General features: G+C 39.3%; 1 protein-coding gene across 7 annotated transcripts; it reads left to right on the forward strand.

Annotated features, from left to right (window-relative positions):
• The first annotated feature begins 16,508 nt into the window (after positions 1 to 16,508).
• ANKRD28 (ankyrin repeat domain 28) lies at positions 16,509 to 238,401 on the forward strand. Of its 7 annotated transcripts, none has more exons than XM_010600472.3 (29): positions 47,561 to 53,510; positions 88,914 to 88,986; positions 107,503 to 107,586; positions 144,087 to 144,165; positions 168,995 to 169,065; positions 175,905 to 176,105; positions 179,461 to 179,548; positions 184,915 to 185,057; positions 191,308 to 191,520; positions 196,784 to 196,862; positions 197,799 to 197,913; positions 199,912 to 199,994; positions 201,586 to 201,649; positions 202,772 to 202,840; positions 205,314 to 205,454; positions 211,554 to 211,665; positions 212,626 to 212,652; positions 213,383 to 213,457; positions 216,932 to 217,133; positions 219,852 to 219,939; positions 220,179 to 220,296; positions 220,619 to 220,838; positions 227,541 to 227,628; positions 227,721 to 227,804; positions 228,379 to 228,524; positions 229,157 to 229,239; positions 229,844 to 229,926; positions 230,869 to 230,960; positions 237,527 to 238,401. In XM_010600472.3, the coding sequence occupies exons 1-29, from the start codon at positions 53,500 to 53,502 to the stop codon at positions 237,808 to 237,810; spliced, it is 3,216 nt and encodes a 1,071-aa protein (XP_010598774.2). In that variant the 5' UTR covers positions 47,561 to 53,499; the 3' UTR covers positions 237,811 to 238,401. The 7 variants fall into 7 exon arrangements, with proteins under 7 accessions (XP_010598773.1, XP_010598774.2, XP_023395788.1 ...); XM_023540020.2 differs by lacking the exon at positions 47,561 to 53,510 and adding an exon at positions 89,437 to 89,536 and having other exon boundaries at positions 84,564 to 88,986; XM_010600471.3 differs by lacking the exons at positions 47,561 to 53,510; positions 88,914 to 88,986 and adding an exon at positions 16,509 to 16,640.
• Positions 238,402 to 270,227: the final 31,826 nt, after the last annotated feature.

A 270,227-nucleotide genomic window follows, 5' to 3' on the forward strand; every position in this document is an offset into this window, starting at 1 on the left:
TTTTTTTAGTTTTGGTTATAATTATCAAACTAAGTCCAAAATCTCCAAAAGTTGCATAAATGTTTACCAAAAAACAATTCTTAAGTATACAACAGATACAGAATAGCTAAAGCTAGAAAGATAGCAGTATAACAAAGTCTGAAGGTCTTAGCCACTTCCATGTTCCAGTTCCATGACCTGGAACTCTTGCAGTTGTCCACTCTTGCAGTTGTCTACTTCATGTTCAAACCCCAAGTGAATATCACTTTGAGTTCTTCTGTGGCTTCTAATGCAAACAGGTGCTATAGGTTTTTTCAGTTGAGATAAATGGATCAACTCCTTAACTCCTTGTAATTTGGCCACACAAGGATTAATTAGGAGGACTAGATATGGACCTTTCCAACAAGGCTCAGGTGAATACTTTAATTGGTGCCTCTTCCAATAAACATAGTTGCCAGGTGCAAAAGGAGGCATTGTGAGACATTCGGTACCTCTTCCATCAAGTGTTTCTTTGAGGAGCACACTCCTTGGCAAAATAAATTAAGACCTGGCAATATTTTAATAAATTGGCTTGGATCAAATTTGAATCAGCAGCCCCCAATATATAAGAAAAATTCATTGGCTGGCCTGAAATTATCTTATAAGGGGTCAATTCATGAGGGCCAGGTCAGCCTCCTTGAAGATGAAAGTTTTGCCAGTTAGGTCTTTATGATACCATTGTTCCATTCCACAAATCCAGAGGACTGAGGGTGGTAAGGACAATGGAGCTGGTGAAAAATAGGAAATATTCTACAAATACAGTGATCACTTGTCCAGTAAAGTGGATACCTCAATCACTGCAAAGGCTGGTTGGAGCCCCCCAAGTGGGAAACATATTTTCCAGCAATTTCTTAGCCACAAAAGTTGCTATAGCTTGGTGATGGGGAAAATTTTCTACCCAATGTGAATATCTGCAAATCATGACTAAAACATATTTATAACCACTGGAAGAAATTAGTTGAATAAAATCCACCTGCCATTCGAGGTTAGGGCCTATTAGCAGGGGGTATCTCCCAGGAGATACCCTGAGGATGGGGGTAACTCCCTGGTGAGGGTTGGTAGATTTTACTTGGGTTATACTAAGAACAAACAGAGCACTGCCTCATTACTTGATCTGAAGCCTTCCAAAAGTGTCCCAAAAAATATTTATGTAAAATTCCCATTGTCTTGTCCCTGCCCAAATGATCCTTCACATGAAAGGTCATGAACAAAGGGATGTGTAAGTCCTTGAAGTTTACTGGTTTTGACTCTTGCCCTTTCCAAAGTGAAGCAATCTTAATAATTTTACAACCCTTCTTTCATGGATTGACTTGTGTCCCCCAAAAATATGTGTATCAACTTGGCCACGCCATGTTACCCAGTATTGTGTCACTGTCCACCATTTTGTCATCTGATGTGATTTTCCTGTGTGTTGTAAATCCTATCGCTATGATGTTAATGAGATAGGATTAGTAGCAATAATGTTAATGAGGTAGGACTCAATATACTAGATTGTATCTTAAACCATTCTCTTTTGAGATATAAGAGAAAAGTGAGCAGAGAGACATAGGGACCTCATACCACCCAGAAGCTGCACCAGGAGCAGGACACGTCCTTTGGACCTGAGGTTTCTGCACTGAGAGGCTCCTAGATCAAGGGGACATTGATGACAAAGGCCTTCCTCCAGAGCCGACAGAGAGAGAAAGCCATTGCCTGGAGCTGGCACCCTGAATTCAGTCTTCTAGCTTCCTAGACTGTGAGAGAATAACTCTCTTTGTTAAAACCATCTACTTGTGGTATTTCTGTTACAGCAGCCCTTGATAACCAAGACAGAATTTGGTACCAGGAGTGGGGTGCTGCTCTAACGGTTACCTAAAATGTGGAAGTAGTTTTGAAACTGAATGAATAGAGGCTGGAAGAGTTTTAAAGTGCCTAATAGTAGAACCCTAGATTGCCTCGAAGAGAGTGTTGGTGGAATTACAGACATCGAAGACAATTCGGGTGAGGACTCAGAAGGAAGTGAGGAGAGCTATTACACTGGAGATAGAGCAGACGGTGAGAAGCAGCTGCAGAGAACTGGCAGCACCAGAACCAGGAGAACAGCACAAGACAGCACTGGAGCCAACCCATGGAGTGAGAGTTCTGACTGACTTTCCACAGGAGGCTTCCTGGTGGAGTGGGATGCCCTCAGGCACTTATCAGTGGAGCTACACTTGCCGACCCGTGAAGCGAGAGAGCTGAGTGCCTTCTGGCCTAAGTTTACTGGTGGAGCGGGGTATCTCCAGGCACCTATTGGTGGAGCTAAAGGGCTTTGGAACGCTTGCCCCAGCAGGGCAGATGTCGGTGGTGAGGCCCGAAGCGCCGAGAGACTAAGAAATCAGGAAGCAGACGCTGAAGAGGCAAGGAACAGAGGAAGCTAAGCTGCTTCATTCTCAAAGGGTATGGCCACGACCTCTGGGGTCTCAAACGGGGGAGCCATGATCTCTGGAGTTTCTACAGATGGAGTTGCCACACAGATGGACTAGAAGAATGGTGAACCTAAAGCTGAAGGAGCAGAGTTGTCATTCCAGGGCTGAGTGGCCTCTACTCAGAATTGGGATGGTGTAGCCAATACCTAGAGTCTGGAAGGCAAGGCCATTGTTTGGATGGTCTCAGAGAAAAAGGATTATTTTCAAGCCTTGAGGGCTAATGCAATGTGTTCTACTGATGTTCTTTCCTTCCAATTTCTCCCATCTGTAATGGAAATGTCTAGCTTGCTCATGTTCCACCACTGTGCTTTGGAAGCAGATAACTTGTATTTCACAGATGAAGAGGAATTTTTGGATTTGGGGCTTGAAGTTGAATTAAGACTTTTCCTATGATATAATGGGGTGAATGTGTTTTACATGCAGCAAGGACATGAATTTGGGGGGGCTAAAGGCTGGGATGTCATGGATTTAATTTATCCCCCCAAAATATGTGTATCAATTTGGCTAGGCCATGATTCCCAGTATTGTGTGAATTCCCACCATTTTGTCATCTGATGTGATTTTCCTATGTGTTGTAAATACTATCTCTATGATGTTAATGAGATGGGATTAGTAGCAGTTACGTTAATAAGGCAAGACTCAATCTACAAGATTAGGTTGTGTTTTAAGCCAATATCTTTTGAGATATAAAAGAGATGAGTGAGCAGAGAGATATAGGGACATCATATCACCAAGAAAGCAGTGTTGGGAATAGAGCACATCATTTGGACTCTAGGTTCCTGCACTGAGAAGCTCCTAGACCAAGGCACGATGATGACGAGGATCTTCCTCCAGAGCCAACAGAGATAAAAAGGCATTGCCCGGAGCTCACACCCAGAAATCAGACTTCTAGCCTCCTAGGCTGTGAGAGAATAAACTTCTCTTTGTTAAAGCCATCTACTTGTTGTGTTTCTGTTATAGCAGCACTAGATAACTAAGACACCTCCCCTTACATTGTTCCCTCTCATCATCAGGAGCGTTAGCCTGATGGGTAGTCAAGACATGCCAAACAGCAGTTTTTTGTCTACACGCTTCAGTTAGTAAGTTGGTGGGTGTATCTGGAGGACAGTTGCTGCAAAGGTGACATTTGTTATGAACAGAGGAGTTGTTGGGACAGTGTCGGTAAGAAGGGCTGTAAATGTGCGAGCCATAAGGACTCAGAATCATAAAGGTTCTTGTCCTGTAAGACACTGTGGAGCTAAAAGATGCTATGTGGTTGGCAGTGGACTCGAAATGTCCCCCAAAAAGGATTCCAAGAAATCAATGAAGCTTTCACAAGCATATCGATCATCTCGATTAAACAGGTTCAGAGCAACTGGACAGGAAGGCAAGGAGGCAAAACCGGTCTGTCCACAGGACCAGTCCACAAGCATATGTAACACTCACTACATGCCCAGTCCTGAACCTCTTCCTCAGAGGCCAACTGCTGATATTTACTAGGATACCAAGAAATCAGGAAAACTGGAAATATCAAGAATGTTTGGGTTAAGTTTTGCCAGGCCCAACTTTACTTGATTTATCTTTCTTGAGATATCAGACTTCAAAAAACTGCAAGAAGACCCTTATTTTATTTCCCTTATTCCCTCATTTACGTTCTGATGGCAACTGAGGCTGTCATAAGCAGGAGGTAATTGGGAGGCAGCCTGTCTGGTAGCTGCGTCAGCTAAAATATTCCCTTTAATTTCTTTGGTCTGGGGAATATTTTTAGGTTGTGTGCCTTCCTTTTTGCAATAATAGTAAATGCCAGGAACTCCTGATTGGGAAACTCTGGGTCTATTCCCAAACCAGGGTTTGAATCCTTTATTACAACCTGGAGATTGTACTTGTTGTAAATATAATGCCATTAATTTATTCTGCCAAGTTTTAAGCTTTTGGTCCAATTTCTTAGCTCTTCATTCTAAGGTTTGGGCTAATTTATAAAAAGAAAATAAGCCAAGGTCAATTCTGAAGTGTCAGTATTTCCCAGTTTAATTGATGATGTTTAACTGAATTGGCCAGTTTGGTGTGGAGTCCTCCAAAAAAATAGAATTAAAAGAGATCTGGCTCTAGCATCTTCTAAACTTAACACTAATGATCCATAAAAAGTTTAGCTAAATAATCCCTATAGTTATAAATTTTTTCACCTTTATCCTGCTTACAAGCTTGAGTCTTAGCCCAATTTATATCGTGGGCAAAAACCTCTGGGAAACATTTGCTAGATTTGCAACAATAGCTTTAGTCTAAGTTAGTAATTCCAGACCTGGGACATTAGATTGTATAGCTAAATATTTCTCAGGTTCTTTCTATTTAGCTTCTTCTATCCATCTTTGATGGAGCCCTGGTGGCGCAGTGGCTAAGAGATTGGCTGGTAGCCAAAAGGTTGGTAGTTTGAATCTATGAGCCACCCCTTGGAAACCCTATGGGGCAGTTCTACTCTGTGTTTTAGTTGGCTATGAATCGGAATTGACTCGATGGCAATGGGTTTGGTTTTTTTTGGATCCACTTTTGAGCATCCCCAGGTTCTAGTAGCATGTTTAATAGATTATATAAATCTGCTGGTCCAGGTTCTGAAGTTTCTGACAAAATCTTAAACTGACAAAACTTTTGATGATCTTCGCAAGGCTGAAGAAATTCTTTAAAAATGGCATGAGGTTTTGCTTTAGTCCAGAGGGCAAAAGAAACCTCAGGAGGTCTTTCCCCTGCCTTTGGATATTTTATTTTTAAAGGCATCTTAATTACTGCTTTAGTCTCTCCTGTAGCTACTAGTTTGGTTTCTTTTGAAGATACCCAGAGGTAAGAAGGAAGTTCACACCTAGTATTGTCAGGACAAGAAGGTATAGATGGGTACAGAGAAGCAGCCTCCAGAGGAAAAGACGGAGGAGGAGAAAATGCTGTAGTGGCAGTAGAGTTTTGGCATTACAATTCTTTAATTTGTTTTCCTTGCCTGAACACTGTATCTTGCAGTAGGCAAAACTACAATCATTTTGTCTCTTGGAAGCTTCCAAAAACCAATTAAAATAGGGTTCCCACTGGTTCTGATTGGCCCAAGAGCCTTTAGCCTCTAACTTGCTGCACAGAAAAGTTAATTTAGTGAGTTCAAAACTCCCCTAACTTGGCCAGGGATTTTCTGGCTTTTCTCTATAAGCACATTCAACCACCCAAAATATTGAACTGAGCTAGGGTCATAGTTTTTGGCCATGTAAGCAGTGGGAGTCCCAGAAGGAGGTCTGTTATGGTCTTTGGAGGTGGTATTCCACATCTTACTAAAAACTTGTATGTTCCAGCAACCAAAGGGTGTGCTAAGCCTGATTCACCTTTAGAGAAACAAAAGGAAAAGGTTTGCACAGGGAGTTACACTTTTCTTCCACTAGATGGTGGACTTGTTATGCTCAAGAATTCTACAAAATGTCTAGGCCACGAAAAGAAAGAAGTGACCAAAAGCTCAAAAGGTACACTGAGAACTTCAGCACCTTCAGGGTTTGAAAAAAATCTCAACAGTATTTTGCTGTGGTTGAGGTGTGCTGTCTTGTTGTATTTAAGAGGTTGGCCTGTGCCTTTATTTTTTTAATTTATTTTTCAGCTTGTAAGACCTGAAAGCACCCTAGTAGACAGTCATTCAAACCAGGAATTGGACTGTAAATGAGAACAAATGGGCAACACCTGCCCAAAACCAAAGAAGAGAAGGCAGGAAGGGACAGAAAAACAGGATAAATGGACACAGGAAACCGAAGGTGGAGAAGGGGACAGTGTTGACACATTTTGTGGGTTGCGCCAATGTCACAAAACAATTTGTGTATAAATAGTTGAATGAGAAACTAATTTGCTCTGTAAACTTTCACCTAAGGTGCACATGCACAGGAACACACACACAAACCAAAACTCACGAATTAGAAATAGGCAAACAGAAAACAAAAGAAAGTTGAGGGTGAATACACTTAACAGGGTACAGCCAGTGAGCGGCAACTTTGTAACATCCAAACTGTAGTTGAAAACACAAACCTCCAACAAAATTGTTCAGTAGCAAATGAGACAGTGAAAGCAGAGAAATGGCTTTGATAAATCCCAAAGAGTCATGCCAAAATACTTGGGGCTCACTTTTGGGAGCGCTCACCTCTGGACAGGTCCCAAGGGGTCTGAGAAAGCAGGAGGGCACAAGGGGCCCTTGTCAGTGCCTGACTCTGGTTTTTCAGCTCCTCCTGCTCCACTGGGGAAGACATCACCCAGTCCTGCCAAGACTCTGCCAAATGTTGTAGTGAAAAGACTCTCCAACTCTGTTACAGTTAAATAAAAGACTTTTATTGAAGCCAATATGTCATTCAAATGGAGATTGTGAAAGCCTCAGAGTTTGAAGCTCAAGGATCCAAGGGAGGGGGTGCAAATCACACATAGTTATAGTGCAGTAGGAGGAGATACAAAACCTAACATTCTGATTGGTTTACAGTGACTGAGGTCCGTCAATGGTGAGACAAAGCAGAGCATGATTTTTAACATTACTGGTTACATTCATACAGCTGGAATACATTGGCTAAAGGACAAAATTGCAAGTTATGTGTTCGCAGGGGGAGTGTCAGGACCATCACAAAACCATGACATGATGTTGGCATAACAGATACTGTCAGGTATAGGTTGTTAAACATTACCTCGCTCACCAAAAAAAGACCAAACCCATTGCTATCAAGTTGATACTGACTCATAACGACCCTACAGGACAGAGTAGAACTGCCCGCGTAGGGTTTCCAAGGGGCGCCTGGTGGACTTGAACTGCCGACCTTTTCGTTAGCAGCGGTAGCTCTTAACCACTACGCCACCGGGGTTTCCAAGAGATCTAACACAAACCTTTTCGATAAGGTTTGGTTACAGACCTCAGGACAGGTAGTATCCACACTCTTAGCCTGACCACAAAGAAAAGAATTTCTTAATGACAGGGCTGGTTCCTAAGCAACAGGGTTTGAACCTAAGTGAAAAGTTATACTGAGCCTTAGCATTAGTTCAGCCATTTTACTTTAGGTCAGGTGCCTCTTTTGATCTTATGTCCCACATCATGCTTTAGGTTGTTAAGTGAATACGAGTTGAAGACTATATGTTTTCTTGATGTTTTCTATAATTAGTATATACCACCCGTTTATCCTATCAATCCTTCTTACCTTAAATTCTTATGCCTGATATTAATGCTATTTACATAGCAATCTTTTGGTTAGTATTTTCTTGGTATATAGTTTTTTTTTAAACCCTTACCCCAGAAGTTTTTGGCAATATAACTATATATCTTGCAAACAGCACATAGGTGGATTTTCGTTTTAATCTATCCCTGGATTTTTTTTTCTTTAATACACAAGTCTAATTAATTTATAGGTATTGTGATTAATACACTTGGACTTCTTTCTACAATCTTATTTGGATTTTCCTATTTCCCATGCTTTTAATTTGCTTCTATTTTTCTTCTTTCTTACCTGCTAATCAATTAAGTTTTCCCTCATTTTTTTTCTTCTGTATAAAAAAAAAAGAAAAAAAATTTTTTTTTATAGGTTTGGAAATAATACATTCTATTTTTCTTATTTTGCTGAATACTCTTAAGTATTTAGCACGCATATCAGTAATGAAAAGTACCTGAGTGGCACGAACAGTTTGCACTTGACTACTAACCTAAGTCACCCAGTGGCCCTGTGGAAGAAAGGCCCGGTGGTATCCTTACATAAAAATTACAGCCCAGAAAACCCTGCAGAGCAGTTCTAGACTGTAACACTTGCGGTTGCCGTGAGACACGGGCTGACTCAATGGCAACTAACAATAATATCAGTAATGAACTCCTGTCATATTCAGGACTGCCATAATCATTTAAACAGCCTTTCTGTATTTGGGTTATTGATCCCACCTCTCTAGTATAGAAGGCAGAACTCAAATTTTCTGCCTTCCTTGCAGCTAGGCTGCAGACCTGTAACTTAGTCTCTGCTAACTAGAAGCACCGGTGGGAGTAAGCGATGTAAGCTATGCAACTATGCCTTCAGCTTCCATTTTCCTGGTAGAGGCAGAGGAATTCAGCTCATGGTGGCAGCAGTGGTTGCAAGATTAAGTTCCTGATGCAGAATTGACACTGATGCTGACAACAGAAGCCAACGAAGAAAAGTGAAGCTCCTGGATTTTGGTGTTCCGTGGGAGCAGTAGCAGTTTCTTTATCATGCTCATTCTGTTGCATGGTTTAGGGCACTTCTAGGACCTTAGCCCAAACCTTTTTTTTTTTTACCCTAACCCTCCTAATAACTCTGAGAGCTGCTGCATAGAATTTTAAGAAATTCCTCCACGGATTCCATTAATTGCAACAAAGAACCTTAACTATAATAACTTGTTAAAATCAAAAGTTAAGGAATATTTTGCTCCTTCTTCTGAATAAAAGGAGTCAAGAATGTTTTAATTCAGAACTCCTTCCTGCTATCATCTACCATATTTTTAATGACTAAAAAAAAAATTTTTTTTTAATACATTAATTTCACCTTGTTTTTACATTCTAAAATACTGACACTTAAAAAACAATAATACTTATTTGGATTAACCAGGATATTTGCTAATTTATTGGTTCACCCTTTCTTCTCCCATCTCACTCATTCCTTTAGGGTTCAGTTTTTTTTCTGGTTTAAGTATATCCTTTAATATTTCTTTCAGTGAGGGACTGTGAGTCCCAAATGTGAAAATGTATTTTGTCCTTCCTTTTGAAAGATAGCTTAGCTAGGTATGGAATTTAGTTTCTCAGTTCTGGTTTCTCAACACTTTGAAGATACCTTCCATCTTCTGTCACCTATTTTTGCTGATAAGTCTGATGACATGTCCCTGTCTTTCCTTTTAGGGTAAGTTGAAGTTTTTCAGTGGTAATTTTTAACATTTTCTTATTGTGTTTGGTATCCTGTAGTTTCACTGTTATGTGTAGGTCTCAGTTTTTACAATTTATTCTGCCTGAGATTTACTGTCTACCTTTGATCTGATGACTCATGTTTTTCTTCAAGTCTGAAAAACTCTCAGCCATGATCTCTATGAATAGTGCCTCTTCTTCACTTTCTATTTTCTTTCCAATGAAACTCTTTTAGATGTATGTTGGATCTTCTAATTTTATCTTTTAAGCCTCTAAACTTACTTTCAATTTATCTCCTTGTATTTCTTTGCTGCTTTGGCAGTCTATTATATACATTTTCAGAGTGTTTCAGACTCTATAAAGCTCATTTTTATAAGACAGGTAGAGGATCAGTGAACAAAAGGAAGACCCTCAGCAATATGGATTGGCACAGTGGCTGCAACGATGGGCTTAAACTTAGCAACAATTGTGAAGATGGTACACGGCTGGGCAGTGTTTCATTCAGTTGTACATAGGGTTGCTATGAGTAGGAACTGACTCGACCACACCTAACAACAACAATGGGGATTATCTGGCTGAAAGACATCAGTAGTTGCCTATTTCCTACTTTATTAGCTACTCTTCTTGGCTTCCAAGGCCCTCATGAATCCAGGCCTGCCATTTATTAGCTGGGTAACTCTGGGCACACTTCTGAGGCTATTGAAAACTGAAATGAGATAAAGGATATACAGTGCAGAACAAGTACCTGACATGTAGTAGTATCCAAAAACCCACTGCCATCAAGTAGATTCTGACTTACAGTGACGCTATAGGACAGAGTACAACTGCCCCATAGGGTTTCTTAGCTTGTAATCTTTACGGAAGCAGACTGCCACATCTTTCTCCCCTGGGGCGGTTGGTGAGTTTGAACTGCTGAACTTTAGGTTAGTAGCCAAACCCTTAACCACTGTACCACCGGGGCTCCTTATGTAGTAGTATCCAAAACAAACCAAACCCATGGCCACTGAGTTAATCCCGACTCACAGTGACCTACACGACAGAGCAGAACTGCCCTGTAGAGCTTCCAAGGAGTGCCTGGTGGATTTGAACTGGCAGCCTTTTGGTTAGCAGCTGAAGCCACCACTATGCCACGAGGGTTTCCATGTAGTAGTAAATAAGATTTGTTGTGGCTATCCAGCTCACAGCAATTCTGTATGAAATCTGTCCTCCCACCATTTTAGACACGACTTCTGCATAGAAACTGTCATCAATTCCAAGACCTTGCTTCTTTGGCTGTAGTGATTGGCTAAGGCGTGGTCACATGACTGCAACCCAACCAGTTAATCATTCCTTTCTTCTGTGCAGTGGGTGGTGGATTAGAACCCCTGACCTTTCAGTTAGCAGCCCAGTGCTTAACCACTGTGCCATCAGGACTCCTCTCCAAATCTGAGGCCAGGAATATTGGCTTTTTTCCTTTAGCATTGCAGAGTACTTAAAATGTGTTAGTAGAGGTCTTGGTTGTAGTAAAGGAGAATGAAAGTGACCTGCAGAAAAGAGGAGGGAGGTAAGGGTGGCAGACGGAGGGATTACTGACAACATTCAAGTTTCTAGTTTCACTAGCTTTGATGATAAGGGACATTACTTTCAGTATTATAAATTTCTTTTTTGTTTTTATAGTGCTTTAGGTGAAAGTTTACAGCTCAAATTAATTTCTCATACAAAAATTTATACACATATTGCTATGGGACCCTAGTTGCAACCCCTAAAATGTGGCAGCACACTCCCCCTTTCCACCCCGCATTTCCAGTGTCCATTCGACCAGCTCCTATCCCCTTCTTTCTTCTCATCCTGCCTCTGTACAAGAGCTATCCATTTAGTCTTGTGTATCTACTTGCACTAAGAAGCATTCTTCATGAGCATTATTTTGTTTTATAGTCCATCAATTCTTTGTCTGAAAAGTTGGCCTAGAGAATGGTTTTACTTCTAGGTTAACAGAAGGCCCGGGGGCCATGTCTTTGGGGGTTCCTCTAGTCTCAGCCAGACCATTAAGTCTGGTCTTTTTACGTGAATTTGAGTTCTGCACCACATTTTTCTCTTGCTCTGTCAGGGACTCTCTGTTATATTCCCTCTCAGGGTTGTCGTTGGTGTTCTTCTGGTCTCAGGCCAATGGAGTCTCTGGTTTATGTGGCCCTTTTGTCTCTTGGGTTAATATTTTTCTTGTTTCTTTGGTGTTCTTCATTCTCCTTTGCTCCAGGTGGGTTGGGACCAACTGATGCCTCTGAGATGGCCTCTTGCAAGCTTTTAAGGCCCCAGATGCCACTCCCCAAAGTGGGATGCAGAATATTTTCTTAATAAACTTTGTTATGCCAATTGACCTAGATGTCCCCTGAAACCATGGTGCCCAGACCACTGTCCCTGCTACTCTGTTCCTCGAAGTATTTGGTTGTGTTCAGGAAACTTATTAGCTTTTGGTTTAGTCCCGTTGTGCCGACTTCCCTTGTATTGTATATTGTCCTTTCCTTCACCTAAGATAATTCTTTTCTACTATCTAGGTAGTGAATTCCCCTCTTCCTCCCTCCCCACCCTTGTAATCATCAAAGAATGTTTTCTTCTGTTTGACGTTTTTCTTGAGTTCTTATAATAGTGGTCTCACACAATATTTTTCCTTTTCTGACAAATTTCACTCAGCATGATGCCTTCCAGATTCATCCACGTCATGAGATATTTTTCACACTCATCATTGTTCTTTATCGTTGCACTGAATTCCACTGTGCGTATATACCATAATTTGTTTATCCATTCATCTGTTTATGAGCACCTAGGTTGTTTCCATCTTTTTGCTATCATGAACCATGCTGCAATGAACACGGGTGTGCATATATCTGTTCATGTAAAGGCTCTTATTTTTCTAGGATATATTCCAAGAAGTGGGATTGCTGGATCGTATGGTACTTCTATTTCTAGCTTTTTAAGGAAGAACCAAATCGAATTCCAAAGCGGCCATACCATGTCACATTCCCAACAGTAGTGTATAAGTGGCCCTATTTCTCCACATCTCCAACATTTATTATCTTGAGCTTTTTGGATTAATGTTAGCCTTGTTGGGTTGAGATGGTATCTCATTGCAGTTTTGGTTTACATTTCTCTAATGGCTAGTGATCATGAGCATTTCCTCATGTATCTGTTAGCTGCCTGAATGCCCTCTTTGGCGAAGTGCCTGTTCATATCCTTTGCTCATTTTTAAACTGGATTATTTGTCTTTTTGTTGTTGAGGTTTTGCAGTATCTTGTATATTTTATAGATTAGACCCTGATGAGATATATAGTAGCTGAAAATTTTTTCCTAGTCTGTAGGCTGTCTTTTTACTCTTTTGGTGGAGTCTTTTCATGAGCATCAGTTTTTGGTTTTTAGGAGTGCTCCCAGTTATCTAGTTTCTCTTCTGGTGTTTGTGCACTGTTAGTTATGGTTTGCATTCTGTTTATGACATGTATTAGGGCTCCTAGCATTGTCTCTATTTTTTCTTCCATGATCTTCATCATTTCAGATTTTATATTTAGGTCTTTGACCCATTTTAACTTAGTTTTTGTACATGGTGTGAGGTATGGGTCTTGTTTCATTTTTTTTGCAGATGGATATGCAGTTACGCCAGCACCATATATTAAAGAGAGTGTGTCTTCCCCCTGTAATGGACTTCGGACCTTTGTCAAATATCAGATCCTCATAGGCAGATAGATTTACATCTGGGTTCTCAATTCTGTTCCATTGATCAATTTGTCTGTCATTGTATCAGCACCAGGCTGTTTTGACTACCATGGCGATATAATAGGTTCTAAAATCAGGTATTGTGAGGCCTCCCACTTTGTTCTTCTTTTTCAGTAATGCTTTACTTATCCGGGGCCTGTTCCCTTTCCATAGGAAGTTGGTGAATCACAATCTCTTTAAAAAATGTTGTTGGAATTTGGATTGGGATTGCATTGTATCTATAGATCGCTTTGGGTAGGATTGACATTTTTATAACGGTGAGTCTTCCTATCCATGAGCAAGTTATGTTTTTCTGCTTATGTAAGTCTGTTTTGGTTTCTTGCAGTAGTGTATTGCAGTTTGCTTTGTACAAGGTCTTGTATGTCTCCAGTTAGATTTATTTCTAAATACTTTACCTTCTTGGGGACTATTGTAAATGGTATTGATTTGATGATTTCTTCTTTGAAGTTCTCTTTGTTGGTGTAGAGGAATCCAACCGATTCAGTACTGTACATTTAAACACTTCTTTAATATCTGAATATTTTATAATAAGCAGGGATAATCTTATAAAAATTTTTAAAAATATCAGAATTTGAACATGAATTTTATTTTACTGCTCAATTTCTCACATTTTTTATTCCTATGTTTCAAAAAAAAAAAAATGGTTATTACTCTCTTGCCAGCTATGGAAATGTAGTTGCTATAATAATAACATTAAATTTGAATAGCCCTTCAGAGTTCCCACAGCCTTTCATGTGATCTTAATTGTGTGAGATGAGCAGACCAGGTAAGGGTAGGTTTAGATTTCACAAACGGTAAAATTGAGATGCAGAGAGGTTAAATGATATTCAGAGTCAGGAAGGGTGATAACCCAGATAGGTCTTAAACATTCTCTAGCAGGGAAGTTTCGCGTTTACTATTGGTAAAGTTGTCAGATTTGGCGCATTACAAAACATTCATTAATTATTGATAATAAGGAAAATTCAGAAGAGCCCTGAAAAGTTTTATTAGATCTATTACAAAACCTACAAAAATGCATACTTGGTCCATAATTTAAATTCACGTCCTCAAAAGCACTTTCGCTCTCCCAAAAGTTAATTTTCACCATGTTCCTAATCACGTTTCCACTGTGCTTTTAAATTCTAGAACTTTAATCTAGAGAAGGGATGATTGGAGGGAATTTTTTGACTTCTAGCTAGGCATCCACAGTAGTTAACAACAGGTTTATGTATGCATGAAGCTGAATTCTTGCACCCCTTACTAAGGTAGAACGTTGTATTGGACATAGCACATGGGTAATTATTTACAAAGGTGACCTGTAATTACAAAGTGCATTAGTAGTATTATCACAACACCTTTGTTTTGCAGAACTCAAATGTTTTCATAACATTAATTCATTCACTTTCACTGAACAGATAAGGAGAGGTTGGGGGACAAATAGCATCCCTATTTTATCTGCTGGAGTTGATGAAGTAAAGGGAAAGGAGTGAAGTACTGAAGATAATACAAAGCAAGAGCAGTTGGACTTTCTTTTTAATTTTGTCATGACTGTGCATCTCACTGTTATGAGAATCCATTTTAAGTAGAAAATGTAATTTATGATGATGAATATAATTTTAGGTAGAAATTGTTTCTGTAGCATCAAGGTATGATATGTCAAAGAACACTACTAGCAGGCTTGTACTATTAATCTGTATCGTTTTTGATCTTGCAGATTCTGATATTTTCATTTTTTATGGGCCTAAAGATAAGATAAGATAAGATAAGATAAGCTTTTTGTTATAAGCGAAGCATTAAAATAAGCTGACAGTTTTGGCATAGGTCTCCTTTCCTGCATCCAGACTGCCATTAGGCTCAAATCGATCTTCTAAGTATAAAGTGTATCTGAAGAGATACAACCGATGTGGGGAAAACAGGACTTTTTAAAACCAAGTCTGAGGTCACACTTTTGTGTTCTAACCATCTGTACCTTTTATTAACCAGGGGCTGGTGCCGCCAAGGAGGTCACACACAGGCGCACAACAGTCTTCTCCCACACAATCCTGGAATGGTAACAGTGCGTGGCTGCCTAAGAAAGAGAAGCCATTTCAGAGCTCTGGGGTGGCCTGGGGAGGGGGGGAGTGTGTGTGGGCGGGGGCAGGGTGAGGGAGTCATTCCTCTTCTCCATCCAAGGAGGATACTTATTAGAAATCTTGCACATCTTTTTTATATTTAATTGATTTCTCTCGCGTGGGAGGCAGAATACTTGCATAAGAAGAAAGGAGGAATAAAGAAAAAAAGGAAGCCTGGCAGGGGTGCTTTCGAGATGGTGACCATAGCCTTGCTTAGGACTGGGGACTGCGGGTAAAAAAAAAAAAAAGCTCAGGTGTTCACAACCTGTTTGGCTGTAAAGATGCCTCCCTTCCTTCCGGAGAGCCAGCATCCCCCCTCTTCCCCAGGATTGCAGCCACCAGGCATTACCTCACACCCTTCCAGTGACTCCACCATCCTCTCCAAATCCTGGGCCTTTGTGGTGGGGGGGAGGAGAGGGGAGCCAGAGGGGTCTCCATTCTACCTCGTCACACAAATAGCGGCCAGTTCGCCTCCCCCACCTCTCTCTGGCCCTGCTCACCGCCCCAGTGAGGGCAGCAGCCCCCAAAACCACCTCTCACCCCACTCCCTGGGCTCCTTCGACCCTCCCCCACCCAAGCCCAGGGGCGCATCCTCACTCTTCCTCCAAATGCGAGTCCAGCTCACCCCCCAACCCAGGCCGCTATGGGGAAGGCAGCAGCCCCCAAGTTCCCACCCCTCACGCCTGCCCATTCCCGCCCCTCACCCAGCTCCTTCATCCCCCAAGGCTGGAGGCGCATCTACACTCTACGTCCACGTGTGAATCGCGGGCCGTTACCCCCACCCCCTGTCCCCTTCAGCCCCGGGCTCCGCCCACCGCACTAGGCCGCGCGCCCAGGAGCCCGTACACCTGGCCGTCCCACCCCCAGCTCCGCCACGTTCCCGACTCCCCCGCCCACGGCAGCCGCAGCTCGGCGCCCACCCCTCGCGGCTTCCTCCTCCCCGCCCTCTCCCCTCCGGCAGGCGGGCGGGGCCACCAGCAAGCGCAATGGCGTAGCCAATGGGCGCTCAGCTTACTCTGGCCTCTCCCCCGGGCGGCGGCCAATCGCGGCGGGCGGTGGTGGCAATATTGTGGAGTGGAGTTTGGAGCCGCTGCTGCCGCGGGCTGGAGCGGCGCTGCCGCGGGGCCTGCCAGGGTATTTCGGGAAGGGGGCGTGAGGGGGAGGAGGCGGCAGGGGCTGTGGCGGCCGCTCGGGCAGCGTGTGGAGGCGGCCGAGAAAAAGAGAAAGAAAGGAAGGAAGAGGGCGTGGAGTCCTTAGAAGGAGGAGGCGGGACCGGCCGGGCTCCTCACCTCTCGGTGGCGGCGGGCGGCCCGGGAGGCGGTGCCGCCCCCTGCCCGCGGACTCCTCAGCTCAGCCGGCCGCCGACCCGCCGGCCCCGGGCAGCTGCTGAGGCCACCGGGGTGGGAGCGGCGGGCCGGGGCGTCGGCGGAGGCTCGAGTTGGCGCGGAGGCGACCGCCATGGCGTTCCTCAAACTCCGCGACCAGGTAGGTGAGGGGCGACGGAGGGGCAGCGCTCCGACTGAGGAGGACGGGGGGTAGGGCGGGCCGGCGACGTGGGCCGCCTGGACGCCTGCCCGGCGGGGTGAGTGCGCGGGAGGCAGGGATCCCGCCTCGGGGACAGGCGCGGGCCGGGGGCTGCGGACGGTAGGGGACCCGCCTGTCAGCGCTGCCCGGGCCCGATAGAGCCCACGTGCCTCCGGGGGTCCTGCCGCCGCCTCTGGTGGCAGTCTCGAGGAAGGGGCGGGTCCCACGCTCGCCGCCTTCCAGTCGGGCGCACTATCGGGTGCGCCTCCTGTCGCCTGCCAGGTGAGGTTCAGGCCTAACAGGTGGCTTCCCGCAGGCGGGCGGGAGCGGCGCGGGCGGCCATGACCCAGGGTCACGACCTTGCTTGTTTGCCTCGCCAGATAGTTCCAGGCACATTCTTTCCTGGTTCAGAGTAGTTGATTCCGCTTAGGGACTAGTTATTCAACGTGCAGGTTGCCAGGTTTGTTTTCTTGTGACATCTTGTGCACCTTCTTGGTTCCTTTCCTTGACTTGGGAAGAGCTGGTCCAAGATTACCTGAAGTGCTCTAAAAACTCGTGACTTTCTTGTCCTGAAAAAATATTTTGTGTCTAGGAGCGAAATCTCTGTTGTATCAGAACGATATGTTCGCCTAAATACGTAGGTAACGAGGCTTTCAAGAGATGCAGGCGCTTGCAAAGATTTGTGTCTTTCCTTGAGGAAAAAGGAAATGTGAAATTTACTGAGTCGTAGGAAACTTATTAGTGCTGAGAACTTATTTTTGCCCTCCTCCCTCCCTTTTATGAACAAAAGATAATTGAACAGATTTGAAGGAATAGTTACTCGCATGCATTGGGAAATTATTCCATACATCAGTACCTGTTTTGCAGAACAATGGGGGAAAACTTGAGATGTGCCTTTTAATATTGTTCCTTAGTGAATGCAGTGCCTTGCGTTCTGAATCTAAATCGTGTTATGAATTCTCATTTCTTATGTGAATTTTATTTTATGTTTAGGCTGGTGGCTGAAGTTGGGTATCATTTGGTAGCAGAAGGGGTCTACTTGGTCTTGACATCATCAGGACATGATACTTTGAAAAACTTCAGTCAAGTTTACGCCATTTATTTCAAATTGTAGGACTGCGCTGTCCAATATAACCACTAGCGGGGCGGGTCGTGGGGGGGACAGAAAAAAACCTGTTACCCTGGAGTCCGTTCCGACTCATAGTGACCCTATAGGACAAAGTAGAACTGCCCCATGGGGTTTCCAAGGAGCGGGTAGTGGGTTCGTACTGCTGACCTTTTGGTTAGCATCTGTAGCTCTTACCGCTGTGTCACCAGGCACTAGTCACCTGTGGCGATTAACGTTTAAATAAATTTGAAAAGTCACTTCCTCAGTCTTGCTAACCACATTTCAAGTGATGGGTAACCACATGTGAATATTAGCTATTCTTAAAAAAAAAAAAATTTTTTTTTATTGGACAGCACAGATGATAGAACATTTCTATCATCAGAGTTTTATTGCACAGCATTTTTACAGAATAGCAAGCAAAGTACAGTTGAAATAAATTAGTTTGTCTTTGGAAACCGATTCCTGTACAGTTATCTCACATTATACTCCAGGGTTGTGAAACTCAATATCTAGATTTTCGTCAGATTTTTATCATTCTAATAACTTTGTGTTCCCATAAGTAATGGTTGAGGTAACGATTGTTTGCTTTCTTTAGTTTCTAATTCTGTACTTTTAGGAAAGTTATTTTTACAATTTAAATCATTGTGCATGTTAGGGATATGGTGAACTTTTAGGAGAGCACGCTATTTTATTCACTGTCAGGTTTAAACAGAAATAGGATTGGGTTTTCAGTTGGTCGTAAAATCCAGTTGCACCTTTTTGTATTTGTGTACAGTATTTAGAAATCGGAATTAAGTGGTTGTGACGCTACTCCAGTTTTATGTAATATCTAGTAATACCAAGTGATAATGTTAACCTAGTAAAATGTCACCTGTAAACTTGAGGGACCCTGGATAAGTTAATAAAATGGCCTGGCTGAGAGGGGGGTAAAAGAGCATTGAGGTTTACGTGTTAATCACTAAGCAGTTGGTTCATCTGGTCTCTCTTTTGGAAGACATTGAGAAGCGAGTTTAATATTGCCAGTTTAAACAGAATAGCTGTTTTAGAAGTCATCTTGTATGTCGATACTTACTTTACAGTTAGAAGTGATGGTAAAAGTGAAATGGAATGTAAATACTATTTGAACTTCCTCATGTCCAGAAAAAGCAGCTCAGCTAAGATGAATTACTTTATTTGGAGGAAAGCAGGAAGAGATCTGAATAAGTACAGGTGAGTTTTAAAGCTGGAAGTTACTTGACATACATTTAGCTCAAGGAATAACAGTGAAAGCATAAAAGAAACTGGCTTCAATTACATTCGAGGCTGGAAGTAGTAGACCCTGCTTTTCTAGGTCTGTTTCCATATTCACCTTGTATTTTGTTTTCTTCTAGCTTTGCAAAATACAGCCTAATATGTACAAGCTGTAAATGGTTAGGGCTCCTTTTTTGATTATGCGTTTAAGCATCAGGAGAGTTAGAGCTGGTAAATATAAAATCAGTGAGCAAATAAAGCAATTTGTTCAAATACCCAATCAGTGGGTTAATCAGAATGAACTTTCCTTCATCTTATGTCAGTACCTAATTACGTGAGTAAGAAGTTATTATCGGTGAAAATAATTTGAGACTTTTTAACCTAAAATAAATTTCTTATTCTTCGTAGAGTAGAAGCATGAATTTTTCCCCAGATTATTTCACTTTAGTTTACACAGCATGAGTCTGTAACACTTGTAGGGTTTTATTCAACAGGTGTTGCTGTGCTGATTTTTCTCTTTGAAGTTAATAGAAGTGTAATAATACATGATTGCGTTTTATTTTATTAGTAGTGATTCATAGTACATTCATTATAATAAAGATAGAAGATCTTCATTTAGCTCAGGGATCACAAATTCACATGCCTATAGGGACTACAATAGGGAGTGATGTCTGGAGATCACAGCATATAGGAGCAGGTATGTTACTTGCTGCCATTGTTAACTGTGCAGGTATGCCTAGTGTCTTTAGAACTCCTTTTTTTTTTTTTTTTAAGGAATTCAGCACTCTGGATTCTTAATACAAAATCTCTTTATAAGAATTTAATGCAATGGTTTTAAAAAGGGGCTTGTAGGGGACTAGTTTGTAATCTGTAGTTTTAATCAGCTTGAGAAAACAAAGTAGTTAAGTTAGAGTCCTGTTAAGTTTTCTTCAAGGTAAAATGACCAAATTGGTCATAAGCTTAAAAAAATTGAGATATAATTTAGGTCACATATATTGAAAGCTGAGATGTAGTCATTCCTCCTACCAAGTGGTGATGGTCATTAGTTGCCTTGAGTCAGTTTTGAGTCTTAACTCGTGGTGATCCCATGCTCCATAGGGTTTTCAAGGCTCTGACCTTTCAGAAAGCAGATTGCCAGGCCTGTCTTCCTAGGCTCTTTTGGGTGGGTTTGGACCACCAACTTTTGGCTAGTAGTTGAGGGCTTAAACATCTACACCACCCAGGGACTCTGAGATATAATTTATATAATATAAAATTCACCCTTTTAAAATGTACAGTTCAGTGATTTTAAGTATATTCACAGAGTTGTGCAATTATTACCATTGTCTAATTTCAGATCATTTTCATTAATCTAAAAAGAAACCCCATATCCCATTAGTGATCACACCCTACTCCCTCCTCCCTTCAGCCTCTGGCAATCACTGATACTGTCTCTATGGATTTACTTATTCTGATTATTTCATTTAGACAAAGGTCTACAATATGCGGTTCTTCCTGTCTGACTTCTTTTGTTTAACGTACTATTTTTAAGGTTCATGTGTGTCATAGCATCAGTTGGTTGGTCGTAAACTTTTACATTATGTTTCCATTGTCATCCAGTTGACTCTAACTCATAGTGACCCTATGGGACAGAGTAGAACTGCCCCATGGGGTTTCCAAGGAGTGGCTGGTGGATTCGAACCACAGACCTTTTGGTTAACAGCCTCTAGGACTCCATATCATGTTTAAAAAATAGGGGTTCCTAAAAAAGTTCCTGTATTTGTATGCTATTTCACTGCTTCCTATAGTGTTTGTTGATGTTGTCATAAGGTGCTGTCAGGTCAGTTCTGACTCGGCAACCCTGTGTACAACAGAATGAAACACAGCCTGGGCCTGTGCCATCCTCATGATTGTTGTTATGCTTTAGAGAATTATTGCAGCCACTGTGTCAGTTCATCTCATTGAGGGTTGTCTTCTTTTTTGCTGGTCCTCCACTTTACCATGGCAGACATGTTTCATCTGAGCTTCCAGACTAAGATTAGGAAGAAGGACCTGGCTGTCTACTTCTGAAAAGAATTAGCCAGTGAAAACCTTTTGAATATCAGTGGAACATTGATATAATGCCAGAAGGTGAGCCCCCCAGGTTGGAAGGCATTGAAAAGACGACTGGGGAAGAACTGCCTCCTCAAAGTAGAGTCCACCTTAATGATGTGGATGGCATCAAGCGTTTGAAACCTTTATTTCCTGATGTGGCATGATGTCTTACATACTCTGGACATGTTATCAGGAGGGACCAGTCCCTGGAGAAGGACATCGTGTTTGGTAAAGAGAGGGTCAGTGAAAAAGAGGGAGACCGTCAATGAGATGGATTGACACAGGGGCTGCAGCAATGGGCTCAAGCATAAAAATGGTTGTGAGGATGGCGCAGGACCAGGCAGTGTTTCGTTCTGTAGTACGTAGAGTCGCTGTGAGTCAGAGCTGACTTGACAGCACCTCACAACAACAACCACTTTACCAAGCATGATGTCCTTTTCTAGGGACTGATCCCTCCTGATAACTTTTCCAAAATCTGTGAGACGGAGTCTCATCATTCTCCCTTCTAAGGCACATTCTGGCTGTACTTCTTCCAAGATGGGTTTTTTCGTTCTTTTGGCAGTCCATGGTATAGTCAATATTCTTTGCCAACACCACAACTCAAAGACATATATATGCATATACACATACATAAAATATATATTGCATATATAATTTGGGATGTTATTATGTTTCCTGCATCTGTTTTATAACTGGAACTAAACATTGTTTGCAGTAGTACTAAAGGTGAGGGGCTCCCTTCAGGGTTAGTGGTCATTAGGTGAGGATTCTTGATATGATGAAGGATTTTATGAGCAAGTGTCTTAGTTATGTAGTGCTACTATGACAGATACCATAAGTGGATAGCTTTAACAAGCAGAAATTTATTCTGTCACAGTTTATGAGGCTAGAAGTCCAAATCCAGGGCTCTATCTCTAAGGGAGGGTTTTCTCTTTTTGTCAGCTCTGGGGAAAGATCCTTGTCATCAGTCTCTCCCTGGTCTAGGACCTTCTCAGCGCAGGGACCCTGGATCCAAAGGGTACACCCATTCCTGTCTCTTCTTTTGGTGATAATGAGGTCTGTCTCCTCTCTGCTCCCATCTCTCTTTTATATCTCAAAAGAGGCAACCCAATCCTGTAGATTGTGTCCTGCCTCATTAATATCATAGCAGTTAGGATTTACAACACATAGCAGAATCACATCAGATCACAGAATGGTGGGCAGTCACACAGTACCGGGAATCATGGCTTACCCAAGTTGACACACATTTTTTGAGGACACATTTTAATCCATAATAGTAGGGTTGGCACATCTCACTGAGTAGAGATAATAACTTAACTACTATTTTAGTTAGTAAGTTCACACTTGATCCAGTACCCACTAAGTGGGTAGAACATTGTACTTTGAACTTTGTTTATGGAGGCATGGGGGAAGACGATTCTTGAGAAATCTTGTAATTTGGGGTACAGAATGCACGAAGTGCCTGAAGAACACTGAGGCCTAGATATTGAGGTACTTTATGTCAAGAGTACCGCTTTTGTGCTGGAGACTGTGGGACGCCCAAGAGTACATTAGCTACTGTCTCTTCCCTTAAGGATCTTATTGGCTATGAGAGTAGAAAAGATACACATTAATACAGAGTGTCTGAGATACTTTACATGAAAAGCTTTGTGGAAGTTGAGGACAAACATAGAAAGCATATTATTTGAAAATGTAATGAACAAGTGTATTTTATGTTTCCTAACTTTTTGGATAGTTTGTATGATGCAAGGAAACCCTGGTGGTATAGTGGTTAAAGGCTGTGGCTCCCAACCAAAAGGTTGGTAGTTTGAATCTACCAGGCAGTCCCTGGAAACCCTATTGGGCAGTTATACTCTGTCCTACAGGGGCATTATGAGTTGGAATCGACTCAACGGCAGTGAAAGTTTTGGTATAATACAAGGTAGAACATGGTGAACTTTATAAGAGATGTAGATAAGTTGTTTCAGAATTCAGAAAGGAGCAGATGATGTGATTGTGGACAGAGGGATGATGTCACGGCAGGGGAGGTATTTTAGGTTTACCTGGAAGTGTTTGTAAAAAGCGGACAGTTGTGCATGGAAGCAACAAGAGGGAACCGTGAGGTCAGTCCAGAAAATGGATGGTGTGCCTATGTTGGGATAGTAAAGAGAGAGCCCTGATTGGTGCGTGTAGTTGAAAAAGAATGGCAGATAAATTACCTAGGTTAAATGTGACTACATTATGAAGTACTTTGAATATCAGGCTAAGAAGTTTGGACTTGATTGGGAGGCATTGGGAAGTCATTATAGCTGGGCTTGGTTAACCTAGAGTCTGAAGGACTTCAGGAGAGATGTGCATGTATGTACTTTCTCAAGAGGGCCCTTAAGTTTTATTAGATTCTCAGAAGGGCCTGTGACCCCTAAAATTTAAATTACCACTATATTACAGGTTTTAGAAGAGTAGATTGCAAAGGACAGATAAACACCCACGGCCAGTTGGGTGGCTATTGCTGTAATTCAGATTGTATGTAATATGTTTGAGTATAAACTGAGGACATTAAGTACTAAGCAAAAGTTTGTAAGTACAACTGAGAGTGACTGTCGTATGTTTTGGAAACCCTGGTGGCGTAGTAGTTAAGTGCTATGGCTGCTAACCAAAGGGTTGGCAGTTCGAATTCGCCAGGCGGTCCTTGGAAACTCCATGGGGCAGTTCTCTGTCCTACAGGGTCGCTATGAGTCAGAATCGACTCGACAGCACTGGGTTCAGTTTGGTTTTTTTTTCATCATGTATTTTTGTTGTTATTTAGTCCCAGTAGGATGAATTAAACTTTATGAAAGTGAAGTCAAACATTGATTATGGCAGTAAAAAAGAATCAGAGAATCCAGGTGTTTAGATTTGGGTTGTGTTAGGTTTTTCAGTGTTTTATCCTGTTGTCTGGTTTTTACTCTAGTCTAACATAAAATTGATATTTAGCGAATGTACTCTGGGGTGAAGTGACCCTGGAAAAATGCTGTGTGTCTGGACAGAGTAGTTTAGGATTAAGCCTTTTTGTTTTGGATAATGTTCCCGGTAGACGGCCACATGAAATCCAATCACTCACACAGGAATACTTCTGATTCAAAACAAAATTTAATGAAATCTCCGGTCACTTAGATCAGTAATGTTTTCAACAGTTACTAGTATGTTGTGTGCAAATATAAAGTTAAAATGATTACAATTATCAAATACATTAGTTTTTATTTCCACCATTCCCCATTCTTATTTATATGATAACTGTCCTCCTTATTTGAAGCTCATTAAAAAAAAGAAAAACTTACTAGCATTCTTCTCTGTATTTGCTGATTGGCACAGAAAACAGTCTGGGTGCAGTTATTACTTCACAGCTTTAGGGAAAAGGCCACTTAATTTATTAGTTTATTATCAGCTTCAAGGTCAATCTTTTGTACTTGTAAGGATTTAAGGCCACAGATAACATTAAAACATGCAGCACAGGATAATTAAAATACTTAAAAAATGAAATCAGGTAGAGAAATATTTGTTCTAAAAGCTTAGAATGAGAATTATTACAGTTGAGCACTACGTTTAACTTTTATTTCTTGTTACCTAAGGTATAAAAAAAAAGAGAGATTGACTTTATATCTTAGAGTAGGGAGCACAAATTACTTTGAAGAGGTAGCCTTTTCTTTTGCATCAATTTCTGGATTCAAAAGCTGGATCACTATCTCTTTTTTAGATAGCTTTTTATTGAGATATATTCACCTACCATACAGTTTACCAATTTAAATTATACAGTTTGGTTCACAGAATGGAACAAGTATCATTATGATCAATTTTAAACCATTTTTATCATACCAAAAAGAAACCCCCCACCTCTAAGCTGTCACTCCCTAAATCCGTATCCTCTCCAGCTGTAGATGACCACTGAACTGTTTTTGTCTCTGTAGATTAGCCTTTTCTGGATATTTTATATAAATGGAATTAAATAATGTATGTCGTTTGTGATTATCTTCTTGTCTTTGGAGATGTATTTATTAAGATCCATTTTTCATTTTTCAATTGGGCTATTCATCTTTTTATTATTGAGTTGTAGGAGTTCTTTATATATTCTAGATAGAAGTCCATCATCAGATACAACATTTATCAGATTTTTCTACCAGTCTGTAACCTGTATTTTCACTTTTGTGATGGTGTCCTTTGAAGCATAAAAGTATTTAATTTTGATTAAGCCCAATTTATTTTTTCTTTGGTTACTTGTTCTTTTGTTGTCATATCTAAGAAATATTTGCCTAATTCAAAGTCATGAAGAGTGTCCCCCACCCCCCCAAAAAAAACCAGTGAATACTGGTTCCGAAAAAGACACGTCCAAGTCCTTACCCGAGGATCCTGTAAATGTGATCTTACCTGGACAGAGGGTCTTTGCAGATGCAGTAAAGGTAATGATCTCAAGATGAGGTCACCCTGATTAGCGTGGGCTTCAAATCCAGTGGAATGTCCTTGTAAGAGATAGAAAAGGAGAAGACTGAGAGACCTAGAAACAGATGGGAGAAGGCAATGTGAAGGTGGAGGCAGAGATTGAAATCACATACCCTCAAGCCAAGGAACGACTGGAGCCTGAGATGCTGAAAGAGGCAAGAAAGAAGTCTCCCCTAAAACCTTTGGAGGGAGGGCAGCTGTGCGGACACCTTGATTTTAGACTTCTGGCCTCAGCTGTGAGAAGATAAATTTTTGTTGTAAGCTACCAAGTTGTCATTTGTTATGGCAGTCCTAGGAAACTAGTACAAAGAGTTGTATAGTTACAGCTCTTACATTTTGGTCTGTGATCCATTTTGAGTAAGTTTTGCATATGCTATGAGGTAGGAGTTTAACTTCATTTTTTTGTGTGTCTAGACTATTCTTTTCCCACTAAATTGTCTTGGTATGCTTGTCAAAAATCAACTGACTGTAAATGTGAGGATTTATTTCTGGCCTCTCAATTCTGTTCCACTGGGCTATATCAGTACCATACTGTCTTAATTACTTGTAGCTTTGTAGTAGGTTTGAAATTGAAAAGTGTGAGTCCCCCAACTTTATTCTTCTTTTTCAAGATTATTTTGACTTTTCTGGGTTACTTGCATTTCCACATAAATTTTAAGATCAACTTGTTAATTTCTGCCAAAAAGGCTGTTGGACTTTGATGGGCGTTCTATTGAATCTGTAGATCAGTTTGAAAAATACTGCCATCTTAGCAATATTGTCTTTCAGCCCATGAACATGGGATATCTTTCCATTTATTTAGTTTTTTTTTTTAATTTCTCTCAATAATATAGTTTCCAGAGTACAAGTTTCTTAATTTCCAGATTGTTTATTGCAAGTGTATAGAAATACAGTTGTCTTTTGTATATTGCTCTTGTACCCTGCAACTTTGTTGAACTTGTTTATTAGTACTAATAGTTTTGCGTGGATTCCTGAGCATTTTCTATGTATGAGATCATGTCATCTGTGAATAGAGAGAGTTTTACTTCTCTGCAGTCTAGCCTGTTATTTCTTCCTCTTGATGAATTGACCTGAGCAGAGTGTCCAGGACAATGTCAAATAGAAGTGGTGAGAGTGGACATCCTTATCTTGTTCCTGATCTTCTGGGGAAAGCATTCAGTCTTTTATTTTAAGTATGATGCTAGCTGTGAGTTTTTCATAGATGGCCTTTATCAGTTTCAGGAAGTTCCCTTCTATCTCTGGTTTGTTGACTGGTAGCTTCTTATACATGGATAAGAAGTTCCCACCTTGGGTCCATGATGTAGCCATGTAAGTATAACTAGAAGGAAAACCCGCCTGGCTTTAGCCAAGGTCGTATATTGTCAGAGCTTGTCCATTCTCAAGACTTCTAAATATTGCGTTTTTATTAGTGATTCTCAAATTTGTGATTCAGGTTTTGAATTTTGACCTAAGTTCTAATCTCTCTGACATTTGCTTAATTTGATAATCCCAATTAGCTACCAGTCTGTCATTCCAAATTCAGCACAACTTTATTTATGCATTCATTTGATTGATTCATTTAATATACATTGAGTGCTGTTCCAGACTCCAAAGGATACAAGAATATGTTTGGAGAAATGTCTGGGGTAAGAATGGCTGTAACACAGAGGACCTGGCATGTCAACAGAGGACCCTCTTGGAGATGTGCAGGGGCCGTATCACGAAGATCCTGTGAGCTAAGTTCTAAGGAGTTAGAACTTTATTCTGAAAGTAGTAGTGAGCCACTGAAAGATCTGAAGCAGGAAATCAGTGTCAGATGTGAATTTTGAACAAATTGTGAGGAAGGAGAGCTAGTGTAAAATATATAGATTGATGCTGAAAATGAAGCTGGAGGTTGGGGAACTGGTAGAAAGTTCTATCGTTTGAAAAAAGAAGAAAGTCTGAAATGAGACACTGGCAGTGGAGCTCTGGTGGTGCAGTGGCTAAGAGCTACAGTGGGCCATGGCTACTAACCAAAAGGTTGGCAGCTCAGATCCACCAGCGGCTCCTTGGAAACCCTGTGGGGCAGTTCTACTGTGTCCTACAGGGTTGCTATGAGTCGGAACTGACTTCGATGACAATGTTGGGGTTTTTTTGTTGTTGTTGTTTTTAGTGAGGCTAGATCTGTAGATTTTTAGGAAGTAAAAAATGGATAGCAATTGGTAACTGGATTTTAGAGGCTGAAGGAGCAGGATGGTTCCTCCGTGATTCCTGTGGTTTTGACTAGGGGGCCTAGGTGGTTAGGGAACAAACAGAGGGAACTGGTTTGGCAGGAAGATGAATTCATATTGGGATATGTTGAGGTACTAGAGGGACATCTAAATTGGAGAAGTGTTATAGTTGTTGTTAGTTGCCATCAAGTTGTTTCCAACACACGGTGACTCCATGTGTACAAAGTAGAACTGCTCCATTGGGTTTTCGAAGCTGATCTTTCATAAGCGAATCGTCAGGCCTGTCATCCAAGGCACATCTGGGTGAGTTCAAACCGTCAACCTTTTGACTACTAGTCGAGTGTTTTAACCTTCTGCACCACCGAGGAGCTCCTAGGCAGTTCAATATGAGGCTGGACTCAGAAAAAAGTGTTTTCGGTGATAATTGAAGTGAATGAAGTCACTCAAGGAATGAGCAGAACTCATGGTCAATGAGAGTATAATGGAGACTATAGGATGAGTAGAGGAAAGGAAGCCTGAAATTAAGCTACAAGAGGTAGGAAGAATGTTACGAGAGGCTGCTATTACAGGCCAAAGTAGGAAAGAAATTTGCTCAATTTTTCATTATCTTTTAGTTTTCCTTTTATCCAGCACATTGTTTTAAACTTTAACATGAATTTTTTTTTTTTTTTTTCCCCTTTGCCTCATGCTCTTTACTACCTAAGCCAGTGTTTCCTAACTTGGACATACATCAGAGTCACTTGGTGAGATTAAATGCAGGTTCTTGGGGTCCTGGTAGACCTACTGAATGAGAATCACCTGGGATGACACCCTAGAATCTGTATTTTTTTTTAAACCTTCTGTGTTAAAGCCTGGCTTGCTCTTTACCGAGCATGTTTCTTTTTATCCCTAACTTATATTTACTAGTCCCTTTGGTGCTGGGGATGGCCATATGATTGAGATCTTATCATAGGAAATTAAGCAGAAGTGTTGAGTGTCACCTTATCCCTGACAAATATGAACCTCCTTTGATCGATCCTCTCTCTTCCCCATCTTCTGTCTGGGAGTTGTATGACAGAGCAGCACTGGAAATGAGGGGTCAAATAGAGCTGAGCTTCTGTCAGCCTGGGTTGTCTCCACCATCCTCAAACTGATCATTAACACTGATTTTGGTCTTTATGTATGCATGGATTAAAAATAAACTACTGTGTTATGCCACAGTTTTGGAACTTACCTAATATAATATCCACTGTTACATTAGCCAGTATGGTTTCTTAGATTACTATTTAAGGATCAGAGTTTGGGGAACCATGACCCTCGGTCTCTGCCATTTGTGTTTTTAAACTTCTTTATATGACAGGGTAGTCTTCAGTTTCAGACAACATATTGCATTAGGCAAATCTGCTGCAAAGACCTCTTTAAAATATTAAAAAGCAAAGATGTCACTTTGGGGACTAAGGTGCGCCTGACCCAAGCCGTGGTATTTTCAGTTGCCTTGTATACATGTGAAAACTGGGCAGTGAATAAGTAAGACTGGAGAAGAATTGATGCCTTTGAATGATGGTTTTGACGAAGAGTATTTAATATACTATGAACTGTCAGAAGAGCGGACAAATCTGTCTTGGATGAAGTAACAGTCAGAATGTGCCTTAGAAGCAAGGATGGCGAGATCGTGTACTTTTGGCATGTTATCAGAAAGGACAAGTCCCTAGAGAAAGACATCATGCTTGGTAAAATAGAGGGTCAGCGAAAAAAGGGAAGACTGTCAACGAGATGGACTGACACAGTGGCTGCAACAGTGGGCTTAAACATAGCAAGGATTGTGAGGATGGCACGGTTACTGGGCGATATTTCGTTCTGTTGTACATAGGGTCATTGTGAGTTGGAACTAATTTGATGGCACCTGACAGTAGTCTTCAGTTGTTGATTTACAGGACCTGTAGGTAAATATTGTGGGTTTTTTTCTGTAATAATTTTAATGGAAATGGTTTCATTAACATCCTGATAATTTTATTAAATGACAGACATTTGCATGCATACTGCCTGCTGGTCCTTGAAGTTGGGGATACATCTACATATAAAACAAAGGGTCTGCCTTCTGGTATGGGATAAGATGGAATTAGACAGGGGCAATTATCTTACCTGTACTTTGGAGCACCAAGGGAGAAGTGGCTAATTGAACCCAAGGGGGAGTGGGTGGAATCCTTCCTGATGTTTGTTTTAATGCAATTTTACTTAGTCCTTTTTGTAATATTGTTCTCTTTTATCCTTGTTGGACAGGAGTCATATATATGACTCCTTTAAAATATCCCTTTAAACCAAAAAAAAAAAAAAAAAACCCAAACCTGTTGCCATCGAATCTGTTCCAACTCATAGCCACCCTATAGGACAGAGTTTTTAAGGAGCACCTGGTGGATTCAAATTGCTGACCTTTCAATTAGCAGCCATAGCACTTAACCACTACGCCACCAGCATTTCCAAAAATACCCCTTTAGAAGATCAGAAACGACAAGTACGTTTTTGGTAGATGTGTGTTACATGGGGTGTGTTCAACATGTGCCTTTTCTCAATCTTTATCACTAAGAAAGAATGAAATTATTTCAGAGAACCGTAAATTTTAGTCTTCATGCAGATTATATTGTTAAGCTTTTCCTGCAGTTAACAAAGAAAAAAATTTAAAGAAAACCTTATTGATGATATTTACTCTTTCCCTCTTCCTTTGCAGGGAAATTTGGGTTGGGAATGGTGAAGGCCAGAAAGAACCTACTTTCTTCATAAGCATGGTATGCTAAATCAGTGTAAGTTCCATAGGGTAAAATCACATAATTAATCAAACAGGACTTTGAAAGATATGTCTATCTGTCTTTCCAAGCCCATGGCTGCCGAATTGATTCTGACATGATGGCTCCATGTGTGTAGAGTAGAACTGCACCCTGTAGGATTTTCTTGGATGTAGTCTTTATGGAAGCAGATCACCAGGTTTTTCTTCTGTAGTACCACTGGGTGGGTTCGAACCTCCAACCTTTAGGTTAGTAGCTATGTGTGTGTGTCTGTGTGTGTATATGCATGTGTATGTGTAGATGGGTGCATATGTAGATGAATAAACAAGAGTCTTATATATTGCATGGTTCTCTAAATGCTTAGGGATTTCCCCCAGTTTTGAAAGCTTACATGCTAGGCAGTGTGTGGTTGTGGTGTCAGACAGGGTTGTTACCTGCATGAGGAAAGTGTTCCCAGGAGAACTATAAAAAGCTGAGCAAGTGACAGCCACAACATGGAGAAGTAGGCATGGCATATTCCTGGAGTTTCTTGGACTTGGAGCTTTACAGCAGCTAGCTTTTAAGGGATATGTAAGCTACTGCTGCATCAGTAGGGTTGAAACCAGATGACTAGATCAGAGTAGCAAGTATAGTATTAGTTAGGCAAGACAGATAAGTAGCCTAATCAAAAGTATAAGCAAGTAGTTAGAAACTAGCGTGTCTGTGAGAGCCTGCAGGATTCAAATAGGGAAGATGCCTGGGATCAAGAGACTTCAGTAAATGAGGCCAGGGAGCTATATAACCTTACAGACATTCTCATGTGATCTTGTAGCAGGGACAGTGAGAGAGAACCTGGTTAGAGTATTTCCTAATAGAGAAGCTAGTCAAGGGGGGAAATGAAATATGGGCTGTATGTCCTATAGAAATGTTTCTGGGTGATTGTGTGTATATGTTCAGTAATGGTTAATCTACTCACTTCACAATGGGTGACCGTGCTATTTTATTTAAAATATGAAGTCCTTTTTTAATTTTTTAGTAGAATAAGTTATCTTTTATCACAAAAGCTGGATTTCTGTATAGCACCTTCACTTAAATTTAGATGATGTGACTGCTTGACTCTTACAGGTGATTAATACACAGATTATTTTGCATGTCCTCATGAATTACTGGAGTCCTGGGGCATAGTGGTTGACCACCCGGCTGCTAACCAAAAAGTCAGCAGTTGAACCCACCAGCCACTCCTTGGAAACCCTGTGGGGCAGTTGGGTTGTTACGAGTCAGAATTGACTGAACAGCAACTAGTTGCAGGTTTGGTAAATTACTGGCTTTAGAATCATTTTTTTTTTTTTTTTAATGTATTGGCTGTTGAACTGTTGCTTTTTAAATGTTAGTGATTAACTCGTTTGTATTTTCTCCTTACTGACAATATTTCACCTTCTAGGGCTTCCAGATTCTGTTGATGTCAAATGAACTCCTTACCTGCTCACCTTGTGCCTCTCTTTGCTCCTTGGAGCCACAGTTTTGAACTTGAAATTTGTTTTCTCTGACCACAGCTGATTTCATTGTTGGTTTTTCCAGTGAACTTGAGCTTTGCTGTATTAAGCCTACTTTGCTTAGTCGCTAGGTTCAATTTGGCCACAGTCTGACCTCTTGAGAAGCGTTGACCTTTTGATTTGCACAGTCCTGGTCAGAGTAGTGTTTTTCAAAGTGTATGTACTGCTAAAGGGGCAAGGTGGGCAAACCTCACCTTTGTCATTTCCTTGTCACCACTTACATGGCACCTTGTCTCTTAACCCTAACCACCCAGAGTTAAACTAGACCTCATCCCTGGCCACCTAGGGCCAGGTCATTGGGTACCAGCTGTAGGCTCAGGAGTCTGCACAACTCCCAGCACTTCAGACCAGCTGGTCTCCCCCCCCCCACCCCCCACCCCCGTTCCTCTGGGACTAGGTCACAAGCTAAAAGGACTCTAACCTTCTTCTTCGACTACCTGTGCAGCCTTTCTCTGTCACCCAGCCACCTAAACGTGGGTCTTCACAAATCTCTGTCCTGCTGGCCCCTGCTAGCTTATTGCCCCCTATGGGTTTGCTAATTCTCTATAACTGCTTATAAAAGTCACAGAAACTTTTTAATTTGTTGTTGTTGTGTGCTGTTGAGTTGATTCCAACTCATAGCAACCCTTTTGACAGAGTATAACTGCCCTGTAGGGTTTCCTAGGCCATAATCTTTACCGGAGCAGATCGCCAGGTCTTTTCTCCTGCGGAACCACTGGGTGGGCTCAAACCACTGGTTGGCAGCAGAGAGCTTAACCATTGTGCCACTAGGGCTCCTTTACTTGTACCTACATTTACCCATTTCTTATAATAAGAAAGAATACAAGCAAAGAAAGACTTCAGACAAGGTCTGGGAGAGGGCCCTGTGGCGCAGCGCAGAGACAGTCTCTGTCTTTCATCTTTATCCTCCCATCTTGTCAGCTGGGGATTATGTGCCTGATGATTTTATACATGGTGTTAGTTAATGAGGACTGAGGAGGGATGGCAGGAGCTGAGACTAGGGGAGGAAGAGTATATAGGGGCAATTCTAAACTAAGGGGCTTGAAATTTATTCTTACAGCTATGGGGTGGCAGCCATTGGAAAAGTTTATTTAGAGTTTTGTCGTTCAATTTGAGCTTTTAGGAACCGACTTTGGAAAGACTGGGCTCTGAATGCTTAGAGATGGCAGTGACAAGTCACAGGTTCAAAGAGGAAGGTGAATCTGCCTTTTTCTCTGGAATTGGTCCTTCATTCTTTTGGGTAGTTAAAAGCTGTTTGTATCCAAGAAGCTACTTCCTTGCAAGCATGAAATATTTACAAATTTGTGACAGAGTGATGTATAGTATGTGGAGAGGGAATCATGAGAGCTCTGTGTGAGGTTTGTGCAGCAACAGTTTGAGAAAACCAGTATTAAAGGAGTCCCCGGCTGGTGCAAATGGTTAACGTGCTCAGCTCCTAACGGGAAGATTGGAGGTTGGAGTCCACCTAGAGGTGCTTCGGAAGAAAGGCCTGACAGTCTTCTTACAAAAAAACAGCCATCGATAACCCTGTGGAGCACAGCTCTGCTCTGACATACGTGGGGTTGCCATGAGTTGGAATTGACTGGACAGCAACTGGTGTTTTGGTTTGTTACAGGCTGAACAGATTGCGTATTGTTTGTGTATAGGGAGTGGGGTGTGTACTGAAAGTTTAAACATCCTCTGGCATCTTATTTATTTTTGACTGTTCAAGGAAGGCTGGGCTGGTAATAGGAGTGCCTTTTAGTAGTTGACATAACAGGGAAGTGTTTGGCCTTTTACTTCCTTGGAACCCACAGCTTTTTTTTTTTTTTAAACCGTAGGTAGGCTATGTAAGAGGCTTTGTACTTGCTTCATAGGAGAAATTTAAGAGCAGTAAATTGACTTCAAATTTTTGCTACCAGCTCTTCACAGAAGTACAAAATGCAGAATCCCTGCCTGATTCCTTTTGTAAGCAATCCTTGTGATTGTCAGCTTACCTACAGATGCTTTTTTCTTTTGAGTAATTTCTGGGGAATGCCTTGCTTTGGATCACCTTCAGTTATTGCCCAAAGTTGCCTTCAGGAGTGCAGGAGCTCTTTTCCCCCCTTATTCATAAAACCATTAAATTCTATTCGTTTTAAGAATTTAACATTGTTTTCATTGAACTGGAAACCCTGGTGGTGTAGTGGTTAAGTGCTACGGCTGTTAACCAAGACGTCGGCAGTTTGAATCTGCCAGGCGCTCCTTGGAAACTCTATGGGGCAGTTCTACCCTGTCCTATAGGGTCACTATGAGTCGGAATCGACTCGATGGCAGTGGTTTTTTGGGTGGGTTTCTTTGAACTGATGGAAGTTAAAATTGGAACTGTGAGGGAATTTACCTGTTTAGTCTTGAGCTTAAAATTTCTGAGAATATGAGGCATGGTTTTGCCTAGCACCAAACATATAGCAAGTAATTTTGAATTTATGGATATGATTATGTCATAGCCTTTCTAAATACAAAAATATAAAAGAACTTTCACTTAAACATTGACTATTTTGATAATATCTTTACTGATATTGGTGAGAATGTAGTGAAATTGGTCCCTTTATACTGTTTTCTTTTTTCCATTCACCTTTTTTTCTTTAAATTGTGTTTTAGGTGAAAGTTTACAGAGTAAATTAGTTTCTCATTAAACAATACACAAATTGTTTTGTAGCATTGGTTGTCAACCCTTCGATGTGTCAGCTTTCTCCCCTTCACGCTGGGTTCCCCCTTTCCATTCATTCAGTTGCCTGTCCCTTCCTGCTTTCTCGTCTTTCCTTTTGGGCTGGTGTATTCATTTAGTCTCATAACCTAGTACCCCCCCCCAAAAAAAAAATAAGCATGATTAAATTATGAAGCCAGTTTCTCAAGTGTGTTATTGTTTGCCATGTAGACTTGTCCAATCTTTGGCTGAAGGGTGAGCCTCTGGAGTGACTTTAGTACTGAGTTAAAAGGGTATCCAGGGGCCATACTCTTGTGGTTTCTCCAGGTTCTGTCACACCAGCAAGTCTAGTCTTTTTTTGTGGCTGTGAATTTGAATTTTGTTCTCTGTTTTTCCTCCTGCTCTGTCCAGGACCCTGTATTGTGATCCCTCTTAGAGCAGTTGGTGGTGGAAGCCGCGCACCATCTAGTTCTTCTGGGCTCAACCTGGCAGAGATTGTGGTAGTTGTGGTTCGTTAGTTCTTTGGGCTAAACTTTCCCTTGCATTTTCTTTTTTATAGACTGAAGTGATCCTGTTTATTTGTCTACATGTTTAGCGTGTTTCCGTGTACTGGAATGTGAGCTCTAAGAGGACAGGGACTGTGTCTTTTTTTTTTTTTTTTTAATAATTTTTATTGTGCTTTAAATGAAGGTTTACAAATCAAGCCAGTCTCTCACACAAAAACCCATATATACCTTGCTACACACTCCAATTACTCTCCCCCTAATGAGACAGCCCGCTCTCTCCCTCCACTCTCTCTTTTCATGTCCTTTTCGGCAGCTTCTAACCCCCTCCACCTTCTCATCTCACCTCTAGGCAGGAGATGCCAACATAGTCTCAAGTGTCCACCTGATCCAAGAAGCTTACTCCTCACCAGCATCCCTCTCCAACCCACTGTCCAGTCCAATCCATGTCTGAAGAGTTGGCTTCGGGAATGGTTCCTGTCCTGGGGCAACAGAAGGTCTGGGGGCCATGACCACTGGGGTCCTTCCAGTCTCAGTCAGACCATTAAGTCTGGTCTTACGAGAATTTGGGGTCTGCATCCCACTGCTCTCCTGCTCAGGGACCATGTCTTTTAAATATTGCTGTATCCCTGTCATGGATTGAATTATGCCTCCCCCCCACCCCCCGCCCCAAATGTGTGTATTAACTTGGTTAGGCCATGATTCCCAGTGTTATGTGGTTGTCCTTCATTTTGTGATTGTAGTTTTATGTTAAAGAGGCTTAAGGTAGGATTGTAATAGCCTTACCAGGTTACATCCCTTAGCCAATGTAAAGGGAGGTCCCCTTGGGTTGTGGTTTGCACCACCTTTTATCTCTCAGGAGAGGAAAAGGGAAGCAAGCAGAGAATGGGGGACCTCATACCACCAAGAAAGCAGTGCCAGGAGCAGAGCATGTCCTTTGGACCTGAGGTTCCTGTGCTAAGATGGTCCCAGACCAGGGGAAGACTGATAACAAGGACCTTCCTCCAGAGCTGACAGAGAAAGGCGTTGCCTGGGACTGGCACCCTGAATTTGGACTTGTAGCTTACTAGATTGTGAGAGAATAAATTTCTTTTTGTTAAACCCAAGCACTTGTGATATTTCTGTTACAGCAGCACTAGATGACTAAGACAATGCCTATCACCTATTAACAGTGCTTTGCATCTAGTAGACACTCAAGTAATTGCTGAATGCATTCTGATTTGGTGTGGCTTAGATGGTATCCTGACATATATTGAAAAAGCACGTCACGTTATTTTGATGTGCGCTCCCATGGTTGAGAAACCTTGGTCTATCTTCCCTCTCTAATGTGCATGAGATATACAAGATATCGCTCTTAAAATTGGTAATCTCAGTTCCCTAGTAGGAAAAGTTTAATTCAGTAATGTTATTCAAGTGTTGTTTGTAGGTAGGACTTAGAATGGACAATTGCATTCCATCATCAAATAAATTTAGGAGAAGTGGGAAGATAGAGTTAAAATTGAGTCTATTCCATTTTTTTTCTTTTTGTAAAAACAAACCAAAAAAACAGGCAAGGTTAGGCTTCCTAGCTGATTTTCCTTCAAAACAGTACTTCTCAATCTTGGTTAGGGCAGGATTTTGCTTCTGGGGGACATTTTGACATCTGGAGACATTTTGGAGCCCTGGTGGTTCAGTGGTTAAGAGATCAGCTGCTAACCAAGAGATCAGCAGTTCAAATCCAGCCACTCTGCGGGAGAAAGATGTGGTAGTATGTTTCTGTAAAAATTACAGCCTTGAAAACCCAATGAGGCAGTTTTACTCTATCTTATAGGGTCGCTGTGAGTTGAAATGGACTGCACTGGCAATGTTTTTTTTAGTTTTAATGTAAATATGCACATATTTGTATTTTAAAGATGTTTGTATATGTAAATCAGTAGTTTTCAAAGTGTAGTCCTTGAACCCTTAGGAGTAAAAACTTTTCATATAAATACTAAAATATTACGTGGCCTTTTCTCTTTGATATTTGAACTAATGATACAAAGGCAATGGACAGCTGATATCTTAGCAGGAACTGAAGGCAGTGGCACCAAATTGTCTAGTATTGTGTATTCTTCTCTGTCATGAATGCTTCATGTCATACAGTTAAAAAAGAAAGCTCATTTTTCCTTCAGATTATTTTTCAGTACAAATTAAATTTTACTCTACTTGGCTCTAGAGTATCTGTGTGATAAAATGGGCATGTGCTGCAGAGGAAAAGAACTTGTGTGATTGAGTTGCTAGCTCAGCTATCCCCCTCCCCATTTTCATGTAATATTTTCTTTAATTGAAAGAACAACTGAAAAACCATGGTTATTCAGACTTGGGTATTTGGCAAACATTTCTTCAAAAATGAACGAAATGAAATTGTTACTAGTGATAAAATTGTAGCTTTCAGGCAAAAATTAGAATTTGGGGAAATCTGTATTGGCCACCTTGAGCTTGGTGGCATTCTAGTAAGGACGTTTCTGGTAGTAATGATAGTAATATGGATATTAAATAATGAAATGTGTCAACATTTGGAAGAACTGAGTAACTCAGTAAACCAACATTTTCCAAAGGGTATTATGAGATGACACATAGGTAAAGATCCCATTCAAAGAGCAAGTTAGACAAATGGATTGTGTGTGTGTGTGTGTGTGTGTGTGTGGTAAAAGATATATAACAAACCATCTGGCATTTCAGCCATTTGTATGTGTACAATTCAGTGACATTTATTACATTCACCATGCTGTGCAATTGTCATCGAGATGACACATAGGTAAAGATCCCATTCAAAGAGCAAGTTAGACAAATGGATTGTGTATGTGTGTGTGTGGTAAAAGATATATAACAAACCATTTGGCATTTCAACCATTTGTATGTGTACAATTCAGTGACATTTATTACATTCACCATGCTGTGCAATTGTCATCCCTATCCATTTCCAAATTTTTTTGTCCTCACCCTTAACAGAAACTTCATACTTCTTAAGGAATAAGTTTCCATTTTCCATTCCCACCGGCCCTTGATAAGCTCTAATAAACATTGGTCTCTATGCATTTGCCTGTTCTAGATATTTTATATAAGTGGGTCATACAATATTGTCCCTTAGTGTCTGACTTATTTCACTCAGCATAATGTTGTCAAGGTTCATGCATGTTTTAACATGTATCAGAACTTCATATTTCTTCATGGCTGAATTACTGCATTGTATGGATTTCCCACATTTTATCCATTCATCTGTTGATGGACACTTGGGTTATTTCCACTTTTTGGCTATTGTCAATAATCCTCCCCCCACGTGTCATTTTGTCATACTCTTGGGGCTTGCCTGTTGCTGTGATGCTGGAAGCTGTGCCACAGGTATTCAGATACCAGCAGGGTCACCCATGGTAGACAGGTTTTAGCGGAGCCTCCAGACTAAGACAGACCAGGAAGAAGAACCTAGCGGTCTATTTCTGAAAAGAATTAGCCAGTGCAAACCTTATGGATAGCAGTGGAACATTGTCAGAGACTGTCCCAGAAGATGAGCTGCCTCCTCAAAGTAGAGTCAACTTAATGACATGGATTGAGTCAAGGTTTTGGAACCTTTATTTCCTGATGTGGCATGACTCAAAATGAGAAGAAACAACTGTGAACGTCCATTAATAATCGGAACCTGAAATGTACGAAGTATGAATCTAGGGAAAGTTGGAAATCATAAAAAACGAAATAGAACACGTAAACATCAATATCCTAGGCGTTAGTGTGCTGAAAAGGACTGGTATTGGCCATTTTGAATCAGACAGTCATATAGTCTGCTATGCCAGCAGTAATAACCTGAAGAGGAGTAGTGTTGCATTCATCATCAGAAAGAACATTTCAGGATCCATCCTGAAGTACAGTGCTCTCAGTGATAGGATAATATCCATACGCCTGCAAGGAAGACCAGTTAATATGACCTATTTTTCAAATTTATGCACCGACCACTAAGGTCAAAGATGAAGAAATTGAAGATTTTTACCAACTTCTGCAGTTTCACATTGATTGAATATGGAACCAAGATGCATCAGTAATCACTGGTGATTGGAATGCAGAAGTTGGAAACAAAGAAGGAGCGGTAGTTGGAAAATATGGCCTCAGTGATAGAAACGATGTTGGAGATCGCAGGATAGAATTGTGCAAGACCAATGACTTTTTCATTGCAAATACCTTTTTGAATAACATAAGCGGCAGTTATGCACATGGAGCTTACCAGATGGGGTACATAGGAATCAAATTGACTACATCTTTCTAAAGAGACGCTACAGAAGCTCAGAATCATCAGTCAGAACAAGGCCAGGGGCAGACTGCAGAACAGACCATCAGCTTTTCATATGTAAGTTCAGGTTGAAGCTGAAGTAAATTAGAAGTCCTCAAGAGCCAAAGTACAACCTTGAGTATATCCCACCTGAATTTAGAGACCATCTCAAGAATAGATTTGACACATTGAACGCTAATGACCAAACGAGTTGTGGAATGACATCAAACATGAAGAAAGCAAGAGCTCATTACAAAGACAGGAAAGAAAGAAAAGACCAAAATGGATGTCAAAAGAGACTTCTGAAACTTGCTCTTGAACGTCAGGTATCTAAAGTAAACGGAAGAAATGAAGTAAAAGAGCTGAACAGAACATTTCAAAGGGTGACTTCAGAAGACAAAGTAAAGTATTACAATGACATGTGTAAAGACCTGGAGTTAGAAAACCAAAAGGGAAGAACACACTGGACATTTCTCAAGCTGAAAGAACTGAAGAAAAAATTCAAGCCTGGAGATGCAATATTGAAGGATTCTACAAGGAAAATATTAAACGACACAGGAAGCATCAAAAGAAGATAGAAGGAATATACAGAGTCACTTTACCAAAAAGAACTGGTCAACATTCAGCCATTTCAGGAGGTAGCTTATGATCAGGAATTGATGGTGCTGAGGGAAGAGGTCCAAGCTGCACTGAAGGCATTGGCAGAAAAGCAAGGCTCCAGGAATTGGTGGACTACGAACTGAGATGTTTCAACAAACAGATGCAGTGCTGCAAGTGCTCACTTATTTATGTCAAGAAATTTGGAAGACAGCTTCTTGGCCAACCAGCTGAAAGAGATCCATATTTGTGCTCATTCCAAAGAAAGGTGATCCAGTTGAATGCAGAAATTACCCAACAGTATCATTAATATCACACGCAAGTAAAATTTTTCTGAAGATCGTTTAGAATCAGCTGCAGCAGTACATCAACAGGGAACTGCCAGAAATTCAAGCCAGATTCAGAAGAGGAGGTGTAAAGAGGGGTATCATTGCTGATGTCATATGAATCTTGGTTGAAAGCAGAGATAACCAGAAATATGTTTACTTCTGTTTTACATTGACAGTGCAGAGGCGTTTGACTGTGCCGATCATAACAAATAATGGATAAGATTGCCCAGGATGGGAATTCCAGAGCACTTAATTATGCTCATGAGGGATCTGTACATAGATCAAGAGGCAGTAGTTTTAACTGAACAAGGGTATACTGCATTGTTTTAAAGTCAGGGGAGGTGCCTATCAGGGTTGTATGCTTTCACCATATTTATTCAAATCTGTATGCTGAGCAAATAATCTGAGAAGATGGACTCTATGAAGAAGAATGAGGCAACAGGATTGGAGGAAGACTCGTTAAGAACCTGCAATATGCAGATGACACAACCTTGCTTGCTGAAAGTGAAGAAGACTTGAAGTACTTACTGATGAAGATCAAAGACTACAGCCTTCAGTATGGATTACATCTCAACATAAAGAAAACAAAAATCCTCACAACTGGGCCAGTAAGCAGCATCATCATAAACAGAGAAACGATTGAAGTTTTCAAGGATTTCATTTTACTTGGATCCACAATCAACAGCCATGGAAGCAGTAGTCAAGAAATCAAAAGACGCATTGCATTGGGTAAATCTGCTGCAAAAGACCTTTTTAAAGTGTTAAAAAGCAAAGATGTCACCTTGAAGACTAAGGTGTGCCTGAGTCAAGCCAGTGTTTTTTAATCACTTCTGCACGCAAAAGCTGAAGAATGAATAAGAAAGACTGAAGAAGAATGACTGTCTTTGAATTACTGGTTTTTGCGAAGAATATCGAGCATACCATGGACTGCCCGAGGAACGAACAAGTCTAGTCTGTCTTCGAAGAAGCACAACCAGAGTTCTCTTTGGAAGCAAGGATGGTGAGACCTCATCTCACATACTTTGGATTTGTTATCAGGAAGGAGCAGTCCTTGGAGAAGGACGTCACGCTTGGTAAGGTGGAGGGTAAGCGAAAAAGAGGAAGACCCTCGACGAGAAGGATTGACACAGTGGCTGCAGCAGTGGGCTCAAGCATAGCAACAATCGTTAGAATGGCACAGGACCACACAGTTTTTCGTTTTGTTGTGCATAGAGTCACTGTTAGTTGGAACCAACTCGACAGCATCTAACAACAACAGTAATAATGCTCTAGTGAACATTGGTGAGCAGGAAACTGAGACCCTTTTTCTTAGGCTGGGTTCTTTAGAGAAGCAAATCCAGTAAAGTGGATAAATACATGTAAAGAGAGATTTGTGTCAAGGAAATGGTTAATGTGGTCAGAAAGGCTGGAATGCCCTAAGCCTGTGGATCAGGCTGGAGGCTTCTCCTGAGTCACACAGCCGTAGGGCTGGGGAACCCAGAAGTGGTGGGCAAGATGCCAGGTAAGCTGCTGGCTCAAGTCCCAATAATTGGAGGTCAGACAAACAGGAGCCAGCTGCAGAGTCCAGAACAAGCAAAAGTCCATGAGCCTTGCCAGAAAGTCTGCCTATACTGGTTGCAGGCCACACCCCCAAGGAAACTCCCTTTCAACTGATTGGCTACTCACAGCAGATCCTATCATTGAGATGATTACATCATATCAGATCTCATCATGGAGGTGATTACATCATTATATGACTGCCAAACCACAGAGAATAATGGCCCAATCAATTTGACACACAACCATAATGATCACACCCTGCTTTCAAGTCTTTTGGGTTTTTATACCTAATAGTGCAATGGCTGAGTCATACGGTAATTCTGTGTTTAACTTTATGAAGAACCACCAAACTTTTCCACAGCAACTATACCATTTTACATTCCCACCAACAATTGATTAGGGTTCCAATTTTTCCATACCCTTGCCAACAGTTGTTATCTTCCATTTTTCTGGTAATAGTTATCCTAATGAGAGTGAAGTGGTATTGTGGTTTTGATTTGCCTTTCCCTAATGATTAATGACGTGTCAAGCATCTTTTTTTTCCCTTAAGTTGAAATATTTATTTATTTATTGTACTTTAGGTGAAGATTTACAGAGCAGACTACTTTCTCATTAAACAATTAATACACATACCATTCTGTCACATTGGTTGTCAACCCCATGACATGTCAGCACTCTCCCCTTCTCAATCTTGGGTTCCCCATTACCAGCTTTCCTGTCTCCGCCTGCCTTCTTGTCCTTGCCCCTGGGGTGGTGTGCCCCATTCCTCTCCTTTTGTTTTATGGGCCTGTTTAATCTTTAGCTGATGGGTGAACCTCAAGAGTGACTTCATTACTGACCTAAAAGTGTGTCCAGGGGCCATACTCTTGAGATTTCTCCAGTCTCTGTTAGACCAATAAGTCTGGTCTTTTTTTGTGAGTTAAAATTTTTTTCTACATTTTTCTCCAACTCTCTTTGGGACCCTCTATTTTTTTTTTTTTTTTTTTAATTTTTATCGAGCTTCAAGTGAACGTTTACAAATCAAGTCAGTCTGTCACATATAAGTTTATATACACCTTACTCCGTACTCCCATTTTCTTTCCCCCAATGAGTCAGCCCTTCCAGTCTCTCCTTTCGTGACAATTTTGCCAGCTTCTAACCCTCTCTACCCTCCCATCCCCCCTCCAGACAGGAGATGCCAACACAGTCTCAAGTGTCCACCTGATACAAATAGCTCACTCTTCATCAGCATCTCTCTCCTACCCACTGTCCAGTCCCTTCCATGTCTGATGAGTTGTCTTCGGGAATGGTTCCTGTCCTGGGCCAACAGAAGGTTTGGGGACCATGACCGCCGGGATTCCTATAGTCTCAGTCAGACCATTAAGTCTGGTCTTTTTGTGGGAATTTGGGGTCTGCATCCCACTGCTGTCCTGCTCCCTCAGGGGTTCTCTGTTGTGCTCCCTGTCAGGGCAGTCATCGGTTGTGGCCGGGCACCAACTAGTTCTTCTGGTCTCAGGATGATGTAAGTCTCTGGTTCATGTGGCCCTTTCTGTCTCTTGGGCTCATAGTTGTCGTGTGACCTTGGTGTTCTTCATTCTCCTTTGATCCAGGTGGGTTGAGACCAATTGATGCATCTTAGATGGCCGCTTGTTAGCATTTAAGACCCCAGACGCCACATTTCAAAGTGGGATGCAGAATGTTTTCATAATAGAATTATTTTGCCAATTGACTTAGAAGTCTCCTTAAACCATGGTCCCCAAACCCCCTGCCCTTGCTCCGCTGACCTTTGAAGCATTCATTTTATCCCGGAAACTGCTTTGCTTTTGGTCCAGTCCAGTTGAGCTGACCTTGCCTGTATTGAGTATTGTTCTTCCCTTCACCTAAAGTAGTTCTTATCTACTAACTAATCAGTAAAAAAACCTCTCCCACGCTCCTTCCCTCCCCTTCTCGTAACCACAAAAGTATATGTTCTTCTCAGTTTATACTGTTTCTCAAGATCTTATAATAGTGGTCTTATACAATATTTGTCCTTTTGCCTCTGACTAATTTCACTCAGCATAATGCCTTCCAGGTTCCTCCATGTTATGAAATGTTTCACAGATTTGTCACCGTTCTTTATTGATGCTTAGTATACCATTGTGTGAATATACCACAATTTATTTAACCATTCATCCGTTGATGGACACCTTGATTGCTTCCAGCTTTTTGCTGTTGTAAACAGAGCTGCAATAAACATGGGTGTGCATATATTAGTTTGTGTGAAGGCTTTTATTTCTCTAGGGTATATTCCGAGGAGTGGGATTTCTGGGTTGTATGGTAGTTCTATTTCTAACTGTTTAAGATAACGCCAGATAGATTTCCAAAGTGGTTTTACGTTTTACATTCCCACCAGCAGTGTATAAGAGTTCCAGTCTCTCCGCAGCCTCTCCAACATTTATTGTTTTGTGGTTTTTGGATTAATGCCAGCCTTGTTGGAGTGAGGTGGAATCTCATCGTAGTTTTAATTTGCGTTTCTCTAATGGCTAATGATCGAGAGCATTTTCTCATGTATCTGTTAGCTGCCTGAATATCTTTTTTAGTGAAGTGCGTGTTCATATCCTTTGCCCACTTCTTGATTGGGTTGTTTGTCTTTTTGTGGTTTTGACAGAATCATATAGATTTTAGAGATCAGGTGCTGGTCGGAGATGTCATAGCTGAAAATTCTTTCCCAGTCTGTAGGTGGTCTTTTTACTCTTTTGGTGAAGTCTTTAGATGAGCATAGGTGTTTGATTTTTAGGAGCTCCCAGTTGTCTGGTTTCTCTTCGTCATTTTTGGTAATGTTTTGTATTCTGTTTATGCCTTGTATTAGGGCTCCTAAGGTTGTCCCTATTTTTTCTTCCATGATCTTTATCGTTTTAGTCTTTATGTTTAGGTCTTTGATCCACTTGGAGTTAGTTTTTGTGCATAGTGTGAGGTATGGGGGACCCTCTATTTTGATCCCTGTCAGAGCAGTTGATGATGGTAGCAGGGCACCATCTAGTTGTGCTGGCCTCAGTCTGATGGAGGCTGTAGTGGTTGTGTTCCATTCGTCCTTTGAGCTAATCTTTCTCTTGTATCCTCGGTTTTCTTTATTCTCCCTTGTTTTGAGCATCTTTTTATGTGCTTGTTGACTGTATGTTCTTTAGAGAAATGTCTGTTCAAATCCTTTGCCCATTTTAAAATTTGTTTTTTGTTGTTGAGTTGTAGGGTGTTTTTTTAAAAAAATATTCTGAATACTAAACCCTTATCAGATATATGGTTCCTAAATATTTTCTTCCATTCTGTAGGTTGTTTCTTAACTTCCTTGATAAAATTCTTTGGAAGTTTTTAAATTTGGAGAACTGGATTTATCTGTTTTATCTTTTGTTACTACTGCTTTTGGTGTTGTATCTCAGAATCTGTTGTTGGAAACTGGGTTCCGAAGCATGTTTTTTTCTTAGCGTTTTAGTTCTGACATGTAGATCATTGACCCATTCTGAGTTTATTTTCATAGGTGGTGTTAGGTATGGGTCTAACATCATTCTTTTGCATGTGGAGATGTACTTTTCTCAGCACCGTTTATTGAAGACTGTTTTTTCACCAATTGAATGGACGTGGCACCTTGTAAAAAATCAGTTGGCCATAGAAAATGAGTTTATTTCTGGACCCCCAATTCTGTGTAATTAGTTTACATCTTTGTCGTTATACCAGTACCAAACTATTTTGATTACAGTAGCTTTGTACTAGTTTTTGAAATAGAGAAGTTTGAGTCTTCCTACTTTGTTTTTATTTTTCATTGTTGCTTTGTTCGGAGCCCCTTGCAATTTCATATGAATTTGAAGATTGACTTTTCCATTTCTGCCAAGAAAACTGTTGGAGTTTGGGTAAGGATTGTATTGTGTTGAATCTGTTGGTTTGAGTAGTATTGACATTTTAATAGTATTAAGAACGTGGAATGTGTTTTCATTTATTTAGGTGTTTGATTTCTTTTAGCAGTGTTTCATGGTGTTAAGGTCTAAGACTTTGTCCTCTCTGGTTAAATTAATTCCTAGGTATTTTATTCTTTTAGATGTTTTTGTCTATGAAATAGTTTTCATTTTTTTGCTTGCCTTATTAAAGTAGTTAATTTTTTGTTGCTGAGAGTATATGCAGCAAAATGTACACCAATTCAGCACTTTCTGTGTGTACAATTTAGTGACATTGATTGCATTCTTTGAATTGTGTTACCATTCTCACCCTCCTTTTCTGAGATAATCCTCCCCCATAAGCATAAACCCTAAGACTCTTACATAATCTTTTGAATCGTGTTGTCAGTTTGATTCCACATAAATAAGCCTTAAAAGAACATAATGCTCAAGGCATTCTTTACTAGTTAAGCTAAACTATTGTTTGGTTTTAAGAAGACTTCAGGGGATATTTTTGGTTTTAGGTTTAAAAGTTAGGGCAGTAATTTCAGAAGCTTATCCATCCCCCATGGCTCCAAGACGTCTGGAGTCTCTGAGAAGTTGAAATCCTGTTCTGCATTTTCCCCCTTTTGATCAGAGTTCTTCTGTAGAATCTTGGATCAAAATGTTCAGTAATGGTAGTCAGGCAGCATCCGGTTCTCTTGGTCACCTGGCAAATGAGAGAGTTGTTCATGGACGCAATTATCCACACATTCCATTTCCACCTCCTGTGCCTGACTCTCCTTCTTCTTCTCTTTCTCCTGGCAAATAATTACCAGTTGTTGTGCCTTGGATGGCAGATGGCAAGCTTTGAAGACTCCAGGCACTGCACAACAAACAAGGAGGTAGAACAGAAGTGCTAAACCCGGTATTAGGCCAGTTAACATGGATGTCCCATGAGACCATGACCCTAAACTTCCAAACCAAGGAACCAAATCCCGTGAGGTATTTGGTTGTACATAAGCAGCCTCAGAAGCTACTCTCTTTTAGTTGTTGTTTTTGTAAATATATCTGTTAGACAACTTTTGCTGATACAGCTTTTAACAGGTATGCAACTTAATGACAGCAGTTTCATAAATCGGCTGTGTAACCTTGCCTTTAATGAATGTAATTTTTCTATCACTGTAACCCAAACTTCAGTTCTCCATAAGCCGTAACCCTCTTTTTTCCCCTGCTTCCTGCCCCAGTAGCCACTAGGAAACTTTGATCTCTATACATTTGCCTTTTCTTATCTTTTTCTATAAGTGAGGTCATACAATATATGTCTTTTTATGACTGACTTATTTCACTTAGCATAATGTCCTTAAGCTCCATCCATATTGAAGCATGTATCAAGACTTCATTTTTCTTACTGACTGAGTGGTATTCCATTGTACGTATGTTCCACATTTTGCTTATACGTCTATTGATGGGCATTTAGGTTGTTTTGGCTGTTGTAAATAGTGCTAAAATAAACATTGGTGTACAAGCCTCTGTTTTCAAGTCTTTTTGGTATATGCCTAGGAGTGGAATTGCTGGGTTATATGGTAGTGTTTTTTAGTATTTTGAGGAACTGCTACACTGGTTTGCACAGTGGCCGTACCATTTTGCATTCCACCAGCAGTTGGTAATGGTTTCAATTTCTCCGCGTCCTCACTCCGCCCACATTTGTTACTTTTTTTTTTTTTTAAGGCAGCCTAAACAAACAAACAAAAACTCATTGCCATCCATTAGATTCTGACTCATTGTAACCCTATAGGACAGAGTAGAACTACCTCATAGGGTTTCCAAGGAGCAGCTGGTGGATTCCAACCACTGACCTTTTGGTTAGCAGCTAAGCTCTAACCATTATGCAACCAGCCTGGCCAAAGTGAAATGTTCTCTCATTGTGGTTTTGATTTGTATCTCTTGTTGGCTAATGATGTTAAGCACCTTTCCATGTGTTTATTGGCCATTTGAATGTCTTTTTTGGTGAAATGTCTATTCAAGTCCTTTGCCCATTTTTTGATTGGGTTATTTGTCTTTTTGTTGTTAAGTTGTTGAGACTTCATATGTAATTTGGTTTTTAGATTCTTGTCGGATATATAGCTTCTGAAGAGATTCTCCCAGTTGGCAGCTTGCATTTTCACTTTTTCGGTAAAGTGTTTTGATGAACAGAAGTTTTTAATTTTTATGAGGTCCCATTTATCTATTTTATCTTTTGCTGTTTGTGCTTTTGCTATTATATTAGGTAATACATCATTAAAAACTAGGCCCGACAGTATTGCCTCTACATTTTCTTCTAAGAATGTTATGGTTTTAGTTTTCATGTTTAGGTTCTCAATCCATTTTGAATTTGATTTGTATATGGTGTGAGGCATGGATCCTGTTTCATTTTTCTGCATGTTAAAATTCAATTTTCCTAACACCATTTATTGAAGAGACTTCTTTCCCCTTTAAAGAGAACTTAGTTAGCACCCTTGTCAAAAATCAGTTGATCATAGATGTGTGGGTTTATTTCTGGACTCTCAATTCTATTTCATTGATTTCTGTGTCTACTGTTACACTAGTACCAGACTGTTTTAATTGCTGTAGCTGCATAATACGTTTTCTGTTGGTCAGGTTTTGATATCCTATCAAAGAAGAATATCCACAATTATCTGAAAAGGCTGTGAGTAAAAGATTTTCTGCATGTTCTTGAATGAAAACAGTTTATTGCAACACATTAAATGAAGAAATGGCTATGAGACAACTTTTTCTTTTAATTCAGGCATTAAAGAGCTTTTTAAGAATGTGAAACTGCTACCTTTTTCACTAAATTTTTTTAAAATTATTTTCATAGAAAATTTATTTACGTTAATAGGTAGATGATATATTATTATGAAATGCATTTTAAAAATTCTTAGTTTTAATTTGGAATACAGTAAACATTAATAGATACAACCCACACGAGCAAACTTCTTTGAGCACCTCAGTAATCTATACATGTGGAAGGGTCCTCTCTTAACAACCATTTTTAAATCAGATAGTCTCCTAAGAGTTGTCCCTCAGATGATGTTGAACGTCAGTTTGTGTCTCTTGTTAGGCTAGTCTGCCATAGGTTAGGTGATTGAATTGGCTTTGAAGAAAAGTTTTGGCGTTTCATTGAAGACTTGAACATATTTTTCATGTATAAAATATATGACAGAATTTAAACTGATGGTTACATTTTGACTTCATATGGCTAAGGAAAGCATTATCTGCAGATCAAATGAGTGGATAATTACATCTGGAAGAATAAAGAAAAGAATTGTGGAAAATGATGAATAAAAATAAATACTGAACTGTGAACTACAAATAATTGTGGAACAAGCATTGTCTTAAACTGTTGACATTGAGTCAGTTCTGACTCATAGCAACCCTAAGCATTGTCTTACGAGTGTCTTAATTAGACAAACAGATTAGGTTTAGTAAACACCTTAAATGAAAAGATTGCAATATATAAGGGGGGGTATGATAAATAGACAAACAGATTAGGTTTAGTAAACACCTTAAATGAAAGAGATTGCAATATATAAGGGGGGTATGACAGGAGTATTTTAATTGCTGATAATGCTATAGATTTACCCAACCATAAAGAAATAGAAATAATTGTTTCTGTGAACTATGTGTTTGAGTAAATTGTTGGTAGGTACTATGAAAGTTAATTGTGGGGAACATTTATGAGAACCTTTTTGAAGGTAATTTAGAGGAGAAGAGACTTCACAGATTTTTTTTCTTTATCTGTATAAAATTAGTCAGGATTACCTTGCTTAAGGAGTCCTCATGGTGCAGTGGTTAAGGACTCAGTGGCTAACTAAAAGCAATGAACAATCTGAAAAGGAAATTAAGAAAATAATTCCATTTTCAACAACATCTCACATAATACAATACCAAGGAATTAATTTAACATTGAAAACTATATAAAAATATTGTTGAAAGAAATTAAAGATCTAAATAAAGGAAAAGACACTTCTTGGATTTGAAGACTTAATATTGTTAAGATCGAAATACAACCCAAAGTGACCTACAGATTCAACGTAATTCCTATCAAAATGACAATAATCTTATTGCAAAAGCTGAAAAGCCAATCCTCAAATTCATATGGAATCGCAAGGAGCCCCTAATAGCCAAAGCAATCTTGAAAAAGAACAACAAAGTAGGACTCACACTTCCTATTTGAAAATGTACTATAAAGTTATAGTAAACAAAATAGTCTGGTACTGATATACAGATAGAGATATAGACCAATAGGCTAGAATTGGGAGTCCAGAAATAAACCTGTGCATCTGTGGCCAATTGATGTTGAACTAGGGTGCCAAGTCCATTCAGTAGAGAAAGAATAGTCTCTTCAACAAATGAGGCTGGGACCGTTGGATCTCTCTATGCACAAGATTGAAGTTTGACTCATATCTCATACCATATATAAAGATTAAATCAAATGGACTAAGTGTAAAAAACTAAAGCCATGAAACTCTTAGAATAGGGGTAATGCTTCAGGACCTAGTTTTTGACAGTGGATTCTTACATATGACACCAAAAGCATGAACACTAAAAGATAAAATAGATAAATTGGACTTCATCAAAATTAAAAGCTTCTGTGCATCAGAGAAATTTATCAAGGAAGTGAAGAAACAACCTACAGAATGGGAGAAAATATTTGGGAAGCATGTAATATCCAGAATATATATTAAGGCACAGCGGTTAAGAGCTAAGGCTGCTAACCAAAAGGCCGGCCGTTCGAATCCACCACTTACTCTTTGGAAACCCTGTGGGGCAGTTTTACTTTGTCCTATAGAATCGCTATCAGTCATAATCAACTTGATGGCAGCGGGTTTGGGTTTTATCTGTGGTGACTCAGTGGTAAAATTCTCAACCTCGATGTGGGAGACCCCTGTCTGTCAGTGGAGATTTGCTGAATATGATGCCGAATAGGTTTCCGTGGAGCTTCCAGACTAAGATGAACTAAGAAGAAAGGCCGGTGGCAATCTTCTTCTGAAAAATCAGCTAATGAAAACCCCATGGATCACAGCGGTCCATTCTGCAGCCGATCATGTGAGTGGTGTAGGACTAGGCAGTATTTTATTCCGTTGTGCATGGAGTCTCCATGAATCAGAGGCGGACTCAACAACAGCTGACAGCAAGAACAACAGCAACAACTCAACAACAAAAAGACGAACAACTCAGTTAAAAAATGGGCAAAGGACTTGACTAGACATTTCATCAAAGAACTATCCAAATGGGCAATAAGCATATGAAAAGATGCTCAAAGGCCATTAGTCATGGTTGTTAGTGGCCATTGAGTCAAGTTGCTAGCATTCCACCCTGACTTACGGAGACCTCATCCGCAGCAGAATGAAATGCTGCCTGGTCTTGTGCCGTCCCGTCCCCATGATGAGTTGCAGATCGGCAGGCTTTTCTTCCTAGTCCGTCTTAGTCGGGAAGCTCCACTGAAACGTATTCAGCATCATAGCAACACACAAGCCTCCGCTGACAGACAGGCAGTAGCTGCACATGAGGTGCATTGGCCTGGAATCAAACCTGCGTCTCCTGCATGGAGGGCAAGAATTCTACCCCAGAACCGCCACTACCCCCTTATAATGTTTCATGGCATCTTCAGATTTCGTGTGCTTGAAATTAAATTTATCATCTTCCTTTCCACGAAAATTCTGTTACTGTCTGTGTTTCCCTTGTTGGTGAACGGTGCTATCATCTGCTCAGTTCCAGAAGTCATAAATTCAAAAGTCGTTCTTAACTCCTCCTTCCATCACCCTCTCATAGTCACTTGATTACTAAGTTCTGTTGATTCTGTCTTAATATCCTAGAAATCGTTCCTCTGCTTTCATCCCTTCTGCTATGGTTCAGGTTCTTATTTGAGCCATTGACTACTGCATCAGCCTCTTAATGCCTTTCTGGACTTTAGGCTGACTCTTTGATCTTGTTAGTATATTCAAATCTTAATATTTGTGAGATACAAATTTGAATAGTCACACCCATGGTTAAAATTTTTCAATTGGCCATCACCTTCATGATAATAGTGGCATTAAATATAGCTAAGTGCATTACTTATTGTGGTGCAGTAAATTACCTAATATGGTCCTTCTAGCCATAGTCTTTGTAAGTCCCACCAAATGACTGGATGGGACTATGCGAATGAGGTGCTTGTGGCCCACCAAAGGGATTGTCTAGCTTGCTAATTCTTGTGGGGGCAGGACCACGCAGATAGGTATATGCAACCCTAATGAGGGGTTTGGTCAGTTTTTCCATCCCGCTAGGCTTAAAATGACCCATCCCAGAGGTAGGAAGAGAGGATTTCACCACCACCAGGAAAGACGAGTCAGGAGTGGAGCGCATCCTTTGGACCCGGGATCCTTGTGCTGAGAACCTCCCAGATCCAGTAGACAGACAGAGAGCTGTGACACCAGAGATGGTGAGAGACGGCCAGAAACAGCCGCAGAGAAATGGTGGCAGCAGAGGCAGCAGAACGAGGAGAACGGCAGGCAACGGCGAGGTGGGCTTCTGAAGCCACGGAGCGAGAGAGCTAAGTACCTTTGGACAGGAGGCCTACTGGTGGAGTGGGGTGCCTCCGGGCACTTATTGGCAGAGCTAAAAGAGCTTTGTAACACTTACCTGAGCAGGGCAGAGGCCAAGGGGCCAGAGAAAGGTGTTCCTGCGAACACACTGAGAAGAGGCTGTCCTGATCCAAGAACTGTATCCTGAGCATTCCTGAACCTCAATTGTAACCTGTTACTTCGCTAATAAACTCCATAATTGTGAGTATCGTCTGTGAGTTCTTTGTGGCCATTGCAACAAGTTATTAAACCCAGCAGAGAAGTAGAGAGTGCCGTGGGAGGGATGGTTGGTGTCATAATTGGTAAAAAGGTTGAAAGGTGGAGGCGTGTCTGACTCCTGCCTATGTAAGAGCCAGACTTGGGCTGTTGATTTTGATTCTCCTTCCCGTATGTGAAGTTAGAGGAGGTCAGATGCCCCGCCATGCCATTTTTACACTTGTGTTGTCTGATTTTATTCTTTGAACAGTGCTTTGCTATTTTCCCAGTTGCACGGATGAGGAAATTGAGAGCTAGATTTAAACCTAGGACTGTCTGTTTTTAAAGTTTATGCTTTTAGGCACTTTGTTATGCTGCTTATGTAGGACATTCAAGACCCCTTGTGTTGTGGCTCTTACCCACTTCTCTAGTGTCCACTTGATGTTTTTTTACTGTAACTTCCTTGAGGGCAGAGATCATAATCCCATGCCAAGCAATTGCTTAGTACATAGTAGGCACTTGGTAAATGTTTGTTGAGTGTTAAACAGTGATGAATAGAAGGGGACAATGAGACTAGCCCAGTGTAGAAAGACATGAAAAACACATCTGAAGAAAAGGATTCCTCTGGCTGGCCGTATTCATAAAAGGTCAGCCTTTGGGATAAAGCAAAATAGTGAGAGGTAACAGAATGAGGGAAATGAAATCCTGAAAGGCTAATTAAAAGAGAGCAACTTTTTATCTTTGACTTGAATGAATTGTGTCCTAGGGTTGTAGAACCTGAAAATGAAGCCTCTAAATACCTTTTTATGTTTTTAGGACTTGTGGAATTAAAGAGAGAGGTGCCTGAAAACTAGAGACAGAAGTATATTTTTCAGAAAGGGGAAGAAGGAAGACTAGAGCTTGATATGGCCCTCAGGTGAGATTCTAGAATAAATTACTTAAAGGAGAAATTGTTTCCAGGAGAGGTGAAGCACTAGTCATTGGGATACAGCCTGAATTCATTAAGAAATAAACGAAACAGCGGAGCCTTCTTTTTGCACATGGAGCCTGTTGTTTTCCGTCCAGTGGATGAGATATAAGGTGTACTCATCAAGAGCACAGGTGGCACAGATCATGGGAGGGAGCGGGTGTTAGCTAGGATGGGCTAGATTCTGCTGTAGTAATAACCTCAAATTTTGGTGCTTAAAAACAAAAGAGATTGATTTATTTTTGAAATAGTATTGTTTTTGGTGATTCCCTTCAAGAGTTTTCACATGTATTACTTAATGACATTGGTTACATTGTTTTTTTTTTCCTATTATTGCATAGGGTTTATTTGTTTTTACAAAAGTAGAGTAACTGTAACAACAGCACTAACCTACCATGGCTGATGTGGTCCAGGCCTCCATCCATATTTCCTGGGACCGCAGTATCATTTTTTAAATTTTATACCGTTGTTGTTGAGAATATGTACAGCGAAATATATACCAGTTCACCACAGTTCGGTAACATTGATTGATTACATTCTTTGAGTTGTGTAACTATTCTCCCCCTCCTTTTCTGAGTTGTTCCTCCCCCATTAACGTAAACTCACTGCCCCCCTAAGGTTCCTGTCTAATCTTTTGAGTTGCTGTTGTTACCTTGGTCCCGTATAGATAGTCCTTCAAAGAGCATAATGCTCAAGGCAGACATTTTTTACTATTTTTTCTTATCGTTTAGTTTCAGGAAGACTTCAGGAGATTTTTTGGTTTAAGGTTTAAAGATTATCTCAGAGCATTAGTTTCAGGGATTTGTTCAGCCTCAATGGCTCCAGAAAGTCTGGATTCCATGAGAATTTAAATTCTTTTCTGCATTTTCCTCCTTTTGATTAGGATCCTTCTATAGATTCCTTGCTCAAAATATTCAGTCATAGTCACTGGGCACCATGCGTTTCTCATGGTCTCATGGCAACCAAAAAAAACCCTTTGCCGTCAAGTCTATTTTGACTAATAACAACCCTGCAGGACAGTGTACAACTGCCTCATAGGGTTTCCAAGGAGCGGCTGGTGGATTTGAACTGCCAGCCTATTTGCTTAGCAGCTGAGCTCTTAACCACTGCCCCACAGTTATTCATGGAGGTAATTAGCAACACATTCCATATCTCCTCCTGTTCCTTACTTTTCTTCTCTGTTGCTCCAGGCAAATAGAGACCAATTGTTGTGTCTCAAATGGCCACTTGGAAGCTTTTAAGACCCCAGGCACTATGCAGGGAACCAGGAGGTAGAACAGAAGCATGAAAAATGTTATTAGGCCAGTTAACTGCGATGTTGTATGAAACCGTGACCCTAAACCTCCACACCACATAACCAAATCCCACGAGATTTTTGGTTGTACATAAGCAGCCTCAGCAGCTACTCTTTTTTTGGTGGTTATTGTTATAAATATTTCTGTCACACAACTTTTGCCAGTTCAGTTGTTTACAGGTATATAACTTAATGGCAGCAGTCACAGTAGCCGGCTGTGCAACCCTACCCTTAGTTCGATTTTTCCATCCCACAGAGACTCTTTGTTTTTCCTATCCTACATGCCTGTTCTCAGGTTGGCAGGACAACTTCATGTCTTAACTCCGGAACCCAGGCTGGAGGTTTTACCCTCAGGAACATTGCCTGTGTTTTTGGCAGGGGAAAGGGAAGTTGCAGAAGCTCTCAAAGGCTTCAGTCATGTCACTTGAACTCACATTTACTTGATCAAAAGAAAGTCACGTGGCTATATTCAACCTAAGTGTTGGGTGGGTAATAAAACCAAAACCAAACTAGTTGCCGTTGAGCCGTCTCCTAGTCATGGCAATCCCATGTATTGCAGAGTAGAACTGTGTTCCATAGGGCTTCACGGCTTTGACCTTTTGAAAGCAGATTACCAGGCCTTTCTTCTGAGGCTCCTGTGGGTGGATTTGAACCACGTGCCTTTATACTAGTAGTCGAGCACTTAACCATTTATATCAGCCAGGGACTTCATTGGGTGGGTAGGGAAGTGTAACCCTACTGTGTGTTTGAAAGGAATATTGGTGAAGAGCAGTATTGACTACCTAAGATAGTGAAGATTTTGGATGAGAAATTAAGGAACTAAGAGGATTGGTTTTTAATAGGCTGACATGTTCAGCTGAACCTAGTAAGAGAAATCAGTAGGGAGAAATTTCAGATCCTGTTCTTCCACTCAAAACCTAATTCCCATAGCATATTGTTGATGGGAGGTGGTGGGAGTACATATTTTTGGGTTATCAGCAATGTGTGTCATTAAAGAAGTGTGGTAGTGTGGAGGTTGGTGCAAGAAACATGACCAAAAAAACCCATTGCCATCGAGTTGATTCTGACTCATAGCAACCCAAGAGGACAGAGTAGAGCTGCCCTGTAGGATTTCCAAGGCTGTAATCTTTACGGAAGCAGACTGCCACATCATTCTGGGTAGCAGCTGATAGGTTCTAACCACCGACCTTTCGGTTAGCAGCCAAGTGCATAACCATACTGCCACCAGGACTTCTGACCACGTGACACCTGTATTACACTTATTTCTGGCCACAGGTGCATGTTTAGAGGGGCAGTGCACTTGGAATCATGTTATATGAAAGACTTCAGGTGATAGGAATGTAACTGGGAAAATCAGCTTGGGGAAGGGGTAGGATCATGGCTGCCTCAAGTATTTGAAGGTCTGTTGTGTGGATGCAGAAATGGACTTTTATCATATTTCAAACTAGAAGCTAGTAGATGAAAACGGGAAGTAATTTCATCTCATTGTAAGGAAGAACATACTCTAGTTCAGAGGAAACATAGCATAGAGTACTTTTTCCTGGAGAAAATCAAGGATCAGGTCATATGATTCCCCTGAAAGTCTATGGTTCTGAATCCTGGGCGGATTATCCAGTAGGCAAGATAAACCCAGTGCTTACTTTGCTTACCAGATCTTCTGTAGTGGGCAATTTCACATTTTTTAATTGCATCAAAGACTCTGCTTTTAGATATGGCTGGCATCTCTCTCTCTTCCAACCCCACAGCACCTTCCTACAGAATCAAAGCCTATTTTCAAATTTCCAGTCCCTGACAGTGGCAAATGACGCAGTAAGCTGGTAGAGTGGTAGGTTCAAACTGCTGACCTTTTGGTTAGCAGCCGAGCTCTTAACCACTGTGCCACCAGGGCTCTGTGGTTTTTTGGTTTTTTTTTTTTTAATAATTTTTATTGTGCTTTAAGTGAAAGTTTACAAATCAAGTCAGTCTCTCACATATAAACTTACATACACCTTACTATATACTCCCATTTACTCTCCCGCTAATGAGTCAGCCCTCTCCTTCCTTCCAGCCTCTCCTTTTGTGACCATTTTGCCAGTTTCTATCCCCCTCTACCCTCCCATCTCCCCTCTAGACAGGAGATGCCAACACAGTCTAAAGTGTCCACCTGATACAAGTAGCTCACTCCTCATCAGCATCTCTCTCCAACCCATTGTCCAGTCCAATCCATGTCTGATGAGTTCCTGTCCTGGGCCAACAGAAGGTTTGGGCACCATGACCGCCAGGATTCTTCTAGCCTCAGTCAGACCATTAAGTCTGGTGTTTTTATGAGAATTTGGGGTCTGCATCCCACTGTTCTCCTGCTCCCTCAGGGGTTCTCTTTTTGTGCTCCCTGTCAGGGCAGTCATTGGTTGTGGCTCTCTGGTTTTAATGGGACCTCCCAAATCTCTACATTACTTTGTTAACCACCACTACCACTCCCCCCCCGCCACCCCCTCTGTCACCCAGACCAGACCAAGGCAATCAGAATTTTCTGGGAATTTTCAAACTGACACCAGGGAAGAGAATCGTCCCTCTCTGGTGATAGTTGTAGTAAGGTGTACTACTTGAGATCTAGCTGTTCATGTTCATGTTTGCCGTTCTGTAAAGGAAGCTAACCTGCAGTGAGAGAGAATGATGCCTGCTGTCTGACACATTAGTGTCCTGGGTGTTTTCAGTCCTTGGTTCCAGTTGTTCGTGATGTTTGGCTGCATCCCTACCCTTAAACATTGATTTGGTTATTAAAAAAAAAAAAAAAATTTTTTTTTTTTTTTTGCTATGTGAGTCATACCTAATAGCCTTTCCAATAAATTTCCCTTTTTATAGAAGCAAAAAGGATTGGGTGTTTGTCTTAGTCACGTAGTGCTGTTATAACAGAAATACCACAAGTGGATGGCTTTAACAAAGAGAAATTTATTCTCTCACAGTCTAGGGGGCTAGAAGCCCAAATTCAGGGCGCCAGCTCCAGGTGAAGGCTTTCTCTCTCTGTCGGCTCTGGGGGAAGGTCCTTGTCAACCATCTTCCCTGGTCATGAAACCCTGGCTATAAAGGACACGCTGTTCTCCTGTTCTTGTTCCTTGGTGGTATGAAGTCCCCATGTCTCTCTGCTCGCTTCTTTCTTTTATATCTGAAAAGAGATTGACTTAAAACACAACCTAATCTCGTAGATTGAGTCCTGCCTCATTAATGTAACTGCCGCTAATTCCATCTCATTAACATGATAGAGATAGAATTTACAACACTTAGGAAAATCACATAAGATGACAAAATGATGGACAGTCATACAATACTGGGAATCATGGACTAGCCAAGTTGACACACATTTTTTGGGGAGACACAATTCAATCCATAACAGCCTTGAACAGTATTCGGTCAGTTTTAATAGATGTGATGTGGTTGTAGGGGCTGTGTGCTGGGCAGACCTTCTGACAGGAAGACGTGAACCATTGAGGAAGACAACCACCACAGTGGCTCTTGAAGCTGCAGTTTTCGTGTACTATATATGTTTGGCTTTGGGAAAGGTGGAATTGTCAACACTGGTAATTTTCAGACATCTTTTTAAAAAAAAACCATCAGACCCATTTTATCAAATACAGTTCTGCAGTATACCAGTATATTATGACAGTGGCAGAGCTGTTCTGGTTGAGTGATGCTTGGAGCACTGCCCTGTTCTTCATATCCTTTCTCTATCCCCAGCTTCTTGGCCACTACCTAAAGCATTTTGGTGTGGTCTGGAAATACTTTTTTAAAACCTGGTGACTGTTCTGCATTGGCCCTCAAGGACAAGAGGCAGCAGTTACTCTTGGGTAGAATGGGATGGGCGAGGGAGGAGAAAAATGGGAGGAAGATTTATGTTTATTAAACACTGAAAGTCTACTGAGTGCCTTATATGTATTTGAGGTATGTGACATTATCCTTAAGACACTTAGGAAAATTCAGGCTCGGAGAGATTACTCTACCAAGGTCACAAGGCTAATCCTAGATCCTTTTTAACACTAAAACATGGCCATTTAACTTAACTGCTAGACAGTGGTTAACTGTGTAGTATTTTATATATATGAGTCAAAGAAAGGAACTAGTTATGACTTCATCTAATAAAATACAAAAGCAGGCCAAAGGTTAGGAGCAGGAACAAAAGGAAAGTGATTCTAGAAAGGACTAGAAAGAGGGGAACAAAATGATGATAAACCAAAACCAAACCAGTTGCTGCTGTTAAAAACAATCAAAACTCACTGAAATTTCAACAGAAGGTTTATTCTGAGGAGTTATTCATATAAAAACCACCCAGTGCTTTTGAGTCAATTCCCACTCCTAGTGAGCTGATAGGACAGAGTGGAATTGCCCCATAGGCTTTACAACACTGAATCTTTGCAGAAACAGACTGCCACGCCAGAGTTTGAATCATCAACCTTTCCGTTAGCAGCTGCCCATTTAACAGCTGTACCACCAGGGCTGCTTTATCTGCACATAACCCAAAACCCATTGCCATCGAGTTGATTCCGACTCATAATAACCCTATAGGACAGAGAAGAACTGCCCAGTGCGGTTTCCAAGGAGCACCTGGTGGATTTGAACTGCCCACCTTTTGGTTAACAGCCAGAGTTCTTAACCACTATACCACCAGGGTTTCCATATAGAGAAGAGGAGGGAGAAATATAGATCAACTATTGGCTAATGTTAACATGATTGATTGAGCCCTGCCTTCCACTTCACTGTGATCAGGTTACTTCCGGCCTGGCTGCTAATAATTTGGCCCTCCACTCACCTGCAGCCAGGAGACTTTTTGAGGCTTAAGTTAGGAGGTAATGGTTTGATGACTATCCTATTTAGCAGGATAAGACAAGTTCACTTTGCTGTAGAGCAGTTTCTGGCAGGCTTTTGCAGTTTGGGTCAGGCTTTTTATGGTTAATACTTGATTTCATGGATAAGAAAAACCTTCATATCTAAGTAATATAAAAAAAGTAATATAAAAAAAGTAATATAAAAAAAGTAATATACCTGTTACTAATTTTCCTCTTAAACACTGTCAAGTAGATTCCAACCCCGTGTGTTTGAGAGCAGAGCTGCCCTCCCTAGGGTTTTCATGGCTGTGACCTTTCAGAAGCAGATTGCCAGGACTTTCTTCTCTGGTGCCTTAGAGTGGGTTCGAACCTCTACCTTTCAGTTAGTAGCCCACCAGTTTGCACCACCCAAGGACTCCTAAAATGGTGATAAAAAACCAAAACCAGACCCGTTGCTGTCGAGTTGATTCTGACTCATGGTGACCGCATGTGTTACAGAGCAGAACTGCTCCATAGAGCTCCCGTGGCTGTAATATTTCTGGAAGCAGTTCACTAGGCCTTTTTTCCGTGGTGCCACTGGGTAGATTTGAACCGCCAACCTTTAGGTTAATAAAACCTCCCCCCGCCCCCCCAAAAAAACCGATTAGGTTACTAGTCAAGCACAAACTGTACCATGCAGGGACCTAAAATAATGATAGGTCAATATTATAACTGATTGAACCGTACTCAGTGATGAGCAATGCCCAGAAAGATTATCACACCGCCCAACAGTGAATGCTATGGCAGCCAGACAGCCCCAGTTATTATACTTATATCTTTGCCTCAAAAAATGAATGACTCTCGAAAGATGGAAGAAATCTTTCTACCTCAGAGTTAACAGAAACTTTTTCCGTCTCGCAGGTGTAATAATAAGACCTGTGTGTGCAGTTTCTGAAAGGTGACGACCTTGGCATCACAAACTGAAAAGCAGCTCTGTATAAGCCCAAGTAGAGCAGAGGAAAACAAGCTAACTTTTTTTGCTTTTTTAAGTAAAGCCTCTCTAAAGCAGTTTCCCCTGATAAGCAGACATCCCTCAAAGAAACTAGAGTTCAGTTGTAAAAGTTACAGCACCTCACTGTTTAAACATTAAAGGTATTTAAATGGCTCAGTGTATTTTTGGTAATTGAGCAGTACATTTCCTGTGGTGTTCCTCTGGGTCCTACGGTGGTACCGAAGTGTGTCGCGGTAGGAAATGGGATGGCGACCTGGTGGACCTCTGGGCCTGCGTTCTCTCCTTAATTAGAACGGGTTCTGCTTGACTTGTCATCTGTCTCTAGACATTCTCATGAAGGTGTGTCGTGAACAAGATACATAAGATGGATCCTGTTGAATATTTCTTTTGATAAAAGGATACTTTCAGATTGATACTATGAATGTAGGATTGACTCTAGTTGTTTTATATGTCTTTTTTGGAATTTGCAATGTTTTTGACTATGATTCTGTTTGAATTCCAACGTTAATGACTACTTAGGATATGTTATGAGCTGCTGTTATGTCTGTAGAAGTATTTTCAGGTGGCGATTAGAGATGATGAATTTTAGACTTTTGTTTGTAAGCTGCCAGCTTTCATGTGATACACACATAGTGAAAGTGACAAGTTTTGGTGTAGGCCAGTAAGTAAGTGCCTTTACTGTGGAGTAATGCAGACGTGATGATAATGCTGTGAATACTTCTGCAAATCAGATTTAATAATAGTAGTGCAGAGTTGCTCTAAAGAGGTTTCTCAGGCTTTAATTTTTACTAGATAGTTTTATAGAAGACATCGTAAGTTCACTAAGTACATAATTGAGCTTGAATTTTATGAGAAGACAACCCCCAAATTGCACTAACATTTGGGGACTTTTATTTATTTTCTTATACTGGTTTAACGTATATGAAGAAACATTTCAACAGTATAGGGGATCTTAAAAGAAAATGACCCATGGGCATACCATGCTTACGCAATTGTGTAAGAGTCTTATTTCATAAGCATATGTAATTTGATCTCTGTCCTTCCCACTTTCATGGTCTCAGGTCATGCTGCAGTTTCTTGCAGTAATGCTGTAGTGCTCTGACAAGCCCACCCCCTCCAGTCAGGCCCCTGTTTCATTTCATGTTCTGCACTGAGGCCAATTAGAATGATCTTTCTTGAAAAATATTTTTTAATCGAATTGAAAATTTCAGACACACAGGATAAAATAGAATATAATTTGATAGAAACTTAAGTATCTATCAGTGAGAATAAACTAAACCAAACTAGTTGCCACAGAGTCAGTTCCAACTCTGGGCAACCCCCTGTGTTTCAGAATGGAAATGTGCTCCATAGGGTTTTCGCAGCTGTAATCTTTCGGAAGTAAGGCCTTTTTTCCAAGGCACATCTGGGTGGATTCAAACTGTCAACCTTTCGGTTAGTAGCCGAGTACCTAACCATGTACGCCACCCGGATGTTAATACTTTACCATCTTTGCTTTGTGTCTTTTAGAGAATACAATAGTACATATACAGCTTAGAGCCCTACTCTCATCCCTTCCCTAGGTAACAACCTTCAGAGTTGGCTTATATCATTCAGCTTTTTGTACTTTTACTATATATACAATTGATAAACAATACGTACTATCATTTTGTGTTTTCTGAATATACTAGATGTGTCTTTTGCAACATTGTTTTTGAAATTTATCCATGTTGATAATACTTGTTATAAGTGCTGTGTATCTCATACAGATAAACCACCGTTGACCCATTCCCCTTACTGCAATTCGGTAGTTTCCAGTTTTGAGCTATTACAAACAGTGCTACAGTAGACGTGCTGGTGTGTCTTCTGCTGTACGCACCGAAGTTCCTCTGAGGTTGATGTGTAGAAGTAGACTGCTGGGTTGTAGGTTATGTACATTTTCACCTTTACCATGTAGTTTTCCTTTCTCCAAAGTTGTTATTCTGATTATAATTGCCAGAAGCAATTGTATAAGAGTGCCTCTGTACTCTTAAAGTTGTTACAGTTATTTTAGTTGGACTTTAATTTTCAAAGAATGTAAAGTGGTATCTTATTTTTAATTTTCATTTACCAGATTCCTAGTGAGATCTAATAAATTTTGTCCGTTTGGGTATTTTTGGATGTGAATTACCTTTTTCTTCTCTTATAGTGTAGTCGTAAATATATGTGTATGTACATGGTTTATTTTATTTTTTGACTGTAAATCTTTTCTTGCTTGTGTTTTCCTTTCTTCTGTGAAAAATCCATCTGTACCCCACGCATGTCCTAAAGATATTCTATTACTTCTAAAAGTTTGCAGTTTTTTTTCCCACTTAGGTTTTTGAGCTGCCTGGAATTTTACTTTTACACATGGTGTGAAGTTCAGTTTTTTCTTTTTTTCGTAATTGATTCTTCTTTACTCTTTGTTCTTAAGTATAAATTTTTAAAAAATGCACAGGGCCATGAAAACTCCTGTTGAGTTTAACTAATATTTTATTGAAATTACGAAAAATAGACATCATAAAATACTGAGTCTGGAAAAAGCAAATGGTTCATAGGCGCTCCTGCAGCGGTCCCTTCAAGCATTATGTCTACCTGTGCATTTACTCACAGTTGTCATCACACAATAATGGCTTTTCCTTCCCTTCGTTAAATGTTGAATGAGCACTCCCTCATTCACTGACTTCATTCTCCAATCATTCGCGAAAATGAATTCTGGGAAATGTAGTTCAGGCTTTTGCCTTATGATGCAGAGATGATAGAAGGGGGGAGCATTGTTGATTCAGAGTTTGCAGGAGACAAGCCAAGCATATACAAGTCTGTTCCTACTTTTCTCCCCCTTTCAGCACACACCGTGGCCTGCTCGATTGTTGTGCACTTCGCACTTTTTTTTCTATTATATCTTGGAGATCTTTTTCGGTGGATTGTGCGTTTGCAGTCTTGCTGGCTGTTACCAGTTGCTTTCTACAGAGGCTGTATCAATTTATATTCCCACCAATAGTGTGGCGTTTCAGTTTTTCTGCCTCCTGGCCAACTCTGCAGCCTGTCCACTTCATTAGGAATGCCTTTTTACCTGTATTTGACCAACTCCTTTAACACTGTTATCTGGACAGAAGTGATATTGATTACACAAATGCACACACACACACTTAGTTCACGCTACCCCCCAGATTGGGTTAATTGCCCTTTCTTTATGACTTAATAATGTGTTGCATTAATTAACATTTTCTTTTTGCCCCTTTTAGGCTTAGACTTTCTTAGTCATCATTGTAGATCCCTCCATTGTAAGCACGTTGTGTGTATTTGTGTGTGTATGCTTGTCTCCTTTAATAAAAACTGCAATTCCTATAGAGCTATATACTGTGCAATCGGTATGTGCTGACTATACCATGCCAGCACCTAGCACATAGTAACTATTCAAAACCTGTCTAGCACATAGTAGCTATTCAGTAACTGTTGGAATGAATGAGTAATACATATTATAAACAGTATATGTATTTTTAAATCTGTCTTTTTCACTTAGCACAATACATTGTGCTAGATGCTGTGCAAGTATTAACAGGAATCCATGCAACCACACAAGGTATTGTAATTATTAACTATGGAGCTTCTGTTAAAACCTAGGTTCCTATCATTCCAAGACCTTGAGTGCTTTGTGTGTATCACATTGCAACTGAGTTACTGCACCTAGTTGCTACATAACTTTCCTAATTGTTATTTTTAATCGTTTAATCAGATTCCATCAAGTCAATTTACCATTCTAACCTTTGGACATTTTGGGTAATCAATATATTTTTATTTTCAAAGAATATTCTCAGTGTTGGGTTCAGTATCTTTTTAGTTGATTGTTATTTATTGCCCAGATCCACACATACAGGTCAGCACAATAAGTAACTGTCCACCTCATCTATTTATATATATTGCCATTTCACCCCCCCCCCCCCACACACACACACTTGTTATTCTTCATTGCTGTCATCAATTCCGACTCAGTGACCCTGCTTCATAGGGTTTTCTTGGCTATAATCTTAACGGAAGCAGATCTCCAGGACTTCTCTTCTGCGGTACTGTTGGGTGGGTTCGAATTGCCAACCTTTAGGTCAGCAGTACAGTCCAGACCGTTTGTACCACCTCAAACCAAACTCAGTGCCGTCGAGTCAATTCCGACTCATAGCGACCCTATAGGACAGAGTAGAACTGCCCCACAGGGTTTCCAAGGAGAGCCAGGTGGATTTGAACTGCCGACCCTTTGGTTAACAGCCGTAGCACTTAACCACTACACCACCAGGGTTTCCTTGTACCACCTAAACCCAGAACCCAGTTCCATCGAGTCGAAGGGACCATAAAATTCACATAACATAAAGTTCGCCATTTTAACCGTTTTAAGGTATACAGTTCAATGGCATTTAGTATACTCACAGTGTTGTACAACCATTACCGTTATCTGGTTCCAGAACATTTTCATTTCCCCAAAAGGAAATCCTGTACCCATTAAGCAATTACTCTGTTTCCCCTAGTCCCTGTCAATCATTAATATGTTTTCTGTCTCTAAAGATTTGACTTCTGGATATTTCATGTAAATAAAAGCATACAATGTGCTTCTTTTCATTTCTGGTTTCTTTCACTTAGCATAGCATTCCCAAGGTTCATCTATGCTGTAACATGTCTCAGTACTTCATTTTTACGGCAAATAATATTCCATTGTATGGATATATCACATTTTGTTTACTTGTTCATTGGCTGATGCACATTTGGGTTGTTTCCACCTTTCGATTAGTGTGAGTAATGCTGCTGTGAACATTCCTGCATGTGTTTTTGTTTGAACAACTGATCTCAGTTCTTGTAGGTACACACCTAGGAGTGAGATTGCTGGGTCATATGGAAATTCCATATTTAACTTTTTGAGGAACTGTCAGACTTTTCCACAGAGGCTGCACCATTTTACATTCCCACCAGCAATGCATGAGGGTTCCAATTTATCTACATCCTCACCAATCCTTGTTATTTTCCTTTAAAAAAAAATTATTATAGCTATCCTAGTGGGTGTGATGTGGTATTTCATTGTGGTTTTGATTTGCATTTCATTAATGACTAATGATATTGAGCATGTTTCTATGTGCTTGTACAAGGATAAAAAACATAAATAAAAATTCTCACTTTCCATTTCGGTTCCGACACCAGCTGGACGTGCAGCATTTCTTCGTGTGACCTTAACCTGGAGTTAGGTCAGACCTCACAGGCTAAAGGACACAGCCCTCCAGACTACCAAATAGGCCCAAGACTTCAGACGTGAGCTGCAAACTTGGGAGTCCCGAAGACTTCCCCTCACTTCTGAGTTATTGGCTACAAACTTGAAGCTTCCCTACTACCCCTTCAGAATGCCATCTGTAAGCTGGAGGATTCCTAGCCCCCCTCACTTCTGATTTCCTGGCTCCCACCACTTCCTTGGCTTTGATAATTTGCTGGAACGACTCACAGAGCCCATGGAGAGGGCTGTACTTAATGACAACAGTTTTATTACATCAAAAGGTATACAAATAAAGAGACACATTGGGCGAGGGCTGGGAAGGTTCCCAATGCAGAGCTTCCATGTCCCAAAAAGAGAAATGCCACCCTCTCACACGCATTGGTATCTTTCACCAACCGGAAAGCCCATGGAGCTTCCATGTCCAGAGGCTTTATTGGGGCCTACTATGTAGACGTGATTGATTGAATCAGCTCCTCTCCCCTGCATCAGCTGATTTCACGAGGTGCCTTTTCTGGCCTGGCCAGTCCCCATCCAAGTAACCTCGTTAGCATAAACTCTCAGGTGTAGTCCGAGGGCTTATAGATAGCCAAACCCGTTGCCTTCCATTCCGACTCATAGCGACCCTATAGGACAGGGTAGAACTGCCCCATAGGGTTACCAAGGAGCAGCTGGTGGATTTGAACTGCCAACCTTTTTGGTTAGCAGCCATAACTCTTAACCACTGCGGCACCAGCGTTCCCTATAGATAACACAGATACCTAAATTACTCAGGGAATTCCAAGGGATTAGATTTATCTCTCAGAAACCAAGGACAAAGACCAAATTCTTTGGTCAAAGTTCATGTAATCTTCATAGCTTGTTGACCATTTGTATAAGTATCTTCTTTGGAAAATGTCTATTCAAGTCCTTTGTCCATTTTTTTTTTTAAATCAGGTTATTTGTCTTTTTATTGAGCTGTAAGAGTTCTTTATATATTCTTGATACTAGACTGTTCGCAGATAAATGCTTTGCAAATATTTTCCCCCATTCTGTGGGTTTTTTCACTTTTTTGATAGTGTCCTTTGGTGCATAGAAGTTTTTAATTTTGATGAAGTCTGATTTATTCTTTCTTTTGTTGCTTATCCTTTTGTGTCATATCTAAGAAACTGTTGCCAAGTCCAAGGTCGTGAAGATTTAGCTCTGTGTTGTCTTCTACGAGTTTTATACTTTTTGTTCTTACATTTAGTTCTTTGATCTGTTTCGAATGAATTTTTTTATATTGTTTGAAGTAAGGATCTAAGTTCACATGGCTATCTAGTTGTCCCAGCACTGCTTGTTGAAATGAGTATTCTTTCCATTGAATGGTTTTGGCACTGTTCTTAAAAATCTGTTGACCTTAGGTGTATGGGTTTATTTCCGGACTCCCAGTTCTATTCCATTGATCTATATGTCTGTGCTTATGCCAGTACCGGACTGTTTTGATTATTGTTGCTTTGTAGGAAGTTTTGAAATCAGAAACGTGAGTTCTCCTACATTGTTCTTATCTTTCATAATTGTTTTGGCTATTCTGGGTCCCTTTCAGTTCCATATGACTGTTAGGATCAGCCTGTCATTTTCTGCCGCAAAGACCGTTGAGATCTTGATACAGATTGCACTGAATCTGTAGGTTGTTTTGGGGAGTATTTCCATCTTAATAATACTGAGTTTTCCAATTCAGGAACACAGGATGTCTTTCCACTTATTTAAGGTTTGTTTAAATTCTTTCAACAATGTTTTGTAGTATTCAGTGTAAAAGTCTTAAACCTCCTCAGTTGAATTTGTTCCTAGGTATTTTATTCTTTTCTATGCTGTTGTAAATGGAATTGTTTTCTTAATTTTATTTTCACATTGCTTATTGCCAGTGTATAGAAATACAGCTGATTGTGTATGATGTCTTGTATGTTGCGTTTTTACTGAATTTGTTTATTAGCTCAAATAGTTTTTTTGTGGATTATTTTTAGATTTTCTATATATGAGATCATGTCATCTACAAATAGAGTTTTACTTCCTCCTTTTCAATTTGTATGCCTTTTATTTCTTTTTCTTGCTTAGTTGATCTGACCAGAACTTTTAGTACAATGTTCAGCAGAAGTGGTGAAAGTGAGCATCCTTGTCTTGTTCCTGATCTTAGGAAAGCATCCTGTCTGTCACCATTAAGTATGATGTTAGCTGTGGATTTTTTATAAATGCCCTTTATCATGTTGAGATTTCCTTCTGTTCCTAGTTGAGTGTTTTTATCATGAATGGGTGTTGAATTTTTTCAGATGTTTCTTCTCTGCATCCATTGAGATTGTCATGTTTTTTCAAAACTTCATTCTGTTCATGCAGTGTATTACATTAGGTGATTGTTCTGTGTTGAACCACCCTGGAATTCCTGGGATAAATCCCACATGATCATGGTGTATAATCCTTTTTATATGCTGCGGGATTTGATGCCAGTATTTTCTTGCAGATTTCTGGACATATTATTTACACAGAGCTGTCAGTGAGTCCCAGGTGTTCCCAGGTATTGACTCCCTCAGTTCTTCAAGCAGTGAGAAGTCCCTGGGGTTGCTGGGCCACTGGCCAGGCACCTGAGTGGGGGCAGTCTGTTCTCTTTATCTCAAAATATGTGCAAATATGATCATTTTCTTTGAGTGTGATGATGTGGATAAAGTTGGAAGCACAGCCTTTGTTTTACTTGCTTACATGCTGGGTAGCATGACAGTGTCAGGACCATCAATGAATTTCGCTAGGTGGTCAGCAGGTGAAAGAAGGACACGGTATTCCTGTCTTGAGAAGGCAGTTATATTACCAAGAGGAATACAGCAACCCTGAATGTGCTGAATATCTCTTAAATTGACAGTAATGTCTATGTTTTTGTACTCCATAATACGTCTTTCACCAAGCTGGAACAAGCCACCATTGCCTGCAGAGGATTGGTACCGTCAGCTCTCCGTATCTATGGGTTCTGCATCTGCGGATTCAACCAACTACAGATCAGAAATAATCAGGGAAAAAAAAGTGAAATTGAATTTGCCACACGCCGAGCATTACGCTGAATCCACGTGAATTAAATGAAGCGTAGGCATCCGCTGCTGTAGCCTCCTTCCATTTCACAAATCCTCTGTCTCCAGTACTTGTTGTTTTAGCATTGTTCACCTCACATCTTGTCATTATTCCCTAAGCAACTGGAGCTCTGGTGGCACAGTGGTCAAGAGCTCAGCTAAACAAAAGGTTGGTAGTTCAAATCCACTAGCTGCTCCTTGGAAACCCCATGGGATAGGCAGCTCTGCTCAGTCCCATAGGGTTATCATAAGTCAGAATTGGGTCAACGGCAACGGTTTTTTTTTTTTTTTTTTTAAGGACAACTAGTTATATATCGTGTACATTGTGTTAGGTGTTATAAGTAATCAGAGATGATTTAAAGTATACGAGAGGATGTGTGTAGGCCATATGCAAATACTACGCCATTTTATACAAAGGACTTGAGCATTTGTGAATTTTGGTTTCTTCAGGGGTCCTGGAACCAATCCCCTGTGCATACCGAGGGTCTGCTCTATCTGCTTGTTCATTACTTCAGGACGTACTCTGCCCTCAAATTCCTTAGCTGGCTTGCTTTCTAGGACCATGTTGAAGAAACACTGACCAGTTGCTGTTGAGTCAGTTCTGACTCATGGTGACACCACGTGTGTTAGAATAGAACTGTGCTCAATAGGGGTTTAAATCACTGATTTTTCGGAAGTAGATCACTAGGCCTTTCTTGCAGAGTGCCTTGAGTGGACTCGAACTGCCAACCTTTCAATTAGCAACTGAGTGCCTTAACCATTTGAAGAAACATAGCGCTACTTTAACCACTGGATTCAAACCAACAGGTGCAGCACTTGCACTGCAGGAGCATAAACAACAAAAGGGGTGGGCAGACAGATAACGTGCTGTGACTGTGCCTCATGGTTCTTGCCTCTCCCCTGCTTGATGGTGTTGCTAAGCACAGCCTCAGTTTACCAGGGCTAGCTGGAGTGAGCTAGAGACACTTCCTACAATTGTTGAATTGGTGTATGTTCTGCTGTGTATATTCTCAACAAGAGCAAAAATAAAATAAATTTTTTTTTAAAAATTGCCTCGCCCAGCAATCTGTGTTTTAACAATTGATCCACGTGATCCTGATGCACTATAGAGTTTAAAGACCTCTAGTCTCCAGTGTCCTCTGACCCTGTTTAACTCTCATCTTAGCACATTAAACCAACACTAGTTCATCTATATGTGGTCAGACCCACTGCAATATGCTGTGTCACTGATGAAGTTCCCTCTAGTATGGCCTAAAGTCCCCACCCCTTGAATTGCACACAGATCCATTGACATCTGCCCTTATTCCTTGAATGTGCCCTGCCTTTGCTACCAGGCCAGCTCAAAGCATCTTAAGTGTGCAAACAGATCAGAACATAACACCAGTTCAACAGTTTCTACATGTACAATTCAGTGACATTGATTACATTCATAGAGTTGTACAACCATTCTCACTGTCCTTTTCCGAATTGTTCCTCCCTCATTCACATAAATTCACTGCCTCTTGTTTCCTGTCTAATCTTTGAGTTGCTGTTGTCAGTTTGATCACATATAAAACCAAACGAAACCCATTGCTGTTGAGTCAATTCCAGCTCATAGAAACCCTATAGGATAGAGTAGAACTGCCCCATAGGGCCTCTGAGGTGGGGCTGGTGGACTCAAAAACTGCTGACCTTTTGGTCAGCAGCTGAGCACTTAACCACTGTGCCAGCGGGGCTTCTGATCCCTTATAGATCAGAATGTTCAAGGCAGACATTCTTTGCTAGTTAAGCTAAACTATTTTGTTAAAAAAAAAAAACTTCAGGGGATATTTTTAGTTTAAGATTTAAAGACAAACTCAGGGCAGTGGTTTCAGGGTTCATCCAGCCCCTGAAGAATTGTTTTGCTGGATATAGGATTCGTATTTTTCTGTGTCTTTCAGTACCATATCTATATATCTATAGATATATATATATCATCCCACTGCCTTCTGGCCTTCATAGTTTCTGAGGAGAAATTGTCTGTTAATTTTATTGAGGATCCCTTGTATATGAGTCACTTCTCTTGCTGCTTTCAAGATTCTTTCTTTGACTTTCCACAATTTGAGTATAACGTGTGTTGGTGATGATCTGAGTTTGTCTTACTTAGTGTTTATTGAGCTCTTGGAAGTGTAGATTCATGTTTTTCGTCAAATTTGGGAAGTTTTTGGCTGTTATATTTTCACATGTTCTTTTTGCCCCTTTCTTCTCTTTCTGAGACTCCGTTTACATATGTTGATATACTTGATTGTGTCTTATAAGTCTCTGAGGCTTTGTTCATTTTTCTTCATTCTTTTTTTTTTCTGCTTCTCAAACTGGTTAATCTCAGTTTTCACAAGTGTGCTGCTTGTTCTACCTGCTACAATCTGCTGTTGAGCTCTTCTAGTGAATTTTTCATTTCAGTTGTTGAACTTTTCAGCTCCAGAATTTCTGTTTGGTTTTGTTTTATAATTTGTCTTTTTATTGGTATTCTCTATTTGGCGAGACATTATTCTGTATTCCTTCAGCTCCTTGTCCATGGTTTCCGCTAGCTCTTTAAGCATATTTAAGACAGTTGATTTTAAGGCTTTTTGTAAATTAGTCTAATATTTGACCTTCCTCAGGAGCAGTTTCTGTTATTTATTTTTCCTATGAAAGGGCCATACGTGTTTCTTTGAATGCCTCAAAAATTTTTTGTTGTTGAAAACTATATTTTGAATACTGTAGTATGGTAACTGTAAATTCAATTCTTTCCCATCCCCAGTATTTGTTATTGTTGTTTGTTTAGTGATTTTTCTTAACTATTTTTGTAAAGTTTGTATTCTTTGTCATGTGTGGCCACTCAAGTCTCTGTTCTGTTATCTTAGTGGTCAGCTAGTGATTTTGAAAGGATTTTCTCAAAACTCTGGATCAAACAAATGAAAAAAAAAATCTAGTTTTTCAGATTGGCTCTGAGTTGGGGCACTTCTACCATGCGTAGTCAGGTCATTTACAGCTCTGTCTTAGCCTTCTTTTTTTTGATTTCACAGAGGCAAAAGATCAGTGAGAGGTGATTGCTTAGGTTCTTCTCAGGTCTTTTTTTAAATTATATTTTATTGTGTTTTCGGAGGAAGTTTACATACCCAATTAGGTTCCCATTTGATGATTTCTGCACAAAATTTTGGTGACATTAGTTACATTTTTCACAATATATCAGCATTTTCTTTAATTACATTCTGGTTGTTGTGTTTTCAATACTGTAGTTTCCCTACCCTCTTATCTTTTCCCTACAGTAATTGTTGAGCTTTTGGTCTCATATAATGGTCTTTTTAATGGAGCACCATACTCATGTGTAATATCTTTATTTTGTGTGCCAATCTGTTATTTCGCTAAAGGGTGACCTAGGGATAGTTTCAGTTTAGGGTTTAAAGAGTATCTCAGGGTGATAGTCTCAGGGAGTCCTCTAGTATCAACTGGTCCAGTAAGTGTGGACTTTTTAAGAATCTGAGTGCTGTTCTGCATTTTTGTCCTGTTCTATCAGGATCTGTTTATTTTGGCTCTGGTCAGAACAGTTGTGAGAGGTAGCTGGGCACCATCTAGTTATTCTGGTCTCAGGGTAGATGCGGTCGTGGCTTTGTATGCTGTTGACCCTGTAGACTATTTTCTTCTCTGAGACTTTGGTTTCCTTCTTTCTTGTTTGCTCGTCACGTGTAGAGACCAACAGTTCTCTCTTAGATGGCTGCTTGCAAGCTTTTAAGACCCCACCCGCTACTCATCTCACTAGGATGCAGTACATGGACTTTGTGAAAGATTTTATGCCACCTGACTGAGTTGTACCATGAGACAAAGCTCCTGAGCCTTCAAATGCAGAAAACCAATCTGCAAGGCATTTGGTTATGTCTAAGAAATATCTGTAATTGTGCCCTCTATGAATATACATGCGTGCACACTCATGTCTGTACATATAAAAAAAAATTTTTTTTACATACATATAAATATGTCTGTGCATATATGTGCATGCCTATACTTACCTGTACTCATACATGCCTATATACACACAATGACCATATGCTCGTTTTTTGGTTATGTTGGTGTGTTGCCATTTGTTTATGTCATATTCTTTAGCACAGACATCCTTTTCTCTTGAGCACTTCTTAGCAGCATGATTTACTTTGGTTCTCAGGGCTATTTTGACTACCATCCAGCCGTTGGTATGAATGTCATATATACTAGGCTTCCTGGTATATGCAGGATCTTTTCAAAGGCATATTCACAAAAGTATTTTCCTCTCCACCTCCTCCTTTCCAGTTTTTTTTTTTTAATTTCATAGCTTTTATTACAAAATACATATGGATAAATAAAATGTGGTACATACATACAATGGAGAATTATTTAGTTATAAAGAGAACATGCCATCACATGGATGAACCTTGAAAACACCATGTCAAGTGAAATAAGCCAGACACAAAAGGACAAATACGTATGATCCCACTTACATGAATTATCTAGAATATGCAAGTCCATCAAAATAAAAGAATATTAGGGGTTACTGGGGGTTGGGGGAAGGAGGGAATAAAAAAAAGAAACACATTTAATAAATTCACAATATAAAATGCAAACTAGATGACCTTTCATATTGGAAGTTTAGGAGTCAGAATTTGTTAGACTTATTTCTGTTATTTCTTTTTTTTTAATTGTACTTTAGGTGAAAGTTTACAGCATAAGTTAATTTCTCATACAAAATTTTATACACATATTGTCATGTGACAATAGTAGCAAACCCTACAATGTGACAGCACTCCCCCCTTCCACCGTGGGTTTCCCATGTCTGTCCAGCCAGCTCCCGTTTGCTCCTGCCTTCTCATCTCGCCTCTGGACAGGAGCTGCCCCTTTGGTCTTGAGTATCTGCATGAACTAAGAAGCACACTTTTTATGAGTACTATTTTATGTCTTGTAGTCCATTCTAATCTTTGTCTGAAGAGTGGACTTTGGGAATAGTTTTAGATCTGGGTGTCCAAGGGCCATGGCTTTGGGGGTTCCTTCAGTCTAAGTCAGACTGTTAAGTCTGGGCTTTTTATGTGAATTTGACTTCTGTTCCACTCTTGTCTCTCACTCTGTCAGGGACTGTCTGTTGTGTTCTCTGTCCAGATGGTCATTGGTGGTAGCCAGGCACCATCTATTCGTTCTGGTCTCAGGCCGATGGAGCTTCTGGCTTATGTGGCACTTTTGTCTCTTGGGCTAATACTTTCCTTGTGTCTTTGGTGTTTTTCATTGTCCTTTGCTCCAAGTGTTTTGGGACCAATTGACATATCTTAGAAGGCTCCTCACAAGCTTTTAAGGCCCCAGATGCCACTCACCAAAGTGTCCCCAGTTTTTTGGTCTGTTGCTTGCCTTCACTATTATCCGTTGTCTTTGGTAGGTAGAAGTAATACATTTTCTTTTAAATGCTTTTGATTCACACTACAGGGAAGCTGCTTAGCCCTGGGGAAGCTCTGAGACTGGTGTAAAAAGGCAGATTCTTGAGCTGATCCTTCAGGAAACCATCATATAGTTCAGAACACATAATACATCAAGAATAAGGTCTTTATTGCCCTCTCTGGTACCAGTCACCTGCAGCAGGAATGCACACTGCTGTCTTCACAGCTCCAGCTTTATAGGGGTATGGGATATAGTAAGCAGGTAGGTAAGTTAAAATACTACAGAGCTCTTTTACCAAAATTTTTACCAAAATTTAGCAGTTTCTTTCTTCATAAGTATTCCTCTGGTTGTTGTAGAATTTTTACTAGATTCTAGAGCCTTGGTTAAGTGTGTGGCTGCTACCCGAAAGTTTGGCCGTTTGAACCTGCCCAGCGACTCCATGGGAAAAAGACCTGGAGATCGGTTTCTGTAAAGATTACAGCCTAAAAAACCCCATATGGACAGTTCTGCTTTCATCACGTGGCGTTACTCTGAGTCGGCGTGGACTCGATGGCACCCAACAACAGAGTGTCAACAGTTTTTGTCATTTTCTGGAGGGGTGGAGTTTTGCTGTTCCCCACTTCACCGTTTTTGGTGATGTCATTTCCATTGTTCTGAATGAGCTGAATATATAAATGAATATAAAATGTTCACTATGATCTTGAATCACCAAAAAAGCCCAATTTGTTTGGTATATTGTGTTTAAGGATAAGAAAATGTACATATTGTTTCCATTTTTATAAAAAGGTTAAATCTCTGCTCAAATATTTGAATATTGATATTAATATGGAGAAAATATCTTGTCTGGTACAAGCTAGTTTAATGCTGCTTTTAGTGAGGCTACTTTTGCCAGATTTTCAGGAAAATAGTTAAATTCCTTTTACTTTTTTATTAAGAAGCTCATCGGTCTAAAAAATTACCTGTTTACGTCATTGTTTCTCAACTTGGGGTGACTTTGCCCCCTAGGGGAAATTTAGCACCGTCTGGAAATGTTTTTGGTTGTTACAGATGGAGTTAGGGGAGGTGTGCTACTGGCATCTAATGGGTAGAGAGAGGCCAGGGATGCTGCTAAACATCCTACCGTGTATAGGGCAGCCCCATACTGTAAAGAATTATCTGACCTAAAATGTCAGTAGTGCTGACATTGAGAAACCCTGACTTAGAGTCCCTAAAGTGTCAGGTAGACATGTTACTATAAAATCGAATGCCTAGATTTGGAACTGACAACTTTTAACTTCTTTTTTAACCCCTCTTTCTGAAACGCTGTTATTCGTGAATAGAATAATAGGAAGGTTTATGTTTCTCTCTTTAAATTTCTAATATAATTTTATATTAGTTAATTTTTAAACTTTCAGTTGTATTGAGAAGACATTAATGATTTGATTACCCAACTTCAACATTTTACCATTTCTCCAACATTTTTTAGTATTTTAAAGCAAATTCATTTTGCTTCTCATTTTCTTTGACTTTTTTTTCAGATGTCTGTTTGTAGTAGGTTTGTTAAACTCAATCTAAACAAAGTTTGAATATTGCATGTGTTTGATTTCTTAAATCTTTTTATTTATCACTTCTTCCTCCTTTAAAAATTTTGTTGACGAAACTGTCATTTGTCCTGTAAAATTAATAGGTTTGGTTGCTTGTATTCTTGTGGTGTCATTTAACATGTTCCTCTATTCCACCCCCCTTTTTTCCCTGTAAATTGGTAGCCTTAGAGGTTTGATTAGATTCGGTCTTTTTCTTAAAGCAAGGATATGTCATAAAGCAGGTGACAATATACATGTAGCCACCTATTACATATCTGTCATATAGATTATAGGCTGATATATGTATACATACATGTACACACACACATATACATATATAGTTTCAGAGTATGGGGAGAACATGACAGGTTGTAACATTCTTAGGGATAATTCTGATCCGTGAGGATGGTCTCAGCTTGATCCATTCATCATAATGTTTCCCATAAATCTGTCACCTAACATTTTCACTGGAGGTTTGCAAAAATGATGATTGTCCCTAAATTATTTTCTCTGCAGTATCATTTGACCCAAATTAATGTTCCATTTACAAATCAGTATATCGATCATTTGCTTTGTGCTTTTTAGGGCAGGAAATATTTTCATTTTGTCAACTCAGCCTAGTTAGCATAATGTTTTGCACATAGTACCCATGCCCTATCAGTGGTTCTAAACCTGGGTCTGAGTTAGAATCACCATTTAAAAGTACAGATCCCAGGCTCCACTCCAGAGGTTTTTTAACTTAATTGATCTGGCAACCTTTGAGTTGGAGAAAAACAGTCTGGCAGAGTAAAATGAATCTGTCTTGACACAATTTAGTTATTTAGTGAGCAAAGCATTGTCTAAGTAATTCTTAACCTTGGTATGCATTTGATTCATCTGTGTAGCTTTTAAAATTTAATTTTAGCAGGCAGTCATATGGTTCACAATTTGAAAGGAATGAAAAAGGGGATTAATGTCTTGTTTGCCTACCCCAAGGTCACAAAACTTTTCAAGTATATTTGAAATTTTCCTATATGCAAAGTATATATATATATAAACACACACAAAAAAAACCAAACCCATTGCTGTCAACTCGATTCTGACTCATGGCAACCCTATAGGTACACAGTAGAACTGCCCCATAGGCTTTCCAGGGAGTAGCTAATGGATTGATTGGAACTGCCAATGTTTTGGTTAACAGCTATAGATAACCAGGTTCTCTCTCCCTGTATACACACACACACACACACACACACACACACTCTCTCTCTCTCTCTCTCTCTCCTCACTTATCGATTATCTTGTTATTTGACATTTTACATTTGTGACAATAGTAAAGACTCTATTTGGCTATTTTGCACGTTAACTACGTACATCTGGCAGCAATGAACACCATGTGAGGCGAGAGTAACAATGACTGATGATGATTAATGTTATTTGTCAGCGTGGCTGAGCCATGATTCTTAATGGTTTGGCAGTTATGCGATGATATAATCTGGCAGTTATGTAATGATGTAATCATCCACTGTTTTGTGATCTGATGTGGTCATTTTTGCATAATGCCATTTTCGTATAATGGCCTGGTCTTTGGAACCTAACCATGTCAGTAAGCGAGGAGTGGGGGTGTGTGTTCGTGCATCCCTATATCATGCTTGGTAAAGTAGAAGATCAGTGAAAAAGAGGAAAACCCTCAAGGAGGTGGATTAATACAATGGCTGCAGCAGTAGGGGGCTCTAACATAGCAATGTTTGTGAGGATGGTCCAGGACCAGGCAGTGTTTTGCTCTGTTGTATGTTTCGCTAAGAGTTGGAACTGACTCAACGGCAACCAGCAACAACAGCTTTAGGTTGTACATTTAGTCCATGATCCATTTTGGGTTAATTTTTGTGTATGGTGTGATGTAGGAGTCCAGGTTCTTTTTGGCATATGGTTTATTCAGTTTTTCCAGGAGCGTTTGTTGTAAAGATTATTCTTTCTCTATTGAATTGTCTTTGCACCTTTGTGAAAAAGCAGTTGACCAACTATACGTGGATCTGTTTCTAGATTCATCTCTTCCGTTGATTCTGTATGTCTGCATCCTTTCTCCACTATCACACTGTCTTGATTACTGTAACATCTTGATTACTGTAACGTTATATATAGCAGTGTGAAAATAGTGTGAATGTTACAACTTTATTCTTCTTTTTCAAAATTGTTTTGGCTCTTCCAGTTCATTCGCCTTTCCGTAAAAATTCTAGAGTCAGCCTATTGATTTCTACAAAATAGTCTGCTGGGATTTTGGTTGAGATTGCATTGAATCTATAGATTATATGAGGAAAAACTGACATCTCAACATATTAAGTCTTCTAATCCATAAACACGGTATCTTTTATTTCGGTCTTTAATTTCTTTTATCAGTTTTTTGTTATTTTTAGCATGCAGACTTCGCATGTATATTGATAAATTTACACCAAAGTATTTTATTTCTTGGTGTTATTATAAATGGTACTGCTTTTTAAATTTTGACTTCCAGTTCTTTATTGGTAGTATAAAAAATATATATATATAGACATACAATTGGTTTTGTATATAAGATTGTGTTCTATGAGTTTGCTGATCCTACTTAATAGTTCCAGGAAATTTTTTTGTAGATTCGATGGGATTTTCTACATAGACAGTCATGTCATCTGCTAATACAGACAGTTTTCTTTCTTCCCAAATGGTATGCCTTTTATAGCCTTTTGTGGCTAGAACTTCTAATAGGATATTTAATATAGAGGTGGTGAGAGCAGACATTTTTGCCTTGTTTGCTGTCTTAGGGAGAAATCAGTCAATGGTTTCTTCTAGTACTTTCATACTTCTTTAAACATGTAAATCCCAGTATGGTGATCACTTAGGAAAAGAATCTTAATTAATTTTATTTACTGTGTGGCCCTCCAGCTTTCTGATATCATTTTCATTGACTAGTATATCTTGTGATTCCTGTTGTACCATGTTTGTCTGTTTCTCTCTCTCTCACACGAACTTCTGTCAGAGCATTTAATTCCACAACTTTGCTGTTTACTCTTTACTTACCTTTCTCCCTTACTAGAAGGTGAACGTTTTGAGGGGGGAGTATGAAATGGTACCTATCCTCTGGAAACTTACGTTGTGAACAAATTGGTATTTTGTTGAACCATATGAAATTGCTGATGTTAGTTTATAACTTTCAAAAATTTGTACTTTATTATTGGGCCTAAAATTTAAAAAAACTCCAAAAATAACAAACATGAAACTTCTATTCCCCAAAATACACCCATCAGTATGAGAAATGTTCATGCATGAGAAATTCTTTATCGTTGTGTGTTAGGCAGAATCATAGAGCTGCATACACAGATGTGAATGAGATACGGTACATTCCCTGCCCTTGAAGGAGACAGTCACGCTGAGAAAGATTAGGCTTTTTATGATACCCACATGTGTTATTTGCATAAATTTTGTCTCAGGTTGAGTCCACTCATGATCCTAACCTCAAGATTCTTGGTCTTTATAATAACTTAAAGAAGTTATTGCTAACGTGTCATATAGTCACAAAGTGTGACTGTAAGATACTTTGACAATAACTTCCTTAAGTGACTAAGAAGTTTGATACACGTTGCTACGTGACAGTTTTGAGAGATTGTGGAAAGATACTCTGTATACATTTTTTCAACTGTTTATTTGGTATAATTTAAATATTCCACTCAGTATGTAGTGGGTCGAGTTAACAAGGTAGTAAATTAAGAGTACCAAATATTTCCTGTTGAAATAACTTAATATTTTAAGTAAGAGAAAAGCATCAAAGCAGTCATAATAGAAAAAATAAAATTTTGTTTTATTTCCTTACTAGAAATTTTTTCTTTTTCAAAAATTTTTATTGTGCTTTCAGTGAAAGTTTACAAATTGTCAGTCTCTCATGCAAAAATTTATACACACCTTGCTGAATACTCCTAATTGCGCTCCCCCTTATGAAACAGCACACTCCTTCCTTCTACTCTCTCACTTCGTGTTCATTCGGCCAGCTTCTGACCGTCTCTGTCCTCTCATCTCCCCTCCAGACAGGACATACCAACATAGTCTCATGTGTCTACTTGATCGAAGAAGCTCATTCTTCCCCAGAATAATTTTCTATCCCATTGTCCAGTCCAATCCCAGTCTGAAGAGTTGGCTTTGGGAATGGTTCCTGTCTTGGGCTAACAGAAGGTCTGGGGACCATGACCACTGCGGTCCTTCTAGTCTCAGGCCCTTAAGTCTGGTCTTTTTACGAGAATTTGGGGTCTGCATCCCATTGCTCTCGTGCTCCCTCAGGGGTTCTCTGTTGTGTTCTCTGTCAGGGCAGTCATCGGTTGTAGCCGGGCACCATCTAGTTCTTCTTGTCTCAGGCTGATGTAATCTCTGATTTATGTGGCCCTTTCTGTCTCTTGGGCTCATAATTACCTTGTGCCTTTGATGCTTCTTCATTCTCCTTTGCTCTAGATGGATCAAGACCCATTGATGCCTCTTAAATGCCTGCTTGCTAGCGTTTAAGACCCCAGACGACACTCTCCAAAGTGGGATGCAGAATGTTTTCTCGATAGATTTTATTATGCCAGTTGACTTAGATGTCCCCTGAAACCATGATCCCTAAACTCCTGCCTCTGCTACGCTGGCCTTTGAAGCGTTCAGTTTACTCAGGGAACTTCATTGCTTTAGGTTTAAGTCCAGTTGTGCTGACCTCTCCTGTGTTGTATGTTGTCTTTCCTGTCACCTAAAATAGTTCTTATCTACTGTCTAATTACTGTCTAATTAGTGAAAACCCCTCTCCCTCCATCCTTCCTTCCCTCCCCCAACTTCTTGTAACCATCAAAGAATCTTTTCTTCTCTGTTTAAACTGTTTCTCAAGTTCTTAGAATAGTGGTCTTCTACAATATTTGTCCTCTTGCAACTGACTCGTTTCACTCAGCATAATGTCTTCCAGATTCCTCCATGTTATGAAATGATTCACTGTTTCATCATTGTTCTTTATTGATGCATGGTATTCCATTGTGTGAATATACTATGATTTATTTATCTGTTCATCCGTTGATGGGCACTTTGGTTGCTTTCATATTTTTGCTATTGTAAACAGTGCTGCAGTGAACATGGGTGTGCATATATCTGTTTGTGTAAAGGCTCTTATTTGTCTAGGATATATTCTAAGGAGTGGGATTCCTGGACCATATGGTGGTTCTATTTCTAGCTTTTTAAGGAACTGCCAAATCGATTTCCAAAGTGGTTGTACCATTTCACATTCCCACCAGCAGTGTATAACTGTTCCAGACTCTTCACAACCTCTCCAACATTTATTATTTTGTGGTTTTTTTTTGGATTAATGCTGGCCTTGATGGAGTGAGATGGAATCTCATCGTAGTTTTGATTTGCATTTCTCTAATGGGTAATGATAGTGAGCATTTCCTCATGTATCTGTTAGCTACCTTTAGTGAAGTGTCTATTCATATCTTTTGCCCATTTTTTAATTGGGTTATTTGTCTTCTTGTAGTTGAGTGTTTGCAGTATCATCTGGATTTTGGAGATCAGGTGCTGATCAGAAATGTCATAGCTAAAAACTTTGTCCCAGTCTGTAGGTAGTCTTTTTACTCTTTTGGTGAAGTCTTTGGATGAGCATAGGTGTCTGATTTTTAGGAGCTCCCAGTTATCTAGTTTCTCTTCTGGTGTTTGTGCATTGTTAGTAATATTTTGTATACTGTTTATGCCATGTATGAGGGCTCCCAACATTGTCCCTATTTTTTCTTCCTTGATTTTTATCTTCTAGATTTTATATTTAGGTCTTTGATCCATTTTGAGTTCGTTTTGGTGCGTGGTGTGAGATGTGGGTCTTGTTTCATTTTTTTGCAGTTGGATATGCAGTTATGCCAGCACCATTTGTTAAAAAGCCTGCCTTTTCCCCCATTTAACTGACTTCGGGCCTTTGTCAAATACCAGCTGCTCATATGTGAACGGATTAATGTCTGGATTCTCAATTCTGTTCCACTGGTCTATGTATCTGTTGTTGTACCAGTACCAGGCTGTTTTGACTACTGTGGCGGTATAATAGGTTCTAAAATCAGGTGGAGTGAGGCCTCCCACTTTGTTCTTTTTCAGTAATGCTTTACTTATCCAGGGCCTCTTTCCCTTCCATATGAAATTGGTGATTTGTTTCTCCATCTCATTAAAAGATGTCAGTGGAATTTGGATGTGAATTGCATTGTATCTGTAGATGGGTTTTGGTAGAATAGACATTTTTACAATGTTACATCTTCCTATCCATGAGCAAGGTATGTTTTCCACTTCTGTAAGTCTCTTTTAGCTTCTTACAGTAGCGTCTTATAGTTTTCTTTGTATAGGCCTTTTACGTCTCTGGTAAGATTTATTCCTAAGTATTTTATCTTCTTGGGGATTACTGTAAATGATATTGATTTGGTGATTTCGTCTTTGATGTTCTTTTTGTTGGTGTAGAGGAATCCAACTGATTTTTGTATGTTTATCTTGTATCCTGATACTCTGCAGAACTCTTCCATTAGTTTCAGTAGTTTTCTGGAGGATTCCTTAGGGTTTTCTGTGTGTAAGATTATGTCATCTGCAAATAGAGATACTTTTACTTCTTCCTTACCAATCTGGGTGCCCATTCTTTTTTTAGCCTAATTGCTCTGGCTAGGACCTCCAGCGCAATGTTGAGTAAGAGTGGTGATAAAAGTCATCCTTGTCTGGTTCCCGATCTCAATGGGAATGTTTTCAGGCTCTCTCCATTTAGGGTGATGTTGGCTGTTGGCTTTGTATAAATGCCCTTTATTATGTTGAGGAATTTTCCTTCTATTCCTGTTTTGCTGAGAGTTTTTATCATGAGTGGATGTCGAACTTTGTCAGATGCCTTTTCTGCATCCATTGATAAGATCATGTGGTTCTTTTGTTTTATTTTTGTGATCGATTCCATTAATTGTTTTTCTAATGTTGAACCATCCCTGCATACCTGGTATGAATCGCACTTGGTCATGGTGAGTTATTTTTTCGATAATGTTGTTGAATTCTATTGGCTTGAATTTTGTTGAGGATTTTGCATCTAAGTTCATGAGGGATATAGATCTGTAATTTTCTTTCGTTCTTTTTTCTTTTTTGATGTCTTTACCTCGTTTTGGTATCAGGGATATGCTGGCTTCATAGAATGAGTTTGGTAGTATTCCTTCCTTTTCTATGCTCTGAAATACCTTTAGTAGTAGTGGTGTTAACTCTTCTCTGAAAGTTTGGTAGAACTCTGCAATGAATCTGTCCGGATCAGGGCTTTTTATTTGTTGGGAGTTTTTAAATTACCTTTTCAATCTCTTCATTTGTTATGGGTTTATTTAGTTGCTCTGCCTCTGTTTTTTGTGTTAGTTTCAGTAGGTAGTGTGTTTCTAGAAATTCGTCCATTTCTTCTAGGGTTTCTAATTTGTTGCAGTTTTTTATAGTAATCTGATAAGATTCTTTTAATTTCAGTTAGATCTGTTGTGATATCGCCCATCTCATTTTTTATTCGGGTTATTTGCTTCCTTTCCTGTTTTTCTTTTGTCAGTTTGGCCAGTGGTTTATCAATTTTTAAATTTTTTCAAAGAACTAGCTTTTGGTCTTGTTAACTCTTTCAATTGTTTTTTCTGTTTTCTGTTTCATTTCGTTCTGCTCTAATTTTTATTCTTTGCTTTCTTCTTGTGCCTGAGGGTTTCTTTTGTTGCCCTCTTTCTATTTGTTCAAGTTGTAGGGATAATTCTTTGATTTGGGCCCTTCTTTTTGTATTTATTGATATACACAGACGTCGGAGCACTGCTTTCACTGTGCCCCAAAGGTTCTGATACGAAGCGTTTTGGTTTTAATTGGATTCTATGAATTTTTTTATTCTATCCTTAATGTCTTCTATAACCCAGTCAATTTTGAGCAGGGCATTGTTCAGTTACCAAGGGTTTGATTTCTTTTCTGTGCTTTTTCTGTTATTGATTTCTCCTTTTATGGCCTTATGGTCAAAGAAGCTGCTTTGTAATATTTCAATGTTTTAGATTCTGGTAAAGCTTGCTTTATGACCTAATATGTGGTCTGTTCTAGAAAATGTTCCATGTTCACTAGAAAAGAAAGTATACATGGCTGCTGTTCAGTGGAGTGTTTTATATATGTCTGTGAGGTCAAGTTGGTGGATTGTGGCATTTAGATTTTCCGTGTCTTTATTGAGCTTTTTTCTGGATGTTCTGCCCTTCACTGAACATGGTTTGTTGAAATCTCCTACAATTGTGGCGCTGTGTGTCTTTTCGATGCTGTTGGAGTTTGTTTTCTGTATCTTGCAGCCGTGTCACTGGGTGCATAAATACTTAATATGGTTATATCATCCTGGTATATAGTCCCTTTAATCATTATGTAGTGTCTTTCTTATCCTTTGTGGTGGATTTAACTTTAAAGTCTATTTTGTCAGAAATTAACATTGCTCCTCCTGCTCTTCTTTGATTGTTGTATGCTTGATATATTTTTTTCCATCCTTCGAGTTTGAGTTTGTTTGGTTCTGTAAGTCTAAGGTGTGTCTCTTGTAGGCAGCGTATGGATGGATCGTGTTTTTTTTTTTTCATCCATTCTGCCACTCTCTGTCTCTTTATTGGTGCATTTAGTCCATTTACATTCAGTGTAGTTGTGGATGGGTATGAGTTTAGTGCTGTTATTTTGAGGCCTTTTTTGTGTATTGTTGAAAGTTTCTTTTCCCACTTAATTTTTTGTTTTGAGTAGTTTATATATTGTCTTTTCCTCTTATTCCTTGTTGATTTTGTTTCTACTGAGTCTCTATTTTTTTCTTGTATTTTATTTTGATGAGTAGGGTTGTTAGTCTCCTTTGTGGTTACCTTAATATTTACCCCTATTTTTCTAAGTTTAAGCCTAAATTTTATTTCTTTATATCGCCTTGTCTTCCTCTCCATATGAAAGATCTGTGACTACATTTCTTTGTTCTTCTTTGTTTTAGTGTTGTCTTTTTTTACATAACGACATAGCCGTTTCCCTGTTTTGAGCGTTTTTTTAATCCTGATTTGTTTTTGTGATTTCCCAACCAGATTGACATCTGGTTGCTCTGTCCTGTCTTCTAGTCCAGGGTTGGTATCTGATATTATTGATTTTCCAACCAGTGAACTCCCTTTAGTATTTCTTGTAGTTTTGGTTTGGTTTTTACAAGTTCTCTGAACTTCTGTTTATCTGGAAATGTCCTAATTTTACCTTCATATTTGAGAAACAATTTTGCTGGATATATGATTCTTGCCTGCCAATTTTTTTCCTTTAATTTTTTATATAAGTCATCCCATTGCACTCTTGCCTGTGTGGGTTCTGCCGAGTAGTCCAAGCTTATTCTTATTGACTCTCTTTTGTACGTGACTTTTCATTTATCCCTGGCTGCTCTTAAAATTCTCTCTTTATCTTTGGTTTTGGCAAGTTTGATTATAATATGTCTTGGTGACTTCCTTTTAAGATCTACCTTATTTGGAGTTCAGTGAGCATCTTGGATAGATATCTTCTCATCTTTCATGACATTAGGGAAGTTTTCTGCCAACAAATCTTCAACAATTCTCTCTGTATTTTCTGTTATCCCTCCCTGTTTGGGTACTCCAACCACTCGTAGGTTATTTCTCTTGATAGAGTCCCACATGATTCTTAAGGTTTCTTCTTTTATTTTTTAAATACTTTTATCTGATTTTTCTCCAAATAAATTAGTGCCAAGTGCTTTATGCTCAATCTCAGCAGTTCTGCCTTTCACTTGCCCAGTTCTGCTCCTCTGACTTTCTTTTGAGTTGTCTAATTCTGTAAGTTTATTTTTCATCCAAATTTCTGATTGCTGTCTCTCTATGGATTATTGAAGCTTATTAAATTTTTCTTTATGTTCTTTAATAACTTTTTTAATTTCTTTAACTGCTTTACCCACGTGTTCCTTGGCTTGTTCTGCATATTACCTCATCTCCTTCCTGATAGCTTCAAGAGTTCTGTATATTAATCGTTTGTATTCTGCATCTGGTAATTCTAGGAACGCACCTTCATGTATGTTTTGAGAGCTTGTTGAAGTGATCATGGTCTGCTTCATTATGTGATTTGATATTGACTCTTGTCTCCAAGCCATCTGTAAGTTATCGTATTTGTTTATTTTGTGTTTGCTTTCTGTATCCTTGCATCTTGCTTCGTTTTGTTTTGATATTCCCAAATAGGTTGCTTGAATGAGCTCTCTTGATTATTTTTGCCTTTGAAGCTCTGACATCCTGTCACCAGATGGCTAGAGCTGTTATCAGGTCTATGAGCCTGGGAATTCATTGACTTTTCTTGTATGGCATCAGCTCAGGTGTCCAGGTAGTTGGTCATCAAGTATGTGGTACAGGCTCTGTCCTACAGTCTTAGAGGGGCAGGGATGATTGGTGTAGGTTGCAGCGGGATCACACTCTGAACAAGGCCGGGGGCTGACTACCATCCCCTGAGTGACTGTGAGGAAAGCACATCCCTATTCCCTGGAGCACACAGGTGGGTGGGTCCTGCAGGTGGACCATGGGCACCCAGTGCTTTTGGTTGTAGGGATTGGGAGGTAGCAGTTATTCTTGGACCCCTGTCGTGGGTGGCTGGATGACCTGAGTGGAGCCAGCAGTCCTTAAGGCCCTGATGTGGGTAGGTGAGGACCCTGTTTAATAGGCAAAGCAGTGTCAACATCAAACACCCACCTCTCCACACATGGCTGAAACAGTTGCAGTCTGCCAACAAGGGCCTGTTCTCCTGAAACAGCCCAGACAGGTCCATGCAGAGGGTGAAGGTATTGAAAGCCCATGGACCATTTATGTCTGGACAGAAGCCACTTCTGTCTTGAGCTCCCCAGGCTAGTGGAGCTGACAGATTATCTTTTTCCTCAACTGTGAATTTATTCCATCTCCAAGGCCTAGAGAATGGCTCAGGGCGTTCAGCAGGACCTATCTCAGGCCCAGGGAATCCTGTAGCCACTAAAGCCCGCTCAGGGGCTGGGGACACCTTAAAATACATGCAAGTACTTAACTTTTGCCAACAGTGCTGTTCTTCTCCGATTCCGGAGGTGTGAGTAGGCTGTGCGGCTGGCTGCTTCTTCCTGAGGAAACTGCAGCTGAACACTACCACCAGCCTGCCGCAGTTGCTCCCAGGAGTGGTGCCTGAGGGTTCTCAGGGATTCAGGTCTGGCAATTCCTTCCCACTTCTGAACCATCTGTCCCTCCCCCTGTTGCTCAGTCCGTTTTCTAACTTTTTCTTTGATGTTCAGGGCTCCTAGCTTGTCATAAACATAATTGTTTCACTTGTTTTTTTTTTGGGTCTCTGTTGTAAGAGGGACAGATGGTTCAGAAGCGTCTGACTACTCCACAGTCTTGGCCTAGCCTCTCAGTGTCTTTTATTGTAAATTATATTTGGAGGAAAACCATATGTTCGGTTCCTAGGCTATCAAGTTGACCGTTCACTACCGCATATTACAAGTCTGGGAGAAATTTTGTGTGAGCTTCACAAAGCCAGAAACTATTTCTCTTCACCATTGTTAATCTTTGCATTTAGCAAATAGTTGTTGAATAAGTGTTTGTAGGAGTGGGTGGCTAGGCTAGCTAGATTTGCTTAAAGAATAAAAGTATAGTTTTTACATGAGATTTTAATTTAGTCTGATTTTTTAAATTTTAATTTCACTTTAGCAGAAGTGAATGAGTTATTGCAGTACATGTTGCTTGATATGCGTGAAAAGTCACATAGTTTTTGAGGCAATTAAATGGCATTTATAAATGGTGTAGTAACGGGGACTGTTACTTTCATTTAAGAAGTTTACTCATGATATTTTTATGAACTTGACTTCATATGAGATTACAATAATTATAAAAACCTATAAAGCATCTTCCATTTGATGACTTTTCAGTGAAAATTTAGAGTGTTTTTTAATCTCCAGAAAACCCTTGTTTAAAATACAAAACTCAAAAGAAGAATTTACCTTTGTGTTAGTAATAAAAAATGTACTACTCAGGAAATTTATTTTCCTTTGTATTTGCTGCCACCAAATGGCAAATTAATATATTACCATGTCCGTTTCATTAATGCAGTAGCAAGGATACTAAAAATAATATCCATTTAGTCTTTTTTTGGTAAGGTTAATTTATAAAGAGTTTTGATAAGAGGAGAAATAACAAATCTTAATGTCTGTAACTGTAGTTAACCACCTTCCACCAGAGTGGATAGTGTGGTTTCCATTTTCTTTTAACATTAGAAAAGTATTTTAGAACATTATCAGTACTTACTATGACAAAAATGGTAAAAGCTGATGATTCTTTCATACGAGTAAGAAATGTGGTAGGCAGCATGCTTCTGTATAGGAAATTTAATTCTGAATTTGTTCTTTGCAGGTCATTGTACCTGAGAATTATGGGTCCATAATATTTTAGGGCTAATTTAATTTATTAACTAAGCCAGCATTTGAAGACAAGCCATTTGACTAAAAGTTGATTTCTTAGGTACATGGTAGATATGATCCTCAAAAATTAGTATATAAAAGTAAAAAATAGAAGTGATCCAAATGTTCAGTTTTAGGGACTTGGTTAAATACATCAAGATACTAACTCTGGGATGGAATTTTATATAGTCATTGAAATCATAGAGGAATATTTAAGGAAATAGGTAAAGTCCTGCATTGTTAAACGGGGCGGGAGTTTGGGGGATGCAAGTTATTGAACAGTGTATATATTATCCCAGTTTTAAAGAAGTACATATATAGAAAATAAATACCTGTGTTTATCTTTGGGAGGTATTTTGGTGATTTTTTAAAATTGATGCATTTCTGAAATAAGGATGATTTTGATATTAGGAAGTATATAGATAGACTATTTTATACTTTTTAGACAGTTTCTTAGATTAAGGCATCCCCGTAGAGAAATATAATTATTCCATTGGTAAGTAGTTGGATATGGTATGTCATACCAATTATTTTATAACATAGCCCTTCGTTTTTAGGGTCGGCAAATTCTTGCTTTTGATATCTGTTTTCTGCCACAGGCTTGTGATTGGAATTGAAACAGTACAGCTACTGCTTCCACCAGAGGAAAATAGTATGGGAATTCCTATTATGGTAGGTTGTTTTCTGGTGGTCTTTCTGCAGTAATATAGGCAACTCTTGTAATTCATTAGTTTGTTGCTGTTTATGCCTCCTCATAACTCTTACACTTAGCTTTTATACATAGCTATGTGAATAGATACTTAGCATCAACCAAGTGCTTCGTTTTAGACATTTTGTTAATAGTGGTGGGCCCTGTGTTAATGAAAATCTATTTGAATTATTAAGCAAGTCATTATACTAAATTTAATATAATTAAGCAAGTCATCATACTAAACTTAGTGTGATGACTTGCATGATAATTCAAATAGATTTTCAGTGGAGGGCGCTTAAGCATCTAGGAACTTTATATTGTAGCTTGGAGCAGAAAACATTAAATAGTTGAAGAAACAGTACTGTAACTAGTTTTATTGTATCCTGAATAACAGATAATGTACTAAATGTTTTCATTCTTTTGTTTTCTAGCTGTATGCATCACCTTACTCATAGCTCACTCTCTTACATGTTTGTGGTGCATGCTTCAAACATTATCAGCTATTCAGTGTCACTGGGGAACCTCCATCATGTGAGTGACTCTTGTGTTTCTAGCGAAAGTAGTTCTAAAGATTTGTGAAATTTAGAGGCCTTAGAATGACATCACTAGTGAGGATAATTTAAGCTTGTTTGATATCAACATTTTTTTTTATATCAACATTATTTGTTAAGCCTTTTTATTTGAAATTCAAACAAATTGAAAGATTCTGTAGAATACAAAAGGAAGACCCTTTTAAAACCCAAAACCAAACCCATTCCTGTCGAATCGATTCCGACTTGTAGTGACCCTATAGGACATAGTAGAACTGCCCCATAGGATTTCCAAGGAGTGGCTGGTAGATTCAGACTGCCAACCTTAATTGGCTAGCAGCCAAACTTTTAACCACCACACCACCAGGGATTCGGACAAATTGAAAGATTCCTTAGAATTCAAAAGGAAGACCCTAGGGTCTAATAATTGGCTTCTTCACTGTTAACAAGCTGCAGCCAACTGTACTTTTGTTAAATACTTCATGGTCCCAAACAGTAATAAAACCCAAACTTGATGCCATCAAGTCGATTCCGACTCATAGCGACCTTTTAGGACAGAATAGAGCTGCCTGTAGGGTTTCCAAGGAGCAGCTGGTGGATTTGAGCTGCCGACATTTTGGTTAGCAGCTGTAGTAGCTCGTAAGCCCTGCGCCACCAGGGCTCCAAAAGCAGTAATACTGTTTGATATTAAGCAGTCTTGATGCAAAGTTTAAAAAAAAAAAAAAAACCCTTACTGGGTTTTGGTTATAATTTGTTTTTAGTCATATTTAAACCTTTTAAAAAAAAAAAAAAAAAAGACAAGGCGTTGCTTTGAAAGCTGTTATATTGGAGATTCAGAGATTTTATCCATCTGTTTTCTGGTAGAGGGGAAGCAGATTATTGTGAACACAGTATTTAGTGAGTTGTTTTCTTCAAATGGGTATGGGTATGATCACATTCAAGACTCATGCTCTCTTTAGAAGTTCTGAATTCTGTATGAATTAACCAATTGTAAATCTTCACCTGGTCTTTCAGTAAAGTCCAGATTACTAACCAAATTATTGCTTTGAAAAAAAAAAAACACATTTGTTGTTACCTTGTTGGCTCTTGCTGAGCAGAATTCCATTGGAAATTCATCCCTTCCTTCCCACACCTGATTTCTGTTATTTCAAACCATTTTCTAACCTCGGGCTCAACAAGTGTTTTGGATGAACCTTATAATACTCCTGTTCTAATGCTGTCCCCAACTAAACATTTGGAATGGGTGGGCAAGAGAGAATAGGAAAAAAATGCCAAATTAAATGTAATAAGGATAAGACCCGATTGGGGAAAGTAGTTAACAAACAGCAGACACTGTCGATGTCAGATACTCCATTGTATTATACTTGCTAATGTGTGTGAGGGACTATAAAAAAAGACTATGCAGAACAGTAAAACATTGAACTACTTTTATCATGATTACTGTTTAAGTTGTAATTATCAATTTTTACCACTGGGTGGTGCTTTTGCATTGGTTACTGCAAAACCAAAAAAAAAAAAACCAAACCCATTGACTCATGACGACCCTATAGTTGCTGCACAATCTCTGTAAATTTACAAGGCACAGTGGTTAAGGGACTAGACTGCTAGCTGAAAGGTCAGCGGTTTGAACCCACCAGCTCTGCAGGAGAAAGATGTGGCAGTCTTTTTCCATAAACATTTACAATCTTGGAAACCCTATGGGGCAGTTCTGCTCCGTCCTGTAGGGTCACTATGAATCAGAATCCACTCAACTTAAAGGGAAAGTAGTGGTGGATGTTTTTATCGTAGTATACTTTAATAAAATTTAGATGGCTAAATAAAAGCAGGCAAATAACATTGTATCTATAATTTAGAAAAGCAACTCTGGTTATACGGAGAATTGTTAATCAGGACTGTTTGGTTACAAGTGAGAGAAATCCAACTCAAACTGGCTTAAACACAAAAGGAAATTTATCAGTCAGACAGTAGGGATGATCAGGCAGAGCTAGATCCAGGACTTGGTGACACTGGGCCCCCTCCCCCTTTTCAAACTTTGTCCCTTTTATTCTCTCCTCTTGCAGGCAGTTTAGCCTACATTGTCTTTATTACTCACAATCCTGAATGAAAAGAGAGTGTTTTTCCTGATATCCTTGGCAGGAAAATAAGGTCCTGAGGAAGACCCTAAATGATCTAGCTTTGGTCATGCGCTCATCCTTGAACTAGACATGTGGCTAGGGGTAGGTGATCTCTGACCAGGCCTGGGTCTCTTGTGTGTCTCTGGATCAGAGGCACTCCCTAAAGGACGGAATAGAACCTATGTCTGCTTGTGAAAGAACCTGTGTCTGCTACAAGGATGGTCAAAACTAGAGATAGAACAGCCGGAGTTGAGAGACCAGTTGGGGAGTAGTTATGATAGCTCAGGTAAGAACTTAAGTGGGTCAGAGCTAGGTCACTGTGAAGGAAGATTTTAGGTAAAAAGCTTAGGACTCGGGGAGGACTTCTAGATAATTCATTTTGTGTTTTTGACTACTGCATATGGTGATGTCATTACTATTAACCAACACGGGAATTACAGAAAACAATCTCTTTGAAGGAGTGGACTACAGATAAGTATTTTGATATGCTGAGTTAGAGATAATTCGGACTATGCAGGTGGAATGACTCATGGAGCATTTAGAAGTAGTATCTGGAAGTTAGGAATGGAAATACAGACTGAGAAGTATCATATAGATGGTTAATATTATATAAATAGATGAGGTTGTCCGGGAAGAAATTATAAGATGAGAGGAAGAACAGCAGGCTAAGGAGAAAGCCAGTATTTTTAAGTATGGATGGTAGAAGAAAAACAAAAAAAAACCATTGCCATCAAGTCGATTCTGACTCATAGTGCATAGCAACCCTATAGGACGGAGTAAAACTGCCCCATAGAGTTTCCAAGGAACGATTGGTGGGTTCGAACTGCCAACCTTTTGGTTAGCAGCCGAGCTCTTAACCACTATGCCACAAGGGTTCTGGTAGTGAAAGGGGCCAAAAACGAAGATTTACAAAAACAGGCAAAAGTTTTATGGAAACAGCAAGAACAGAGTTTAATAAAGGTCATTGCTATCAAATATTGTAGAGTAGTTGAGAAAAAAATAGAAATTGTGCAATTGATGGTAACTGGTGACCTTTGAGCAGTTTCAGCTGAGTGGTAGGTATGGAAGCCAGATTGCAGGAGGTTGAATCAAATGAAAAAATGGAACGGTAGCTTGATAGGGAGGCAGGAAAGTTTTCTTTAGGCCAAGAGGAAGGAATAGAGACAGCAGTGAGGGTTAAATCAAAACTATACGAGGAAGGACTCAGAATTAATAAAGTCTCTTAGAAAAAAAAATTTTATTTTTATTTTTTTTTCTAAGAAGATGGGGAAGCCCTGGTGGTGTAGTGGTTGAGTGCTACAGCTGCTAACCAAAAGGTCAGCAGTTCGAATCCACCAGGCACTCCTTGGAAACTCTATGGGGCAATTCTACTCTGTCCTGTAGGGTTGCTATTAGTCGGAATCGACTAGACGGCAGTGGGTTTGGTTTGGCTTTTTTTTAAGAAGATGGAGATATTTGGAATGCACAGACTCTTCTCGTCAGACTATAAAGTCATTGAGGTTTGGTACGTGGCATGTAAGAAGTGTTTAATAAATGACTTGAGTGAATGAAAGATTCTCAGAGGGAAAAGATTGAAAATACAAATATGTATGGAGGTAAAACAGAAGGAAGTTGAAGGAATTCATATTTGTTGTCTTCTTCGCTTCTGAGGTAGAATGCTAGAGGGTAATGCCTCACCTACCTACTTACCTTAAAACCTGGACCTATGAAAGAATAGGTGTAAAGATACTCTTTAAACTATGGACTCCCTGGGTAGTGCAAACAGTTAAGTACTCTACTGCTAGCTGAAAGGTTGGCGGTTCAGACCCACCCAGAGGTACCTTGGAAGATAGCCCTGGAGATCTGCTTTCAAAAGGTCACAGCTTTAAAAGCCCTACGGAACAGTTTTTGGTTTCTTATCAACTTAGAAATCCTATTTAACGCTTTAACAACTGGTCTTTTAGATTGTCTTGGTTGTGTGATGTGTGGGAAGAGATAGGCTTTGGAAGCAGATGGACCTGGGTTAGAATCCATTTTTCTCTGCTTCTTTGCTATGTGATTGCTAGTATTTGTCCAGCTCAGATTAAAAACTACTCTGCAGAAATGCTGTTATAACTAAATGAATGCACATAAAGAACCACCATAGTAGGTATTCAGCTTACCCGAAATGTTTATCCTTCTCCCATATCAACAGCCAACCTGTTACAACTTCAGGTAAAACAATGCTAGGTAAAAGTACTGTCTTATATTGAACTGAATTTTATTTTCCTGCTATTTATTATTCAGTGATCCTAGTTCTTATCTCTAGAATAGTATAATTTGGTATCTATTCATAATGACAGCCCTTCAGATATTTTAAAGCTGTCATATTCTCTGACTCTTTTTCAGACTAAACTCTTCAGCTTCATCAACCCATATGACATGATTTCTAGATCCGTCATCATCCTGGCTGCCCTCCTTGAATGTGTTCTAGTCTCATCACTCTAGAAGAGGTCTGCCCAGAGTGTAGTAATTAGCCTGGCATTTCGTAGAGGAAAAAAATGAAATTGACAGGAATTTATAGAAAACATTACAGAGATAGAAATTTTAAGTGATCAGAATTAAGGTATAATTTTATTATTTCATAACCTAAAGTGTACTGTTCCCAGGTGTTTGGTATTTTTCTTGTTATGTTTGTGTCATTTACCGAATCAGTTCATTTAGTTTGCTTTAAGATGAATTACTGCTTTACCTTTTAAAAATAAATGCCTAGAGCTCTCAAAGTGTCTTCTACTACTGGTGTGTGTGATTAATTCATAATGGTGGGAAAACTAAATTACTGAAAAAAAAAAAAATGCTGTGGTTTAATTTTTCCATATAATGTTTAGCATAATGTAGTTGCCTCTTCATTGGCCTTTACCCTTGTAGGCTTACCCTCAGTTTTGTTTCAATGTCTACCTCTATCCCACATGACTTGGAGAAAATCCTGAATAGCGTAAGCTAATCAGTGGTAGCCCTAGTCTGTTTAGTAGTGATAAGTTAGGAGGGGACATGTGACCCAAGCCTAGCCTTTCACATGTGAGGGACAGTTTGCTTGGGAGCTTCTAGGAAAGGCTTCCTCGTATTTAAAAAGGGAGATGCGGGAGACTCCCCTTCCGCTGGACATCAGTATGTGTCTTTGATATGATGCCTTGAACTATAGAAGGCATTTGTAACTATGAAGGGAGTAACCCTAAGGCCCATGCTGAGTCTGACAGAAGGAAAAGCTGAAAGGAGTTTGGGGCCTAGATGATAGTGTTGAATAACTGAATTAAATCACCCTACAGGAAAAAAAAAAAAACCAAACAAACCAAATCCATTGCTCTCAAGTCAATGCCGACTCATAGTAACTCCATGTGACAGAATAAAACTGTCCCATAGGGTTTCCAAGGCTGTAATCTTTACAGAAGCAGACTGCCACATCTTTCTCTCACAGAGTGCCTGTTGGGTTCAAACGACCAAAACCAAACCCATTGCTGTTGAGTTGATTCCAACTCACAACAATCCTATAGGACAGAGTAGAACTGCCCCATAGATTTTCCAAGACTGGGAATCCTTACAAAGTAGACTGCCACATCTTTCTCCCACGGAGAGGCTGGTGAGTTTGAACCAGCGTTTCAGCTAGCAGCCGAGCGCTTTAACCACTGCAGCACCAGGGCTCCTTTAATCACCCTAAGCCCACCTTATTTCACTTCTTACTGCTTATGCTAATAAATTCTTTTATGTTTTAAGTCATTTGAATGTAAAGTGCTATTTTATAAAGCATTTTCAGTTTTAAAAACCCATTGCAGTCGAGTTGATTCTGACTCATAGTGACCTTATAGTTTAAAAAAAAAAAAAAAAAAGTTTAGGATAGCCCTAATATTAAAGAACAAGTATATTTAATATTCTAGTAAACAAACAAACAAAAAAAAGACACTTTGTAGAAGGCTCATTAAGACAAAATAATAAGCTTTATAATTTTAAGATCATGTTAGAATTGTATTGAGCCAAAAGTTCTGTAATATTCTTGCAGTACTGCATGTTCTGAATGTAAACAAAAATAAACAAAAAATTCTACAATACAATAATTAATAGCAGGTGTAACTACCCGGTTAGTTAGGAACAGGCAAGTTATCAGTTCTGACAGGGGTCCCTGTTTTCCATTTAAGCAGTTCAAAATTGACTACATATAATGGAATTTACATTGTTCTTCTCTGAAGTAACTAAGTTACAAGCATGACTTTTCACAAGACTAAAGGCACCAAAATCTCTTTGTGCAAAAAAGAAATTCCTCACCTGAAACACTTTGTTTCTCACAACAATGGAAGTTACTGTATAAAATTTCAGTACTCTTTGATAAAGGGAACTAAAGAACATGAAAAAATGCTCTAAACTGTGTGAGTCATCACTTTGATTTAAAAAAAGTTACGTTCAGTATTTTTGTTTCCACCCTTCTACAGTTCAAAAGGACGTGAATCATTTTCTTTAGTGTTTCCCAAATGCTAGCTACTTTGAAACGGAAGTGGTATATGCAGTTCCAATTTATGTGGAATGACTAGTGTACACTTCAGCTACCAATCTTACTGCACTTGTGGGAATACCCCAGGCATCTCATGTAATTCTTGCTTATAAAGGTAAACATTGGGTAACCATAACAACTTACTTTTGAATTGAGAATTTTCTCTCTTCAGCTTTTAAAGGACAGTAAGTTGATACAGCATTTACTCAGTGTCACCACATTGTAGAAACTAGAATGAATTGCAAATAACCTTTCCTCAATCTTTTTCAAGCAGTACAGAAATTCAGCTTGTTTAAAATAAAAATCGTAGAATCTACTTACTTGTAATATTGGGCCTAAGTTGTCTTTTGATACAGTTGTTGAAAGGTAATTGATTATGCAAAGTATAATGTAATTAGATTTCAGAGAATATGTTTATCCTGGGCCTGGTAGGACAGAAGTAATATACCAGGATGCCTCTCGTCCCATAAATCTTCACTAAACGTTATACTAATAAGAGACAGGTCAGATAGGATATTCGAAAGCAACATGGCTTTAAAAACAAACAACAATAAATAACCTCTGACTCAGCCTGGTTTTCAAGTCAGTCTGAATGATGAGTGCTTTTGTTTAATTTCAAACTACTTCTTAAGGTAATCAAAATTATGGAGATAGTAACTTTAAAAATACTATTTAAATGCAGTGGTACATATTTGATAGCAGAGTAGTTTTTCCTCCTTTTGATCCTTGGTTTGTACATATTAGGTGTATTCTAAAAAACTACCTGTATTATTGTGTTTTGCTCGTTTAAAAAAAAATTTTTTTTTTTTTCTTATATACTTTTCAAGGGAAATAATTTCTTTCTCTCAAGACTCAAGTCTGAAAAATGGTCATCTAAATACTGATTTAGACCTAAAGTTCTTTGGTATAACTCTTTAATCTGTACTCTTCCACAGAAAGCCCATTCTACATCCTAGCATAGCTGAAACTTGATGTTTTTGTAAGTACGTGCTGCCCCAGAGATCCTCTCAGGTGTTAGCTATAGTTCCCTTGCTCACAGTGAGTATGTCTTGGCAGTACCTGTGCACGTGTGTTGGCGCAGGCAGGGAGGAAAGGCCACAGAGGCAGCAATTAGTCTCTCATTATAACTCTTAAAATGTTATTAGGCCATCTACCTATAAAAACCGTCCTTCTTTTGAGGCAAATGCCATCTGATCAGTTTACCCTTTATGTTTCTCGTTGCTATTGTCTGTCAAATCTTACTCCCCATTTCTAACATCTGGATCCTGTTTGTCTCAGTCAGGTGATTTCATTTCATTTTGTGGATTATATTTTGAACAGCATACAGCACAGTTCAGCTACTGCCACACCAGTGAGCCAGTGATCCTCTCCGTTTGACTCTGACCACCTGCTCCAGTGACCACATCCCATAGCTTGTCTCATCAGCTGAAACTGCCTTCACCTCTGTGTTTGTTTCTATTTGGTCTAGCCCCCATGAAGAAGATTCCTTCTTCACAACTCAGTGTTTCCACCTCCCTTCAGTATCCGGCTTTCTGTACCTTTTCGCTCTCATCAGTTATTCCCCTTCTTTCCTGTCCTTCCTTTTTGAAAAACAAATCCTTTAGCCTTCAGCATGTTCATCTTGACCTTTAAAAGATCCTTTTTAATCTCTCTTCCGCAGTTTCCCAGTTTGTTCTGTCACAGCAAACTTCTTGAACAGAGCTAACCGGTGCTCACCACCACCACTTTCAGTATCTTCCTTTCATGAATCAACCTGCTCTCATTGACAGAGGAAAGGGCCATCAACTCATAAAATGTTAGGACTGAACACAACTTTAAAAATCATCGAATTGTTTCCATTTTCTTCAATAAAATTAAGGTACCTAAAGAAATGAAATCATGTGCTAGCCGACCTCTATTCAACTCATGAAACCTGTACGGAGCCCTCTGTGTGTGAAGAAGTCCCTGAATAATGAAGAAAATCGTGCCCAGGAAGGTCATGTGCTTTGTTTTGTGAGAAGATATGTTGTTGCCTTCAAGTCTGGGTTAACATTGTAGTAAAAAAGGGAGGGGCATGTGTGTGTTTTGAGGGAGGAGACAAAAAAGAGAGCTAGCTGCTAAAAGAAGTGCTGAACTAGTGAGCCGTTCAAATTAGGACAGAAATATTTAGGAAGACTCACATTTGTGCAAATGTGGGAAACCTACATTTGTGTAAATTGTAACAGAAACCGAATTCTTAATTTTGTTTCATTTTAATTAACATAAATTTTAAAACTCATACTTCATTTAGTTAGAAAATTTTTGAATATATTTGGAACAACTTAGACACTTTCTCAACTGTTTTATGAAGTCTGAATACAGATTGAGTATTTCCAATGAAAACTTAGTGTTCACATTGAGATAAGCTATAAGTGTAAAATACACAACAAACTGTGTAGACTTAGTGAAAAAAGTAAAATGCGAACTTTTTATATTGGTTGCAAGTGGAAGTAATAATATCTTGGATATATTAATTTACAATAAATAGTGTTAAAATTAATTTTACCTCTATTTTTACATTTTTAAATATGGCTACTAGAAAATTTTAAATTATATATGTGGTTCACTTTATATTTCTATTAGACAGCACTGGCCTAAGCTTTGAATAACTATTATTCATGCATCATTATTTATATAGTTTTAAAGTTTCAGCCATTTTCTCAAAAATGTGATCATCAGAAGAGTGAGTTTTGGTATTAAATGTTCTAGCCTGCATACCATCAGTTTCTTTGAAAAATCATCCTTCTAATAAATAAATTAATGGAGGAAAAAATAACAACACCAAAGTTTATGGATAGTTTTATTAAAAAGCCCATTTTTTGGAGAGTGGACAATTAAAAGATATCTTTATATCTTGATCACAAGTAATAAATTCATATGCTACAATCTATCCCATGGTTGAATAGTGGCAGGTATAGTCTATATACCTCTTATTTAGGCTTTTAGTGTATACTGCCTTTTGGTGTATTTCATATTCTTGCCTTGCACTGCTTAGCTTTTCTCTTGCATAATGTTGTTGTTAGTTGTTGTCAAGGGGATTTAGACTCACAGTGACACATGTGACAGAGTAGAACTGTCCCATAGGGTTTTCTAGGCTATAATCTTTACGGGAACAGATTGTCAGGCCTTTCTCCCATGGAGCTGCTGGGTGGGTTCAAACTGTCAGCCTTTCGGTTAGCAGCCAAGTGCTTGTTCTACCCCATTTATGTTGCATGAGGTCATTGTTGAAGGTGGAAATGATACATGGATTATTTTATAATCTTTTGGTGTCGTTTGTATGGTAGCGTGCAAATATGAATTTTAAATATTTGTTGAATCAGTGGTATATAGTATTTTCGGTGAATGTTTTTTTTAAAAATAAGATATTTTGGCACAATAAGATATTTTGGCACCCTGGTGGTGTAGTGGTTAAGTGCTACAGCTGCTAACCAAGAGGCCAGCAGTTCGAATCTGCCAGGCGCTCCTTGGAAAAACTCTTATCGGGCAGTTCTACTCTGTCCTATAGGGTCACTATGAGTTGGAATCGACTCAACGGCAGTGGGTTTGGGTTTTTTTTTTTTTTTTTTTTTTTTGCTGCAAGGTTAATTATTTCAATATGTCAGACTTTGAGTAGAATTGGGCCAGGTCTCACCACCCTTTATGAACATTTTTATACCCACTTAAAATGAGGCAACTTTGGGATTAATCCTTCATTTTCAAATGGGTTTTAGATTAAGACTTTTTGAAAGTCTTTTTGAAAGGGACCTTAACTATGATATAAAAAGTAACATTCCTCATTGTAGAAATTTGGAAACTAAAGAGGACCCAAATTGTTTAACCTGTAGGAAACACTAGTTGCTTAAGTTAAAAACCTAGGAGTTGTTTGTGATTACTACCTTCTCCCTCATCCTTACATCCAATCTGTTAACATGTCCTGTATATTCTATTTCTAAAATACATCTTGATCTCCATCTACATGCCCAGTATTGAGTTCAGATTGCCACTCTTTTGGATTACTGCAGTTGTCTCCTAACTTGTCCCGTGGCTTCCATTCTTATACTCCTTCAATCCATTCCTCACACTGAAGCCACATAATCTTTTTAAAGCATAAAGCAGATCATGTGACTGCCTTGCTGAAAAATCTCTAAGGACTTTTCAATAACAACATAAAATACAAACTTTATAACTTGGCTTGCAAAAAGAAAAACTCATTGCTGTTGAATCTGTTCTGACTCATAGTGACCCTATAGGACAGAGTAGAACTGCCCCATAGGGTTTCTAAGGTGTGCCTGGTGGATTTGAACTGCCAACCTTTTGGTTAGCAGCTATAACTCTACTTGGCTTACAAGGCTGTATATGATCTGGCCCTACTTGTTCTCCAACTACATCTTCTGCCATCGTTCCCCATGATCGCTTGCTTCAGCCACGTGGGCCATCCTTTAGTTCCTTCCCCTTCAAATTTTTTTTCCTTGTAGAATTTATTACAGTTTGCAGTTACATAGTATTTATTTGTGTGTAAACTCCATTAGAACTTTGACCGTTTATTCATAATTTTGTTACCTCAGCCTGCCACAAAGCCAGGCACATAGTAGATGATGAATAAATACTAGATGGATGGGTGATTGGGCAGATGAGTGATTGACTAGATGTTACTGTGCCTCTGTTTCACATATGTAAATTGGATGATAGTGCCCACTAATAATGGTTGAAGATTCAGTGTGAGTATTTATGATAAATGTTTTCTTCTCCCTATGCTGATTTTTCTTTGCTTAGACATGATAATACAGTGAACTGCTTTCCAAGCCATTCCTAGTCAGTCATTGTTCTTGTCACAATTTGTTGCAACTAGTGTCTCTAACCCATTTTATTTATTGGAAGTTTAAGTAATTATACCTACTTGAGTATGGATGGTAGAAGAACAGGGCTAGAAGGATATATGCCCACTGATTGACAATTAAAGAATAAGATTATCAGGTAGTGTTAGTTTCAGCTCCAAATATCAGAGACTCAAAATCACAGTGACTTATTTAAAAAGGAAAAAGTTATTTGTATCTGAGAAAGAAATGCTTGTGTAACAAAATAGGAACATGAGAATAGTCTTTCACATGCGAAATGCAGGGTGGAGAGGAGTGTGCTGTCACATTGTAGGGAGAGCAACTACGGTCACATAACAATGTGTGTATAAGTTTTTATATGAGAAACTGACTTGAATTGTAAACTTTCACTTAAAGCACAATTAAAAAAAAAAAAAAAACAGTCTTTCAGGGCCTTAAGTTTTTCATCAGTAAAATGAAGGTTTAAGCCAGCTTTACCAATATGTGAGTCTATGAACAGTAAGAATAAGCTCTATTAATAGGATACATTTTAGTATAAAGAAAAGATTATGACATTGTCAGGGTTGAATTTGTTGGCTTATTAAAAACTTAATCTAACTAATATGACTTTAAAAGTAACCACCTAAAGAAAAACCACATCCCCTTGCCATTTCCCTAACTGGGGAAAAAAAAAAAAAAAAGTTGAACTTATGGTTTACACAATCTTTGTCAGTAATTTTTCATCAGAAGTACTTTCTCCATTCCTAATTTCTTAATTACTTATGTACCTCTCTCCTTTTCCTTTAAGATGTGAGTTAGGGGCCTGTCTTAATCAGTAGAAGTTAACAAGATATAAAACAGTACGGTGCTACTAACTTAGATAATTTAAAAAATGCAGTATTTATCTCTTAATTTTTTTTTTTTTATCTTTGATTATATAATATATGGTAGACCTTTCTCTTTCCCTAGACTGTGAAATACAATGAATGTGGAAGAATGTAAAGAACCTGTGGTCCTATTTCTTAAGTTTACTGGTCCCTCCATCCTACCCCCAGTAACACTTGTAAACTCCTCTCTGGTTTCTGAGGTTCTGATTAGCCTCACAGTTACTAAGAGGATGGGTGCCTGCCTGTGTGTAGTTAGCCCTATATCTGCTCATTGATTTCACAAGTGACATCATTCAACTACTCTGAATATCTGTAATAACAAGATTATCTCATTTAAACTTCACAGCAACACCATGAAGTAGGTTCTGTTGATGTGTGTCGTTTAATAGATTTTGGAATGAGACACAGGTTAAACTTGCTCAAGGTCACACAGTGGGAATCTGGATTGGAATCCAGGCAGTTTGATTAAAAAAAGCTTTAATTATCAATCACTTTGCTGTTACTCTGTTTCTCCTCAGTAAAATCCCTGGGGATTATTATTCTAATTTTATAAGTGTGAGGAAACTGAGGCTCAGGAAATTTAAATAGTTTGCCCAGGGACACAGCTAGTAAATGATGGAGTCAGAATTTGAACTGTAGATAGGCTGACTCCTGAGGCCTTATTTTTAACTATATCACTGTTTTATATTAGCTACTAAATTTAAGTTGCTCACTTAATAGAGATATAAAATTCACTTTATTACTCATTAATGCTTATGTTTTCTCATTAAAGCATATTGTCTTTATAATTCTGCCACTCTATTCTAAAGTCTTGCGACATAGTAGAATTTATTTCAATGAAATTATTTCCAGGTGGAAGAAAGCAGAAGGAAACAATATGTATATAACACAGCCTCTGCCTTCAAGGAGCTTGCTTTGTGGTTGGGAAAGACCTAAATATGGAAGTTGGCTTAGAACAAGAAACAGGATATACCTGCTTCAGTCTTAAGTAGGTGAATTTACACGCTAGCTACTTTGGAACAAGTTAAAATTGCCTATTTAAAAAGAAAAATATTCTGAAGATAGAATATAGAGTATGGTTACTATAACGGTTTCGTTTTCAGATATTAAGATGTTATTTTTGATTCACCTTGTGGAGCTGGTTGATAGCATTTTTGTGTATCAGGATATTTGCAGGCCTTTAATGTGGCTTAAAACTATTTTACATTTTAAGATACAACTCTCTGAATTGTTAACATGTTTTAGTACTTTGGTTCAGATATGTAAGGTTTATAGGCTCTTTCACAGATTGATATTCTATGGCTTTTAATGGTTTTTATTAAATTTCTGGCATTCTTAGATGCTGTCTTGTGTGTGGGTATGTGCGTGTATGGTTTTGATAAGTAAATTTGCTTAACATGTGAGTGAAGACTAGCCCTGAAACACCCATTTAAAAATAACTTTTTGGAATATTATTGCAGTAGATAGTATATTACTTTATTACCTAAACTTTTCACGACCATCACAGAGACCGCCTTTTTAGCTAGCAAAAATCTTGAGAGAGTGTGTGTATGTATACACACACGATGAAAGCAGAATAAAAAAACGTGTTTGGAGTTAGCACAACTTTACTAATTTGCATGACTTTGAATAAAATACCTAATTTCTGAGTCTGGTTTTTCCTCTATAATATGGAAATGTATCAAGCTTATGGAGTGTATTAAGTGGAAATGTACAGCACCTAAACCCAGTGCCATCGAGTCTGCTCCGACTCATAGGGACCCTATAGGACAGAGTAGACCTGCCCCATAGAGTTTCCAAGGAGCGCCTGGCAGATTCGAACTGCCAACCCTTTGGTTTAGCAACTGTAGCACTTAACCACTACACAGCACCTGACATGTCATAAATGTCTAAAAAAAGCTATGTTTATTAATAAAAGTATATGTTGATGAAAGAAAAAACAGATTTAAAGGGGACGGTGGTATTTTCTTTGTAATTTTTCTGTTGGCAAATATCCTCATTAGGGACACTTGTAGCTTTGAGGAAATTCTTTATAGGGGAGAGAGATTCTTTGTTTTCTTTGTGTTTATCTTATGCCCTTTTGGCATACAGATTATTTGGTACCAAGGACTTTACACAGTTGTTTTGTGCAGCTATTTAACAGATTCTTAAGGCTTTATTCCATTTTCCAGATGGAAAGGTAGGTTTAGTTAATTTCTTCAGTTAAAATGCAAATGATTTATAGGATATTAGAGTTAGAATTTCTACATTATGAAATTTTTAATTTTTCACTCTAAAAATACGAATTAATGATTGAGTACATTCAACTAATTAAAGTTGTTAGAAAAATCATAAATTTTTTTGTTTAAACTTTGTGTTTTTAGAAATAACATACATCTGCTAGGTTAAAAATGGTCTCAGTTAAAAAAAAAAAAAGAATAAAACCTTTACTAGGTTCCTGGTTTTTGTATTCTGATAAAACGTTTGTCTTCATTTCTAAATCTTTTTCGTGGGTTCACTGCAGACATGTTCTTACTGCAGCTGTCATTACAGGGTTAAACATTTGCTGTATTGTAACATACGAAAGCGGTTAAGCTGTTTGGAATTGTTTACTTGCTAAAACCAGTGTTAGTCAGCAGAGGCAGTACACCAGATTTCCTTGTGGCTTTTAGTGGAAAATGTTAAAAGCGCACTCGTTTTTCAGTTATAGAATTTTTCGGTTTGATCTGGATTAGTCACAGAACTGGCATGAGTTGTCTAATTGTGAAGGCTGTCCAAATGCACTATTTTTTTCTCCTGCTAGAGGAAGTTACATCCTGAGCAGTAGCTCAGATCTCTGGTAAGTGTAACATGTGAGCATTACTAGGCATTTCATCCTGCGGGTCTGCAGTCTTTGCTCTTCCGACTGTTGCCCAGTTGAAATGCTTCTGTGGAGCCGATCCTGAGGTTGTAGAGAAATTTTTGAAGGACCTACTATTTGGGGTGTCCGTGGTTTTTTGCAAGATCATCTGAGAAGCAGGAAAGCTTCTGAAGTCTACTGAAAAGGATAACTGAAGTGGTTTTCACAGTGGAAGGAAAAACTCTGTTGGCACAGAGGCAGATGATTGAATAAAGTAGTTGGTTCAAAGAAGATGCACAGTCTGCTGTTTTTTTCCTCTGAATGAAGACTATTTAATGGGAGCTGTATTCGTGTGGAGATCAAAGGAAACACTGGAGTGATAAACTACTGCCTTTTTTTTTTTTCTTTTTCTTTTTCTCCTCTTTCTTTTTTAAGAAAAAGCCTGAAGCCGTAATTGGAGCTCACATGCCTTCTAATTCCTTTGCAGACTGCTTGTTCTATTAGGATTCTCCTCTAACACCGTTTCTGCCTGGTGCCCTTTTGCTGGAGCAGCTACAGACCAACTGCCTGATGTAGAAGGAATGAATGATCTGCCTCGCTTATGCTATTGATGGAAATAAAGCTATCCATGTTTCTTCTATTATTTGGGAAGTCTGGATTAATCAAGCTGTATTCTAGTACCAAGAGTCCTATTGTCTCCTGTGGGCTGACTCATCGTATGTAAATGTACTGCAGCTTTGCTATTAATGCAGAGTGGTGTTTTTTTCCCCCCTTTTCTTTCTTCCAAAACACAGAAAGAATTGTCAACCTCTAAGCATCATTTTCGGAATTTGTGCTGAGCTCTAGATACTTTTTTTTTTTTCCGGGTAGTATCTGCATTAAACCAGTGAAGCTGAAGAAATGAAGACAAATTAGAAGTGGAAACAGAATAGTGAGATTTTTTTTCCAATTATAAGAAAGCCAGCTACTGGTAACTATATGACCTTGCAGGCAAGAGTGGGTATAGCTGTGATCATCTCTGTCTCAGCGGTTGTTTCTCATTTCATTTCTACATCGTGTGGTGTTGTATCACCAAAAACAGTGACCTTTTTGTGCAAGTAAATTTAGAGCAATAGGACTATTTTGGCAGGGGAAAAGTATTTTTAAGTGAGCTTGTACTGGACTCAGTTTTAGTTATTGACATGTTAATGTGAAATTTCTTTTTAGGTATTGCAGTAACCCAGCAGAAAATAATAAAATTTTGTTGTTTTTAGAAAGTTACAAGCTATGTGGTCATAATTTTAAACTTCAGTTTTTCCAGTAGTACCTAGTAACTTAAAAAAAAAAAAAAACAACAGCTGTGCTGTTCGCAGAGAATGTTTGTAAGTGTTGTACAGAAGAGGAGGAAAAACTACTTGTGCTCTTCCAACTGTGACTTTTACCATATAGCTTTGAATTTAGTATTTTAAAAGAGCGAATGAGTCGGGTGTGTATTGTTGTTTTGGAGGAGGTAGAAGATGAATCTCCTGCATTCATTTCTAAATTGCCACAGGAAAATAAATCCCTACATTCTCTACCTTCTGGAAATGTATTGGTAAGATATGAGAGTTTATATGTTTACCGTATGCTACTGAACTATTAGGGGGAATTTTATTTTTTAAGAGTAGACATAAGTTAGTTTCCAATAGTTTAATTAAAAATCTGAATTAAAGCACTATAGATGCAAAACTGTGATGCAGTCTTGCTTGTGTGTAAAATACACACGTTTCTCATTTTTAATTTTTTAAATGCTTAGATAACATTTCAGACTTTACTGTCTTAAAAAGATTTTTGAAAAATAGTGGTTATGGCAACCACGTTTCTGTTTTCATCATGTGGTTTCAGAAACCCATGTAACAAGAAACAGGAACTCTGCATGTTTTAGGAAAGCTTGACAACTACCAGCAACACTGAGGCATGGCCTTTTCTGTAATGGATTTTATGTATTTACATGCAAGACTTTGTATGAAAAAGAACCAAACTTCATCTTTAACTTTATTTTTAATTCTTTGTTAATGGCTTCTTTCACTAGTATAATATGGAATCAGAGAGACTGTGTTGTAGAATAGGAAATTGTTATATTTAGACCATGCACGTGTTTGTCTCTTCACGCCATTCAGGTATATGTATTTTTTTTGTTTTTTCTATAACAGGTATTTTCATCAACTGCCAAATTTGCCTTCTTGGGATCTGTATGTTTATACATATAGTGCTAACCCATACAAGTTATTTTGATGCCCTGAATAAGCCTTTCTTCAAGGGCTTTAGCATGGGCTGCGAGCTGCTTGTTTAAGTTGTATCCCACAAGTAGATACTGGGATGTCATATTAGCGTTTGGAAGACTTTATGTATAAATAAAAGGCTTCAACTTAAAAGGAAGAAAATAAAATCTAATTGTGTTTGTTATACCACCTTATTTAGGTCAAGCCGAGGTGATGTATTTTTTTTTTGCTATTGCTGGGTGCCATCAAGTCGATTCCAACTCCTAGCGACCATATAGGACAGAGTAGAGCTGCGCCATAGGGTTTCCCAGGTTGTAATCTTTATGGGAGCAGATCCCCGGATCTTTCCTCCCTGAGAACAGCTGGTGAGTTTGAACCACTGGTCTTTAGGTTAGCCACTAAGCACTTTACCCATTGCTCTCCCAGGGCACCTGTTTTCTTTCTCTAAAGGCCGTTTTTTCCAAGAAGGGATCTTGTGCTTTAATATGATTTGGCTTCAGAAGACTTCTGGTTTATCTCAAAAGGGAAGACAATTTTTAGATTTAGGATACCATTTGGTAAGTGTGACTTAATGTTTTTATTACTCTCTTATATTTCAGCCATCACTGGTGCAAGCTATATTTAATGGAGATCCTGATGAAGTTCAAGCGCTAATATTTAAGAAAGAAGATGTTAACTTTCAGGTAAAACAATTAATTCACTGATTCTAACCTTTAAAATGACTTTTTAAAGCTCGTTCTCAGACTTGTGACTTTTATACAGATATAACAGTTACGTAACCGTCGTTTTAAATGAGGGCAGAAGAGTCTTGTAGCTAGAAGCCAGTGAGGGTCTTTTGTTCTCCTAATTTTTGCTTTGAAATTTTCCATACACAGAACACTCTGAACACCTGTATACCCTCTGCTTAGATTCAGCATTGATAATATTTTGCCATATATGCTCATATTTACACAGATATATATATTGTGTATATATATATAATATATATAGTTCTCTTATTTTTCTGAACCCCATTTGAAAGTAAGCTGTAGACATCCTGATACTTAATCCTGAAATACTTCAGTGTGCATTTCAGATCAGAATTCTTTTTGTAAATTTGAAATACAAGGTATTTCTATTAAATTTGTTATGTATCTAATTGATTATGAGGTCAAATTTTCTTTTTGTAAATAATGAGCATTTTACAAAGACTCCTTTCATTAATTTTTGCCTGATTGATTCTCTCAGCAAAGAAAGACAGTGTTTAAAAAGTGTCTAAACTTGAAGATTCAGTAGATTTGATATTCAGGACTAACTTGGGAGACAGTTTTAGAAAGAGTGAATATCTGGATAATTTCCTCTTTTTATGTTTCTCCAATGGCCAGTAATTTCTTTAATTTATTAAATTGAGGCTGAAAGTACATAATTTACTCTTATCAGATCAAATTCACTGATGTATATATTTTTACTGGAAAGAATTGCATCTCTGAATTATGAGTTGCAGAGAAAAGTCATATGATTCATAACTTTTGGGTAGTTATAGCAATACCAAAACCGACCTAGAAATGATTATAGTTCTAAGAAAATACCCTTGTAAGCTCATCTTAAGCTATTTAGCTAAAATGGTTGATTTTAACATTGGGTACTGATGAAAATGCTATGGTTACTTTTTTTTTTTTTCCTCCTTAAACTTTTCTAAGTTAATTGTCTTTATAATTGGAAAATATACGCACCTAACTCAGGACTAGGAAACATGCACCTCATCAGGATTTACTTTACATGGAGCTCCTGATCACCTTACCTCACTGAGGTGTCCTAGAGAATCTACTTTTCTTAAGTCGGAAAAAAACTATAGGGATATGGATTTGTGAAAAGGAGGAAAGCAGGCTTTCTGTTCTGTTTGATTCTAGTTTTGTTTTTGATAGTACCATCAGATCTTAGTGAGAAATTTTGAATTTTATAATCCCATTTACCATGGCTAATTTCTCTGTCATTACTAAGTCTCATTATAGCCAAGACTGCTTTTTTCCTGTTATATTAATCAAAATTTCTGAAATTAAAAAAAATTATTCAGAGCCATTATTGGGAGCTACTGTGTATGTGGGAGTGGTGTGTGACCACCTAACTTTTATGGTGTTTAGCCTTCACTTCTCTACATAAAGACTCCTTTGTTGACTTGCTTTGAATCATCATTTTTTTTTTTAACACATCCTAGCATGTTCTCCTGTTCTAAAACTTAGGGCATAAGTAAAGGTTAGGTTTTACCCCAAATCAGTAGGCCCTTTTTGAGGGTGACTCCTTGATGGTTGTTGTCAATGATTCATGGGTTTTGTGCTAGATATTTTTATGGTTGCTTTTAGGCCTTTTCTCTTGTGACCCCCCTTTTTTTTTTTTAATTGTGGTTTAAGTGAAAGTTTACAATTCAAGTCTGTTTCTCATAAAAAACTTACACATCGTTTTGTGACCCTAGTTGCTCTCCATATAACCCGACAGCACACTCCTCCTCTCCACCCTGTATTTCCCGTGTCCATTCAACTAGCTCCTGTCCCCCTCCGCCTTCTCATCTCGCCTCTGGACAGGAGCTGCCCACTTAGTCTCATGTGTCTACTTGAGCTGAGAAGCACACTCCTCACCAGTGTCGTTTTATGTCTTACAATCCAGTGTAATCTTTGTTTGAAGAATTGGCTTTGGGAATGGTTTCAGTTCGGGGCTAACAGAGAGTCCGGGGGCCATGTCCTCTGGGGTCCCTCCAGGCTCATTCAGACAAGTAAATCTGGTCTTTTTACTAGAGTTTGAATTCTGTACCCCACTTTTCTCCTGCTGCATCAGGGACTCTCTGTTGTGTTCCCTATTAGGGAGTCTTGTGACTCTTTAATTGTTGAGTGGTATTGTCATAATTTTAGTATTTGTTAAATATTTCCTGTTTTTCTAATATAAGATGGTAAAATTTTTCTCTTTATGTTTTTGTCCTCTATTAAGGAACCACTTGGAATTTTAAGGAGGGTGGGTATGTGTGTATGTGTAATAAAATGCCCTGTTCTTACATAGAATTCACTGACCCTCAATAGGTAATACAAGATTTTTAAGCTTTATATCAGTGTAACAATGGTGTGTTTCTAAAATCAATTTATTGGGAATAACACCTGACTTTTTGAAACTCAGCTTACTCCTAAATATATTGAAGTTGTTTTTATATATTTTTAGAATGAGTGCAGGAGTTCAGATTTGTTAGTATACTGTTAGACATTATATTATTTGAAATCAGTTTCTTTAGTCAAATTCTCAAGTTTTGAATATTGTGAACCACTAAAGAACATTTTTCTTAGTAACACAGCTAACTGGTTTTTAACAAAACTCTAATTAAAAAAAAATTTATGCTTTCATATTACTTGATGTGAGAAGGAAGTTTTTGTGTTCTTCTGTTATAGAAAATAGGTAACATGATTTCACTAGAAAATACTGGAGTTTTTTTTTTTTTTTTTTTTGTATTTGGAGGCTCTTGACCCCAAGTATTCACTACCTGACTAAATAGAGGTTTATTTCTTATGTAATAATTTAATCCCTGGGTGGTGCAAACAGGTAATGCGTTCCACTGCAAACCAAAATGTTGGCAGTTCAAGTCCATCCAGAGGTGCCTTGACAGAAAGGCCTGTGACTTACTTCTGAAAAATCAGCCATTGAAGAACCCTGTGGAGCACGGCTCCACTCTCACACACATGGGGTTGCCATGCATTGGAATCAGCTCAACAGCAGCTGGTTACTGATAGTTTAATCCGGAGGGACATGATTCCTAAACTGGTTATGACAGTGATGTCAGAAGTCTGAGTGAGCCTTCTCCTCAGGGTGGAGAGGTGAGTGCTGCATCTTGTACTCATGACAACAACCAAAGAAACTGGAAGGGGGGCTCTCCCTGTAAATTTACTTAAAAAAAAATCAAGGCGATACATCTTTTCTAGAACCACACAAAACTCCCCCCTGAGGTCCCATTGGTTATAAGGCCACCCTAAACCAGCCCACCAGCAAAGTAGAATGGGATTAGCATCTTTACTTAGATCAATCTTGGTTCATCCCATGGGGTGGGAATAGAGGCTCATCTTCACTGAATATATTGCTGTTCCATATCTGGAAAAATCAGGCTTTTCATAAGAAGGAAGAAAGGGGAAATAGTTGATTGGGTAGGAAACCTAACAGAGGAAAATTATTGATTTACTAAAAGTAATTGAAAGATCAGACTTAGAAAAATAAAAGTCACCTGGATGTGGAAGAAGCAGCACTGTAAACCAAAAAAGTGAAACACAGTCAAATATTTTTTAAAAGCCGAATGGTATATAAAGGACACTTGGACTGTAAGTTGAAGGACTTAGGGTCTCACATCTTCTTAGCCTTATTAACTGTACAGCTTGCGCATATTCATTTCACTTCTTCAGGACTCACTTTTCTTTTTTTGTAAAATTTATGGGGTTATGTTAATGACCTTCAGGTTCTTAACCTAAATTTAAGGTGCTGTAAAAATTCTGAGTGACTTTAACTGATCTGCTTTTGCCCAAAAGTCTTCATTTGTATTTCTAGGTTTATGTGGCCTAAAAAAAGAAATTTTTAAAAATGTCTTTCCCTAAGATTTGCTAGAGCCTAATAGGGTTGCTATGAGTTGGAATCGACAGCAACAGGGTTTTTTTTTTTTTTTCTTAATTTCATGTTGTAGAACCCAAAAAATTAATCTGAAATATTAATGGTATCACATTTCAAAAGAAAAGTCTGACTCTTCTTTATAAGAAGCTTATTTTCTACAAATAAAAATTGTTTTTCTCTATTCAGAGTGATGGAAATTGATATTAATTTTAGAATTTTATTTCTGAGACATTGATATGCACTTTTCAAAATCTTATTCAATTTGATTTATGCAACCATCTTTTAAAGTTGGTAGGTTAACGTTCCATTTTATAGGTAACAAACTAAAACCCCGAAAGGTTAAGCATCTCCAGGATCTGTAAATGTAGCAGAAAAAGAATTTGAACCTATATCGGACTGACAGAAATTGCAAAAATATGAAAGCAAATTGGAGAGAAAGAAATACTTTATCTATTGCCAAATAGTGCCATAAAGTAATAATGGTTCAAAAGTGGATTTTTTTCCCCTAAAAGGTATATCTATGCTCTATGGATTCTCATCATATGAGTCGGAATCGACTCAACGGCAGTGGGTTTGTTTTTTTTGGTATGGATTCCCACCTTTTAAGGTGTGATGCTAATATGATGCTAATTTTCATGATACCAAGTACTATTAAATTTTAGCATTACAGATGACTGAACACAAAAGCCTCTCTTGGGGGAGAACAAAGGGGCTAGAGTTCTCAGGACAAAGTAACTGAGAGGAGAGAATGGAACAAGAAGAAAATCCCAGGTATCTACAGAATATCCCCCTCAGGGTTTTAGCTGGTGCTGAGCAGTATTTGCGTGTACTACCTTAGGCTGGTGAAAGAATAATCCAAAATGTTTAGTGCTTTTCAACCTTCAAAGGGTTTCTCTCTTTTTAAATATAACTGCTTTATTGAGATATAATTCACCCATTTAAAGTGTATAATTCATTGGTTTTTAGTATAGTCATAGAGTTGTGATACCATCACCACAGTCAATTTTAGAACATTTTCATCACTGCAAAAAGAAACCCCATACCCGTTAGCAGCCACCCCTTATCCTCTCTCCCACCCCCTCACCGCTACTATAATTTCTTGGCAACCGTTAATCTACTTTTTGTCTCTACACACACATACACAAAAAAAGTTGCTGTTGAGTGGATTCTGACTCATAGCGACCCTATAGAACAGACAGGGTAGAACTGCCCCACAGGGTTTCCAAGTAGTGGCTGGTGGATTGACACTTCCTACCTTTTGGTTAGCACCCTGAGTTCTTAACCACTCTGCCACCAGGGCTCCAATGCCTGTTTTGGGCATTTCATACAAATGGAATCGTAAAACATGTAATATTTTGCAACTGGCTTCTTTAATTTAGCATAGTGTTTTCAAGGTTCATCCATATTGTAACACGTATCAGTACATCAGCTTTTTTTTAATAATTTTTATTGTGCTTTAAGTGAAAGTTTCCAAATCAAGTCAGTCTCTCACATATAAACTTATATACACCTTACTGCATACTCCCATTTACTCTCCCCCTAATGAGTCAGCCCGCTCCTTCCTTCCAGTCTCTCCTTTTGTGACCATTTTGCAGTTTCTAACGCTCTCTACCCTCCCATCTCCCCTCTAGACAGGAGATGCCAACACAGTCTCAAGTGTCCACCTGATACAAGTAGCTCACTCCTCATCAGCATCTCTCTCCAACCTATTGTCCAATCCAATCCATGTCTGATGACTTCTCTTCTGGAATGGTTCCTGTCCTGGGCCAACAGAAGGTTTGGGGACCGTGACCGCCGGGATTCTTCTAGCTAGTCTCAGTCAGACCATTAAGTCTGGTGTTTTTATGAGAATTTGGGGTCTGCATCCCACTGTTCTCCTGCTCTGTCAAGGGTTCTCTTTTTGTGCTCCCTGTCAGGGCAGTCATCGGTTGTGGCTGGGCACCATCTAGTTCTTCTGGTCTCAGGATGATGTAAGTCTCTAGTTCATGTGGCCCTTTCTGTCTGTTGGGCTCATAATTATCTTGTGCCTTGATGTTCTTCATTCTCCTTTGATCCAGGTGGGTTGAGACCAATTGATGCATCTTAGATGGCCGCTTGTTAGCATTTAAGACCCCAGATGCCACACTTCAAAGTGGGATGCAGAATGTTTTCTTAATAGAATTTATTTTGCCAATTGACTTAGATGTCCCCTGAAGCCATAGTCCCCAAACCCCCACCTTTGCTCTGCTGACCTTCAAAGCATTCAGTTTATTCAGGAAACTTCTTTGCTTTTGGTCCAGTTCAGTTGAGCTGACCTTCCCCGTGTTGAGTGTTGTGCTTCCCTTCACCTAAAGTAGTTCTTATCTACTCTATCTAATCAGTAAATAACCCTTTCCCACCCTCCCTCCCTCCCTCCCCCCGTCTTAACCACAAAAGAATGTGTTCTTCTCAGTTTATACTATTTCTCAAGATCTTATAATAGTAGTCTTATACAATATTTGTCCTTTTGCGTCTGACTAATTTCACTCAGCATAATGCCTTCCAGGTTCCTCCATATTATGAAATGTTTCACAGACCCATCATTGTTCTTTACCAATGCGTAGTATTCCATTATGTGAATATACCATAGTTTATTTATCCATTCAGCTGTTGTTGGACACCTTGGTTGCTTCTAGCTTTTTGCTATTGTAAACTGTGCTGCAGTAAACATGGGTGTGCATATATCTGTTCGTGTAAAGGGTCTTATTTCTCTAGGATATATTCCGAGGAGCGGAATTTCTGGGTTGTATGGTAGTTCTCATTTCTAACTTTTTAAGGAAGCACCAAATCGATTTCCAAAGTGGCTGTACCATTTTACGTTCCCTCCAGCAGTGTATAAGAGTTCCAGTCTCTCCACAGCCTCTCCAACAGTTATTATTTTGTGTTTTTTGGATTAATGCCAGCACATCATTTCTTTTTATTGCCAAATAATATTTCCACTGCTAACCAAAAGGTCACCAGTTCAAATCGACCAGCCACTCCTTAGAAACCCTATGGAGCAGTTCTCCTTTATCCTGTAGGGTCACTATGAGTCAGAGTTGACAGCAACTTTTTTTTTTTTTAACGGATATAATGTTGTTAGGTGCCATTGAGTTGGTTCCAACTCATAGCAACCCTATGTGCAATGGAACAAAACACTCCCCAGTCCTGTGCTATCCTCACAATCACTGTTATGCTTGAGCCCATTATTGCAGCCACTGTGTCAATCCATCTCTTTGAGGGTCTTCCTCTTTTTCTCTGGCTATCTGCTTTACCCTGCATGATGTCCTTCTCCGGGCACTGATCCTTCCTGATAACATGTCCAAAGTATGTGAGACGTAGTCTCACCATCCTTGCTTCTAAGGAGCATTGTGGTTGTACCTTTTCCAAGACAGATTTGTTCATTCTTTTGGCAGGCTATGGTTTATTCAGTATTCTTCGCCCACACCACAATTCTAAGGCGTCAGTTCTTCTTTGATCTTACTTATTCATCATCTGGGTTTCGCATGCATATGAGGCAATTGAAAATGCCATGGCTTGGGTCAGGCACATTTTCCTTCTTCAAGTGACATCTTTGTTTTTCAACACTTTAAAGAGGTTTTTTGCAGCAGATTTGCCCAGTGCAGTGTACCATTTGATTTCCTGACTGCTGCTTCAGTGGGTGTTAATTGTGCATCCAAGTAAAATGAAATCCTTGACAACTTCAGTCTTTTCTCCATTTATCACGCAGTTGCTTATTGGTCCAGTTGTGAGGACTTTTGTTTTCTTTATGTCGATATGTAATCCTTACTGAAGGCTGTACTCCTTGATCTTCATCAGTAAGTGTTTCAAGTCCTCTTCACTTTCAGCAGTTAAAGTTGTGTCATCTGCATATTGCAGGTTGTTAATGAGTCTTCCTCCAATCCTGATGCCCTGTTCTTCTTCATATAGCCCAGCTTCTTGGATTATTTACTCAGCATACAGATTGAGTAAGTATGGTCAGAGGATAAAACCCTGACACACACCTTTCCTAACTTTAAACCACATAGTATCCCCTTGTTCTGTTTGAATGACTGCCTCTTGGTTTGTGTACAGTTTCTCATGAGCACAATTAAGTGTTTTGGAATTCTCATTCTTTGCAATATTATCCATAATTTGTTACAGTTCTCACAGTCAAATGCCTTTGAATAGTCAGTAAAACACAGATAAACATCTTTCTGGTATTCTTTCCTTTCATCCAAGATCCATCTGACATCAGCAGTGATATCCCTGGTCCTGTGTCCTCTTCTCAATGTGGCTTGAATTTCTGGCAGTTCCTGTTGATGTACTGCTGCAGCCACTTTTGATCTTAAGCAAAATATTACGTTCGTGTGACATTAATGATATTGTTCGATAATTTCCAAATTCGATTTGATCACCTTTCTTGGAAATAGGCATAAATATGGATCTCTTCCAGTCGGTTGGCCAGGTAGCTGTCTTCCAGATTTCTTGGCATAGAAGAGGGAGCACTTCCAGTGCTGCATCTGTTTGTTGAAACATCTCTGTTGGTATTCCGTCAATTCCTGAAGCCTTGTTTTTTGCCCGTTTTTTCAGTGCAGTTTGGATCTCTCCCTTCATTACCATTAGTTCCTGAGCATATGCTACCTCCTGAAATGGTTGAATGTCGACCAGTTCTTTTTGGTAGTGACTCTGTGTATTCCTTCCATCTTCTTTTGATGCTTCCTGCATCATTTAATATTTTCCTTGTAGAATCCTTCAGTATTGCAACTCGAGGCTTGAATTTTTTTCTTCAGCCCTTTCAGCTTGAGAAATGCTGAGAGTGTTCTTCCCTTTTGGTTTTCTCTCTCCAGGTCTTTGCACGTGTCATCATAATACTTTACTCTGTCTCCTTAAGCTGCCCTTTGAAATCTTCTGTTCAGCTTTTTGACTTCATCACTTCTTCCATTTGCTTTAGCTACTGGATGTTCGAGAGCAAATTCCAGAGTCTCTTCTGATATCCATTTTGGTCTTTTCTCCTCTTGCTTGATTCATGGATATACTACCTTTTATTTATTCATTGATCAGTTGCTGGACATTTAGATTGTTTCTGCTTTTTAGCTGTCGGGAATAATGCTGCTATGAACATTGGTGTACACGTGTTTACAGGAGTATATGTTTTTATTTCTCTTGGGCGTATACCTTGAATGGGATGACTGGGACATAAGGTAACTCTGTTTAACCTTTGGGGAACTGCCAGATTATTTTCTCAAGCAGCTGCATGCACCATTTTACAATCCCACCAGCATTGTTTGAGGGTTCCAGTTTCTTCACAATATTGCCAACGTGTATTATCCGTCTTTTTTAGTATAACCATCCTAGTGTGTGTGAAGTTGTATTTATCTCATTGTGGGTTTGATTTGCATTTTGCTGATGGCTAAAGGTTGTTATTTTAAGCCATCAAGTTTTGGGATGATTTGTTTTGCAGCAATAGAAACCAAAACAAATGGTTAGGAAGACTTTGTCTTCATCCAAATATTCAGAGCCCGTCTCTATCCCCTCCCCGCCCAAAAAAGCCCTTTTTTAAAAAAAAAAAAAAAACAGCTTCGTATGGGCTACTGAGAAGCATTTTATTGATTGAAGCAGTTGACTGACATGCCACTGAATGTTTCAGACTTGAAGTTTGTGAAATGGCAATTTTCTGTTCAAGTCCAGCAGTATTTTATGCATTAGTTCTCCAAACAATTATATTGCTGTTGATAATTAAAATTGCCCAATCATATGTAGTATCACCTCTACTCCTTATTCTTACTGGACCTGTTATTGATACGTAGTTTTGGTGTTTACTTTTCTGTGAAAAGCAAGTAAGCGTTAGAGTAGAGGTATGTAATTACTGTTAAAATTGTAGAAGAGAGTAAATTCAGTAGTTAGAACAGGATATTGAATTTTTTTGATATTATTATTTAATTATAGACCAAGGTATAGATTACTACATGAATTCGTAATTAGATTCTGAACTTCCTGTGTAGAATTTGCCCTAGGGCAAGAGCCATAGCTTCTGTTTCGTAGGATAGTTTACACTGGAAAGGAATCTAGAGGTTTAGTAGTTAAATCATCTGCTACAGATGAGGCAGAAGTAAGGCCTTTGGAATTTATTTGATTTCATCACTTCCATTTAACAAAGACAACCGAAGAGCCCAGTTGTGTTTATGTGCAGTTTTGTTCTCTGTTTACCGGTATGTTGTCTCCCCTGGCATGTCACCCCTAATTCTGCCTAATGGCTTTATGTATTAGAAGACAGTTCTTAGCTTTTCTTTTGTAGTGGCAATCTTAGTAAATACTTGTTAGTTTAATTTGATATGATTTGGCATGTTGATTTATTCCCTTGACAATATATGTGGCAGTTACTGTGCTGGTGACTGGGGAGACAAATCCAGTCATATTGTACTTTTTTCCCCTGCTCTTCCATGCCCTTTCCTGACTCAGGTATCAGATGTGCCCCCATTCTCTCCAACTCCCTTTGCCTCATCTGCAACTTCTGTTCATTCTTCAGGTTGCAGCTTGTGGCAGGCAGAAGTCTTAATTAAAACAATTGCCAAGATTCCTGTCCCCCTGATATACACACCACGTATAATCCTCTGTACTGTGAATATGACAGGCTATCATTCCTGTGATTAGGTTATGTCACCTGGAACAGTTGACTTCAGGAAAGCAAGATTATCCAGATGGACCTGACCTAATCACATGAATCCTTTAGATCTCCATCTAGAGTCAAAGACAGGAAGAGTAAGAGATTTGAAGCTTGAGAGGTACTTGTTGCAAGGGAGAGTCTCTCTTGCTGGCTGTGAAGATGAAGAGGGCTGTATAGCCTGCAGGTGGTCTCTAGAAGTTGAGATGACTTCTGGGTGACAGCCACTAAGGAAACCAGGACCTTAGTCCTACAAATACAAGGAATTGAATTCTGCCGAATGATCCTAGAAGCACATTCTTCTTTAGTCAGCCATTCAGGTGAGAATACAGTCCACTGACACTTTGATTTCAGCTTTATGAGACCTTGAACAGAGAACCCAGCTATAGTTTTCTTTGACTTATGCCCTACAGAGCTGTGAGCTAATAAATGATTTTTGTTTTAAACTGCTGAGTTTGTGGTAATTTGTAATGCAGCAGTAGAAAACTAATATATGGCTTAAAAAACAACAACAAAAAAACCCAAACCTGGTGCCATCGAGTCAATTCCGACTCATAGCGACCCTATAGGACAGAGTAGAACTGCCCCATAGAGAGTTTCCAAGGAGCGCCTAATACTATCGGGATATGTTGGCTTAAATATCACATTTTCTCCAGCACCTTTCCTGGTCCTCCAGATAGTATTAGGCCAGCTTAATGGGGTCACTATGAGTCGAAAATCAGCTCCACTGGCACCTAACAACAGTCGATGCCTATAGCACTCTGAACTTCTTTGTAATGCTTGTCACATTCTTTGACTGCAACGTGTTCAGTAACTAACTCCATGGAGGTAGGAACCTTGTTTGAAGTATTCCCTGTATTTCTGCCCAGTACAGTTAAGTTACCAGGTTAGGAATATCTGATTTACTCACAACTCGTACTTGCCTTTTAATGTTAACGTAAATTTGTCGTCACTTTGAAACGACTGAACCAGTCCCTACTTGGAACATATTCTTCGTCACAATCACCTTCACTTGCTGCAGGTGCAGATTTTAAATTGTTGAAAAGCCTTCCAGCCTTTTCTTGTACTAAAGTAATATTAAATAAGACCCTTGTCCACCTGTTCTGACTTACCTGCAAATTCTTAAAGACACACTTAGGAATGAGCTCCAGGGACTGCATGTACATGGTAAGTAAACCTACTGCTGTCGAGTAGATTCCAACTCATAGCGACCCTATAGGACAGCATAGAACTGCCCCATAGAGTTTCCAAGGAGCACCTGACAGATTCTAACTGCCAACCTCATGGTTAGCAGCCATAGCACTTAACCACTATTCTACCAGGGTTTCCATATATGGTAAGTAGTAGCCATTTAAAAAGTATTAGAAGTGAGTGAATAAAAACAAGACATAAAACCCTGACTTTAGCAAGTTTATAGTCTAAAGATGTTTAGCTCTTTTGTGTTGTGTTGTAGTGGTGTGGTGTGTGTGTGTGTGTGTGTATTTGGTGGGTGGGAGCAATCAACTGTTGGTTGTAGTTAAGCTAAACTGGTTCTTTCCACAAGTAGTCATTTTGCCTTACATCCCAACCAGTACTTGTTGAGGCAATTTAAGTCACCTTGACATAGGGATGGAAACCCTGGTGGCATAGTGGTTAAGTGCTATGACTGCTAACCAAAAAGGTCGGCAGTGGGAATCCACCAGGCGCTCCTTGGAAACTATGGGGCAGTTCTGCTCTGTCCTGTAGGGTCGCTATGAATTGAAATCAGCTTGACGGCAACAGGTTTGGTTTTGGTGACTGGAAGGGTGAGTCCTTTAAAAAACAGCATGTGCACTTGATATACTTCTAGGCAAAGGCAGTAGCCTCTTATGAAATAGTAAAAACTTTGGTATCGTTTACAGCATTCTGTTGATGGTTTGGCAGAGCATTGACTTTAGAGGGACAGCTGAGGATGGCCCTGTTCTACTTTATTCTCTGCAATGGGGACAAGTTACACTAAATCCTATCTTGCCTTCAGGGCTGAAGAATGGAAACTGGTTCTAGGGAAGTTATTTAATAAAAAGTTCTTAGCATTAGAGCTTCCCTGACAAACTAGAAAGAGTCTTTACTGTTATACTACAGGAGTAAATCACTGTCAGTAAATAAAAGTAAAGATTGCGGGATTGCTGAACACGTAGCACAAAAGCAACACAGGGAATAATGGAAACCTTAGGGGTGGAGAAGAGTTGCTGGGAGCTGCCATTCATGGTTAATGAACTGCCTAATAAGGCAAGTGTATAGTTTTTGATAACCTGGGTTTCACTTTTCAGATCATGTTGCCCAAATAGCGGCATATATAAGCAAACTTTAAATAGCTGGTAGCACTGGTAATTGGTGTTATCCAGAGGCAGAATTGGTGGTCGTGGGGCGGCGGGGGGGGGGTGCTTTTTGTCCCAGAACCAAAAACCCACTACTGTGGAGTCAGTTCTGACAGAGAACTGCACCAGAGGCTTCCCAAGGCTGTAAATCTTTGCGAAAGCAGACTGCCACATCTTCGTCCTGCTGAGCAGCTGGTGGGTTCGAACCACCTACCTTTGGTTAGCAACCAAGCATTTTAACCATGACACCACCAGGACTCCTGTCTTTCTCCCGCCCCACCCTAATGCATGTATTTCTGAAGAAAATGTTTTGTATTTTAATTACATAATTTTATATTATCTACTATGAAAATAATTGATTTAATTAATAATAAATTGCTAAATAAATTATATTTAATACATTTCTCAATTACAGTCACAAAACCTTGTGATAAATTTTAATGTCTTTAATTATTGAGTAAATGCATATAAATTAACACAGATTTAAACCAGTAACGCACAATTTTTTGTAGTTTTTTTATTAAGAATCAATTATTTGAATATTATTTACTAAAGTTATCTGAAGCATGAAGCATGTTCTCTTTACCATCTCAGAAAATTATCACTTAATCATTTTAGAACACATGTGTTTTTGAGTATGAGAAAAAATTTTCAGTTACAAAATGGAGCATATTTGTTGAGTTTTTATCATTAGTTTGGAAAATAAATACGTATAGTGAGGGGTTTTTTGTGTTTACGTAGAAATTAGGTTACATTAAATTTTTGTTGTTTGTTTTTTAACATTGTTTTGCAAAATTCTCTGGTAATAAAACTTTTGCTTTTATTCCTAATTCCTTCCTAGACCCAAATTGGTTGTTGGGTGGAGAGGTGTGGGTGCAAAGCTAAGCAGCTTTCCGTTTCAGTTTTCAGGTGTCTTTCATTTCAAACGTTGGTTCAGGACAGAACTTCCCGACAGAGGAAGCTCCTGTTTTTAAGCTGCAATATTGTTTCAGAGCCTTCTGCCAGTTGATCAATACATTTTTCCTCTTAGTTCACATGTGTTTTAGTAGATATTTTAGAAGAATGATTTTTAGCACTTGTGATAAACCTTTTTTTCTCCCTTCTCTTAGACTTCTTAAAAGTTATGAAATAAAACACACTTAAAATATGTAAACAAATGTAGAATTTAATGAATTATTTAAATGTAACCACTACCCAGGTCAAGAAACAGAATATTACTAGAGCCTCAGAAGTCCCCTTTGTGCCCATTTTTTGATAAAAATCAGCCTCACCCCCCCCCAACCAGTAGTCTTTTATAATCTCTTGGTTTTCTGTATAGTTTTACCATCTAATTATTCATCACTACAAAATCCATTGCTGTCAAGTCGATTCCGACTCATAGAGACCCTATAGGAAAAAGTAGAATTGCCCCATAGGGTTTCCAAGGAGTGGCTGGTGGATTTGAACTGCTGACCATTTGGTTAGCAGCTTGAGCTCTTAACCACAGTGCTACCAGGGCTCTGTATGTTCATCGCTAAGCAATATAGTTTAGTTTTACATGTTAATTGAATTTGATGTAAAAGGATCATACAATGTATATTCTTTTAGATCTTGTTATTTTTTGTGCAAAACTTTTAAAAATTGACCTGTGTTGTGTATAGCGAAAGGTTATTCACAGTATTCCACCGAATGCATATACCACACTTTATCTGTTCTACTATTGATAGGTAGTTGTGTTGTTTCTAATTTCTGCCTATTATGAACAATGTGGTGATTTTTAAACATGTCCTCTGGCACACATATACATGCATTTCCATAAGGTAAACCTGGGCATAGAATTTCTGGGATATAAAAAACCTGTTGCTGTCAAGTCGATTCTGACTCATAGTAACCCTATAGGATAGAGTAGAACTGCCCCATAGAGTTTCCAAGGAGCACTTGGTGGATTCGAACTGCCAACCTTTTGGTTAGCAGCTGTAGCACTTAACCACTACAGCACCAGGGCTTCCTTCTGGGATATAGGCTATGTATATCTTCAGCTTCACTAGGTAATGCTGTATTGTTGAACAGTTACCACTCCTATGAGCATTGTTTGAGAGTTCCTGTTGGTCCACATCATTGGACCATACTCTTGTGTTTGTCAGACTTTCTTAGTCATTCTGATATGTATATAGTGGTGTATCATTATTTGTTTTGGTCCAAGTTTTTTTGATGACCGTCTAGCACCTTTTTGTAAGTTTATTAGACATTTAGATAAGGTCTTACGTGAAATTAAAAAAAAAAACCCATTGCCGTCAAGTCGATTCTGACTCATAGCGACACTATGAGACAGAGTAGAACTGTCCCATAGAGTTTCCAGGGAGTGCCTGGTGTATTTGAACTGCCGACCTTTTGGTTAGCAGCCGTAGCTCTTAACCGCTACGCCACCAGGGTTTCCGTCTTACGTGAAGTGCCTGTTAAATCTTTTGCCCGTTTTTCTTTTGAGTTGTCTGTCTTTTCTTATTAATTTGCGGCAGTTGTTTATGTATTCTGGACATGAATCCTTTGTGTGTGTTGAGGATGTCTTCTTCTGTTCCACCTTGCTCTTTCACGCTTAATGATGCCATCGAACATGAGGTCTTAATTTCAGTGTAGTCCAATTTTTCAGTGTTTCCTTTATGGTTAGTGCTTTGGATGACTTGTTTAAAAGTCTTCCCATAACCGGTTGTATAAAGATAATAACCCATGTTTATTTCTGAGAATTCTATCATTTTGCCGTTTACGGTTAGCTTTATAATACATGTATCAGTCAGAAGCAATAGCAGGTGTGTGTGTATTAATATATACATGTATATGTAATGTATATGCATATGAATGTATATGTGTGTGTGTTTTAAAGAGATTTATTTTCGGTAATTGGCTTACACAATTGTAGGGGCTGGCAATCTGAAATTTGTAGGGCCGGCTGGCAGGCTGGAAACTTGGCAAGAAATTACCTTGAAGTCTTGAGTCTGAAATCTGCAGGGCAGGCCAGGAAGCTGGAAACTCGGCAGGGGTTGACACTGCAGTCTTGAGGCAGAATTTCTTCTCTGGGAAGTTAAATTTATCAGCTTCATGGATTGTGCTTTCGGTGTTCTATCTCAGAACTTTTCCCCAATCCATATATTTTCTCTTGTCTTTTCTTGTAGTTTTAGATTTAACAGATAGAGCTATAATACATTTTGACTTAATTTGTTTTTTCAATTTTATTTTGGTCAAATATATATAACAAAGTGCCATTTCAGCCATATTTAACGTGTACAATTCAGTGGTGACATTAATTACATTCACCATGTGCAGTCATCACCACTATTTGTTTCACTCTCAACAGAAAACTCTATACCCTTAAACAATACCTCGCTATTCCCTCTCCCCCCAACCTGCTACTGGTAACCACTGATAAACTTAGGTCTCTGTGCATTTACCTCTTATCAAAACGATATTTGTCCTTTTGAGACTAACCTATTGCATAATGTTTTCAAGGTTCAGCCGTGTTATATAGCATGTATCAGGACTTCATTTCTGTTTGTGGCTGAGTAATACATATACCACATTTGTTTTTCCAGTCATCTGTTGATGGCTGTTTAGGTTGTTTCCACCATTTGGCTATTGTGAATAATGCTGCAATGGGCATTGGTGTACAGGTTTCTGTTTCTGTTCTGCTTTCAGTTATTTTGGGTGTATACCTAGAAGTGGAATTGCTGGGTCATATGGTAATTCTAGATGGATGAGTTAATTTTTATGTTAGGTGTATAGATCTGGGTTCATTTTTTTGGCATGTGGATATTCAGCTGTTCCAGGACCATTTGTTGGAGAGATTATGATTTCTCCATCAAATTGCCTTTGTACTTTTGTCAAAAAAAAAAAAAAAAAATCAGTTAACTATATTTGTGTGGCTTTATTTCTGGACATGTCTGTCCTTTCTCTTACACTCCACTGCCTTGATTACTGCAACTTTACACTAAGTATTGAAATCTCAGTGTGAGGCCCTAACTTTGTTATGTTCTTTAAAAATCGCTTTGACTGTTCTAATTTCTTTGCCTTTTCACGACAATTTTAGAATCAGCTTTTTAATATCTACAAAGAATTATGCTGAGATACTGATTGAGGATTGCATTGAATCTATATTTCAAATTGGGAAAAATTGATACCTTAGCAACAATGAGTCTTCCAACCCGTGAACATGTTATCTTCTCTCCATTAAGTTTGGTCTTTGATTTCTTTCATGAGTTTTTTGTAGTTTTGAGCATACAAATCCTGCAAATTTTTGCTATGTTTATTCCTAAGTATTTCTCTTTTAAGTCTTCCTTTTCCCTCTTACTGCCTTTCCCCTCTTTCATTTTCCTTTTTATTCTTTCTTTATTAGTGCTATTGTAAATGATACTTCTAAAATTTTTTAATTTCTAGCCATTCATTGCTAGTATGTAAAATACAATCACTTTTTCTATACTGGCTTTGTATCTAGAAATTTTTCTAAACTTATTTTTTCTAGGATCTTTTTTGTAGATTCCTTGGGATTTTCTACATAAACAATATGTCATCTATCAATAGAGATACTTTCATTGTTTACAATCCATATGTTTTTTCTTTCTTTTTCTTGACTTATTGCACTGACTAGGACTTCCACTATGTGGTTAATAGAATTGTCAAGAGCGGGCATCTTGCCTTGTTCCTGATCTTAGAAGGAAAGGATTCAGTCTTTCAGTTGCAGTCCAACTCATGGCAACCTTATGTATACCCACCCAGTGCTGTCGAGTAGCAGAACGAAATGCTGCCTGATACCAGATCACCTTCGCTACCTTTGATGTGTTTGAGCACATTGTTGTCCTGTTTTGTCAGTCCATCTCATTGAGGGTTTCCCTCATTTTTGCTGACTACTGTGCCAAACATGATATCCTTTTCTAGCAATTGGTCTTCCTTGATGACCTCTCCAAAGCAAGCAAGGTGAAGTTTCACCATCCTTGCTTCTAAGGAACTTCTCTGTTTTATTTTTTTCTAAGACAGATTTTGTTCTACTGGCAGCTCAATAGTATATTCTGTATTCTTTGCCAACACTACAATTCAAATGCATTAATCCTTCTGTCTTCCTTTTTCATTGTTCAGCTTTCACAAGCATATGAGGCAATTGAAAAGACCATGGTTTGGTTAGGCATGCCTTAGTCATTAAAATGATATCTTTGCTTTTTTAGAACTTTAAAGAGGTTTTCTTTTTGCAGCAGATTTGCATAGTCCATCCTTTGATTCTTTGCCTACTGCTTCCTTTACCAGGTTAAAGAAGTTCCCTTCTATTCCTAGTTTGCTGAGAGGGTTTGTTTATTTGTTAATCATGAATGGATGTTGAATTTTGTTAAATGATATGATTATGTAATTTTTTTCTTACTTTTTCTATTAATATGTTCATTTACATTGCTTGATCCCAGTTGAGTGAGATTTCCATTCTTTGAGTAAATCCCATTTGGTAGTGATGTTTTACCTGTTTTCATATATTGCTGGGTTCAGTTTGCTAATATTTAGTTGAAGATGTTTATATCTACAAGTAGTCCCTGGGTTACAATCTTCTGACTTAAGTACACCCCATAGTTATGAACCAAGCCCTGTAAAGTCTATTACAGTATGTTAAAAATTTGAGGTACATACAATGATGGTAAAGATAAATGGGTGCTATTTTGCGACGCACATCAAAACATTATTATTGGGCGGAGCCAACATGGCACTATAGGCAGAAGCACCACGCTATCCCTCCATAGCAAGGACCCAAAAAACTAAGAGACACAAATGTCAGTTCAGGAACCTTAACCGTTAAATGAAGAGATAACACTTCAAAACCAAAACATTAACAAAGGGAACCAGAGAGGTTAATCTGTAAATGACAACGACATCAGAAAATAAAAGAGGGAATAAACTATGTAGGTATAGAACTTTCTAATGGAGAGGGAGGCAAGGCAATACTAAGTAATAATAGACTGGCTCAAACCTAGGAAGATAAGCATAAATTTCAGGGTAACCACAAAGAGATTTAACAAAACTACTTATGAAAATAAAGAAGAAAAAACAAAATCTACAGAAACAAAAGAAGTGGAAAAAAAAATTCACAAACAAAGGAATTCAGTGCAGGAGAGTAAGAGGAACAAAGAAAACGTCAGCACCAAAAAAAAAAAAAAGAAAAAGCACCACAAAATGACAGCAATAAACTCACACCTATCAATAATTACACTGAATGTAAATGGCCTAAACGCACCCATAAAGAGATAGAGAGTGACAGAATGGATTAAAAAGAAACAGGATCCATCAATATGCTGTCTATAAGAGCCACATCTTGGAAACAAAGATGTAAATTTATTAAAAATCAAAAAATGGGAAAAAATATATCAAGCAAATAGCTACCAAAAAAGAGCAGGGATGGCAATACTAATTTCAGATAAAACAGACTTTAAAACAAAATTCACTGTAAAAGACAAGGGCACTAGATAATGATTAAAGGGATGATCTGTCATGAAGACATACCCATAATAAATATCTACGCACCCAGTGACAGGGCTCCAAAATATATAAAACAAATCCTAATAGCACTGAAAAGAGAAATTGACAGTTGCACAATAATAGTGGATTTCAACACACAACGCTAAGTAAAGGACAGAAAATCTAGAAAGAAACTCAGTAAAGATACAGAAGATCTAAAGGACACAATCGGTCAACTCGAACTCATAGACATATATAGAACACTCCACCCAAAAGCTGTAAAGTACATTCTTTTTCAATGTACGTGGAATATTCTCTAGAATAGACTAGATCTTAGGCCACAAAGCAACCTTCAACAAAATCCAAAACATTGAGATAATACAAAGTATATTCTCTAATCACAATGCCATTGCAGTAGAAATTAGCAAAAGAAAGGGAAAGGAAAAAAAAAATCAGTTATGTGGAAACTGAATAACACCCTGCTTAAAACTACTGGGTAATAGAAAAAATCAAAGATGGAATTTAAAAATTCCTCGAATCAAATGAAAATGAAAACATGATACCAAAACCTTTGGCATACAGCAACGGCAGTGCTCAAAGATCAGTTTATAGCAACAGATGCACACATCAAAAAAGAAGAAAGGGACAAAATCAAAACATGAGCTGCACGACTCAAATTGAAGAAGAACAGCAAAAGAAGCCCACAGCCACCAGAAGAAAGGAAAGAATTAAGATCAGAGCAGAAATAAATGAAACTGAGAATAGAACAACAATAGAAGGAATCAACAAAACCAAAAGTTGGTTCTTTGAGAGGATCAACAAAATCGACAAACCACTGGCCAAAATTACAAAAGCAAAAACAGAAGAGGACACAAATAACCCAAATAAGAAATGAAATGGGGGACATTACAACAGACCCAATGAAATAAAAAGGATCATAACAGAGTATTATGGAAAACTATACCCCAACAAATTTGAACACCTAGAGGAAATGGACAGATTTATAGAAACACACTAACTACCCAAAACTAACACAAAATGACTTTGAAAATACAAACACACCCTGTAACAAGAGAAGAGATTGAAAAGGTAATTAAAAAAAAAAAAAAAACTCCCAACAAAAAAAAGCCCTGGCCCAGAGGGCTTCACTGGAGAATTCTACCATTCAGAGAAGAGCTTACACCAGTACTACTCAAAAACTATTTCAGAACATAGAAAAGGAAGTGATACTTCTGAATTCATTCTGTGAAACCAGCATAAGCTTGACACAAAAACCTGTTTCCCTCAAGTCGATTCCGACTCATAGTGACCCTATAGCACAGAGTAGAACTGCCCCACAGAGTTTTCAAGGAGTGCATGGTGGATTTGAACTGCCAGCCTTTTGGTTAGCAGCTGTAGCTTTTAACCACTATGCCACCAGGGTTTCCAAAACCAGGCAAAGACACCACAAAAAAAAAAAAAAAAAATTACGGACCAGTAACCCTCATGAATGTAGATGCATAAATTCTCAACAAAAATCTAGCCAATAGAATGCAGCAGCATATCAAAACAGTAATACACCATGACCAAGTAGGATTCATACCAGGTATGCAGGGGTGGTTCAACATTAGAAAATCAATCAATGTAAATGCACCACATAAATAAAAGAAACACATGATCATCTCAGTCAATGCAGGAAAGGCATTTGACAAAGTCCACCGCCCATTCCTGATAAAAACTCTCAATAAAATAGGTATCAAAGGGAAATAACATAATAAAGGATATCTATACGCAACCAACAGCCAACATCATTCTTAGTGGAGAAAGGCAGAAACAAGACAAGGATGCCCTTTATCACCACTCCTATTTAACATTGTACTGGAAGTCCTAGCTAGAGCAGTAAGGCAAGAAAAAGAAATAAAGGGCATCCAAATTGCTAGTGAAGTAAAACTGTCACTATTTGCAGATGATATGATGGTATACGTAGAAAACTCAAAAGACTCCATGAGAAAACTACTGGAACTGATGGAAAGATTCAGCAGAGTGGCAGGATACAAGATAAACATACAGAAATCAGTTGATTCCTATACATCAATAAAGCGAGTGACAAAAAGGAAATCAGGAAAACAATACCATTTATAATAGCCCGTAAAAAAATTAAATACTTAGGAATAAATCTAACCAGGGACGTAAAAGACCTATACAAAGAAAACTACGAAACACTACTGCAAGAAACCAAAAGAGATCTATCTATATAAATGGAAAAACATACCATGCTCATGGATAGATAGACTCAACATTGTGAAAATGACAATTCTACCCAAAATGATTTACACATACAATACAATCTTCATCCAAATACCAAAAATATTCTTTAAAGAAGTGGAAAAACTAATCATTAACTTTATATGGAAAGGAAAGAGGCCCTGGATAAGTAAAGAACTATTGAAGAAGAAGAATATAGTACCTGATCTCAGCACATACTATACAGCTGTGGTAGTCAAAACAGCCTGCTACTGGTACAATAACAGATACATTGACTAATTGAACAGAATTGAGAACCCAGATGTAAAGGCATCCACCTGTAGTCACTTGATCTTCGATAAGAGCCCAAAGTCCATCAGATGGGGAAGACAGTCTTTTTTAACAATTGGTGCTGGCAAAACTGGATGTCCATTTGCAAAAACATGAAACAGGACCCATACCTCACACCATGCACAAAAACTAATTCAAAATGGATCAAAGACCTAAATATAAAACCAAAAACTATGAAGATCACAGAAGAAAAAATAGGATCAATGCTAGAGGCCCTAATACCTGGCATTAACAGCATATAAACCATAACTAACAACATGCAAACTCCAGAAGATAAGCTAGATAACTGGGATCTTCTAAAAATTAGACACTTATGCTCATCAAAAGACTTCACCGAAAGAGTAAAAAGAGAACCTACAGACTGGGAAAAAAATTTTTGGCTATTACAAATCCGACAGAGGTCTAATCTCTGAAATCTATAGGAAAATCAACACCTCTGCAACAGAAAGACAAATAATCCAGTGAAAAAAATGGGCAAAGGAAATGAACAGACACTTCACCAAAGACATTCAAGCGGCTGACACAAGAGAAAATGCTCACGATCGCTAGCCATTAGAGAAATGCAAATCAAAGCCATAATGAGATGAACCATCTCACCCTGGTATTACTGGCACCAATCACAAAAACAGAAAATAACAAATGTTGGAGAGTCAGCAGGGAGCTTGGAACACTTAAACAGTGCTGGTCCAAAAACAATATGGTGCTTCTGAGAAAGCTAGAAATAGAAATACCAAATGATCTACCAATCCCACTCCTAGGAATATATACTAGAGAAATAAGAAGTGTCACACAAGGAGACATACACACACCCATGCTCATTGCAATAGCAAAAAGATGAAAACAACCTAGATGCCCATCAACAGATGAATGGATAAATTATGGTACATACACACGATGGATTACACAACAATAAAGAACAATGATGAATCTGCAAAGCATCTCACAACATGGATGAATCTGAAGGGCATTATGCTGAGTGAAATAAGTCAATCACAAAAGGACAAATATTGTATGAGACCACTACTGTAAAAACTTATGAAAAAGGTTCGCACACAGAAAGAAACAATCTTTGATGGTTACGAGGGAGAGGAGGGTTAGGGATGGAAAAACACTAAATAGACAATAGGTAAGTGGTAACTTTGGTGAAGGGTAAGTCAGTACACAGTGCTGGGGAAGCCAGCACAACTTGTCCGAGGCAAGGTAATGGAAACTCCACAGACACATTCAAACTCCCTGAGGGGCCAAATTACTGGGCTGAGGGCTGTGGGGACCATGGTTTTGGGGAACATCTAGCTCAATTGGCATAACATAGTTTATAAAGAAAATGTTCTACATTCTGCTTTGGTGAGTAGCGTCTGGGGTCTTAAAAGCCTGTGAGCAGCCATCTCTGATACTCCACTGGTATTACCCCCTCAGGAGCAAGGAAGAATGAAGAAAACTAAAGACACAAGGGTAGGATTAGTCCAGAGGACTAAGGGACCACAATTACTATGGCCTCCACCAGACTAGATGGTGCCCACCTACCATCACTGACTGCTCTGACAGGGATCAAAACAGAGCGTCCCGGACAGAGCTGGAGAAAAATGTAACTCACAAAAAAAGACCAGACTTACTGGCCTGACAGAAACTGGAGAAACCCTGAGAGTATGGCCCCTATATGCCCTTTTAGTTCAGTAATGAAGCCACTCCTGAGGTTCACCCTTCAGCCAAAGATTAGACAGGCCCATAGCACAAAACAAGACTAAAGTGGCATACCAGTCCAGGGGCAAAGACAAGAAGGCAGGAGGGGACAGGAAAGCTGGTAATAGGGAACCCAAGGTCGAGAAGCGAGATTGTTGACATGTCCTGGGGCTGTTAACCAATGTCATGAAACAATATGTGTACTGGCTGTTTAATGAGAAGCTAGTTCTGTAAACCTTCATCTAAAAAAAAAGTACAATTAAAAAGAAATTATTGCTGTATCATTGTCTTAAAGATGCTTTAGTGTATCTGAAAGTGTTTAATGTTTTTACATATAGAAAGGTACACTATGTAGTATATACCAAGACAGACATTTGACTAACTGTACCTAACTGTTCAGTTTACATACAAGTTTGACTTAAAGACAGTTTTAGGATTGGAACTTCTTCGTAATTTGGCGACTGCCTGTATATTAACGAGGGATATAGGTCTGTAGATTTTTTGTAAGCTCTTAGTTCAGTTTTAATATCAGGGTGATAATGCTGGCCTCAAAAAGTGAAAAGTGTTCCTTCCACTTATAGTTTCCAGAAGAGATTGTGTAGAATTGATAATATTTTTTCTTTGACCGTTTGGTTGAATTCTCCAGTAAAACTTTCTGGGCTTAGAGTTTTCTATAGAAAGTTTTTACCTATGAATTCAATTTCTGTAATAGCATAAGATTATTCAGGCTACCTTTTTTTTCCCCCTTGAGTAATTTTTATGTCTCTTAAGGAGTTAATCTTTTTTCATCTATATAGTCAAATTTGTATTCAAAGAATTGTTCACAATATTCTTTTTATCTTTTTAATGTGTTTGCGCTTGTGGTGACATCCCCTCTTTCGTTCCTGCTACTGATAATTTGAGTCTTAAATGTTTTTCTTTGGCCTACTTGTTGTTGTTAAGTGCCATTGAGTCGGTTCCGACTCATAGCAACCCTATAGGACAGAGTGGAACTGCCCCATAGGGTGTCCAAGGAGCGGCTGGTGGATTTGAACTGCCGACCTTTTGGTTAACAGCCTACCTAGCTAGAGAATTATCAATTTTATTGATCTTTTCAAAGATCCAACTTTTGGATCCATTAGTTTTCTGTTTTTCTGTGTTCATCTTCAGTGATTTCTGCTTGCTTTGTGGTTGTTTCACTGTCTTTTCTAGTTTCTTAAATAAAAGTTTAGATTATTTGAGACTTTCTTTTCTGATAGACACATTTAATAGATAAATTGCTCTCTGAACACTGCTTTAACTGGATTCCATGAATTTGATGTTTTATTTTCATTTTCATTCAGTTCAAAATATTTTCTAATGGCCCTTGAGACTTCTCTTTAACCTGTGGGTTATATAGAAGTATGTTGTTTTCATAATGTGTAAGGTTTGCTTTGGCCCGTAATGTGTATCTTGGTGAACATTTCAAGTGCAGTTGGAAAGAATGTGTATTCTTTTGTTGCTAGCTGGAATGTTCTATAAATGTCATTTAGGTCTAGACTATTGAGTGTGTTGTTCAGGTCATCTGTATCTGCTGATTTTTGTCTACTTGCTTGTTCTCACTCACTGAGAGAGGAGTGTTGAAGTCTGTACTAAAAATTGTGGGTTGTCTGTTTCTCCCTTCAATTCTATCAGTTTTTGCTTCTGTGTACTTTGTTGTTGTTAGTTGGCAACCTTACGTATAACAGAAGAAGCATAGCCTCTTAAAAATGGCATGGCAGGGGTGTCTGAATTCTTCTATAGGGAGGGAGAATCAAGAATAACAGCCCAAAGCTGATCCCTGTGAGGCAGAAGTCACACATGCCTCCACCCTCCAATCTTCTTACCAATTCTGACACCAACTGTCCCTCCCACGTCACTCTCTACTTCTCTGCTGAATTCAATATTCAATCATTGCAGTGGCCACTTAGAACTCACAGACAATACTCACAATTGTGGGGGTTTATTATGGAAGTAACTGGTTACAGTTCAGGTTCGGGAATGCCCAGGGTACAGGTCTTCAGGACAGCCCCTTCTCAGCTGTGTTCACACCTCTGCCCTGCTGGGAAAGTGTTACAAAGCTCTTTTAGCTCCGCTGATAAGTGCCTGGAGGCACCCCACTCTGCCTCAGCCCAAAGGCACTCAACTCTAACTCCGTGGGTTGGCAAACCTAGCTCCACCAAGTGCCCAGAGGCAACCCACTCCACCAGCAAGCCTCCTGTCTGAAGGCTCTCAGCTTTCTCAGTCCATGGACCCCTGCATCATCTCCTGCAGGTCTCCTGCCTCTGCTGCCACCATTTCTCACCATCTTGGTGTGACAGTTCTCTCTCTTCATGATCATTGATATGCCTGAGTCCACTGTTGCTGCTGTTATGTCATTCCGTCTCATTGAGGGCCTTTCCCTCATTTTCACTGACCCTCTATTTTGCCAAACTTGATGTCCTTTTCTAGTGATTGGTCTTTCTTTATGACATGCCCAAAGTAAGTGAGCTGAAGTCTCACCATCCTTTCTTCTAAGTAGCATCTGGTTTGTCTGTTTCAGACTGCTTCCAACTGTGTTGGTGAAGAACATTGACTATATTGTGGACTGCCAGGACACAGAATGTCCTTCTATTTATTTACCCACTGCCGTGGAGTCAATTCCGACTCATAGTGTCCCTATAGGACAGAGTAGAACTGCCCCATAGGGTTTCCGAGGCCGTAAATCTTTACAGAAGTAGATAGCCCCATCTTTCTCACGTGGAGGAGCTGGTGGATTCAAAATGGAGACCTTTTGGTTGGCAGCTGAGTGCTTTAAGTCTTTAATTTCTTTTAGTAATGTTTTATAGTTTTCTGTTTATAAGGCCTTCACCCTCCTGGTTAAATTTATTTCTAGGTATTCTTTTAGATGCTGTTGTGATGATAATGTTCCCTTAATTTCTTTTTCAGCTTGCTCGTTGCTGATGTATAGAAACCCAACTGAGTTTTGAGCCCTCGTACCCTGCCACTTTGCTGAATTTATTTATTAGTTCACATAGCTTTCTTGTGGAATCTTTGGGGTTTTCTTTGTATAGGCTCATGCTGTCTACAAAAAGGGATAGTTTTACTTTATCCTTCCTGATTTGAATACCTTTCTTCCGCCCACCCCCAGCCTCATTGCTGTGGCTAGGACTTCCAGAACAATTTTGAATAGTAGTGGTGGGAGTGGGCATAGCATACATCTTGAAACCAGGGCTTTGGACCTGTTCATTCTGGTTTGAACCCTTGCTAATAATTTGCATTTCTTACAAGTTCCCTGGAGATGCTAATGCTGCTGGTTGGAGACCAATTCTGAGAGCCAGTGTAGTAGAGCAGTGGTTCTCAAAATTTATCATACCTAAAGATCACCTGGCGATTTTGCTAAAATGTAGATTCTGATTGAGAATATCTGAGGTGGAAAGGCAAATTCCCAGAAGAGGTTCGAATCAGACCAAACCAGTTCAAAGCTCTGATTGTAACAGGTTTTTAATTACATTTATGCACCAGTGGTCTGCCAGGGGCAGTTCTAGAATGTGCTTTGTTCTAGGGCACAAAAAATCAAGATAGAAGTTTTCTACAATCTACAGCACATTAAAGGAGTCTGATATAGTGCCAGAAAATGAGCCCTTCAGGTTGGAAGGCACTCAAAATATGACTGGGGAAGAGCTTCCTTCTCAAAGGAGAGTCGACCGTAATACTGTAGATTGGGTCAAGTGTTCAGGACCTTCATATGCTGATGTGGTACCACTCAAAATGAGAAGAAACAGCTGCAACCATCCATTATTAATCAGAAAGTGGAATGTACAAAGTGAATCTAGGAAAATTGGAAGTTGTCAGAAATGAAATGGAGCACTTGCAGATCGATATCCTAGGCATTAATGAGCTGAAATGCACTGGTATTTGTTATTTTGAATTGGGCAGTCACATGGTCTACTGTGATGCGATGACAAATTGAAGAGGAATGGCATCAAATTCAATGTCGAAAAGAACATTTCAGATTTATCCTGAGGTACAACACTGTCAATAATAGGATAATATATATATGCCCCCAAGAAAGACCAGTTAATATGATGACTAGTCAAATTTACATAACAATTGCTAATGCCAAAGATGAAGAAATTGAAGATTTTTACCAACTTCCGCAGTCTGAAATTGATCAAACATGAAGTCAAGATGCATTAGTAATTACTGGTGACTAGAATGCGGAGGTTGGAAACAAAGAGGAAGGATCAGTAGTTGGAGAATATGGCCTTGGTGATAGAAACCACATGGAAGATCGCATGATAGAATTTTGCACGACCAACGAGCTATACATTGAAATACCTTTTTTCAGCAGAACAAAGCCAAGGGCCAACTGTGGAATAGATCATCCATTGCTCATATGCAAGTTCCAGTTGAAGCTGAATAAAATTAAAACAAGTCCACAAGAGCCAAAGTAAGATCTTGAGTATATCCCATATAAATTTAGAGATCATCTGAAGAATAGACTTGACACGTTGAATACTAAAGACCAAAGTCCGGATGACTTGTGGGATGATACCAGAACATCATACATGAAGAAAGTAAAAGGTCATTAAAAAGACAGGAAAGAAAGAAAAGGCCAAAATGGATGTCAGAAGAGTCTCTGAAACTTGCTCTTTAATGCAGACTAGCTAAAGCAAATGGAAGAATGATGAAAAGAGCTGAACAAAAGATTTCAAAGGGCCACCCAAGAAGACAAAGTATTAAAATGGCATGTGCAAAGATCTGGAGTTAGAAAACCAAAGGGGAAGAACACGCTTGGCATTTCCCAAGCTAAAAGAATTGAAATTAAAAAATAAAAAATTCAAACCTTGAGTTGCAATACTGAAGGATTTTGTGAGCAAAATATTGAACGATGCAGGAAGCGTCAAAAGAAGATGGAAGAAATGCACAGAGTAACTGTACCAAAAAGAATTGGTCGACATTGAACCATTTCAGGAGGTAGCATATGATCAAGAACTGATGGTACTGAAGGAAGAAGTCCAAGCTGCACTGAAGGCATTGGCATGAAACAGGGCTTCAGGAATTGACAGAATACCAATTGAGCTTTTTCAGCAAACCAGACGCAGTGCTAGAAGTGCTCACTCATCTATGCCAAGAAGTTTGGAAGACAGCTATCTGGCCAGCCGACTGGAAGAGATCCTTATTTGTGCCCATTCTAAAAAAGGTGATCCAACAGAATGCAGAAATTATCAAACAATATCACAGGCAAGTAAAATTTTACTAAAGATAATTCGGTTATCTTTAATCAATTCAATTGCAGCAGTACATCGACAGGGAACTGCCAGAAATTCAAGCTGGATTCAGAAGAAGACATGGGTTGAGGGATAATCACTCCTGATGTCAGATGGCTCTTGGCCTAAAGCACAGAATACCAGAAAGATGTTTACCTGTGTTTTATTGACTACACAAAGGCATTTGACTGTATGGATCATAACAAATTATGGATAACATTGCAAAGAATGGAAATTACAGAACACTTAATTGTGCTTATGAAGAACCTGCATGTAGACCAAGAGGCAGTCATTCAAACAGAACAAGGGGATATTGCATGGTTTAAAGTCAGGAAAGGTGTGCATCAGGGTTGTATCCTTTCACCATACCTATTCAGTCTGTATGCTGAGCCAAATAATCCAAGAAGCTGGACTATATGAAGAAGAACAGGGCATCAGGATTGGAGGAAGACTCATTAAAAACCTACGTTATGCAGATGACACAACCTCACTTGCTGAAAGTGAGGAGGACTTGAAGCACTTACTGATGAAGGCCAAAGACCACAGCCGTCAGTAAGGGTTATACCTCAACATAAAAAAAAGAAATCCTCATAACTGGATCAATAAACAACATCATGATAAATGGAGAAAAGATTGAAGTTGTCAAGAGTTTCATTTTACTTGGATCCACAATCAACACCCATGGAAGCAGCAGTCAAGAAATCAAATGATGTATTGCATTGGGCAGATCTGCTGCAAAAGACCTCTTTAAGGTGTTGAAAAGCAAAGATGTGACTTTGAGAACTAAGGTGCGCTTAACCTAAGCCGTGGTATTTTCAGTCGTCTCATATGCATGCGAAAGCTGGACAATGAATAAGGAAGACTGAAGAAGAATTGATGTATTTGAATTATAGTGTTGGTGAAGAATATTTGAATGGACTGTCAAAAGAACGAACAAATCTGTCTTGGAAGTATAGCCAAAAAGCCCCTTAGCAGTGAAAATGGCAGGACCTCATCTTACACACTTTAAACATGTTATCAGGAGGTACCATACCAGTCCATGGAGAAGGATATCATGGTTGGTAAAGTATAGTGACATCAAAAAAGAGGGGGACCCTCAAAGAGATAGATCGACACAGTTGGCTGCAACAATAGGCTCAAACATAGCAGTGATTGTGAGGATAGTGCTGGACGGGGCAGTGTTTCATTCTTTTGGACATAGGGTCGTTGTGAGCTGGAAATGACTGGACGGTACGCAACGACAACTACCTTCAAAATATAGAGCTCTTTTGTTACCACAAAGGAACTTCCTCGTGTTTTGACTGTGCAATTCTTCCATAATGCACCAGCCCAGAATATGCCTGTGGCCCAAGCTCGACGTGATTAGCAACACTAGTCTTATTTAATCCTCCTGATGTGTTTCACCCTCCCTCTTTCTGGATAATCACTTATAAAAGGTGAAGCTATTTTTTGTTTGTTTTATTTAGGGAGACTCAGAAGAGAAAGACTTACACTCTTTTTTTTGTAGTCCTCATCATATGTACCCAGCATCTTTAGAGCACTTACAGAAGAACTGTAAGAAAAATGAATTTAAAGCGTGTGATCAAAAGCCATGTGATCAAATGTGTTGAAAAAGTTATTTGTGTCTGGTGGTGTATTTGACAGTTCTAGTTGGGATATTTTGGAATACCATATTGAGATGTAATGATTTCTATAATAAACTGACTTACCATCTAAGAAACTTTTTTTTTTTTAATGGCACCTGGTACTTGTGAAATGCCTGGTATGGGAAATTGTTTTTAGAATTTTTATTAAAACGCCTTGCACTTGATTGAAATAACTTATTTTAATTTTTTGTTTTGTTTTTACTTTTTGAAACATGTGCGTGGTAAGAACTCGACCGTACAAAAGGCCACAAGTAATTGTGAAACTCTTCTCACACTTGAAACTTTACATTGTCAGCTTTCTTCCCCAGAGGAAATCATTTTAATCAGTTTCTTGATTATTTTGGAGATACTTTATGCATATTCAAGCCTAAGTGTGTGTAGATCTTCTTATATAAAGTTGCTGTGACCCTGCATTTTTCTTTTAACACTGTGCTTTAGAGATTGTTCCATTGATAGGGAACACCTTATTTTAAATTGGGAACATAGTGTTTCGTTGTAAGGTTGTACAACTAGAAGATCTCTCATCTGTTAAGTTCACAACTGGTAGTTGGTAAACTAAACAAAGTTCGAAGCAGGGAATCATAATAAGTGGCACATATTTTTAAGCATCTTATTATAACAATGTGTATTCGCCAGTCAGTTTTTAAAAATTGGACCAAGGCTCTCATCCCTTCGGGAGCAAGGAAGAATGAAGAAAGCTAAAGACAGAAGGGAAAGATTAGTCCAAAGGACTAATGGACCACATCTACCACGGCCTCCAACAGACTGAGTCCAGTACAATGAGATGGTGCCCAGCTATCACCACTGACTGCTCTGACAGGGATCACAATAGAGGGTCCCAGACAGAGGTGGAGAAAAATGTAGAACAACGCTCTAACTCAAAAAGAAAGACCAGACTTGCTGACCTGACAGAGACTGGAGAAACCCTGAGAGTATGGACCCCGGACACCCTTTCAGCTCAGTAATGAAGTCACTCCTGAGGTTCACCCTTCAGCCAAAGATTGAACAGGCCCATGAAACAAAAGGAGACTAAAGGGACACACCCAGCCCAGGGACAGGGACTGGAAGGCAGGAGGGAACAGGAAAGCCGGTATTAGGGAGCCCAAGGTTGAGAAGGGAGGGTGTTGACGTGTCGTGAGGTTGTTAACCAATATCATGAAACAGTATGTGTAGTAACTGTTTAATGAGAAACTAGTTTATTCTGTAAACCTTCATCCAAAGTATAATTAAAAAAAAAAAAAAAAGACAGGAATTCAGTGTTTTCTTTCTTGCATTCATCATACCCACAATGCATTATCTGTAACTCTGATTTTGAGTTTCTTTCAAGTGATGCAAGACTTCACACACTTAAGAAACAATCATAGCTAACCCCGCGCCCCGCCCCCCCCCACCCCCAATGTGTTTACTGTTACCCTAGTGTTCCAGTTGTCCTGGTCACAGCCAGCTCAACAACACTTTGTTTTTTGGAGCTTGCATTTGTTTGATCTTTTTTATAGTATTCAATTTAGTGGTCATGAAACAGCTTGTTTTGTTTTTGTTTTTCATTTCAGTTGCATGAGTCTGATCACTAAAAAATCATATGATTTAAATAGCAGGTGTACAATTGGCACAAACAGTTGTGGTAACACTTCTTACCTTTGGTAAAACATATACCCAGTGATACTCTGTCCTATGGGGTCGCTATGAGTTGGAATCGACTCGACGGCAGTGGGTTTTTTTGGTATACCCAGTGATGAGAGCAAAAATGTGTGGACATATTAGTAATAGCCTACTAGTCAAAAATAAATGGTGTGCCCCAGTTACCAGTCTTAGTTTTCCTGAGGAAACAGATAATATTGGTTAGTTGTGAATCAGTAAAATGAAGGTTGGCTAAGGACTTCTTTGTGTTCCCTAATTTAAGGTAATCTGTTTCTAGCATTTTGCTTCCTACAGTGATTCAACAAATATACTTAACATTTTATCTGCATACATAAAAAAAAAATAGAGGAATGTAATTACCTGGATGATCTTTTTTTTTTTTTTAACAAATTTTGCTGGAAGGAACCTTAAGTGAAAATATTTTACTGCCCAATTTTCAATATTTAACTGTAGTAAAAAAAAAAAAAAAGTAACACTTTTCCTTCTAAAATTAACCAGTTTTGTTCCATTTTTTCTTCAACTTGATTTGTAGAGAAGAAGAATTATGTTGATATGAGTCATAAAATACATTAATAGGATGTAAGATATTGAGTCATAGGATTCCAGACATCTCCCATATGTAAATGGTTCACTTTTGTGTGTGAGTTACATGTGTGTGGCTTATCCTGTGCAATAGATATGTTTCTCAGTTTGACTTAGGTCTGATCTTATTTAAACACTCTAGGAAGTTTGCTGTGTTAATGAGTAACACTGGAAAGCTTTAAAAGGATCGTTTTGTTAAAATTATTAAATTGGGGACTCAGCTTTAAATAAATCCTGAAATATTAATGGTTCTGTATCAGCTTTTCAACTGCTATTGGTTGAGAAATTTCTGTGCGGGGCATTGTTTGCTGAGGTATATATTGGAATAAAAAACTTGGTCTTGAGGAAATTAATTTTGGTAAGGAAGGCAAGAGCTCTTAACTTAAAAACAATATTAATAGCTACTAGACCAGCCTCCCTTTTCTGGAGTCTACTTCTCATTATTATAAAAAACAAAAACAGTATCATAAATACATTAAAATTATATGAAGGAATATATTAAGAGGCCAGAAATAATTACACACGTCATTAAAACCCCCAGTGCCGTCGAGTCAATTCCGACTCATAGCGACCCTATAGGACAGAGTAGAACTGCCCCATAGAGTTTCAAAGGAGCGCCTGGTGGATTCGAACTGCCAACCTTTTACACACATCATTATATACCTTTATATGCTATAGTTAAGCCTTTGGGTGGGGGTTAATTAACCTCTCTTTTGCCTATTGTAAGTTACCATTGGGTCAACTCCGACTCCTGCCGACCTCGTGTGTGCAGAGCAGAACTGCTCTATAGGGTTTTCAAAGCCGTGATCAGATTACTAGGCCTGTCTTCTGAGGCACCTCTGGGTGGGTTCCAACTGCCAACTTTTAGTAGTTGAGCACCTAACCATTTGTGCCATCCAGCTGCATTTTTTTTTTTTTTTAATTTAAAAATTTTTAAGTAATAACTCCCCATTGTTCTCTTTTCCTAACCCCTGGTAACCACTAGAAACTTTTGTCTCTATGCATTTGACTATTTAGATATTTCATATATGTGGGATAATACAATATCTGTTCTTTTATGCTGGACTTATTTCACTTAGCATGTTTTCACGGTTCAGCCATGTAGTAGCATGTATCAAAATTTTATTTCTCTTTATGGCTGAATATACTGTTTTATATATATACTACTGTGACACAAATATCACAAGTGGGTGGCTTTAAAGAACAGAAATTAATTCTCTCACAGTTCTGGAGGCTAAAGGCCAAATCAGAGTCTGGGCTGTGTGGATTCCTTCCTTGATGGTAGCCCCAGGATTTCCTTGGTTCATTGGTGTTCTTGACTTGTAAACGATCTTCACATGACATCTCTTTTCGTGTGTGTGTGTGTCCTGGTTTTTTTATGTGTCAGAAGTGAAAGGGTTTAGGATCTACCCTACACTGGTATGATCTCATTACCATTACAAAAGAAAACCCAATTTTCAAACAAGATCACATCCACAGGTAGAAGGGCCACGAATTCAATACATATTTGGGGTTGTGGGCAGATAAGTTCAGTCCATAACAACTGCAATTTGTTTATCCATTCATCTGTTGATAGACACTTGGGTTGTTTCTGCCTTTTGGCTCGTGTGAATAATACTGCCATGAACATAAAAACCAAACCCAACCCAGTGCCGTCAAGTTGGTGCCGACTCATAGCGACCCTATAGGACAGAGTGGAACTGCCCCATACGGTTTCCAGGGAGCGCCTGGTGGATTTGAACTGCTGACCCTTTGGTTACCAGCCGTAGCACTTAACCACTATGCCACCAGGGTTTCCGCTGTGAACATAGGTATACATATACCTATTTGTGTCCCTGATTTCAATTTTTTGGGATATATATTTGGTCTAGGTGTAGAATTGCTTGTCTAGCAGGGTTTTTTTTCCCTCCCTCTAATTTCTTCGCAATGGTCCAGCTATCTTTTTTTGGAACACTTTAGGGATTTCCAACCTAGAAAATCATTACAAAATGAAGTAAAATTTTCGTTTTTAATTTTTTGAAAGCATTAATAGTATTCTCGTATGGTAGGAGACCCCAGAATATAGGACTTATTTTAAGTAAGAGGGGGCAGTGGGTGCTTCCGTGGTAGGATTCTTGCCTTCCATGTGGGAGACCTGGGTTTGATTACCAGCCAGTGCATCTTAGGTGCAGCGACCACTTGTCTGTCAGTGGAAGTTTGCATATTGCCATGATGCTGAACAGGTTTCAGAGGAGCTTCCAGACTAAGTGCAACTAGGAAAAAAGGTCTGGCAACCTACTTCTGAAAAATGAGCCAGTGAAAACCATATGGTTCACAGTGGTGTGATTCCATTGTGCTTAGGGATTACCATGAGTTAGAGGCTGATTTGATGGCAGCCAACAACAATTTTAAATAAGAAGTATATTTTTCTTAATAGCTTGGAGGTCCATGGTCCAGGCTGGTATAGCAATTCTGCTCTGTAAGATTATTTACAATCTTGTTGTTTGACAGTCTTCTAGGATATTATTCTAGAACTGCTGGCTCAGTTTCACGTCTATCTTTCAGCCTGTGGGAAGAGGGAAAATATTAGTCCAGCTCTAGCAGGTTGTCTTTAAGTTGAAGATACCCTGAAGATTGTGCCCATTACTTCCGTTCATGTACCATTGGTCCACACCAAGTAACATAACTGCAAGGGAGTCTAAGAATATATTTTCTCACTGGGTGGCTAAATGACCAGCTAAAACTTTATTCTCATGGCTAAAGGGGAAAACATACAATGGAAAACAACTAACAGTCTGCTCAAAAACCTTACTCAAAATTGGATGTAAATTTCAAATTAAGAATTTCTAAGTGAATGGCTTTCTCAGATGCAGCCAAGTCAACAGTACTCAACTGTAGCATTAGATATGATGTAAGTATGAATTTAAAATCCCTGAATGTGCCTCTGCCTTAAGACTGTACTTTGTGAACTAGAGAACACTGTTGTTTGTGGAGAGGAGGTAATGAAGCTGTACATTAAATGCAGTGTTATCTTCCTGGAGGAAGAGTTGTAAGAATTATGTATTTTTGGTATTACAGCAGACCTGAATCTATTACGGAGCTGAAAGCAAACTTGGCAAGAATTTTAAGAAAAGCTGTAAGACTAAGCACCTTGGTGGTGCAGTGGTTAAGAGCTCAGCTGCTAACCAAAAAGGTCGGCAGTTCGAATCCACCAGCTGCTTCTCAGAAACTATGGGGCAGTTCTCCTCTGCCCTATAGGGTCGCTATAAGTCGGAATCGACTCGATGGCGGTGGATTTGGTTTGGTTTTGGGTTTCAAGCCCCCAGAGATATTTTCTGGTTTTGCCATTAGGTGTACTCCATTGGAAACATTTCATAAGCAAATCTTTTGGTTGGTTAAGGTTTATTGTATTTAATTAGGTTTACAGTTCTAAAACTCTATAAAACTATGAAAATATATAGGCCAAAAAATGAATAGTATGAGGTAAAAAATTTGTCTGTGTATATCAGCACCATAGGCATCTTCATTCAAAGACAGTCTAAGAAGCTATTTCTTTGTCATCTTAGATTTTTATTTTTTGCTGGACTTTATACCACTGTTTTAAAGCCTTTTTTTTTTTTTTTAAAGATTTTTCTTCTAGAAGAAAGTACCCTGTGTTTTATTAATGGGACTTGTAAACAAGACCATAGTTGTAAAAGTAGTAACTTGGTAGCTAACAGTGTTTTTTCTTCATTTAAACTATATTAAAATAACATTATTTTAAAACTTATATTCCATCTCTCCTTGTTATCACAGGACAATGAAAAGAGAACCCCGTTGCATGCTGCTGCCTATCTTGGAGATGCAGAAATCATTGAACTGCTTATTTTGTCTGGTATGGTAAGCTCTGTAATAAGAGCATGTTTTTGTCATAATTAATATTTATCAAAATTAATTGACTATTTACTGTATGATGTGGTTCTTCATATTTATTTCATAAGCTGAAACTTATTCATTTATTCTACAAATAGTGATCATGTGTTATATACTAGCTACTGTTCAGGGTGCTTAGGGTACACTAGAGAACAGAGATAAGCTGCACTGTGGTCCCTGTATTCTAGTTAGTAGAAATAGAAAATAACTACAAGTAAATTTTACAGCATGTTAGATGGTGATAAGTGCTATGAAAACTAAAAATGTAGGTCAGGATTTGGGCATGAGATGAGCATTATATAGAGTATTCATGTTGTTGTTAGGCGCTGTTGAGTTGGTTCTGACTCATAGCGACCCTGTCTATGTACGACAGCACGAAACAGTGTCCGGTCCTGTGCCATCCTCACAATCGTTGTTATGCTTGAGACCATTGTTGCAGCCCCTGTGTCAGTCCATCTTGGTGAGGGTCTTCCTCTTTTTCTCGCACCCTCTAATTTACCAAGCATGATGTTCTTCTCCAGGGACTAATCCCTCCTGATAACATGTCTGAAGTATGTGAGACATAGTCTTGCTATCCTTGCCTCTAAGGAGCATTCTGGTTGTACATTTTCCAACACAGATTTTTTTGTTCTTTTGGCAGTCCATGGTATATTCAGTATTCTTCACCAACACCACAATTTAAACGTGTCAATTCTTTGATCTTCCTTATTCATTGTCCAGGTTTTACATGCATCTGAGGTGATTGAAAAAACTTTGCCTTGGGTCATGTGCACCTTAGTCTTCAAGGTGACATCTTTGCTTTTTAATACTTCAAAAAGGTCTCTGCAGCAGATTTGCCCAGTGCAATGCATCTTTTGATTTCTTAACCGCTGCTTTCATGGGCGTTGATTGTGGAGCCAAGTAAAATGAAATCCTCGACAACTTCAGTCTTTTCTCCATTTATCATGCAGTTGCTTACTGGTCCAGTTGTGACGATTTTTGTTTCCTTTATGATGAAGGTGTAATCCTTACTGAAGGCTTTGGTCTTTGATCTTCATCAGTAAATGCTTCAAGTCCTCTTCACTTTCAGCAAACAAAGTTGTGTCATCTGCATAACGGAGGTTCTAACGAGTCTTCCAATCCAGGTGCCCTGTTCTCCTTCATATAGTCCAGCTTCTCGGATTATTTGGCTCAGCATACAAACTGAATAGGTATGGTGAAAGGATACAACCCTGACGCACACCTTTCCTGACTTTAAACCACACAGTATCCTCTTGTTCTGTTTGAACAACTGGCTCTTGGTCTATGTGTATGTTCCTCATGAGCACAGTTAAATGTTCTGGGATTTCCATCCTTCACAATGTTTTCCGTAATTTCCACACAGCCTCATGCCTTTGCATAGTCAATAAAACACAGATAAACACCTTTCTGGTATTCACTGCTTTCAGTTAAGATCCATCTGATATCAGCAATGATATCCCTGATTCTGCGTCCTCTTCTGAATCTGGCTTGAATTTCTGGCAGTTACCTGTTGATGTACTGCTGCAGCCACCTTTGAATTATCTTCAGCAAAACTTTACTTGCATGTGATAGTAATGATATTGTTTGATAATTTCTGAATTCGATTGGATCACCTTTCTTGGAAATAGACAAAAATATGGATGTCTTCCAGTTGGTTGACCAGGTAGCTATCTTCCAAATTTCTTGGCATAGACAACTGAGCACTTCCAATGCTGCATCTGTTGGTTGAAACATCTCAGTTAGTATTCCGTCAATTCCTGGAGCCTTGTTTTTTGCCAGTGACTTCAATGCAGCTTGGATCTCTTCCTTTGTTACCATCGATTCCTGATCATATGCTACGTCCTGAAATGATTGAATGTCGACCGGTTCTTTTTGGTACAGTGACTCCATGTATTTCTTCCCTCGTCTTTTGATGCATCTTGCATCATTTAATATTTTTGCTATAAAATCCTTCGGTATTGCAACTCGAGGCTTGATTTTTTCTTCCAGTTCTTTCAGCTTGAGAAATGCTGGAAGTGTTCTTCCCTTTTGGTTTTCTATCTACAGGTTTTTTGCACATGTCGTTGATACTTTACTCTGTCTTCTCGAGCTGCCCTTTAAAATATGCTGTTTAGCTCTTTGGCTTCATCATTTCTTCTGCTTGCTTTAGCTATTCAACGTTCAAGAGCTAATTTCAGAGTCTCTTCTGACATCCAATTTGGTCTTTTCTTTCCTTCCTGTCTTTTTAATGACCTCTTGCTTTCTTCATGTGTGGTGCCCTTTGTGTGCGTCATTCCACAACTCATCTGGTCTTTGATCATTAGGGTTCAATGCATCAAATCTGTTCTGGACATGGTCTCTAAATTCAGGTGCGATATACTCAGGGTCTTACTTTGGTTTTCGTGGACTTGTTCTAATTTTCTTCAGTTTCACCTGGAACTTGGCATATGAGCAGTTAATGATCTGTTCTGCAGTCACACCCTGGCCTTGTTCTGACTGATGATATTGAGCTTTTCCATCGTCTCTTTCCACAGATATAGTCGGTTTGATTCCTGTGTATTCTATCTGGTGAGGTCCACATGTATGGTCACCAGTTACGTTGTTGAAAAAAGGTATTTGCAATGCAGAAGTCATTGGTCTTGCAGAATTCTGTCACGCGACCTCCGGCATCATTTTAATCACTGAGGCCATATTTTCCAACTACCAATCCTTCTCCTTTGTTTCGAGCTTTCACATTCCAATGACCAGTAATTATCAGTGGATCCTGTTTTGCATGTTCGATCAATTTCAGGATGCAGAAGCTGGTAAAAATCTTCGGTTGTTTCATCTTTGGCCTTAGTGGTTGGTGCGTAAATTTGAATAGTAGTCATGTTAACTGGTCTTTCTTATAGGCATATGAATATTATCCTGTCACTGACAGCGTTGTACTTCAGGATAGATCTTGAAATGTTCTTTTTGGTGATGAATGCAATGCCGTTCCTTTTCAAGTTGTCATTCCAAGCATAATAGATCATATTATTGTCCTATTCAGAATGGCCAATACCAGTCCATTTCAGCTCGCTAATGCCCAGGATATTGATGTTTATGCATTCTATTTCATTTTTGATGATTTCCAATTTTCCTAGATTCATACTTCGTACATTGCACGTTCCAGTTATTAATGGATGTATGTAGCTGTTTTTCTCATTTTGAGTGGTGGCATATCAGCAAATGAAGGTCCTGAAAGCTTGACTCCATCCACGTCATTAAAGTTGACTCTACTTTGAGGAGGCAGCTCTTCCCCAGTTGTATTTTGAGTGTCTTCCAACATGGGGGGCTCATGTTCTGGCACTGTATCTGACAGTGTTCCGCTGCTATTCCTAAGGTTTTCACTGGCTAATTCTTCTCAGAAGTAGACTGCCGGGTTCTTCTTCCTTTTCTGTCTTAGTCTGGAAGCTCAACTGAAACCTGTCCTTCATGGGTGACCCTGCTAGGATTTGAATAACATAGGCATAGCTTCCAGCATCACAGCAACACACAAGCCCCCGCAGTATGACAAGCTGACAGACGCGTGGAGGAGGGTATTCATAGTAGGCTTCAATGAACAAAGAGTTACTTAGGAAAGAATTACAGTCAAAGAGGGAGGTGGTAGAAGCTCAGATAAAGTACAGTAGTGGAGATGGAGAGAAATGGTCTGACTGTGGATAGATTTTGAAGGTGATGTCCACAAGACCCCCTGTCTTTATCTTTTATCTAATCCTGTTTCAGGGCCACTAAAATTCTTTTTTTGAAATTGCACTCTATTTTTAATTTTTTCTAAATTGTTTAAGATTTTACAATATGAAGTTATAGTAGAACTGTCTCTTGTAGAATACCTCCTATTATGTTTAGACTGCCTACAGTCTTAAAATAGGCAATCAAACAGAGCTTAGAAAAAGTTTTGTTTTAGTGGTGTTTATTGGGAAAAGATGCGTGTGTTTGACTGGAGCTGTGTTGGCAGATAGCACAACTGTATGCGTTAATGAAATTGGAGGAATCGTATCATTCTTCATATTTCAGGGGTGGGAGGTGGAGAGGAGAGAAATTTAAATGAAGATCCCACTAAATAGCAGTCCTCATAGAATTTTGCTATTACAAATTCATAAAATTAAAAAAAAAATCTGGTTTTCATAACAAATTTTATGATCATATATAATTAAATGTGGTTAAACATATAGCCAACTAATCTTATATTAGTTTCATTAGGAATAACTTCACTACTGATGTGTTCCCTGAAGATGTCTGTTCTGCTGTGGGTGCTAGCTCACTGATTTCTAGCTGAAATGTACTATAGATAAGAACTAAGGCAGTACAAGAGAAAGATCCTATTTGGCCTGAATTGAAGCCATCTTCTGTTTTAATAATACGAATTGATAGAGTACAGGTTTATGTGTGGAGTTTTCCTCACAAACATTGTCCAAGAAACAGTTTGTTTTTTTTATATTAGGAAATAGCTGTGCCATAAACAACATAACTCCAGTTAGTTTAATGTCTAGCACTTTGTTAAGAACTCTACTGCTGTGTTTTTTCTTTTAACACATAATTCTGTTCATTTACTTTTATAGAAAAGATTATTTTATCTGACTTGACATGGAGGATGTTTTCCCCGTTTTTAACTTTCATACCTAGGAGAAACTTTTCAAATACTCAAAGTTGCACTTAATCTCCTTTTAAAAAGTGAATGTTTATATCAAGGATTTTTAGTTAGTTGTAGAATGTTGACTTCTTGGTCTTTTTAAATACGGTTGTCAGATAAGCCTTATGAATGTGATAGAATCAGATGTCAGCTTTGAAATATGCATCTGAGAGAATGCTTAGTATCTTTTGAATAATTCAAATAAAAATCATACATAAAATTAACTGCAGTATATGTATAAAGAGCTCTCTCTACTTGCCTTTGAAAAGCTATTTTAAAATTGTGTTTTGTTTATCAGTTTCATGAGTAATGCAGGTCATATAGCATTTTTCAAAGAAAAATAAAGCTCTAAATGAATTAAATTATTCACAATTCTCAGAACAAAAAACAGTCTGTACGTTGGCCTCAAGACCGTACATTGTCCTACTCCAGATTTTTTCTGACCTCAATTTCAGCCACTCTCCCTTTTGCTTGCTGCTCTAACCCCACTAGCCTCCTCCCATCTGAGGGTCTTTGCATTGCTATTTCTTTAGCCTCAAATTTCTTTCCTCAGATAGCCACATGACTCACACCCTCACCTTCTTCAGGTCCTTGCTCAAAGGTTACCTCATCAGTGAGGCTGTCCCTGACCACTACTACTGCCACTACCCTGTCCTTCTCACCTGTGGTGTCTTTTTTCATAGTGCTTGCCATTACTGGAGCCCTGGTTGCTCAGTGCTTAAGAGCTCAGCTGCTAACCAAAAAGCAGGCAGTTCAAATCTACCAGCTGCTCCTTGAAAACGCTACAAGGCAGTTCTCCTCTGTCCTGTAGGGTGGCTAGGAGTTGGAGTTGACTTAGTGGCAACAGGTTTGTTTTTTGGGTTTTTTTTTTTTTTATATATTATATTATCATTACTAGAGGTAGAGCTGAAGTAGTTCAAGAGCCAAATCTATTTTGTCTGAATTGAGGTACATTCTGTTTAAAAATTTTTACTTTTACTTTTATTTGCATTGTCTCCCACTAGAATATAAACTCCAAAATGGTAGGGATTTAGTCTGCTTTGCTCACTAACATATTTCCAGTGCTTAGAACAGTGCTGAACACATAATAGACCCTGAGCAAATACATGCTGAATGAATTTATGATTATCAAAATAAAAGTTTAGGCTCTATCTCCTTTTCAGAAATTTGTTCACATTTTGGCCTCAGTCTTTAGTAGAAGTGAGAATAGGAGAGGTTGGGGCAGTGTAGGAGTATGGAGTGGAAGGCAGTCAGGTAAGTGAGAGGGAAAAGAGAATAGAAAGCAAGTAATTTATTTCCTATGAGTGCAGCTCAAGCTCTTCTTTAGAATTATTTCTCATCAGACTGAAAATTGGTCTCTAAGAAAAATAATATAAAATTAAAAAAAAAAAAAAAACTTTACTGGGTTTGGAGTAAAATGAGCTGAAGTAAAATCCAAGGCTGGATTTCTACTAAAGTAGAACCCCAGTTATCTATTTACAAATGAAAAAATAAATAAACCAGGTTCTGTGTTGCACTGAAGGTGGTATAAAAGACACAGACTCTGTAACCAGACAGATTTGGCTTCAGTCCTGGCTCCTGCCTCTTAACTACCTCTTTGATCTTTGGGAAGTTATTCAATCTCTAAGCCTCAGCTTCTTCATCTGAAAAATTAGGATAATATAAATTTTACGGGCTTGAAGAAGCAATCGTTAAATGAAATAATATACTTAAGACAAAAAGTAAAGTACCTAACACATAAAAGATATTCAAAATTGTGGCTGTTATTTTTAAAGCAGCCCTTCTCTCTTTCCTCCACCTTTATTTGATCCTGCCACTTTGATGTCAGTAATTATCTTTTTTTGTGATGTTCAGGTACGCTGCCTTAAAAATTCTCTCTTCCCCATATTGCACATGCTGATCTTCATAAAAAACATTTTTTGTTATGTAAAAATGTATATAACACAACATTTGCCAATTCAACAATTTTTTCATGTATAATTCAGTGACTTTGATTATGTTCATCGTGTTGTCTATCATTTCCACTACCCTTTTCCAAATTATTCCACTTCATTAACAAACTCAGTGCCCCCTTAGCAAAGAGTCCCCCTTTTCCCCTCACTCCCACCCCTGGCAACCACTAGTACACTTCGGTCTCTGTACATTTGCCTGTTTCGTATAAGTGGGATCATATAGTATTTGTCCTTCTGTGACTGACTCATTTCCCTCAGCACAATGTTTTCAGGGTTCATCCCTGTGGTGACGCGTGCATCAGGACTTCATTCCTCTTTATAGCTGAGTGATATCCATTGTATGTATATACCACATTTTGTTTATCCATTCATCTGCTGATAGACATTTAGGTTGTTTCCATCTTTTAACTATTGTGAATAGTGTTGCAGTGAACACTGGTGTGCAAGTACCTGTTTGTGTCCCTGATTTCAAGTCTTTTGAGTATATCTAGGAATGGGATTGCTGGATCATAATATGGTAGTTCTATGTTTAATTTTTTGAGGAATTGCCAAACTCTTTTCCACACAGCTATAACATTTTGCATTCCCACCAACAATACATGAGAGTTCAGTTTCTCCACATCCTTCCCAACACCTGTTACTTTCTGGGTTTTTGATCATAGCCATTCTAGTGGGGATGAGAGAGCATCTCGTCGTGGTTTTGATTTATATCTCCTTAATAACTGGTGACACTGAGCATCTTTTCATGTGCTTGTTGGCCATTTGTGTAGCCTCTAGTAAAATGTTTATTCAGGTCCTTTGCCCATTTTTTTTATTGAGTTGCTTGTCTTTTTGCAGTTAAATTGTTACAAGTTCTTTATATATTCTAGATATGAAACCCTTGTCAAATATATGGTCCCCCAAATTTTTCTCTCAATCTGTAGATTGTCTTTTTATTTTGTTCATAAAGTCCTCTGATGAACAAAAATATTTAATTTTTAGGACACTCCATTTACCTATTTTATCTTTTGTTGCTTGTGCTTTTGGTGTTATATCTTAAGAATCCATTGTTATAAATTAGGTCCCTAAACAATACCCCTATACTTTCCTCTAAGAGTTTTATGATTACAGTTCTTACATTTAGGTCTTTGATCCATTTTTAATTAATTTGTGTATATGGCTTGAGGTATGAACCCTGCTTCATTCTTTTGCATGTGAAAATCCAGTTTTCCCAGCACCATTTATTAAAGAGAGTCTTCTTTCCCCATTGCTTAGCACCCTTGTCAAAAATCAGTTGACCAAAAATAACAGTTCTTAAACTATTTGTTAATTTGTGTTGTATCAATTTAAAATTCCTGTTAACTCTTTAAATTGAATGTTGATTAGAACAGTTTTATAGAATATATAATAAGACATTTAAAAAATGAAAAGTTTATACTAAGGTTCCTGGGTGGCACAAACAGTTTGGCTTGACTACTAATTGAGGGGTTGGCTGTTTGAACCTATCCCAGGGGCATCATGGAAGAAAGACCTGGCAATCTGCTTCCTGAAATATCAGCCAGTAAAGCCCTATGACGCTGAATTCTACTCTGTAACACATAGGGTTGCAGTCAGTCAGAACTGACTTGATGGCAACGGGTTTTTTATTTATTTTGTGTGCTAACTTTTTAATTCCAAGTTGTGTATTGGAAATAGATTTCTAGGAGAGGGGGTTAGTAAAAGACTCATTATATTCACATTTTAGTTCAAAATAACTATCCCTCAGAAGAGTTAGTCTTCAGGCTGTATATATAGACTCTCAGAGTTCAATAGAGGTGCTTCGTGGGTTCTACTTAAATTTGATTTGAATCCCATGGCTCCTGAGGCCCAAGTTGGACTCGCTGATATCGATACCCCTGATTCAAATTCTAGGTCTGTCAAAACAGTCTTATAATCTTATCAAATGAATTTATAATAAATTAAATTATAATTGAAACTAGATATTTAACCTGATCAATTCCGTAGGTAGAGAATAAAATGGATTGAGGGAGATAAAAATAGACAACAAAATTAGGCAGATTTGTCTGTAGTTAGTAATGGTAACTGTTAGTATAGGAAAGTTTAGATTAGATTGCTCTTGTCATCTATGTTACTGAACACATTATAATAGTAGTTAGGTTAATATTAACTGATGTAATCCTAAAGAAGCAAATTAAGCAGTGTGAAATAACCCTCATTTGTCTCGTGAATTACATAAGTCATAATAAGCTTCAACAAGAATATGCAGTGGAGTTGATTACTATAATTTTATATTTTAAAACTATGTTGTTCATGACAAGGTTTATTAGTTCCTAAAATATTTCTCTAAAATGAAAAATGAAGAGTATAAAAAGGTTGAAAACATTCTATAGAACCCCACCTCCACCCCATGTCCATGTTTCGGGTTTTGATTGTTTCTGACTTCCTATGATGAAAAATTAGTAAATGAGGTCCTATATACTTTCTCCAGTCTATTTTACTCTTTGTGTTTCATTGTTGTAAAAATGGTGCTGTGGTGTCATCTAACTTCAGGGGAAGGAGAGAGAATCAAGATCCGCATAGCCCAAAACTGATTCCTGTGAGGCAAAGGTTAGACACGCCTCCTCTCTCCAACTTTTTTTTAGCAATTCTGATACCAGCCATCCCTCCTACGGCACTCTCTGCTTCTCTGCTAGGTTCAATAATTTGTTGCATTGGCCACACACTACACAACAGACCATACTCACAGTTATGGAAGTAACAGGTTACAATTCAGAATCAAGAACGACTTAGGATACAGTTCTTCGATCAGCTTCTCAGCTGTGCCTACAGGCAGTCCTCTCTCTTGGCCTCTTGGCCTTCTGCCCCCTGCCCTCTGGCCCCTCGGCCTAGCCATTGAACCCCACTTGAGTAAGTGTTACGAAGCTCTTTAGCTCTGTCAGTAAGTGCCTGGAGACACCCCACTGTGCCGACAAGCCTCCTGTCTGAAGGTACTCAGCTCTTTTGCTCTGTGGGTCAGCACACCCACTGTAGCCGCCTCACTCCTTGAGCCAGGAAGCTCACTGAGCCGTCTTGCGCCAGTGTCCTGGTGCTGCTGCTGCTGCTGCCATTTCTCTGCCCCTGCTTCTGTCCATCTCTGGTGTTACAGCTCTGTCTTCTGGGTCTAAGAGGTTCTAAGTATAGGGGCCCCAGATCCAAAGAATGCACTCTGCTCCTGGCTCTTAATGGTAGTGAGGTCTCATGTTTTGCCCTGGGATTGGTTCTCTTTTTAAGCCTAGTGGGATGGCAAAACTGACCAGTCCCCTCATTAAGGTTCCGTATACCTTATTTGTCAGTCCCACTCCCCACAAAGGTTCCATGCACCTTATCTGCATTATTAGCAGGCTGTTCAATCCTCTTGTTGGGCCACAAGCATCTTATCTGCATAATACCACCCAGTCGTTGTGTGGGAATCACATAGACCATGGCTAGAACAGGGCTTTAAACTGCTTCTAAGCAGCTTAGTCATGGCTGACAGAAACAAGGCAGGGCTTCAAACCGGTTTGAATTATGCTTATAAAATAGAACATAAAGCTGTAATTTTTGACAGTGGTGGTGTAGTGAATTACTTTAATATGGCCCATCGAACCAGTTCTGAGAGGTTCAGTCATGGCTGACAGGCAGTGCAGGAGTTGCATAGCAACCACATCTCTTTCAAATCGGATTTTGACCCCCGTGGCAAACAGGCAGTGATATCCCTCTCCAAGATGGTGGCTGACCACTCCACTTTCAATGTGTGTCACTCTCCACAGTCCTGCCAATAAACCAGTCTCCCGCATCAGGCCCCTGAAATTTTACCGATGCAGGAGATTGGATTATTGGCGTGACTATGGAGAGTGACACACATTCAAAGTGGCATGGTTGGCTGCCATCTTTGAACGGGCTAGCTGCCCTTGTTTCCCTTAGCCGGGACTGAACCACTTAGAACCCATTTGAAGCCCTGCCTTGTTTCCATGACCATATTAAAGTAGTTCGCTACACCACCAATTGTCAGAAATTACAGCTTTACATTCTATTTTATAAACATAATTCTCATGGTTTTCATACACACACCCAGTTCTTATTCACAGCCTTTCTATTCTCACGTTTTTTTTATTATTATTATTAATTTTATCCCCTGTTATCTTAGGTAAAGGGACAGCACACAATACAGGGGATATCAGCAAAGCTGGACTAAACTAAAAGCTAAGAAGTTTCCTGAACACACCAAACACTTCAGGGAACGGAGTAGGAGGGTCAGGGATCTGGGGACCATGGTTTCAGGGGACATCTAGGTCAATTGATATAACAGAGTTTATTAAGAAAATGTTCTGCATCCCACTTTGGTGAGTGATGTCAGGGGTCTTAAAAGCTTGTAAGTGGCCATCTAAGGTGCATCAATTGGTCCCAAGCCACCGGGAGCAGAGGAGAATGAACACCAAAGACACAAGAAAAATACTAGCCTAAGAGACAAAAGGGCCACATAAACCAGAGACTCCATCAGCCTGAGACCAGAAGAACTAGATGGTCCCTGGCTGTTACCAATGGCTGCCCTGACAGGAAACACAACACAGAATATCTAATGGAGCAGGAGAAAAGTGTGGTACAGAACTCAAATTCATAAAAAAAAAAACAAAAAAAACAGACTTAATGGTCTGACTGAACCCCAGAAGACATGGCCCCCAGACTCTCTGGTAACCCAGAACTAAAACCATTCCCGAAACCAACTCTTCAGGCAAAGATTAGACTGCGCTATAAAACATAAAATAATACTTGTGAAGAGTGTGCTTGTTAGTTCAGGCAGATACATGAGACTAAATAGGCAACTCCTGTCCGGAGGCAGGAAGAGAAGGCAGAAAGGGATAGGAGCTGACTGAAAGAACGCTGGAAACTCTGGGTGGAAAGGGGGAATGTGCTGTAACATAGGGATTGCATCTAGGGTCACATAACAATATGTGTATAAATTTTTGTATGAGAAATAACTTGAGCTGTAAACGTTCATCTAAAACACAATTAAAAAAAATTTTTTTAATCTCCTGGTTGAATGGGCATCATCATAAAGTCACCCACCACCTATCCACTGCTGTCGAGTTGATTCCGACTCATAGCGACCCTATAGGACAGAGTAGAACTGCCCGTTAGAGTTTCCAAGGAGTGCCTGGTGGATTCGAACTGCAGACCTTTTGGTTAGCAGCTGTAGCACTTAACCACTACACCACCAGGGCTTCCCCATCATCAGGTAGGTTTTTGTTTTGTTTTTATATTTTCAGTCAGGGCTTTTGTATGTCATATTCTCTGATATTTTACTTGAGAATGTTGCCTTTTTTATTTAGTTGAAAGGTAGATTGACTTATAAAACTCCTGAGCCATGCTTATTTTATTTCAACTTAAAGGTGTTACTGCAGTGGTTTCTAGTATTGAGTGAAAATCTTGGATCAAGCCTTTCTGTGCTTACCATGTCCATCAGTTATCCACTCCCCTGGCCCCACCATTGTGTCGGTTGTCCACTCCCCTAGCCCCACCATTGTGTCGGTTGTCCACTCCCCTAGCCCCACCATTGTGACTTGCCTCTTCTACCTGGATGCCTATAAGATTGAATGATTTAACCCTGAAATTCAGTAACTAACTTCTTTAGACTAAATCCGTTGATCATTTTTCCTGGGATATAATGTGCATGTGTGCTTCTATTCTTGAAATTCAACTTTTTATTTCATTTATATCTTCTATTACATCTTTGAATATTTTTTTCCACGTTTTTCATAAATGCTAATAATGTCTAAGGATGTCCTTCATCTGTCTTTATTTACTTTTCTCTGATCATAATTTCATCTTTTCCATTTAGTTTTAGGTTATTTCCATATTCCTGTCTTTTATTCATTTAACATGTATTTAATGATTTTTTTTTTCTTTGTATCAGGCAGCCTTGTAGGTGCTGGGGATACAGCATTTTAAGTAAAGTAGATGCCATATAGAGCTTGTGTTTTAACGGAGGAGACAGTAGTAGCAAGTAAACGTATACAGTTTGTCTTACAGTGATAATTGCTATGGAAAAATTAAATACGGCCTCATAGGGTGGGGATAGTTACTATTTTATATTGGGTTTTCAGGAAATGACTCACTGAAAATGCCATTCGATCGGGTAACTGAAGGAAGTAAGGGAGCAAGCCTTGCACACCATACAGATATTTGGGGGAAAGTGAGAAAACAGAAGGAACAAGTCCCATGAGATAGTGGCATGTTTGAAGGCAAATGAAGAGTAGTGGGAGCTGATGCAGAGAGGCAGCAGAGTTCAGAGCACGTGGAGCCTCGTAGATCATGGTAAGGACTTTCTTTGGCCCATACTCAGCGTTCTGGAACACAAGTGGAGAGTTTTGAGTGGAGTGATATGGCCTCACTTAGGTTTTTAAAGATTCACTCTACTGTAGCTTCAGATTCATGACTGTGTTTTAAGTCATGATTATTCTGCCTTTTTTTGTTTCTAGTGTGGTTTTATCTCTAATTGTTTTATTTTCTTTCTAGAACTGTGCTGGCTCTCATTGTCTGTTGGCATTGTTTTATCTCTTTCTTGGAACTCTTCTTTGAGGTATTTCTTTAGAGCTTAATTTCTCTCGAGTATAGAGAGTACTTCATGAATTTATCCTCTTATTTCCTGAGAAAATTACTTCCAAATATACCTTATAACTGTATTTCACTCGGTTTACCCTGCTGCACATATTTTTGCCCTAGTCCTGTGCCAGATCCTTTCAGATTCTTTTATGTCTTTGAGGGGTATACTTCTCTAGAACGGCCATTTGCTAAAGAATTGAGTAGGGAGGGGCAAAAACTGAGCATCGGTTAGGTTTGTTATAACGAATAGGAATAGCTCTCAAATCCAGTATGTTATCTTAGCAGTATAGATTCTTTTAGTTGTTGGCATATTACTTCACAGCAGAGTGGGAGTGACTGCACAGTAACTTCGGGCATAGGCTCTGATGTAGTAATGAAATAGCGAGAGGGAGGGACAGGTGGACCCACACACAAACACGTTCTGTTAGAGGACTAGGTAGCCATTTCAGGATCTGAAGAAGATTCTCTTAACTCAGGATCTGAAGAAGATTCCCTTGATTTTGGTACAGATTTCACTATAACTGGTAGAAATTCTTTATAATTTGCTTTGTAGTTGTGACTTCTTTTGAATATGATGTTTCTCCTCATTTTCTTTTATATTTTGGTGAATGCTTTAGAGTAAAACTACTCTTTTTAACAGGTAGTCCAAATCTAAATTCATTATCAAATATTTGTACATTTATGCAAGCCCACGATTTGTAGGTAAGAGGTTTTATTTTTTATGTAGAGTGTATAATCAAATAAGTGAATACTTCCATAGAATCTACAGTAACTCTAGAATCCAAGGAGATTAATATCACAATTTTATTGAGTACGGTAAAAAAATAATAGCAAACAGTGAGTGCTTACTACATCCCAAATACTATGGTAAATGCTTTTTCATTTATTATCTCATTTATTCCTCTAAGGCTGAACTCTGTGAAGGTATTACTATAGATAAGGAAGCTAAGGCATTTAGAGGTTTTAGGAACTGGCTGAAAATTGTACTGCTAGTAAAAAGCTAGAGCCAGAATTCAGACCAGGCAGGCTGACTCCAGAGTCTGTGTTCTAACTCTGCAGTAATCTGAACCTCCCCTCCTCCCCACTACCCACCATACTGCCCCCACACACCTACTTAGTATTTAATAAAATTTGTAGAGGTAATCACTTTTATTTAAGAGCTTCCATTTTAAGGACTAAATTTTCTGGCCATCACTTAGGTATAAATATTTTGTATGGGAGCTATCCATTTAATGCTTGCGTTCAAATCCATATGTTTAACATTATTTGAGACTTGTTCCAGAGCGTACGCTAGGTGATTAAATGACTCTTGTAAAAGACGTTAGTCAAAAATTCATTTGACAGGGACAGCAACTAGGGTCATATACCAATGTATATATAAGTTTTGATATAAGAAACTGACTTGAATTGTAAACTTAAAGCACACACACACAAAGTTCATTTGGCCTTTTATAGAAAATATCCGTAATAAGGAATTATGAATCTGATGTTTCTGACATTAAGAATTAGACCTGTAGTATGTGACCTTTGAAAGCCTGCAGCACTGGTATGTATACGTAACACTGTCCCCAGAGATACAGTGCAGCAACTGTTTTTTCAGGATTGTAGGTGGAAATGTAATTGCCCTTTGCTCATTGCACTCCCAACCTGAGAACAGAATCTGAAGCCTTTGCCACTGCTTTTGGTAGGCAGCCAAAGAAGAGCATTATTTCCAATTTGGGAAGAAGGATGAAAGTACTTGGCTCTTGGCCCGGCTTGCTGGGTATGGACTATCTCCTCTGTGACTTAGGAGCAGAGAAGAGAACCATTCTCTACAAATATGTTTTAGAAAATGACTAGTAGAATTATTTGTAATTATGAAAAACACATATGAAATAAAAATAGCTTTAATAGTACCTACTGTCAAGTGCATAGAAACTCTGGTGGTGTAGTGGTTAAGTGCTGCGGCTGTTAACCAAAAGGTCAGCAGTTCAAATCCACTAGGCACTCCTTGGAAACTCTATGGGGCAGTTCTACCCTGTCCTATGGGGTGGCTATGAGTCAAAAGCGACTCAATGGCCACAGGTTTTTTCTTTTTTTTTTTTAATCAAGTGCTTAGCCTAGATCAGAGGCTGGCAAGTTTCTTTTGTTTTTTGTTTATTTCAAATAGTAAATATTTTACACCTTGCAGGCCATCCAGACTGTCTGGCAACTACTCAGCTCCACTGCCGTAGCACAAAAGCAGCCACTGACAAGATGTAAATGAATAGGCTTAACTGTGTTCCGGTAAAACTTTATTTACAAAAAGGTGACTGGCAGCCTGTGGGGTGGTAGTTTGAAGACCCCTGGCCTAGATTATAAAGATATTACTTAATCTTTTTAACCTTAAAGTAAGGCAAGGTATTTAATAAGTATGAAATAATTTGTTCTAGGTATTTCAGAATAGGATAGTATGTTGCAACTGGAAATGGACTGTAGGGATCATTTAGTACAAATTCTTATTTTGTAGACAAGTGAGGTTCAGAAATCTACAAAAATGGAAAAATTAACAGAACTTGGTGACTGGAGTCCCTGGATGGTACAGATGGTTAAACACTTGGCTACTAATCAAAAGGTTGGCAGTCTGAACCCACCCACAGGGGGCCTCAGAAGAAAGACTTGGTGATCTGCTTTTGAAAGGTCACAGCCATTGAAAACCCTATGCACAGTTCTACTCGGAAACATGGCAACTGGTTTAGTGACTTCATTACATCAGGGAGAAAACAGGTGAATCAACTTATCTTGTAGAATGAGACCTGCAATCAAATGGGATACCCCTGACTTGAGTGCCTGACTCTAGAATTCACTTCGCAGAAACAGGGTGCCATGTGTTATTAAACTGTGCCCTGGTGCTGCCCACCAAACATACACACACAAGGCAAGAATTATAATTAGCAAATGAACAGCCCAAGGACACACAGTCTACTGGTTACAGGGCCATTATTAGATCACAGGTGTCTGTTCCTACTCCTGGGCTCCTTCCACTAACCCCTGACTGTCTCCTCACAAGGCCAGGCATTTTCATCTGCATTGCTAAATAGAGCCCAGCATAGATTTGTGGGAGTAAATGAGGTGGGTTTTTTGTTGTTTTCAGTTACTTTCTGATTCATCTCCAAATGAGCTAGACTTTTATCTAATTCTGAAAATCTCACTTGCGGCCCCCCTTTAAGTAACTTTTTACTTTAAAAAACAATCACTTCATATATATAGTTTTAATTCTTCCTTTTTGATTTGGTTATCCTTTATTTCTTTTTATTGCCTAGTTGCTATGGGAAGAACTTCCAGTCCAATATTGAATAGTAATGGTGAAAGCAGGCATCCTTGTCTTGATCTTAGGGAGAAAGGTTTTAGTCTTTCTCCATTGAATATGATGTTAGCTGTAGGTGTTTCATAAATACCCCTTGTCATATTGAAGAATTTCCCTTCTATATCTAGCTTATTGAGTATTTTTATTATGAAAGGGTGGTAGATGTCATCAGATGCCTTTTCCACGTTAATTGAGGTACTCACTTGGTTCTTTTCCTCAGTTCCATTGTTGTTGTTTTTGGAGCCCTGGTGGCTTAGTGGTTAAGAACTGTGACTGCTAATCAAAAGGTTGGCAGTTTGAATCCACTAGCCACTCCTTGGAAACCCTATGGGGCAGTCCTACTCTGTCCTGTAGGGTCGCTATGAGTTGGAATCAACTCGACAGCCTCGGGTTTGGTTTGGTTGGCTTCATTGTTGTGTGCTGTCAGTTGATTCTGACTCATAACGACCCTTTAGGACAGAGTAGAACTACCCCATAGAGTTTTCTGGGCTGTAGGAGCAGATTGCCAGCCAGGTCTTTTCTCCCTCGAAGCCGCTAATGTGTTGAAATTGCTGACCCTTCGATTAACAGCCGAGTGCTAAATCATTGCCCTGCAATGGCTCCTTTTACTTTTATTAATATGGTGTGTTACATTGATTGATTTTATGTTGAACACCCTTGCACTTTAGGGATAAATTCCAGTCAGCCATGGTGTATACTCTTTTTAATATGTTGTTGGATTCACTTTGCTAAATCTGCATTCATAGGTGATATTATTGGTCTGTAGTGTTCGTTTCTAATAGTGTCTTTGGGTTTGGTATCGAGGTAATGCTGGCCTCATAGCATGAGTTAGGAAATGCTCCCTCTTCTATTTTTTAGAAGAGTTTGAGAAGGATTAACGTCAGTTCTTCTTTAAATGTTTGGTGGAATTTCCCAGTGAAGCCGTCTGAGCCAGGATTTTCTTTTTGGGTATTTTTTTAAATTACTAATCCAGTCTCTTCACTTGTTATGGGCGTGTTCAGATTTTCTGTTTCTTATTGAGTCAATTTAGGTAGTTTATCTGTTTCTAGGAATTTGTACATTTCATCTGGGATATCTAACTTGTTGGTGTAAAATTGTTTATAGTGTATACTCTTATAATCCTTTTTATTTCTATAGAGTCAGTAATGTCTACTTTCATTTCTGATTTTAACTACTTTTTACATGAGTCTGGCCAAAAGTTTCTAGATTTTATTGATCTTTTCAAAGGACCAATTTCGTGGAAAATCTTCATTGTTTTTCTGTTCTCTTTCATTTATCTCTGCTCTGAACTTGGTTATTTCCTTCCTTCTGGTAGCTTTTGGGAGCTCAATTTGCTTTTTTCTAGGTTCTCAAGTAAAGTTAGGTTACTAATTTAAAGTCCTTGTTTTTTAATTTAGGCAGTTACCACTATAAATTTCCTTCTGAGCACTGCCTTCATTGTATTCCATAAGTTGATATGATTCCTCCCCTGCCCCCGCAGCCTCATTCTTCATCCTCATTGTCAGCCTTTGTGCAATGCTGCTCTTAGATATACTCCAGGTGTAGCCTTAATAGTGCTCTACTGATGTCCAGAAACGGGAGAGTCAGCTAGATAGAGGAGTTGTATTTAAATCTGTGTTCATAAACTGTCTTGCAACAACTCTCTTGGCCTGTTTGTAAGGGCATTTTAGTGTCTTTAACTTCTCTAGGCTTAGCACAGGGGCTCAGAGCAGTTCCTGGTCATTACAGTAGTCAGGTGCAATGTAGCCACTGCCTTAGTGCATTGTTTTGCATCTTCCTGCTGCCTGGAATACTCTCCGCTTTTTCTCTGCCTTGCTAATAACTCTTAAGCTGTTAAGTAACTCATGCCACAGAAAGGGTGCCTCCTCTATATTTGATCTCATTTGGATGGTCTTCTTCCATGCTCCCACCCATAAGACATTGGATGTAATACCTGCATTATGACACTTGCCACACTATTTCGTAATGACTGGTTTACTTGTCATTACCCTGGTTGCCTTTTGAAGGCAAGAGAGCCCTGCCTTAGATATTTTTGTGTCTCACGTACCTGAGATGTAGTAGATGTTCAACACATATTTCTTAAGTCACTAATTTCCTCTAGGTGCCTTGTCCTATAGTACATGTTAATAGTTTTAGACCTTCCCTAAAATCACACAGCTGAAAAAGCCCCAGAGAAACACTTCATATTTTAAAGATACTTCATTTTTAGAATTTGGTTGTCACTCATTACATTGATTTGACGTACGAATAATACAACTGTCACAGGTATTACAGTTAATATGACTTATTCAAATTTATACACCAACCGCTAAGACCAAAGATGAAGATATCGAAGATTTTTGATCAACTTCTGCAGTCTGAAATTGATCAAACATGCAATCAGGATGCATTGATAATTTCTGGTAATGGGAATGTGAAAGTTGGAAACAAAGAAGAATCGGTAGTTGGAAAATATGGCCTTGGTGATAGAAATGATGCCAGAGATTACATGATAGAATTTTGCAAGACCAGTGACTTCTTCATTGCAAATACCTTTTTTCAACAACATAAATGGCGACTATAACATGAACCACACCAGATGAAAAAGAAAAAGACCGAAATGGATGCCAGAAGAGACTCTGAAATTTGCTTTTGAATGTCAAGTAACTAAAGCAAGCGGAAGAGATGATGAAGTCAAAGAGCTGAACAGAAGATTTTAAAGGGTGGCACAAGAAGACAGAGTAAAGTATTATGATGACATGTGCAAAGACCTGGAGAGAGAAAACCAAAAGGGAAGAACACTCTCAGCATTTCTCAAGCTGAAAGGGCTGAAGAAAAAATTCACGCCTAAAATTGTAATGCTGAAGGATTCTACGGTGAAAATTTTAAACGATGCAGGAAGCATCAAAAGAAGATGGAAGGAATACACAGAGTCACTACCAAAAAGAACCGGTTGACATTCAGCCATTTCAGAAGGTAGCATATGATCAAGAACGATGGTACTGAATGAACAGATCCAAGCTGCACTGAAGGCACTGGCAAAAAACAAGGCTTCAGGAATTGACAGAATACCAACTGAGATGTTTCAACAAACAGATGCAGCACTGGAAATGCTTACTCGTCTATGCCAAGAAATTTGAAAGATAGTTATCTGGCCAACTGACTGGAAGAGATCCATATTTATGCCTATTTCCAAGAAAGGTGATCCAACCAAATTCGGAAATTATCTAACAGTATCATTAATATCACATACAATATTTTGCTGAAGATCATTCAAAAGTGGCTGCAGCAGTACATCAATAGGGAGTTGCCGGAAATTCAAGCCAGATTCAGAAGAGGACGTGGAACCAGAGGTATCATTGCTGATATCAAATGGATCCTGGCTGAAAGCAGAGAATACCAGAAAGGTGTTTATCTGTGTTTTATTGACTACGCAAAAGCCTCTGACTGTGAGAATCGTAACAAATTATGGATAATATTGTGAAGTATGGGAATTCCAGAACGCTTAACTGTGCTCATGAGAAACCTGTACATAGACCAAGAGGTGGCTGTTCAGACAGAACAAGGGGATACTGCGTGGTTTAAAGTTAGGAAAAGTATGTGTCAGGGTTGTATCTTCTGACTGTACTTACTCAGTCTGTATGCTGAGTAAATAATCGGAGAAGCTGGACTATATGAAGAAGAACGAACGGGGCATCAGGATTGGAGGAAAACTAATTAACCTGCGATATGCAGGTGATACAACCTTGCTTGCTGAAAGTAAAGAGGAAGCACTTAGTGATGAAGGTCAAAGACTACAGCATTCAGTGTGGATTACACCTCAACATAAAGAAAACAAAAATTATCACAACTGGACCAATAAGCAACATCATGATAAACAAATAAAAGATTTAAGTTGTCAAGGATTTCCTTTTACTTGGATCCACAATCAACACCCATGGAAGTAGCAGTCCAGAAATCAGACAGTGCATTGCATTGGGCAATTCTGCTGTGAAAGACCTTTTTACAGTGTTAAAAAAAAAAAAAGCAAAGATGTCACCTTGAAGACTAAGGTGCTTCTGACACAAGCTGTGATATTTTCATTCACCTCATATACATGCGAAAGCTGGACAATGAGTGAGGAAGATTGAAGAAAAATTGACACCTTTGAATTGTGTTGGTGAAGAACATTGAATATACCATGGACTGCCAAAAGAACGCATAAATCTGTCTTGGAAGAAGTACAGCCAGAATGCTTCTGGAAAGCAAGGATGGCGAGAGTACATTTCACATACTTTAGGCATGTTATCAGGAGGGATCGGTGCCTCGAGAAGGCTATCAGGACATCATGCTTGGTAAATTAGAGGGTCCTGAAAAAGAGGAAGACCCTCAACAAGATAGATCGACACAGTGGCTGCAACAGTGGGCCCAAGCATAACAACAATAGTGAGAATGGTGCGGGACCACTCAGTGTTTCTTTTTGTTATACATAGGGTTGCTCTGAGTCGGAACTGACTCAAAGGCACCTAACAAAACAACAACATACTAATGGTTTGAAAAACACTCATGTGTAGGATATAAGTATAGCTTTTTAGAAAGAATTTTATGGTTTATAATAATTAGAAACAACATTGAATTAAAATGTTTTTTTCTTGTTACCTTTTTCTGATGTTTGCAAAGCACTAAAATGACTTTTGGCTAAGATTACAATTTATAATTGCTAGTTTTCAGCTGGTGAATTAGTTAACTATAGTCTGAAATGTCTTTTCCGTTACTGGAATGACTCTTTAGCTTGGTGTTTGAACATGTGGCTAATTGTAACTCTGACATGCTCAGATGCTAACCACAAGGTTGTAAGTTCGAGGCCACGCAGAGGCACTTCAGAGAAAAGGCCTGGCAATGTACTTCCAAAAAGTCAGCCATTGAAAACCCTATGGAGCGCAGTTCTACTCTGACACACATGGGGTCGCCATGAGTCAGAACTGACTCAACAGCAGCGGGTAGCGGTGGTGGTGGTGGTTATAGCCAAGTGGTCTGGTTGCCTTCAGAGCGCTCACAGGAGACTGGCTCTGGGGGTCTGGACTGTCTCCAATGATGCTTAAATTCCACGGAATTAAAAGGTTTGATTAGCACTATTAGAAGAAACATATAATAAAAGGCGTCTTCTGAGAAAGATCATGATCAGATGTCTAAAATACCATTGTGCTGATTTTTCTCCAGATGAGTATCTTTACAGAAACCCTGGTGGCATAGTGGTTAAGTACTTCAGCTGCTAACCTAAAGGTCAGCAGTTCAAATCCACCAGGCGCTCCTTGGAAACTCTATGAGGCAGTTCTACTCTGACCTATGGGGTCGCTTTGAGTCGGAGTCGACTCGACAGCAGTGGGTTTTCTTTTTTTTTTTACAAAGTATCTTTACAGTCTAAAAAGAACAAGCCAAATTTTTTATCAAATCTTTTATTAATAACAAATAGTAGTATGATGTATCTTCAGTCAGTCATTAATAGATTTCTTTGTTGTAGGCACTCATGTGTTTTAATGATTTACTTTGGTTATATTATTAAAAGTAAAAAAGGTGAAGGGAGGGAAAGGACTTACTGTAATTTAAAATGGCAGAATGAGGTCAGCAGGGTGTTTTACCTTGGGCTCTGAAATGTGTCATTAAAATAACGATTTTCCTTTCAATTTTATATCTGATAACCCATATTAGAAAGAAAGACAAAAATATATTTGCCCAGTTTCTAGCTACCTTCCTTTTTTTTCTTTGCATTTGATGCCAAATAATTGAAATGTTTTTTATGACCCCTTCTTTTATTTTCTCTTAATATGTTTCATTTTTTGAAAAGGCAATATTTCTGTATTGTTCAAAAATAAACATATTTATTTTTAAAAAAGCTATGCAGTATTCACTGAAGTAACCTTTCTATCCAGTCCCCCATCTGCCCAGTTCTTAGTGCATTCCACCATGAACACAAACACATAGGTAACCACTGTCGTTAATGTCTGAGCATTCCTTCAGGGTTTCCTTAAGCATACCTAAAAACCAAAACCAAACCCACTGCCGTCGAGTCGATTTAGCGACCCTGTATGATGATGATAAGCATATATAGCAAATGTGAATATAGAGCTCATCTTTCCATATCAATACACTGAGGGCTTCCTCATTTTTCGTGACAACCATATTCTGTCCCTTAATACCTTTGCTGAAGGCCCTTTATCAGGCTTTATTCCTCTTGTTGGGCTTTGTCAATCTAGGGTACTGCCTCTTGTGGGTGCCTGCGTCACTACCCTCAGGACTTACTGCCAGAGCTTGCCCTTCTATTGTGAACATGTACTGTGAATATGTGGCACATCGGTATAAAATTACAGAGTGCGGAACAGGGATTGTAGAGAAACATTGAAGCCCCTCTCAGACAAATGAGAGAATAAAGGACCTAGCTTCTGCCTTGCCCCTTCACTGTCTCTAGGGGGCCAGTCTTCTAATCATAAAAATTTTCAAATGTTTATACTATCTACATTCTACCCCCTCCCAAAACAAAAACAACCGAATGCCACACTTACTGTGGTCAAGCAGTCTTAACCATCTTGGTCTGCACAGTGCCTTGTGAGTAGTTGTTCAAATGTTTATTCCATGAATATACCACTCTCTCTGACTGGTTTTTTTATTGCCGTTTCCTTTTCCTTTTCCCATAAGCCTAACTCTGAGCACTCTTGCAAGTTTTCTTATTGTCTCTTGATTCTTTCAGTGTCCTCATTGCCCCCAGAGAACTCACCTACTCTCAAAATTTCAACTGCTACATTTATATGGATGATTCTTACACCTCAGATTTATTTTCTTTCATGTTCAAGACTTTTAAATCTGCCTCTAACCTAACTGTATTATGTGTGCTAGGTATGTTTATATGTTCATCTTTGTAGCAAAGTGTTAGGAGAGCTGTTTTATACGTGGAAATCCTGGTGGTATAGTGGTTAAGAGCTATGGCTGCTAACCAAACAGCCAGCAGTTGGAATCTACCAGGCTCTCCTTGGAAACCCCACGGGGCAATTCTCCTCTGTCCTGTGGGGTTGCCATGAGTCAGAATTGACTCGACGGCAATGGTTTTTTGTTTTTTTGGTTTTATACATGAAGAGACTTCGGTTCAGAGGGATCACACAATTAGTTAGAGACCCTTGGCTAGTAATTAGCAGAACCATTACTTGGAGTCACTGCGTTCGATTATACCCTGGAACCTCACACGTAAAGTGTAGAAAGAATGTAAGCATAAAAAAAAGCATTAGGAGACCTGAATTCTAGCCTGGGTTTTGCCATAGTTGACTCTGATGTTGTGCTATTTGCTGTACCTGCATTTCTTCATCTGGAAAATAAGGAGGTTGGACTAGATAGCTGAAGTCCCTTCCCCCTAGCTACTTAAGACAGGTATAAATCTAGGGGATTGCTTACAACACAGGACCTGTCATCCAGCTTCTGTACACTTCTAAGAGCCAGGCCTTTTTTTTTTTCTTTACTGAGATAGAAAATGATCCTACCATGTGCTGCTTCTATTTGGCTGGGACTTGGGCACCAAATCAGTGGATTTCATTTAGGAGATAGATTCTCTCCCCTCCCCGCCCCCCCCACCCCCAATTATTTAATGCACCTTTTGTCTTACTACATATACTTGTATTCTGTTAAGGATAATTTTTGTCCATTGTTGGTTTAAATGACTATGCATAGTTGATTTACTTTAAAAGTATTCCTTCTTTGAACTGTTAGGTATAACCCAGAAAGACATAGGGGTTGGTTCATTTTCTTCTTTGTCAATATTTTTTCCTAAGTTTGTAGCTATTGTATCCATTTTATATAATAAGTTTATAGTACTAATGGGTTTTTAATCATAGCTAGAGAACCATTTTGATATTATTATATTGCATTATGGCATAAAGCACTCATTAGTAAAGAAATGTGATAAAGATCTTGGAGTGGTCTGCATTTTCTCTCTCAGTATTCTTATGTTCATTTATTTATTTAGTATTTTTAACATTTTAAAGTGGGGTCTGATTTTTATCTTGAATATGCTCTGTATAAAGGTGGCTTTTATAGTCTATCTATGAAGTCGTGTTTCTTTTATTTCTAATAGAAAGAGCAAATACTTTATTGGATGATTATATCAATTAACAAAACAGTTTTGTGATTTAAGAGTAATTTATTAGCAGGAAGTATAAAAATGAAGTACTACTTTCTATTGTTATTTATCCAATTTGGACTGTATATGAGTTATTTCAGGAGATTTATTAAAAATATTTTATGTAAGATATTTCAATTTACTTTTTTCTTCTTGTTGCAGGAGCTAGAGTTAATGCCAAAGACAGCAAATGGTTGACACCTTTACACAGAGCAGTTGCATCTTGTAGTGAGGTATGAAATTTTTCTTAGTCAATATATTGTATATAAAAAATCAGGTAACGAGGCTGGTTATGGGTCCATATTCAAATTCTGTGTTTTCCAAAGAATAAAACTACTGAAAATACTTAGGCTGGTTATTTTACTTTAGAATTTGTATAAAATCAAGTTATTTGTTCCGTTTCACCTTTTGTAACTGAGTAAGGCCTCCTGGAGAGTTTGGAATAGCAGAGAGTAGAAAACTCTGCTTTCATCCTTCCTATGAGAGAGAAATTAATTTTCTATCTTATAAAATCCTCCTCAGAACTTTTTTCTTCTGGTGCATAATAACCTAATAGATGCGTTGCAAAGGTTCAGCAGATAATGATCAAGAAATCTCAGCAGTGTATAACTACTAATGGAAATATGAACGTTTAGTTAAACGCTGACATTAGTTTTAAAACATTACTTGGTTGCAAATTTTAGCAGCTTTAAATATATAGCCATAAAATACGTTGTCTTTTACAAGGAAGAACAGTTCCCGCTTTATGTCTAGCCGTGTATATTGTTGGCTCTTCAAGATAACTCACAGCTTTTAGAGAACCTTTGTTATTTACCAAGTGTTTATATATTTTCATATCTTCTAGTCCTCATGGCATCCTTGAAGATAGGTATTTTTATTATTGTTTATTATGTAGATGAGGAAACCATATTGTTAAACGATTAGCCAGAAACCACTCAGCTGTCAAGTGACAGAGATAAGACAAGAACCCAGACCCTCTTTGTGTCATTTTACTGCATTTCCAAACTGTATTGGATTATCTTCTAAAAATGCATTGTGCCCAGAGCACCCATTTTACTTAGGATACTTGGTGCTTGTTGCAAATTTTTAAAAAATATCTTAAACTATAAAGTGTGTGTGTGTGAGAGAGAGAGAGAGAATTAATGCTAGTCCAGTGTTTCCTTAGTTACCCAAATTGTGAGAGACAGAAAGGGGACTCATAAGTCTAGCTACTGTTCCTACTGTCTGTGATGAGAACAGTTCTGGAGAAGGAAAAGGAACTCTAACTAGTACCTCAGGAGATTTTTTTTCCCCTGAAATTGGGGGAGCTCCTACTACTTTATTCTTCTTTGTTATTCCCCTCTGTGAACTACTTCTTGAACCCAGACCAAGAACTGGGCAAGTGAAGAGAAGTAGAATGAAAAAGTGACTGGGAAGGTTTACAAATTCTGCGGTAACCTGGAGCTGTAGCTTCCTTGTTGGGAGAAGGATGAATGGAACAATGGAAACAAGCACACATTGAACTCGAATCTGAGTCCTTGGTGTGCTAAAGTTGATGAACCAGGGAACTTGGATTTGGAGAAACTGGCTTCAGATATCATCTGCCACTTTCTAGTTATATGATCTTGGGCAAATCAGAGGGTTATCATGAAAACTAAAACATAGTAGCCAAAATACTTTGAACTCTGAAGTTCCTTGAAATTGTTCTTAACGTTGTCATTAGCCTTCCTTAAAGATTTTTTTTTTCTAAATAAAAACAGATAAGGAAGATAAATGTTACTGTCATTGGAACTTATCAGTAAATTAGTTATACTTACCCATTTTTCAGTATGACTTTTGGGAATATGACTATTAAAAATAATGGAGTTTTGCTAGATAAAATAATCATTAAAAAAACTTTGTATAATCGTACATATTGTGAAACAGAACAAAAATTGTTAATTAATATTAGAGGAAAATGGCAAGTTTCACCCAGAGACTTCACTGCTGTTAGTACTTGGTCTGAAGTAAGGAAGGGCAAGGTGTGGGTTAGAGAGCAGTGACCTTTAATACGTGTTAGGTAAAGTTTCTTAAGTCTGCTTTTCAGGCTAAAAATTTCTGGGTTACATAGTACCGACACTCTTTTTGTAGAATTATGGTAAATAGTTATAAAATGTGACCACACACCATGATAATAAAACTTGTGTGAGTTCTGAGAATTTTTCCTTCAAAAAGAAAATCTCGTAATTATCAAGACTACTAGAAAACCTAGTCAAGATTATCCATTTCACTGGTGTGTTCTTTTTTTTTTTTTTTTCCTTCTTACCTCTTTCTATGGTAGATACAGAATAATGCAATTTCTAGATCACAGGATTGCATATTTTTTCATTATAATTGGTACAATCAAATTACCCTCCAAGGGAACTGTATCACTGATGATGTTTTAATTGTTCCCATTACATCCTGATAACAAAAGGGAAGTATACTTACTTCATTTAACTGAAAACATGCCTTGGCCACAGAGTGTTGAGTAAAGAGATACATCTTTCAAAGGCAGAATATTAGGTAGCTTTATATTTTTGGTTTATGTTTTTGAAATAGCATGAAGAGAAGTAAGCCTTACAAAAGATGATTAGAGTGACAATTTCCTCGGTTCTCCCAAGGAGATACATACCATTGTAGATGCATGGGAAAGAAGCTAATTCATGATATACATAAATGCCTTAGGGATTAATTTCCTCACAGAACCGGGGTTGAGAAGGACTGCTTTGGATTAAATATCCCAGTGACATGGTTTTTATATACTTTGCCCTGTTGGCCAGCTACCTCACTCTACCTACACCACTCTGATTTGTGACTGTCATTTTTCAAGTGTAACATATATTCTGCTCTCTGAAAGTGCTGAGGGTCCCTCTGAAAAAACCAATTTCTAAGTATAGGGTTTTGTTGTTTTTGCTTTTTGAAGCCACATCACAGTGCTAGATTCTCTGGAGAGTATGCAACTAGTTTTTTTTTTTAACCTAAATCCAGGAATTACGTTTTGGTTCTATCAAGATATCTGAGTTTAAATTATATTATGATGTGAGATACTAGCAGTCCATCCAAGCTTCATGTTTATAGGCAGTCCCCAGATTACAAACAAATTCTGTTCCTAAGTCTGTCTTTAAATCGAATTTGTATGTAAGTCGGAACAGGTATCGTTCATATCTAACATCAGTTAGTCAAACGTTTGCCTTAGTATATTGTGTGCCTTTCTATGCATAAAAAAAAATTGAACACTTCCAGACACACTAAAACATCTTCAACAAAATGATAATACTGTTCCGATGTGCATCACAAAGTAGCAGCTGTTCTGTTACTACAAACCATTGTACGTCCCTCGAATTTTTAATATACCGTAATAGGCTTAACAGGAGTTGGTTCCTAACAGGACTTTGAGCCATTAGTTCCAGATCTAACCCCTCCTGGAGAATTTGCATTTTTAACAGATTCCCAGCCAATACTAATACCCCTGGTTAGGGACCAATTCTGAGAACCACTGGTGGAGCAGTGCTTCTCAAAATCACCTGGGGATCTTGTTAAAATGTAGATTTTCATTCAGTATATCTGGGGTGGAGATGCAAATTCTCAACAGGGGTTCGAACTGGAATGAACCAGTTCAAAGCCCTGGTTTGTAACTATGGGTTGTACTCAAGTCAGATGTTCCTAACACAGGGACTGCCTGTATTTGCAAATGTGTTAGCCCTTCTTGTGCCCTCCTTCACATCAGTGGTAAGAATTGCTGAGAAGTAATGGTCAAGGACAGAGCCAGAACTGTGCAGGCTCTTATAGATCAATCCTAAGCTGTTACTAAATACTCTTTGGGTACCGGTATTTAACCTTTTGTCATCACCTCCATATTTTATAATCTTATTTAAATAAATGTCATGAGGTATTTACTTAGCTGTTCTTTTGAAATCGAAGTAGCATTTCTTGCACATGCCCTCTAATAATAGAAAAATTCGAATTGAGGTTACTGTAGTAATTGTCATTAGTGAACCATGTTTGTCCTTGGTTGTTTCCTGCATAATTTTCTAAATTCTTATAACAGCTGATAATATGATCTATAATTTTACTGTGATACAACATCAGGCTCATTAGTTTGTAGTTTCTAGAAATTCGCCTGTTTCTCTGTGTATCTCCAGTCTTTGGAGATTTTTCTAGTTGTCTCTGAATTTCCAAAGATCACTCTTATTGGCTGTTAGGCCATCCTTGTGATCTGGCATGTATTATCCTGAGTAATAAATAGTAGACCCAGGGTTCACACCGTGATCTGTCTGATTCTGAAATCTTAAGTCACTGTGCCTTCCTTAGGTGCCATCTTTGCTACCCTCACCTACTGTGAACTGGATTCTTTTCAGTGGTACAAAAGAAGAATAGATTTGTATTTTCCTATTCTTGCTAATGGAATGTAAATATTTCCCAAATTCTTCAGAGACTTCAGTGTTCTGATTTGTGTTTGTAAATTCCAGAGTGGGAATGAATAAGGCAGGGTGAAAATCTGTGTTAAGCTATGTTTACTCAATTTATCAGTTTATAAATTAATTTTATCTTTTAATTATTTTCTAGTAATTCACTAACATGCCTGCTAACATTTCCTAGTGTAGTGTTAGTTTTACGCCCCCCCCCTCCGCCCCCGTCACCAAGTCACAATATACCCTTCCAGGAACAGGAGTGAGGGCAAGGAATCCTGATAGTGTTTCTACCCTTTTTTTTTTTTTTCCATAATTTTGAGTAGATATCACTCTATGCATCCTCCTCCCTCATGTTTTTTAATTGAAGTATAATTTATAATAAAATGCAGATTTTAAGTGTACACTGATATTTTGGCAAATGTATGCATCTATATAACCTCTCCTGTAGTCAAGATACAGATTTCCATCACCCCAGAAGTTTCCTTGTGTCCCTTTTTAGTCAGTCCTGTCTGTCTGCAGAAGCAACCGCTATTCAGATTTCTCTCGCCATCGAATACTGTATTTTTACACAAATAATGTGCACCTTTTTATGTTTGTTTTCCAATTGGACCTTCCCCTGTTGAGGTATTTTCATAAGCTCCACTATGCCAATTTTTTTTCTCTTTTTTTAGATTTTGCTGTAAAAAAAAAAAAAAAAAATTATCAGGGCACGTTTACGAAAATACCTCATTGGGGGAGGGTGCTGTTGGCAAACAAATGGAGAAGGCATGCATTATTTGTGTAAAAATATGGTAATTGTCCCTGTTCTAGAACTTTATAAAAGTAAGGTCATACAATATATACTCCTTTGTGTATTGACTTCTTTTGTTCTCAACATAACATTTTTGAGATTCATTCATGTTTTCTGCATCAGTAGTTCATTCTTATTTATTATTCAGCAGTGTTCCACTGTGTGTAGCTGTATCACAGAGTGCCTATCCATTCTTCTGTTGATAGACATTTGCATTTTTGCTTTTGGGCTCTTATAAATGAAGATGATATGAACATTTTTGGATAGATGAGGCGTGTGTGTGTGTGTGTGTGTGGAGAGAGAGAGAAATCCTGGTGGCATAGTGGTTAAGTGCTATGGTTGCTAACCAAGAGGTTGGTAGTTCAGATCTACCAGGTGCTCTTTGGAAACTATGGGGCATTTCTATTCTGTCCTATAGGGTCACTATGAGTCAGAATCGACTGGACGGCAGTGGGTCTTTTGGGTGTGTGTGTGTATATATAGATATATATATAGATATATATATGATTTTTCTTGGGTAAGGAATCCTGATGGCACAGTGGCTAAAGTGCTGCTAACTGAGAGGTCAGTGGTTCAAACCTGCCAACCACTGCAAGGGAGAAAGATGTGGCAGCCTGTTTCCATAAAGCTTTACAGCCTTAGAAACCCTGTGGGGCAGTTCTTTTCTGTCCTGTCGGGTTGCTCTGAGTCGGAATCAACTCAACAGCAGTGGGTGTGGTTTTGGTTTGGATAAATAACTGGAATAGATTTGTGAGGTCATAAGATAGGCCTCCATATATATTTGATTAATAGTCTGACTTCCTTAGAAGGTTGATAGATTACGGGGACTCTCTCCAGTCTTTTGCCAACCTTGTTAAGCACTTACACTGTTTCCCATATTTCAAACAGTTCTTATGCTTTTTATTTCTAAGACTTGAAAAAAACTGTGGGTAAATCACAGATAATAGTATTTGTTTAATCTTTCTTAATACTTTACATACTTATAGTTACTTACACTTTGTAATACTTTTCATGTGCATTAGTTTATTGTGCCTTTATAGCAGCCTTGAAAGAATGGTGGACAGGTGCTTTTCTCCCTCTTTAAAGATAAGAAAACCAAGAGTCAGTTTTGTTAGACTGACAGAGCTGAGATGAGAATCCAGATTCCGTGGCTGTGTTCTGGTCGTGGGCATTTGCATGCATAGTTAAGACATTCATCTACCAGGGATAGAATTATCAGTTTAAGGAGAAACTTTTGTTTAGTTCTGATTATATTACTTAATGTTGATGGCAGACTGGATTTTTTAAAGATCCTAGTTTTTTTTAGTGTGAGTCCAGTTTGTGTTGTAGAATTTTCCGTGTGCATTTGGGGGACAAATGCCTTTGGGGAGCAGATGCTTCAATTGCCATAATACCAGCTTTCCTATTAGATAGTGTCACAGCAAAAGCCTTGTATGACTCTTTCTCTTTTTAACAAACTAGATCCTAGTGATTTTTTTATTAATTTTTGAATTAATTGTATCACTATCTAGAAAAACAAGATAAGAAATAAATGTTTTTTTAAGAGTATTTCTTAATATTTCTTGTACATTTTGATAGGGATTGTTATACTTTTAATGGGGAGGATAGGAAAAGGGAATGTTTTGTCATGGTGCATCTTATATGGCTGAGTATTTATTGCCTTTAGTTGAAAATATCTTTTTTTCTTGGGTGAATTCCTACTTTTCTGTAGCAGGTTCTACCAGTACTTTTATTTCCTCAGGAAATTTTATTCCTTTATATATATATTTGTATGTATCTATAAATATTTTTTTTTATATAAATATAGGTAAAATTTCTAAAACTGTTAAATCACTTGTCTTTTATAACTTCTATCTTCATATGTTTTCAGGAAGCAGTTCAGGTACTTTTGAAGCATTCTGCCGATGTTAATGCTCGGGACAAAAACTGGCAAACCCCTTTACACATAGCTGCTGCTAATAAAGCTGTAAAGTGTGCAGAAGCTTTGGTACCTCTTCTGAGTAATGTAAACGTGTCTGATCGAGCAGGGAGAACTGCATTACATCATGCAGCTTTCAGTGGACATGGTGAGGTAGGTAGTATTCAATTAGACCGTGATCCTCTTTCCATGTCTCCCCCTGCCTCCCCATCTGCAGTTATTAATGAACTTTACCTTTTTAAAGCATTTATCAGTCCTTGGTAAAAGCAAATGAAAATATCTGTCTTTCTTATTTTGCCATTCCTTTAGCAAACTCTCAGACTTTTTCATGATAATTCAGAGCGTAACTTAGCAAATTTAGAAATTTATTTAGCACATACTGTCCCCACATTTGGATTTGATAGTCCAGCTGGGGAAACAAACTAGCACTATTAACTATACCACACATGAAAAAGTATGTTCTGTCATTGTTTTGTCAATCTGTATGCTGAGCAAATAATAGGAGAAGCTGGACTATATGAAGAAGAACGGGGCATCAGGATTGGAGGACGATTCACTAACAACCTGCCTTATGCAGATGACACAGCCTTGCTTGCTGAAAGTGAAGACAACTTGAAGCACTTACTAATGAAGATCAAAGACCACAGCCTTCAGTATGGATTACACCTCAACATAAAGAAAACAAAAATCCTCACAACTGGACCAATGAGCAACATCATGATAAATGGAGAAAAGATTGAAGTTGTCAAGGATTTCATTTTACTCGGATCCACAATCAACAGCCATGGAAGCAGCAGTCAAGAAATCAAAAGATGCATTGCATTGGGTAAATCTGCTGGAAAGGACCTCTTAAAAGTGTCGAAGAGCAAAGATGTCATCCTGAAGACTAAGGTGCACCTGACCCAAGACATGGTGTTTTCATCGCATCATATGCATTTGAAAGCTGGACGATGAATAAGGAAGACGGAAGAGGAATTTACGTCTTTGAATTGTGGTGTTGGCGAAGAATATTGAATATACCATGGACTGCCAAAAGAACGAACAAATCTGTCTTGGAAGAAGTACAGCCAGAATGCTCCTTAGAGGCAAGGATGGCGAAACTGCGTCTTACATACTTTGGACACGTTGTCAGGAGGGATCAGTCCCTGGAGAAGGACATCATGCTTGGCAGAGTACAGGGTCAGCAGAAAAGAGGAAGACCCTCAACGAGGTGGATGGACACACTGGCAGCAACAGCGAGCTCAAGCATAATAATGATTATAAGGATGGCTCAGGACCGGGCAATGTTCCGTTTTGTTGTGCACAGGGTCGCTATGAGTCGGAACGGACTCGACGGCACATAATAACAGCATCATTGTGCAGGGAACCAAATGCATAGAGAACTGTTGCGCTCCCAGAGGGATAGTATCAAAAGAAGCTGGAGTTCAGAAAACACATATTTTCTTATAGCTTATCATCAACATTTAGTCAGTAAATCTTTGGTGACAGAACCGTGTAAAGAAAACAGTTTAAGAAAAGTAGTATTTAGATATCTAAAATGCCTATGTTAGGTGTTTTCATAGCAAAGGGGAGGATTTATGTGTAGGCAGAAGACTTAGGAACACTAAAACGCAGAGTTAGAGGAGCCTTTAACCCAAATTTTCTAGTCTGTCATTTTTGTTGTAGACACAGAAACTCAGAGAAATAAAGTGATGTTTTCCAGAATTTCATAGCTGGGAGCTAGTAGCTTCAGTGTCCTTTTCACTGTCTTCTCTGCTTTTGCAAGCATAAAGAGCCTTCAGCTCCACTGCAGTTAGCTCCTATTTGAAATTTAGAATGCCCCTTTCCATGGGGAACTGTTGTAAATATGGTTAGGGATAATAGAAACAGTACTCTCGGTGTACATTATGAGGTAAGTAGACTGTGCAGTGACCTTCAGACTTAATCATATTGTAGATATTAGGTATATGTTTGGATTAAATTTAAGACATTTCTGGGAATAGAATATGCTTTGCATTTTAATAATACTTTGGAATGTGAATAGAAATAAAACCTGTTGTTAAATATTCCAGCTTTAGACTCCCTAGATTTGTACTAGGTTATTCTTAAAATAGATGCCCTGATGCCGTAGTGGTGAAGTGCTCGGCTGGTATCCGAAAGATCGGCAGTTTGAAACCCCAGCCGCTCCACAGGAGAGAGATGTGGCAGTCCGCTTCTGTAAAGATCGGCAGTTTGAAACCCCAGCCGCTCCACAGGAGAGAGATGTGGCAGTCCGCTTCTGTAAAGATCGGCAGTTTGAACCCTCAGCCGCTCCACAGGAGAGAGATGTGGCAGTCCGCTTCTGTAAAGATCGGCAGTTTGAACCCCCAGCCGCTCCACAGGAGAGAGATGTGGCAGTCCGCTTCTGTAAAGATCGGCAGTTTGAACCCCCCAGCCGCTCCACAGGAGAGAGATGTGGCAGTCCGCTTCTGTAAAGATCGGCAGTTTGAACCCCCAGCCGCTCCACAGGAGAGAGATGTGGCAGTCCGCTTCTGTAAAGATCGGCAGTTTGAACCCCCAGCCTCCACAGGAGAGAGATGTGGCAGTCCGCTTCTGGAAAGATCGGCAGTTTGAACCCCCAGCCTCCACAGGAGAGAGATGTGGCAGTCCGCTTCTGTAAAGATAGGCAGTTTGAACCCCCAGCCTCCACAGGAGAGAGATGTGGCAGTCCGCTTCTGTAAAGGTCGGCAGTTTGAACCCCCAGCCGCTCCACAGGAGAGAGATGTGGCAGTCCGCTTCTGTGAAGATCGGCAGTTTGAACCCCCCAGCCGCTCCACAGGAGAGAGATGTGGCAGTCCGCTTCTGTAAAGATCGGCAGTTTGAACCCCCAGCCTCCACAGGAGAGAGATGTGGCAGTCCGCTTCTGTAAAGGTCGGCAGTTTGAACCCCCCAGCCGCTCCACAGGAGAGAGATGTGGCAGTCCGCTTCTGTAAAGATCGGCAGTTTGAACCCCCAGCCTCCACAGGAGAGAGATGTGGCAGTCTGCTTCTGTGAAGATCGGCAGTTTGAACCCCCCAGCCGCTCCACAGGAGAGAGATGTGGCAGTCCGCTTCTGTGAGCAGTTTGAACCCCCCAGCCGCTCCACAGGAGAGAGATGTGGCAGTCTGCTTCTGTGAAGCCTGCAGCCTCGGAAACCCTCTGGGGCAGTTCTGCCCTGCCCTGTGGGGTTGCTGTGAGTCAGAGTCAACTTGATGGCAACGAGTTTGGTTTTTTGTGTTTATCCATAAAATACCAGGTGTCATCTTAAAAGGGTACTTACGGCTGACTTCACTAATACCCACGGTGAACCCCTTTTTTGTCCTGTTATTTATTAAATACTGTTAAAGCACCTTTAGTATTTAGACTGTCATATTTAGAATATGATATTAAAGCACCTTATCACCACAAACGGAGAATTTGAATCTCAGAATTGAAATGGGCATCATCACAAAGGATGTTTGTGAACAGTTCCACTTCTGAATTTTAATGAGACTGTTTATTTTTATTCCAGATGGTCAAATTACTCTTGTCTAGAGGTGCCAATATTAATGCTTTTGACAAGAAAGATAGGCGTGCCATCCATTGGGCGGCATATATGGGTATGTGCTTTTTAAATTTATTTTTTGACATTATTTATAAAGGAAAAGTTATACATTTGAGTTCTTGGTGCTGGTATAACATGTCTTTTAGGCTAGTGAGGAAAAGTTACACCACATCTGAGTTTGTTGCCTGTGTGTAGAACCTGTCTGATTTGGCCAGGCGGGGGGCGGGGAGGGGGTGTTGCCACCTAGGACAGCTTTGGATCCAGTTCATCTAAAAGCTGTTTGAAATAAATTTTGTTTATCTTTAAAGGGACAGGTATCTGAGACACAGTCCTAGAGTATGTAATTTAGGATTGGTGTTCACTACAAGCTTATTCTCATTAAAAAAAAAAAAACAAACCATCCTTATTTTTATGGAAGTACTAAGGTTGAAGCTATGAAGGTGCATTGAGAAGCCTATGGGCCAAGCACTGGGTTAGAGAAATACCATCATGTTTTGCTTCTACAACAGTAATTTCACAGAAGGAATCCGAGGCTTAGAGTGCAGGCTTTTTTGCTGTAACAGGATGCACATGTTCTTGACGGTTTTTATGATCTGCAGAATCGCACTTTAAAAGTAATAGAATTCACGAGGAAAATAGGCCTGGGTAGACCACCCAAAACCGATGCAACTTTGTGACCAGAGTATTAGCCAAAACATTAATTGGTCCTTGAGATAATTTGGCTAGCCAGGGAGGTAGATCAGCCTACCTCAGGATATTTTAAAATGTACAAAAATAGCAGAGTAGATGTGTTAGTTTGTGGTGCTAAGACCACGCAGATGGAAGTAGATCTCTAAACGCGGAGAAAGTGTAACCTGCCACAAACAAGGCTGGGCTTTCGCCCCCCCCCCCCCCCCCCCCCCCCGGAGGAAGCTGTGAATGCCGTTTCTTAAAACAGCTGAGAGAGCTCATCCCTTTGCCACCATGGAATTGAGAGGGCTTTTCCTCTTCTTGCCAAAGGTTAAAATTAAGCTTCTGCTATTCTGGCTCTTCTGGCCTAGGAAAAATCATGTATGAACTGACATATCTTCTGGTAAAACGGGTATTATTATCTGATTTACCAGTCACGCCACCTCATTACAGAGAGTCTAGAGAGTCACTTTCTTTTAGGGATAGTGTATCCTCATTAGGTACTCCCCCATTCTTGGTTTTGACTTTTCCCATCTCTCACTTTAAAATAAGAGACATAAGTAAGATACAATGGAATATTATTCATTTTAAAACTATATTAAAAAAGTATAAAATAGAAAGGTACAAGAAAGCAAATGAATTCAGATCACTTCTAGATACCCAGAGGGCCCGGAAAATATTTTTCCAGTACTGAAATAACCACAAGCAGTAGAATCTATCTTGAATTACAAGCTTGGCCTTCATTGTGGTTGTAAAGGAAGATCAAAAGTAAAGGTTCCTGAAGGTTAACATTTGTGTCTTATGTCTCTGTTTTGAAAAATCAGAGGTCAGTGACTTTGAAGATGTTACGTGCAATTTTATTTGCTAATTGCAGGTAAAATAGCCAGAAGCAAGTCTCCTGCAGTGTTCCTGAAATCTGTTCCTCACAACCTAGAATTTTCCATTTTTAAGCCTTGTGGGCTTTTTTGAATATCTGTTGTCACTTTAAGACAGTATAGGAACAGCTAATGTGTATGATTTAAAATTATACACCTTATATTAAAGAGTTTGAGCATATCAGTCCTTTAAAGAATTAGGCTTGACTGAGCAGCCGTTTTCACGGATTTGAAAGTTGGGGGAATTTTATGGGTTGCCTCTAGTTGTGCTTCCAGAATAGCTGGGTATTTGTACCTCAGGAGCTTTGGATGGCTTTGTTGTCCCTCATCCACTAAGTGTCACTTTTCAGGCCCTCGGTTTTAGATTGAAAAAGGCATCCCAAGTTTCTTGGACCTCAGTAGCACAAACATTCAGAGATTCATAATTCTTCTTTCCCTGTCTCTGACTTCCTTAAAATAAGAATAAACAGAAGAATATGATACTTAACTTCTAAAACTGTTCAGCTGTTCTAGGCAGTCAGGATTAAAGAGAGCTAAATATGTGAAAAGTAGGGAGCTTTTGACTGGCCACTGGTCTCAGAGACAAGCCTGAAGTCTAGGTTACATTCAGAGAATCCATAAATGTTGATATAAGAGACATTAGTGATTACATGTAGTCTTGAAATTTCTTTCTCACAGGCTTCCTGATTACTCCTGGCCTTCTCTACCCTGGTTATAGCTCCCTTAATTTTCTGTTAGGCCCCACCTCTTATCTTGATGCTATTATTAAATTCTTTATTGATGTTCTCCAGCCCCACTTCTATCCCCAGATGAATCGATTATTCCCTCCTCCCCACCCTGTAGTTGTTCTCACCTTAATCAAGATCCTTATATACTCAGCATTCGTCAAGATCTTTGATACATTCATCTTTAGCAATATCCAGCTAAGTTCTACATAAAATTATCTTACCATGATGACTTGACGTAGCAGGTACTAAATAAGTATTAATTACCTTGATTAATAACATATTGTATTATTTCTTCTTGAAGTAACGCATAATTTCAATGGATGTGAATTTTTTTTTCTTTTCTCCCTCCTTTTCTTTCCCTGAAAATTTACAAATTCTGAGCATAACTCATTGACTGTTCTTATACATTCATGAACAAAATAAAAATGTACAGCCAGTGTTTTATTTTTAGTTACAAATTCCTAAACGATAGGGATTACATTTATCAAGTTCATATGTGCATGGATGTTTTTTTAAAGAATGCTGTCATTAACTATTGAATTATGTATGGCATACACACTTGATGGATGTCATCTGCTAAAAATAGACCTAGATGAATTAAATTAACTCTAGTCCCACAGTGATATTATGCATTCTGTAAATTAACTAGGAAGATACTTTTCTGGCCAGGGTTCACCTAGCCACGTCAATTTATCATTTATTTCACTCTGGAAACTTTCTTCTCTTTTCTCTTTTACATGAGATACCCACAAATTGACTACGGAAAGGCCCCATCTTCATGTTTTTAATAGTCCACGAAAGGAATTTACCCATATTTCTGAAATGCGCTCAAATAAGTATCTTGTCAGTTTCCCTATACATAGACCCCTTTAAGGATTGATTGAAAGCACACAGAAAGTTGTCTTTACCAAAGAACAAAATACAGCTTTAAGCATTAATGTTATAAAAACATCCATTGGTTTATGTATGTATCTCTGTTGATTCTCAATTACTATTATATTAGAAGGGATTTTGGGGGGTTCCCCCATTTTACAGTAAATAACATTAAGGCATAGGGCTTCACCATTGCTAGGAAAAGTTTATAATTCCTGGAATCTATCCATTTGCTTCATTAGCATGATCTGGGTCATTTACTTAAAATGACTAGTGTTGGTTTTGCAGCTTCTCTACTATATTTGTATGTGTGTCTTAAACATCAAAGAATTTCATTTTGGCTGTTAGTGAATAATATGCATTTACCCAGTTTAAAAAGCTATGTTTATGTTTGACCCTCTTTGTTGTTAAAAGTTGTAATTTTCACTGCATTGTGATGATGAATCTAAGATCAAAGAGCAATGTGTAGTGAGGGATCTTTTGTATCAGCTAATCCTCTTAGACTGTAGTCACGTTTAATTTGGCGCCTAATGACTTGACACGTACCCTTTTGAATTTTGTTTCTAAAAACATAATAGTAGAAGGTGTTTCTTTTTAATATGGAGATGGGGAAGGAAAAAAAGCTGAAACTATCCACTTTAATTGAAAATTTGTGTATAAAACAACTAAATTTACTTTATATTCAAAGTAGTATGAAGTTTTTTTTTTTTTTAATGGCATCATGAGCAGTCAATGTAGCACATATTGGGTATTTATTTTTATTTATATATTTATGTATAGGAGTCCTGGTGACACAGTGGTTAAAGCACTCCACTGTTAACCGAAAGGTTGGCAGTTTGACCCCACCAGCCTCTCTGTGGGAGAAGGATTTGGCAATCTGCTCCCTTAATGATTTACAGCCTCAGAAACCCTGTGGGACAGTTCTGGCCTTTCCTACAGGGTGGCTACAAGTTAAAATCGACTCCACGGCAGTGGGTTTGGTTATTTTGTATATAGCACTGCTGTCTGCCCTACCAAGAAGTAGAACATACAGTCTTTGCCTTTAAGAATGCATAACGTATTTGGAAAGCTAATTCATAAAAGTAAAGAGTTACTTAAATAATGATTCAGGTTTAAGAAATATCACAAAGCATTATCTAATTGTTAGATGGGATTTACAGCTATTTGGCACTTTTGGTATACAGGGCTTCTAGGGAAGAAAGTGACTGAGTTGGTCGAGGAAGTTAGGCTCTGACATGGGCCTTGAAGGATTAGTGGCAGTGATTAGGAAGAGAGACATCCAGTCATAATATTCTATACATGGAAGGAGTCTCATGAATAAAGGCACAGAGCTGGTAAGGGTCCTGGGGGGAGGAGGATACTGAAAATCTAATCTGGTAAAAAGTAAGTTAGAAAAGAGAACAGTGGTTCTCCCACTTCCCAGATACACGGCCCCCTTCCTGGACTCCTGATGGTTGGGTCAGGTCTTGAGATTAGTTCTGGTCAGTGAATTGAAAGCAACGTCACTTCTGAGCCAGAGGACTTAATTGCTGATAAGAGAGTGTACAGCCTGTTTCCCATTCCAGCATGGCAACCAGCTATATTCAAAATGGTGTCAGTTGCTTGAACCTGGGTCCATGACTGACTGAGCAGAGCCCTCTTGCCAGCCTATCATAGTGTGAATGAGAAATGAAATGTTAGTTGTTTAAGCCACTGAAATGTGGGAGTTGATTGTTAGCCACAGCACAGTGTAACCTAGCCTATCCTGACTGATACAATGGGTAAATAGCAAAGTTTGATCTGGTAAAAATTAGTAAGGGAAAAGCAGTTTTCAGCTGCATGTTTTTAAGATCTAACATTTTCAAGAAAGTAACTGCCAGATTTTCAAGTAGAAAACTGCAAACAAAAAGTCTATCATCAGCATCAAGAGAGAGAAACAAAAACTAACGTCAACGTTAGACTTAAACAGCTAACTTCAGAACTTGAGAATATAATTAAAACAACCTTGAAAAGGAGGAGAAGATCTAGGCAAAAGGAGAATTATAGATTGTGGGGTTATCATAAACTAATCACATTTTTTTCCAATTATTAGTTACTTGTGCAAACATTGATCAGAAATTATCCAGAATTTCTTTTCTTTCTCTTCCATCCTCTCTCAGATGATAATGTGGTTTATTGGTGACTTGCCATGTATTATATAGGTGATTTGCATTGTTACTTTTCTTTTAAGATTACAGAACAATATGTAATATTTTTCATATCTTCATCTCTTTTTTTCTACATAAATACGTTTTCAGGTCACATTGAAGTAGTGAAATTACTTGTGGCGCATGGAGCTGAAGTGACATGCAAGGATAAGAAGTCTTACACACCTCTTCATGCGGCAGCCTCTAGTGGAATGATCAGTGTAGTCAAGTACCTTCTAGATCTTGGAGTCGATGTAGGTATATAAATTGAGCCGTTTAAAATTATAGACCATTTTCTATATTTTTGTTAGTACATTATTGGTAGAAGTTATTTTATGTTTTTGTCTTTTATGTAATTAGTCAAGGTATGTTACAAGGTGAAATTTGTTTTAACAGTGAATGATAGAAGTTTTTCTCCATTATATTTCAGTCCCTGTACCTCCATTTCAGCTACGGGAGCCAGCAGATCAGACACAATTGGATGATTTTTCCTACATGGCTAGATTGTTGTTGGTCTTATTTGCCTAATTAGTCTAATATTTTCTTTAAATAACTAGCAGTTCACATTACAGGATATTGACAAGAGCTAGGCAGGAAATAAGAGGCTTCTTGTATAAATAAAGTATTCCTCACTATAAAATCTGCCTGGTTAGGAAGGATAGTGCTTTATCTGAATATATTTGATTCCTGAGTTGAAACAGCTAAGAATACTATCTCGCAGGTCGTCCTTTAAGCACACATACTTTACTCCTACTCTTAGTATATTTGTTCTCATTTTAGTTACAGTTCTGACAAACTCAGTTGGTTCTTCAAAACAGGTTAAAAGCAGCAAATCAGGAGGAGAGAGTGAGGTTCTGCTAGAGGGAGGCAGCTGAAATCAGCTGTCAAAAAAGAAAAGAAAAAAATTAAATAAAGGCAGGCGATAGCCTAGTTAAACAAAGAATAAATGACAGAACTTTAGAGCTGAATAGACTCTTAATTAAAGGACAGTGTGAAGCACTTTGCCTAAAGCAAGCAAGTAGTTATTTAAAGTGTGGAGATGAGAACGAGTTGCAAATATCCAAATACACTGTTATGTGGGATGATGCAGAGTGCATGGATAAAAGTTTCATCTCCACAGTTTCTGTTAGCTCTGTTTCAACAAAGTAACATAATGCTTTAAAGGACCCCTGATCTATAAGTGAAAATAAGGCAACTTTGTCTCTAGTGACTGTTTCAAGTAATTCTGGTGCAGTTTTTAACACTTATCAAAATCAGCACAACTGGACTAAATCAAAAGCAAAGAAGTTTCCTGAATAAACCAAATGCTTTGAAGACCAGAGTAGTATGTGGGGGTTGGGGGGAGGGGGGGTCTGGGGACCATGGTTTTAGGGGACTTTTAATTCAATTGGCATAATACAATCTATTAAGAAAGCACTCTGCATCCTACTTTGGCAAGTGGCATCTGGGGTCTTAAATGCTAGCAAGCAACCATCTAAGATGCATCAGTTAGTCTCAACCCACCTGGACCAAAGGAGAATGCAGAACACCAAAGACATAAGGTAATTATGAGCCTAAGAGACAGAACCTAAACACCAAACCCACTGCCGTCAAGTTGATTCCAACTCATAGCGACCCCATAGGACAGAGTAGAACTGCCCCACAGAGTTTCCAAGGAGCTCCGGGCGGATTTGAACTGCCGACCTCTAGGTTAGCAGCCGTAGTAGTTAACCACCATGCCACCAGGGTTTCCAGGAGACAGAAAGGGCCACATAAATCAGAGAATACATCAGCCTGTGTCCAGAAGAACTAGATGGTGCCTGGCTGTAACTGATGACTGCCCTGACAGAGAACACAACAGAGAATCCCTGGAGGAGCAGGAGAGCAGTGAGATGCGCACCTCAAATTCTCATAAAAGACCAGACTTAATAGTCTGAGACTAGAAGGACTCCAGAGGTCATGGTCCCCAGACCTTCCGTTAGTCCAAGACTGGAACCATTCCCAAAACCAACTCTTCAGACAGGGATTGGACTGGACTATACGATAGAAAATGATCCTGATGAGGAGTGAGCTTCTTGGCTCAAGTAGACACGTGAGACTATGTGGGCAGCTCCTGTCTGGAGAGGAGATAAGAAAGCAGAGGGGGACAGAATCTGGCTGAATGGACACGGGGAGTACAGGGTGGAGAGAAAGAGTGTGCTGTCTCATTAAGGGAAAAGCAACTAGGAGTACATAATAAGGTGTATATAAATTTTTGCATGAGAAACTGACTTGATTTGTAAACTTTCACTTAAAGCACAATAAAAATTTAAAAATGTACTTTATTGACAGCAGTATAAAATTTGTAAACTCTTAAGGGCCGAATGTTCTTCTAAATAAGTAATCAGAATTAGAGCCATTTAATGACATATAGCCTCCAACTGTATAGCGTATTAGTTGCCTTTCAAAGGGTGGCTCAAGAAGACAAAGTAAAATATTATATGACATGTGCAAAGACCTGGAGTTAGAAAAACCTAACGGGGAGAACACGCACGGCATTTCTCAAGTTGAAAGAACTGAAAAAAAAAAAAAAAAATTCAAGCCTCAAGTTGCAATATTTTTTTATGCAAGATCTTGAATGGCACAGGAAGCATCAAAAGAAGATGGAAGGAATACACAGGGTCACTGTACCAAAAAGAGTTGGTCAATGTTCAGCCATTTCAGGAGGTTTCACATGATCAGGAACTGATGGTATTGAAGAAAGAAGTCCACACTACACTGAAGGCTTTGCTGAAAGGCAAGGCTCCAGGAATTGACGGAATACCAGTTGGGATGTTGGAACAAACCAGCTGCAATGCTGGGAAGCACTCAGTTATCTATGCCAAGAAATTTGGAAGACAGCTCCCTGGCCAACCAACTGAAAGAGATCCATATTTGTGCCCATTCCAAAAAAAAAGTGACTCAACAGAATGTGGAAATTATCAAACAATATCATTAATATCATGCAAGTAAAATTTTGCTGAAAATAATTTAAAATGGTTGCAACAGTACATAGTGAACTGCTAGATACTCAAAGTGGATTCAGAAGAAGACATGGAACGAGGGATATCATTGCTGGTGTCAGATGGATCTTGGTTGAAAGCAGAGAATACCAGAAGTATGTTTACCTGTACTGTATTGACTATGCAAAAGCATTAGACTGTGTGGATCCTAACAAATTATGGATAACATTGCAAAGAATGGGAATTCCAGAACACTTAATTGTGCTTATGAAGAACCTGTACTCAGACCAAGAGGCACTCGCTCGAACAGAACAAGGGGATACTTCCAGGTTTAAAATCAGTAAAGGTGTGCATCAGAATTGTATCCTTTCACCATATTTACTCATTCTGTATGCTGAGCAGATAATCTGAGAAGCTGGACTACATGAAGAAGAACGTGGCTTAATTGGGGGAAGGACTAATTAACGATGTGCGGTATGCAGATGACACAACCTTGTTTGCTGAAAATGAAGAGGACTTGAAGTACTTACTGATGAAGATCCAAGACTATGTACAGCCTTCAGTATGAATTGCACCTCAACATAAAAAAACTGAAATCCTCACAACTGGACCAATAAACGAAAAAAAGATTGACATTGTCAAGCATTTCATTTTACTTGGACCCACAACCAATGCCCATGGAAGCAGCGGTCAAAAAGTCAAATGATGTATTGCATTGGGCACATGTGCTGCAAAAGACCTCTTTAAAGTGTTAAAGAGCAAAGATGTCACTCTGAAGACTAAGGTACGCCTGACCCAAGTCAGGGTATTTTCATTCGCCTCATATGCCTACGAAAGCTGCATGATGAATAAGGAAGACCAAAGAAGAATTGATACATTTGAATTATGGTGTTGGCAAAGAATATTAAGTATGCTGTGGACAGCCAGAAGAATGAACAAATCTGTGTTCTAAGAAATACAGCCAGAACGCTTCTTAGAAGTGAGGATTGCGAGACTTCATCTCACATACTTTGGACATATTATCAAGAGGGACCAGTCCCTGGAGAATGACACCATGCTTGGTAGAGAATCAGCAAAAAAAGAAGAAGGTCCCTATCTTAGTCATCTAGTGCTACGATAACAGAAATACCACAAGTGGATGGCTTTAACAAAGAAAAATGTATTTTCTCATGGTCTGGTAGGCTAGAGGTCCAAATTCAAGGTGTCAGCTCCAAGGGAAGGCTTTCTCTATCTGGTCTGGAGGAAGGTCGTTCTCGTCAATCTTCCCCTGGACTAGGAGCTTCTCTGTGCAGGAACCCCGGGTCCAAAGGACTTACTCTGCTCCTGGTGCTTCTTGGTAGTATAAGGTACCCACTCTCTGCTTGCTTCCCTTTTCCTTTTATCTCTTGTAAGATAAAAGGTGGTACAGGCCACACTCCAGGAAAGCATCCTTTACATTGGATCAGGGGTGTGACCTTAGTAAGGGTGTTACAATCCCACCCTCATCCTCTTTAACATAAAATTACAATCACAAAATCGAGAGCAACCACACAGTACTGGGAATCATGGCCTAACCAAGTTGACATATATTTTGGGGGGACACAATTCATTCCATGACAACCACCAGTGAGATGGATTGACGCAGTGGTTGCAACAATGGGCTCAAGCATAACAACAATTGTGAAGATGGCACAGGACCAGGAGTGTTTCATTCTGTTGTACGGAGGATCACTGAGTCAGAACTGACTCCATGGCACCTAACAACAGCAATAATTAGTTTCCTGGGGCTGCTTTAACAGATTACCAGAAAGTCTGAAACAATAGATTGTCAATTTGGTTCCTTCTGGAGGTTCTGAGGGAGAATCTATTGCATGCCTGTCTCCTAGCTTCCGGTGGTTGCTGATAAGTCTTCATTTTCCTTGGCTTATAGACGTATTGCTCCGAGTTCTGCCTCTTGTCTTCACATGGCATTCTCCCTGTGTATATTTGCGTCCAGATTTCCCTCTTCTTGTAAGGACACCATTAATTGGATTAGGGGCCACACTAATGCAGTTCGGCCTCATATTAACTTGATTACGTCTGCAAAGACTTTATTTCCAAATAAGGTCACATTCACAGGTTCGAGGTGGACATGAAATTTTGAAGGACACTACTTAACTCAGTATGTGTGGTCTTTCTAATTTTCATTTTAATTTTGCCATACTTTTTTTCTTTCTCTTCTGCCCTGAGCCACCAAGAGTCTGTCAAGCATTTGGTACGACCTAACTTCTTTTTTTTAAAATGGACTTCTTAGAAAGTAAGGATTACAGATAATGGAAAGATCAAAAGAATATGGTGTAATATAAACAGAAATGTAACCTAGGTACTTTAAATAAAGTTGAGTGTTACTTTTCTACTTCCTCTAATTTCTTTTACCAGGGATCTCAGAAAAGAAAATATTAAGTTGTGATAAATTGGGGCCAGCTACAAAGTTATAAGGCACACTCTCCACACTTCTGACACCAATTGCAAGTTTGGGTAGTTTCCAAAATCACCCTCAGTTTTGATAATTTGCTAGAAAGGCTCACAGAACTGACCGAAAGTTGTCATACTCAAGGGTACAGTTTTTACAGGGACAGGATACAGATTAAGATCACTGAGATGCGTAGGGTAGGGTCCCCAAGGGCTCTAAATGCAAAGCTTCCTTTGCGCTGTTCCAGTGGAGTGAAGACACATTACTCCTCACGGCGATGTGTGACAGTACACATGAAGTGTTGCCGGGGAGGCCCACTTGAGCTTCATTGTTCTGAGTTGTTATTGGGACTTTATTATGTAGGCATGATTTATCGACTGATTGCCCACACCATCAATCTTCTGGTCCACTGATACTGAGTGACCCAAAATCCCCACCCTAAATTACATGGTGGTTCTTTCTGGTGTGACCAGCTCCCACCCTAAACAAGAACACTCCTAATTAGATATGACATAGATCACCCAGAAGCTGAGGGCAAAGGCCATACCTTTTTTTAGGCTAGGCCAATTTGTTTATTACACAAAAGTCATCTAAACTTCAAAGTGTTGCCTCATATTGTTCATTGGAATTAGAAAGAAAAAAACTTGAGTTGCTTGAATTATTTCTCATTCTTGAGCACATTCTTTGGACCTTTGGCAAAATGTCAACGTGTAAGGCTGGAAAATATCTAGAACCCAAGCCTGTAGCAAAAATGAATTAAGTAAGTAGAAGACACTACCACTTGTTTCTTAAAATACTGAGTCTACTTCATTACTGACTTCAGTCTTTCATTACTACAGGGTGAAAAGTTTGAAAATATGCATGCTGTTGAATATATTTAGAATTTTCAGTGTATTTTTGTTTTGGCTTTTAAAAGTACATTATTTTGGTTTCATTTTCCTGAAACATCTCTTGGAATCATTCAGTTTTGCCCTGAGGTTGTCTTTGTTTATGTGAATTATGTTTTCTGCGTGTACAAAATCTATATGACACCAATTACAAGGTTGCTAAAATAATTTACAGCAGTGACAATTAGTAAGACTACCCTAACATTTACATTTTTTCTCCCAATAGATGAATGAACCAAATGCTTATGGAAATACACCTCTTCATGTAGCCTGCTATAATGGACAGGATGTTGTAGTGAATGAGCTGATAGACTGTGGTGCTAATGTAAATCAAAAGAATGAAAAAGGATTTACTCCTTTGCACTTTGCTGCTGCATCAACGCATGGAGCGTTGTGTTTGGAGCTTCTGGTTAGCAATGGAGCTGATGTCAATATGAAGGTATGAAACAAAATCAGAATCCATACTTTACGGATTTAGGAGTTCTATGTTTAAAACAATGTCAGTAATGAATACCATTCAGCAATAAAGGAATAAAATACTGATAGCCTTAAGAAAACAGATGAATCTTAAAAATATTTTGCTGAATGAAAGCCTTACACAAAAGTATTTACCGATTCCACTTACAGAAGGTTCTATATCAGACAAAAGTTCATTGATACAAGGTTCAAGAATCTCTAGTTGAAAAAACGGAGAATGATGGTTAACCTCTGTGAGGAGAGGGTAGCAGAGGAGTTGACTGGGAAAGAGACATGAGGGAACTTACAGTGGTGATGGCGGTAGTCTGCATTTTGAGAAGGCTTTGAGTTATACAGATAAGCATTTGTCAAAAGTCATAAAGTGGTGTATATAAGATTTGTACACTTAATTGTATATAAATTTTCCCTCAGAAGGAAGAAAACTAATGTTGAACTCTAGTTAATGATATGCATGCTGAAGTGTTTAGAAGTGGCATACTTAAAGTCTACAACTAATTTTAAAATGCATCAGATAAGAAGAAGAATTAAATAAATGGTGGATGGAGAGATTGATACGTGGCAAAGCACATATATAGTAAAAGCTCAGCGGTAGACTCTAGATGATATGTATATGGATGCTCACTTTACAAGTTTTTCAACTGTTCTGTTTTGAAATCTTTCACGATTTTGGAAACACAAAATATCTGTTGCACATAAAGAATAGTTGCATTTGTTTATTTGGTCACAGTCACTTTCAGGAGGGAACATTTGGGTTTCAGAAATACGAGAAAATTCTGGAACCAAAATAAATGTACTTTCACTGTACAATTCTTTGAGAAAGCACAATGCAACCAAAGTTTCGAGCATCACTTCTTTATAATATATAATCATCATTCCAGCTTTTCCAAGGTGCTTTCACCGATCATTTCTGATATTGATTCATCAGTTCATCCATTGGGCGGGCACTTGCCAAACCGCGTCTTGTGGTATGAAGAAAACCATAAACAAAATTAAACCGTTTAGGACTAGGAAAAAAAAAAATTAAGCTTAAAATGTGGTCTTCAGAGGGCTTTAATTACATGTCGTTTTGCAGGTGTGATATGCCAGTGTCTTTCAGGCTGATAGAGAAAGAAATTCACTTTCTTACCCAACTTCTAAAAAGCCTTCAGTGATGCCACTGTCCTATCCCAACAGCTGTAGCAGCAGCAAGTCCATCTGTAATTAGGTCTAAATTGCCCCCTTTCCCAGCTAAGTGACAAAATTTATACAAATCAGACGGAAAGAAGGACATATGAGCTAATATAAACAACCCCTGTTATGCTTAGGGTTAAAATGTCTTAAGAATATACATTTACAGTTTTCAGTTCTCGGTCAGATCCCTACCAAAGTTTTGTTTTTTAAATAGTTTAAGTAATTACTTAAAAATTTATTGATAATGATTTTGAACTGCTTATTTTAATTTGAAGGGTTTCTGCTATTTGGATAATCAGGACCCAAAAAATAATTAAACTCGGGGGGCGGAGGGGGAAGGGTTCTTTGGTGCCTTTTTTGTCAGAGGCACAGCAGTATTTTTAATGAAGATTAGGCTATTTCAAAAATAGAAATTTTGAAATTATCTTAACATTCCTTAAAAGCAAAGACCACAACATATTTTTTCAATTTCTATGAGACTTGTTTATGATCATGAAGTGGCTGCAGTTAAAATCTTTGTGTGTTAAAATATTAAGTATCATGGAAATAGGAAGCTTACCTATATCATAACTATTATACAACTTTCCACTTATATAATGGTGTCTTTAAAAGGTAAAGATTGAGCTCCCCATTTGTTTTATACAATGCCATTTAGGCACAAATATTTAATTTGGTGAGAATGAATTGCTTGGTTTGTATATTGGTATCTACATAGTTGACTCCAGTAACTGATTTTTTTTCTATATTTTCTTTTGAAATTTAGAATTGAGCATCAGTCCTATTAGAGACTAAATTGTTATAATACTCACACTGATGATTCAATTTGGAGTTTAAAAGAAATCAGTGACAGGTTTTATATATGACAAAGGAATTTTTTACCAAGGAAGTTAAGATGTGAGTAAGTAGATTTGAAGGCAACAGCCTGTGATGTTGGCTGAAAACAGAATTTTAACCTTGACTAAAGTCGTATGACATCCCATTTATATAAAGTGGTTCAATTATATTTTTGCCGAATTCTGTTGGAACACATTGCCCATGTTATTGATGCCTTCTAAGATCCTTCCAACTCTGAAATTACATAAAAATTGTTGATAGCTGTGAGTTTTCAACCAGCAAGAGAATATGTATTCATTCTGGACACCTTTATTTCCTATAATTGTCAAATCGGTGTTCATCAAATTATTGATTGACTAAGGGACTAAGGTCTTGACACTTACCCTATAATATTAAAAAAAAAAAAAATTTGCTACCCCTCATGCCTCTGTATCATAGTATCTCCCCTTTGTCCCTGCTTCATCTTCACCTCCTACCCCATTCTCCATTTTGTTGTGACTAGAGATTGGAGTGTGAGTTTAAGGTTGTAATAATTTGGTTTCTAAGTTTCCGAAGTGATTGTCCTACAAAGTGATAGAATGAATGGGGTTTAAAAGGCGGTATGAGTCTGGCTTTTATAACCTGACCTACCATGAGCCCTTCTGCATCACATCACTCACACCCTTTCCCATCCGCATCCCACATCCTAGAAACCCTGGTGGCGTAGTCCTTAAGAATTCAGCTGCCAATTAAAAGGTCAGCAGTTTGAATCCACCAGGCACTCCTTGGAAACCCTATGGAGCAGTTCTCCTGTGTACTATAGGGTCACTATGAGTCGGAATCAACAGCAGTGGGTTTGATTTTGGCTTTTATCCTTTCCTGTTCTTCTTTAGGAATAAATCTTGGTCAGTACTGCGTGTGGCTTTTTTTGTTTTTGTTTTGGCTGCCTGTGAAACCAGCTCTTAGGAATTTGGTGGTGCAATGGTTAAGAGCTCAGCTGCTAACCAAAAGGTCGGTAGTTTAAATCTACCATCTGCTTCTTGGAAACCCTACTGGGTAGTTGCACTCTGTCTGTAGGGTCTCTATGAGTCGGAATCAACTCGATGGCAACGGGTTTGGTTTGGTTTTGGGTTTCTGTTTTTTATTTAAGACTCCTAGTTTGAGTCTAAAATGATTTAAGGTAACCTAAAAAATCTCCCCATTGTTTCCCCAATTTAGAAAGAAAGAAATGTGCTCCTCCCCAATGTTGACTTAAGGGGAACTTTTCAGGTGGGAATCGGAATCTTTTTTTCCTTTGTGCATTAGGAATACATTTTATGACCATAGAATGTAAGAATGGTGACCCACCCAGTGGCACTTACAGATTTATAGTAAAGTACTTGGCAGATTACTTAACTCCAGGGCCTAAATTTCCTCATCTGTAAAATAGGGTTAATGACACCTATCTCATAGGGTTATTGTGAGGATTAAATGATGAATAAATATGAAGTGCTTTAAAACCGTGCTTAGAACTTTTTTTTTTTTTTTAGAACATAGTGCTTGCTATGTAGGTTATCTGTTTATGTCTTTTAAATTTAATTACCTTATGAACTCAAAGTTTTATTACAGGTTATTTATTCATTTACGTTTGAGAATGTAGGCGAAAGATTAACATTAAAAATCAAGATATACCATAAAGCGGACATTTAAGAAAAGACACTAGAAGCCAGAATCCCTTTACTAAAATCCTTTTGTGCTTTTTAATTTTCTTTTGTTTTTTTCTGGCTAAAAGAATAACAACTGGCAAATAAATTAAAAAAGAACAGCAGATAGAAATAATAGTTCATACTGTAACAGGCACTGGTGTGTTAAATGGCTGTTTTACAAAGTTTGTTGTATTTACTCTGCACAGCAGACTTACAGAGCATAGGTGATAAAAAAAAGCATCCCCATTTTCAACAGAGGAAGTGAAGGCTCAAAGAGGTTAGGCAACTTGTCCAAAATCTTACTTGTGGTATGTGGCAGAGCCAGGGTTCATGCTCAGGTTATTCTGATTCCAGATTCTATGTGTGTCTTTTGTTTTTTCCGTCCTGTGCACACACTGCCTCCAAATGATTGAAGATTCTCTAAGATTACTTGCCAACTGGATCCCTTGCTTGCTTGAAAAAATTTATATAAAATTATGGAATTGAATACCGAGATGATGTATTACCTTTATGATGATGTTCTAATGTTCCATTATTAAAATGTCTGAGAATTTCTTAAAGATATCTTATGTGTCATTTTTCAATTTTGAGTATATATGCAGAAAGTACGCTGAATACAGCTGAGGGATTAGGAGTTGCAGAACAGTCCCTTCCCTTTGTGTGGTCATGTATACTGGTTTTGATTAACCAAAAGATTTTAGGGAAGAAAAACACATCACCTAATTCAGGGATCGTTTTGGAGCTCCTTTAGAATTTCAGAATTTCAACATGACATATACACTTGCACAGCCAGTCTATCTGATTTATTATTTTAAGTAGTTTGAGAAAAGAGCCCAAAATTTTTATTATAGATAATTATAAACAAATTATATAATTTTTTATAATTTTGATGGCTGAAGTTAGTTCTGACATACGCTTTTTCCTAATTGAGGAGGGATTCAGGATTTCTTTAGAATAAAAGCATTATAGCAATGAGAAATTTTGAGTCCAGAACTTGGGAAGCATATCCTGGCTACCGCTCTCTATTATGTGTCTTAGCCAAATCATTTAAAATCCTTGTGCTTTAGTTTCCCCACCTATGAAATAAGAATGATATTAACAGCTTTTTACAAACTGTAGGCATCGAGGTTTTTTGTTTTGTATATTTGTAGTTTATGAGGCACATGCTTAAACATGTTAGTTCATAACTTTAAGTAACAGTTTTACTTCCTGGAGTCCCTGGGTAGTGCAAAGAGTTAATGCACTTAGCTGGTAACCAAAAGAGAGATGTTCAAGTCCACCCAGGGGCACTTGGAAAAAAGACCTGGTGATCTGCTCCTGAAAACCCCATTGAGCAGAGTCCTACTCTGATCGGACACGCACCGGGCAGCCACAAGTCAGAGTCAGCTTGACAGCGACTGCTTTATGTGTTTTCTTTCCAGTGGCTTCAGTTGAACTTAATGCTTGAGCAATATTCATATAAACTAAAATACAAGAGGATATTCAAAATAAAACTAAGAATTACATATTATGGGCACAATAGGGTTATCTTAAATTTATTTTGTTCAATTATTTCAGAGCAAAGATGGGAAAACCCCACTGCACATGACTGCCCTCCACGGTAGATTCTCCAGATCACAAACCATTATCCAGAGTGGTAAAAAGTATTTCTGTTTTTTTTATTTTCTTAAATGTAGTAAAAATATCCACAGAATGAATGGCATTGAAGAATTGTCATAGCAGCCTATATATTTTTAATATTTGACTTCATATCTCATGAAGTCAAGTAATAAAGAATATAGAATGCTATGTATGTGTCTTTCATACTTTTTTTTTCATTTATTTTTGCTTTGTTTCCCCTGAACTACATTATTATTTTTCTAGCAGTTAGTGATTACTCTCTTAAACGTTGCTAAGCATAAAATTGCCTTCTTGCTGTAATTTGTTGTATATATATGAACAGACATCTGTTGTATTTATCGTTTTTCCTCTATTGAACATGTTGAACTATGTCAGGATTTTATTTTCTGAACTTGTGTTCTTGTGCATTTGAATTAGTACTAGACAAAGTAACCTTTTAAATAAAAAGAACTTTTAAATGCATTGCTTTAAATCATTGTTTCCCAAGCCATGTATGTTCTAAGGAGGTGTTTGTTAGTAGTCCTCAAAATAATAGGTGTTAATGGTTTTACAAGGGAAAAGTAGGAGTAGGTTCATGATCAAGTCATTTGTGAAGCATGCATGCAGCCTTCTTGATGATGCACAGAGTATATGCATTAAAGGTCTGAGAAGTCTTACTCTAAAGAAATATGTTAATTTTGTTGTAATACATTGATTTCCAAACTTACTGGACCTCAGAACCTTTTGTCAGTTGAAAACCTATTAAAATCTTATGCTCAGTTCTCAAAACTACTTTTAAACTGACATCTCTAACCCTAGTGCCTGGCCTAATAAATATTCTGTGACTAAAATCTAGCTGGAATTGTTATATCCATTAGTTTGTGCTCGAGCAGCATTTTATATTCTTTTTCATGTGATAGGTTTGACTGACCTTTATATAGTCCAGAGTCTAACAATGCATTCTTTATGGCAGGAGCTGTAATCGACTGTGAGGATAAGAATGGCAACACCCCTTTGCACATAGCAGCTCGGTATGGCCACGAGCTGCTGATCAACACTCTTATTACAAGTGGTGCTGACACGGCAAAGTAAGTAGCACTCACCAAGGCGTTGCGAGCTGTGACAGGGACGCACAGACGAAAGTGGATTTCAGTTCTCCACATCTTCGCGGTGGAAATAGGGGCTTTGTCCTCGATATCGTACTAATTGTTTGAGCTTTTTCTTTATCTTTTTGTGTTGACAATGTGATGAGATAGACTGTTTAAGTACAATTTTAGTTGGTAAGCCAGCATAAAGTATTTTTGTTTCGCTTTTTTACCCCAGTTCTTTCTAGATTACGAATAATACACAATTTTGATCAAAGCTTGTAATTTTTGTGGTCTCTCTCTCTTTTTTTTTAATTTTGTTGTTGTTGAGAATACACACAGCAAAACATGCACCAATTCATCATTTTCTGCATATACAATTCAGTGACATTGATTACGTTCTTCTAGTTGTGCAACCATTCTCACCCTCCTTTACTGAGTTGTTCCTCCCCCGTTGACATAAACTCACTACCCCCTAAGGCTCTTAAGTAATCTTTCAAGTTGATCCCATATGGATAGTTCTTAAAAGAGTATGATGCTCCAGGCAGATGCTTTTACTGGTTAAGCTAGATTTTTTGGTTTTAAGAAGACGTCAGGGGATGTTTTTGGTTTAAGGTTTAAAGATTATCATCTCAGAGTAATAGTTTCAGGGGTTCATCCAGCCTTCATGGCTCTGGAAAGTCTGGAGTCCATGAAAATTTTAAATTCTGTATTTTCCCCATTTTGATCAGGAAGTCTCTATTTTTAATCTAGAAGTAAATAAAGACCTGAAAAAATATGGTGCATACCAAATGCTTTTCTTTTTTATCCAAACAGTATTTGAAGATAGTGATGTTCACACTGTCTTCTGCAGAACTCAGAGACGCTTTGGTAGCTGCTGCTGGGAGACCCCTATCCCCTGCTTTGGTTAGAACAGTTCACTTTTAGCTGTTCTATATCTTAAAGTTTCCGTGTAAAATTTTACTGAAAGATGGGTTCTCTTGCACTCTCTGCAAAAGTAAACACCCTTACCAAAAATACCACTAAAATCTTCTTAAAACCAAAGTTTAGCTTAACTACTAAAAAATGTCTGCCTTGAGTATTGTGCTCTTTTGAGATCTATCTATGTGGGATCAAATTGACAATAGCAACTCAAAAGATTAGACAGAGGGCAGTGAGTTTATGTTAATGGAGAAGAAACAGTTTGGAAAACGAGAGTGAGAATGGTTACACACCTCCAAGAATGTAATCAGTGTCGCTGAGTCATACATGTAAAATTGTTGAATTGGTGTGTACTCTTCTGTGTATATTAACAACAAAAATAAATTACTTTAAAAAAAAAACCCACTTAAATTGATGTTCATCATCCCTGTGTATGTTTTTAATACTTTTATTACATTTATTTATATATTTATTGACAAGTTTTAGACCTTCTGTAAATGGAATGCTACTACATATATCTTCTTTTTTTTTTTTTTTTTTGCAACTTCTTTTTTTAAAACAAACTGTTAATTCAGTCATGTGGATACAATATTTTTTTTCCTATTACAAGAAATACTGCAGTGAACATTGTTGTGTGTGTTTCTCTGTGGGAAGGATTCCCAGTGGTGGGCAGGAGGTGGTGGTGGTGGTGGTGTGAATTTTGCTCCCCAGGCAAATGTTTGGACATACTTTTGGTTGTCAAAATTGGGAGAAGTTGTTACCGGCACCTAATGGATAGAGCTCAGGGACGCCGCTGAACATCCTACAGTGCATGGGACAGCTTTCGCCACCCCGTCCGTCTCCAGACAACAAAGTCCAAAATGCAATAGTGCTGAGTCTGAAAGACCCTACTCTAGGAGAATTGCTGGTTAATTAAGTTACGCCTACCTGAAACCTTACTAGATGCTGCCAGATTCTTCGCTAAAGTGCTGGAGATTTTGACTGATCTAGTTGATTCTCACTTACGTAATTTCCATGTAATTTACTTAAATGATTGCATTTTCTTGTGCTGTAATGAGAGTACTGTCTTGCTTTCCTTAGGCGGGGCATACATGGAATGTTCCCCCTCCATTTGGCAGCCTTAAGTGGCTTTTCAGATTGCTGCAGAAAGCTGCTTTCTTCAGGTAAGCAGAACCTTATTAGCAAACTGATTCTCCTTTCTTTGTCTCCCCAGCCCCCCAAATTTTAAGACTATCTCTTTTATTCTGCTTTTCCTAAATGTACAGATAGGTGTGTTCAAAAGAGGATCATTCATTAGCCCTTCTTAGAAGATGTTAGTTGGGTCCTTTAATTTCAGGACTCGATTTTCTCTTCAGCTCTGGGAAATTTTTTGTTTTCCAGTGATTTCCTCTCCTGTGTTAGTCAGGGAGTGGGGTGTGGAGTATTTCTAGAGCAGCTCCTGTACATTGGATGGTGATCTTCCTGGCTTGGCCCTTTATATCTAGAAGCAAAATATCTTCATTTGCATGTCTTTTTGGACTTGGCTTCTTTTTTTTAAAGCCAAGGACCATTCTACAGAATCTTCTACTAGGTTTGTGGAATTATTTATACCGTGTCTAATTACTGTTTAAACACCGTAAGCATAGTTGGTTTAAGACAAAACAGGATCAGTGGCATTCTGTAAATATTATTATAAAACTCTGACCTTATTAAATGTATGGAATTACTAAATATGTAATAAGACTTCACTGATTTTAAATGATATTCTATTACTCAATGTTAAGAAACATGAACAGTTTTGTATATTAACACTCATGTTTGTTGAAAGAATTATAGGTAAAATTCAGTGAGATTAACATTATAGAATAAGACACTTCGTCTGGGTTTTTCTTGATTATCTTTTTTAAGTGAGTTAATTTTGTTTTGATTCTTTTTAATTTGTGTGTGTGCGTGTGTCCATGTGTCCATAAGTATTCACATACCCATAGATGCATGAAAGGGAGTGATAAAAATCTCTTCTCAGTGCTTATAACAATCTACACATAACAAAGCACTAATATACAGTTCAAAGTGGATCCATCCACCCACTGCTGTCGAGTCGATTCCGACTCATAGCAACCCTATAGGACGAAGTAGAACTGCCCCATAGAGTTTCCAAGGACCGCCTGGTAGATTTGAACTGCTGACCTCTGGGTTAGCAGCTGCAGCACTTAACCACTACGCCACCAGGGTTTCCTTACAGTGGACAGTTCAGTGTTTTTTAGTAATATTCACAGTGGTGTGTAGCCATCACCACAGTCAATTATAGAACTCCCCACCCCTACACAAACCTCATTAGTAGTCAATTCCTATTACTTTCCGCTCCAGTCCTAAGCAACCACGACTCTGCTTTCTTCTCTATAAATTTGCCTATTCTGGACGTTTCATATAAATGGAATCACCCAAGATGTGGTCTTTTGTGACTGGCTTCCTTCACTAGCATACTGTTTTCAAGGGTCATCCATGTCATATAGCATGTATCAATACTCCTTTTTGTTGCTGAATAATATTCGATTGTTTCCTATGCCTTTTTAAACAAGCACTCTAGCACTTTTTCTAAAAGCTCCAATTTTTGAGTAGTAAATTTTTCATAATGTACATTATTAATTTATTTTCTACCCACTAATTTCACACCTATTCAGAATTCATAGTTTGGGATTGTGGCTGGATGATTCTTGGTGTTTCTTGACATAATACTGTAATGTACATTCATATAAGACATATTCATCCTTGTAGGATTTGATATCGATACCCCAGATGATTTTGGCAGAACCTGTCTACATGCAGCTGCAGCTGGAGGGTATGTTAAAAGTATTTTTATTTCTTTTAGAAAAAGATAGCTGATCATGGCAGTTTTTCTCTTATCCTTGATTCTCCTTACTAGTTCTGGGCTAGCATAAAATAGGAAATAAAATATAACAGGAATGGTTTGGGAGAAGAAAATCCAAGGTGGCAGGAATTGCTCTTTTCATCTTCTATAGATTAAGTCATACCTCGTTAGTGGAAGAGAAAGAATAAGCCTACAAAAGGAAGTGTTGCTTTATATTAGAGATATTAATTTCCTGGATAAATGAAAAAAACTAATGAAGTGATTTCTGAAAATAAATTTTTTAAAAAGATATGTCCTCATATGAAAACACATTCAGAATGTTTTGACTAGTGCAAATATTCTTTAAATAGGTAAATTTTTTTTTTTTTTTAATCACTATAACATGAGGGGAAAATGTTGATGATCTGATTATGTCTTGCCTCTACTCCATACTAATATATAAGAAGAGAGAATCTTGAGTTTGGAAGATTTTGGACTAAGTTTTAAATACTACTACTGGGGAGACTAGGCAGTTAGTATGAATGAACCAAAACTGTTAATCTCTGAAAGCATGCTGCTAGTCTGACACGTCTGATAATTTAAAGCCTGGATCTATGATAAGCTATTTAATTCATGATTGCCTATCTAAAGGATGTTTTGAAAGAACCTTATTCTCAGTGATAATTACTTTTAAAAATCACAATAACTTCAGAAAGTAAGTGTGATTAACCAAGATCACCACCAAGCCAGTCTCATTTGTAGAAATGGGTTGTGAACATATGACTGGCTCCACTTGTTCTTCCAAGCACACTGGAAACCTGTCAGTTAAAAACTACCACAACGTAAATTGCCTACAGAAGGACAGCAGACAACATGAGTGTTCATTTGGCAGTTAGTTTCCATTGCAACTTAGTAAGGTGATGTTCAGGTTTATAAAAATTAAATTACAGAAATACCCACTTGTGTAATGTACTCCTACAATTTTGATGTAGACCATGCAGTATTATCCACATTTACCCTCATTGGGAACATGCTTTTATACTGATTTAAACCTTCCAGTTTCATAATAAAACCAGTGACAATTAAGGTTTCTAATGTATTTTTCCTGAATAGAAATTTGGAGTGCCTAAACCTTCTGCTGAATACTGGTGCAGACTTCAACAAAAAGGACAAATTTGGGAGGTAGGGTATAATGCAGTTCTTCAAAAGAGCCTAATTACTTTTATTTACTTAATGACTTGCTTGACCTTCTCACTGACTTATGAGAATTAACTGAACAAGATTGCATTGTGATCATGATTTACGGAGAGGCCCAGCCGTCTTAGTTATCTAGTGCTGCTACAACAGAAATACCACAAGCAAGTAGCTTTAACAAACAGATTTATTCTCACAGTCTAGGAGGCTAGCAGTCAGAATTCAGGGAAACTCCAGGTGAAGGCTTTCTCTGTCAGTTCTGGGAGAAAGCCCTTGTCATCAATCTTCCTCTGGTCTAGGAGCATCTCACCACAGGGACCCCGGGTCCTAAGGATGTGCTGCTTTCCCAGCTCTTCTTTCTTTTTGATAAGAAATCCCCCTGTGTCTCTGCTCACTTCCCTCTTTTATATCTCAAAAGAGATAGACTGATCTCGTAGATTGAGTCCTGTATCCTTAACATAACTGCCTCTAATCCTGCCTTATTAACATCATAGAGGTAGGACTTACAGCACATAGGAAAATCATATCAGATGACAAAATGGTGGACAGTCACACAATACTGGGAATCATGACCTAGCGAAGTTGACACACATTTTTAGAGGACACAATTCAATCTACACCACCAACTAAAGGTGGTAACTTCTAAATATTCATTCTTACCCTCTTAAGCACCTCTACACCTCTTGATATCACTCCTCCCCTTCCATAATTATGGCCATGGAAATGTAAAACCCCATGGCACCTATTTTCCTTCAAGAAATCAAAACACCTAGGGTTTAGTAGTATAGTTCTCCTTTCCCCAAGTTATTCCTTTGTTAGAAACTCTACTACCCATATCTGGATATTGAGCACTAGAAACAGGGAGGAAATAGGTTATAAGTATATATGTATAATTTTCCTTTCTCCCCTTCTGTTTTTTTTCTCATTGCTTGGCCAGTACTCTCACTGTTCAGTCCCAGGACTCACTGATAGTAGCATTTGTGGTAGCTGTACTTAAAGTCACCATTATCTACTTAGTTACTTAGAATAGGAATTGATCCAGAGTGTATTAGAACTGGAGCCCTGGTGTGCAGTGGTTAAGAGCCTGGCTGCTAACCAAAAGGTCAGCAGTTCAAATCCACCAGCTGCTCCTTGGAAACCCTATGGGGCAGCTCTGCCCCGTTCTGTAGGGTCACTATGAGTTAGAATTCACTTGACGGCTACAGGTTTGATTTTGGTTTGCATTAGAATCACATGGGAAAGGATTGAAAGCAGTTTGAATTGGTTTAAAAGATGGAGGCAGCAATATGAGCAAAATTGTGTGTGTCAGAGTTAGAGAATTGTGAATGTCAGAGTATATGTCAGGGAAGGGTGTGTGTCAGAAGGAAAAGTGTAGATGTGTGTTAGTAGATGTAATTGGGCAGTGCAGGAGGGGAAGCCAATAGTGACAGAAGACCAGAAATGATTATAAGAAAAGAAAAACTACTACTATTTGACCCTATAATTACTTTGAGAAGCAGACTGCTCCCATAAGCCTGCTAATGGGAGGAACTAATGACCTGCAAAATAAAAGTCACGTGCTTGGTTTGGAAATACAGTATTTTTAGAGATGATTTGCTTTTATAATTATGTTTTAATCCAATTATGTTAATTTGTAGCATCTTAAGCATTCTGTACTACAAATCACAGGGAGAGCTTCTAAACATACTCTGAATTTAGAGGCTTGAAAATAATTCAGGGCTGTTTAAGTTTTTTAAAATATCTCTATAGTATTATCCCAGAAGGCGAAATAATACTTTTCTGTCACATCAACATAGTTTACACTCCTAAGATAGGGACTCCTATATTTAGTAACATTCTGTTTCACTGCAGTAACCAGGAAAAAAACAGCTACAAATACTGCCTTTTGAAATTAAAAAAAAAAAAAAAACTCTAGCTCTTCTGAATAGTGAGCAGTCTTTAAAACCATGCCTTAATTGATTAAGAAATCTGATATTACTGTGGAGCTCTATCATGCAGTTAATAGAACTAAGGATGCTTTTTAATGCTTCTATATTTCTCTTACCCTTTATTCCTGTGCTGATGCACAAACAAAGGCTGCTACCTGGGATATAACCTACACGGAACATTTTTATTAGCATGGGAGAAGCTTAGTTAAAATAAACAAGTTTCTAAGCAAAACTTGAGGGTATAATTCACTGAAGGAATGGGGGGTGGGGGGGGCCATGCTACTGTCTGGGGACCATGAAATCATTTAACTGTATTTCCATCTTATTTTCTCTTCTTAGAAGCTCTCTACAACCTTACTTTTTCCTTCTAGTTTTCTGTCCAGCCGTCTAAAAGGCTTAGTCTATGGCAGAAGTCAATCTAAATCTCAGTGTAAAGATCATATTTGTAACTGGGTGGTATAAGAGTAAAATACACTTTTGTTTACTGGCGTATGCCCCTGGCTTTTGTTTTTCTATTACCTTGGGCACAAAAGATCTCCACTGCACTATGCTGCTGCCAACTGCAATTACCAGTGCCTGTTTGCTCTTGTGGGATCAGGAGCAAGTGTGAATGACCTTGATGAAAGAGGCTGCACACCGCTGCACTATGCAGCTACATCAGACACAGATGGCAAGTAAGTGTCTCATGGGTGAATATGAAGGATTGTTATTTCTAGAAGCTGGCATCTTCCATATGAATGGCTGTTTTTAATTGCAAATTTATATATCCTACTTGTATTTTTTGCAGGTTTTATTTCCCTGAGTCTCTAGAATGGGAAATTAATTAGTTTCCTAATTCCTAAATCATAGCTATTACTGTCCCTATTCAACAAACTGCTTCACCAACTGTACTGGTGGAAGAAAGATTAAAGGTCCCTTCTCATTCTCCCTGCCAAAAGCACATTTTACTATGACCTCCATGTTTTTTCATCTGTCTTGTTCTCAGAGGCTGCAGTCTTAAGTATGCCATGGGGGAAGGGAGAAAGGAGAAATATGCAGGCAATATTATCAGAAGTTTGGACAGAGATTGGAACATAAGAATCCCTCAGAGGTAGAGAGTTTAGATTTGCAGGGATCCTGCAAATTGGTATCTGAAAAAAGGAGTAATTGAACTGGTAGAACCTGGCACATATGGGTACAAAATATTACTAAAATATTGTAAATGTTGGCCAGGAATGACTGAGTGAGAACAAAAGAATGAGAGATGTAGTGACATTAAACAGTTGATTTTTCTTTCTAAATTCCCCAGGATTTAATTCCCAGGAATAGGTTGAGTAATAGGATAAATCTGTCATGATTAATTCATGTATCTGCCAAAGCAAGAGTGAAATATTTTCTAAGAAACAAACACACTCATAGCTTCAAATTGCTATTATTCAATAATATATGTGTCTTGATTATCTAGTGCTTCTGTAACCACAAGTGGATGGCTTTAACAAACAAATTTATTTTCTCACAATTTAGGAGGCTATTTAAGTCTGAATTCAGAGCACCTGAATTCAGAGCGCCAGCTCTAGTGGAAAGCTTTCTCTCTTTGTCAGCTCTGGAGGATGGTACTTAACTCTTCAACTTCTGCTCCCTGGTGCCTTGAAGATCTCCATGTGTTTTGACATCTGCCATACCCCATGTCTTCTCTGCTTGCTTACTTGTTTAATCTCTTATATCGCAAAAGAGATTGACTCAAGACACATCCTACAGCAATCCTGTCCCATTAACATAACAAAGACAACCCCTTCCCAAATGGGATTATAGCCACAGGCATAGAGGTTAGGATGTTTTGGGGGGACACAATTTAATCCATAACATTTCACTCTTTGGCTCCCCAAAATTTGAGTCTTTGCCATATACAGAACACATTCATCCCATCACATCATCCCCAAAGTCTTAAATCAACTCGAAATCCAAAAATCTCATCTTCTGAATCATCTAAATCACATATGGGTGAGACTAGGAGTATTCCATCCTCGGGCAAAATTCATCTGTGAACCTGTGAAATCTAGGGTATAAGTTATCTGTTTCCAGAGTACAATGGTGGAACAGGCACAAGATAAACATTTCCATTACAGATGAAAGAAATCGGGGGGAAAGAAGGGAGGGCAGGCACCAAGCAAGTCCAAACCCCAGCGTAACAAATTATATTAGCTCCGAAGTCCTGAAAATAATTCTGTATTCTTTGAGACCATCTGGACAATGGGCCCACCCTTCAGACTCAGGTGTTGCCATTCACTTTGGATTCTGGGTGGAGGTCCCTTGACACTGGACTTCAGCTCCACCTTCCAGGCGCTCTGGGATGGCAACTTTGCTCCCTCGGCTTTAGGGAGCCCCATTCTTCTAGCTTATCTCCTAGTCCACACTCCCTTGGCCATTCTTCTGCCCCTTAGGCATGGTAGCCCCGCCCACATTCCCCTAACACACCTAAACAGCAGCCACATACCTAGGAGGCTATGGCTCTACCCTCTGAGATTCAGGAGACTGTGGCCCCACCCTTTGGAACTGAGAAGGCCCCACTTCCTGTGCTCCTTCTAACAGTTCTGCTGATCTCTGAGTTGCTCCAGGGATAGTCCTCTTCTTTTCTTGGAGGACAACAGATGTAGCTCCTTTGGCCTGTTGCCTATCCATAGAATTCTAATTGGTAGACAGCAATCTTTCCTTCTGTTTTTTCTCTGTACCCTTCTCGCTACACTGATGGTTTTTCTGCTGTGGTAGTTGGTTAGATCCATCAGTCACAGGCTTAATCTCTTTGACAAAAGATTGTGTAGCCGTGTGCTTGGTGAAAATTCTAGGACATGTGTTCTTAGTTTGTACAGCAAAATTTCCAAATCTTCAAGTTTTGTTTTCATTTTACATGGTTCATTTTTAAGTTCGTTTCTTTCTTCTCACATTTTACTACAAGTGGCAAGGAGAAACCACATTGTCTTTTTAAGACCTCGCTTAGAAGTCTCATCAACCAGATACTTAAGTTCATCACTTAAAAGTTCTACATTCTATCAAACATATGAACATAATTCAGACAAGTTCTTTGCCACTGCATGAAGAACATCGCCCTTCCTCCATTGTCCAGTCACATGTTCATCGTTTCCTTTTACAGCCTCACCAGAAGCACGTTTAGCATCCACATTTCTAGCAGCATTCTGTTGCTGGCGCCATAGGTATTCTCTAAGACGATAGAGACTTTCTTTATAGGTATCTTCACTTCCTTCTGAGCCCTCACCAGAATTGCTTTTGACACCCATAATTCTACCAACAGTCTAGGTACCTTAAAACTCATTGACCCTCTATCCATTACCAATTCCAAAACCGCTTACACATTTTAGGTGTTTGTTAGAGTGGCACTCCAACTTAATTATCTAGTGGTGCTCTAACGGAAACAGCACAAGTGGATGGCTTTAACAAACAAATTTATTTTCTCACAATTTAGGAGCCTAGAAATCTGAATTCATGGTGCCGGCTCTAGGGGAAGGCTTTCTTTCTGTGTCAGGCTCTAGAGAGAATGTCCTTGTCTCTTAAGCTTCTGCCTCCTGGTTCCTTGGCGATCTCCATGTATCTTGACATCTGTCTTACCCTGTCTCTTCTCTGCTTGCTTTAATTTCTTATATCTCAAAAGAGATTGACTCAAGACCTACCCTATAGTAATCCTGCCTTATTAACATAATAAAGACAACCCATTCCCAAATGGGATTATAACCACAGACATAGATGTTAGTATTTACAATACATATGTTGGGGGTACACAATTCAATGCATAACTGTGTGTGTGTTTTTAAATGATTGTTCACTAATCACCTGTCAGCATTACAGCTTATGCTTAGAAAATCCCCCCAGGGAAAGTTGTTTATATTTTAGGATTTTTGACACTGATATCGAAGTGACATATAATAATTATAATTCTCTGCCTGTGTCCCTCCTTTCTCACTTTCAGTGTAAATATTGGAAAAATACATCAAATGTTCCCTGACTCATTCTACTAGTCACTCCCGTTATCCTGATGTCTGCATTAGCTGTAGACTGTGATGACTCAGCAAATCCTCTAAAGTCTTATTTCGTGTCTAAGAATCCAGCAAATAAATATATGGTTGCTATCACAAGAAACATTAAATATTAATAAGTTCTCTTTGCTAGTTGAAGAGAAATAGGCTGTCTTTGAGCAAGATGGCTTAGGACTGTCCTATACCCATGAGTGGTGTGTGTGTGTGTGGTGTGTATGTGTAAGAAGAAGTAAAACCAAAAATACCAAACCCGCTGCTGTTGAGTCGATTCTGACTCATAGTGACCGTATAGGGCAGAGTAGAACTGCCCCATAGTTTCCAAGGAGTGCCTGGCAGATTTGAACTGCTGACCTTTTGGTCAGCAGCCATAGCAATTAACCATTACACCACCAGGGTTTCCAAGAAAAAGTAGGTTGGGTGTTTTTTTGTTTGTTTTGCTTTTGGGTGTTGGTTAGCATTTTTCACAAAAATAGGATCACAGTTTTTTGTATAAACCAAACTCATTGCCCTTGAGCCGATTCCAACTCATAATGACTTTATAGGACAGAGTAGAACTGCCCCATAAGGTTTCCAAGGAACACCTGGTGGATTTGAACTGCCGACTTTTTCGTCAGCAGCCGTAGCTCTTAACCACTACACCACCAGGGTTTCCAGTTTTTTGTATAGAGGTCTTGAAATCCTTAGATTTATTCCTAAGTATTTGATATTTTTATTGTAGGCCTTTTCTACATCCCGGTGAGCACTGTCCTCTGAGTTGGCACCTAAGAAGGTTATATACAAACAGCTTGTATACTGCCTGAAACACACCCTGTTCTGGAAATTCCCTCAGAGCTAGTTTATGAAACACCAGAAAGTTTAGGGTCAGATTTGTTGTTTGATCACAATCAGTGATACCTAGTTTAAATATCTTCCTTATTCACTAGTCAGAGTGGATTCTACGGCAACCAACGACAGTTCCAAAGGATAACTTTTAGTTGTACATGGATAGTCATGTACTGCATAATGTCCGTTCAGACAGTGCCTGACTGCCTGTACATCCGTCGTCACATAAGATTATAATAGATTCAGAATTCTAGTGGGCGAACAGGACATAGCAGAGGTACTTCACTAAGTATGGAGATCCAATCTGTCTCTCACTAGCTCTCGGGGTCTGCCCCGGAGCGGGTACGGGTGCCTATCCACTGCTGTCTGTCCCATCGTGCTCACCTCAGGCAGGCACCACCAGAGCTGCAAGGGGGAACCCCCACCAAAGCCACTGCCCCACTCAGCCTAGACACCTGGCCCCAGGCCAAGGCTCCTCCCACAGTGAAGGCTGCCTAAGGGTTGTCCTGGTCTAGCCAGGGTAGTAGCAGGAGGAAGAGCAGGAAAGGCAGCCAGGGGAGGAGGCAGAGGAGAAGGTGGGAGAGGGGTGAGCAGGGGATGGAAGAGCCCATTAGAGGGGACTGGGAAGGCAGGAAGGAAAAGACGCTGGCCAGCTGGATGGCATGTGTGTGCTATGGCAGGGGCCAAGCGCAGCTCTCAGAGACTGGGCCGTGACGACGCAGGACTTGAGCGGAACCAGTTTTCTCGAAGTCCCTTATCGCAGCACTGGCAGTCCCAGACCATCCGGTGACTATCCGCACCTGTCTCCTGTATAGAATATGGTGTTTGCACAACATCCAAATCACAATAGGTTTCACAGAACGTATTGTGGACGTTAATAGACTTACAGACTTAGAATTTGGGCATGAGTAGAATTTAGACTATTTAGTTGGTATCACCACCCACATCTATCAAAGTAATAAAACAAAACCCATTTTACCATAAAGGTGAAATGGTTTGCGCTGTATCACTGGTACTCTAATCCAGTACTTTTTTTTTTTTTTTGCTACAGTAACAATAAAATTCATTAAAATCATAACAAATTGTGGGCCTTATAGTGCCCTTTAAAATTATTTTCCTCATTTTTTAGTAGCACAAGAATAAAATTAAGTGTCTCCTAATGGGAAGGCCTTTCTTATTACCTATATACCACTTTTACTCTGTTTATATACTTGTCAGGTAATTGGATTCCAATCATGATTTCTTATTTGTTTGGTTTCATACCATTTAATTGAATTCCAATCATGATTTCTTGTTTGTTTGGCTTAATCCCGTTTCTTGAGCTTACTGTTGAGAAATTATACTCACGATGTGTTCTATACAGGTAAGCAGTGATATTGCCAACATTGTATGTTCACCACCACAAAGAGTTTAATCATATCAGACATTGTTTGAGTGGAGTAGGCAGTGCCATAGACTGTGACTGTGTGAAAAACAACCTTCAGGTCTACCGCACCTGCCGACAGTCTTTGGGGATGACCACTTATGAACAAAATCAAATTTTCTTATGAGGTTTTTTCTTTTTTCTTATGATACTTATAGTCAATGTGGAAACCCCGGTGGCGTAGTGGTTAAGTGCTATGGCTGCCTACCAAAAGGTCTGCAGTTCGAATCCACTAGGCGCTCCTTGGAAACTCTATGGGGCAGTTCTACTCTGTCCTGTAGGGTTGCTATGAGTTGGAATCGACTTGATGGCAATGGGTTTGGTTTTTTTGTTTTTTTTAATAGTCAGTGCCATGTAAATAGCAGGTTTATACAGTACAGATGTATTTATGATTTCTCTACCAACTTGAGTATAAGAAAAAATTGTCAGTTTTTAATTTGTCTGTTTTATCATTGGTTAAAATGCAGAATTTAGAATTTTGAGTATGTTGTTACTGTATATAGGTGCCTGGAATACTTACTAAGAAATGATGCAAATCCAGGGATCCGGGACAAGCAAGGATACAATGCTGTTCATTATTCAGCTGCTTATGGTCATCGCCTATGTCTTCAGCTGGTAAGGATCTGGAGTTTTTGTGGAAGGACTTACGTGAGTTTATATTATAATAATGTAAAGAAAATGAGAATAAATGCTTTAAGAATCATTCTATTTTGTTTTTTGATGTTTTAAAAATCCATACGCCTTTTAAATTCATACTCACCTCAGTAAGGTCTCTCATTCCCTTTTCCCTTCAAAAACAAAGAAGGAAGAAATTAGATCCCTAGAGAGGGCTACTTACATCCTTCACTTATACTACCCCATGTCTGTGTCTAGCATTTACTTCTCCTGCCTCCTTAAATAAATGTTTTCTAGAAGCTTCTTTGGAGCTATGACTGTGTCTTAATGTGAGAAATAAATGTCTCTGTGAAAAGAAGGGTACCCCCGTGTATTCTGGGAATTCTGAGAGGCTCATTTATTTTAGTCTCTCCTGATAAGGGAGACTCTATTTCTGCAAAAGAAATTTTTATTTCAACTGTAGTCTCATTCTGGAATATGCGCAAATTCACCCCCCTTTGCCAAACTAGAAGGAAAGTAAGGAGCAAGTGAAACAATACTTAGGTATGTGAACAGTAGCTTCATGTTACAGGTTCCTTTACTTAGACTTCCTTTATGAATTATGTTAAACTCTTCTTCCTTTCAAGGGAAAATACAGTTTAAGAAGAATGGGTATAAAACAAAGAGGAAGTTGACATATTTAATATAGCTTTTAGAACCCTGATACAGCAATGAGACCTTTTTTCTTAGGTGTTATAGCATCTTCAGACTAAAATCACAGTCCCATGCGTACAGATTTGTGGTCTGTTTTATTGTAAAATTAATTCGTCAAAGGACTTGGGTTTTTTGGAAGCAAAGGAAGCACAGATTCAGAGTAGAATTCCAGAGTCCTATATAAGTTAAAACCTACAGTTAACATTTCTCTTTCATACATACTAGTACTTTCTAAACTAAATATTTTTGTTTTGAACTTTGTTTCAGATTGCAAGTGAAACTCCTTTAGATGTTGTAAGTATTGGTCATTTTTTCCCCCTACCATTCAGAATATATTATATGGCATTTGGGAAATAGACTAAGCAGTACTGAAAGATCTCTTCACATTTGTGTGGTAAACCTTTCTTTCTAAGTACTGTTGTTTTGGCCAGCACAGCATTTTTGAGATTCACCATCTACAGAGTAATCTTTCTTCACCTAGAAATTTGAAAAGTAAATTTTGTTTCTTTGCTTTCATTAGAGCTGAAGCTGTTTTTTTATAGCCCTGGGAGCAAAGATAGTGACAGAAACCATGGATGTGGGACTTAAGGTTTGCTTACTTGGTGGCAGTTAAATAGCATTTCCTCCAGGCTCTTACTCTGTGGTCCGTATCACACTATCAAGATGGTCCTGTTCTATAAGCTTGCTGAATTAGTTTTTATAATGGTCTAGGATTTTTTCATACCGCTTCAATTACCAATTTATACTCTAAAATGGAATTGAACTTGGGGAAAGGGAAAAACTATAGTATATCTAAAAGTACCAGGTCTCTTGGGGGCAGGGAGTTTACGCTAATGGGAGAGGAACAACTCGGAAAACGAGGGTGAGAATGGTTGCACAACTCAAAGAATGCGTTCAGTGTCACTGAATTGTATATGTAGAAACTGTTGAATCGGTCTGTGTTTTGCTGTGTGTAATTCAACAACAAAATAAATAAAAATAACAGTTCCACTTCTGACATTTAAAACATACCTTTCTTTTTTAGTTAATGGAAACTTCGGGGACAGACATGCTGAATGATTCAGACAACAGAGCAACAATAAGCCCTTTGCACTTGGCTGTGAGTACTGCCTTCATAGCCAACTTGACGGCTGGCTTTACAAACACAATCTAATGTGATGACTCAAACTGGTACCCTGAACTTGTGTTCTCTATAATAATTACCATGGAATTAAAACTTAATAAAACCTTTTCATTTCAGAGAATTCTTTAGTGCTTTTGTATTTGTTTTTTAAACTGGTCCCTGGGCTTCCCCCAGGGCCTACTCAGACTATGCCCATGACAATGAATTTAAAAATGAACTGCCCTAGAAAAATGGCTTCTAACTTGCTAAGCAGATGGTATAAGCACTACAATTTCAGTGCTATCTCTGCAACTTTTTGCTTACTCTATTATTTTGGGACACTAGATATGTACTCACAGATCCTTAGATTGTGCATACTATAGCATTTGGCTGTATGATCTGTAATGTCCCTTTCAGGTTAAAATTCCTCTGAATTTTTCATTAGAATGTCAATCACTAAGAGGAGGAAGGTTAGGAGAGAGTGTGATAATTCCTTAAATGATATATGGGCATGAATTGCCTTGGAATTTTCAAGCAGAGCCCAATCTAGTTCTTTCTCTGTTGAAATAAGGATTAATATTTAAGTTTGGAGTCCTGGTGGCATAGTCATTAAGAGCTTAGCTGTGAACCAAAAGGTCAGCCATTCAAATCCACCAGCCCCTCCTCAGAAACTATGGGGTAGTTCTTTGTCCTGTAGGGTCGCTATGAGTTGCAATCAACTCGACGGCAACGGATTTGGTTGGTTTTTTATACTTAAGTTTAGGAGTCCCTGGGTAGTGCAAACAGTTATGTGCTCAACTAGTAGCCGAAAGGTTGGTGGTTCAAACTGGCACCTCAGAAGATGCCTGGCTGTCTGCCTTCAAAAGGTCACAGCCTTGAAAATCCTATGGAGGGAGCAGTTCTAGTCTGCACACACAGGGTCGCTGTGAATTGGAATTGACTCTACAGCAGCTAACAGAAACAACATATTTAAATGAATGTGGTGCACTTAAGTTCCGTGATCCATTTCGTTATTACTTATCACTTGTACTATTACTTTTTACCTTAATATTCTCCTGGCAAATGTTCTGACACTTTGATATACTACATTTAATTTTCTGCTGCCTTTTTGCTCCCTTTTTCCCCTCTAGTACTTCCTGTCATGTTCTCAGTGACTCAGAAGGCATGCCCAAGCTTCTTGCTTCCATGGCCTTTGAGTCCTTAGAAGCCTATTACCCCTCCCAGGCTGGAGGAAATGGTAATTTTGCTCTTAGTGCTAAGAAATTAAGACTGAGCAGATGACTAGGCAATTCTTGAGTCAGCATCATTGTTTTCATCATAATGATAGCACTGTCGTTTCTTGAGTACTTACTAGGTGCCAGACTAAGTATTTTGCAGCCTTTGAGTACATTATCTCAAAAAGGCTAGGAGGGTAAGTGTTTTACAGATAAGGAATTGGAACTTCAGAGAAGTTAAATGGCTTATCTAAAATCTGACAGCTGTGCAATGGCAGGGCTTAGTCTTAACAGATTCCAAAGTTCTGTTGTTTTCCTAAGCGTTTCCAACAAAACTAGGTCCTCAAATGGTTTTGTCAAATAGTATTCCATGATCAAATAAGTTTGGAAATGCTTCTGTTTCTGCCTGTTGGAGATTCAGTACCATTGCCATCAAGTCAATTCTGACTCATAGCAACCCTATAGGACAGAGTAGAACTGCTCCACAGGGTTTCCAGGCAGAAGCCGGTAGATTCGAACTGCCGACCTTGTGGCTAGCAGCGGCACTCTTAACTGCGGCACCACCAGGGCTCCAAAGATTGAATAAATATCAGCATATTAAAGGCTTCAAAAAGTCCTGCAATCTGTAGGGCTGTCTTACTAACTTAATTTTTGAAATGGTAGGATGATAGTTTCTTTAGAATATTTATGTTTGTGTCCTTCCCCTCACTCCATTGCCCCCTAATTTGGCAAGTTTCCCTTTTTGCACATACAGTTTAACAACATACTCTACATTGGAATAGTATTTTTAAGTTGAAATGGAAACAGCTTTTTGATTTAGCAGTTAGACTCAGTCAGCTGTGATTATGCCACCAAACTGTTGAATTTTATGCCTGTCCCAAAATTACTTGAAGTGATTTTCCTTTTAAACTCTCCCATCCAGGACAACCTGGTGCGGTGAAAATACACCGGTCTGGGGCTCAAAGAACCTGACCTTGATTCCTTACTTCATGCTACCTATAGGCGTGCAGGTTCCCACCCTCAGCGGGTTCGTGCTTTCAGTCCTTTATAAGGATATCATGAGAGGAAGAACCCTGTGACAAATCATTGTGACTCCTAGTCATCCTTCTATTTTCTATACACACATTTCTCAAAGCTCGTTCTTTTAGTAGCATATCTCATTGTTCTTATACTGAGGAACAAGATTAGATGTGATCCTAGGACAGTGCAGTTCACTGATCGAGAGTCACTTTAAACTTGGAGACAGTGAAGCCTATGTCCTACACAGAAGCATCAAAGAGATCAGTAAGGCCCAGAGTAACTTCTGTTGTTGGTACTTTCTGACATTTTCCACAAGAAATAGCTTTACAGCTCTTTGATGGAATATAGAGCCCTCTTCTAGGTAAGTTACCTTTTTTTTTTTCCAGATTAGAAGCAAGTGAGAGCTCAAGTACAGTAGAATTTTATAGGTTTTTCACTTTACAGTGAAAAGTTCACATGTGATAATTTACCAACCTAGTACTTTTTTTAGTAAGCTGTAAGTTAGGATGGTATCAGAAAATGATGGGTAAAGTTCTCTTAGCTGCAGAGTAGCGGTGTGAGTAAACTAGATAAAATGTTCCGTATCATGCCGGGACTATGTCTTGTGATTACTTTGTCCTGCAAGTAATGGATGTTGAGTTGACATGCTGGTTTTTAAGAACAAATCATCTGGAAAACCCCTTATCAGACTGTAAAGCAGTGGGCTTCAGTCTGACAAATCATCAAATCTTCTTGCTATCTTGTACGATTAGCACAATGCCTGGTCCATGGCAGATATTTAAGCAAGCCTCATTCCAAGTATTTTTGTGCTGAAGGAAAGTTTATTTCTGAGATACAGCATCTTACAGAGTGGGTATGGATGGTTGCTTTAATTTAAGAAGGCAGGAGACTTGAGCACTGTTGCTGGCTTTGGACTTAGGATCAAAGCCCTAATTGAATCCATGTCACACAACTGTTGAATATCTGCCATGGACCAGGTATTTGCATATTCATGAGAAGATCATCTGTCATCTGAACTTTTATTATTTGCAGAATAGCCATTCCCTAACCCCTACTGTGCTGACGGAAAAATCTATAGGTAACTTTCTGAATTCCGAATATAGAAATTGTGGATTATCTCCATAATAATAATAATAATGTGAAGACAGAAGTACCACTTCTTTTATACTTTCTAAAGTATTTGGTAAGTCACTCTAGATATGCAGTTTTTTAATTTACATTTTTATCTCATTTCCAGGCCTATCATGGTCACCATCAAGCACTGGAAGTGTTGGTACAGTCTTTGTTAGATCTCGATGTGAGAAATAATAGTGGAAGAACACCCTTGGATCTTGCAGCATTTAAGGGCCATGTTGAATGTGTGGATGTACTTATTAACCAGGGAGCCTCAATCTTAGTAAAAGATTACGTTTTAAAGAGAACACCTATACATGCTGCAGGTACACCAAATACTGTGCCTGATGTATTTATCACTTTCTACCTAACTTGCTTCTTCTTTTTCAACTTGTAGAATTTATTGCTCTTGGTAATTGTCCAAACAATTTCATTAACTTGAAATGGTAGAATGATTGTATTCTTAGGGAAAAGTTAACAAATTATAATCACTTAAAAAAATCATTATCTGCTTCAGAAATTGGATTTATGTAATGCTCTTACTACTGAGATGCTGCATCAACAAAGTAATGCAGTATGGTTTTGCTTTCTGATGGAAGTTGTTCGGGATTGCATTGTGCTTTCATTTAGCAGTTGGTGTGCATTGTGACTCACTGTGTCAATGTGTACTACATTGATCATTTTTTTGGAGAAGATTTAAAGGACCCACATTATTCAAGACCTGGTCCATGCTATGATTCTTTTGGTGGTGTAGATGTGTGAAAAATCCAGAGATCATTAACCAGTTCGTTATAATAACTTGATACTCGCTGTGAGTCACTAGCAGATGCAGACTCACAGCTACTCTACGGGAATTAGTACTAAGCAGTAAAATGAACACCAACCAGTTTTCACCTTAAATAACCAAGACTACTAGAATTTAAGAAATCCTAACCACGTATTTTTCTCATCCCAATAAAGGCTATCTTTATATGATTGGAGTCATTTAGCTTAGTCTCTTTGTATAGAGTAATCCTTAAGATCACATTTCAGTATTGGTCTTGAACTTTGTTTCTAGTCCCACTGTTAACCAGAGCAGCCTTTTAGAAACTATCAGATATTCAAGAGCTCAGAGGCAAATCTTTTAATAATAGACTAATGAATGTGTACATATAAACTGCTATGTGGTATGAATAAGAGTTCAAAATGCTGTCGTTTTCTATTCTCCTGAAAAAGAGTGACGTTATATATCATTCTGCAACTATAAAAATAGTATTGTAGCCACAGATGATTTACAGAGCTAATTTAAGGCTTTCATGGAGTATTTGCACTCTTTCTGTTGTTGTTGAGAATATCCACAGCAGAACATATACCAATTCAACAGTTTCTGCGTATACAATTCAGCGACATTGATTACATTCTTGGAGTTGTGCAGCCATTCTCACCCTCCTTTACTGAGTTCTTAAAAGAGTAAAATGCTCAAGGCAGACATTCTTCACTAATTAAGCTAAACTATTGTTTGGTTTAAAGAAGACTTTAGGGATATTTGAGTGTTTGCACTCTTAACAGATAAATATTGAACCAAGACAGTAGCCAGTCCTTCAGAAATGGTTAAGCAATGCTGTACAGACTAGCGTAAGTCTTACCCACTGAAAAAGCTGTAGTTACTGTTAGCATCTGCCTTTCAATAAATGCAAGCCTTGGTTCTGTAGCTGCCTTTCAAATTTGGAAGTCTACAAAGTGTCGTCTCAAGACTCCTGTGTCATGAAAAAAATCACTGAGAGTCTTTGTGGACGTTAACCAGTTTTTTTCCACAGCGATGTTTTGAGCTTAGGTGACACACAAACTTACCAGTAGCTGTTGCACACTTAGTGTGTAAGTGAATTGATAAAAATAATAACAGTGAGCCAAATGCAGCCTCCTTGAACCACTCCTAAGTGGCGTGACACTTGCTGCTGACTAAACTGTGAGAGTGGCCGGCAGAGTGGAGCATACAGGTGGGGGTGGGGGATTTTTTGAGCCACGAGTCTTAACAACTGTGAGGATGTGATACAGCTGTTAGAAGGTACTGCGGCGTATCAGGCGCTGAGTGTGCTTTCACTAGTACTGTCATCTTTCATTTAGGAAGAATAGTGATATACATTTCTTTTTATCTCATTGTGTGGCTTATGTATTTCTTTAAACTTCAAACATTATTATACTATGGGCAGGACCTACGTTTTGCAGAGGGTTTAACTTACCTTAAAAGCTTACCGTTTCCTTTGTACCATTGCTTTATGCATTTGGATATGTAAATGCCGTCTTTAGATACATCATTTTCCCTTTTATTACTGTATATGTGTCATTTGGGATTTTTTTTTCCAGCTGTAAGTAACAGAGTACCCGGCTAAAAGTGGCTGAAATGGCAGGGGTTTAGTCTCTCAAAGAAGATGTCCAGAGATGGACACAGTTCCAGGCTTAGCTGAGTCAGAAATGGTATCACAGCTCTGGATCAGATTCTCTGTTCTCCTGTCTTTGTACTCACGTTGCGAGATGGCTGCTGCTGCTTTACAGGATCACATCCAGAAGCAGGAAAGAAGGGGGACTTTTCATTATCAGGGATAAAATACTTCCCAGAAGCCCTCCTGACATCTTACATCTCAGTGGTCACAACTGGATCATGTGCTCACCTTGAAACCAGTCGCTGGCAAAGGGGAGTGAGGTTTCTATGATAAGATTCGTCTGATCATGATTTCATCCTTAGGGCTAGAGCCCGGCCACCCTTGACCACATTGTCATCACCAGAGAGCTAAGTAAAGTGACCGTTCTATTAGCAAGGTAGTTGATGAGGAATGGCTGCTGGGTAGGCAGTCTGTACCCCTGCTGTGACTTACTATGAGAAATTTGTATATATTCATCTTGTCAACAAAGGCAGTAGAAACTTTCTTTGATGTACCCATAAGTAATTTTCTTTCTTGAATATTAAATTCAACAAAACTCTCACAAAATTATTTTATAGAAGATGTGCTTAAAGGTGGACATTTTCTGGCTTATCATTACTAAAAATTTTAAATTTCACTTTACAGCAACAAACGGTCATTCAGAATGCTTGCGGCTATTAATAGGAAATGCAGAACCACAGAATGCAGTAGATATTCAAGATGGAAATGGACAGTAAGTTTTAATAATTTTTAAATTATATTTAAGAAGTTGGTTGATTCTTCATACTTTTGTCTCTAATAGTTAAATTTGTCATAGAATGTAACTGAGTATTATTATATATGGTTTTTTAATTTAAGTATACTCTAAGGTTGCATCACAAAATGACATATTTAGAAAATAGGCACGACACTGTTATTCATAAAATGAACTCAGTAAGCAATAGCACTGAACCTATTCCTTTTGGTGCTCAGGACTCCTCTGATGCTGTCTGTTCTCAATGGGCACACGGACTGTGTTTACTCACTACTGAACAAAGGAGCAAATGTAGATGCCAAAGACAAATGGGGAAGGACAGCATTGCATAGAGGGGTAAGCAGAAACGTTCCCATCTCCTTTCCAGAAGCTTTTATGACCTCATATTACCTTGCACTGAATTGGGGTGTGTTTAGTTTTTTTCATTAAATTTTTACCACATAATCTTTACTTGGTTTTTTTTTTTTTTTTTTCTCGTTGTTGTTTTTTAGTAAATTTTAATTTTTGAGCCCTAATTTTGGACAACTACAAAGCACAAATTAATCCAGGGAACAATGTTGTTGGCACAAAATTTTAAAATCCTGAGTAGAATATCTGTACTTGACATGTAGTACCCACCATGATATATTTGACTACATGCAAATTGTTTTTCTTTCAGGCAGTTACAGGTCATGAAGAATGTGTAGATGCATTACTTCAACATGGTGCTAAGTGCTTACTTCGGGATAGCAGAGGCCGGACACCGATACACTTGTCAGCTGCTTGCGGACACATTGGTGTTCTTGGAGCCCTTTTGCAGTCAGCAGCGTCTGTGGATGCCAATCCAGCCACGGCAGACAATCATGGATACACAGCTCTTCACTGGGCTTGCTACAACGGTTAAGTACACAGATAAACAAACCTGCATTAACTGCCTGCTCTGCATTAAATGCCTGTTATATACCAAGCAGGGACAGCTAACTGTAATGCACATTAATTGGGATATTAATGAGAATGACCTGTTTATACGGTAAAGTTAAAGTTCAAGATTAATAGGAGGCCCGGGAACAATCTACTGGGTAGTTACGTCTCACTCCTGTCGCTTGTCATGCTAAAGCTAAGATGCTGCTGTCAAAGACACTTATTACGCCATGACTGTGTGACATTTTTGTTACTTCAAGTTTGTTTTTTTTTTTTTTTTTTTCATTTTTAAGAGGCATTTGTAGTATTTATTTCCAATGCCTTTTATATGTTTGTATTTTGATTATTGTTTTTACTTTCTGAATGCAGTTGTACTAGGAAAAAAGACAAGGGAGAAATGATGAAATGCACCACAATCTAAACCGAAATCTGTGTATGTTTTCTGAGCACGTCACAAGATAAGACCCTTATATCAACATTGACGTTCAGCAGGTGGTAGAAGTAGAAACTTTAATGGGTTAATTTTACTACATGATCAGAGCAGGATTATTTTTAGCTTCCTAGAGGTTCACAGTCATATTTATTCTTTTTACAGTTAGACTCACAAAAGATCATTTAGGAAAACAAAAATTTTTAAGGTATCGATGTTAAAAATGAAGTTGGGCTTATGAGATGATCATTAATCAAAATAATTTAAGTAATGAAATGTGTTGAGACGTGTTAATTTTGTCCTTGCATAGGGCCGTAGATTGGATCATCTTAGAAAATGCTCCCCAGGCACATTCAATGCAGTGAGCATCAGTCCTGTCAACATTTGGGCCTAGGGCTTTAGCAGGGAAAAGAGAGGTTTTTTATTTGTTTTGAATTTCAGTGTTGAGTTGAGATTAATGTTAGTTGTGATAGCACATCTACAAAACTGTAGTTCACAGTTCTAGCAACTTTCCTTCAAAATGTAGAGAAGATATAAATTGTCCCTTTATATAAATACCCACTTGATAAAATAGTATCTGTTCTAAAATCCAACTGACTGACTTGTCAGAGTTGAAGTTTGCTGTCTTTCTGTAATATGTTGCTTGATGGTTCTTCCACTGGGAGCCCTTCTGACAGATAATGGTGGCTTTTAGTGATGGAGGAGAAATCTGAATCTTGCCAAAGAAAACCAAACCTGTTGCCATCGAGTCGATTCTGACTCAGAGCGACCCTGTAGGGTCAGAGGACAGAGTAGAACTGCCCCATAAATATTTCGATATGTATTTTCTAGAACAGTATTTTTATTTTCTTATTAGTCCTTGTGCCAGAGTTGAGAGGTCCATTCTTTTGCTGTGAAAAAGTTTTGGGATCTTGTTGAGGATGCCCCTGTGATGACTATTGGTTATCCACAGTGAGCACTCTGATGGCACTGTGAAAAGCTTGGGTAGTTGAAGGTATTGCTAATTCAAAAGTTTAGCTTAGTTTATTTCATTTTTACTACCTCAGACCCTTAACCAGAACAGTTTTGAAAACTATGAAGTATAACCTTTGGGTTTTGACTTCTCTTTTTACTTTTTCACCTCACTAGAGTTGGTATTTAATGACTATAGTGAAGTGGCCAAAGAATGGTCCTAAGTCAGAGAAGATACTTTATTTTGCCATTGGAATTTGGTTTGTTTTTATTCTGTAGTTGACATTTTACGAGTATAAGGACTACCTGAACAGTGGCAAAGCATCTGCAGATGTGAACTTGGTTTAAGAAGTCAGTGAGATAAAACTCTGCAGAAGCAAAGACTTGTATTGTTCTTTTTTTTTTTTAAATGTATCAGTGAGAATTCATACCATTCAAAAATTCATACATTAAGGATGTTTTTCTTTCAAGAAGGCAGAACATTTTGTTGTAAATGTGTTGTTGTACTGTCCTTCAGGGAGTTGCTCTATTCTGACATTTTCTGTCAGGTCTATATGGAGAGCACTGTTGCCCTAAGGTTGAGTTTCCACTCTGTCACTGCTGAATTGGGACTCGCTAAGCACGTTTTGTACAAGACAGAATTTTGCATGAACTGCGTGCCTGGTTGCCATTTAAAGATCAACAGATGTGTCTAATTTCAAGACTGTAGCGAAATTGTGGTGATTCTGAATTGAGCTGGAAGAAATTAAATATACATTGACTGTGTGCAGTAAGAGACCATAGAGGCAGTCTAAAATTAATACCATATTTATAGCTAAAAGCCTGTTTTATAATTCGGCATTCTGAGAGTAAAATCTGTAAAATGGTTTTACTTTGACTAGTAATTATTGTACGGCTGGAAAGGAAATGGGAAGCAGTCCAACAGAACAGAACAGCCTTTCTCTCAAAATTAAAATGGAATTATGGCCAGGTTTTAGAAAAGAACTGGCTACACATACTAAACTTCAAAAAAAACCTCAGCACTAAACAAAATTTCAGTTTATGTAATCAGTCATAGAACTTAAGAGCACTTATATTATCTCATTTGTTCCTTTTTTAAAGTTGTCAATTTTTCTGAAGCTTTAAGTATCCCGAGAATACCCATCTGAAACATGGACCAGCTTTATCATTCTGTCTTTCATAAACTAGGAGACAAAGTGGTGAGACTGTCAGCTTGATATCTCCCAGTAATGATTGCTGGAGGCAACCAAGAGTCCTAAGACTCCCTTTTCTCTGTCTGCACTCTACTAACATAGTGGTTCTCAAATCTTTAGGTCTCAGGATCCCTTTACACTCTTAACTTACTGTGAAGCCCAAAGAGCTTTCATTTAATATCAATATAGGTATTGATATTAACTGTGGAGCCCTGGTGCTGCAGTGGTTAAGAGCTACAGCTGTTAATCAAAAGGTTGCCAGTTCGAACCCACTAGCCGCTCCTTGGAAACCCTGTGGAACAGTTCTGCCCTGCCCTGTAGGGTCGCTATGAGTCAAAATTTACAGCAATTGATTTGGTTTTGGGTTTTTGTGTTAGAAATTAGAACTAAGAGTTTTTTAAGTATGTATTAATTTATATGAAAATAACAATATTAAATCTATTACATGTTAATATAAATAACATTTGTATGAAGAATAACATCCCTCCCCCCCCCTTTTTTTTTAAATGAGAAGAGTGGCAAATCTCTTTAATGGCTGGCTTAAGAAAAGGCAGTTGGATTTTTGTATCTTCCCCTGCATTCAGTCTTCTCTGATATCACTCCAGTGTTCAGACCACACCAGGAGAACCAGGAAAATGGAAGGGTCTTAAATCAATATGCACAGCTTTGCAATGTTACTTTTTTGTAGTGAATTAACATTCAGAGAAATGGCATTAAAGCAGGGTTTTCAATCTCAGCATTATTGATATCATGGACCAGATGATTCTTTGTTTTGAGGGGCTGTCCTGTGCATTACAAGATATTTAGCAGTACCCCTGGCCTCTATCATCTAGATACCAGTACCAGGTCAGCTGTAATAAGCAATATTATCTCCGTACATTACCAAAGGTCCCCTGAGGAGAGGGGCAAGATCACCTCTAGTTGAGAACCCCTGAATTAGAGAAAACAAACTGACAAAAGATGTAACACAATTACAGGTTTCCGAAAAAGAATTTTTTCCCCAGTAGAATAAAGATTAAGTTGAACTATTCTTTGAGGACGTTAGAATAATTTTAAAAGAAAATACAGTATTTATTAGCCAAATATTAAACAGCGAAAATAAATAAAGAGGCTATATGTAAGAATGTTAGTTATTCCTAAAGCAGATCCTAAGCGACAAGTGGAATAAAGGAAGCAACATTTTCTTGGCAGCAATTAGTACATCAGTTGGGGTATTTTTACTAAAACCCTGGCTTTGAACTTTACGTTAAGAAATTCTGAGGTTTTCAAACTTCCCTCTCTTCAAAGTAGTTCTTAAAATTGTGAGACTTTTATCTCTCAGTAGTCAATATATTTGTCCTTGAGTCCTTGGAGGGACTCAAACCTCCAGCCTTTCGATTAGCAGCAGAACACATTTGTGAGGCAATTTGTGGGAAAATTTCCTAGAAATGATATTGCTGGGTTAGAGTTCCCCCAGAGGTGCCTCAGGTGAGAGGCTTGGTGATCTACATCTGGAAAATCAACCATCGAAAACCCCATGGAGCACAGTTCAGCTCTGACACACATGGGGTCACCATGAGTCAGAATTGACTTGATGTTCCCACAGATGTGCTTGTAGAAATATGTACTGGAATGTTTCATTACAGCGCTGTTGATAATATCACAAAAAGAAAAAACCCTAGCAATCTCCTGGAAATCCATAAAGAAATTAAATCATTATGATACTTCTCTGATATTAGGAAGTTCTTTGAAACATTCAGGAATAAAGTATCTGTCTATTATGGAAGGATACGTGCAATTGTGATATTACGCCAGTGTTCAGACCAGACTTTGAGTACCACTGTACAAGGGGAGAAAAAAATTGCTGTTGAGTGGATTCCAACTTATAGCAACCCTTCAGGACAGACTAGAATTGCCCCAAAGAGTTTCCAAGGCAGTAAATCTTCACTGAAGCAGACTGCCACATCTTTCTGCCTTGGAGCAGCTGGTGGGTTCGAACCACTGTACTTTTGGTTGCCATCTGAGTGCTTTAATTGCTGCATCACCAGGGCTCACAAGGAAAATAGAAGGGTCTTAAATCAATACTGGACAACTTCGCAATGTTATTTCTTTTTAATGAGCTAACACTCAAAGAGATGGAATTAAAGCAGGATTTTCAGTGAAAAACAAGTTGCAGAACAAAAAAAATCCCATTCGTGTAAAAAAAAAAAAAAATGAAAGTATGTATTTGTGTGCATGCAGTTATGTATGCCCAGAAATCTTCTAGAACTATTAAGATAACATGGAAACCCTGGTGGCGTAGTGGTTAAGAGCTGTGGCTGCTAACCAAAAGGCCAGCAGTTGGAATCCACCAGGTGCTCCTTGGAAACCCTACGGGGCAGTTCTACTCTGTCCTATAGGGTTGCTATGAGTGAGAATCAACTCGATGGCAACAGGTTTGATGGTTTTTTGTTGTTGCTGTTCATTAAGGTAACAGTGGTTACTAGTCTAGAGAGTGGAACTGGGAAATGGGGGTCAAAGACTTGTCCTTTTTCCCTTTAAACCTCTGTATGGTATTTGAGATTTTTACCATTAACTTGTTACTGTAAGCAGAAAGGAGCCCTAGTGGCGCAGTGGTTAGGAGCTAGGCTGCTAACCAAAAGATCAGCAGTTCGAATCTACCAGCTGCTCTGTGGAAACCCTTTGGGGCAGTCTGTACGCTGAGCAAATAATCAGAGAGGCTGGATTCTATGAAGAAGAACAGAGCATCGGGGTTAGAGGAAGACTCATCAACAATCTGCGATATACAGATGACACAGCCTTGCTTCCTGAAAGTGAAGAGGACTTGAAGCACTTACTGATAAAGATCTAAGGCAGCAGGCTTCAGTATGGATTGCACCTCAACTGAAAAACAAAAGTCCTTACAACTGGACCAATAAGCATCATCATGGTAAATGGAGAATAGATTAAAGATGTCAAGAATTTCATTTTACTTGGATCCACAATCAACGCCCATGGAAGTAGCAGTCAAGAAATCAAACAACTGCAAAAGACCTCTTTTACGTGTTAAAAAGCAAAGATGTCACTTTGAGGACTGAAGTCTGCCTGACCCAAGCCACTGTACTTATTTCAGTCACCTCATACGCATGCAAAAGGTGAACAGTGAATATGAATAAGGAAGACCAAAGAAGAATTGATGCATTTGAATTATGGTGATGGCAAAGAATTTTGAATATACCATGGACTGCCAAAAGAACGAACAAATCTGTTTTGGAGGAAGTACAGCCAGAATGCTCCTTAGAAGCAAGGATTATGAAACTTTGTCTCACATACTTTGGACATGTTATCAGGAGGGACCAGTCCCTGGAGAAGGACATAGTCTTTGGTAAAGTAGAGGGTCACCAAAAAAGAGGAAGACCCTCAACAAGATGGATTGACACAGTGAGCTCAAGCATAACATGAGGGTGGCGCGGGACTGGGCAGTGTTTCTTTCTGTTGTACATAGGTTCACTATAAGTCAGAACCGACTCGATGGCACCTAACAACAACAGCGATGCATAAAAATATGTTGTTTTAAAAGATACTATGCTACATATGGAGCCGTGGTGGCACAGTGATTAAGAGCTTGGGTGCTAACAAAAAGGTTGGCAATTCACATCCACTCAGCTGCTCCTTGAAAACCCTATGGGGGAGTTCTGCTCTGTCCTATAGGGTCACTATGAGTCGGAACCTATTCAGTGGCAGCTGGTTTGGTTTTTGGTTTATGCTACATATAAATATGATATTTTCAAGATTATATGTTAAATTTATTTGGATATCTAGGTTTCTGGAAATTTTGTTTAAATAATGACTGAATAACCCTGGTCACCAGGAAAAAAAAATAAGACTGATTTATTCCCCATAAGATAAATACCTGTCATGTCAATAAAAACTGCTGTGAAATTACCATAAGAAGCTACCACACTTCAGGTCTTAAGTTGTACTTTGCATTCCAAAGCTCCTAAAAATGGGACGTGTAATAGGTTCAGTACACTGGTTATTTTTAAGCCATGTAAAGCTTTTTCTTATTTCTGTGGGTACGTTTCTGTGTGTATGGGTACTTCAGTATCTTTTTATTTTAATATCTGACTTTGGTTTTACCTATTTAGGTCATGAGACTTGTGTAGAACTTCTTTTAGAACAGGAAGTTTTCCAGAAAGTGGAAGGAAATGCCTTCAGTCCATTACATTGTGCTGTGTAAGTAAAGCCCGAATGAACTGGATTTGGTGTGGGTAGTTACAGATTACTCCATTGCCGTGAGTGGGTGATGACCTTATTACTTTACACAGGATAAATGACAACGAAGGTGCTGCTGAGATGTTAATTGATACGTTAGGTGCCAGCAATGTGAACACCACTGATTCAAAAGGAAGGTAGGAGTTCAACTATGTACAAAAAATTTAATTTTAATAGAAAAAATTTTTTCACTCACCTAGTATATGAGAGTGTACATTAAAAAGTTGGTTTTTATATTTGCAGATACAAATTGTTAATAAAATCTTAAGTATTTTTGTATTATCGAAACTGCTTTTCCATTTATGGTTTTTAGTCAGTCCTCTAAAACATAAAATGTAAGATTTTCCATTTTTTTTTCAAGAAGTATGTTTGTTACTCAAAGATCATTGTTAACAAAGTTAACTGTTTTCTAAATCGGAATAAAAGGTAGAAGAGTGTCTGGCAGTTGTAGTCAGTAGCAGTATTTGGGTCAAGATTTGTTTTCAAAATTTCCTTTAATGATACAATGTTGTTTAGCAATTTTATGATTTGTCCTTATTTTTTTTTACTAATTCTAGTTTAATTAAGGCCTTTTACATTATCAAAAGTACTAATTTCTTTGGCAGAAATTAGTAAGCTCCCTGAAGCCCGTTTGTATGCAGGTGGTGCTTTTACCGGCTGAAACGTAAACGCTTCGGGGTGGTCACGTGTTTCCATTTCTCTGTATCGCAGAACTCCTCTCCACGCGGCCGCCTTCACAGACCATGTAGAGTGTTTGCAGCTGCTGCTCAGCCATAACGCCCAAGTCAACTCTGTGGACTCCTCTGGGAAAACACCTCTTATGATGGCTGCAGAAAATGGACAAACAAATACAGTTGGTAAAGAAACTGTTTAAGGATTTTGTTCTTCTAAGCTTATATATTGTTTATGTATAGCTTAGATCCTTAGTCTTCTGACATGTAATTCACTGCATTTTCTACTAGGTATCTCACCACTCCTGAGATTTCAAACCATTTACCTGCCTACAATCCACATTTCATTTAAGGCCACAGTGTTTTCATTGAATAATCTGCTTTAGCAAGGCAGTGCAGCATAGTAGTTATGAATACTGGCTCTTGAGTCAGACTGCGTGAATGTGAGTCCTAGATCTGCCAGCTAAGTAACCTTATTCCTTAGTTTCTTCATATGTAACATGAAAAAAATAATAGTAACTACTTTGTAAGATTGTTGTGAGGGTTACATAAGTTAATATAAACCCAGAGCACTTAAAACAATATTAAACATTTAGTAAGCAACTGAATAGATGTTAGTTGTTAATTGTTAGTGTATCTTACTTACACAACAATATAATTGTTCTGTACTATTATGTGATAAAATAATATGTACCTTACGTATTACTATATTCTTCTTGCACTTAAGTTTTTGCTAGAGGGATATTTTTGCAGTGAGTTATTGGTAATCTAAGAAACATGTTCGTAAACCTAAGAATTGATGCACTTTTTCCTCCCAGAGATGCTGGTTAGCAGTGCTAGTGCAGATCTGACTTTACAAGATAACAGTAAAAACACCGCCCTCCATTTAGCTTGTAGCAAGGTATGTACACGTTTTAAGGATGTATTTTTATGATTAATATGAACATTGGCATTTCAGGCTTTTCCACTTAACTGACATGAACAAAGCTAGGGACCATGATCTCTGGCATCCGGTTTCTTGAGCAAAACTATTAGCAAAATTTGTTAGGCCCCACAGTGTATGGAAGTCTCTAGTAAGTCAAATTGGTTTGAAACACATGCCTAAATAAAAATTAATGTCTTTCTTCAATCTTAACTCTTCTTGTCCTCTTCCCCTACTCCCACCTCACCAACACATATTGAGCAAATACTTAAGGCATTAATCAAGAGAATTCATGGCGTGTGTATGTACAGTGTTGTTCATATTGTATGGAATAGGGTTGGGGTGTGTTAACAAAAAAAACTCATTGCCGTCAAGCCATTCAGCTCATAGTAACCTTATAGGACAGAGTAGAGCTGCCGCATAGGGTTTCCAAAGAGTGGCTGGTGGGTTTGAACTGCCGACCTTTTGGTTGGCAGCCATAGCTCTTAACCACTGCACCACCAGGGCCACTGGATTGTGTTCAGTGTATAAAATTATCTTTAATTGTGTCCAAGTTTTTAAGAGTTACTTACCATAATTTTAGGGTCATGAAACTAGTGCCTTGTTAATACTGGAGAAGATAACAGATAGAAACCTCATCAATGCAACCAATGCAGCCTTGCAAACGTGAGTACTTTCAGTGTCTTAATGTAAACATTATAACCTATAATTACAAGAATGGTAAGTGTTTTGGTTTTTTTAACATGTGACTCTTGGAATTTGTCTCACTAATCACAGAAGCAGTTATAAAGAACAGTTTCTACAACTTACAAAACTCATTTTTAAAATTGTCACAATCAAAAGGCGTATTACTAAAAAAAGCTTTTAAATGGAAACTTTTTTAGAATATCGAAAATGTGTTTTTTCTCAATTCATTTACTCACGTAATTCTCTGAAGGGAAGTAGTACTATTCTGTGTATTTTATGGAAACCAACTGAAATAGTCTGTTATTTTGACATTAACAGTAAATGAGGTAAGAAGCTTCATAAGTGTCTGTAAACTAAAGAGGTTTAAGAAAGAATCAAGTCCTTAAATGTGAGCAGCCAGCCTCCAAGTTGACTGACATAGATCCTTAGAGTAGTGTCTCCCATCATCCTCTCTTTCAGTTTTCATTTGCTATTCCACTTTGAGACTTGGTAAAGAGAGAAATTTCTGAATACTGGTTTCTAGCCTGGGGTCAGTCAGATCCCATGAGGATTTAAAAATTAGTCAACCTCGTTTCTTTAAAAACAAACAACTTAAAAATGCAGTTTCGTTGGTTGGTAAGATATTTTGAAACACTGCGTCTTAAGTGGGAAAATAACAGAAGACATTGGTGATAGTGGGAATTTGCCAGCAGGCCCAGAGGCTAAGCTTGTACACATTGATGAGGAGCAGATGTGCCCTGCACAGAAGTTCTGCACCCCTCCCCTCATCCTCATTGCTGTTAGGACCGAAGACCTCAAGTTTGTATCTCTGGGTCTTCACCACCTGGCAAAAATGGCCTTTGACAGCCTGCTGTGTGAGTGTGTGTGTACACGTGTGCATGTGTGTACACAGTCACGTATGTACCTACAATTTTTCCCCAGACCTCTGCATGTTGCTGCCCGAAACGGGCTAACAATGGTGGTTCAGGAACTTCTGGGGAAAGGAGCCAGTGTGCTTGCAGTAGATGAAAATGGTGAGTAGGCTCTACATTCTTTTTCCTTAATGTCTGTCTTACTAGAAGCTTTTATCTTTTGATGATCCACATTTGAAGTAAACTTGTATATTTTTGATTGGTCAAAGAAGAAAGCTGATGTTAACACTGAATCAGACTTTCTTTTGGCAAAGGGAACGGGGGCAAGAGAAACAGGAAAAGTCCGTCTAACAGATGGACTTAAGAATTCTGATATCATCTATTCAACCAAAGTTAGTATTTACTCTTCACCACCTTTGTTGATCTCAGTAGCCAAGGAATTTGTTCTTTGCATAAATATTTATCAAGTTCCTTCTTAAATGTCACGTTCTTAAACATGTTATCTAAAGCCAGTCCTTCTACTCCCATACCAGATCCTGTCCCCTTTTACCTACTTGAGAATACCACTTTAGCAGTTCTCTCCTTTTGTGTTCTGCAGTAACAGTTTTTTGCTCTCTTCCTAGATTACTCCCATTGGTATATAAACATTATTTCTCTCATCTTAAAAAAAACCTTTTTTTAATCCCACTACAGGAAAAAAAAAAAGCCCTGCCAGCTACTGCCATATTTCTCTGTTACCCTTTGCAGCAAAATGTCTCAAGAGTTGGCTGTACTTTCTGTCCTCAATTCTTTTTCTTTCATTCTCTCTTAAATCCCCTGTAGTCAGGACTTTGCCCCCCTCCCCCATCGTGCAAAACTGTTCTCATCGAGATCACCAGTGGCCTTGACAATGTTAAGAGTCAATTCTTAATACATTTCTTAGTTTTCATCTTACTTACCAGCATTTGGCATGACTGATTACTGATTATTCCTTCTTCTTTGATACATTTTTTTTTTACTTGGCTTTCATGGAAGGGTCCCACACTTTCTTGGTTTTCCTCCTACATTACTAGTTGTTCCTTCTCAATTTCTTTTGCGGAGTTTCTCCCTTTTCCTTTCTAACTTCTTAATAATATTGGAGGGCCCTCGTACTCAGTCCTTGGTTCTTTTTGCGTTCTCTGTCTACACTCACTCCCTGGATGATGCTCTCCAGTCCCTTGGTTCTAAATACTACCTGTATGCTGAGAATTCCCAATTTTGTATCTCTAGCCCAGACCTCTCACTATCTCCAGACTTACATCTCCAGCTGCCTAATTGACATGGACATCTAATAAACAGCTCAAACCTAACATTCCCAACTGAACTACTGGTACTTTCTCTCATCACCCCCCAACGTCAACCCTCCCCCCACCCCCACAATGTGCTATTCCCTGCTGATCTCAATTGGTGGCAGTTCCCTTCCTTGTAGTTGCTCAGCCCAGAAACAGAGTCATCCTGGACTTCTCTCTCTCCCACCCAGTGTACAATCCATCAACATATACTATTGATTCCACCGCCAAAGTATATCCAAACTCTGCCTACCTTTTTCTGCTCTGGTGCTGGATCCTTCTGAAATATGGGGGAACATATTACTCCTCTGAATCTCAGATCACTCATGATTTTTATAATGAACTACAAACAAGCCCCTACATGATCTGACCCACCCCTTTTACCCCTTTGACCTCATTCTACCCTAAAGTATTCTTTGACAAAATCCTTCACCTGTTTCAAATCTAAGCTCAAATTTCATTTTCTTAATGAAGCCTATCCTGACTACCCTGTTTATACCACAACTTGTTGTGTCCCCCTACCGCAACATTCTTGGTCCTTGTTAACCTGCTCTGCTCTTTTTTCCACTGAGCTTGTCTAACATACGTAATTTACTTTTTTATTATGTTTGTATGTCTCCTCACTGGAATAAATGTAACCTTCATGAAAGAAGGAATCTTCATCAGTTGCATTAGGGTGCCTAGTATATATTGGGGGCTTAGTGAGTATTTGCTGAGTGCGTGATAATGCCAAGCATTTGCCTAAGTTCTGAGGATACGATGGAAAATAAGATACAGCCCACTCCCTTGAATAGAGACAAGAGTATAAATGGTTAGTTATGATGTACTTGAAGTAGTTCACTTGGGGTAAAACTGGAATGCTGTGAGAGGGTCTTCAAACCCTGTCTTGGCAGGAACATGGAAGACATCCCAACAAAAAGTGACTTCTAAACCAAAATTCACTGGACAATTAGAAAACAGAGGCAGAACTTTCTGACAGAGAGAGTGGCATGTTAAGAGACATAACATGGGGGTGGAGGTGCAAGTACTGAGTTAGGCCAGAGCCCTTCACTCAAATGCCTATAGATCTCTGCTTTAGAAAAATGTCACTTAGTCTGAAGAGGAGCAAGACTAGAGAAGGGAAAGGAATTAAGTTACAGGTGAAAGAAGATGGTAGGCAGAATTAAGGTAGAAGCATTGGGATGAAAAGATGTACATGGCTTCTGGAGAGCTTAAGACAGTAGACTTGGTGATGGAGTGCTGAGGTGTGGAAGGTGAGGAAGGAAGTTGCACATCCTCTAGCTTGAAGAGCTGTGTGAATGGAAGTCCCTCCCACTGATTGAGACAGAGAACGTAGGAGGAAGAGTTGGGTTCATTTGGGGGTTGTGCAAAAAGTGCAGTAGAATTTCCAAGTAGGTGATTGCATGTATAGATCTGGAGCCCAAAAGCAAGTTCTGGGCTGGACCTAGAGATTTAGAAATTATTAGCATATGTATGTGGTCAGTGAAATCCATAGAGATGGCTGGTATCACGCAGTAAAACAAGTTCAGACTCATCTAGGTTTAAAATAAACTTTTAGTATCAGTAAGTTACATTTCTAAAAATACAGCTAACCCATATAAGATATTTGGCCACACTGTGAGACTGTGAATCAATAGTTGATGATACCTGCTAACGTCCAAGTCTGTGTTGATTGTTTTCAAGATGTTATGCATCTGATTTAGCCCCCTTATAAGAGATGGAAGGAATGATAAAATAGACCGTAATGATTGCTAAGATTAAAAAAAAAGTTGGCTAGGATGTGGGGAAATTGGAATGTTTATCCATTGCTGGTGGAAATGCAAAATGGTATAGCTGTTGTGGCAAGCAGTGTGACCCACTAAAACTAAAAATAGAACTACCATATGACCCAGCAATTCCACTCCTAAGTATACACCCAAAAGACTTGAAAGCAGAGACTCAGAGACTTGGACTCCAGTGTTCCTTGTAGCACTAATCTTAATAGCCAAAAGGTAGAAACCACCCAAATGCCCAGCAGCAGATGGGATAAATGAAAAAAACAAAATGTGGCTCATACATACAGTGGAATACTACTATGCCAGTAGGAGAAATGAAGGATGGATACATACTACAATACAGATGGAGCTGGAAGACATTGTGCTGAGTGAAATAAGTAAATCACAAAAGGACAAATATCTTTATGACCTTGCTTATATAAAAAGACAAGAAAAGACAAATATTTAGAGAACAAAGTTAATTAGGGGTTACCAGGGGTGAGAATGAGGGAGAAAGAGGGAGTTTAACAGTGATAGCCGATTATTGTAATTACTGTCAATAAGTTGTATACCTGTAAAAAGTTGAATTCGCGAAAGCTGTGTGATAGATACATTTACAACAATGACCAAAAAAAAAAAAAAAAAAACTGCTGAGGCTGCTTATATACAGCCAGAAACCTCATGGCATTTGGTTTCTTGGTTTGGAGGTTTAGAGTCATGGTATCATGGGACATCCCGGTTAATTGGCCTAATAACGTGTTAGTGCTTCTGTTCTCCTTGTTCAATCTGTAGTGCCTAGGGTCTTAAAAGCTTGCAAGCAGCCATCCATGGCAGTCAGGAATAGGAGGTGGATATGAAATGTGTGACTAGTTGCCTCCTTTACCATAAGACAAGAAATGGATGGTACCCAGCTACGATTACTGAACATTTTGATCAAAGATTCCATCGAAGAATCCTGATCAAAGGGGGGAAATGTAGAACAGAATCTCAGATTCTTAATGGACTCCAGACTTCCTGCAGCCATGAAGGTTGGGTGAACCCCTGAAACTGTTGCCCTAAGATAATCTTTAAACCTTAAACCAAAAATATCCCCTGACGTCTTCTTAAAACCAAACAGGAGTTTAGCTTAACTAGTAAGAAATGCAGCTTTGAACATTATGCTCTTTTAAGAACTATCTACATGGGATCAAATTGACAACAGCAACTCGAAGAATAAGAACTTGAGGGGGCCGTGAGTTTATGTTAATGGGGGAGGTACAACTCAGAAAAGGAGGGTAAGAATGGTTACACAAGCCGAAGAATGTAATCGTTGGCACTAAACGATACATGTAGAAACGGTTGGATTGGTGTGTGTTTTGCTATGCATGTTCTCAACCACAACAACAAAATAAGTGAAATTATTTTGAAAAAAAGACCATAGTGAAGATCACTGGTGACCTGGTTATCTTCCAGCATACTATCACTGTGAAATTGTAATCATGGCCCAGCGTTAACAAGTTACAGTAAATAGCTATTTCAATTTTATAATCAATTCTAGACTTTAAATTAGTGATACAGTTATAAATTGCTCCAGTGGCAACAGGGGTTGATGGTTAGTTGGACTCTGTAGTAGAGACAAAGGGGCCAGAACATCCTGTGCCTATATTCACTGTAAGAAACGGGTTAAGTTACATTTTGACAAGTTTCTGGAGGAGGTGGAACATACTGTAATATACTTGCATAGGATGGGTAAGACCTTTATCTTCAAGAAGCTTGCTTCTCTTTAACTGACCACACGAACCCCACGCAGAGAGGTGGAGCCTGTGCTTGGTCATATTCTGACTAGGAAGCCCTCCTGAGGCCCTGTTCTCTCCCACCCCTGTGTTCAGCTGAGGAGTCATGGCCTGTCTGATGGGTTGCTCTGGCTGCAGCAACAGCAGCAGGTGCCTTTAGATCTTCAGAAGAGCCCTTGAAAGAAGTGTGGCCAGTGGAGAGCTCTCGTCCCCACTTTGAGCAGGCAGGGTCTGATTAAAAATACGCGTTCTCTTCAGCAACTCCTGCCAAGCTTGCAGGGGCATCAGCTGTTCTCTTTGACCCCTGACAAAATGGGAAATATATGAAAGGAAAATATTGTTTTTTTCTTTTTATATAGGCCAATAACATGGATGAAAATATATGGGAAATTGGAAACAACCAAATGTCCTAAAGCAGGCAACTAAACCATGGCATAACACACAGTGGGAGACCACGTAACAATGAAAATGAACAACTACAGCTATATACAACAACCAGAGTACATACTGTCTGATTCCCTTTATATTATGTTCAAAAAAACAGTCTGGAGTTAGTGTTTATCAATGAAAGTAGGAAGGGAGAGCAAGAAAATTGCCGCTTCGTAAGTCAGAATAGTGATTACCTTTGGAGAAGAAGAAAGGGGTAGTGCCTGGATAGGGGATGTGTGGGGCTTCTGGCATGCTGGTAATGTTCTTTCTTAATCTGGATGTTGGTTATGCAAATGTTTGTTTTGTGATAAATGAGCTTTTTAAAAATCTGTAACTTTTGATAAACGTGCATGTATGTGTGTAAAGGCTCAGTCATGAGTAAAAATGTAGTAAAGGCAACAGTGTCTAGATGTGCAACAACAAAATGAAGTTAGACTAAAGCATTAAGATATTTGCTGCTAAATACCTTTTAGAAGCTTCATGTGATCTGAAATAATCAACGTGAACTATTCCATACGGTATAATCTAAACTTGACATCACACAGTGTATTCCCTTCTCTCCCACTCCTTCCTCAAGATCGTGTCTTTATATACCAACTAATACTTCCTTCCTCAGTTTGCTGTGTTGATAATATTATGGGACCCTGTGGCTAAGGAGAGGAGCCCTGGTGGTTTAGTGGTTAAAGCTCTCTGCTGCTAACCAGAAGGTCAGTGGTTCGAACCCACCAGCTGCTCCATAGGAGAAAGATGTGGCAGTCTGCTTCTGTAAAGATTTACAGGCTTGTAAACCTTGTGGGGCAGTTCTGCGCTGTCCTGTAGAGTCGCTATAGGGTCGCTGAGTCGGAACTGACTCAGTGGCATTGGGTACTTGTGTGTATGTGTGTCTAAGGTCATTTGTCTTCTTGTAACAAAAGGAAAAGTTTCAAAAGTTCACCTGTTTAGTTTATCCACTGTTTTTCTCTAGTGGATTTATTTGACTGACCCCAAAAGTTAAAATGACAACCATTCAGTATGTGTCTTTTGAGCACATTTTCAGTGACTCATTCATGAACCTGTACACATTCAGATTTCTCCGCATTTAAACCCTTGCATAACTGCATTAACAGTAAGTCTCTGCTCACCATTCTGAAGTAAGATTTATTGACTTATGGTTTGTTCTTGTTCTAGCCCAGTATCTTCTGTGAGTTCAGATAAATATGGATAAACTGTGATATCTTAAGGAATCATCCACCTTTCAACTTCAGTTTCCTCTTCTGTAATGTCTCCTTCCACCCTAGGTTTCTATAACTTTTCTCTTTTTCTACTTTACTTATTGGAAAGTTCTGAATCATTCTGGTTCAACCAATTTATTGTAAGCCAAATAATTTAAAATGTGTCTAAAGTTGAAGGCCTTGGGCTTATATCCTTACATATCAGTAAAATGAGCCTCAGGATATTTCATTTGTAAATTCTGTCTTGTATTCCAGGTTATACCCCAGCATTGGCCTGTGCCCCCAATAAGGATGTGGCTGACTGCTTGGCACTCATTCTGGCCACCATGATGCCTGTCTCAAGCAGTCCTTTATCATCCCTGACATTCAATTCCATTAACCGATACACCAACACCTCAAAAACAGTCAGCTTTGAAGCTTTACCCATCCTGAGGAATGAACCTAGCTCCTACTGCAGTTTCAACAACATTGGCGGGGAGCAGGAGTACTTATACACGGACGTGGACGAGCTCAATGACTCCGACTCCGAGACCTACTGAGGCTGAGCCAGAGGTCAAAGGAGGGAGTTCAGACACTAAAGCTTCAACCTGTGCTTTTTCAGGAAAAAAGGCACTTTCTTATTCACATTCAGATTCAGCCTAAGAGGAAAGACCGCACAGTGAAGGAATGTCAGAGATGTGATGACATTAGAAAGAAGAGTTTTAAAGGCAAGTTTTGCAAAAGGAACTTCTAGAATCTTGAAATAGACTTGACCAGAGCAAAACACGGATATCAGATTGCTTTGTGGAGTTGTTTGATTTGGTTTTGCAGTGCCAGGAATAATTTGCGACACTGTGCACCCTAATCTGCTTACCGAGGCAACACCATTGTAAAAGAAGAGATACGGACACTAGATTTAAATTTTATCGGTAAAGTTACAACTAAATTTAAAGGCAATAAAAGTTTGGTACAGTAGGCATTATGTGCGCAGCGAATTGCCAAAGGACCAAGTAACTTAGAAGTTTTTTAATGGAATATCATTTTGTGGAAACTGGAGTAGGTGAAATTAGACATTATCTAAACCAAACACTATTCTGAAAACAAAGTTGAGATTTGGTTTTAAATTTTTTTTTTTTTTTTTTTTTTGAAAACATCTACAAGCCTTCTGTTGTATTAAACCATGAGAGAAAGCAGATGTATTTTTACATTTTGTTTCTTTTACATAAGAAATTTTAAAATCCAACTTTTATAATATTAGAAAACCAGCTGACTAGGTGCAGTCAGGGTGAAAATACTTGTGACAAAGACACGAGGTGGATTGTACTTGGCTTGGGTGGTTATTGCCCGGTTTTGAATGGTTTGGGTTTAAAACTGAATAATTTTCATTTAAAAATGTAAAGAATTTCTTAGAAGAAAAAAATTTCATGCAAATCAAAAAGTAGATTGTTTTCACCCTACTGCAGCTAAGTAGTCCTGGAGAATGGAATTTTCAGCCTCGCTACTTTGGATGGTAAACCTTCATCACCGATATTACTTTTTGAACCTCCACAATGGGTTGGGATTTTTCGTTGTTGTTTATTTTGATTTTTGAGTTACAAAAAAATGAAGAATCAAAAGAAAAAAAAACCCTTGTTATTCATAAATTAAACACCATCAGGTCTCTTGGAAGGCATTTATTTATAATGGACGAGATTTAAAATACTAAAGCCTTTAGGTGTCCTGTTTAGATTTATTTAAATTTTGTAACATTTGGGGAAAGAAGTAATTGCCTGCCGAATGCAAAGACCTCCTTTCAATTAAGAAAGAGAAAAGGCTCATGTTTAGGCTTTTAAATAACAATTTATGTGGTTCTGCTTTTACTGTAACTCACTTTTCCTGTGAAAGTGATTTCACACATGTAGGGGGTCTTACAGGTTTGGGTAAAGTTCCATAAATTGCAATGAAATGATACCCAATTTCATTTTACCCTTTTTGTATTGTGAAACTGGAAACTTTATGACATTGTAAATTATCAGCTGGTTTTTCTGAATATAAAGTGTGAAAACACAGAACAGTATTTTGATCTATTTGATAATTTTGTGGGGTTTTTGAAGAATTAATGAGCATGTACATAGAAATAGTGACTGCTTGAATACTGTATTTACTTGCACTCTTTCAGTACATCAAGATTCCTGTATATTTTAGAGAAAAATAAAACACAGATGTGAGTTGTATTTAATGAATAATGTATTTGTATCTGTGCATATTATCTAAAAACTATAAAGTTTCTAGGGCATTGACTACTAGATTTTAAGCATTTTTTTCTAAAATATTTACAGAAATTATAATGCAATCCTCCATCTTTTCTTTATAATATAAAGAAATCATAATGACCCCTTCCTAAGTATTAGCGGTAGGAAGGTGAATATGCATTTCAAAGCCAGTGGGCTACATTTTCTATTGTACCTTTTGAAGAAAAAAAAAAACTCAAGAGGATTCTAAAAGTATACATATGTGTGCTTTCTCTTTCCTTTTAGGAATTCCCTTCTGAATTCCCTGAGGGAATTTTCTAGAATCTCAGAATTGAAAGAGACCTGAGGTTCATCCAGTCTAACCTCTTAACCAGTGCAGGAGTCCTTCCTACAAGGGTGATCTTTCCACCTTGAACATTTCCAGTGACTCTACCTCACCAAGCAGTCCATTCAGTTGTTGAGCAGCTCTTACTATTAGAAAGGCCTTCCTTAGATGGAATTGAAGCCTCCCTCCTGGTAACTTCTGTCCTTGGGCCCAGGTCTGGCCTCGGAAAAAAAACCTTAAGAATGTTGGAAGGATGAATCTTGCACCTTCTGCCATGTCTTCCCTTTACAGGATGCTTGACTTATCTGCTGAAGTGATTTCCAGAAAGACTGATTAAACACACTGTCAGATTCATCACATCTGATGGGATCCAAGGTGTAGCTATAAAGTAACAAGCTGTCTTTATTTTATCTTCACACATAGCAGGACTTATATCCTGTATCGTTTATATGTAATTGATGCTGTTATCGAAAACATTCGTGAGGTGGTTCTTGCAATTGCTAGCCCCCTAAGAAAACTGTTTCACTGCTTTGTAATTGCATCTTGTGAGAGTCTGTTCCCCAGCTTGATCACCCGCCTCTTGTGGTCTTCAGTTGATGAGAGGAAGTTCCGAACTACCGTCTCAGATAGTATTTGAACAGCAGTAGTATTGTCTATAGAGTAAGTACATGGACTACTTGAATGAACACAGCACAGTAAGTTCCTTTATAGTTACACCTTATATGTCAAAAGCATTCAGGCCCTGCTCTGTAGACCAGTGCTACCAGTGTTTTTTATCCTCACACAGAATAGAAAAGCTGTTTGCCTTTTTTAACTTCTGCATGAAAGGTGACATCCGAAATATCCGATGTGTTAATAATACCAGCTTCTGCTCTTAGAACTACTTTGGGGAAAACAGCGGTAATAGCAAATGACCTCCTTTAACAGGACACTCAGCTCAACAGTGCCATTTAATGAGATCCAGGAGTCATTAGTTCAGGAGATCGCTAAGTGTAGCTGTAAATTTGGGGTTTAATTGGGCCTATATTGGACCTTTTAAATGAAATAAAATTTTTTAATGCAATAAATCAAGTGTCTTTCTTTTTTCCACACAAACTTCCTTTCCCTTATCTTAAAATGTGTAGCGTTCAGTTATGACGATAAGTTTTTACCTGTCTTAATTTAGTGACTTTTCAGTAAAGCTGTTTTCGGATTTAGATGAAACCACCTAAATAGGCTTTTCAGATAATAATCACTCATTTTTTACTGCTTTTCTGCTGTATACTTGGGGGTAGGAATGGGAAGAAAGTATGCCTAGACAGTGTGGTCTTCCCGCTATTACAGGAGCTTACAATTTCATCATGGAAAGGTATACCTGGAAGTAGAAAGCAGTAAAAGTGCAACTGAAGTAGAGATGAATTACTAAGGAAAGTCAGAGAACAAAAAGACCACTTGGAGAGCGAAGGATCAGAACCGGCTTCCTGGATGAGGTGACATTTAGGCTACACGTTGAGGAACAAATACAATTTAGGCAGGTAGAGAGGGACAAATGACACTCTAGGTGAAAAGAACAAAGCCAGAAGACCTTAAAATGATCGGTACGGGGGGAGGTTTAAGATGGTGTGGATATTAGCAGTTAGCATTCCTGAGCATAAAAAGGTCATGGAAACATACGAAAGAGCTAATTATAAATATGCACAGAGAGTAGAGAACAGAAGTGAGAACAAGTAGATATAAATAGGTGGGGGGGGCAGGTGAAGCAGATTTTAATAACCTTGCTCAAAATAGTCTTATGCAGGTAATAACAACAGCAAATGCCTACACAGCATTTATCATGTACCAGGCAAAGTTGTAAGTGCTTGAAAAACTTTATCTCTTAATCCAGACAACTGTGTACGAGGTAGGTACTATTATTAGCAGTAATTAACACATGAGGAAATAAACAGAGAGGTGAAGTAACTTTTTCCCAAGGTAACTCAGCTGGCAATTCTTGAAGCCTAAATTGAAATCTCAGCAGCCATTTGCATAGTCAGTGTTCTTAACTACATAACTACCTCTGACATGTTTTCTGTTCCTTGAAATTGGTGGCTTTAAATTAGAACACACTCAACTATTAAATTTTTAAGTTCCTTTCAGTTTTATTCTCCAGGTTCACTATTTTTAGAAGAAACATAAGTGTAACCACAGTAGGTGTTAATTGAATTAACACCTGCTGTATGCCAGGTACTGGAGAATCTAGGCGTACAGCAGTAAAGGAGGAGGGGACACAGTTTGCCCTCATGATGGAGTCTAAGAGAAAGACTCTCCTAACGTTCCAACTGGTACTGCTGCCTACCCCAAACCAAACCCATCACCATTGAATCCATTCCAACTCATAGCGGCCATATAGGACAGAGTAGCCCCATGAGTCTCTCAGTTTGTCATACTGTGGGGGCTTGCATGTTGCTGTGGTGCTGGAAGCTATGCCACTGGATACCAGCAAGGTTACCCATGGAGGTCACCCATGGAGGACAGGTTTTAGCTGAGCTTCCAGACTAAGACTAGGAAGAAGGACCCGACAGTCTTCTTCTGAAAAGAAGATGCCAGTGAAAAGCTTATGAATAGCAATGGACCGTTGTCTGATATAGTGACAAGAGATTAGCCCCCCAGGTTGGAAGCCACTCAAAAAATGACCAGGGGAAGAGCTGCCTCCTCAAAGTAGAGTCGACCTTAATGACGTAGGTGGAGTCAAGCTTTCATCGTTCACTGATGTGGGAAGACTCAAAATGAGAAGAAACAGCTGCAGACATCCATTAATAATCAGAACCAGGAATGTACAAAGTATGAATCTAGGAAAATTGGAAATTATCAAAAATGAAATGGAAAACAAACATTGACATCCTAGGCATTAGTGAGCCGAAATGGACTGGTATTGGCCATTTTGAGTCAGACAATCAAATAGTCTACTATGCTGGGAATGACAGCTTGAAGAGGAATGGTGGTGTATTCATCATCAAAAAGAACATTTCAAGATTTATTCTGAAATACGGTACTGACAGTGATAGGGTAATATCCATACGCCTACAAGGAAGACCAGTTAATATGACTATTACTCAAATTAAGTAAGGCCACTAAGGCCAAAGAAGAAGAAATTGAAGATTTTTATCAGCTTCCGCAGTCTGAAATTCATCAAACAAGGAATCAGGATGCATTGATAATTACTGGTGATTGGAATGAGAAAGTTGGAAATGAAGAGGGATCGGCAGTTGAAAAATACAGCCTTGATGATAGAAATAATGCCAGAGATCTAATGATATAATTTTGCAAGACCAACGACTTCTGCATTGCAAATACCTTTTATCAGCAATATAAACCATGATTATACACATGGACCTCATCAGACGGAATACACAGGAATCAAATCGCCTACATCAGTGGAAAGAGACAATGGAAAAGCTCAACATCATCAGACAAGCCCAGGGGCCGACTATGAAACAGACCATCAGTTGGTCATATGTAATTTCAAGTTGAAACTGAAGAAAATCAGAGCAACTCCACAAGAGCCAATACGACCTTGAGTATATACCACCTGAATTTAGAAACTGAAGAATAAATTTGACGCGTTGAACACTAATGACCGAAGACCAGACAAGTTGTGGAATGACGTCAAGGACATCAAACATGAAGAAAGCAAGAGGAAAGAAAGAAAAGACCAAGATGGATGTCAGAGGAGACTCTGAAACTTGTTCTTGAATGTCAGTCAGATAAGGAAAACAGAAGAAATGATGAAGTAAAAGAACCGAACAGAAGATTTCAAAGGGTGGCTCGAGAAGACAGAGTATTATAATGACGTGTGCAAAGAGCTGGAGATAGAAAACCAAAAGGGAAGGACATGCTTGGCGTTTCTCAAGCTGAAAGAACTGAAGAAAAAATTCAAGCTTCGAGTTGCGGTAGTGAAGGATTCTATGGGGAAAATATTAAATAGCACAGGAAGCATCAAAAGATGGAAGGAATACACAGAGTCATTATACCAAAAAGAATTAGTCACCTCTTGAAATGGGGTAGCATTTCAAGAGGTAGCAATATGATCAGGAACTGATGGTGCTGAGGGAGGAAGTCCAAGCTACACTGAAGGCATTGGCGAAGAACAAGGCTTCAGGAATTGATGGAATATCAGTTGAGATATTTCAGCAAACAGATGCAGCACTGGAAGTGCTCACTCGTCTGTGCCAAGAAATTTGGAAGACAGCTACCTGGCCAACCACCTGGAAGAGATCCATATTTATGCCTATTCCCAAGAAAGGTGATCCAACTGAATATGGAAATTATCGAACAATATCATTAATATCACACACAAGCAAAATTTTGTTGAAGGTCATTTAAAAGCGGCTGCAGCAGTGTATCGACAGGGAACTGCCAGAAATTCAGGCCGGATTCAGAAGAGGACGTGGAACCAGGGATATCATTGCTGTCAGATGGATCCTGGCTGAAAGCAGAGAATACCAGAAGGATGTTCACCTGTGTTTTATTGACTATGCAAAGGCATTTGACTGTGTGGATTATAACAAATTATGGTTAAGAATGGGAATTCCAGAACACTTACTTGTGCTCATGAGGAACCTGTACACAGATCAAGAGGCAGTTGTTTGGACAGAACAAGAAGATACTCAGTGGTTTAAAGTCAGGAAAGGTGCATCAGGGTTGTATTCTTTCAATACACCTGTTCAATCTGTTTGCTGAGCAAATAATCCAAGAAGAACAGGGCATCAGGATTGGAGGAAGACTCATTAACAACCTGTGTTATGCAGATGACACAACCTTGCTTGCTGGAAGTGAAGAGAACTTGAAGCACTTACTGATGGAGATCAAAGACCACAGTCTTCAGTATGGATTACATCTCAACATAAGACAAAAATCCTCACAACTGGACCAATAAGCAACATCATGATAAACGGAGAAAAGACTGAAGTTGTCAAGGATTTCATTTTACTTAGATCCACAATCAACAGCCATGGAAGCAGTGGTCAAGAAATCAAAAGACCCATTGCATTGGGTAAATCTGCTGCAAAGGACCTCTTTAAAGTGTTAAAAAGCAAAGATGTCACCTTGAAGACTAAGGTGCACCTGACCCAAGCCATGGTATTTTCAGTTGCATCATATGCATGTGAAAGCTTGACAATGAATAAGGAAGAGCAAAGAATTGCTGCCTTTGAATTGTGGCATTGCCAAAGTTGAATATACCATGGACTGCCAAAAAATGAAAAAATTTGTCTTGGAAGAAGTACAACCAGAATGTTCCTTAGAAGCAAGGATGGTGAGACTGCATCTTACATACTTAGGACATTTTGTCAGGAGGGACCCATTCCTGAAGAAGGACATGATGCCTGGTACAGGGTCAGTGCAGAAGAGGAAGACCCTCAACGAGATGGACTGACACAGTGGCTGCAACAGGGGGCTCAAGCATAACAATTGTTAAGGATGGCGTAGGACTGGGCAGTGCTTCGTTCTGTGGTACACAGGGTCGCTGTGAGTCGGAACCAACTCAACAGCACCCAACAACAACAGGACAGAGTGAAACTGCCCCGTAGGGTTTCCAAGGCTGTAAATCTTCATGGAAGCAGACTGCCACATCTTTCTCCTGCAGAGTGGCGGGTGGCTTTGAACCGCTGTCCTTTCGGTTAGCAGCTGAGCACTTTAACCACTGTGCCACCAAAGCTTTGCTTATTACTGCCTAACCACCCCAAATCTCAGCCGTTTCCAATAGTCATTGTCACTAGGGCTTCTGTAGGGCGGTTGATCTAAACTTGAATGAGCGGCTCTGGTTCAAGCTGAGGCTCTGACTGGCTATTCATACAAGTTGAGCTTGGATCTGCTCCATCTGTGTTTATCCTGAGGCCTGGGCTGGAATACAGAAGTTGTCAAAGCGAAGTTCTCATGGTGATGCCAGAAGTGCAAGAAGGCAAGCCTTACCACACAGGCATGGTTCGTTCCTTTGTGTGCATCACATCTGCTAACAGGCCACTGGCCAAAGTTGCATGGCCGAGGCCAGTGTCAGTGGAATGGTACCCCTCCCTCAAAGGGCAGAGCTTAGTACACTAAGTTCAATTTCCAGAATTCACTTATCCTTGAAATGATGAGCTAATCAGTTTGTCACTTGTCTTCAATTTACCTGTGGGCTTGGTAGTCTGCTTACTGGCTGCTCCTTCCCTTGTTGCAGTACCCCTTCTGGTGTGGGTGGTCCAGAAGTAAAACTATGGGTAGCAAATGTGTTTTGAATTGCAAAGTGCTTCCTTGGCAGCCTAGGACCTCTTGCTCAATGTTCAGAAGAACATAGCACCAGTTCCCTCTCTCGTTTTATTGTGCCATCCTCCCCAAAACAGAGCCTCATCTAAAGGAAGGTAGAAAATAAAGCTTTATTGATGATCAGGAGTGGCCAGTGACTACTTTTAAGGTAACTGAATAATCACGGGGAAAATCTGCCAATATATAAAGCTCTTCCCTCTATGAGGGTCGATTCTCCATCTTACCCTCTCTGGTGCTTTTATAAGTCCCAGTCTCTGCTTCATTCTTTGTGCGTATTTCTCCTTTCCTTGTGTTTATTTCATTGCTCTTGCCTTTCTTACTCCCCTTTCTGATTCTTGTCCGTCTGCTCCTCTTAATTAGAGCACAGGAAGAAAACCATCCAGCTGCCCTAAGGAATAGGACCTAAGACATTGTAAATGGTCAAAAACCTTTTGCCAAAAATGGCAGTGGAAATGGCAGAAAAAGGAGTCTGAAATTTTGCTCCTCTATAAAAGCAATGAAATAATTGGCAAAATTTGTCAGGATCAACTTTCACAGAAGTTTGGAAACTAACCAAAGGCTGGCAGCCACCTGGGGAGCATTTATTCAAGAAAAACTTCCACATCTTGGTAAGAACAGCAATCTTGGTGATGTTTTAACTCATACTAGAACCATCCCATGTTCTCCAGCTCTGCATTAGCTTTTAAAACTAAAAGCCCACATTTCCAGTGCAGCCTAGCCAGCAGAGGAAGCAGTCAGAGCTAGAGCTCTTTCCAAGCTTCATTCTCAAATAATTTTCATTATTTGACCAAGCTTGTGTTTCCTTGGAAGCCCCCACTTACAAACCTGTTTTTTAACTGACTGAGAGGTGACCCAATGGAAAACGTCTTCTCCCTAAGGGTGGAGGGGCGTGTTTCTTCAAAACAATTTTGGACAGGAAACAATGTTGCAGTTGCCTGAGGCGATACTAAGAGTTGGGGCAAACAATAGACTAACCAAAAAGCTTAAAAGGAAAAGCTGGGGAATGAGCTTGAAAAGTTGTGACTCATTCCTAAGAATCCAGGAGGCCATATGCTTCCATAAGGTTGTGGTCAGACTCAGAGAAGACCCTAAGCTTTCACCTCTGGTTGACCTTGAGGTTCTGCACAAGCAGGAAGTGAAAGCTAAGAAAGGGTTTTGAACTGCCAAGCTGAGTTTTGAAGGCATGTCCCGATGCACATAGAGCACTTTGGCAAAGACTGGGAGATTTTTTTAGGTTCCAGGCATTTAAGGAAATCTCTGTCCTATCATTAGCTAACTATTAGTTCTACTAAGTAGAGACTTCGGTGGCCACACATGACAAAGAATATAGACTTTACAAAATTTGTTCAGAAAAGTCACTAAAACTACAAGCAGCTGTAACAACAAACCCTGAGGAGGAAAGAAAGCCTGATTTTCAGAGTTGCCATATTATTTAAAAGGTCCAGTTTTCAACAACAAAAATGAGATACGCAAAGAAACAAAGCATGGCTCATACACAGGAAAAGTAATCAGTAGAAATTCCCTGAAGAAGCCAAAACGTCGGACTTAGTAGAAAAAATCAGCTATTTTAATTAAGTTCGAAGTACTAAAGGAAATTATGCCTAAAAAATGAAAAGGATGAAAATTATGCCTCACCAAAAAGAGAATATCAATAAAGATACATAAATTATACTTTTAAAAAGAACCAAATAGACCCAAATAGAAATTCTGGAGTTGAAAAGTACAATAACAGAATTACACTCAAAAGGCAGAGAATGGCAGAATGGATTAAAAAATACCAAAATACATGCTGTCACAAGATTCAAAGACACGAGTAAGTTGAAAGTTAAAGGTTGGAAAAGATATACCATGTAAACATTAACCAAAAGAGAGCTGGAGTAGCTATGGAGCTATGGTAATATAAAAAAAAAATAGATTTCAAGACAAAAAAGTGTTACTAGAGAAAAGGACATTTTATAATGATGAAGTCTCAATCCATCAAGATGGAACAATTGTGAACAAATGTGTGTCTAGCAATAGAACTCCAAAATACATGGAGAAAAAAAAATATCAAAAGAAGAAACAGACAATTCAACAATAACAGGTGGACACTTCATGACTCTACTTTCAGTAATGGAAAGAACTAGACAAAAGATCAACAAGTAAGTAGAAGACTTGAACAACGTGATAAACTAACAAGACCTAACAAATCTATAGAATATTCCACCCAACAACAGCAGAGGACACATTCTTCTCCAGTGCATGTGGAATTTTCTCTAGAATAGACCACACGTTAGGTTACGGAACAAGCCTTAATAAAGACTGAAATCATACAAAATATGTTTTCCAAACACAATGGAATAAAATTAGAAATCAATAACAAGAAAACTTGGGAAATTCACAAATAAGAGGAAATTAAATGACATATGGCTAAATAATGGGTCAAAGGAAAATAGAAAATATTTTGAGATGAATGAAAACAAAAATGCGACATGCCAATATTTAGGATGCAGTGGAAGCAGTGCTTAGAGGAAAATTTACAGCTGTTCATACCTACGTTAAAAAAGAAAAAAGATCTCAAATCAATAGCCTAACCTTCCACCTTAAGAAACTAGAAAAGAACAAACCAAACCCAGTGCAAGCATAAAGGAGGAAATAATAGACTAGAGCAGAAATAAACAAAACAACAGAAAAACAGTAAAAAAAAGCCAACAAAATGTAAATAAAGTTGGTTCTTCATAAAGGTCAGCAAAATTGACAAACTTTAAGCTAGAATGACCAAGAAAAAAAAGTCTCAACTTACTAAAAATAGGAATGAAGAGGGGACATTTCTACTGACCTGATAGAAATAAAAAGGAGTATAAGAGAATACTATGTAAAAATATATACCAACGAATTAGATAAATGGACAAATTCCTAGAAGGATAAACTATCAAAACTATCTCAAGAAGAAATAGAATCTAAGTGGATCTATAACAAGAGATTAATAATCAAAAAAATTCCCACAAAGAAAAGCTCAGGACCTGATGTCTTCACTGGTGAATTCTGCTGATGAGTTTTGCCAAATATTTAAAGAAGAACAAACAAACTTTCAAAAAACAGAAGAGAAGCAACACTTTCCAACTCATTCTATGAGGCCAGTATTTCCCTGATACCAAAACAGAGGTATCACAAGAAAACTACAGACCAATATCCATTGATTATAGACACTCGATTTTCAACAAAATGCTAGCAAACCGAATCTACCAGCATATGAAAAGGATTATACATCAGGGCCAGTGAGCTTATCTCAGGAATGCAAGCTTGGTTCAACATACAAAAATAAATTTATGTAATATGCCCACTCCTCACTTATCAACATAGTTAGGTTCCAAAGATCAGGTCATTATGTGAAAATCAGCATTATGCAAAAATGGAGGATGATCACATCAGATCACAAAGTAGAGGACGATTACATCAATACATAACTGCCAAATTGCATTATTACATTACTGCCAAACCGCTAAAAATCTTTTTTTTAGCCAAGATGCCACATAACCATCACAGCCAGTGAACACTCTCGCCTCGCACCTCGGCATTTGTTACAGAAAGACGTATGTCACTGATGCACAGATAGGCTACTATCCGACTATTGTGTGCATTAACAACATATATCTTTTGGTAAAGAACACAAAATGTCGGTTAACAAGATAGCTGGTGAGGAGTGGGTGTACACTGTATTAATACAATAAAGGGAGAAAGATGCGATCATCTCAAGTAATGGGGAAAAAGCATTTGACAAAATTCCAACACCCTTTCATGATCAAAACACTCAGCACTAGGAGTAGAAAGAAACTTCCTCAGCATAATAAAGGCCATAAACGGAACACCCACAGCTACCATCATACTAAATGGTGAAAGACTGGTGCTTTTCCTCTAAGATCAGGAACAAGAAAAGGATGCCCACTTTCGCCACTTTTATTCCACAGAGTACTGAAAGTTCTAGCCAGAGCAATTAGGCAAGAAAAAGAAATAAAAAGTAACCAGTTTGGAAAGGAAGAAGTAAAACTATCTCTATTCACAGGTGACATGATTTTACATGTAGAAAGTCCTAAAGAATCCACAAAAAAGAAAAAATATTACTAGAGCTAATATGAATTCAGCAAAATTTCATTGTGGTTCAATTTGCATTTCATTTTGTTGAATATAACAAAAATCACTTTTATTTCTATACACTAGCAATAAAAATCCAAAGAGGAAATTAAGATAACAATTCCATTTCTGATAGCACCGGAAATAATAAAATGCTTAGGAACAAATTTAACAAAAGCAGTACAAGGCTTGTACCCTAGAAACTACAAAACATTACTGAAAGACGTTACAGATCTAGATAAATGTCCATAGACTGGAAAACAATATTACTAAAATGGCAATGTTATTAAAACAACAAATGCTCTCCAAATTCATCTATAGATTTAATGCAATCCATGTGAAAACTCCACTGCCTTGTTAGCAGAAATTTATGAGCTGATCCTAAAATTCATATGGAAATGCAAAGATCCAGAATAGCAAAACCAATCTTGAAAAAAAAAGAGCAAAGTTAGTGGACTCACACTTCCCAATTTCCAAACCTACTACAAAGCTACACTAATCAACACAGTGTGTACTTGCATAAGGGTAGACATATAGCTCAATGGAATAAAATTGAGATGCCAGAAATAAATCCATACACGTGTGGTCAACAGGTTTTTGACAAGGGTGCCAAGTCCATACTATGGGGGAAGGATAGTCCTTTCAACAAATGGTGCTGGGACAACTGGAGGTCCACATGCAAAAAGAAAGAATTTGAACCCCTACTTCACACCATATTCCAAAACTAACTTGCAGTGGATCATAGACCTAATGTAAGAGCTGGAACTCTTAGAAGGCGGCAACTTTTTAAACTTTATGACTCAGGATTAACCAATAACAGATATGTCACCTAAAGCACATATAACAGAATAAAAAACAAATAGAACTTCATCAATATTAAAAACTTTCATGTACCAATGACGCTTGAAAGAAAACAAAAAGACAACCCACAGAATGAGAGAAAATATGCGCAAATCACATATCTGATAGGGGTCTAATAGAATACATAAAGAACTTAACAGCTCAACAATAAAAAGACAAATGATCCAGCTTTTAAAATGGTCAATAAACACATGAAAAATGCTCAACATCACTAGTTTTCAGGAAAATGCAAACTGAACCACAACAAGATACCACTTCACATCCACTAGGATGGCTATTAAAAAAAAAGACAAGAACGAGTGTTGGCAAGGCTGTGGAGAAATTTGAATCTCATACATTGCTAATAAACTGTTGCCTTTGAGTCAGCTTCAGCTCACTGAGACCCTATAGAACAGAGTAGAACTGCCTCACAGGGTTTCCAAGGAGTGGCTGGTGGATTCAAACTGCGGACCTTTCTGGTTAGCAACTGTAGCTCCTAACCGCTATGCCACCAGGATTTCCACATTGCTAATAGGAATATAAAATGGTGCAGCTGCTTTGAAAAACTGTCTGGCAGTTCCTCAAATAGGTAACAGTTACCAGATGATCCAGCCATTAAACTTCTACATATATACCCAAGAGAACTGCAAACATATATTCACACAAAAACTTAAACATGAATGTTCTTAGGAGCATTACTGATAATAGCCAAAAGTGGAAATAACCCGAACGTCCATCCCCTGAGGAATGGATAAACACGGATATCTGTACAATGAAGTATTATTCACCCATAAAAAGAAATGGAGTGGATACATACTGCCATGTAGATGAACCTTGAAAACATGCTAAATGAAAGAAGCCAGACACAAAAGGCCACATACTGTATGATTCTATTTATATTAAATTCCAGAATATGTAAATCTATAAAGATAAAAAGTAGGTGAGTGGTTTCCCAGGGATAAGGAGAAAAGATAAGGGCATGCTGATAGAGGCAAACTTTCTGAATATACCAAAGATCACTGAATTGTATACTTCAAAATGGTGATTTTTATGGTATGTGAATTACATCCCAATAAAAAAGGTGAGAAAACAATTATGACATTTGAAACGATTAGAAATCTGAAAACGGACTAATTGACGACATCAAAGAAGTAGGGTAGTTTCTTCTAGGTGTGAAAAGGTAATGTGATCATGTTTTTAAAGTAGTCCTTATCCTTTAGATACTGAACAATTTACAAATGAAATTATAACAATGTCTGAAATTTGCTTCAAAATAATATGAGCCTTCATGGCCAAGGGTGACTTGTTAAACCTGTTGCTGGTGCCAATGACTGTGAAAAGCAACCCAGCTGGCTGTGAAATTTGTGACTTGTTTATACACATCATTAATACAGCAGATCCAGAGTTGTATTTATAGGGTTTGATTCAGCTACTGCCCATCTTGGTGAAAAACGAGTCTTGGAAAAGCACAGGGATAAAGCACTTCCGGCAAAACGGAGATATTTTTTGTTCCTTCCCTAAATATTGAGTGCTTATGCGATGCTGGGTGCTGGTCCTCTTGACGGGAGAGAGTGATTTGTAATTGTAACTCTAAAAAGGGTGAAGGATATCCACAGAACGGTGACAGAAATGGTTTTCTAAAATCATAAGAGTCATTATATAGAAAATTTTTTATGAGCATGCATTATTTTAATTGGAAAAGGAATATGTTTTGAAATGATCAAAGTTATTGGCTCAGAAAATTTTCAGTGGTTCTTTCCACACCTACCTATTCAACAGCCTTTCTACCTGTACTTCTTCCTCACCAATGTTAGACAACTATTGGTTTAGATTTGCCTCCAAGCTCAGATTGCTGCAAAGAACAAGGAAATGCGAAAGTAGGTACACAGGTATTTACCAGGCTAGATGCACCTTTCCAAGGAAAGCTGGTGGAAAGACTCAATTTTGTTTAAATGGCAATTTTGGCTTGTAAAATTGTATTTGATAAGATTGAATATCAAGTTAAGAAATGTGTCGTTTTCATAACAAACAATTACATTAGGCTTTTCCTTACTACAAAGTAATACACTAATGTAGAAAATTTAGAAATAAAAGCAAAAGAGAAGAAATGAAAATCACCCATAATCTTACCACTGAGAGATTATGAAAAACATTAAAAGTGGTTTTATATTCTTTCAAACCTATAACTACATGCATACCATGTAGGTTTGGTTCCAGACCACTTCGATAAAAAGAATATTGCAATAAAGCAAGTCACACAATTTTTTTGTTTCCCAGTGTATATGAAAGTTATGTTTACACTATACTGTAGCCTATTTGGAAACCCTGGTGGTGTAGTGGTTAAGAGCTACAGCTGCTTACCAAAAGGTCAGCAGTTGGAATCCACCAGGCGCTCCTTGGAAACTCTATGGGGCAGTTCTACTCTGTCCTATAGGGTCGCTATGAGTCGGAATCGACTCAACCACAACAGGTTTGGACCTATTAAGTATGCAATAGCATTATGTCTAAGAAAACAATGTGCGTACCTTAATTTAAAATGTACTGCTGAAAAATGCTAGCCATCATCTAAGCCTTCAGTGAGTCATAATTTTTTTTGCTGGTGGAGGGTCTTGCCTTGATGTTGATGGCTGCTGTCTGATCAGGGTGGTGGTTGGCTGAAGGCTGGGTTGGCTACGGCAATTTCTTAAAATAAAAAAACAATGAAGTTTCCTAGATCAATTGACTCTTCCTTTCAGGGAAGATTTCTCTGTAGCATGTGATAACGTTTGATAGTATTTTACACACAGTAAAACTTCTTTCGAAATGGGAGTCGATCCTCTCAAACCCTGCCGCTGCTTTGTCAACGAAATTTATGTATTATTCTAAATCCTTTGTTGTCATTTTAATAATGTTCACAGCACCTTTATTAGAAGTAGATGCCATCTCAGAAAACCACTTTCTTTGCTCATCCATAAGAAGCAATTCCTCATCCATTAAAGTTTTATCGTAAGATTGCAGCAATTTAGCCACATCTTCAGGGTCCACTTCTAATTCTAGTTCTCTTGCTATTTCCACCACATCTGCGGTTATTTCCTCCACTGAAGTCATGAACTCCTCAAAGCCATCATGAGAGCTGGAATCATCTTCCAGACTCCTGTTAATGTTGATATTTTGATCTACCATGAATCATGTATGTTCTTAATGGCATCTAGAATGGTGAATCTTTCCCTGAAGGTTTTCAATTTACTTTGACCAGATCCATCAGAGGAATCGCTATCTATGGCAGCTAGAGCCTCACAAAATGTATTTCTTAAATAATAAAAGTCAGAATTTTTGAAAGTCAAAATTACTCCTTGATTTGTGGGCTGCAGAATGGCTGTTGTGTTAGCAGACATGAAAACGACATTATTCTCCTTACACATCTCCATCAGAGCTCTTGAGTGACCAGGTGCGTTGTCACTCAGCAGTAATATTTTGAATCTTTTTCTGAGCAGTAGGTCCCAACAGTGAGCTTAAAATATTCCGTAAGCCATGTTGTAAACAGATACACTGTCATCTAGCCTTTGTTGTTCCATTTACAGAGCGCAGGCAGAGTAGACTTAGCATAATTCTTCAGTGCCCTAGAAGTTCTGAATGGTAAATGAGCACTGGCTTCAACTTAAAGGCACCAGCTGCATTAGCCCCTAACGAGAGAGTCAGCTTATCCTTTCAAGCTTTGAAGCTAGACACTGACTTCTCCTCTCTAGCTGTTAAAGTCCTAAATGGCATTTTCTCCCAATACAAGACTGTCTCATCCACACTGCAAACACGTTGTTCAGTGTGGCCGCCCTCGTTGGCTTCCGAGCTGGTCTCCCAATGCAAGGCTGTCTCATCCACACTGCAAACACGTTGTCCAGTGTGGCCGCCCTCGTCGGCTTCCGAGCTGGTCTCCCAATGCGAGGCTGCTTCATCCACACTGCAAATCCGTTGTTCAGTGTGGCCGCCCTCGTCGGCTTCTGAGCTGGTCTCCTGGGTCACTTCCTGCAGCTTCTACGTCAGCACCTGCTCCTTCACCTTGCACTTTTATGTTGTGGAGACACCTTCTGTCCTTAGACCTCATGAACCAACCTCTGCTAGCTTCAAGCTTTTCTTCTGCAGCTTCCTCACCTCTCTCAGTCTTCATAAAACTGAAGAGAGTGAGGGCCTTGCTCTGGATTAGGGTTTGGCCTAAAAGAATGTTGTCACTGGTCTGATCTTCTACCCAGACCACTAAAACTTTCTCCACATCAACAATAACGCTGTTTCACCTTCCTATCATTCATGTGTTCTCTGGAGAAGCATTTTTAATTTCCTTCAAGAACTTCTCCTTTGCATTCACAACGTGGCTAACTGTTTGGTGCAGGAGTCTAGCTTTCAGCCTATCTCCACTTTTGACATGCCTTCCTCACAAGCATAACCATTTCTAGCTTTTGATTTAAAGTGAGAGATTTATGAGACTCTTCCTTTCACTTGAACACGTAGAGGCCATTGTAGGGTTATTAACTGGCCTAATTTCAATACTGTCCTGTCTCAGGGAATAGGGAGGCTCAAGGAGAGGGAGAGAGATGGGGGAACTGCTGGTTGGTGGGGCAGTCAGAACACACACAACATTTTTTGATTAAGTTTGCCGTCCTATATGGGTGTGGTTCGTTGCACCCCGGAAAAATTACAATAGTAACATCAACGATCACTGGTCACAGATAACCATAACACATACAATAATGATGAAAAAGTCTGAAATATTGCGAGAATTACCAACATATGACACAGAGACATGAAATGAGCACACACTGTTGGAAAAATGATGCCGATAGACTTGCTCGATGCAGGGTTGCCACACACCTTCGATTTGTTAAAAAAAAAAAATCATAATTATCTGTCAAGCACAATAAAGCAAAGCAAAGTGCAATAAAACGAGGTATGCCTGTATAAACACGAGCCATATTTTTCATTTGGAGTGATAGTACGTAACATGTTTCTAACTTGCTTTTTCACTTGTCATGTTATACATTTCTTTCTGTATCAATAAATATATACTGTGTATAAATACAAAAAAAAACATAATAAATGCACTTGGTGCTTAATGGCTTCCTAGTGCTCCATTGTAAGACATTGGACACCTAGGCTATTATGTTTTACATAGATTCACATTGTGGAAAAGATGAGGGAACTGTGTTCAGAAGCAAGACTAGAACCATACCTGGACTAGGAATTAAAATAGGGAAAGGTTGACATTCCTGAGTTAAAGGGATCTTCATGAGTAGCAACGGTGGAAACAGAAACATGAACAACAGCTACTGTGAGGCACCTCTTCCACATGGCTGGGACGATATTGCCATGAGCGGGAGGCAAGACGGAGGTGAGGATATGGGCTCTGGAGTTAAGACTGCCCTGGCAGGAATTCTGGTTTTGCTGCCTCCTAGTTGGGTTAATCCTAGGAAAATCATTTGATTTCTCCCTGCCCAGTTTTCTCATCTGTAAAACGAAGACAATGAGGACAATAACAGTCCCTCCCTTACAGGATTGTAGTGGGAAGTCATTAACGATAAGGAAAGGAATCAAGATTAAAATATCAACTCTGTAAGTCTGGGTCCTCCAAAAACACAGATGGCAAGACAGGATTAACATGCACGAATTGTGCTAGGGGAAATGCCTGCATGAAAGGAAGTAGGGCTGGGGCCAGGGAAGGCTGGGAAGCTGTCAGACCATGAGGCTCGTCTGACCCCAGGGAAGGAGCAAAGGGTCAAAGGTTGGGTGGAAGTATTCCTAGCTGGCCATGTGGGCTAATGAAGTTTTGGCAAAGCAGTTGGGGAATCTTTGAGCCAAAGTTGGCCAACCTAGGAGTTCACTCTTTCCCAAGAATGGGTCGCCCTTGATGACCCCACCACACTCAGTCACTGAAGCAGCCCTGGGAGCCCAGCATGGCTACAAGCACAGCGATAGATTTCAAAATGCATCAGCTGGGACCCTCAGTCAAGTATGCTTCCTAGGGTAGAAGGCCTGTAAGACATCCCCAGGGTCACCACATCAACTTAACTCTAGACTTCGGAGTCTTGGGCCCATGCAGCCCTAGAGATGCCCTCAACTTTGATCAGTTTGATTCAAGCATTTATCGAGAACGTACAGGTGCTGCGAGCCTTGCTCTGCACCAGGATTATGCTGATGAATCAGGTTGAGTCTCCACCGGATGGGGAGCTGGACATGTAGCATATAACCCTGCGTGACCAGTGGCAGGCAGCACAAGCTTGGGGTCAAATTCATGGGCTTTGGAGGCAAACAGGCCAGCCTATATGTCTTTGGGCAAGTAACTTAACCTCTCTGTGCTCTCTTCTCTGTCAAAAGAGGGTGGGAGTGCTCCAGGGTCCCAGTGAGGGTTAGATGAGTTGATGCCTATAAAGTATTCAGCACAACGAGAGTGGCACATGGTAAGTGGTCAACCAGCTGCCGCAGAGGAACACAGTGTATGCTGACTGGGGAACACTGCGTTTTCCCACAAGGGCCAGGGGAAGTTTTTAAAGGGATGAAGTGGTGTTTAAGGTGCGCCTTGACTGGCAGCAGTGAGCTCAGCTCCTGGAATGTCAGGCAGCCAGCCTACCTCCTTGCAGTGCTAGGGAACCATGGGCTAAAGAGGCTATGACTTCCATAAGACCCATCTGAATACCTGATAAGAAGATAATGTTTGCTGGAGCTTCAGCAAGACAAAAATGAGCTGCGTGTACAAAGGCTGGATCTAAGTGCTGGCAAGGCTGCCTTGGTGCTGACTACCATGGCACCCAAATGCCCCATTGTTTCTCCCTGAGGAGCCGCCCGCCATCACTCTATTATCAGGTGCTGGAGGGAGATGCTGCTTTCACTACCCAGGTAATAAGCCTTCCAGGGGGCTGAACCCATTGTTCCAGGCAGACCAGGGCTCTGTTTACTTTTGCCGTGTCTCCCGTGTCCAGAGGACATGCGGCTCTGAGTTATTTGCACCGGTATAACTGATATTCTCCCTGAATTATTTCTTTCAACAATTTTGTTTGGGTTCCTAGTCCTCAAATTTTGAAGATGCTACTTGGGGACTGTTAGATTGTTTGCAAGATTCATGGCTAGAGAAACAAAGATTCCTGTGAGAAGCGCTAGAAAGGGCTGGGGGCCCTTGAGCAGCCCCTCACTCACTCACAGGCCAGATCTTCTGGACCTTCAGACCCACCGCAAAAAGGCAGCTGGTTGCACACCAATGTTCATTGCAGCAGCACTATTCACAACAGCTGAAAAGTGGAAACAACCCAGTGTCTATCAACAAATAAATGGATAAACAAAATACGGTTTATCCATACAAGGGAATATTATTCAGCCCTAAAGAGCACCCATGCCCTGCCCTAAAGAGCACCGACGCCCTGCCGCGAAGAGCACCGACGCCCCGCCGCGAAGAGCACCTGCCGCGAAGAGCACCGACGCCCCGCCGCGAAGAGCACCTGCCGCGAAGAGCACCGACGCCCTGCCGCGAAGAGCACTGATGTCCTGCCGCGAAGAGCACCTGCCGCGAAGAGCACCGACGCCCTGCCGCGAAGAGCACCTGCCGCGAAGAGCACCGACGCCCTGCCGCGAAGAGCACCTGCCGCGAAGAGCACCGACGCCCTGCCGCGAAGAGCACCTGCCGCGAAGAGCACCGACGCCCTGCCGCGAAGAGCACCTGCCGCGAAGAGCACCGACGCCCTGCCGCGAAGAGCACCTGCCGCGAAGAGCACCGACGCCCTGCCGCGAAGAGCACCTGCCGCGAAGAGCACCGACGCCCTGCCGCGAAGAGCACTGATGTCCTGCCGCGAAGAGCACCTGCCGCGAAGAGCACCGACGCCCTGCCGCGAAGAGCACCTGCCGCGAAGAGCACCTGCCGCGAAGAGCACTGATGTCCTGCCGCGAAGAGCACCTGCCGCGAAGAGCACCGACGCCCTGCCGCGAAGAGCACCTGCCGCGAAGAGCACCGACGCCCTGCCGCGAAGAGCACCTGCCGCGAAGAGCACCTGCCGCGAAGAGCACTGATGTCCTGCCGCGAAGAGCACCTGCCGCGAAGAGCACCGACGCCCTGCCGCGAAGAGCACCTGCCGCGAAGAGCACCTGCCGCGAAGAGCACTGATGTCCTGCCGCGAAGAGCACCTGCCGCGAAGAGCACCGACGCCCTGCCGCGAAGAGCACCTGCCGCGAAGAGCACCGACGCCCTGCCGCGAAGAGCACCTGCCGCGAAGAGCACCTGCCGCGAAGAGCACTGATGTCCTGCCGCGAAGAGCACCTGCCGCGAAGAGCACCGACGCCCTGCCGCGAAGAGCACCTGCCGCGAAGAGCACCGACGCCCTGCCGCGAAGAGCACCTGCCGCGAAGAGCACCGACGCCCTGCCGCGAAGAGCACCTGCCGCGAAGAGCACCGACGCCCTGCCGCGAAGAGCACTGATGTCCTGCCGCGAAGAGCACCTGCCGCGAAGAGCACCGACGCCCTGCCGCGAAGAGCACCTGCCGCGAAGAGCACCGACGCCCCGCCGCAAAGAGCACCTGCCGCGAAGAGCACTGATGTCCTGCCGCGAAGAGCACCTGCCGCGAAGAGCACCGACGCCCCGCCGCAAAGAGCACCTGCCGCGAAGAGCACTGATGTCCTGCCGCGAAGAGCACCTGCCGCGAAGAGCACCTGCCGCGAAGAGCACTGATGTCCTGCCGCGAAGAGCACCTGCCGCGAAGAGCACCGACGCCCCGCCGCAAAGAGCACCTGCCGCGAAGAGCACCGACGCCCTGCCGCGAAGAGCACCTGCCGCGAAGAGCACCGACGCCCTGCCGCGAAGAGCACTGATGTCCTGCCGCGAAGAGCACCTGCCGCGAAGAGCACCGACGCCCTGCCGCGAAGAGCACCTGCCGTGAAGAGCACCTGCCGCGAAGAGCACCGACGCCCTGCCGCGAAGAGCACTGATGTCCTGCCGCGAAGAGCACTGATGTCCTGCCGTAAAGAGCACCGCTGTTCTGGTAATGCTACAACAAGGATGAACCTCAAAAACATCATGCTGAGTGAAATAAGTCAAACACAAAAGGATAAATACTGTATGATTCCACTTTTACGAAATTTCTAGAAGAGGCAAATGCACAGAGACCAAAGGTTATTAGTGGTCACCAGGGGTCAGGGGAAGAGGGAAAGGAGGAGCTATAGCATAGTGAGTACTGAGTTACTGAGTTTCTGTTTAGGGTGATGGAGAACTTTTGGAAACAGTCGTGATGGTTACACAACACGAGGAATGTAGTTAATGTCACTGAATTGCATGCTTAGAAATAAAATGGCAGACTTTTTGTATATATATATTTTACCACATACACACACACAAAAGGTAGCTGAGACCATCTGTACCGGAGAAGGACGTTTACTGGATATGTGGAAAGGCTCTTGCAAAGTGCTTGCAATATGCCTTGTCATTGTTGCTAATAATAATTGTCTGAAGTTATGATAATATATAGCCTACTTAACTTCTTAATGTCCGATGCATAGACGGCTTGAGTTCAGAACCTGGCACCCCTACAGCTGGGTGGCCTTGGGCCAGCTGTTTAGCCTCTCTGTGTCTCGGTTTCCTTATACTTAAAACGAGAATAGTAAAGATATCTACTTCATAGAGTTATTGGAAGGCACATATAAGTACTCAATAAATAAAAACCAATGTCAGTGCAACAGCCTGCCTTGAGGTACATTTAAAATAGCCACGGATTCTTTGACAGTCCTCCCATGGATGGATGGGGGAGGGGGGCTATGTCTCCATCCTTGCATTCGGGCCAGCTCTGTGGCAGTTTGACCAATAAAACGTGGCAGAAGTTCCCCGGTTTCTGGTCCCAGCGTTAAGAAACTGGGAGCGTCACCTTCCTGCCTGTTGTAACACTTTCTCCGGGAGCCCTGAGATGGCAAGTAAGAAGCCTGGCCACCCTGAGGCCACCATGTTGGAGGACCACATGGAGAGCTCCAGAGACCATAGAAAGGAGGAGGGGCCCAGAGGAGACTTCCAGCTTCCCTGTCAAGGTGCCCAGCCTGTGGGTGGGGAAGTGACCTTGTTAGTGGGTGCTCCAGCCCTAGCTACTCCAGCTGGAAGCAGCGATGAGCTGTACCAACCGAGCCCTTCCCAAATTCCGACCCACAAACTCGTGAGTAAAATAGATTGTTCCAAGCCATTAAGTTTCAGGGTGGTTCATTATTTAGCAATAAATAAACCACAACGCTGATTATAAAAAGCTAAACATATTAAACAGATGAATGAGTCTGGACAGGGTGGGTCGCTTCCAGCCGAGGGGAAGAGATGATTCATATCACAAATGGCATGTTTCTGTTTGCTTTACGGAGTGTTCTATAATAAGAGCACTCATTGCTTCTTTATTTACTAATAGAAAGAACAGAGAGGAAAACACCAAAGTCTCTGAGGATGTTTAAGCTGAAATCATCTAGTTTGAATCCCTTTTCCAGAGATGGGACCTCAGGCCTACAGAGGTCATGGCACTTGCCCAAGGTCACACAGCAAGTTAGGAGGAAGCTCAGTCTTCAACCCTGCCTTCTGAACTCCCAAGCTGGCACTTTTTTTTTTTTTTTTTAATTGTGCTTTAAGTGAAAATTTACAACTCAAGTCAGTCTCTCACACGAAAACTTATATGCACCTTGCTACATACTCCCAACTGCTCTCCCCCTAATGAGACAGCCCGCTCGCTCCCTCCAACCTCTGTTTTCACATCCATTTTGTCAGCTTCTAACCCCCTCTAACCTCTCATCTCCCCTCCAGGCAGGAGACGCCAACATAGTCTCAAGTGTCCACCTGATCCAAGAAGCTCACTCCTCACCAGCATCCGTCTCCAACCCATTGTCCAGTCCAATCCATGTCTGAAGAGTTGGCTTTGGGAATGGTTCCTGTCCTGGGGCAACAGAAGGTCTGGGGGCCATGACCACTGGGCCAAGCTGGCACTTTGAAAATCTAAGTGCATAACTTTTGTTGTTGTTGTTGTTGAGCCAGTTTGCAGGGACATATCTGTTTTGTGATATGTGTCCATTTCATATATTCAACATATATTGCCTGTTCCAGGAAAGGCCCGAAACAGAATATTACAGGGACCAAGTGGAATACAGAGGCCAAATTGTGGTATATTAATTACAAAACAATGAAATTCTTCATCCTTCTCAGATTCATTTATAATGCCAAAATACTGCCTCATAAATACAAGCTGTTTTGTTTTGTATTCCATCAACCCAATCATTTTCCTCATGCACGTCAAAATCCCAGCATGTTGTACCCTCCAGTGTGGCAGAAGTTTAAACGAAAGGCATCTAAACTCTAAAATATGGATGGCAACCATTCTTTGAAGATGTGTATTTTTACCGAACACAAATGCCTTTCTGTTTTCTGTGAATGCAGGGTTTCTCCCTTAGTTTCGACATTTCTTGTAGTCTTGTAGTGAGGCAGTGGTGGTTCAGTGGTAGAAGTCTCGCCTTCCACACAGGAGCCCCGAAACCAAAACCAAACCCATTGCCATCGAGTCCATTCTAACTCATAGTGACCCCATAGGACAGATTAGAACTGCCCCATAGGGTTTCCAAGGAGTGGCTGGTGGATTCGAACTGCTGACCTTTTGGTGGGTAGCCGAGCTCTTAACCGCTGCATCGCCAGGGCTGCTCCAAGACCCAGGTTCAATTCCTGGCCAATGCACCTCACGTGCGGCCACCAGCCGTCTGTCCGTGGAGACTTTGGTGTTGTTTTGATGCTGAACAGGTTTTAGTGGTGCTGCCAGACAAAGACTAGGAAGAAAGGCCTGCCAATTGATGTCTGAGAATCAGCCAGTGAAAACCCTATGGATCACAATGGTCTAATCCACACCTGATCGTGGGGATGGCGCCAGACCGTGTAGCATTTTGTTCCATTGTGTGTGGGACTGCCATGAGTCGGGCTGACTGGACAACAGCTAACACCGATAACAAGAGTCGTTCAAGCGCTGATGCAGGACTATACTAGAAAATGTTAAGCTTAAAACAGAGAATCACAAAGAATTATTGTATTTTTCTTCCCTCAAATTGCAATTTACTACACATCCCTGTGTTAAGCACTCATGGTGGGTCGTGAGGTGGGACTGCCTTAGGTGGGAAGGAACTCCTGGAAGCCTCGGGTTGGTTCTGACTCATGGCAACCCCAAGTGTGTCGGATTACAACTATACACCATCGGGTTTTCAGTGGCTGTGACTTTAAGAAGCAGATCACCAGGCCTTTCTTCTGAGGTGTCTCTGGGTGGGCTAGTAGTGGAGTGCTTAACCGATTGTGCCCAATTAAGTGGCTCAAACAACCACCATCACTTATTTTGCTCATGAGTCTGCAATTTGAGGAGTGCATGGTAGGGAAGGCCTGTCTGCCCCAGACGGCATCAGCATCCGTTTCCAAGATGGCTCACTCGTATGGCTGGCAAGTTTGTGCTGCTGTCAGCTGGGAGCTCAATGGGCGCTGAGGGTTGGGGGATCTTGGGTCTCTCCACATGGCCTGCATTTCCTCAGAGTATTGCGTTTCGGTTCCAAGGGCGGAAGTCCCAAGAGAGAGCCAGATAGAAGCTGTGCCCTCTTTTCTGACCTAGCTTTGGAGGTCCCACAGCATCTGTGTTCAAGGCGCCACATTCTGTTCACGGTGGCAGTCACAAGGTCCTGCTGAGGTTCAAGGGAAGGAGCATAGACACTGCCTCCTGATGGGTTGTGGCAAAGTTCTGGAAGAGCGAGTGGGACCGGAAATATTGTTGCAGCCACTTTTGGAAAATACAATCTGCCATGATCTCTGTCACTGATTTGTTTTGGGTGTGTGCATGTCCTTAAGTCCTGTCTTTATGTGAATGCTAGAAAATAAGCTCTCTCTGAAGGCAACGGTCTTTTCTTCTGTGACTTTATACACTCCATGACTTCTAGCGCAGTAGTTCACACAGAGGTTCCTGGGTGGCACAAAGGTTTGCCCTTAGCTACTAGCTGAAAGGTTGGCGGTTCAAATCCACCCAGCGGCACTGCCGAAGAAAAGGTCTGGCAATCTGCTTCCACAAAAATTACAGCCAAGAAAACCCTACTGAGCTCAGTTCTACTCTGTAACATGTGGGGTTGCCGTGAGTTGGAACGGACTTGATGGCAGCAGGTTTTTCTGTTGTTGTTTAGTTGGTTGGTTTTTAGTTTACGCAGAGCTAAAATTATTACACCTGATTTCATGAGAGCTAAAAGATATCCATAGATGGATTAACAATTTTTTTTTTTTCAGAAATAGCCATGAGTAGCCTTTTTTTTTTTTATTATTATGCTTTAGGTGAAAGTTTACAGCTCAAGTTAATTTCTCATACAAAGATTTGTACACATACAAAAATTTCCACCCTGGGTTCCCTGTGTCCATTCAACCAGTTCCTGTCCTTTCCTGCCTTCTCATCCTGCCTCCAAACGGGAGCCGCCCATTTGGTCTCCTGTATCTGATTGAACTAAGAAGCACACTCTTCACTTGTATTATTTTTTGTTTTATAGTCCTGTCTAATCTTTGTCTGAAGAGTGGGCTTCGGGAATGGTTTCAGTTCTGGGTTAACAGAGCACCTGGGGGCTGTGGTTTTGGAGGGTCCTCCAGTCTCTGTCAGACCATCAAGTATGATCTTTTTACATGAGTTTGAGTTCTCCATACTTTTTTCCCTGCTCCATCCAGGACTGTCTGTGTTCCCTGTCAGGGCGGTCATTGATGGTAGCCGGGCACCATCTAGTTCTTCTGGTCTCAGGCTGGTGGAGTCTCTGGTTTATGCAGTCCCCTAGTCTCTTGAGCTAAAGGTTTTCTTCATTCTCCTTTGCTCCAAGTGGGATGGGACCAATTGACGTATCTTAGATGGCCACTCATAAGCTTTTAAGACCCCAGACGCCACTCACCAAAGTGGGATGCAGAACATTTTCATAAACTTTGTTATGCCAATTAACCTAGATGTCCTCCAAAACCATGATCCCCAGGCCCCAGGCCCAGCTACTCCGTTCCTTAAAGTGTTCGGATGTGTCTAGGAAACTTCTTAGCTTTTGCTTTGGTCCAGTTGTGCTGACATCCCCTGTATTGTGTTGTCCTTCCCTTCACTGAAGTTGATCCCTCTCTACTATCTAATTAGTGATCATATGGTATTTCTTTTTCTAACTTTTTTAAGGAGTGCCAAATTGTTTTCCAGAGCAGTTGTATCATTTTATATTTCTACCAGCAGTGCATAAGTATTCCAATCTTTCCACAACCTCTCCAGCATTTATAATTTTGTGTTTTTTGGATTAATGCTAGCCTTGTTGGGGTGAGATGGAATCTCATTGTAGCTTTGGTCTGCATTTCTCTGATGGCTATGATCGGGAGCATTTCCTCACATCTCTGTTAGCTACCTGAATGTCTTCTTTGGTGAAGTTTCTGTTCATATCCTTTGCCCATTTTTAAACTGGATTATTTGTCTTTTTGTTGTTGAGGTGTTACAGTATCTTGTAGATTTTAGAGATTAGACCCTGACTGGATATGTTGTAGCCAAAATTTTTTTCCCAGTCTGTAGGTTGTCTTTTTATTCTTTTGGTGAAGCCTTTTGATGAGCACAAATAACTCATTTTTTGATGAGTGAGTTACTGGCCACCTTCAGATTTTTAGGAGCTCCCAGTTATCTAGTTTTTCTTCCAGTGTTTTTGCATTGTTAGTTATGGTGCGTGTACTATTTATCCCATGTATTAGGGCTCCTAGTGTTGTCCCTATTTTTTTTCCATGATCTTTATCATTTTAGATTTTATATTTAGTTCTTTGATCCATTTTTGAGTTAGTTTTTGGGTGGATCAACAATTTTTAAAGAATTAAAACCCCCAGATGTAACTTATCTTAAAATTACACTGAACATAACTTAATCTCCCTTTGATTATTAAGAAATCTCTTTAGAACTTCATGGTGCTTCTAGATCAATGGATAAGAATTTCAACCATTACATTCCAATGCTTGGGGAAAATAAAAAACTCCGATCATGTGTATTTCCTGTGGGCATACTTAGGGTTTGAAAATGAAAAAGGTGGGTGTCTTTGCTTTTAGTATTGGGGGTATCTTTAGCTAATGCATCAGGACCCCACAGCAATAGACTTGGGATTCATGTGATAAACTACAAAGCAAGTCTTGAAGTTAAAGGGCATAGGATCTGAAATTTCTGTCCTCCCAAATCAGCTGACAATATTGCAGATGTTATAAACATTCAGAGTATTGATAAAACTAATCATCTGACTTGTACTAATTAATCATCTGACTGAACCAGGAGAAGGTTCAGTACAAACACGCCCAGTAAACATGAGAACAAGCTGCCATCCTACATATGTTATTCAAAATGCTGAAGCACCAGATTAAAGGATTTCAGAGCATTCCACTGCTGGCCTTCTCACACTGGAATGGAATAAAGGGGTTATTCTCAAATTAATTGAAAGTGAATTTATTGGTTCAACATGATTCCTGCTGCCCCGGGAAGCCTCCCGTGAACTTTCAAAATTACATAGACCCTGATGAAAGGCAATTACTTAACTCTAAATTGTAACATCCCCTCTAAAATCTGTTTTTGGTCAAATAAAAAACAACAAAAATAGAGTAATAATTTTGAATAGCGAAAAAGTCATCCCAAAACAGTAAAAATCAGGTGCCATTGACTTCGACTCATGGCAACCCCACGTGTGTCAGGGTAGAACTGTGCTCCATGGGATTTTCAGTGGCTGGTTTTTCAGAAGTAGATTACCAGGTCTTTCTGCCAAGGTGCCTCTGGGTGGACTCAAACCTCTAACCTTTTGGTTAGTGGCTGAGTGCATTACCTGTTTGTACCGCCCAGGGACTCCTAAGGGATGATCATAGGTTGAAAACTAGCATAAGGAGAAAAGAAAAGAGTTCTGGATTCATGGTCTGGAAATGCTGCCCGTGTGTTAGCTGGGAATTTCAGGGTTGGCTCTGTCACTTGAGTGATGTTAAGCCTTAGGCAAGGTACTTCCCTTTCAACCCTCAGTCCCTTCTTCTGTAAAATGGGCACACCTGCCTGCTTCAGAGAACTGGTGTGAGGAGCAGATGACTAAGGCCTGTGCACTGCCCTGGGGAATGCCCAGCATTAGAGCAGTGGTCTCACACTTTGTCAGGATCAGCATGGCCTGGGGGGCTCGTTGCAACACAGCTCACTGCGCTGCACCCCTGGAGTTCCTGATTCACTAGGGCTGGCATGGGCCTGAGAATTTGCACCAACTTCCCAGGTGATGCTGATGCTGCAGGTTGGGAGACCACACTTTGAGAACCACGACACCAGGCTGACGGATCACTCGCTGCTGGGCGTGGGTTAGGTAGAATTCTGGGGACAGAAGATGTTACTGGCCGCGTTCAGAATGCCTCTTCCAGAACTTCCCATTTCAAATCAACCGAGATCTGTTTGTGGACCCCTCCACCTGAGAGCATCTCCCTGGCACACTTCGCCCTTTAAAACCATAAGAAAAGAAAGCAGGTGATTTCTGAATTTGTATAATCTAACAAATTATTATAATTTTAACAAACAGTAGTGGCTAATAATGCTTAGTCCCTGGGTGGCTCAAACAGTTTGCACTTGGCTACTAACTAGAAAGTTGACAGTTCAAACGCACCCAGTGGTGTCACGAAAGAAAGGCCTGGTGATCTGCTTCCATAAAGATGACAACCAGGAAAATTCTTTGGGGCAGTCCTCCTCTGTAGCACGCACGGCGTCACTGTGAATCTGAATCGACGCAACAGCAAGAGTAATAGCACTTAGTTTACAGTGGGCGAGACCAGCGAGGGGGCAGCCAGGGCAGCTGGGAGGCTGAGCTGTACGTGGATTTGAACCTGGCAGGGGGTTTATGCGCTGGCAGGAGGCTATAGTGTTCTCTGTTGCTCCGTAATAAATTACCCCAAAACTTAGATGCTTCAACATCTCACCGTTTCGGAGGGTTAGCAATGTGGGAGAGGCTTAGCTGGTTGTCCTGACTCGGGGCCTCTCATGTGGTTGTAGTCAAGATGTCGGCTGACTTGCTGGGCTGGAGGACCCACCTCCACTGTGGCTCATTTGCACGGCTGTGGGCAAGAGGCTTCAGTTCCTGCCAAGTGGGCCTCCCGAACGGCTGCTTGGGACAGGGCCACTGGGTTCCACCTGAGCAAATGATCCAAGATAGTGAGCTGCAGTATCATTTATAACCTAATCTCAGAAGTGACATGGCGTTACATCAATCGCAGATGTGTGAACACCAGGAGGCAGGGGCCGGGGGGTGGGGGGTATCTCGGAGGTGGCTACCCCAGTTATGCTCATTAAGAAGCCCATCTGTTCATTGGGCTCTGTCTTTCCTAACTCCCCTAACTCTTCACAAATGAATTGGTCCGTGAGCCCCCAGGATGTGCTGGGAGAATCATGTCTGCGATGTGTTTCTTCCCGCACATGAGCCCCTCTTGTCCCTCCTGTTCTGTGACCCTTGTGTAGACAGCACTAAGACACTGACTCCTGTACACAACACCTACCAAACTCTTTTGCCCTCTGCCTTCCTGCTGGGTCCAGCCAATGGGAAGCAGCAGCAGGAAATGGGTGGGTAGAAGAGAGAAGTCACGGTATTTATGCCCCCGGCTCCCTCCTTGCCAGATCACCACAGTCTGGCCGTGTTTCCCTGCTGAAGGCCGCAGCTGCTGTCAGGCTGCCCTGTTCAAACAGCTTTCTTCTCTCCATTCTGGTATCTACTTCATCCCTTCACACTTTCAGGTCCAGGGCGGTAATGGCTCCTGTTGTCACAAGCCCCAGTATGTTGAGCTGTCCTTTGGCTGTTTCCCTACACACTGCCCACACCTGTGCCAATCATTCTGTTGTTGAGCTCTCCTCAGTTAATCAGGCTGTGCAGTCTCCCTTCTGCCATCACCCTGCCTGCAACAGCACCAAACTGGCGTCAGAGGGCAATTTCTGCTCAGAGGAAGCAGGCATGGCGGACATTCCGTGCTTTTGTATGACCATATCCCATCTCACCTTCTCCAAGTAACAGTGCCCTATTGTTCCTTTCAGGATCCACCCCTTTCCCCTCTCAATCCTTGAGTTTTAGGTCAGAGCTAAGCCCATCGTCCTTTACCCTAACCGGGACATGAGACTGTCCTTGTCAATCAGAAGATCACAGCCCTCCCTGGCCAGTGATCGGTCCAGGGATGGTGCCGTGGCCCAAACAGCTAGGGAAGCTCACTTCTTGGACTTTTTCAGGGAACTGTGTGGAAACAGAAGCTATTTCTCTGGGATTTCTGAGAGAATCACATGAAGCCTAGAGCTGGGGTGGCTATTTTTACCACAACAGGGGGAGCCTGTCTGAGAAAGTTGACAAATAACAATGCAGAGCAGAATGAGAGAGTAAGAGAAGGTGAGGAGGAGTGAGGGTAAGAAGGAGAGGAGAGCGGAGGAAGAGGGTAGGGAAGGGAAGGGATGGTAAAGGGGTTAAGAGGCTGTGATCAGGAACAGCATTTGGACTCCCTGGATCCAGCCATGCCTGGAGAATTTATTGGCTCATATAACTAACGGTTTTGACCCACAGGCACTGAGGGAGTTAATAATGTTTATGCCTGTTTTCAGTCACTAGGTTTTGGGGTAATTTGTAATGTGGGAACAGACAACTAACAGGAGGAAGGCTTGGCAATGAGGGAAGTCTGAAGTCGGAGACCAGTGCAGCCTTCTAGCCTGATAAGCAATGAAAGTAGCCTCCACAGTAAGCCTTTTCACAAAGCTTCATGTCACAACAGCACTCATTATAAATTCTGGCCTTTTCTCACAGTTGTTGTTCTTAGGTGCCGTCGAGTCGGTTCCGACTCATAGCAACCCTATGCACAACAGAACGAAACACTGCCCTGTCCTGTGCCATCCTTACAATCATTATGCTTGGGTTCATCGTTGCAGCCACTGTGTCAATCCACCTCATCGAGGGTCTTCCTTTTTAATGCTGACCCTGTACTTTGCCAAGCACGATGTCCTTCTCCAGGGACTGATCCCTCCTGACAACACGTCCAAAGTATGTAAGATACAGTCTTGCCATCCTTCCTTCTAAGGAGCATTCTGGTTGTACTTCTTCCAAGACAGATTTGTTCCTTCTTTTGGCACTGCATGGTATATTCACTATTCTTCACCACCACCACAATTCAAAGGCGTCAACTCTTCTTCGGTCTTCCTTATTCATCGTCCAGCTTTCACATGCATATGACGT

This window comes from Loxodonta africana, chromosome 27 (genome assembly GCF_030014295.1).
Source record: "Loxodonta africana isolate mLoxAfr1 chromosome 27, mLoxAfr1.hap2, whole genome shotgun sequence".
Lineage (NCBI taxonomy): Eukaryota > Metazoa > Chordata > Mammalia > Proboscidea > Elephantidae > Loxodonta > Loxodonta africana.

Bases quoted from the DNA above. Each gene is read 5' to 3' on its own strand.
- ANKRD28 (XM_010600470.3), top strand. From the start codon at position 106,120: ATGAGTCGGGTGTGTATTGTTGTTTTGGAGGAGGTAGAAGATGAATCT. The intron at 202,841-205,313 runs GTAGGGTATAAT...TGGGCACAAAAG, and splicing joins AAAAAGGACAAATTTGGGAG to ATCTCCACTGCACTATGCTG. The intron at 229,240-229,843 runs GTATGTACACGT...CCATAATTTTAG, and splicing joins TCCATTTAGCTTGTAGCAAG to GGTCATGAAACTAGTGCCTT.